The sequence below is a fragment of the Apus apus genome, chromosome 11, assembly GCF_020740795.1.
Source record: "Apus apus isolate bApuApu2 chromosome 11, bApuApu2.pri.cur, whole genome shotgun sequence".
Lineage (NCBI taxonomy): Eukaryota > Metazoa > Chordata > Aves > Apodiformes > Apodidae > Apus > Apus apus.
Genome location: NC_067292.1, coordinates 1,565,306 through 1,837,078, shown reverse-complemented (window position 1 = coordinate 1,837,078; position 271,773 = coordinate 1,565,306). Strand labels below are relative to the sequence as shown.

Here is a 271,773-nt window from a genome sequence, read left to right as displayed (position 1 = left end):
ACGGCTCTTCCGCTGCTTTCTAAGTTTGGTGGCATAATTACAGCAGCAGGGTAAAGGCAGCATCTGCGTTCCCACCGCGCCAAGCCCTGCCTTCCAGGGATTTTGGATCTGAGCAGCTAAATCCTGGGCTGAAACCTGGCATCCAAATGAAAGGGAAAAGTAACCCTAGAGCTCTGCCTGGGCTTGGCCGTGCTGAGGGAAGAGGAGCAAAGTCCTCCCATCCCCACCAGCCCCACCACACTTGCTGGCCCTGTCCTGGGCAGCCCGTTTCCCCCTTTATAATGTGTTTTTGTGAAGCAGCTTTAAAAACAAACCAAACCAAAGCAAAACAAAAACCTTAAAAACCAACAAACCAAAGCCCTGCTCTGGTCAATCATTGTAGCTCTCAGTTTAGAAACAGGCGGCGAGGAAGATTAAAGGGTGACTGGGAGGAAGGCAGGCTGGGTGTCAGGATGCTGGGACGCACCGGGAGCAGACACGGGCACAAGGGAGTTGTCCTCTCCCTGTGTCTCTGCCTCCCCAGCCCGGATCTTTTTCGGGAGGACCCAGGATGGTGAATCCATTTTCCTCTGGCTGATCCTGGCGCCGGCTTCTTATTGTAGGGCTGCTTGTGCAGGGTGGGTTAGTTTTGGGAGCATCCCCACACACCCAAGGGGCAGCGTGGGCGTGGCGATGGGCACAGCCAGCCTCCTAGACCTAGCTTTAATTTTTTTATCTATCTATATTTTGATTTGATTTTTATTTGACGCTGCGGGTTGGAGGGACCCCGCGATAAATGCCACTTTCTGTGTGAAAATGCCCGGCTTGCAAGGCAGGGGAGGGAAGCTGAATTGCAGCCTGTGTTTTCGGTTGGAAACGTGTCTGGGATCCCGAGTGTTTTCCATCACACAGGCGGGTTTGTGTGGGATCACCTGGGCAGGAAGCAGCAGGGTAAAGCGATACCCCACGGGGTGCAGGCAGCCCTGCTCCTGCACCTCCTTGCCCTAAACCCGATAGCAGCCGGCGGCTCTTAATGAAATAAGCAGCCACTTTACAGCAGCTCTTGCACCATGTGTGAAAATTATTAGTTGCAACTTTTTGCTGGAAAAACCACAGAAAAAGAGCGGGGCAGATGAGAGGTGCATGAAGTTATTTGCTCCACAAAATCCCTGACACAGGCGCCAGTATCCCCCCTGGCTTCCCCCTGCAAATATCTCCTTCCCTCTCCCAGCAGCGTTAGATCTCCAGGTGAAGGGGGAAAAAAAAAACCTCCTGGGCTGTGAATTCACTGTAAAAATATGTGGGGTTTAGTAATCTTGCCTTAGCACTGGTTTGGTCATTGCTAAATAGCTGAGGGAAATAAATAGTTTCCGGTGTCCATCACGTTAGGTATTGTCTGGGATGCTTTTTTTTCCTGCAGGGAGGAAAAACAATCCCGGGATGAGCGTGGCTGGTCAGACAGGGAGTGATGCCCTGACCCCCTGTTCCCTCCTACTCACATCTGCTCGCCACTGGGATCTGGAGAGAAACTACTAACAAGTGGGTTTCACTCCTTTTTCAGAAGCCACTCTTTGGAAAAATGCAGTTTTCCAGCCAGGATATAAAAATACTTATTTTATTTCCAGACTCCCAAAGGGTCAGGGAAAAAATGGTCCCCAGGGATGCTGCTGGCCCTGGGCCAGGGGTAATGGCCTGGTCCTCACCCCATTTCTGAGCTTTCCAGCCACTTCTTGCTTGCAGCGTCCCCTTCCTGTTGGGATCCAGCCCCCTTAGTGGCTACACCTGCATTTTCCCTGCAGGAAGGGCAGCAGCATCCCTCCCTCAGACTTGGTATCCCTGAAACAACATCTTAAAATCTCCCTGTTCTGCCTGCAAACCATATCCCAAAGCAGAAGGGAAATTCCCAATCCTCACTTTGCATCTTGCAAGTAGCACAAGCTAAGGTGGGATGTTGTTCTGGACCAGTACCTGAACCAGGGCAGCAGCGATGGACTTGGACTCTAAATGCTTCTCCACCTCACACAGCACCAGCAAAAGGGAAATATTTGCCTGATATCATTCCTCAGCCCTCTGAAATATCCTCTGCCCATTTCTTCATCGGATGAATGAAAAATACACAGGCGTGAAGAAGGGGAATTTGTCACTGTGTGTCCCTGGAGGAAACCTGCTTCTTGAGCAAACAGAGCCTGGGCTTGTCTGTGTGATGAATACTGGCATTATCCAGCTGCACTCACTCGTGGATGGTCTTCGATGAAAAAGAAAAGAAGGAAGAAATGCAGAAGAAATTATATGGAGCCTCTTGGTGGGTTTTCTCCACCTTGGTATTGCCTGGCTCACACCCTTTTCATGGCTGGAGCACGGGGATGTGTCCCCACATCCACCACCCAGCAGCTGGACCAGCAGGAAGGGCTGTGTGTGCCTGGAAACCCATCAGCAAAACACTTTTCACTGCTCACCCTTTGAGGTGTCAGGCACGTGTCAGACTTGTGTGTGGAACCTGCAAACAAACCTGACCCAAGCTGCTGCCCAGCTTTGACATTTTGTGGTGCTGGAGGATCTCCATGGCCACCAGCTGCTGTCACCCTCCTGGAGGGGACCAGACATCAGGAGAGTGACCTCTCATGAGGAGCAGGTGAGGGAACTGGGATTGTTTAGTCTGGAAAAGAGGAGGCTGAGGGGAGACATCCTTGCTCTCTGCAACTCCCTGACAGAAGGTGGTCAGTCTCTTCTCCCAAGGAACAAGTGATAGAGCAAGAGGAAACAACCTCAGTTTGTGCCAGGGGAGGTGTAGATCAGGTATTAGGAACAATTTCTTTTCTGAAAGAGTGGCCAAGCACTGGCACAGGCTGTCCAGGGCAACAGTGGTGTCACCATCCCTGGAAGTGTTAAGAACATGTAGATGTGGCTCTTTGAGATATGGTTTAGTTGGCATGGTGGTCTTGGGTTGATGGTTGGACTTGATGATCTTAGAGGTCTTTTCCAACATTTATGTTTCTACCAAAGTGCATCTGTATTTTGGTCCAGCTTCTCCTCACCCCACAAACCATGGATGCATTGGCAGGGGGTGCAAATCCATCCTGCTCTTATATCACTGCTGCTTTGACACATCCCCTTGGTGTTGGCAGGCAGAGGAGGACCAAGCTGCCATCCCACTGCTCCCCAGCTGGGGCTGCTGGGGCTGTGTAACCCACCCTCCTGCCACCAGCATCTTTGTGAAGCAGCCAACTGAAGTTGGCCATGAATGTCCCTCTGTTCTCCAGCCTTTTTATAGCTCAGGGCGTTTTTCTTGGCCCTGGGTGGTTCAGCTCCCGGTGAGCACAGAGAGCATCTCTCAGCACCAGCATCCACAGCCAGCCAGGGCAGGAGGGGGCTGCACCAGGGCTGCTCATTTTTTGGGGTCCTGCTGCCTCAAATGCAACATTCCCAGTGTGCCAATGCCCCGAAGTGGGCTCACAGCTTGGCACTGGGGGGGCACTGCTTTGCAGCAGCAGCAGGTTGGGGGGATGGCTGCACAACACCAGCTGCGAGTGCCGGGGCTCCAGTGGGAGGAGATGGAACCAGCATCACTCCCGGGAGTGGCAGGGATTTTGTAGAGGTGTCATTGGTGTGTGAGAGAGCTCATGGAGGTTGGAAGCAAGTGGTGGCAGCTCGTGGGGGCTGGAGGAGGGGAACACCCACAGCATTGTGGTTGGAGGTCCCAGTGCTCCGTGCTGGCATTTTTGGGTAGGCGGAAGGTGCTCTGGGAGATGGGCAGTGCACACCCCTGGGATCCCACTCCATCTGTGCTGTGCCCCTCTCTCAGGCATCTGGGCATGGGTACATGACCACATTTTTCTGCCTAAAGCCCCCCAAAGCTTCAACACAAGCCCCATGGCTCCTCAGGGCAGGTGGCCCCCAAAGCACGTCCACGTAGCCCTGACCATCGCATGACCAGTGGAGGTCTGTGTGCTGGGGAACACGGAGGGGACAGCACCCACGAGCCACCCTAGGGACCTCTAGGACCCCACATCTCCACTAGGGACCAGACAAATCCACTTCTCTGTGAGAGAGGTGCGGGTCTAGGGTATCTCCTGGCCAGCATTTAGCTCAACATCTCATTTGCTTTCTCCCAGCCTTGTGGAGCCGTGGGGACAGCCTGGGGTTAAGCAGCCCTTGCAGTGGTCCAGGACCAGGTTCTGGTGCCTCTGTGAGGCATTTTCCAGCAGAGCTCCCCCCTGTCCCCTGGGGTCCCCTGGGTGTAATCCCACCAAGCCAGCATTTGTCTTAGGAGCATTTTTGGAATGTTTTGCATTTTGGAGACACACAAGGAATGTCTACTGGGGTGGACAGATGGGAGGTGAACCTGCCTGGTGCTGGGGCATGTCCCCAGCTGCACCTCTGGGACCTGAGCCTTTCTTCAGGGCTGTCCCTGCTTCAAACCCTGCAGCTTTCCTGGTGCAAAAAGGCTTTTTTTTTTTCTTCAGTGGCAAGAGAAACCGTTTCTACCAACACCTTCCTGCTGTGTGATCCCACAGGGATATCCCATGGAGCATCTCCTGGCCTTCCCAAACATTCTCTGGGAGAAGGTGGCTACTGGAGCAGCATCACTGGGTCTCGCCATCCCCAGCTTCTTCTCCCTGAACCCTGAACCCCCTGTCCAAAGTTGGCACGGTGCTGGATGGATGCTTCCAGACACCTTTGCTTCCCTCTGCAGGAAATCTCCATAAATTGCAAGTCTGGCTCCGTGCATCCCGAGAGCTGGACCCCACCCGGGGTGGAGCTGCCAACTTTGTGCCTGCATGGCTGGTCCTGCCAGAGCCACTGGCTACTTTTATCTCCATCACTTGACTATTATACTTAATCACGAAGGGGGGATATATATTATAATTATATTTTTTTAAATCCACTTTTCTTTTATACAGAGCAAATTATAATCACTTTTAATTGAAAAAGAAAAAAAAAAAAGGAAAAAAAAAAAGCTGATAATATTCTGAACCAAATTTCTGGAAGAGAATAATTAAGAGTGCAATAAATCCCCAAAGGAAATGCTCATTAATCTTGTCTTTCAGAAGCAAATTTCAGAAGAGAGCTTATTTAAAACATTGCTAATAATTATAGGAAAGTTGACAGCTTAAAAGCCCCCCAATCTCGCTGCAGTCTCCTCCTATCAGATGCTGCAGAAACCAGTTTGGGCTGGACGGGAACATCCCTGCTCCCTGGGCTGGGGTGGCTGGCATGGCCATCAGGTACCTCCAGGGATGGCTGGGACTGCCCGGGATGCTGCCTGGTGGGATGGAGGGAGTGTGAGGTCTGAGGGACCAGAGATAGGCTTTGGAGAGCTCCCACTGTGGGTCACCCCTCCTGAGCTTGGGGGAAGCACAGGGTGACAAGTGCATCTGAACTGGCTTTGGGGGACACGCTCTGAGCATCCATGTGCTGGGGCTGCTGGCTGCTGCCACCCGTGGTTCTCGTGCCACCATGGTCCTCATGCCATAGGATTTCACTGCTCTTGCAGGGACCAGCCAGGGCAGGGAGGTGTCAGTCTGTCTGTCTGTCTGTCTGTCTGTCTGCTGGGGCTCAGCAGGGCCGGTGGCACTGGGGATCACTGTCAGCAGCAGGATGAGACCTGCAGGGAAATGGCCATCCCTGGTGGGGGTCCCAGGGCCCCAGTGGGTGAGGGCTGGGTTTGTGCCCTTGCTGACACACATCCAACCCACCCCAGTTGAATCTGTGACTGCATTAATTGCAAGGAGCCAATTAATTTCACTAAGCGATAGGTCTGTGCCTGCCTGTATCTGCCCAAATGACCATGGGGCAGGTTCAGGTTGGCCATGGCCCCCCTTTGCTGCTGAGCCAAGGGGAGGAGGAGGATGCCAAAGGGACAAGGAGCTAAACGAGGCTTGGGTGAAAATCCCAGTGCTGGGCTCATCACTCTCAGGTTTCCTGTCCCCGTTTGACCGGGGAGCAGAGGAGAGAGCAGCTTGGAGCAGACCCAGGCTCTGCCGAGAGGAAGGAAATGTGATATTGGCCTGGGAATGGTGTCATTGCCTTGGCTTTTTTCATCCTTTTACTAGGGAGAGTCATGGAAGGTTAGGAAGGAATTGTGGAGCGGGGCCCTATCCCGGGGAAAGTGGGGCGAGGGGGATATGAGGATGTGGGACCCCCCGTGCTGTGCCATGGGGATGCCCGAGGGGGTCAGCCAGGGCTGGGGGGGGGGCAAGGTGCTGCCTCTGCACTCCCCTTTCCCAAATCCATCCTCTATCTGCACCTCCAGCAGTGCACAAAAGAATTTCTTCCCTTTTTCCAGAGCTCCCCTTCAGCATCCCATGCACAGGAGTGTTGATGGACACGTTTTTGTTAAATTTAAAACACCAGCCAGCAAGAGTGAGCAGAAAATCCTCCCTTTTGGCTTATGCAAATTCACTCTGCTTTGATAACGAACCTGCCCAGGTCACGCAGACCTGGGGAGATGGTGAGAGTTGGTGGCAGCAATATTTAATACCTCTCCAAGGCCCCAGTGAAAGGGAGCACTTAATCCCACACTTAATTTCATTTTCATGCCTTGAAATCCGGAGCGATGGGCTCACCCTGAGGAGCAGGCCTGGGCACACTCAGACATGTCACAGTTCTCCAAATAAGCAGGACAGCAGCCCAAATTTTGGCAAAAAAATCCCACAAAACCTTCAAGGAGAGGCTGTGGTGCATCTTGCTGTGTCCAGCTGCGCCCTGGCAGGATGCAGGCCGGTTGCTAGGGCACCCATGGGATGTGCCAGGACACCCATGGATGTGCCAGAGCCCAGATCCCTTTGCCTCCCCCAGCACCTGATGGGACCCGGATCCACCCAACCTTCTCCTCTCACCCCAAATGATGTCTAAGGAGTTAATTCTGATCAATTTTTTCTCTTTTTTTTTTTGCTGTGCTACTCTGCCCATGTACCACCCTGCCCCAGGCAGGTCCTGCTGCCTCAGGGGACCCCTGGGGTCCCCTCCCTCCTGCTCTTTGTCATCCGGAGCCATCATTTCCATCAGGCAGCTGCTCTGTACCTCACTGCCCCACCTGCCTTTTATCTGCGTTCTGTTAAATGATCTCAAATATGTGATATGATAAAGACAAACAAACACCCGTTCAATTTAGTTCATCCTAATGCCAGACTCTACTTTTACCAAAGTAATTAAGATTAATGCAGTTGATAATTTAGGAAGCATTCTTAAATGTACCCTTCTGGCAGCATCTAACATGTAATTGTACCTTAGAAGATTTATCGGAGCACTTAGGTAACAGATAGTTCCTTAGCAAACAGGAGCATTTAGAAGGAAAATGAAAGATTAATATTTCTTAAATAAATGTCAAAATAAGTCATTCTTTATTACAGCCCTACAAAGATGTGGCAGTCAGGCGCTGCCCCTCCACTGATTGCCAGGGGAGATTAAACCCCCTGCAGTCCTGGGGCTCAGGGAGCAGGGAGGGAGGAGGCTCTGATGGCCGGGGCCTCTTCGGGTGGTGGATGCTTTGAAGGGCTCTGCTCGCCCTTGCCAAAACACACCAGATCCAGAGCAGCTCCTTGTTTTGTGGGGGGGTTTGGGAGCCGACCCTGACCTTGCTCCAACCTGTCCCCATTCCTGCCAGCAGCTCCCAACCCCCTCGGCACATCCCAGCTGCCTCTCCCACTCTGCTGCAGGTGAGAAGAAGCTGAGCTTAGCCTCAGGAGAGCTTCTTATCACCAGCCATCTTATTTCCTTTGGAAAACACTCAGAGGCTGTTGGCCACGGCTGGGAATAGGACCAGAGCAAGTGGTTGTAGCCGATTAACACCCAGCTCCAGCCACCGCCCACCAGGGAATTATGGGATTTGCTTTGTCAGGTCACCCTGATCCATCCATCCCTTTTCACAGACGGGAGTGACCTCCAGCCAGAGCTGAACCATATCCCATGTCTTCTCCTCTACCCCCACCCTGGCCATCTTCTCTCCACCATCTCCTGTGAGACCACCTCTCCCAGCCTCCAGGTCAGGCATAAGGATTTGGGAGGGACCCCAGGCACGGGGCTGAGACGCCAGCTTCCAACACCCCCACATCTCTTGGGGTGCAGAGGGAGCTGCAGGGCTGGGCCATGCCTGTCCAGGGACCTGCCCTTAGCCTCTATTTTGCACCATAATCTGAGGGAGGATTAGGACTGGTTGTAAAATCTGGATCGTGAGAAGAGGTTGGATTCTCCCCAGCTTGGAAATACAAACCTGTTCAGATCCAGAAAATCAATTTTGGATCATCATGAGCAAGAAACAAACTTTCTGAATAAGCTTCCAGCTTCTCCTCAGGCCAGAAAATCTAGCTGGAAACAATTTCTTGCGGTGCTCTGTGTGCTGACACAGCCAGATTAGACCATCCAGGCGTGCATGTGTGTGGGTACACTCTCACACATCCCTCAGCATCCCTCCCAGACCCTCTTACAAGGTCATTTTCAAGCTGTTGGGATGAAGAGCTTAGCTCGTTCCCACTGGATTCCTTCCCAAGGGATTCTCCAGTCTCCTCCCAACCCTTCTCAAGAAGATCCTCTGTCTCTTTGGCCCGGGCACAGGACCAGCCCTGGTACCCATCCCAGCCAACCTCCTCAGGGACAAGCAGGGACTGGGGCTAGCAAGAGAGGTGTCACATGAGATGCTCCCACAGCTGTGTCCATCCAGGGCAGGAACCAAACCCCTTTTCCTGCTTTTCTCTTTATTTATCCAGGAAATAGGTTAGTGTCAGAACAGAGTTTGATGTTTCTGGATGTGGCCCAAGTGCTCTTGGGGAGCAGCAAACGTGAGGTAACCTCAGGCTGAACCTGGGGCTGGCAGGGAGGTAACAGCAAGTCCTTAAAATCCATCCCCCTTTTCCCGAACTTGGGAAAAAATGCTCTGGGCTCATCACTGGGTGCTGGTGCAGGATCAGGCCCCACAGCTGCTCTGAGGCTATGGCTGTCCTTAGTTTCCCCTTCTTCCTCCTCTTCCTCCTCCCCCTTTTCCCTGCCTCCCAGGGCCCTGCCCTGATGGTGGTTACAATGAGCCCTTGGAAGGCTTCAGATCTGCAGGATCCCGTCAGGTGGAGGTGGTGGCCAGGAATGGAGCTGGGACACAAAAATGGGGAGGTGGGACCCCCACCTCCATCCCTGCCTCAGTTTCCTCATTCCTCCTTATGTCTACGCATCCATCCAAAGCCACCCGCCCACGGGGACCTGGCTGCTGGTGGCCATGACAGGGCATTTTGGGGTGGAACCCCCTCCTTTTGGCTCCCGCCCGCCGCCGTGCCGGCAGCCCAGCCAAACACGGATTCCTGACATATTTTTCTCTTTCCTTTGCAGCCAAGAAATTCATATTTCATGGGAGGTGAAGGCAAGTCCCGGCAGTAGCTGAGCAGCGAGGGTGCCAAGGTACAGGCCAGCTGACAGCCCAAGGTCAGATGCTATTTTTGGGAGCCAGACGCTCTCCTCCTTATCCCCGACCAGGCTGGGGGGATGTCCCCAGCCCCCCCCCCCCAAGCTCCAGCTGTGGGGATCCTCAGGGACCTCCCCGGCTGCTCTTCTGGCCCCGCAGCAGCCCGGCTGCTGGAGGCAGAAGGTTTAAAGAGGCTTTGGGCTTTGAGAAGGGGCCAGTTCACAAGGGGGATGGGATTTTTCACAGCCCCAGCCAAAGCCATGCCTGGATAGGATCGGTCCACCTGGGTAGGATTTAAATCCTTTAGGAAGTGGTTAAACGCCCCTTTTTGGGGAGAGAAAACCAAAGCATGTGCAGAGTCACCCCCCGTCTCCTGGAGCTAGAATAAGGCTGCAGAGCTGGGGGTTTTTCCATCAGGGACCCTCACATAGAAACATAGTATCCCAGACTGGTTTCTGTGGGAAGGGACCTTAAAGATCATCTAGTCCGCAGCCCCCTGCCATGGGCAGGGACACCTCCCACTGGACCAGGTTGCTCCAAGCACCATCCAACCTGGCCACCTGTAGGGAGAGGACGTCCACAGCTTCCCTGGGCAACATGCCCCCTCCCCATCTCCCTTCCACAGCAAAGGGCATTTGATGCCACCCAGCCACATCTTGATTTTTGTTTTTCCTCCCACCCAGTCCCACACCATCCCTGGAGGGATTTAAAAACCGTGTAGGTGTGGTGCTGAGGGACATGGTCGAGTGGTGGCCTTGGCAGTGCTGGGTTAGCAATTGTATTTGATGATCTTTAGGTCTTTTCCAACCAAAACCATTTGATGATCCAATGATTCATCAGCAGGACGGTCCCAAGTGCCCCCAGCTCTGCTTTCCCCACCTCCATCCCTCTGCTGGTACAGGGCCCACTATGTTTGGTTCTCCTGGTACTCAGCACTGATGCACCATCAAATCCCAACCCTTACCATGCAAATCCTGCAGCTTTTCAGATAGACACAAACGAGCCTTTCCTTCAGGAAAGGAGAAAAAAAAAAAAAAGGGGGGGGGGGGGCTCCTTTAAGTGGCTGAAAGAGCAGGACTGTGATAATGTAGCGAGCACTGGCCTTGGGTATTTTATCTTGGCAAGGAGCCTTTGCAAATTTAAGCAGCAGCAGCAAACAGGCTGGAAGTTGTGGCTGGAAGGGGCATGAGTGCTGCATTGTTTTACAAGCAAAACCCTCCTGTGCCAAAGGGCCTTGCGGGACCTTCGGGCAGCACGTGGGGTCAAGCACCACAGGCTTGGGCCGGATCAGTCCCGGATCCGTTTCACTTGGTGGGGTGTGAAATGGTTCAGGAATTCGGGCTCAGCAGCTCAAATCAGAGAGGGGACCCTGTGGAGCCTCCCCACCCTGCCTGAGCTGACTTCCCCTCCCTGCAAGGCCCTCGCAGCATCTCTGCAGAGGAGTGGTGTGGATGCAGCCCTGCCCTGGCTGATGCTCATTTTCTGAATGGATATGGGGTGCAGCAGCACCACGGGGTACTGGGTGCTCACCCCAGCCACTGCAGACATGCAGAGCATCAAAAGTGACCTGCAGAGACAGATGCCTTTTCTTGCAGAAATTCTCCCTTTCTGCTCAGCTTGCTGTTGGGCAGGGATGACGAAGGGTGGACCCCAAATTAGGCTGGGGAGCTGTAAGAATTACACCCAGGTGAAGACTAATAAAGCTGAATTTCACGCTTATTTACAGCCAGGTCACCCCTCCCCAGCAGTATCTTGCAGTTGCCCTCAGCAGCAGAGAGTAAAGAGGTGTTTCTATGGAGGGAGGAGAAGAAACCCTTTCTGTTTGCAACAGACTTTAAAAGAGACACTTTAAACTAGGGTGTTACTTTTTAATATAACCTGCATCTAGGGCTAGAATCGTGGTGGTATCTTTGAAAAGGCTGGGCTTGACTTGTGCTGAGGTCCTGGATTGTAAATCCAGCTGGTAAATTTGGGGCTCAGTTTTTATGCTTTTGCCCACTTCACAGTGTCTAAAATTGCAAGAGCAATTTGTGGGTGGTGGTAAAGTCCAGGCAGAGGCAGCAGAAGCTCAAGTCTTTGCTCTGGAGGTTTGGGTGGAAGGGCAGTGAAGTCCAAAGGATGTGTTAGGGGGAATCTTGGTGGAGCAAAAACCTCCAGCTGAGGGAGCTGGGAAATGGAGACATGGGGATATGGGGACAATGAGGACATGGGGACAGAGAGCCCTCTCCCAGCTGGGCCTGCCAGCCCTTCCCACTAATCCGTAGGTGGAGCTCTTCTGTCATCTTTTTCTGCTTATGTTGCTAAGTAGTGCCCAGAAATAGCTTCTCGGGGAGGAAAAAAGTGCCTCCCTCAGCAGCTTGTGCCAAAGGTGAAATGCTCTGAGCATCCTTTGAAGTGCCTGAAGCTGAAGGGCTTTGCCCCCAGGGCTGCTCTGGGGAGGTTATGCTGCCCCTTCCTCCACCCCTCTCCCCACCGCAGTGCCGAGAAAAGGCACCAAAATATGTCCCCTCCCTGTGCTGGCCCCCTCCATGGCTGATGGTCCCCCTGTCTCTCTTTTCTCCTCTCTAGGTGTGAAAGGATGCAGCAGAGCCCTGGGGGCATTTGGGACCCTGCACCTCCCCGGCCCTGGGCAGCCACTGCCCCTCTCACTGCCCTGGTGCCCACCAGCCAAGGACCATGCCCGTGGTGACAGAGGGACAGCAGCTCACAGCAGGACGGGAAAACGGGGTTTTCTAACCTTTCCCCCCCCCCTCGGTATCATGACTGGAGAGACCCAGCATGTCTACACCGTTGGCGATACTGACACCGGCCCCAAAGACCCCGACAAGGACTTTGGCTGTGAAGGCTGTGGGGAGAAGGATGGGAGGGGGCTGGGCGGGTTGGACAAGTCCCCCTTCCCCGGCCCCAAGGACAAGGAGTCCCACAGCCAGCGGGAAGCAGTGATCCGGCCGCAGCAAGTGGGGAAGATCGACTTCAAGTCCCTCCACTGCAAACCCAAGTTCAGCAACGATGGCAGCTGGGGAGAGGTGCAGGGCAGCCTCTCGTCCCCCTCCCCGGGGAAGGGCCGAGCCCGCGAGCGCAGCCGGCGCTCGGGGAAGGGCGAGCGGGGCCACCCCCATCAGCTGTACCGGCTCAGCATCGCCGGCACCCGCCCCAGCCCCACCATTGGCATCGCCTACCCCCAGCAGAAGGTGACACCCCCAAAGAAACCGGAGGCAAATCCCAGCCCCGTGGCCGGCAGCTACCGCTTCCACGTGCCCAACGTCCCCCAGCGCGAGGCTGAGCTCCGGCAAGAAGACCTGGGCTTCGGCTGCTGCTTCCCTGACGCCACCACCGGCCGTACCTCTGCCAACTATACCTCACAGCCCGCTCCCCCCCACGGCCCCAAAGGGCAGCCCCCCGCCGCCGGCATCCCCCTCAAGAGCCCCGGCACCAATGGGCAGCTACATTACTTAGAGTTTCAGGCGAACGGGGCCGACTCTTGGCCTTCCCCAGAGAAGAGCTTCACCGGTGCTAGCTATGGGATCTCTCTGCAGAAGCCCGGCTCTTTTCCTGAGGGGGGCAAAGCCAGTGCCCACGGGCTGGGGGCTTTGCCGTGCCAATATCCCTTCCAGCTGCTGCAGGACTCGGGGAAGGAGCCGTACAGCAGCGAGGCGGGGAGCCAGGAGTACCTGGAAGTGGGGATCAGCACCGGGCAGCTGGTTCATGGAGCCTTCGCCTTCCACTCGTCCTCCCGAGAGTGGCAAGAGGAGACGCCGAGCGGTGGCTCCTACGAGAGCGTGTCCCCTGAGGGCAGGCTCTACGGCCTGTCGGCCCTGCCGCCACCACCCTTCCTGCACCCGGTGCCGGCCTCGCACCACGGCCCGTTGCCGTGCTGCAAGGGGAGGAGCGAGCATCCCGCCAACCCCCATGGTGCTCTCTCGTCGTCATCTGGTGCTATCGACCAAAATCCAAGCACTTTCCAAGAGAACCAAGCTGTTTTTCCGTCTAGTTTACACTCGCCTGGTCTGCCAAAGCCGGCCGTTGGTAAGAGGCAAGCCTCGGCAAAAGACAATGGCCCCAGCCCGCGGCTGCTGGTCCAAGGCAGCCCTCTGAGAAGGACCGTGCCACCAAACTCTCTCTCCCAAGTGCACTTTCAGAGCAAAGCCTATTGCAGCTCCCCTGCGGGCAGCGCCAGCGCCGGATCCGTGCCTTTTGAGACAAGCATTCCCACTACGGCACCCACCCACCCCAGGTTTGTGCAAGCTTGGGAAGGTGCCACCAAGGCATTTTCACCCGTGGACCAGAATTCAGCACCTTATTCAAACCCTCTCGGAAACCAGTTCTCATTCGAGTGCCAGCCCAGCCCCGAGCAGAGGCAGCACAGGCAGAAGAATGCCAGGATGCCTTGGCAGCAAATCCACCTTGCTCCTGCAATGTCTGGTCAAAACAGGCTTGAGCTGTTGAGACAAATCACCAGCCAGAAGCTCCCCTTCCCCCTGAGCACATCGGAGTGGCAGGGGGGTGGGAAAGGCCAGAAAGGGCCCCCCATGAGTAACTCTCCGGGGTATCACAGCAAAAAGCTTGTGTCAGGAGAGAGTCTTGGGGTCCAGAGGGGAGAGCCTAACTCAACGGGCACTTTTTCCTTTGAAAACGGGAAGGACCCGGGGTCTCCTGCCTGCGAGTCGAGAAGCAAAGCCCTCTTCTACAACATGAGTCAAGCAGGTCCTCCTCCACCTCCCTCCAGGAGCTCGTCAGGCTTAGCGCTGGTCCTGCCACCCTCAGCCTTGGTGGCTGCCTCCCCTTGTGAGTCCCCATTGCCATCCCCTGTCCCCAACCCACCCTGTGGCAGCACCTGCTCATCACTCTCCCCCATGTCCAGCAGCCCCCTCAACCCCAGCTTTGAAGACAGCCAGATATCTGGAGCACTCACTCCCTCTCCCTTCTTCCAGCACCCCTGCCATTCCAAGGAGAGCAACAAAACCTTCCACCCTTCCGATGTCCTGAGCTCTGGCTCCCTTCATTACCACCCCTCAGACTCCATCAAGTCCTTCCACTTCCCCCCTGATGCCCTGAAAGATGATAACCTCCTGAAATGTGCCCCAGCCAGCCCCTTCCACAAATCTGGCATCGAGGTGGCCAAAGGATGCTCAGATGGGCTGGATGGGGAGCAGCCTCCACCGCCATACTCCTCCCACCACTTGCTGGCCAGTTCACTCAGCAGTGCCAGCCTGGACCAGCTGGATGTTCTCCTGACCTGCAAACAGTGCGATCAGAACTACAGCAACCTCTCCTCCTTCCTGCAGCACCGCCAGTTCTGCTCCTCCCATCCTGCTCCCCTGGCAGAGGGCAAGGATGCTCCCCGGGCAGCTGAGGGGAGGAAAGCCCTCCCCCAGGAGCCCCTCACCAAGCCCCCCAGCCTGGGGTTGTCTCCAGACCCCCAAGCACATTTGTTGGTGTTAAACAAGAGCGATGACTTCTTGCTGGATGGGGAAAGCAAAAGTGAGGGCAAGGAAGATGCTCTGAAGGGTGGCCTCTTCAATGGCCTCACCACCAGTTCCCTGCCCATCACCGCCTCGGACCTGGACATCGATGATGCCAAGCTGGACAGCCTGATCACTGAAGCCCTCAACGGCCTGGGATACCAGTCAGATAACCCGGAGATTGACAGCAGCTTCATAGATGTGTTTGCTGATGAGGAGCTGACAGGCGTGAAGGCAGCCGGCAGTGGGATGTCCCACAAGGCCAAGGAAGCCCTGGCCTTGGAGAGCAAATCCAAGCAGGCAGCAGCAGAGGAGAAGGCAGCAGGCCAGCCTAAGGCTGGCTGTTTTTATGAAGATGGCCACCCAGGTGCGGAGCAGGCAAAGAGAGGGGCAGGAAAGCAGCATCTTCACAAGGGGAGGGTGGCACAGGAGTTGGCAGCCAAGGAACCCAATGCCAGGGCAGCGGGAGCAGAGAGGACAGCCAGGCTGCGGGCAGGCAGGAAGAGCAGTGTCCCACCAGCCACCACCTCCTCTGAGTCCACCTCCAGCCAAAAGCATCCCAGGAAGCTCAGCCAGGAGCCTCCGATGAAGAGCGAAGCGGAGTCAGGGATCACCACCAAGAGCTCCAGGCCATCCCGGTTCTCCACAAAGGACATGAAGAAGCGGAAGCCCCGAAGTGGGACATGGAGCAAGGAGCTCATTCACAAGATTGTGCAGCAGAAGAACAAGCTCCACAGACTGCAGGTGAAGAGCAGCAAGCAGGCCCAGGTCCCCCAGGTCACCGAGGGGCTGGTGCCAGCCCCCAAGGAGGGCAGGTTTCAGGAGTATGACTATATCTCCGACTCGGATGACGATGGAACAGAGTGCAGCAAGCTCCGGGGACAGAAGAAGAGAGGCACAGGATTCATTAGGAGGACCAAGAGCAGCTTTGGCAAGAAACGCTCAGGAAGACCTGAGAAAGCCAAAGAGAAAGACCCAGCGTGGAGGTACAGCCAGAAAAGGGATGGTCAGAAGAGGGAGGCACAGGCGCATAGGGGGGTCCCAAGCCAGGAGGATGCTGAGAAAGAGGATTGTGTTGCCAGAGTCCGAAGACAGAGCAGCCAGTCATCTACTGACAGCAACCACAGCAGTAGTGTGCCCGGTGAGATTATGGTCACCAGCCCACCCCATGCTGATGGGGCTGGCTCAGGCAGTGAGAAGGGAGGCTCACAGAGGAGGAGGAGCTCGGGCAGCCCAGCACGTGCACCAAGGACTCCACTCAGCCTTCCCGAGGACAGGAGCCCAAAGAACAGCCAGAAGAGCAAAGAGGACTTTTCCAGGGGGAGCAGGAGGTTTGGCTCAGCCAAGCCTTTGCTAGCAGGCTCCAGGACGTGTCCAAATACTCAACTAGAAGTTGCTGGAATGGACTGTGTGGAGGAGGAGCCAGTACTGCAGCCCCAGGAAAGGCAGCTGCCCAGCTTGGCCACTATAGGCAGGAGCCCCATCAGGCTGTCCTGTAAGGAGGGGACAGAAGAGCCCAAAGGAACAGCCAAGCACAGGGCTGAGGCAGGAGAACCCATCCTGGAGAATCAGGATTCCCCTGAGCTAACCATGGTCAACCAGAGGCATCAGTTTGCACCTTTCACAAGCAATGGGCTGAAGTACCATGCTGAAGAGCTGATAGCTCCATCCCACGGCAGTGACGAAGCCAGTCCTGGCCATGTGAGTGCCGCCTACTCGGAAGCAGGCATCAAATACTTGAAGGCACATGGGCTCTGCGAGGGCCGGAAGGACTGTCCCGTGCTGGTTGCCCCGTACGGGAGGGATGCAGTGGGGATGATGCTCACTGCCAAGGCGCCTGATCCATATGTCAGCAGTGACAACATGTTTTTCAGTCCCAGAAGTCTTCCTGGTCACTACAATGACAACCTCTTCTCAAAGCCCCCAGCCTTGAGCTCCTCACACATGGATGACATGTACTTATGCCAGGATGACATCAAGGGCAGCTCCTTCGAGCAGAAGCATGCCAGCATCTCCCCGTACGCCACAGAAACACCCCAGGGCAAGGTCTCCTCCCCTCTCAGCTTTGATTCCTCTTCAATATTTGGAGACCTTCCCGTCGCCGAGTTTGATCCACCACTGTATGAGAGTGTTTCTACCAGCAAGGACAGTTACGTGCCGACATTTGCCTGCTCTGGCAACCCCCCCAGCAAGCCACTGCCCTTTGAGCAATCGTATCCACCGTTCGTGCCAGAGAAAGGCTGGTCCCTCATGGAGGAGGTGGCTCCCATGCTGCCAGAAGACATGACTCAGTTCCAGAGCCTTTCAGTGGAGAAGCCACTAGCCAAGAAATTCCCTGAGGAAGGACCTGTCCCCACCAGCCAACTCTCCCTGCCGCTGCCAGACAGGATAACAGATTATAACGTGACTTTTACAAACAACATTTCAGATGATGAGCTGGAGATCAAGCGATTAGTCACAGAGCTGGAGAGTCAACTGCAAACCAGCAAGCTGGATAACGAGGCACCCACTGACCTTCAGAAACCTGAGCAACACGTGGCAGCCCATCTGCGAGGACAGGTGGCTGAGCTGTTCCCACCACTGCCAGTGGAGCAAGAGACGGGCCAGGAGAAAGGCCTGTTTTTGGCAGAGGAGCTGGGCAGCTCAAGCCTCTGCATCGGGGAGAGGCTGGAGGGTGAGAAGCCAACCATCACAAGCAGCCGTAGGGACTATGAGAGACTCCGGGAGCCCTGGCCTTGCCCAGTGGAGCTGGGCTCGCTGGAGACAGGGACGTCCACAGCGGCCCCACAAGCCATGGACCATTTCTGCTCCAAAGACAGTGGTGAGCAGCTCCAGGGAGCTGCAGCTGCAGACGAAAGTGACCCTGAAAAGATGGAAAATGGGTCCTCTTCCAAAAGTCTACCTGGGTCACACACACCAGACCAAGCAGAGGCTCCCATCTACACAGACCCCATGACAAAAAGCCCTTCTGTTGTCACTGACTCTGTGTTCCCCAAGATCCTGGAGGCAGCTGAAGCCACCAAAGATCCCCTGCCATCCCTGCCATGCCAGCATGATGCTGAGAGCTTCCCTGTGCCAGGGAAAGCAGATGAAAGCTTCACTGATGTTGCAGAGCTGGAGAAGCTTGATGCCTATCTTCCAAACCATAAACCTCAACTGGGCACCCCAACCTTGGACCTTGCCTTCTCACCTCACATCAAAGAGATCTCAGATACAGAAGAAAGACCCTTAAGCAAACCCAAGTCCCCCCAAATGACCAAAAGCACCATGGACTTCAAAGGGGATGATGGTGGGTCTGCATTGGTGGAAGAAACAGAGGAGAGAAAGAGCCCAACTACCTCTCCAGACCCTGGACTTGGTGACAAAGCCAGCAAGCAAAAAGTGCTGTTCTTTGATATTCTGAGTCTGCCTGAGGAGAGCGACCACAGCTCCCAGGAGATGTTGGCATCCCAGGAGAGAGCTGCCAATCCTCTGCAGCAGCTCCAGCTCTTTGTTGCCCGAACAGTGAAGAGCAATGAAGAGGAGCTGTTGATGCCCTGCTTCCCCATGCTCCTTGCTCCTGGCCACCCCTCTGCCACCACCCGTGTCCAGCTGGAGCAGAAAGAGGAGAACGGCGGTGCCTTGGAAGGGGAAAATGGGACACACTGCCCTGCCCGAGGGGAGGAGAATATCCCTGTTGAAGGCAACGCAGAAAATATTCCTGCCCCAGCAAAAGAGGTTGTGCTTTTCTCTAGTGGATGTGAGCAGCTAGAGTCATTTGGTGGGACGGGCTCTTCCCGTGCAAAACCATCTTCACTTGCCAAGCCAGAGCTGCAAAGCAACGTAAGGGAGCTGCAGCACTTAGCAAATGAACCTGCAGAGCAGAATGACATTAATACTGGCACAGATGGTGTTTCCCGAGAGCATAATGACCTCTCACCACTCAAAAACACAGCGGTGACCCCACTGCCAGGGCAAGGAGAGAAAGCTGATCCACTCTTGGAGGAGGAGGAGGAAGAGAAAAACAAAGCAACCTTGGCATTCAAAAGCCCTGAGCAATCCTGTATAAGCCATAGTTTGCTGGAGGAAGAAACGCCGGGTAGTGCTGCAACAGAGAGGCTGGAAAGGAAACCAGTGGGACAGGAGGTACAGCCCCTGTGCTCTGCTCCAGTGAGTCCCACCAGCTCTCCCAGACCTTCCAAGGAGGATCTCCACCAGGATCACCACTTGGTGCTGGAAGCAAGAGCTGGTACAGTCAGTGCAAAGGATCCCAGAGAAGGAGATGGCAAGAAGTCATCCCTCAATGGCTGTCATTACACAGGTGACTCTCCAGCCAGCTTGCTCTTGCCAACCAATTCGTCTCACCCCAAACACTTGCAGAGCAGTGGGGCAGAGGGAGGAGAGGTCCCCAGCTTCAGCACTCAGCTCTCCGATGAGAATAAACACGGCACATCCCTAGTAAACTCATCAAGTTCATTTGTCATGAAGAAGTGTCCTCCTGAGGTCAACAGCCATCATGTGCATCACCCCACCATGAGCCCAGGAGATCAAGGGACTTGGAAAAGGGAACCTCCCTTTCCTCCATCACTGCCTCACTGTGGCGCCATGCCCATGGAAGTGGTCAAGGACAGTCACCATCACCAGCACCTCCCTGACGGCATCTTGGGTAACTATGGACCACCTGAAAGAGAAGGGCTGGTGAGACCCTGCACTCTGCTGCATGCTGATGGTCTGGTAGATTCAGCCTTGGAGATGGAAGGTCCCCAGAAACCTTATGGGAAGGACTGCTCTATTCCCTGCTCACCACCCTTCAACCAAAAAGGTGTTGGGAAAGAAGTACCCAAAAGCACTGGTGCTGTGCTCTCAAGTTCTCATATTCAAGAAACCCAAGCGTGCACCAACACAGATGTGGTCGTTAACTCCATTCCTGCAGAAACCCAAGATTACCCAACTCAGCCCACGACAGATCTGCTCCCCATCAGAGAAAGAGAGGCAAAACTGGACGAAGAGGACGAGCTGGAAATCTGTTCTGATGGTGGAAACAAGCATCAAAGTGAACCAGAGGCTTTGTCCAATGGTTGTGTTGTTCAGCCAGCTGCTGTCATCAGAGGTCTTAAAAGAACTGGAGATCTCGGTCCTGCTGAATTAAATGGCCATGAGTTTTCAGAGGCAGCAGAGGTGAGACTTGGTCTTTCCAAACCCACAGAGAGCAGAGGAAAGAGTTTAAAAGGGGAGAAAACCAAAAGCCACAGGGATGGAGAAGCTGGGAGCTGTGTGTTAGGCAGTATGGGCCAAGGAGAGGACAACATGCCTAACTGTCCTCTGAACCCTTCCCAAAGTGAAATTAAAGAAAAGAAGCCAAACGGGCTCCTGGTGACCTGCGACATTTGTTCAGCCACTTTCCGGTCCAAGCCTGGCCTGACCAGGCACAAAGCTGTCAAGCACCAGGTGAAGAATGGTGGTGTACCACAGCCTAGCAAGACTCCCCTGTCTGCTTTGATTCCTGCAGACAGGACATCAAAAGCAGCCCAAAAAGTGCCCAGGAGGAGCCTGAAGACTTCAATCAAAGACAAAACTTGCAGCTCACCAGTTCCCACCACCAACACTGACCATGTCCCCAAGAAAATATGCCCAGACCTGGAGAAAGAGCCCAGCACACAGATGCAAGAAGTGGTCAGCAGAGTGCTGAGCGACCTCAGCGTGATCTCCTTTGAGATGTCCCAGGAGCTGCACCGCACACGTGTTCTGCAGAGGGTGATGAAGATAAAGGGACCCTGCTTGGAGACAAGGGGAGCAGGTGAGGTGGCAGCTGGGAAGCTGGACTCAGGGCGGCAAGCCAGGAAGGGAGAAAAGGGTAGAAGGAGCCAAAGCAAAGATCCTGGAGAGGTGAATGGCAATTCTGAGAAGCTAAACAGGAAAGTGAGACGAAGGAAAGCAAAGGTGTTTCCTAGCAGAAATGAGCCTGATGGTCCATGTGAGCTGGAGAAGGCAGGTCCTCCCCCTGCTGTCCTCCCCAGTCTGCCCAGGACTATGGAGAGCTTGCACGAGGCCGGTGGTTGCATCTCCACAGAGGAGCAAAATAGGTCCAAGTCATCACAGTACCCTCAAAAAGCTAAACAGTCCCCTTGTGCAGCTGAGCTTGCAGAGGACCTGGGCAACAGGATGGGGTCTTCAAAGGAGATGGTCAGCAAGGAGTTAGTAGCAAGCACAGTCACCTGTCCTGGGGAGGTGGAAGATCCAAATGGAGTGGAGGGCCTGCAGGCTTGCAAGAAATCAGCTAGTGGGTTTGTGAAGCAAGTGGAGAAGGGATTGGGCAAGGTAGGCAAAGAGCAGCATTGTGGTGCTGGTGGCACAGAAGAGATGGATGCTGTGACAAAAGACAGGCCAATGGCAGAGAGTGGTGCAGGGAACCAGAGTGATGCTCCATGGGGTTCCATGGTTCCTGCCAAAGAGAGTCTACCACTGGAGACACTGGATTCAGAAACCACACAAAAGATTGCTGGGCAAGGTGCTCTGCAGACCACACCAGGGACCAGCCCTCCTCCTGCAGAGCCAAAGCACTGGCTGACAACAGACCTGCCACCGGGCAGAGAGCATTGTGTGGAAAGGGTGGCCATCTCAGACCTGCAGAGCTTGTTTGATGATGACTCCACATTCTCCCAGCTCTTTCCCCGGGACGACCAGTCTGTCCGGAGAAAATGCACACGGGTGTATGGGAAGCGTAGCAAGAAACCCAAGCCCGTGACCGAGGTGGACCAGCGGGCAACGGGTGACGTGGACCTCTTCACAATCCGGTTAGCTTCTGACCTCAGCAAAACCAGCTCTTTCTGTGTCACCAGGGAGGACCCATGTGAATACGAAACCATCTCCGTTAACGATGCCTTAATGCTAAACATGTGTCACAGCAGCACGGGGAAGAGTGGGGATGCTCCTGCTCCCAGCGGATCCAAAAGCATTGCACTGAGGTTGGACTGCGAGAAGACTGACCAAGGGAAGGAGGACATTGACCTGGAAGACAACATGCTAACCTTCTTGTGCCAAAACAGCCAAGTGGACAACATCCCCAGCTTGAACATCTGGGAGAATCTGGAGAAGGAGGGAGAAAGCCTCTCTGCTGACGACATGTTTGAGCCTCTGATGGACCTCGAAGATGAGCACTCGCTCAGAGAAGTGAGCTCCGAACCCCCTGACCTGGTGGAGGAGTCCTATGGTGACACAGCTAACAAAGACTCAGGCTCTCCTGAATTTCACACCATCGACATTGAGATGCTGAATGCAAAGCTGAAAATGAGAGACATGTGCTTCTTCAGCCCATGTGAAGATCTTTCTGGACATGGGGAGGACAATGCTGGGAGTTTCAAGCCAAAGCCGGGCCAGCACAGCAAGCACAGAAGCAAGCTAGAAGATGGGAAACTGGGGAAAAACCGCAGTGAGATGACCATCAAGACCAAAGACAAGCAGTACAAATGCAAAGTCTGCTTCCAGTGGTTCCTGACGTTGGGAGAGCTGGACTTCCACAAGCTTTCCCATAACCCTTCCCCTCCGCCTACCTGCTACATGTGTGTCCAGCGCAAATTCAGCTCCCGGGAGCAGCTGAGGGACCACCTGAAGGAGAAGCACGCCAAAAACAAAGCCGGTCTGTGGGCTTGTGGGATGTGCCTGAAGGAGATCTCTGATGTCTGGATGTACAACGAGCATCTCCGGGAGCACGCCACCCAGTTCGCTCGCAAGGGCCAAGCGCAGAAGTCTGTGATGGGCCTGCCAGCCTGCTTCGGTGAGGACAACGCTGCTGTCACCCACTTCCTCAACACCATCATGTATCGGAAGCCCAGCAGGTCCTCCCGGCACACCGACCCCAGCTGCAGGCAGGGGGGTAGCAGAGAGAGCAAGAGCCCTAAGGAGCTGCCCCTTGAGCAAGAGGCCAAGGTGATGAAAGACCCCTTGGAAAGCAACGTTAAGGTGAAGCCACCTGCATCCAGCTCTTCTAAAGCATCTGCCAGTCCTTCTCCAGAGCATGTGGCAAAAAGCGATGGCACCCCAAAATCTGTCCCCATGCACCCAGACTGCAAGGATCCTTCCAGGGACTGTCATCACTGTGGCAAACAGTTTCCCAAACCCTTCAAGCTCCAGCGGCACTTAGTCGTGCATAGTTTACAGAAGATCTACTTGTGCCACAAGTGTCCAATGTTCTACCAGGAGACCAAAGAGCTTCGGAACCACCTCAGCCAGGAGCACGGGATAGTGGAGGAGCAGGAGATCAAGCACACCACCCTGTATGCCTGCGAGCTCTGCGCAGACGTCATGCACGTGATCAAGAAGTCCTTCATCTGCAGCATGTGCAACTACACCTTCTCCAAGAAAGAGCAGTACGACCGGCACATGGAGAAGCATCTGGCGGGAAGCAACAAGACTTTCAAATTCAGAGGGGTCATGAGACCTGGTGTTGCCTTCAGGGAGGGCAAGGAGAAAGTGAAAGAGGATAGCTCTCTCTGGGAGGGCGTGCCACCAAGCAAGAAGAGAAAAGTTGCTCACCACAGCAGCTCTCTCCCACACAGGTCGCCGGTCCACGTGGACCACACTGGTGACCTTCAGCTGGTAGAGGCTGCAAGCCCCAACCTGCAGGCTTCTGGTGACTCCTTCCCTACAGCACCTGATGACCAAGGAACACCCCAGCCCTCCCTGAAAACGGAAGACCTGGTGGGGGACTTCTCCGACCTCCTGGCAGAGATGGAGAAATCCCAGTTTGCTGGTCTGTCCCCACCACGCTGCCTTTCCCCATCTTTGCCTCAGGCTGCGACAAGCAGCCCGGAGCTTGGCCACGTCGCTGCCCTGTCTATGGAGGAGCTGGAGAAAGGAGCATTTGATGGGAAACCACTTCCTTTCTTGGACTCACCCGAGTTTACTGTTGACCTTGCTGGGTCAGCTTGTAACCAGGCCACAGACCAAAAACTCTCTCCTCCCCACCTGACCAAGAAACGGGGCTACGCTGATGCCCAGAAAAGGACAAGTGTAGGAAACAAAGATGAGCATATAGCAGGTGTCCTGGAAAATCCCAGTGCAGCTGTGGATGGGATCCCATTTCTCCAACTTGCCAAGAAGGTCTCAGGGCTTCCTTCCCTTCAAACAGAGGCTCCACCAGCCAAGGAGATCCAGAGGTGGGGCAGCCCCAGTGCCAGCAACACCTCTTCTTGGGAAGGTGCACCTAAAGCCCTGTCTCCAGAAGCTGCCCACCACCCCCTGCCCCTGAAGGACAAGACAGCATCACCCACGCTGAACAGGGCTGCCAAAGATTTGGTCCTGCAGAAGAAGACCTCGGGTAGCCAGCCCAGCAATGAGGCTGGTCCCAGCACTGGCAGCCCTGATGGCAGCAACGAGGAGGGTCACCAACTCATCTCGGGGAAGGACAAAGTCGCTAAGGACCCTAAGGAGAACAGCACTAATGCCAAGGACCAAGGTGGCAACCCAAGCAAATCCACCAGCCACCAGCCCAGAGGTGAGGTGGCCAGCAACACTGTAAGACACAGCCATGTGGAACCAAGCAAAGCCACCAGCAAGCTTCACCCCAGGAGGAGGAAAGAGCACAAGTCCTTGAGCCATCGGAGCAGCCCTGGCTCCCGGGAGAACATGGAGGGAGACGGGAAAAAGAAAAAAGCCCGGATCTCATGCCCGGGGAGGAGCGAAAGCACCGGTGAGCTCAAACATGCTGGTTGGAGCAAGGCTGAAGCTTCAGCACTCTCCCCTGGGAGGAGGGAGACACAGTGCAACAAACTGGTACCCAGGGGCAAAGCAGGCACACAGCTGAAGAAGATGGTCCTGGACACTTACAACCAGAAGAAGGGGGAGATCCATCACGCCAACGGGGATGTGAAGCGCAGGAAGGCCATCCTGGGGAAGAGCCTCCACCAGGTGTTGGCCAAGGGGCCGGCGCCATCCCCACATGGGTCCTTGCAGAGCCCACGTGCCAGCCGGGGGGCCAAGCCGGCCGGGTCGGGCAGCTACCGCACCGCTGAGTCCCAGAACAACCTGCTAAGCCAACTCTTCGGGCAAAAATTAACAAGCTTTAAAATTCCTTTAAGAAGAGATACTTCAGAGTAATTTATGGAAGTGACTTATGGTGATCCTCAGCTGCTTTCATGGGGTTTGCAAGGGAAAAATTATCAAAGCATTAAATTCGTTTGTGTAGCATGATTTCTCTGTCTAGCTTAAATGAACTTGCACTGCAGCCTCTGTGAAATAGTTTGCTTTGTGTCTACTAATCTACTTTAATTCACCTGATTTATCATGCAAATGCTAGAACTTTGATGTTGCTGATGATTTTCACGAACTGAAATTGTAATCGCTTTGGGCAGACTGAATCGTCGAGAGCAATTGCTTTATTGCAGAAGTGCTGAGGTTATAAGGATACTTGCAAATCTCAGACCCTTTTGAGACTGTGTCTGTGTTATCTTTGTACAAAGTACTTGAAGAGATGAACTTCATTCCGTAGACGTCTTATTCATAAGGTGCAGTACACTGTAGAAAGCAAATTTTTATTATTTCCTTTTTTATTATTATTTTTAAGATTTTGCACAAATAATCCCATACGATTCATTTAATTAGGAGCTGGCCTAAGAGATGATACAATTAGGAGGGGGGGAAAAAACCCAACACGTCAGATTAAGAATCGGGTGTCCCATATTTTGACAGCCATCCCCATGAATTTGTTTCCACGTTGTCAAGAGAAAAAGGAACCAGCCCTGGGGCTGCTGGAGCCCTTCAGAGTATGCTGCCACTCTTTGACCACTGTAGATGATGTGAGCAGAGGAGCCCCGACCGCGAGCGAACTGCACCTTGACACTTGTGACAAACTGATACTTTTAGGGTGTTTTGTTTTGTTTGTTTGTTTTCTGTTTGGGTTCTTGTTGTTTGTTTGGGGTTTGTTGTGGTGTTTTTTTTTTAATGTGTGCATGTGTGTTTGGGTTTGTTGGCTTGTTTGTTTGTTGTTGTTTTTTTTGGTGGGTTTTGGGGTTGTTGGTTTTTTTGCGCAACGACAAAACTGTGCCAATTTACCGAACCGGTACCGTGCCCTCAACGGTGTCACTTCTAAACTATCTTACTGTATTGAGTAGTGGCTTTCTAGGTATCCGCTTTTTTACTATGCAGTTACTGGTGCTATTCTTCTTTTGTAATGTGAATACAGCCTTCCTTGATTGAAAAAATAAAAGGGAACCAGGGGGAAGTAGCTGATACCCGTAAAACGGAGCAGGAAACAAAGAAATACTTCTAAAAATCCAACTTTGGGGGGGGGAAATAAAAAATCCCGTATGCTGGTACTCCATAGTGTTGAAAAGGTTACATTAAATGAGCTCGTTATACAACTGAACTTTTGAATCCGGAAAGAAATCTCAGGTGCAAACGAGGACATGGAAGATGAAATACTATTGAAATACTCCCAAGTCAAGGAGGTGAAGTAATGCACTGATGTGATATGAACAGTCAGAGTACTTTGCGTCTGTCCTGCAGTGATGATGTTTTGTTTTGTTTTAGATTTAAAAAGGAAAAATAAAATCTAAAAAAAAAAAAACAAACAGAGGCTTTATTCTGTTAATATGTATCTTTACAATTCTTTGTATTGTATAAAAATATTGTAGGTAATTTACCTTGGGTGCAATGTGTTCTGTCAAAAGTTTTTATTTTGATATTTTGTCAGAGAAGCAGAGAGAGCAGGAAACGCCATTTTATGATGTTGTTTGTGTGCTTTTAAAGTGCCTCTTTAATATTGTTAAATAAAGTATGAGATGAAAATATGGGGCGGTACTGTAAAATCATACATGATTAATCTTTTCAAATATATTCCAATATTTTCACAGAAATCCCCTGTCTGTGTGATGTCTGTGGGATGTTCCTCCCTGGCTGCATCTCAAACCCCATGGTCCCCTCATCCTGTGCACATCCCTGACCAAGTGGTGATACTTCTAATTGACAGGTGCTCTGTGTGTCTTCATGGTGACCCCTGCAAAGTGGCTGCAGGATGGCATTGCTGCTGCTGCTGTCACCTTGCAATCTTTTGCCAAGTGGTGGGGATGCTCATGCATCTCCTTTTCCTCACTGCATCTTGCTTAGGTTCTACTCACAACATGAGTGTTTTGTCCTGGGGGGGAAAAAAGCCCAACATGATGGTGATGGCCCAGTTTGGTCATCATGAATTGGTGATGGAGATGGCCCAGTTTGGTCCTCACCAATTTGTCCTCAAGCTGACCTCTGCCAACACAGCACTGAGGTCTGAAGGTAGGAGGCTGACACAAAGCTGGGCATATTATATTCTTTAATTACTGTTGCAATCATAACATTTAAATGCTGTCACTGAGAGATAGCTCTTAACCGCAGGCTGGAATCCCGGCCACTTGGGGCTTGTAACTAAAACTGCCGGATTAATTTGATTAATTGATAGAATTATTTTCCAAACTACTCTTTTGTTTATGGAGGCTTAAAATGCTCGCTGCCTGCACCCTCCTGGTGTGTTGCAGAGTGAGATAAAGTGGCTGAAAATAATTAGCATGGCTTAATTTAGGGAAAAAAATAACCTCAGAAGAATTTTGCAGAAAATTTAAGGCAGCACATTTCACTTGGCATTGGCAGGAAATATGATGGAGCTGGAAATGGGACTTTTATGTTTTCTCTCCACTATATTTCAAGCCCAAAGGGCAGAGGAGTATTTTGTGGCTGGGTGTTGCTGTCATCCTCTGGATTCATAACCTGGGCACATGCAATGAAGTTCCATGGGAACCTCAGGTTTGCTGCAGGGGATGGGACCATCCCCAGGGCTTGGGGCAGAGTGCTGGGACGTTGTCCTAAAGCAGCACCCATCTCGTGACACAGGCCACCAGTGATGCTCACCTCAGGCCCCACTCCCTCCAGCACGCTGCCCCCAGGGAGACGCCACCATCATCCTGAGCATTTCATTGGAAATATTTAATTATCCCCTTTCTCCTCAAGTGAGAGTGGGCGGGGGGTTTTCCCCCTTCTCTCCCACATCCCTCCTGCCATTTCAGTGCCTGCAAGTGGGTGACCCTCCCATCCATCACCTCCCTAAAGCCCCCCCAGGTTTGACAAGTCCTGCATTATCCAGTACCACTTGACACTTGGAAGACTGTGGCACCTGTCAACGTCATTCCAGGGAGGAAGGCAAGGCTGGGCAGCTTCTCCTGCCTGCAGATTAACTGCCTGCTCTGCAGGTCCCATCAGCATGGAGGGGCACCCATGAGGCCCAGCACATGTGGGAGCCCCTGGGCTGCACCCCAGCAGGATGGGCAGCTGGTCTGCAGCATCCTCAGCCCCCACCGTCACCAGTGGGGATGGTTGCAGGGGACTGGGTATGAACCAAAGGGGCCATTGGAATCCCTTAGGAGATTTCTTGGTGTCTTGCCACCACCCTCAAGTTTTCTCAGGCTGCTGTTAGCTCTTCCACCCCCCCCACCCCCCGCATTGAGCCAGCCTTTCTTAGCTGCACACCCAAGTTCCTGAGCTGGAGGTGCTTTAAGCCTCTCTGCAAACCCAGGGATAACGGGATCCACCATGGTTGTCATGCTGCTAACAGGGGCTAAAGATTTATACACTTTTTTTTTATTGCTCTTGAGTCAAATCTGGCTGTTCCTTGCACAGCAGGAATTTAAACCCCAGCTCCCACATCCTGTCCTCCCAAGCCTATGACAGGGATCACACAAGCCCATGGGCTCCTGCATCCCTGATGCTGAATTGTCTTCAGGAAGGCAAACCCCAAACCCAGGTGGCTGCAGGGGACAGGGAGGGGGGGATTATTCAGGAGTGATGCACAAGTCCCCCCCTGCCCCAGGGCTGCTGTTCTGCCCCTGAGCTGCAGCCCAGCTTTGCTGCCTGACCCCCAGGGATGGGGGGATTGGTCCCTGTGTGAGCTACAGCACCCTCCCTATAGCAGGGGATCAATGGCAGGGGAGGAAATAAGCACTGAGAAATCCCAACCTTGAGTGTGGAGCATGGGAGCTGCTCACTGCACATTCCCAGCGGGATTCAGGAGCATCCAGCATCACTTCGCATCATTTGTTTTAACCCAAAAAAAAAGCCTTTGTGCTCCCACCACAGCTTCTGGAATGCCACAGCAGCTTCTCTGCACAAGGACATGCCCAAGCCACGCCAAACCCGTGGCCGAGCTGTGCCCAAGCCTTGTCCAAGCCATAGAGGGACATTCCCGAGCCACGTCCAAGCCGCAGAGAGCCCTGGGTTGCCAGCAGCTGCCTGGGACTGAGCCGCCAGCAGGTGACAAGTGGCACCCGGGGCCAGGTTCTCCTACCAGCAGGTGGCAGGGCCCCCCCCGCAGCGCACCCAGACCCCCTGAGCACTTCGGGGGGCTCAGCGCAGCACCCAGCATCGCCCCCCACCCACCTCCCCCAGCGAGGCAGCTTCTTGGCTTTTCCCCTTTCCATTCCTCCACCACCACCTCCTCCTCCTCCCCCCCCCCCCCCCCCCCCGCGTCTCTAATAACATCACCCCAGATTAATTGGCACTAATACAAATGTACACAGCTCCGTAAAAAGATGTCACCTCGCTCACAATGGGGGAACCGGCTGCTCAAGCATTATCTCTGCTCTGCAGGCGTGTAATTCACTCCTCGGGAAAACACGCTATTTATTCTGTTACCCTGTAACAATCTCTCTGCAAACACAACAGCATCGGGGGGGGGGGGGGGCGCGGAAGGAACCCACCCAGCCGTGCCACTGTCACCAGCACCGTGGTGCTTGTCCCCAGGCAGCAGTCCCCGTAGTGAGGTGGGGTGATGGAGCAAGGAGATGCTGGGCTCAGGGATGTTCCTACGCCAAGGATCTGGCCCTTAGCCTGGTGGTGTTTGATGTGATTTGGGGGGGGGGGGGGGAGATCTAAGAGGCTTTTAATTAGCTAAAAAGCTGATTAAAAGGAGACGAGCAAGGAATGTGCAAAGGGAAGGAAGGACTGCAACCTGTTTCCCCACAGGAGCTGGGCACTCCTCGGCCAAGCAGGGCTACACCCCCACATTTGGTACCCCCCCCCAGTTCAGTCAAATCTTCTTTGGTTCCTGGCAGTGTGTATGTGTCGCCCCCCCCACCCCCCCGCCCCGAGGTGTCACAGCAACCAGGGTCTGTCCTCTCGGTGCCTCGAGGGAAACAGTCACTGCTGCTTCTAGCACAAGGAGCTGGGAAGGGCCAACACCTCTCTGCTTCATTTGGGAGAGAGGGAATTTAGGCACCCTGGTTTTGACTTCTCTCACACACACACCCCCCACACACACCCTCCAGGTTGTTGCAATTATCAGGGCTGCATTAAATGGAATGGTTTGTCTAATTGGCTCTCAGCATAAGCAAATGGGTAAATAACACAAGTGCTGTGGGTGGTGTTGGTGGGTGATGCTGTGGACCCAGAGGAAAAGACTGACTCTGTAGGGCTGCACAGACCCCTTCCCCCCCCCCCCCAAACACCCATGGCTGTGCCAGGGTGGGGTGTGGAGACTCCCATCCCAAAAGGTCATTTTGGGTATGGAGACCCCCAAACAGCCAAGCTGGGGGGTGATATGGAGACCCATCAAAAGGTCATGCCAGGTGAGGATGGATGGAGACCCACCCCAAAAGGTCATGCAGGGGTGGGTGGAGACCCTCCAAAAGGCCAAGCCAGGGATGGAGACCCTCCCCAAAATCAGCAGAGCGGAGCCTCAGCTCCCCATCCCCCCAGCCCTGGTGGAGCCAGTGCCTGTCAGGGCTGACACAGAGCAGAGGCCGCCGAGTCTCCTCGGGCCGGACCCTGGGAAGCTGAAGGGTTGACGAGAGGACGCTTGATTTCATCCTACATGTGAGTGGTGGCAAGGAAGGGAACAGCTCTGGAAGCAGAGCTGCCTGCCCTGGGGTGGGATGGTCTCTGGGGCCAAAGGAGGTGAAAAACACCCTCAGGATCATTCAGGGGGGCAGCCAGCCAAGAAGGGGGAGGGCAAAACCTTGTCCTCAGCAGCATCTCCTGCCCTCAATGGTGGGTGTGGGTTTTTTTTTTTTTCTCCCCTGGAACTCTTCTTAATTCCTAACTTTAATTTCTTTTGACATCCTCATTGCCGGCTTGACCTCTTTACTGGAATCATGTGCTGCTTAAAACTCATTATCCCACCACTGAAACAGGAAGTTAATTAAAAACCCTTTAAAAAAAAAAAAAAAAAAAAAGATAAAGGGAAGGGGGTGGAAGGAAGCACACAGCATGTCCAGGGGTGGATGGAGAGGGGACATGGCCAAGCCACTGTGCTGGGCCATGCCAGGTCATGCCATGTCCCCCCAGACCCCCGCTCCCTCATTGGTCCAAAAATTGCATCATTAATTGATGTAAATCACCGACCATCACCGCCAGCAAACCCCCCTCTCGAGACAAGATTGGCCACAGCCAAGGGTCTGGTTTGGCAGAAATGGTTATTTTTCTCCAGCAGGAATACTTCTGTCATGGACCCAAAATATATACAGCTCCTGTTGACCCCACAATTCAGCTCAAAATCACCACCTGGCTGGGGTGATGCTGAGGGGGATCCCAGCACTCCTGCACCATCCCCAGTGTGTCCCCCGCCCCAAGCTGGGGTCACAGTGACACTGGAAGTTGCAAGTGGGACTTTTTGGACCATCCATCAACAAATGAGTGCGATTTTAAGAGAGATTTGGGATCCCAAAGAGAGGCCCCTGGGACTTCACAGCAAGGTTTGGAGAGACACACGGGAGGCTTTAAGGCCCTCCAAAGGGTGGGCTGGGACCCCAGTGGGGTGGCTGAGGTCCCAGAAGGGGGGATTAGTGGGCCTACAGGAATCTGGGACCTTCTGGAGGGGGAGTGAGGGTGCAAATGGTGATTGGGACCCCATAAGGGAATTTAAGGTCTGCAAAGTATAGACTTAGGCACCTCAAAGGAAGGTTGTAGTCCCGAAGGGGGGTGTTGAGGACCCCAAAAAGGGCACTGAGATCCAAACAGGGGGTTTGAGAACCCCAAATGAAGGGTTGGGGTCCCACAGGAGGGGCTGGGGCACCCCAAGGCGGTGATGGGAGTCCCAAAAAGGGGGTACTGGGGTCCCCAAGGAGGGGTCTGGCGACCCAGAAGGGGCAGTTGGGGACGCGCAGAAGGGGTCGGGAACCCCCGAAGTGGGACCAGAGAGGGGCTGGGATCCGGGTCGAACGGCAGGGGCCTCACGCTGAGCTGAGGGACCCCGGGCTGGGGCTGGGGGCGGGCGGGGGGCTCGGGGGACCCCGGGAAGGGCCCCGCGCCCCCGCCCCCCGCACGGCCCGCGCAGGCCCCGCCCCTCTCGTCACCCGGCCACGCCATGGGGGGGCGTGGCCCGGCGGGGGGCGTGGCCCGGCGGGGGGCGGGGGCCTATGGGCGGCGCGCGGCGGCGCGCGGCGGGGCTGGCCCCGCCCCCGGGGAACGTTCCGCGGGCTCGAGCCGCCGCGGCCGCTCCATTGAGAAAAACCCGGCGGCGGCTCCGTCCGCCGAGCACGGCCCGGCCCGGCCCCGGCAGCGCGGGCGGGCGGGCGGGCATGCGAGCAACCGGGGGCCCGCCCGCCGCCACCCACCTGCCGCCCGCCCAGCCGCCAGCCGGGGCGCCGGGCTCGCCCCTCGCCGAGCGATGTCCAGGAGGAAACAGAGCAACCCCCGGCAGATCAAACGTGAGTCCCCGCTGCCGGTATCCTCCGCTGCCGCCGCCTCCCCGCTTCTCTGCTGTCTTCCCTGTTGTTTTTATCTCTCTTCTCACAGCACCCGCTCGGCGGCAGCGCGGCACGGCGCTGCCCCGCGCCCCCCCGCTGCTTCCTCACCCCAACCCGGTGCTACCTCATCCCCCACCGGTGCTTTCTAACCGGCCCCCCCGCGATGCCGCCGTTCCCCCCCCGGGACGGTCGCGGTAGGTGCTGGTTCCCACCCCCGGCTGCCCGCTTTGGCCATTCCCCGCCGCCTTCCCCCCCCCCGCCGTCTCTCCTCACCTCCCCCCGCCAACGCCGTGGCTCCGGTACCGGCTCCCGATGGGGGCCCTGATAAGGCTTTAAAATATTCTGTTCTGCAAGTCCCGTCCTGATAACATCGCTCTGTCGGGACGGCCTGAAATTGTGATCTTATCTCCCCCGCCTGCCTCCCATCCAGCGCCGTGAGCCGGGGCCAGGGGCTCCCTGACACCCCCCCCCGGGTGCTTCCCACTCCCTCGGGGCTCCCCAGAATTTCCCCCGGAGCAACCCAGCCCTCCAGCAGCTCCTCACTTTGGGTACGGCACCGCCACGCTGCCAGAGGCTCCTCTTCCCTCACGGGGGACACCCCAGTCCCCGTGGGTGCCATTGTCCCACCGGCCGCCATCGTCCCCGCTGACTGTGCTGGCCTCAGCCCCTCACCCCGCTCAGCGGCCCCCCCTGCTCCCACTTCACACCTCAGCCAGGGTGGGGACAGGGCTGACAGCGGCAGGAACCCCTGTGGGGTCCCATGGGACTTCAGCCACCAACCATGTGTCCCCATCTCCGGGTGGTCACACTCCCCATGGTCCAACCCATCGCCTGGGATCCGGTTTCGGTCCGGTCGGGACGTGCTGGTTGCGTTGAAAAATTCTGTGAAGTGCTGGAAGTTTTTCGGTGACAGGCTCAGCTCGGCTTTTCTCCTTTCCTCTCTGGTCTGTGTGTGTGTGTGTGTGTTTTTTTTCTTCCCCCGAGTCGATGGAAGCTGGAGATAAGCAGGAGATGGGAGGATAGGGAAGGCTGGCCACCATGTGATAATCTCGCTTTATCTTTCTCTCGAAATAATTGCAAGGCTGAGTTGCACCTACCTGTTTCCCTGCCTGGGGTGATTGCTCTGGTGATAAAGCTCAGCTAGACTTTTACCCGGGTAGAGTTAAAAATAGTCCTAGCTGCCTCCTATTTTTTTTTGTGTGTGTGTGGTGATAATTTTCTCCTTTTGCTTTATCCAACTTCCGTGGCTTTAATTTCGGCCCAAAGCCCGGCTGCCTGATCCCTCCCTGGGCAGCTCCAGCTCATTAAACCAGCAGCATTAAGACCAAAGCGAGCGGTAGCGCCGAGATAACGATGCCAGCGTGGGCAATAGGTGCAGCGGGGGGACACACACGGAGGGCAGGATGCCTGTCCAGCCCCGTCACCCGCCGCTCTGGACCTTGTTGGGTGGGGGGGGAGGAGGGTAAAAATGAGGCTGGACGAGGCCGTGGCGGCTTGGCCAGGCAAAGGCGTCTCGTATCTCCTTCCTCTGCTGCTTTTCTGCAAGAGATGTGAAGAAATGATAAAGTGGGGAGGCTGATCTCAGGCCGCCGGCGATGGCCAAAACTGATTAAAAAAGCTGAAAGCTTGGAAGCCTTCCTGGATGTGTCAACATGAAAACAGTCATTAGAGGCGGCGAGCGCGGCGAGAGCGTCTTGCCGCTGCCTCCGAGGGAAGGTATGCATGAATCAGGGCTCCCGTAACCAGACTCCTCTCATGTACAGACCGGACCTGTTTCCACAAAGTCTATCCTTTTTATCATCTCGACTGGAGCGTTCACAACCTCCTCCAGCTTGGTATCTGCTGATTTTTTTTTTTAATTATTCTTTTTATTATTATTATTGTTAATTTATTTGTTTTATTTTCCTGGGTGACGCGATGTTCTCGCGCCGGCTCCGTCTCTTCTGAGGTTGGGGTTTTGTGTTGGGGGTTTTGTTGTTGTTGTTGTTTTCTTTCGAGCTCGATGCGATGCTCAGATAGGCTCGCCGGGGAGATCGCTGAGAGAGCAGGCGATAGCCAGGAGGGATAAGGCAAAGATCAGACACTGGACTATATTTAACTGGCTGCTTTAACCTTCTCCTGCGTCGCTTTTTGGCTGGAGCGATGGAGCGGGACGGGGGTTCTGGGGGGTGGCACGTGGTGGTGAGGCTTTGAGAGCCGATTGCATCATGATGGTGGCTTCTGATAGTGGAGAAAACACCCAGAGCATTCGTGTGTTTCACTTTGCAGGGTACCTGCTGGCGGGGGGGAGGGGGGGCGGGGGACAGTTGCTTTTTGCCCCCTGCTCCATCCACGGCTGTAAAACCAGCACCCTGCAGCTGCAGCTTCAGAGGGTTCTGCTTTGAGGTTGGGTTTGTTGGTTGGTTTGGTTTTTGTTGGTTTGTTGTTTTTTTTTCCTTTCCTCTTTATTTTTTTTTTTTTAATATTTTTCTCTGTATGTGTGTGTCTGTCTTTTGTTGTGCTGGTAGATAGATGTGAGGGGCTGATAGAGTGCAGGAGCTGATCTGCAGCCCAGATAGCCTGTTACATTTATTAACTTCAAACACGGGGGCGCGGGTGCCCGGCTGCGGAGCGGGGCTGCCGGAGCTGCCGCTGCGTGCGCTCCCAGCGCCGGGGCTTCCGATGGGGGAGCCCGATAAGCAGGAGATTGATCTCATCTCGCTGAGGCTGTTATTCTTAATATCTATTCATTTATTTGTTTGTTTCCTCCTGAATTCAACTGGAAGCAAACCTTTTTTAATTATTTTTTTTTTTTGTAACTGCGAGGGCCTGCTGCTGGTTTTATTTCTTTATTTTCTTTCATTTTCTTTTTTCCCTTTCTATTCTGCTGTACAGTAGATCTGAGCTCCCGATAAGCACTGGGGCCGATCTCCATCCTGATAGAGATTGCCAGGGGAGATAAGGACCACTTATCTCTCCCCACCAGACCGGAGCAGGATTCGCTACAACAACAAACACAGCAAAGAGGGGCAAAAGGGCTCCAACAATTTGTTCCATTGCAAATATGATTAACGCTTTAATTATCTGATGGGGGGCAGCTGCATATGTGTTTTTATTTCTCAAGGTGGTTTTTTTTTTTTGCTTTTTTTTCTTCTCTCTGTGAAACAAGCAGGGCTGAGAAGCTGAGCTCTCCCCAGTGCCTGTTATCAGCTGCAGATGTTGCATTAGTTTGATGAGAGCTTTGACTTTCTTTTTCGATCGTTATCTCACGTTCTGCTCCGCACGGGCTGGGGCAGGGGCGGGGAGGCAAAAGCACCAGCCTATTTTTGCGTGTGGATTTTTTTATTATATTTTTTTTAAATTGCTATTAGATGGTGTTAGATAAGGAGTGTGATCTGCACTCTGCAACCCCAGTACCTGTTGATGGGGTGTGTTGGGGTGGTTTTGTTTTTTTTTATCCCTTTTCCTCTTTTGCAAGCTGGGCTGTTCTTTCCCCGGTCCCGCCTGGGCTTTGTGGTGGTGATGCCAGGCAAGGGGTTCGTGAGTGCCAAGCAGGGGGTCGTAGGTGCCAGGCAGGGGGTTGTGACGCTGGCTGGACTGTGGGAGCCATCCTTCCTGGGAGCTTGGAAAAGCACATTTCTTATAAAGATGACAGTGGCCAACCCGGTGTCTATTTTTAGCGGTGGCGTGGGACGCTCCCGGAACGCCTCCTGCCCGCTCCTCTCCGCTCCCTGCCTCGCTGAGTCGCTCCTTCCCTTTCACTCCCCGCTGCTGACTAACTGCCTCCTCTTGCTTTCCGTCCGCCCTCCCCTCCCCCCCCCCCATCTTTCATGCTGCAGCACTTTTCCATCACTGCCAACCTCTGTGCCTCAGTTTCCCCACCCGTGCCTGCTGGGGAGGGATGCTCCAGGCTGGGGTGTCCATGGAGGTGTGGTACTCCAAGCTGCTCTGCCGGGTGGGGAGGGTTTGCTACTGGCTCCCCAGGGATGAGCTGGGTGCTGGCAGGGCCTCCCAACTCTGCTTCCAAAAACAGTGTTTTCTACACCTCCCCGGGGGCTGCCTCAGCATTGCACACACACCCCCCTCCCCCAGTGCTCCACTTCTGGCATTCCGGGGGTGGCACCGCTGTGTCCCACATGTCTGCTACTCCCATGGGCACTGCCTGTTTGCCTGCCTGCCAACCCTTCCCATCTTGTGCAAACCACTCCCCGAGGCATTTGCCAGCCCTGACTCAGTGGCATCCCGAAGTCAAGGTGACATCCCAAAGTGGTGGCTGCTCAAAGCAGGCAGCAAAGCTCTGTGGCAGCTCTGCCCCCACATCTGCCCTGCCCATCCCAGCTGCTGCCAGTCCCTTGGGATGTGGCATCAGGACCCATTGTGGTACCCCACAGGAGGTGACCCAGGTGATGCTGAGGTGCTGGTGGGATGCATCCAGCAGAGCCCACCAGGCTGAGCTCTCCCAGCCATTGCTAGCTGTTTTCTGACAGTTTCTCAGCTCCTGCAGGGTGGAGGGTTTGGACCCTACCGCTGGTGATACCAGAAGAAGTTTCTCTCCTCTTCCATGGCAATTGGTCTTGGTAGGAGCGTTCCTGTGGACCTCATGTCTGGGAGAGGGGTTGGCACTGAGCTCAGTGGCAGATGGTCGAGGGGACAGCTGGCCTCAGCCTCTCTCTGCAGCAGTATATCCATTTACTGGACTCTGGGTTTGCAGAGCACCTGGGAAGCCTCCACTGCAGCTCCTGGAGCATCCCCAGGGCAGAGGCAGTTATTGCCTTCAAAGAGTTTTGTTTGCCCAGAGCGTAGCAGGATGGAGTCCTGGAGCTTCTGTGTCCCACCAAATGATAAATATTAAATAATGGTCCTTGTGATCATTGGCTTAAAGACAGATGGGGGGACTGACCTGGCTTTTGCCGAACCTTGTGGATGAGGTTTCGGTTTAGCAAGGAGCAGCTCATGGCAGGTTTTGGACCCCTAGGGTCTGACTTGGTGGAGAGAGCCTGGGGAGAAGAGGGAGTTTTTCTCCAGGCTATTTGCAAGTGGCTGATTTTGAAATCCAGCATTTGAGTCCCAGCCACCCCAACCCAGGGCAGTGGTGGAGTCCCCACCCCTGGAGGGATATAAAAGCCTTATAGATGTGGTGGTGAAGGACACGGGTTAGGGGTGGCCTTGGCAGCGCTGGGTTAACGGTTGGATTTCATGCTCTCAAATGTCTTTTCCAACCAAAACCATTCCATGATTGGATGCATGCAGGATGCTTGGAGGGCAAGCAGCAGAGCCAGCCCGGCCACAGCCGTGCGTGGGGCACCCGGCAGCGCGGCAAAACCTGTTCTGCTGTGAGTCCCGGCTCAGCAGGACGGCAGCGCTGGCAGCCGCGCTGGCGAGGGAGGCTTTGGCAGGCGGCTGCTTCCAGGGCCCGTGGGCGCCGGGGCTGGGTTGGGTTGTGTCTGCTGCCACTCTTCCACCTCCCGCATCCCCAGGGAACACCCTCACACCGCCCCCTCCCTGGGCACCCCCAGCAGGCATGGAGACACGGTGATGCCTGCGCCACGGGGACCGTCCCCGACGTCCCATGCCAGAGCAGGAAAGCCACCTCTGGCTGGGATTTACAGCTTTGGCTCTGAACTTGGGTGGTTGGGCAAGGTCTTTATTTTCTGTCATGAATCACGAGGCCACCGAGCGAGCTGCAGGTTCACCAAGTTGCGAGGCGACCCGGGCTCAGGAAGAAAGTGATCCCTTCTCTACGGGTGCTGCGCTGGATTGTGTGAGGAGATGGTGCCACGGCGCAGGTGATCCCACCGTTCCTGGAGAGGGGCAGACTCCTCCTTCCCTGGGGACCCATCGGAGCGATGGCAGCATCCCAATGACAACATGGCATCGAGTCACTGGGGAGCCAGTTCCTCCATTGTCACCGTGTCCAAGTCTGCAGCATCACTGGGGTATCTTGCTCCCACCCCCGTGCTGGCCATGGTGTTGATGCCACCTGCATCCCAGGAAAAAGGAAGAGGCAGTGCTGCCCAAACTGGGAGCAGTGGAGCTGGCACAGCCTGGGGACAAAGCTGCTCTGCCCTGCTTGGCGTCGGTGGGTTTGGAGGCCGATACACCTGTTGTGGGGAAGGGCAGAGGAGGTTCACTGCACATGCTGCCCATCCGACTGAAAGAAGTTTAAAAAAAGAAAAGAAAAAGGCATGATTTGCCTTGGGAAACGCTGGCAGGTGGGATGCTGTGGGAGAAAACCAGCCCAGCCCTTCCATGGCAGCACCGCCCTGCACTGGGACCCAGCGAGAGGGACATGAGCAGCCCCAAGCATCAGCTGGAGCAATGGGGGGGGGAGATGCAGAAACCTCGGGCTCCTGAGATCTGTATTTAAGAAGAAAAAGTGGAAACAGCTTCTGTGCCAGCCCTCGGCGTGCCCTGGCTCTGCCAGGCTGCTGCCTCTGCTGAGGACATGGGGTTTTTTTCTTCCTGGAGAGCAAAGAAATCAGCTCCCTGCCATTGGAGAAGAGCAGGGACGGGAGCAGGCCAATATATCTTTTTTTTCTTCTTTTTTTTTTTTTTCAGCAGCACATCCCGTGACTGGTTTTGTTGCCTGACTCAGGGCTTTTGGACACTCCAGCTTGGCCAGGCTGCTGTCCCGCTGCTTATTTTATCAGGAAAGTTCAAGTGTTTCGGGGGTAATTCAGTTCCCTCTTCCTATGGCTGCCCGGCAAAGGCTCCGCATTGTTCCTGCAGCAACATGTTTTTTTGGAAGGGATGAAATGCCGAAAGGAATGTAACTGCTGACCTTGGGCTGCAGTGGGGTTAAGGAGTGTGTGCCTATGAGTCACTCCAGATAAGAGCCTTCCACGGCTTTTTTCCTCCAAAATAATTCTTTATCTCCTCTTTCTCACATCAACATATTTTCTTGACATCTCCCATTCGATAGTGCGCGCGGAGGAAATGTCCTCCTCTAATTTGTTCATCTGATGAAATATAGATTCATTGTTTGCTCTTGTCCTTGGCAAGCTGGGGGTCGTGGCCCTGGGGCTTTGTGGATGTTCATTGGGGTTGGTGCTCAGAACTTAGGGGATGCTCACCGGGATTGTGGCCCCAGGGCTTTGGACATGTGCTTCAGGGTTGTGGGCCAGGTTGTGGCTTTGGGGATGTGCCTCTGGACCAGTGCCCAGGGCTTTGGAGATTCCCACCAGGGTCACGGCCTGGGGGCTCTAAGGCCCTTGAAGGGGTTGATGCCTGAGGCTTTGGAGATGTTCCTCTGGCTCAGTGCTCAGTGCTTTAGGTATGCTGGAAGGGGCTGTGGTCCTGGGGCTTTGGGGATGCTTGAAGAGTTCAGTGCCTGAGGCTTTGGGGATGTGCCTCTGGGTCAGTGCCCAGGGCTTTGGAGATGCCTGACAGGATTGTGGCCTTGGGGCTTTGGGGATGCTCAATGGAGCCCGTGCCTGGGGCTTTAGGCATGTGCCTTGAGATCAGTACCTAGGGGTACTTCTCAGGGTTGGTGCCTCAGATTTTAAGGCTGCTCAGCAGGGTTGACTGCTGTGGATGTGTCTCAGGGTCTGTACCCAGGGCTGTGGAGATGCTCAGCATGGCTGTTTCCTGGGATTGTGCCTTGGGGGTCAGTACCCGGAGTGCTGCGGAGGATGCCCGAGCAGGAGCGCATCACCCTGCAGTCGGCCAGCTCAGGAACCACAGGGAGGAAGAGCTGCTTTTCGCTCCCCCCCCCAACTCCCACTGCTCCACCGGGAAGTTCGGCCGCTCGCTCGCTTCTCCATCTCCCAGCTGAGGCCTCTCATGCTACTTCCAGCTCCTATGATAATGCGGAAAGTTGAACTGGCCCCATTACTGCGCTGCGATGGTTGCCTTGATAAGGCCCCGATAATGGCAGCGATAGCGGCGGCTCGGTAGCCAATGGCTCTGCTGCTCCTCCCATTAACATTCCCCACCACGGCCCGGCTCGGAGCTGCCTATCTGCTCTCCATTTCCACTCCTCCGCTAGATAAGAATGGAAATACTGACTTCATAGCTCACTGATTAAAGTGTCTGGATTTCTTGATAATACACAGATAAATTATGTTTTTCAAAAAGAAGGTAGGGAAGGGAGTGCGAGGGGAGGGAAAAACCTCCAGTCCATTTTTATTATTTTTATATTTATTTTTTTCCCCCTCTTTCTGGCCGTGCCCTGTGGGGTTGGGGTTTGGTTCTTTTCTGCTCTGAAATGCCCTCCTCAGCCTGTGCCTGGGGTTGGCAGAGCCCTGAGAGGTGCCATCAGGGATGGGGGTGTTTGCAGTGGGCAAAGAATTTTTGGGACCCAGGGGGTATTTGTGCCTGTGGTTGTGTCCCCACACTGGGATGGAGATGTTGTCCTTGGCTGTGGGGGACCCGCTCGCATCACAGGGACGTTCAGCTTCACCAGCTGTGGCACGTGGATGGGATCTTGGTGCTGGCTGTGCCATCTTGGATGAGCTCCAGTTGTCCCCAGGGACCAACTGGCAGGGCCCAGGGATGTTCTGGTGGAGGTGTCTGCCTTCCTACACCTGTCTCCAGGCCGAGCCTCACTGGTTCTGCTGCGGGATGCTGCCCAGTTCAGCAGGATGCTGCCCGGTCCATCAGGACCAGCTTCATCCCACTTGACCCATCCAGACTTAAAGATGCTCGAACCAATGCAGCCCATGACCTCAAACAAGGCTGGGTGCTGGGCACAGGCCCTGTTCCTTTAGCACTGCTTTCCTAAATTATACTTGAATTTCCTCACTAGCCCCTCTGGAGCAAATGGGGCTTCCAGACTTCTTGGTTCCTTGCACTGAAAAAGGTATCAGCTGCAAGAATCTAAGTTTGTTTCATCTCAATATAAAACTAAAGAGCAAACGGTATAAAGTTCATTTTTTAATGTGCTGCCCCATTCCAGTTGGGCTGCTCTCTTTATTTTTTTTAGAGGAACTGTGATAAAAAGCAGTGATAAAGCCAGGACTGTTTTGTGTAGGAGTCGGTATCTGCGTTATCTATCTCCCTTTTTCACTCTCCGAGCAGCTCTGTTGTTTTTTACTCTTATCTCACTCCACCAAAATGCCAAGAACAGGAAAAAAAAAAAAAAAAATTAAAAAAAAAAAAAAAAAGGCAGCACAGGCACCAGGGTTTGCACGGAGGGAAACTCGGCGTCGGCAGAGCTGGGCACGAACGGCCACGCTGCTTGGAGCTGGAGGAAGAGGAGGGTTGAGGGTGCTGGTCCAGCAAAGGTTGCGAGGGGGAGGGCCGTAGCAGTAGGGTTTGGGGGGACAACACTGTCCCTATGGCCCCAGTGACCTTCACCTGCCAGGCTTGGTGCTGGCAGCACACGCTGCTACTTACAGATGGGCCACCCAACCATGCAGGACCCTCCTGGGGTTCTTTTATGCTCCTGGAGGCCCTGCTTGGTTCTGCAGTGCTGGAGACCCCAAAGTGGTTCAGGATGGCAGTGGGAGCTGGCACTGGGCACAGTGGGGGAGCTGGGAGCAGCAGGTACACCCCAGCCAGAGCATTTTTGAAGGTGGGTCTGGTGGCCCTCTGGGCCCCGTCCACCATCATCCATGTCCCCATCCTTCCATCCTTCACCTTGCCTGACTGAATCATGGACCAAACATCTTGGGGTTGAGGCTAAAATCTGTCCCTGCTCCCTTCCCTGGAGCTTTTGGCAGCAGGATGAACCCAGCAGGACCTGAAACCACTTCCCACAGGGAGGGGGATGGCTCCGTTGTGGCATCTCCAGGGTAATTTGTCACTAGATTAGCAAAGAGCTTGACCTCTGGCCTCACCATCACCTGGTACTGATGGGCAGCATTCCCCCTGCTCCCAGCCATTCGCAACCAGAAAGTCTTTGTTCCAGGTGGGAAAAATGTGCCAGAACTGAGCATTTTTTCACCCAGAGAAGCTCCTTTTAGCCAGCAGTGGGCACAGGAGCAGTGGTGGCAATGAGCTTTGCATACCTGTGCCACCATGGATGTTGGGGCCACCTTGCACGCCCATGCACACTTGGAGCTTGATCTTCATGACTGGAGTTTCTCTCTGTATTTCTGAGGTATCCAGCTGTGCCCGGCTGCCCAAATCCTGCCCAGGTCAACGTGGGGTTGATCATGATCACCTTCCCTGGAGGGGTTTAAAAGATGTGTAGATGTGGTGCTTAGGAACATGATTTCAGCACTGGACTTGCTAGAGTTAGGTTATGGCTGGACCTGATGATCTTAAAGGTCTCTTCCAACCATAATGATGCTGTTATCTCAAGCTGCTCTTGTACAGGGACTGGGGTGGAAGACATCCTCAGGTCCCCCCACTAAGGACCTGTTCCTCTCTGCTGGCTGCAGAGAGCCCCCTCAGCTGCCTCAGTTTCCCTCCCATGCCTTGAACACCATCTTCCCTCTCCAGCTGGGCAGGCAGGATGGTGTTAAGCATCCCACCCCCTTCCCACCAAGCTATCTGCTCCCATCCATCTGACATGTCGGGGCCGGGCCCGGCTCTATTAAACCCTTCCCTCTTTTAAAATAAAATCTATCAGGGCGTTATCGACCCCATCTGAAACGTAAAGTCACTTCATTGTCATTGTCCCTGTGTTTCTTCCTCGTTACTTTCCCCATGTCCCCCCCAGCAGCCCCGGGGTTGCTCCGAGGCGGGTTCTCGCTCGCTATTAGTATTAGTAATCGTGGCCCCCGAGGTGACCCAATCTGCTGTAATCTATCAGGGGTTTATCGGGCCTATCTGCGCGCCGGGGCTGGCGGGGCCGGGCGATGGCGCCGTGCTCGCCCGCTGATAAAGTTACAGAGTTCAGGCGGTTGATGAATGTTCAGTAACTGCACCCCGAGCCGATAGGATACGGACTTGGCAGGGCCAGCAGCTCCGGCTGAAACCAATCTCTCCCCTATCAGCAGAGCTGCTTTTTCTCAGGCTCTGCTTCGCTCTGGCTCCTTTCTTTCTTCCCCCTGCCCCCCCCACCGCTGGGGCTGGGGGCTCCCCTGGGTCTGGGAGGGATGTTCGGGGTAGGAACGTGAGCATCTCCCCCCCCCAGTCAGTAACTGCAGCATCCCCCTGTGAGCCCTCACAGCATCATCTCCCCCCGCCCCAAGCAATCACAGCATCCCCCATCTCCCTGTATCTTTCATTCCCCTCCTGGATAAATTAACCTAAATACATTATAAATGTAATAATAAATTATTATAAGTACCCCACCCCATGAACTCTTGTAGCATTTATCCCCCCCGTGAACAATCACTACATCCCCTGTCACCTCCCTTCCCCCCATATCCTTCATTCCCCTCATGGATAAATTAGGCCTAAATACTTTATAAATTGAATTTCGTAATAAATTATATAAATACCCCCCCATGAGCAGCCTCAATGTCCCCCCATTAACAATCACTGCATTCTCCACAGCTTCCCTTCCCCCACTATCCTTTATTGCCCTCCTAGATAAATTAAGCCTAAATACATTATAAATGTAATTATAAATTATTATAAATGCCCCCCATGAGAAAATGCAATGTCCCCCCCATCAGCAATCACATCACCACCCACCACCTCTCTTCCCCTACTATCCTTCATTCCCCTCCTGCATAAACTAGGCCTAAATACTTAATAAACTTAATTATGAATTATAATAAATACCCACCACCACTGCAGGCAATTGTAGCACCCCATTGTCCTTCATTCCCCCATTGTCCTTCATTCCCCCATTGTCCTTCATTCCCCTCCTGGATAATTTAGGCCTAAATAGTTCATAAATTTAAAGTATTATAAGTATTCCCCACCACCACAAGCCATCGTAGCATCCCACCCCCACCACTCCCCCATTATCCTTCATTCCCCTCTTAGATAAATTAGACATAATTTAATAATAAATTGTGATAAATACATTATCAATCCCCCCCTCCAACTTCCCAAACTTATATTTTATTTGTTTTTTCTTGCCCTTTTAACACAGGGCACCACAAGAAGGGTCAGGACAAGTTTTTTTCTGGGGGGGCAGGGGTGGTGATGGAGAAGATCCCCAAATTGGAGATAGGTACCTCTGGGCCTGGCCCCAGCTGCTATCAGCTTGGTGCACAGGGCTGATATTTAATGTGCTGTATCTGGGGAGGGGGAAACCTGGCACTGGGATGGGCTGATAGTGGAGAGGGTTGATTTGTGCTCAAAATGTCTGTTTTTCTCCAAAAATGGGGGTTCCTGGGGGGTGGGGAGGTTTGCCTGCTGCCGCCATCCCCGGGAACCCAGGGACAGTGGCAGTGGGCAAACCTCCCCACCCCCTCAGGGACCCCCAAGGGGAAGGAAAAAAATAACCAGTTGGATAACATGACCTTTGAAGACTTGGCCTCATTTCCCAAAACCTTATTTGCCCTCAGCCGCAGCTCTTGGCATCCCCCATCCCTAGGGAATGGGCTCGGGGGCACCCGAGGGCGTCAGTAAAAGTGAACTTTAATACGTAGAGCAGGGAAAAATTGGGTGAGAAGAAGGTGGGCTGGTGTCCCATCAGATACTGGTGTGGGGTTGTTTTGGTTGGTTTGTTGTTTTTTTGGATTTGCAGCCCAGGTTGTTCTCTGGGCGTTGCTTGCTGCAGGGCTGACACGGCACAACCCTGCTACGAGACCCTGGGGAATCCCCGGGCTATGCCCAACCCCACTGAATCACTGGAGATGGTTTGGAAACTGGTTGTAAGGAAGGGTCAGGATTATGACCCACTCCCACACTGGGATACCAGGTCCCTGCAGCCCTCTGCTCATGGCTGCAAAATTTTTTGGGGAAAAAAGGAGGTTTGGGGGCAGTGCGGATGCCTGGGCTGGATTTCCTTGTGTCTCTGTCACAATGTGATGGAGGAGCATCTTGAGAGTGCTGGTGGCATTTATTGAAGGAGGAGGATGATAATAATAATAATAATAAGTAGTAGTAGTACTATTATGGTCTATTTTTAATCAGAAAATGGATTCAGGGCCAGCACAGGGATAAGGTGGAGCTGGAAGGGTGGAGAAAGGAGCCTGCCTTGTGGTCTTGCTGAGCCCAAAGGAGCTTGGGATGTCCCCTGGCTCCCCTTAGTGCTGGGGAGTGACACCCCAGAGCCAAGCACCCTGGGGACTTGCTGCATCCCAGCCTTTTGGGGTGCTAGGAGCTGAGCCTGGATCATGCAGCCGCCCAGATCCCAGCTTCCACATCCCTCCCTTGAGCCCACCACCTGCCCAGCCCTTGGATTCCTAAAAATAATGACATCTTCAGGTTGGCTGCGAGCAGCCAACACCCAGGCAGTGAAGGTGGGCTGTCTCCAGCCTGCACGTGTGTGCAGTGCAGGATCTGCTTCCCACCACAGAGACTCCTCCTCTTCTTCCTCCTCCTCGCTCTGGAGCCGGTGGGAAAGTCTGGGGCTGTTGCTATTTTCTATCTGTTATCAAGGCCTCTTATCACTTTGCTCTTGTCTCTGTGCCGGCTTTGGAGCGTCCAGGGTCTTGCTCCTGGCAGCCTCCAGAACTCCCCCCTCCTTTCTTATTTTGTGTATCCTTTTTTTTTTTTTTTTTTTCCCCTTTTATTTCATTTACCAACTAAGTGCAAAGAATCAAGCACAGGTTTATTGTTCTTGTGCCAGGAGAACCGGAATTTGAGGGAAATGATTAAATCATCACCTGGGTAACGATGGGTTTTCCTACAGCTGGAAAAGCCCTGGGAATGCCCACCCTCATGCCCACCTGGAGTCACATCCCTGGCCTGCACATGGGTGACATGGGCATGTTGCTTCCTGCCACTTTTTGCAATTACTGTAATTTTATTATTTTTTTTTTTAAAGGGGGGAAAAAAGAAAGAAATCCTTCCTTGTTATAAAAAAAAATAAAAAGGGAGGGAGAAGAGTTAATCGTCGAAGCGGAGTAGCTTGGAAGGGAGCAGTTTTTGGCTCTTCCCCTCTCTGTAAAGCCAGCCTCAGTAATTCAGTTTTAAAGCATGAAAAAAGGGAGTTGATGAAATTCCACTATCAGCACTGAACCAATATGCAAAATATCTTGCTGAAAATCAAATAGCTATTATGTTTTCATTTCCATTTCAGCGTATTTGCTTAATGAAGAATAGACAGATCAGGCAAGCCGAGGGAGGCTGTGTGTGGTGATAACTGTGCAGGGCTTCCAGCAATCCTGGAGAAGTGACGCTCTGCTCCCTGCTCCACGCTCCCACTCCCTCTCTTGCCTTTTTTTTTTTTTTTCCCCTTTTAAAAAAAATGAAATAAATAAATGTAAGCCATCCAGTAGTTGATTTAACCCCCATGGCTGCAAGTGCCAGGGCCAGAGCATCCACTGGGGATGGGCGGGTGCTGGGAATGGGATGCTGTAGTGGGGCAGGCTGGATTCTGGGATGCATCCAGGGACCACAGTGCTGGGATGCATCCAGGGACCACGGTGCTGAGATGCTGCTGGCCACCCCTCATCTCCATAGGTGCTCAGTGATGCTGCACTGCCCAAACCCCAGCTTTCATAGGATTGTGTTTATATGGAGCATCCCCATCTCCCTCTTGGCCAGGGCTTAGTGTTTTGAGATAGGATGCAGGTGATCCGGGCACCCCTGGGTGGGTGCCACATGCGGTGCTGGCCCCATCCCTCTCTCCCCAGGTCCCCTCCATCCTTTCCCAGTGCCCATTCATCCCTCCCCATCCCCAGCCCGCCTTTCCCGGCACCCCCCCCCGCTCCATCCTTTCCTAGTGCCATCCCTCCTTTCCAGTCCCTGTCCCTCCCTCCCCAGCCCGGTCCCTCCCTCCCCGGCTGGGCTGAAGGTGCCCAGCCATGGAGCAGGCGAGAGTCGGGTTAACTTTATCAGAAGCCCAAGAGCCGTGGAGGCGTGAAAGAAGAAATTAGCCTAACAATGTTTCATTTACAGCGAGAGAAACGATTTGTTAGCTGGCGATTGTTTCTGAATATTATCAGAGCCTTTTTAATTGTGCTGGAACTGAAATTAGCAGAATTAGAATAAATTGCCTTCCCTTCTCCGGCAGCCTCTTTATTCACGCTCATTGTTGTCTGCTTTGTATAGATTATGGGCTCTTTGTTCTCCTGCTGTAAATATACATGCCTGGAGTCAGGGAGAGCAGCTGAGGTCTGCAGAGGGTTTGGCACCACACTGTCCCCCTGCCCCTGCTGGAAGGGGACACCGGGCAGCCCCCGGCGCGGCTTCGCGCACCACGAGCCACGTGTGCTGCTCTTCAGTTCTGCCTTGATTTCCACAGGGATGCTGCGTTGCCATGGAAATGGCAGTGGGGGGGCTGGCAGGACTGTTTGGGGTGTCCCCCTGTACACACCCTTTGCTCCCTCCTTTCCCCCCCCACCCCCCTTGTTACCACTGCAGCATCCCCTGTTGTCCGGGGCTGCCTTCTGGGTCCCTTGTCACACAAGGGGTGCTGGGGACCACAGGGGATGGTTCCTGGAGCCCCTCAGGGCAGGTGCTGGTGATGGTTGGGGGGGGCTAGGGGGAAAGTGTGGCCTTGCCATGCTGTCTGTGGCATGTGGCAACCCCACTCTCTCTTCAGGCAAACACGGGGATGTCACCGTGATGTCTGCAGGGGAACTGGGGGATACCAGGCTCTGTGTCCCTCCCAGCCCCTTGGCAAGGGGACAAGGGACCCCCAGGAGATGCTGGGGGGAAAGGGTCCTTCACCAGACCTTAGAACATCCACATCCTACATTTCCCACCTGGGAAAACCCACTGGAGTTTTTTCACACACACCCCCCAACCACCCCTTCCATGTCCCGGCAGGTTCCCTGGCAGCGATGGAGGAAGGTGAGGACACCCCGATGGGGGAGAAGAGCCCCTCAGAGAGGGACGGGGGCGCCTCGGACCACGAGGGCTCTGCTGAGCACGACACCTCCAGCCCCCCCGGCAGCGAAGGTGAGCCTGGCCATGGTGGTGGGGCTGCCCACCGTATGTGTGTCCCCCATGGGGATGGGCTGTGGCACCAGAGCGACCCTGGTGATGTTGATGCAGGGTGGTAATTAGCTAACAAAGCATCCCGCCCTCCCTGGGGGTGGGCTGTTGGTTAAGTGAGGCACCCAGTATCCCTGAGATGCTCCATCCCTCTGGCTGGAAGCGAGGATGCTGCTGGCATGGGGGGGCTTGGTGCAGATCTCTGCTCTACCAGGGGCTGTGGGGTTCTGGAGAGGGCCACAAGCTGGGCTGCTGGAAACCAGAGGTGGTTTGCTCTCTGCCATGGCTGCTAATGAGCATCAGCTGCTAACGAGCCTTGTCACCCTGTATGTGTTTCACTGCCTTTTACCTGCCCCAGCACTGAGCTGCGGCTGGGGGGGATGTGGGGGCTCTCGGTGACTCCTCTGGGGTGCAAAGTGACTCCTTGGGCAGCCAAGTCACTCCCCAGGATGCAGAGTGACTCCTTGGGGTGCCAAGTGACTCCTCGAGGGGCAAAAGCAGCAAGGCCAGGGATGGAGATGGGGGGGCCAGGGATGGGGATGGGGGGCCAGGGCCGCGGCTGCCGGTTTCCTGCCGGTGCCGCCTGCCTGCCGCCGCGCCGTGCCCCACCCCAGAGGTGGCTGCGTTTCAGGGCCGGGCTGAAACCCGTCCCCAGATATCCTTTAAGTTCCTTCCTGTGGAGGTGGGGGAAAATCCTAATCAGTTAATGTTTGCAGTGCCCTGCGAGATAACCGTGGCAGGGCAAGGCTGCGCCGGCTCACGGGGAACCCACTGCCTTCACCCACCAGCAGCCGGGGAGCAAAACGTGTGTGTGTCCCCAAGAAAAACCCACCCAAAACCAGGGGAGCCAAGCCTGGGAAGCTGCAGGGGGGAGGGGATCCATGCCAGATAGCTGGGGGCTCAGCAGCAAACTTTGCTCGGCAGCGGGGAGAAGTGAGCGGGGCGTTATCTGATGGGGGGAGCCGGGAGCCTGGGCGCGGAGCTGCACCTGGCACTGGCCTGCCTCGATAAAAAGGTGATAGCAGAGATAAGGCCCAGCAGCAATAACGGCCACTAAAGCTTTCAGCGCGATGGATAAAAATCGATATGCCAGGCACTTTGATTTATAGCCAAAAATAATAGGACTTTTATACCCGGTGATTGATTTATTTGATGTTAATCATCCCGCTTATCACCTGTATTAATAATCTGCAATGCGGGTGACGTCACCCCTGGGTGCTCGCTCCGGCGCCGATCGATGGGGCTCCGCGCTGGTGATCTGCCCGGGACGCCAAGGCAAACATGTACTTTGGGCACTAATCTTCCACACTGTCATATGCAGATAGGGCCTTATCAGCTGCATCTCCAGCAGCAGTTAATGGGGAAAATAATTGTTATCAAGTTGCTATGAATACGCCACAAATAGAGCTGTGACGGGAGCTGGGCTGGACCAGGCCATGTGGGGCCCGCGGTGGGATGGGAGAGTTGTCCCCTCCCACTCGCTCCCCGGGGGGCTTGGGGGCTGGGTGCCCACCTGGAGGTGGCTTAGGAAATCTCTAGAAGGGGGTTGGCTCTCCTTATGGGTCATCCTGTGAGGTGCAGGCGATTGCTGCGCAATAAGGGGGTTGGCACAGGGGTTTCCAGGAGAACAAGCCCCCCCCATGTACATCCCTGAGGGTGAAGCCACGTGCATCCCAGTCCCAGGGTGTCACCGTTCTGGTTTTCCCAACCCCTGTGGGATGCCAGCTTAGAAATCCCTTGTGTAAGAGCTGTTGCCTTCCCTCACCTCCTGCAGAGTCCAGAGATGCCCCAGAGAGTCCAAAGGAGCTGGAGAAGCTGGATCCTGGAGAAAACCCACAGGAGCCAGACGCCTGGAATGGGCCAGGTGAGTCCCCAGTGTGCAGCCGATCATCCCGCTCTGTCCTTCTTGGCTGGAACATGGGTGGGACCAGTATGAGGACTGGGCAGGTTGCAAACACTGACACTTTGCTGCAAGAGCAGGTATGAGGCGATGGTTGTGGTTGCATCATGTCCTGTGAGCCACTGTTGAGAGCCTAGAAATTGCTTGGGGAGCAGCAGGGGCACCGGTAGCACAGCTGGATCGTGTTCCTGGGCACAGGGAGGGTTCGAACCCGTCCTGCATGGCCAGGGCACTGTGCAAACATCCTGGCAACCACAAGAGTGAGGCTCAAAGCAGTTTAGTGATGGTTATCAGAAACCCCAAGGAGCAAATGCAGCTGTCTATCTCCCCCTCGGCATCTCCGCGCCGAGGCCGCTGGCACGTGGGCAGCCCGGCGGGGCTGTGTGGGTACCCCGTGCCCTATCAACCCCTATCTGCAAACCGACCCGCGATGGGGCTGCCCTTGGGGTTCCTCCACAAAGATTGGGTTTGTGGGTGCGTGGCCACTGGGGATGGCACCCGGCAGGCGGATGGGGATGGGAGCAGAGGGAGCTGAGACCCATCCAACATGGCCTTGAACACTTCCAAGGATGGGGCAGCCACAGCTTCTCTGGGCAGCCTGGGCCAGGGTCTCACCACCCTCACACTAACAAATTTCTTCCTCATGTCTAACCTAAGTCCACTCCCTTCCAGTTTAAAGCCATTCCCTCCCTCATCCTATCAGTCCATGCCCTTGTAAAATGTCCATCCTCAGCTTTCCTGTAGCCCTATCAGGTGATGGGAAGGAGTGACCCCAGTGCTGGACACCAGCTGCCTTTCAGTGATGGATAGGGTCCTGGTGTGTCCCCAGGGCCATCAGCCTGGGGGATTGGAGGAGCCCTGGGAACTGCCGGCTGCCAGCACACGTGCTCCTACAGCTGCCGAAATCCCCAGGAGCCAGCGAGGAGCCCTGGCCCCGCTCCCTCTTCCCGCCCCATCCGAGGGGAAGCGCTCGCCTGTCCCGCTGATATCCCGGCCTTTCCTGCGTGCCGGGCAGGAAGGAGCTGCGAGGCCACCCCCGGCTCCTCCTTATCTGCTCCCCGGCCCTTTGCCCCCAGCACCGCCACGCTCCCCGCTCCTCCGCTGGCATCCCAGTGCAGGGCAGGAAGGGGCTGTTATGCCCATCCCATAGATGTCCCCATTCCCTGGGGCTTCCAACACCCCATCTTCCACCAAACCCAATGGCTACAGCCCACGAAGCCTCCTCACTGTCCATGCCCTCCCCTTCCCCCCTTCCCTCTCCGGAGCGGGTTATTTGCATTCTTTATGTAAAAGAGATTTTATTATCGCCTTCTCCCAGCCCATCTCTATTCTGGTAATTGGAGTGGTATTAATTTCTGTGTGGCTGGGAGTTGATGGCGGTCCGGCGATGCTGCAGCGATAGGATGTTCCTTTCGCACCAACCGCCGCGATAGCCCGTCTATCAGGCGCTCTGCAGGCTCGGCACTTATCAGGGATGGAGCTGGCGAAAAGGGAAACTCTGAGCAGCCTGAATTTTCTTTTTTTATCTGGCAGGATCCGCCGTGTGTCAGCAGTGGCAGCCGCAGAGATGCGGCGAGGCTGGGGGTGGAGGGGCAGGGAAGCTGCCCCGGGTGTCTCTGTTCGTGCGTGTGGGGGTCTCGCTGTCCCCTGGTCTGTTTCTGGGGGGCTCCTGGGTCACCCCTGCTGTGGCTTTGTCTCCTGGGTTTCTGAAGGGCAACGGGGATGGAGAAGGGTCTGGAGCACAAGTCTGACAGGGAGTGGCTGAAGGAACTGGGGGTGTTTGGCCTGAAGATAAGGAGGCTGAGGGGAGACCTTCTCGCTCTCTATGGCTCCCTGAGAGGAGGTGGGAGCGAGGGGGTGTCAGTCTCTTCTCCTAAGGAACCAGCCACAGGACAAGAGGAAATGGTGTCAAGTTGTGCCAAGGGAGGTTTTGGTTGGATATTAGGAACAATTTATCCCCTGGAAGGGCTGTCAGGCCCTGGCCCAGGCTGCCCAGGGCAGGGGTGGAGTCCCCATCCCTGGAGGGATTTCAAAGCCGTGTAGATGTGGTGCTGAGGGACATGGGTTACTGGTGGCCTTGGCAGGGCTGGGTTGATGGTTGAATGTGATGGTCTTAAAGTTCTTTTCCAACCAAAAAGATTTTGTGATTCAGTGTTTCTAGGAAACTGGTGTCCTGGCTTGGCAACGCGGGGACGCAGAGTGCCGGGACCTCGCCGGGGGGTTCCTTGGCCCTGTGTGCTGGTGAGGGAGAAGGAGGGGTTTTTTGCTTTATCTTTGAAATGACCTTGTTCACTGGAGGGGGCTGCTGCTTGCCTGGCTGATAGGCAAATCCCTGGGAGCTGGAGGCTGTAATCCATGACTCAGGAATCTTTACAGATGTGCAGGGGGGCTGGGACACCCCAGCTCAGCTCTGCTTCCTGTGACAGAGCGTGGCTGTGCTTCATGCCTGCTCCTGCCAGCCACTGCATCCTGTGGCAGGGCTGGAGAGGGGATACCATCCTCCCCAAATTCCACCTGACCCTCCCCTCAGTCCCTCTGCCATACCCCAGGTTTCCATCTTTCCCACTTTTTTGTATTTCTTCTGGAGTGAGGCTGGTGGCAGAGACTCTCAGGAGCACCGGGAGCCCTCCCTTCCCTCCTCATCACTGCCCAACCAACTTCTCCAATTTTCCCAGAGGGATAAGGTGAAAAGCTCCCAAGAAATTTCTCTCATGTGGTGTTGGGACAGGCAAAGAGGGAAGCTGAACCCTTCTGAGGGACAAGGCTGCCCAACTGCATCACGAGGCACTGCAGAATCCCCACTGGGAGGCTGCAGCCCCCAGGAAGCCCAGCTGGCACTTGCCTTTCTGCAAAGTGGGATGAAGCTTTTTGCTTTTGCCCCTGTGGGGCCACCAATAGGGAAGGGATGGAGCAGATGGGGCCAAACCCAGGGTGGCTTTTGCCCTGTGCCCCCAGCGATGTCCCACCAAAACAGCAGCAGGGGTTCCTCACCCCCTTTCCTATATCAGCTTCACTCTTTGGGCCTCCACCGCCATTCCCACCTTGCTGAGCCCCACTGCCAGCTTCTCTCTTCAGGGTTTATTGATTGCTTCCAGGTGGCAATGATGGCTCTGGGTTAATTATGTCGTGTGGCACAGGACTGGCTGCAACCCCCAGCTCCATCCCCACCACTAGCCCTGCGTGCAGCATTTTGAGGTGGCACAGAACAACTTACTTCATTCTCATTTTTTTTCGACGCATCTAATTAAACCAGCAAACTTTCTAGTTTTTCCTTCCCCCCCCAGCTCTTCCCCCCCACCCCGCCTTCCCCTTCGCCTCCCGCTCGCCTTCGGTTGTGTTTATCTACTCTGTGACTCCTGCTTGAATAATCTCCTGCTGCCCGGGGTTTGTCTGCAAACCTCAAGGTTGATTATCGGGGCGAGCAGGGCACGGCGAGGAGCGCCGGCTGGGCCGGGTGGCCGGCACCGCGCCGCATCTGCCCCGTCGCTCCCCCCTTTCCCTCCGCCCTGGTATGTGTGGGTGGGAAAAATTATTCCAACTATTTCTCTTTTTTTTTTCTTTTTTTTTAATCACTGGGAGCTGGGCTGAGCGGCAGATTGTGTGTTAGAGAAGTTGGGGTTTGGGGGCAATAGCCCCCACCAAGTCAGAGGATCCCTCAAGGATCTGAACCCCAACCCACCCCCACCCCCCAGGCTGGCTTGTGTCTGGCAAAGCAGTGGGATGTTTGGCATCAGGATGGGGATGGTCCCAGGATGACACTAGGACCTGTCTTGGACTGGGGACATTGGAGGGAGGTTTTCCCTGCTGGGATCTGTACCTGCATGTCCCTGTCCTTGGTTCAGCCTCTCTCTGAGGACACAGCAGAGTGGACAGGTGTGCAGGACAGCTTGGGGATGCTGCTGGAGTGAAGGGGTGGCTGGACTGGTGTGGGGATAGGGTGAAGGGATGCTCGAACCAGTTGGAGATGTTGCGTGGAAGGATGATCAGGACAGTTTGGGAACACTGCTGGGGTAGGGGACATCCACCTTTCCCACAACCTGGCAGGGACACCCTCATGATGAGCAGCACCAGGGGTTGTTGAGATGTGCAGGCAGCATCACCCCCCTGTGTCACCATCCTCCCTTTCCATTTTCCCTTGGGAAGAAGAAGAATGTCTTGTGTCCTGGAGGTGAGAGCCCCACGAGCGACGCTGCCTGGCTGGAGTGACTGACAGCTGTCAATCACTGCTGCTCTGCCCTGGGCTGCAGCTGAGGACTGGCAGGTTTGGGGCTTGGTGTGATGTCACTTTCTCACCCCCCTTCTCCATCTGGGTGCTGCGCCCCCCCAGGGGTCCTCCCCCCACTCCCCATGTGGTCCCTTCCCCTTTCCGGAGGGGATATCTGCCCTCTACATCACTCCAGGGGCCCCTTCCTCCCCCCCACCCCAGCTTCCTGCCCCCCCCAATGCACCCCTGCCCACTGCCTGGCACCAGCCTGGGCAGAGCTGGGGGGTCGCAGCAGCCCCAAGAGCAGGGACAGTGCAGGGACAAGGAGTCCCCAGCACAGAGGTGCAGCCACCCTGGCAATCCAAGGGGAGCTGGACACTTTTCCTTCTTTCCAACCTCCCCAAGAGCTTTCTGATGTTATTCCCAGTATTAATTCCTGTCCCCATCCCCATGGGTGCAGCTCCCATGTATTTCCTGGAACAGGGACCCCCTTGGGACAGGAACCCCCATGGGGATGGGGACCACATCCTGGCAGGACCCAGCAACACCCAGAATGCAAATGTCCCGGGGAGGCTTATCAGGATGCATCCTGCTGGGGCTGGGCACCCCAGCTTCCCAAGGGCGATCCCAGGTGACGCGTAGCACAGCCAGTGCCCGCCCTGCTGCCACTGCCTGCCAGCTGTGCACCACAGCTGGCAAGCAGGAGGTGTTGGCTGCCTGGCCCTTTTGGGGTGCAGCACCTCCTGGGTGCCATCCCCCTCGCACATCACCCACTCCCTGGCCCCCACCCCGGGCACCAGGAGGTGCCTGCTCTGCTCTCCAGGGTAGGTCACAGCTCCTCCATTAACCAGGGGCAGGGTTCAGCCTGATAAAGATTTGCTTTTGTACTCTGTTCTAAAAGAAAAAAAAAATAATCAATATTATTGATATCGCAAGTGATAAAGGCAGAAAGCTCCCCTTAACTGCTCCCCCCCCCTCACCCCAGGGCAGGGGTTGCCCCCCAAACCTGTAGAGGGGACAAACCAGCAGCCCAGCTCTGCTGTGACCATCCCTGCTTTGGGCTGTGGCAGCTCAGCCAGAGCAGCCCCAGGCTGAGCCCAGGCAGGCGCAGCCCAGCAAGGCTGGAATCTAAACCCTCCTCGCTCCTTTGTCGTCCCCAAGGCTGCCCTGATTACTCGAGCACTCAGGACGGCAAAGCTGGGATAATCTCCTTAGCCCCTTTGGAGAGATTTCCCTTTGTGAGCCGAGGTGAAGAGTGGAGATGCTGCGTGTTTGCAGCTTAAGACTCTTCCCAATCGGCTCCCTCCATCTTATCAGAGCGGTGCCATCACATCATTGCGCTAGTTGAGTTGTCAGGATTTATTCCTTCCGCCGCACGCTCGCCGCTTCTAAAAACAGCAGCCGGGGCCTGTGGCAGGGCTGGGCCAGGGCTTCTCTAGTTGGGACTGGGAGAGCCATGAGAGGCTGGGGACCCATGGATGGATGGATTGGTGGATGGTGGATCCATCCATCCATCCATCCATCCATCCATCCATCCATCCATCCATCCATCCATCCATCTTCCCTCTCTCCCCCTTGAATATTCCTGTGCCATCCTGCATGTGTTGGGATAGGAGCAGGGACAACCAGTTCATCCCCATTCCCTCAGGCTCAGGCTGGGGCTGTTCCCAGCATTGTGGGCCCCCCCAGAGCTGGCTGCTGTATTAATAGGAGCAGCTTGGCTGGTGCTAGGACACGTTCCCGTGACACCCCGATAGCAGTGTTTATCCTGATAGTGTCCAAGCAGCTGCAAACACTCTGGGAACTCTGAGCCCGGATCCCCGCCGAGGGGTAGAGCTGGTTCCTTTGGATTTGATCATAGTTGTGCAGCTGGGGTGATGGGATGGGATGGGATGGGCACCCTTTGCCCTTCCCTCCTACTCGCTCCTTCAGGGAAAGCAAATTTTAGTGTATGGATGCAACTGCAGCTCCAGAGCATCCAGGAGCAAGGCCAGGTGGGCACAGGAGCTGGCCTGGCTTGTTGCAGCTCCCAGTGGAGCATCCTCGCCTGGACATGCTATGTATTTCCCTGTGCTGTAGGAAGATGCAGCCTTGAGGTGCAAAGACCTTGCAGGTTTCACCCCTCCCTTCGTGCCCCTCTGGTCCCTGGGGGCTCGGGTGCCAGCCTTGCCTTCTCAGCCATCGATCGATCGCCCGGTGCGTGGCCGTGCTGTGATGACAGGATTAATCTTTGCTCCCCAGCTCAGCCCTACTTCTTTGAAATCTCTCGATGGGAAGATAAGCTGAGACGCGGCGTCAGGTCAGCAGGTGCTGTCACCAGGGGGCAGGGAGCAGCCCCAGCACTCCATGTTTTGGCACAGGAGGGGTCCATGCCGTGCTGAATAGGTGCACCCAGCTCACCAGGGGCTTTTCCCCCTCCTGTTTTGCTCTCTGACGCTATTCATCGTGACCCAAAGCAAACAGCCACGTCCCTGCCCAATTTGGTTAATGATCTGGGAGATAAACCCTCCTGTGATAACAGTGGGGCACCGCCCAGCCAGGGGTGATGGCCAGGTGAGATACCAGGGTGGTGTTCACCTGCTGGGGGAGTCCCTCAGGGACCTGCACCCACGGACTTTGCTTCTCACTTGGGGGGCACCCAGGGTCCTCCACAGGCTGGCACCAGCTCTTCCCAGCCTCCCCAGGGTGCAGGCAGGGCGATGGGGCCAAATCCAGCACCGTCAGAGCAGAGGGATGGGGACTGCAGGGTTGTCCCCACCTGGGGACACAGCCCAATCACTTTGGGCTTTGCTCCCAAGAGTGGACAACGTCCCCAGGGAGCGCCTCCCAGGCTGCTCCATCCTGGCTCAGCACCATTTCCCCCATGCCAAGGGAGAAGTGCAGGGATGGCAAGTTGGGAAATCACCTTTTTTCCTCTTCTTGTTTTGTCTTTTTTTGTTTGGTTGGTTGGTTGGTTTTTTTGCATTGTCACAGTGGGCACAGCCGGGTACCACGGGGGCTCCAGCAGCTGCACCCATCCAGATGGAAAACCGCTCGGCTCCGCTGACTGGGGTTCACTACCACCCTGTTTTTGGGGTGACACTGGTGGATTGGGCCACCAGCTGGTGCTGTGGCCATCGGGCCCTGGCGGGGAGGGGGGGCCAGCTCCAGCAGCACTATTTTTGTCCCCCTGTCTGGAACGGTTTTCTCTTTATCAGCGCCTGCGTGTTTTCTCTGCTGGGGATTGATACACAGAAGATGAAGTGCTCTGACATGGGAAGTGTCAGGCGAACGCTCTTATCTCGGAGACATGGTCTCCTGACCCAAACGCCGCTGATTACCAGTGAGACGGGGGAAGGGGGGCCAAAAAAGGGGGGGCATGGAGTGGGGGTGGTGGCAGTTGGGCTCTGTTCCCCGAAAGCTGCCAGGCTGTACAAGGTGGCAAAGCCTGAGGGGAGCCACCACTCTTGGGGCTCTCCTGGATGTTTGAGGGTTTGCTGTCTCCTCCCTGGGGCTGGAGGGGTAAGGACCAGTGGCCTGGAGAGCACCATGGAGGGAGCCTGACACCCCAGCAGCACCTCAGGAGCCAGCCGGGAGCTGGGTGTTGGAAACATGGAGCAACTGGAATCATGCAAGGGGTCTGACTGCTCCACTCAGTGCCAATGGCTGCATCCTGCTGGGAGCTCTGCTCCCTGCCTCTCCCCCAGGTCCTTACTGGGAGGAACCAGCCAGGCAAGGGGCTGCTGCTGCCCCTTCTTGGCATTGGGTTTGTGCCAGGGAATAAATCCCATCAGCTCCTCAAAAGCTCCAGCCCACCCTCTGCCCTCCTCCCTCTATGGAGATGGATCTGGTTGTTGCAGAAGCGGAGTGATGCAGGATGGGCACAGCTGGCACCATGCTTGCTCCCAATACCAATTCCCTGGGATGAAATCCCAGCTGGAAACAGAGCTGGAATCCCCAGCACCTGGGGTGGTTTTTGTGAGCATGCCAGCTCCTGGCCAGCACTGAGGGCTCCCAGGTGGAAGGCACCCAGGTGCTGTGGAGGTGGCGAGGGGGGAGTAAGCAGCCCTGCCTGCACCCCGGGGGTCTGCAGCACGGGGGCAGAGGGTGGCATGAGCATGGGAACCAGCCTGGTGACCCCAAAGACCTCGGGGACCTTCAAAGCCTTTGCAGAAGGTGGGTTTTGTGGTGTGGCACCAGCTGCTGCCCTGGGGGTGTGCTCAGAGCTGTGTCCCTGGTGGCACAGAGCATCCTTAGTGCAGAGGGGACCTCCAGGTGACGGTGGGACCTGGGTGATGACAGGTGCCACCAACCCATGATTCCAGTCATTCACCTTAACTCACCCCAGCACCGAGAGGATCCAGGTGTCAGCCTGGCTAATAAACACATCAGATTTCAATCTCTGCAGCCATGGGATCTCTTTATCCTCCCTGCACTTCCAGCTCTGAAAGCAATTTTGCCTTCCTAAGTGCTCAGCCTACTCCCCACCCATGGGACCCAGGCACCAGCTGCATCCCAAAGGACAGAGCTCTGGGCACATGGCTTTAGAGAGGCTTTTTGTGATGTCAGGATACTGGGGAGGGAATCCAGAGCACCCCAGGGTGCTGGGAGCCCTCCCAGACACAGCGGGTACCCTGGGCATCCTGCCCTGCCGGTGGTCCAGTGGCTTCCTGAAGGATCATTGTGTTTTTGGGGGTGCAGGGTCCAGCCCCTTCCAGCCAGTACACATCCATCTGTGTATTGGTTACCTGCCATCTTATCTGTGCTCTGAAAGACAAAGGCACAGTTAAAACATTTTCGAGCAGCCTTCATAGCGTATTAACGTGTTATCTAACCCATTAAACCAGAGGCTTATCAGATAATCAAAGCCATTAAGCCCTGAAGCTGCTGCGACTTTGGGTGCGGGGATGGGAAATGCTCCTTCCTCTCCATCTTGGTGCCTGGACCCCCCGGGCTGTGTCCATACCCCCCCGTGAGCAGGTGGATCCTTCCAGGGACACACAGCACCCACCAGCAGTTCTATGCTCCATGTGGATACCCCCATCCCCAGGGACCTGGGGCTGCGGGGGGGTCTGGCTGGGGGGGCCATGGTGCTGATGTTGTGCCTGTCTCCCCACAGATGAGCTGGATCTGGTCGTGCAGGAGGGGGAGAGGCGGGTGCGGACCTGCAGGAGCCTCCCCGAGGGTTTCTCCTGGGGACCCTTCCAGGGCAGCATCCACAGCGAGCCAGCATCGCCGGGACACGGGGAGATGGTAAGGAGCTCTGCAGGGGCTGCCGGAACAGCGGTGGGGAAAGTCCCAAGGAAACGAGTTGTTTAGGGAAGAGAGTCGGTTTTGGAGGGGTTTTCCCTGCTAGAGCTCCCAATCCCCTGGGAATCACCCGGTTTGGATGCCCAGGAGGTTTCTCTGCCATATGCTGCTTGAACTCGGAGCAGGGGGATGAGATGCTGGCTGCCCCCTCCCTGCCTCTCCTTTGCATGGCTGCCGGGTGGCACGTGTGTCCTCTCAGAGCAGGTGGGGTTTGGCTTTCCCACCCCAAATTTGCTCTCAGGGGACTGTGGGTGTCCCTGGAAGGCAGCAGGGCTCTGCAGCCTGAGGAGAAGGGACAGGAGAGGGGGCAGTGGGGGGCACCGGGAGCTGTCGGTAGCAGGAGCACGGGACCATTGGGATGGGAGCAGTGTGCACATGGAGTGTGTGTGTGTGTGCACATGGAATGTGAGTGTGTGTGTGTGTGTGTGCACGGGATGTTGTAGGCACTGGATCGTTCCCCCTACATCCTCCCCAGAGCCACATACAGGCAACTCCACCCCAGGGGCGTCTTCCAGGCTGGAGAATCCTGCCCAGGCTCCATCCCCAACACTTCCTCCTCTCTCCTTCAATTTCTTTTTTCTTTTTTTTCTTTTTTCTTTTTTTTTTTGAGCCCAGGCCCGTTTATCTTTGCCGAATTAAATCCTTGATTAACCCTTATCTGCCCAGTTTGGCTCCCTATCTCCCGGTTGGCGCCGTGTGTCCAGACACCCGGTACAGGATGATTGATTTCTTAAAGATATGCGCAGCTTTTTTCTGATACTTCATTTATTGTCTAAATATTTTTGCTCCCATTTCAGCAGCTCCCTTATCGAGCCCGGCTGATGATTCCCAGCCCTGCTCTCCTCTGCCATTTGCCTCCCTCACTATCTCTTCTCGTGGAAGTGAGGAAGGAATCGCAGCCCCATCCCTGATATGGGTTGTCGCCCTCGGGTCCCTTAGTCTTTGTTGCTGGCGGCAGGGAGGGGTGCAGGGGGTCTCCCCCAAATCCTGGCTGGCTCCACTCTCCATCTCCATGTGAGAGATTATCCCGTTCCGGGGCTGTACTGGGGATGGGAGACACTGGGTGGCTTTGATGCCTTTGTGGTGTGAAGCGTCATGTGTGCCCATCACTGCATGGAGGGAGGAGGAAAAGGAGCAGGAGGAGGAGAGGAAGGAGGATGCCTCTCTGTCCCCTCAGCTGGTCCTGTGGGTCTCCCCCAAAACTGGTCTTGCTTGGGAGGGTGTACATACCCTCCAGCAGCACCAGCCCGGGGGTGTGAAGCAACAGAGCCCCCCGTGCCAGCTCATCCCTGACTGTCCCCTGCTCTATCCCTGCCCTGTGTGACCCCCCAGCAATGATCCCCCCAGCCAGGGCACAGGGCCGCCCCCACTAACGCTGTCCCGGCGGATGCGGAGCAGATTGGGTTTCCGATGGTTATCGGAACGGTGCAGAGCAGAGACACTGACCTCTTTGTTTCAGGGAGAACAAGGAAAGGGCTCGCCGCAGGGGCTGGGGCCACCAAAGGGAGCTGGGACACACACCCAGGGGTAACGAGAGCATCCTGGGGTGCTGCAGAGTGCCTGGACACTACAGGAACCTCCCTCCCTTGGGGGGTACCCGCAGATCCCTCACCCATGCATGGAGCAAAACCTGCAAGAGCTCCGCAGGGATTGTCCCCTCCCTCCCCACCTTGGCATGGGACATGGAGAGGCCACCACAGTCCCCAAGGGAGCTCAGACCCTGTACCCCAGCAGCGCCTGTCCCCCACATGCCATGTGGGGGAGGGGGTGTCCCCCAAGCCCCCAGCCCCATTTCCCGCCTTGCAGTGGGCAGGTGGGTGCCCTCAGCAGCATTGGCGTGTGGGCTCTGCATGTGCACACACGGGTGCGAGTGCAGAGGTGGGCTGTGCACATGCGTGTGCAAGTGCAGAGGTGGGCTGCGCACACACGGGTGCGAGCGCCCGCACACGCGTGGGGTTTATGGTGCTGCCGGCGCTCGGCTCCGGGCAGTGATCGGGCCTCAAGTGGCTGTGCCCGTCAGCCTGACTTGGAGGGTTTAGAAATATCGGGACGAATAATTAGATTTCATATCGTTACCGCGGCAGCCATCGGAGGATCAGGCAGATTAATTTCCACACACCCCCCACCTCTTTCTTCTCATTAATATTCATTAAAGATGCGGGAAGGCAGAGGTGGGTGCAGGGACCACTGTGACCCCCTCCCCCACTGCTGGCCCCAAACCACTGTGGGGTGCAGTGCTCACCCCCCTCTCCCACCCTCAACAGGGCCCCCCCGTGACACTGGTGCTGGGGGACGAGAGCTGCTGGCTGTCCCGGCTGCCCCTTGTGCCCACGGAGCCAGAAGCCAACACTGTCATCTACAGGAAGGGTGAGTACTGGTGACACGTCCCCATGCCCGAGGGGTCCTGTGGGGACAGCCGTGATGGGAGGGATGGGTCCTTGTGCCATGGCTGTGCCCTCTCCCCAGCCAGCACCCATGTCCCCCTGCATCTCCAGGACCTGCCACTGGCTGTGCCTGGGGCTTGTCCCCCATCCCAGCTCCCTCCCCCAGCTGTCTAGCTACAGGGGTACATGAGGAGAGTCCCAACATGATGTGACTGGTCTGAATGTTGGTGCAAGCATGGGGGCACACAGCAGGGACAGGGCTGGGTGCAGGCACTAGGGCAAGCAGTAGTGCATGCATTGGTGCAAGGCTCGGTGCAAGCATTGCTGCACCCGCTGGTGCAAGCGTTAGAGTGCACACGGGGGCAAGACTCGGTGAAGCATTCCTGCAAGCTGGAGTGCGAGGAGCAGGAGCAGGCAGGGCCGGGCTGAGGCACAGGCAGACATCGCCATCTCCAGGCAGCTCGGGGCTCAGCTGTGGCCGGTGGAAGCCAGAGGACAAAGGCAGAGGGGACAAGGGCAGTGGGGAAAGGACCGAGAGGGACCGGAGGCTCAGAGCCATGCAGGCAGCAGGACGGGGGCGTGGGGTGTCCCTGCTGACTGTTGTCCCCCAGACCAAGCCCTGTGGTGCCAGACAACACGCGCCCTGCGAGAGGATGAACCCATCTGCGCCTTTGTGATGGCAGAGCCACCGGCTGTCCCCAACCACCACGGGGTGAAAGCAGAGCCCGAGGACTCCCCGTACCCAGCTGCACTGCACTCCGACATCCAGCTGCTCCCACAGCAAGCCGGCATGGCTGCCATCCTGGCCACTGCCGTGGTCAACAGTGAGTCCCCAGGGACATGGGGGAGGGCCATGCTGCAGCCCACAGGGCCAGCACCACACTGTGGGGTCCCCAGCTCATCACACCAGTGATGTATGTTCCTTCCTTGTCCCTTCCTCTCCACAGAGGATGTCTTCCCCTGCAAGGACTGCGGGATCTGGTACCGGAGCGAGCGCAACCTGCAAGCCCACCTGATGTACTACTGTGCCAGCCGGCAGAGCGCCAGCTCACCCGCCCTGGAGGAGAAGCCCAAGGAGACCTACCCCAACGAGCGTGTCTGCCCCTTCCCCCAGTGCAAGAAGAGCTGCCCCAGTGCCAGCTCCCTGGAGATCCACATGCGGAGCCACAGCGGTATGGCAGGGCTGCTGTAGCCTGGGGACACCCAGCCACATGCAAGGACCCCAGGAGCTGGTGGGGTGGAGGGACAGAGAGGCTGGGGGAGGGCAGCACCAGTTAGATGAGGTTCCAGGGAAGCTGTGGCTGCTCCATACGTGGAAGTTTTCAAGGCCAAGTTGGATGGGGCTTGGAGCAACCTGGTCTAGTGGAAGGTGTCCCTGCCCATGCAACCTTCCAATCCCAACCAGTTTGTGATTCTGTGATTCTCCCCCAGTTGAATTACTGGTTTGGGGCTGCTTATGTGTAGGTCTTCCCATCTCAGCTCTGTAAAGACAAAGGGAGTATCCTGCTTCTTGCAGCCAGCACCCTCCTGGCTGGCATGGTGTCCTGGCAGTCCCTGTCCTCCTTCCTCCTGTGCTGAGGTGCCTGCCTGTCCATCTGTCCTGCAGGAGAGCGGCCGTTTGTCTGCCTGATCTGCCTGTCCGCCTTCACCACAAAAGCCAACTGCGAGCGTCACCTCAAGGTGCACACAGACACCCTGAACGGTGAGTGAGCCCTCCCTGGTGTCCCCATGGGGACAACCCTGTTCCCTCAAAGCACCTCCTGGGGATGGGGACCCACTCCCCAAGGGCCATCCTGCCCACTCAGCCCTATGCCGCATTCCCTGCAGGCGTCTGCCACAGCTGTGGCTTCATCTCCACCACGAGGGACATCCTCTACAGCCACCTGGTCACCAACCATATGATCTGCCAGCCAGGCTCCAAGGGAGAGGTGTATTCACCAGGGCCAGCTCTACCCACCACCAAACCCCTCACCACTGGTGGGTACCATGCAGCCAGGAGGGCGGATGCCTGCCAGTGTTCCTTGCAAACCCTGGCATTGCCACCAAGGGCTGTGGCCTCAAATGGCTCTGGCCACGGGGAGGGACGTGAGGGATGGAGTGAGCATCCCCAAGCCAGGGATGTGGGGTGACACCGGTTCCTCTGTCCCCTCACCCAGGGCTGAGCCAGACGAACAACACGGCCCTGCGGAAGTGCAGCCTGCCAGCGTTCCTGCCCGAGGGGCTGTCCCCGCTGCCGCAGCACGCCGTGCTGCACGGCCCCCTGCCCGCCCCACCGCCCGGCCCCGACACCGCCATCCCCCCGCCACCGCCCACCTCACCCCCCGACGCCAAGGCCGGCAAGCTCTCGCCACCCGCCCAGCCGCAGAACGGAGAGGGTCCCTCATCATCCTCTTCCTCCTCCTCCGGTGAGGCCGTCCGCATCAAGGAGGAGCCCGCTGGCAGCCCAGCGAGCGAAGCAGAGGCACCAAAAAGTGGCCGCCATGGGGCCGGCAGCCCCGACACCTGCTCCCGGACCTCATCCCCCCGCAGCCTCCCCTCGGCAAAGGTCAAATCGGAGCTCGCCAGCCCCACGCCGGGCTCCAGCCCGGTGCCCAGTGAGCCGGGAACGGGAGCAGCCGGCGGCACCGTCTTCCTACCCCAGTACGTCTTCGGCCATGAAGCCGCGGTGGTGCCGCAGGCGTCGGAGATCCTGGCGAAGATGTCAGAGCTGGTGCACAGCCGGCTGAAGCAGGGCCACGGTGGCACGGTGCCACCCACCATCTATGCTGGTGCGCCGGTGCCCAAGGGTGCCACCTGCTTCGAGTGCGAGATCACCTTCAACAACATCAACAACTATTATGTGCACAAACGCCTTTACTGCTCCAGCCGGCACCTCGCTGAGGACAGTCCCCCTGGGGCACGCAAGCTCAAAGCCCCCCCAGGGGCACCCAAAGGTCCCCCCACACCAGGGACGCTGCTGTCCCCCTCAGTGGGCAACGGGCAGGGGACACCAGCGAGGGACGGGGACACCGGCCGGGATGCCACACCGCCAGCCGCCCTGCCGGAGGTGAAGGTGGAGGAGGTGGGAGGCAAAGCAGAGTCCCCAGAGGCAGAGGCAGGGTCAGGGCGGTGCAGCGAGGACAGCCAGAGCCCCAGCAGCTCGGCGGGAGATGAGGGGGACGAGGACCCCAGCAAGACGCTGTGTGAGGCCTGCAACATCCGCTTCAGCCGCCATGAGACCTACGTGGTGCACAAGCGTTTCTACTGCGCCTCCCGCCATGACCCCCCGCTGCGCCGCCCCGCCGCCCCCAAAATCCCCTTCCTGCCCCAGCCGCTCCGCACCCGCAAACGCCGCAAGCTCTACGAGATCCACGGGGCCGCTCACCGCCCCACCGAACCCTCCCCAGCCCCTGAGCCCCCCCTGGCCCCTGACCCTCCTCCTCCTCTCCCTCCTCAGGGGGCTGCCCCTTCGCCCCGCTCCAGCCCGGATGCCGACGGTCCCATCGATCTGAGCAAGAAGCCGCGGCGGCAGAGCGAGCCCCTGCCGGCACCGCTGCTGCCCTTGGCCGATTACCACGAGTGCACCGCTTGCCGCATCAGCTTCAACAGCCTCGACACCTACCTGGCCCACAAGAAATACCAGTGCCCGGCCACCCCGCTGCAGCCCCGCACCCTCGAGCACCTCCAGAAGATGAAGGGGGCCGTGGCCGCTCCTCTCAAGGGTCGTCGCAGCCCCAGCAGCCCTGGCGATGGGGACCCCGAAGGCGCGCAGGTGAGGGCATCTGGGACGGACCCACTGCAGCGTCTCCCCAAGTGTCCCCTGCCACCCCCGGGGGTGAAGGGACCCCTTTCCGCTTGTCCCTACTGTCCCCTCAACGGGGCCATCAAGGGCGATCTCCTTGAGCACTTCCGTAATGCCCACGGGCTCTTCGTGGCCAAGCCGCCGCTGGCCGGGCAGGGGCTCCCCGACACCCCCGTGCCCGGTGCCGGCAGGACGCCCGACCCTCCGCTGCCAGCAGGGTCACCCCCCCGCCCGCCTGCCCCCCGCCTCCGCCGGGACAGCAAAGAAAGTCGGGATGGCAGCAGCAGCCCCCGACCCCCTGCCTCGCCCCGGCCTCCCGCTTCACCCGGAGCCCCCGAGGGACTGCGGGAAGCTGTCCGCAAGCCCCCCACGCCCCCCACCTACACAGACAGGGGGGTGCAGACCCCCCCGGCCAAGGCTGTGCCCGTCCCCGTGCCCAATGGCAACCACAGGTACTGTCGCCTCTGCAACATCAAGTTCAGCAGCCTCTCCACCTTCATCGCCCACAAGAAGTATTACTGCTCCTCCCATGCTGCCGAGCATGTCAAGTAAAGCCTCCCCCCCCCGGAACCCCCCTGCCACTCAGGGGGCTGCAGGAGCTGGGGGACTGGGATCCAATGGCTGGCACCCCCCAGACACACCTTGTGGGAGTCAGAGTGATGGAGGCTGTACTGGGGCAGCTTCAGCATCCGGAGGTCCCCAGACTTCACCCTGGGTTGGGGATCCTGCATGTTCACAGGTCAAGGACCCTGTGGAGGGAAGCATGGTGCTGGGATGGGGGGGGGGCTGACCCCTCCAGCCCCTGGTGCGTGACGAGCCCCTACGATGCTGCAGGGAAACTGAGGCAGGGCGAAGGCGCATGACCCTGCCCCATCTGGGGGGCTCTGGGGTGTGGGGGAGAGCTCTGCCCCCAGGTAGACACTACAGGGCTGGGGAGGGGGCACGGCCTGGCTGGGCTTGGCCATGGGCACCCTGGGAAGCCTGTGGTTGCCCCCGCCACGGACCAGACCCTGCAGGGAGATGACAGTGAAGGATGAAGCGACCCTGGGAACCGTGTGTATAAGTGTGTACAGAAATAAATATGTCTGATAAAGCCAGGCTGCCACCTGCGTGCGGGTGGGGGACACTGCAAGGACACCGTCACCCCCTGGGGACAGGGGTGTCAGGCTGGGGGGACAAGGGACAGCAGGTATGTGTATCCATGGGGTGGCAGGGACAGCCTGCAAGAGCAGAGCACAGTGACCCCATGCTGACCCTGGCATCCTCGGGTGGCACCCGCCTCGCCCCAGATGTCACGATGCAGCCCCCAGGTGAGGCTGCAGGCTGACAGCTTGTTAATGATCGGGCTAATGAAGCCCCCACAGCCCAAGGTGGGTTGTGCTGGTCCTGGTCTCTGCGCTGGAGCCCCACACTTCAGCAGTGGGGTCCTCAGGTGAGTGTGTCCCTGCAGTGTGTCACAGGGGGGCTGTCCCTAAGCACCCCCAAAGCACAGTGTTGCTCACCTCTCCGCAGCTCTCCCAGTGCTTCCCAGTATGGCACAGGTGGGCAGTGGGTCATTCCCCTCCATCCCAGCTTGCCCACCCTGGCTCACAGGGCTTGTGCTTCAGGGACCCAATCTGGGCTCCCTGCCTCCCCCCCTGCCAGGGACAGCCCCCTCCACAGCTGCCTGTGGCCAATATAACCCAGTGTCACCCCAGTTCATTTTCCACTTTGTTGTCCTTGGAGCTGTGGGGCAGTTGCAGCCCCCGTGGAGCAGCACGAGCCCATGGGGTTGTGCAATGCTGGGACTGCTGCGGGGGCCAGGGACCAAAACACCCCCCTTGGGCTCCCAGCCAGCCCCGCTCTGGGTGCCAACGGCACAGAGCAGCAGCACCCCTGGGACAGGGGCAACTTTCACCCCTTTTTATGGAGCAAGAGCAGGTTTTGTGCCAGCTGCCATGGGTGAACAGGGTTGGGGTGAAGGAGCCCCTCTGTCCTCATGCCAGGAGGGGTCCCGGCTCCATGCCAGGGTTGCAGGGAGGAGGACAAAGGCAGCAGGTTCCTTGAGAGGTGCTTGCAACACGTCTCTCCTTGCACCATCACAGCTCCAGCTTGCCAAGTGGGGCAAGTGGCTAACCCACCCCCTCCCAAGCCCCCCACCCAGCCAAAGCAAGGTGAGATGCAGCTGGAGCAAGCAGAACTTTACTTAAATAAATATATTTACAGAGTAGTGAGGAGTGCAGGGAAGGGCTGGCCATGCTCAGCCAGCATGGTGCAAGGAGAAGCATCACAGCAGCCTCCCCCCCAGCATTGACCTAGCTAGGTGCTGGGACCCCCAAGAGATGGGGGGGAGTGCCAGAGGAGGGGACACAGGGTGCCCAGCCTTCACTCCAGTGTCTTCCTGCGTGGCAGGGGTGGGAGGCTGCAGGGCAGGAGGCTGGGCAGTGCTGGGCTGCTCCCTGGCTCCTTTGGTTCCTCAGTGGCATCCAGGAGCTGCTGCATGTAGCAGGAGGTGCCAAGGAGGACGTGGCCAGTGGCCTGCATGGTGAAGAGCGTCCAGCGCAGGGCTTCCCTGGGCAGGGAGGAAGGGGGTGAGCATCCCTCCTTGCACCCCATGGGGGTACAGGCAGAAGGGCTGGTCCCCCCGCCACTGCAACATCCCCCAGCACTCACTTCATGAGGCGCCTGGCCCCGTAGCAGCGCAGGTCGTAGGACAAGCTGTAGGTGCCATAGAGTGTGGCCTTGACATTGAGGCAGCCCAGGTCCTGTGGGTTGGTCTTGTAGAGGTCAAAGGTGACGCAGGCGACATCGATCCTCCGAGGGGGCTTACGGGACAGGCTCAGCTGGTAGCCTGGTGTCTAGGGGAGACAGGGATGGAGGTCACCCACCCTCCCGGTCCCACCTCACCTGGCTGCCTCCCAGTCTAGCATCATCTTGGCAGAGCTGGGTTAATGGTTGGACTCAATGACCTTAAAGGTCTTTTCCAACCAGAAGGATTCTGTGTGATTCCGTGATCTCCCCGCCTGGTCCCAGATGGGACAACCCTCCGCACCCACCTTGGGGGCAGCCCAGGTCTGCCCCTCGCACAGGGCCATCAGCACTGTCCCCTCCTCCAGTGTCCGGAAAAAAGACTCTGTCTCCACCGCCGTGCCGTCCTCATCCAACACCAGCGAGACAGGACCCGGGGCGAGCAGGGCGCTCTGAGCCTGCAAGGGTGCTGGGGGTGAGAGGGGTGGCTGGACAGACTCCCCAGCAGACAGACAGACAGACAGCCTGCCCTGGCTCACCTGGAGCAGCAGGTCAGCCAGGCTCTGCGCCATGATGCCCTTGCGCAGGCTGCGGTCCCAGCTGACCACACGGAAGGGTCGGGGTCGCAGGGCCGGGCTCAACAGCAGCTGCTGGGTCATGGAGGCACTTGCCGAGACACATCTAGGGGAGGGATGAGGGATTGGGGTGTCCTGAGACCCACCGCCAGCCCCCCCAGGTCTCGGTGTGCAGCAGCACATCCACCGATGAGACCAAGAGGTGCCAAAGCAGGGAGGGCTCCAGCATCTGCAGCATCCTCCACTTACTTGGAGACAGGAGCGGCCAGGCGCTGGCTCAGGGACTTGGCGTAATCCATCTTCATGAGGAGCACAGTCCAACCTGCTGGGGAGGAAGCCCTGGTGGTCTCCAGCTCCAGCACCTCCAGCGCAAGCCAGTGAGCTGGCGCTCCAGCCCAGCTGCCTTTACGTGGGGGCTGGGCCTGCCCTTTGGCCGGGGACAGGCCCACGGTGGCCACCCGGGCAGAGTCTGCTGCCAGCGTGGCTCTTGCGCAAAGCGGCCCGTGGGGACACTGAGTCAGCGCTGGAGCAAGGGTGAGACACGGGCACAGGCTGCGCCTTCACCCCGGCCCCTCAGAGGGGACAACGGGGGGCTCTGGGAGCCAGGGGCACCCGTGGTGGCACCCACGGCCCTGTTGCTTCAGGGGTATCTCCCGCGGGTGTGGACCCGGACCATCCCCGCCTTTCCAACATCCCCCCCCTCCCCATCTCCACTCACCCTCAGCAGACCCCACCACCTCCGCACAGGATCCGTGTCCCCCCCACCACCCCACCTATATATACCTGTCAGCCAAGGCTCCGCCCAGCCAGCCACACCCCTCCTGCCCCAGCCAATCCCCTCCTGCCCTTTGGCACAAGGGGCGGGGCCAGAGGGGGTGGGCGGGGCCAGCCCGGCAGAGCCGGGCGGGGGGCGCTGAAGAAGGAGCATCCCTGGAGCTGCCCCAGCACCGCCCAGAGACCCCCTCCCACTGCTCCCACTGCTCCCAGCGACCCCCTCCCACTGCTCCCACTGCTCCCACTGCTCCCACTGCTCCCTTCCCACTGCTCCCAGTGCTCCCAGCGACCCCCTCCCACTGTTCCCACTGCTCCCAGCGACCCCCTCCCAGTGCTCTCACTGCTCCCAGTGCTCCCAGCGACCCCCTCCCACTGCTCCCAGTGCTCCCTTCCCACTGCTCCCAGCGACCCCCTCCCAGTGCTTCCACTGCTCCCAGCGACCCCCTCCCACTGCTCCCAGTGCTCCCACTGCTCCCAGCGACCCCCTCCCAGTGCTCCCAGTGCTCCCAGTGGCCCCTCCAGTGCGTTGCTCGCACTCAGGGCCGTGCACCTCGCCGTGCACTCCTGTCCCCCCGTACAGGCCTGTTCTACGTGTGTGTGCGCGCACCTGGGCACTCCTACCTGGCTGTGCATGTGTGCACGCACCTGTACATGCACCTGCACGTGTGCATCCCCCCCCCCCCCCCCCGGCGCGTGCATGCATACGTGCACCCCGCCACGCGCGCGCACACGCGCCCCCCCCGCGGCGCGCGCCCCCAGCCCCGCCCCCCCCCGGGCGCGGCCCCTTTAAGGCGCTGCCGGGAGGGCGGCGCACGCGCCCGCGCGCGGGAAGAGCCGCGGAGCCCGGCGCGCGCCCGCCCCATCCCCTCCCCTCCCCCCGGCGCCGTCGCGCCTGGATGACGTCACGCCATGGCCGCTCTGCGCCGCCGCGAGTAGAGGCCCCGGCTCGTCCCTCCCGCCGCCGCCGCTTCGCCCCCCCCGGGACATCCCCCCGCCCGGCCCGGCCCGGCCCGGCCCGCTGCGCCCTCCCGCCCCGGTGAGCTGCTGCCCCCGCCGCCGCGCTGGGCGGGCATCGGCTGCGGCCTAGTGCCGGGGAGCGGGGGGCGGGCCCGGCGCCGGCGGAACCGGGGAGTGGGGGTGGGGGGCAGCAGCGGCGGGGCGGGCGGGGGCGGGGGGAGCGGCGCTGAGGGGGGAGGCTGGGCAGCAGGGGCAGCCCGGGAAGTCGTGCCGAGGGGGGCTGGGGGGGGCGGGCCTGGCGCGGGGTAGGTGGGGAGGGCAGCGGGGGAGGGCGGGGGCCGCCGTCCGGAGCGGGGAGCTCGGGGAGGGTAACCCCGGGGGAGCTGGGAGAGAGGGGGGTCCTTCATGTGCGGGGGGGGTTTGGGGAGGGCTGTCCCGTTTGGAGGGAGTGCAGCCTCCCTTTGTGGGGAGAGCGGCTAGACCGGGGGTGCTGGGTACGGGGGGAGCCCTTGGGTGGGAATTATGGAAGGGGATAGTATTGGAGGTGCTTTGGGGGGTGGGGGGAGCTTTCTGGAGGGCAGCATGGGGGCTGGTCAGACCCCAGGGTTGCAGGCAGCCCTGACTGTCCTCCCACCCACCAGGCAGGTGGGAACAGGGAGAGCTCCAGCAGCCCTGCCCCGGGGGGCACAGCAGGAGGACCTCAGTCAGCCTGGCAGGAGGCCCTGTGAGGTAAGGGAGGTGTGGGGGCAGCAGGGAGAAGGGCAGGGAACCCCCAGCAGCAGCAGCTGTACGTGGGGTCCATCCTGCTGTGGGTGGGTGCCTCACCCAGGGGGGTGGTCTGTTCTGTGGCAGGTGGGTGCATCACCTCCATAGCACTGGTTTGTGTTGCCCTCCCAGCACAGCAGGAGCTGTGGGGTGCTCAGAGGGTGCCCTTGACTTGGCAAGTGCTCCACGTGCAGCTGCTGCAGGTGGTTAAAATCCCCTCCCCGAGTTGCTTCAGCAGGGCTGGCTTTTTTCAGAGCCCTCCTCCCAGCACCTGCACTCACCACGTTGTCTTCTACTGCCCTTGGTAGCTCAGCTCTTCTGAAACAACTGGTGGTGGTTGCTCTGGCTGTAGCAAGAGCAGCATCTCCAAGGTGTGAATTCTTTCTCCTGCTATTCTTGGGGTTTGTCTAGATGAAAGCAAAGGGCCCCAGTCAATCAAGACAACTTTTTTACAAGGCACCCAGTCTTCTGAGCAAAGTTAGAGTGTGATTATGTACAAGTCCTACAGAATGCAGGACCAATCCTGCTTATTTTCTGTCCTGGCACCAGTAATTCCTAATTAGCATTTGCCCCTGGAGAGCTGCAGGAGGAGCCCTGTGTGCTCCAGCTGTAGGAAAATCAGCCACACTGTGAAAACCAACTTCAGCTGCTCACAGCACAATATCTCTTCAAGTTTTGGTCCCAAAGTCTCCCTAGCAGAAAGCTGGGGTTACCAGTCCAGATTAGAGCTCTTCTTTTCAAACCAGCTGGCTGAAAAGGGCTGTCACCAGGCAGCTCTCCTCACTGAAGAGGGAAAGGCAGCTCACTTTTCAGTGTTAAAAGCTTCCCTGACAGCTGCCAGGTAATTGGAGTTTGCTGTGCAGCTTCCAAGTCAGGGCTTCTCTAAGCGTGGCAGATAAGGGTGTGTTTTGGTTAATTAACCCTGTTAATGACCATAGTTTCATTCAAATCACAGGACTGGGTGCTCTGCTTTTGTTCTATGTGAGTTTTCTGTTCTCTCTGATGCTCCTTTCCTGGATTATTTCCGTCTCCTGGTCTTGCTCCTCTTCCATCTTTCCTCCCTGTTGATTCTGTTTTATTTCTGTTTTCTGGTTCTTTGCTCCCAAAATCTTTCTGTGGTTGCTCCTCCTCTCCCCTCTCCTGCCCTGAACTGTGTCCCATTCATTCTCACTGTTCTTCAACCATCCTTGTGTTTTCACTCAGTCTGTAGAATCCCAGACTGGTTTGGGTTGGAAGGGACCTTAAATATCATCCAGCTTCACCTTCTGCACGGGCAGGGACACCTCCCACCAGCCCAGGCTGCTCCAAGCCCCATCCAACCTGCCCTTCAACACTGCCAGGGATGGGGCAGCCACAGCTTCTCTGGGCAGCCTGGGCCAGGGTCTCACCACCCTCACAGTGAAGAATTTCTTCCTAATGTCATCCCCCAGAACTTTTCTGCTCTGCATTAATCCCTGGTTTTCATGGATCTGATCAATGGGAACATTTTCATTTTGCATCAGGCTGTTTGGAAGTGTTTTTTCTCCTTTCTAATGCAAAGATTTCTGCCTGAAGCCAAGAGGGTCCTTGCTCCTCTCCTCTGTGGTTGTCCTGTGGCCACCCTGGGAGCTATGAGGTCCTTTGGGGGATGCAGAGGCAGGATAGGAGCTTGGTTCGTGTTGTCTGGCTGATGACTTGTAGGATCTCAAGGTGTCAGCTGGCAGCTGTGTCAGGTTCCAGTTTTCCATAGGTTACTTGGTGCCTTCCTGCTGCTGGAACCATCTGAGCCATTGGTTCCCATCCTATATCCACAGTGTATTCCTTGTTCACTTGGAAAAGCTTTTTGGGCACTATCAAAAGGCTCAGCCCTGGAGGGAGGAATTTAATTAATGAAAGTGATGCTTGCCAGGAGGATTTTTTCCCTTGGTTGCTGTTCAAAATCACCTCTTAACTCAGCTTCATCCCACGGGGGCCACAGTGGGTCAGAGAAGGGCTCCATCCTTCCCACACTGGGAGAGCAAAGGGCTTGTTTCTTGCTGCCTCTAGTGCTGTGTCCAGGCTGCTTCATCTCAGTGCTGCAGTTGAAGTTGAAAAAAGTCTTTTTTTTTTTTTTCATTAAGCTGTGGAAAAAAAATATCAAAATGTGGCTGAAGCAGATGAATTGAAATGTCCCTAAGCCCTCCTCAGTGCACAGAGCCTTCTCACCAGTGGGTGAGGGGGGAAATCTGTGTCATTGTAATTGTTTTCCAGTAAGGCTGTGAGAGTTATCTGGGAACAGTGGACAAAATGGGCCCCTTCATTGTTGCATCCAGGTCCTTGGAGGTGAGGATGGCCACACTAAGGGCTTGCTTAGAAGGAGCATCTCTGTTCCCCCCTGTGCAAGCCATGAAATGCTGACAAAGTTAAGGAGCAGTTGGTGCTTCATTCCCTAATTTGAAAAATTCCAGAGCTCAGTCTGTGAAACTCCAGCTCTGCCTCCTGTTGCATATGGATCGTGTAACCAAAAGCTGCTCTTCTCTGCCAGCCTGACCCTGCGTGTGAACCAGCTGCCTTGAAGGCAAGTCAGGGCTGTCTGTGCCTCTCCCAGCACTCTGTGTGTGTGTGTGTGTCCAGGGAGAGAGGGCAGTTTTGTGCTGAAGGTGGCTGCTCCTGCCTGAGGCACTTCTCTCCAGAGTGCTGTGCCATCCCTAGGGACCCAGTGACCAAAGGGGCAGGCTTCAGTTTGCAAACACTGCCAGGGCTGCTTGGTGGCTGCTGGAGCCATGGGGCTCTGCTGGGGCTGCAGAGCAAGGACCACTGCTGAAAACAAGACCAAAAAGCCCCAGACCTCTTGTTTAGAGGCTTTCCTCACTTTGTATTTTCAGTAGACCCTCAAATACTGCTGGCTCACAGCACTGGCAGGGACACTGCAAGCCATGCTAAGCTGGGAGGTGAGAATCCAGAAGGAACAACTGGAGGGAAAGTCTTGCTCCACCCAGCTGGGATCTGTGGGGACAGCAAGTGCCACCTGCCCCTCACCTGCAAGGATGGCATGTGCCTGTGGCAGGTGGGATGACTGGAATGTTTAGCTGCCAAATCCTCAATTTATGCCTTTGGAAACATGTGAGGTGCTTTTAAGGGACTTTCAACTCCATGAGGGATGCTCAGGTGCCTCTGGAGACAGTAAGGGACAATTCTGGCTGGAAGTGCACCTTTCACGTTGGCTTCAAAGCCTCTTGATGGAAAGGCTCTGCCAACTAGTTTAGCCTGGTAAAGGGAGGGTTTAGTAAGGCTCAGTAGTGCCCTGCTCTGAACTGCTTCAGACACACAGAAAATTAAAGTTTGACACACTTTGAGCAAATAAAGACAGTTTTGTAATAGAAGCAGCTCTGACCAAAGGCACCTTTGCCTGATCTGCCTGTCGTTTTAAACATACCTCTGAAGAGAAAACACTGCTAAGTCAGGAGCATTATTATATACCTTGTTCTTGCCCCATCACCTGAAGCTAAAAGTCAAACAATCTTTCTCTGTAGGTTAGAAGTTAATTTTTTGCTTTTATAACTGGTTTTGAAGACAGTAGGAAACTGGCTTGGTTTTAAGGCATGAAAATTCCAAGTTTATGGTGAGGGATGAAACGTGCAGATTTCTGCTCTGCCACCTGTCACTGTTGCTAAATTTTATATACTTCTATGTACTATTTTTTAATTACTATTGCTGTTGTTATTATTAATTATAATTAATTTTTTCTGGTGTTCACCTTTCTGTGGAACTGAAGGAGAGTAAAAAACGAAAACACCCAAACAACTCCCCCACCCACCCAAAAAAAAAAAATCCTTGCAGGATTCCAGAGATTTGGGATGAACTGTGACTTGCAGATTATTCCGAGGCAGAGCTTGGGATGTGGACTTTAAACTGGAGTTCCTACGTGTGAAGAATAAATCCTTTGGAGCTTGAAAGGAAGCTTGAGTGCAAGAGCTCAGGCACTCACAAAATCCTTGCTGTGGTACTCTTGCCTTTCAGAACATCCAGTTACTTATTTTTTTCTAGAAACTAGTGACTAGCAGTGACCATCTAACTCAGTGATAAGGCATTCTCCTGTCTCAGACCTGTTCCAGCATTAGTTTGGCAGTTTTCATTCCCATCTCCCTGTCTTTTTCCTGCCTGTGGTTGTACCTTTGCATGCCCTGGGTTTATGTCAGGACATTTCCATGCTGTGGCACATGAGATTGAAGCAAAAATCTCGTTCTTTGGGTTTGGGGGATCTTTTCTTGCATCCTGGTGAACTTGGAGACTGGCTGAGCTGGGTCTTTCACCAAAATAATTTGGTGTAAGAGGTGGTGGAGGAACTATTAAGTGCTTCTGTGCACTGCACATGTAGAGGCAGCAGGGAGGGTGTAAGGCCTTCTGCTGCAGGGAGTCCTGCAGTTACTTGAATCCAGGGAAGTACACAGCAGAAAAACAGACTCCCTGGCTTTTGTGAACCCTTTTGGGCCATCACTTGTTGTGTTTCTTATCATTTCTGCTGATGAAAATTAATAGGAAATAACTGTAACTGACGAATGCACTGGATTTTTAGAATAGCTTTAATACCTTCTGGCTGAGGTAAATGTTTGATACTTCTCACCTTGGCTGGTGGTATGTGTTGATGTTTGTTTCCCCCCATCCCTCTGGAGGTCTCCACGTCAAATGTGGAAACGCATTTGGTTCACTGAAATCCTCTTTCTTTGGTGCTGCTGAAATCAGAAAACAAATTTCCTGAGTCCATCTGCCTCTGATAGCTTCTCCCTTTCCACAGGCCTCTCAGGACTGACCTTTCAGATGTAATACACTGAGGTGCTGCCTGTGCACACAAAATGTAACTTCTCAGGCAATTAAAATTGAGGCCATAAGCTTGTTCTTATTTATGCAGACATTTATGAGCTTAGCATCAGCCTTTATATACTCGGTAAGAATAGGATTTGTTTCAGATTACATCTTGTTTAGCTGTCCACCCTCAGCAGGAGACAGTTGCTGTCTTTTAATTTGGCTTTTAATTCTTCAGTAAAATCAAAACTTTGGTTGTGAGCAAGAGCCAAGCTCTCCATGTGTGTGGAGGAGCAAAAGCAGCTGGTAGGAAGCTCAAAATGTCACTTTTCTGCTCAGGGCCCTGTTGAATCTTTAGATCATCCTTGCATTTATTGATTAGCTGGTATCTGGGCAGGGCTTTGAAGACGTGAAGTAGAGCAAAGTTGTTGGGTGCTAACATACAGGCTTGTGCTGCTTCTGGGAGTGTTTTTCCTTTTGTATTTTTGAGAAGAGTCCTCAGTCCCTCCTCTCCAGACCTCCCATGGTGGAACAAGCTGCATTTTCTTGAGCGTGACTTTCCCCTTGGGAGTTTGCTGCAAATACCTGCTAATAATGTCTTCACCAGGGTGAAGGCAGGAGATGTTAGCTCAGTGATGACAGGACATCTGGCATTGTACAAGATGTAAACACAACAGTCCTGCTCCTGGAAAGCTGATGAAGAAGCAGACAAGTAGCATGAGTCACAAAGCTGTCACCCCATCCTGATGTGCAGGCCTGGGCACTGAAGGCACAGAGGAGATGCTGCTTGTTCTGTGTGCTTACTCTCCTGCCCCATCTCAGCACTGGGATCCCCAGTTCTGTCATTACCAACATGTTTTGGATCTCAGGTGCTGTGTGGGTTCCCTTTGGTTGTTTGCAGCATGTGGCAGCCTGTTTGGGTGCTGGGGCTCCATGTGCCTTCTGCCTGGATGGTAAATGACAACCTCCCCTGTGCAGAACCAGTTGGAGGAGTGCAGCAGGGAGAAGTGATGGGGTGGGTCAGGAAAAGGTTAAGTAGTGCAGAGCTGCATAGTAAATGACTTTTATTTCAGGCAGGATTGCTGGAGGTGTCTGAAGGAGCTACTGGAGTCTTGTGTTTGTAGCATTTTTGCTCCAAGGGTCTTAAAAATAACAAGTAAAAATCAGGTAATTCATGCTGTGTTCTTGCTGCTCCAGCAGGGATTTTGTAGGTAGGAGGAGCTGAAGTGAAACATGATACATACTAAGGTGAGGAACTCCTGCTGATTTAAGGCCTTCTGGCTTTTCTTTAGCCTTAAAGATGCTTCTCTGAGCCTTGGGTTGGTCTGTAGCTTTTTGCTTTTGTCTGATGGCTGCTCAGTTTGTTCTTGTACAGACCTGTGGGTTTGGAGGAGGAAGTGACATGTACTGAAGCAGTGAATTTAGTCCCCTAGAAAGGTGCCACGCTGAGGAGCTGGTGCCCCTGTTGAACTGTCCCCCTGGTACAACTAGAGAGCTACAGGGGGACTTTTATCTCTCTGGGCAGGGGCTGCCTTGGTGCTGGAGATTCTGCTGAGACACCTTCCTCAGCCTGGGCTCTTCTGGGGCAGCCAAGCACTGCTGGGTATGGCCACGGGGGGAGAGGAAGGAGTTGTCATTGTTGTTTATAGGGCTAAAGACACACTGCAGCAGGAGACCACAGCCAGAGGGGGAGGGTTTTTAATCACCCAGAGCTTTTGTCTAGATGTGAACAGGTAATCTTCCCAGTAAGAGACAGCTCAACCAGTTCCTTGGGTTAGTTCTTCTGTAATTCATGGGCCTTTTTTGTTTTCTGGAGTAAAATAAGTAGATGTATGGGTTGGGCTTTTTTCCTGCTTTACCTCTTGTCCCCTTCTGTCACATTTCTTGTGCTTATTCTAAGCAGACATCTAGTTTTTAATTTATTCCTGCCAAGCACATATTCATACTGAGCTTCTAGCAAAAGGGCACAGTGCAGGGGGTCAAGGAGTAGATCTGCTGCTTTGAAGGAATTCTGAATCTTTATGAAGCAAGTGGAGATCAGGTGGCAGTACATGCACTCTCTGAATTAAACCTAATTAAAAATCCAGGAGTTTTCATTAATCCATCCTGTCCTTGCTTTCCTATCTATTCTGGGTGCCATGTAACAAGTACCTTAAATAGACAGGCTGTTTTTCCAGCATCACTGTCAGTTGTGCTCCTCCTGTGCCTCTCCAGGAGTCCCTGCAGTTTGCTGTGCCACGTGCTCGTAATTCCAAATACACCTAAAAACCTGGCCCTGTGTTCTGAAGCTCACTCACTTGCTCACAGAAGAAATGCCACTGCTAATTGTGCCTGGGGAGAGGGCGACCTGGGGATTTCCAGTGGTGATGTGGTGGGACTGCTTGTGCAGCCTCATCTGTTAGAGCTTGTGGATGAAATCCCAACCTCAAGCTCCTTCCTTGTGTGAAGCGTGACACGCTCACCTGCTCTGGGACAATATTGGGATCGGTTCTTTATGCAGTTTAAACTCTGTATTTTCTCTTTGAAGGTGCTATGATAAACCATGTTCATGAATCCAAGCAACATTTTCTTCTCTAGGAGGTAAAACACATGGGTACAGATTGCACAAAGTGAGATTTTCTTGATTTCCCAGCATGTTCCCCATAACAAGTGCTGTTCTCTGCCCTCTGCAGACTCTTGGGCACTGATGGACGTTTCCGACAGCCCTGAGCGCAACCCCTGCTCTCCTGATGAAGAGGACCAGCAGCTTTCTGAGGATGAAGTCCTGAAGGAAAGCGGATCAGACCGGGAACTCGATGGAGAGGGTGGACAAGGCAGTGTCCTGGGCGAGGAGGAGGAGGATGCAGCCAGGGGACTGAGCCATGGTGAAGAGGAGAACCGCTCAGATGAAGAGGACCGCTTGAGCGACACCAAGTCTCAGGAGTCTGACAACAACGAGCAGAGTGGGGAGCTGAAGAGCCCTCCACCTCGCAAGGGAGAGGAGGAAGAAAGGACAAATGACCTTGGTGATGAAGCATCCTCTGTTACTCGTGAACTAGATGAGCATGAGTTGGACTATGATGAGGAAGTTCCTGAGGAACCAAGTGCTACTGCTGCCGAGGAGGATGGTGAGAAAGCTGCTGGTGAGGATGATGAGGAAGAGGAGAAAGGAGATGATGCCCATGAAGATGAGAAAAAATCCAGCAGCAAAAGTGATGATGAGAAGGATGGCCAGGATCCCCTCAAGGAGAAGAAGAAAGAAGAAGATGATGGGGAAATTGATGATGGAGAAATTGATGTAAGTAGGAGCAGGTCCGAGGTGGGCACAGTCTTGCAGGGAGAGACCTGTCCTTGTGTTTCAGAACTGTTTGGCTCTTAGACTGCTGTGCCTTCCTTCTTTGACATGAATATCTGTGTCCCCGTGTGCAAGTACCACACCTTTCCTTTGGAGGTAAGACCATATTATCTACCAAGCCCTAAACTCAGTGACTGGGATGTCTGGTACCACGTACCATAGAAAAACTTGGTGCCAGATATTGTCAGAGCTGTCACAAATAAGCTTTGTTCCCGTTGAATATGGAAGGGCTCCAGTGCTTGAAGCAACTGTTCTGCCTTGACTCTCAGAGAACTTCCCAGGCTGCAAATGACACAGCTGTGGGTTAGGAGTTGATGAGCTGTCTGGTCAGTTCGGGTTGAGAGGCTGGTGCTGTGGAGTGGCTGCTGGGCTTGGGGCATCAGGCCTGTGGCCCTGAGGTGCTTGTTGGGCTCCACGTGTGTGGGAGAGGAATGGAAGGTGCTGGGCCCTCTGGAAGGGGCCTAACCAGGCAGGCCCTGCCTATGGTCTGGGTGTTGTGCTTCAGGGATGTGCAGTTCCAGGAGCTACTGATTCACAGCTGAGAACAAACATAGCTATTTAGAAAAATCAAAACTGGGTTTAATTGCATTAGTGATGAGGGCAAATAGCACTCTTCATCTGGGTTTGTCTTTGGGCAGGAAGCCCTGCAGCACAGGAGCTGTGGTAGTACAGTTTAATACAGTGTCCTTCTTACAGGCAGAAGAAAACAGGACAGAGTGATTCTAGGAGTAGAGTAGAAACCCTCTCATGGGCTCCTGGTCTAGTGGGCACCTCGAATCCAAATAAAGGGAGTGCAGAGTACTGCATAGAGGAGTCACCAGTCCAGAACACCTGGCTGACTTTGCACCTGGCTGGTTGTGCCCAAAGTGCTCGTGCACAGCCTGACACGGGCAGGGCAGTGTTGTCACACATCCTGGTGAGCAGACAAGGAAGCAGTGGCCTGTGGATCAGGTCACTGGGGGGGGTTTGAGGAGGAGGGAGGGTTCAGACCTGTGAGATGGTGTTGCCTCCCAGTCCTCATTGCTGTGTAGCCGACCTGGCCATGTGCCTGGGAAGCTTGCTGGAGAGGCCCTCCTTTTTCCTTGAAGAGTGGTACGTTGTGTGGCTTTTACTCTAATGGTGCTTTGACAAGTTCTTTTGCTTAAAAAAAAAAAAGTGGTGCAATTTTAATATGTTTTAGCCATTCTGGGAGGTGATTTTTGTTAAACACTTAGATATTTTCCAAAAGTTCGGTGTATTTCTGATTCAGTGAGAAGGAATTTCAGGGTGTTGTGGGAGAGCTCAGACAAGGGGGGAGAAAAAATTCCCAGAGTCCTGACTCCATGTCTGCTTCTGGATTAAAACATAAATGCTTTCCTGGAGTGTCTAAGGCATTCTTGGGAGCCTTTCCTTACAAAGCACAAGATGAGTCTGTACTCTTTTCATACATTAGCTCATAACAAGGTTCCCAGCTGCCTGATTCCAAGGAGACCTCACAGAAATAAATGCTTTCCCTTTTGTTCAAGTACAGCGTTTGCAAAGACCTTCAGAGCCCCTCTGAAAGGAGCAGGGCTGGTTCTGCCAGTCACGCCTGGCCAGACGCCATCCGCAGCTTTGGGGGGCAAATGGGAAACCTCTGTGGCTGGCTCTGCTTTCAGAGCTCTGTCTTGAAGTGGGGGGGGAATATGAATGCAGGTTTTAATTAGAATATACACGTAGTCTTGAAAATCTGCTCTTGTTCGGGGGAGCTCTCCTTGTGCTGCCCTCAGCAGTGCAGCAGGAGAGGCTGTTAACCCGTCTTGCTGTTCATCCTTTTGTCTGCAGCCGAGTGATGGTTTTTCCTCCTTTCCGGCTGCTGAATTGATCCAAGTACATAACTCTCTTAGTCTTTTCCATGTAGAAAACTGCTGTCACTGGCTCAGGGTTGCTGCGACTGCCACACAAAGGGGAGGCCTCCACTAGATGCTCCCTCTTCAGATGTGTTTCATATGCTGAAAACTTCTGTGATGGAGAAGCAGAGGCAGATGGAGGGAAGGCCAGGCTGCCTTTAGGATAAATAACTGATTTCCTTGCCAACTTCTGACAGCTCTCTGGCCATGTATGTCTTTGCTTTCTGCATTACCACTTCTTTTTAGCTCCTTTTGACTTTTCAACTAATGAGGCCAGGGAAGTTTTTTTGGTTTTTTCCATAGAGGACAAAGGCTTATTCTGGAGGTGTTTCATTCTCATGCCTCGTGGTTCTTAATCTTTGAAGCAACCTCTGTCTCTTAGAATTTCTTCCTGGGACTGCTGTGTCTGGGGGTGATGTGGAGTTTTGTTAGAGCTGATTCACAGCTCCTGTGTGGAGCTGAGGAATAGAAGGGAAAGTGTCAAGTTGCTTCCAGAGAGGACTGGAAGAAACAAATATGACTTTTTATCCTGAGAAGCTGATGTGTGACATTGTTGCCCAGCATGGTGGGGAAGCATTTTATAATCAAGTGTTGTAATAGCAGCCACCCCTCAGCCCCTGAGCTATGGGTGTGCTGTGTCTGCCTTGGGTTATGGTGTTAATGCAGGAACCATAGAATGGTGGGTTTGGAAGGAACCTCTGGAGATACCGTGACGTATTTTAAACGAACGAATGGGAAGAATTGGCTTGAACTAACCAGGGATGCCATGAGTGCTGAGCAGGGGACAGCCCACTTTAAAGGCTCTGAAGGGTGGTGGCATTACCCTGTCCCACCGTGGTCACTGTCAGCCTGCAGGAAGGAAAGCTCACACCATTTAGCTCATTTGCCTCAAAAGAACATGAAGCTTCCTCAGACTGCCTCACACATTCTAGCAGCTGCAGATACACAGCCAGCCTTGCTCAGCCAAGGCACAGGAGCTGAATCCATCATCCTTGTTGATTTTGAGCCCTTAAGCATGTAATTGGGTAAAATGTTGCAGCTTGAAACCTTGGTCTGTGGTGTGGCACCAAGATGTCCCTGGTGCCTGCGGGGGTTTGCAGCCACCTTTGAAACACTGAAGTTAATGCTTCTTCTTGTTTGTAGCAGCGTGTTGTGAAGATGCTCAGGGGTATTTATTGTATCTTTATATTGCTTTTCTCTTGTGTTTTGCTCCAGGGTGTGTTTTCAGTGACTGATATTTGACCATATTGTGAAATGTCAAGTCACTGCCGAAAATGCACCACGTGAAATGTCAGCTTGTCTGTCTGTTCCAGGATGATGACTTAGAAGAAGGAGAAGTCAAAGACCCCAACGACAGAAAAGTGAGGCCACGTCCCACCTGCCGATTCTTTATGAAAGGTAATGACAGTTTCCCACAACAGGCTGTCATTGTGAGAGGAAAACCACAGATGCTGTCATGTTTCTTGTTTGGTTTTGTACCAGTGAAGCTCCTGTCTACATGATAACCTCTGCCCCAGGTGTCCTCAGTATCACCTTTCCCTTCCTTGGTGGCCAGATGCTCAGTTTATATAGAGGCAGTATGCAAAAATTGCTTTGCCCTGGTGTGGTGAGCCTGGTAGAAGCAAATGAAGGAAAACTTGCTACTGTTTTTGAAGCAGCATGGAATGAAACTGCCTGGGCTGATTTAACAGCCAGCTGTTGCCTAGAGGTTATTCTGTAGAACAGAAAAATGGCAAATGCTCATTATGTTTTACCAAGCTAATGACTTGCCAATTGCTTCTTGCAATCCCATATCCTACCCACTTCCCCAGTTACTAAAAGACATTCTCTAAAACTTTAAGGTTGAAAATAGGGCTAGAAATACTGTTTCTCTGTCAGAAAGACTGATGTGACATCACGTTGCCATCATGTGTGGCAGCCCAGAAAGCACAAGCGAGATGATGTGCTCGAGGGTGACACTGGACCTGGCAGAGTGAGATGTGCCAGTGGCCTCTGCTTCTACTGAGCTGGGGAAATGCTCAGCTGGAATGAAAAATAATGCTCATGTAAATAGAGGATTTTACCTCAAGAAGGAAGATTGCTCCATGCTGTGTCAGATACCATGTTTCTGAAAGGTGGTTGGGATTGTCAGCCTTGTTTGGAAAGAAGTGGGGTAGGAAATCATAAGAAGTGTTTCTTACTTATTCATAAGAAGAATGAGGCCAAAGACTTGAAACTTTTAAATCTAACCAAATGTATTTATTTTATTATAATTCTTAATAGGACATTCCCCAGAGTTTGTGCAACTGCACAACAGCTTTCTTAGACTATCCTGCTTTTATTTTAATGTTGAGAGTAGGTTTTGTAAATGTTTTCTTATTTAAACTGATTATAACTCACCTGCTTCACCTTCAGCTTCACCTCACTTCATGTTTGCTTATGTACTTGGTTTTATTTACAATCTCCCTTGAAACAATTTATGAAAATCTGAAATTAGAAGGAGGGTGGAGACCAGGGTGGAGTCTCTCATTCCTTGCGTCAGTGGCATGTGCCACGTAAGGACTGCTTAGGGGGTTTCCACAGACGTGACCATCAGATACCATGTCCTTGGCTTCCTGAATATCTTCTGGTATCAAGTTTTCTGCCTGTAGTGAGACACAAACATGTTCATGATGATGATGGAACAGGGAAGTCCCTCGGCAAGAAGAGATGTTTGTTCCTGAGTCCCTGGTGTGACGTTCACCTCCGCGCAGCATGGAAATATTTGCCTGAGTCAAAGTTCAGGCTGCAGGATCTCCTGCCACAGTTGTTTTTCTTTGATTTGGCATGGGTTCAGATAACGTTGACACTTGCTCTTGCTCACCCCTTAGAGGCTCTGTTGCCACCAGGACATCAGGCCCTGCTCATGTGGGACCTTGGAGATGTTTGGATTTTAGTCCTTGCTGTGTCTGAGCAGTACTCACCTGGCAGTGTCTGTCCAGTGCCATGAATGACTTGCTTGCAAAGCCTTCAGTGAAGTAGCTTGATGAGCAGCCAGCTTGACATATGCAGCAGGGCCCCTTACTCGTCAGGCTGGTCATTCCTTTCCCTTGACACCTCGGTAGAAAGAGTAAGTGCTGCTGTAGGTGTCCATCAGCCCTTATCCCCAGTGTGCAGGCACTGAGGGAGGATCTGTTGCTCCCTCAGCCCCTGTGCAGAGGGGTTTGTGCTCCCATGATGTTTGACAGCACAAAAGCATCCAGTGTTACCTGTGACTGAGAACACCAGCTCCTGGTTAATCTGATGAGGAGTGTTTTCCAGTGCAAATTTCTGACATGTTTCCCTGCCAGCTGAGATCCACGGCAGCATTAGCTGCTCCAGACCTGAAATCCATGTGTGCTGCCCAAGCTGGGCAGGACCAGCAATGGCTTTGTGGTGTCTCCTGGGAAATCTGCAAGGTGTCTGTTGCCTGATGTTGAGTGGATTGCCAGAAGAAAAGAAAAAAAAGGGTTTGCTTTTAAAGCAAGCTAAAATGAAGTTGGGAATTAGCTTGGTATCCTGTTGAAGACCCGTGAGTGTTACTATTTCCTTGGGGATGGTACCTGAAGCTGATGAGCAGTTTCAGATCTGTCTGCTGGCCTCCATAGTGATGTCTCATTTCCTGCGTTGTGTTGGCAAGCCGGTGGAGTCAGCTGGAGGGAAAAGCTTGGATGTCCTTCCTGCCTCACCAGAGAGCTGTTTGTTTTGAATGCGCTGTGATGCTTTCCTTGCTGTCAGGTTATAGTCACTGTTTTCTGTAAGAGGTAAAGCTCCTGACTTGGAAGTGTTTGTCATTAATAAGACCTGAAGAGCTCATCAGCTTGTTACTGCTTTTTCTTGATGGTGTGTGTACATCCATCCCTCCCCTCTCCTCACTGTAATAAGGTTCTTGTATGTTCATCCAGCTGTGACTGGATCTATTTGTCATCCCTGGGAAGGTGGGAGGTGGCAAGTTGCCACATATACGAAAACAGGAAAATCTCAAGTTGGAGGGAAGAAAAGTCAGATGTCTCAAACAGCAATGTTCTTTGATGGGTTTTAAATGGTTGTGGGGCTGATCAAATGCTTGCTGGAGGCCTCCAGGGGTCTAACAGAGCTGTTATTTCCACAGGTCACTGCACTTGGGGCATGAACTGTCGATTTATTCACCCTGGCGTGAATGACAAAGGAAACTACTCCTTGATCTCCAAGCCTGAGCCCTTCTCCCCAAATGGTGCTCCTCCTATGGGCCCTCACCCCCTGATGCCAGCCAACCCTTGGGTATGGACATCATTCCTGTGAATTTATGGCTTCTGCATCTAGCTTTTGTCTCCTGCTGGAGGAGAAGTGAAGATTTTTATTTGAGCTAGTACTTCAGCAAAATTCAGTACGTCTATCGGACACGTGTTTTTTAAAAGGTGGTTTTGAAGTTGCTAATAGAGGTAAATAGCTTTCCAGGTGTGTCCCAGCTCATGTCATGTTGATACATCTTCTGAGTATCTGGAGGTACTCTGGGGTAAAAAACATGAGTTTGCTACTGAAAACTAATTCTGAGTGTCTTGTCTCCTTCCTCTGCTCTCCTCTTCAACAGGGAGGGCCAGTTGTTGATGAAATCTTACCTCCACCCCCTCCAGACCCTCCAACAGAAAGTGCCTGGGAGAGAGGACTCCGCCATGCTAAGGAGGTAAGTGGTGTTCTCAGGAAGTTTGCTGGCTGTCTCCAAAAGCCACTGGCCTGTTTCACTGGGAGCAGGATGCTGGCAGAGCTCTTTTTGCAGCATGTGGTGTCTTGCTCTTTTTAAGGAGCCTTCCTTTTGCCTTTGAACCTATTAACCACATTTTGTTGTCGATCACATTTATTGTACAGTCAGGAGGATCTGGCATCCAGGTTTGGTTTTTTTATATTAACAGGAGCTAGGGAGAGTCTGTGACCCTGACCAGATCAGACATCTTGGAGCCAAACCCACCACAAAACAGAAGTTTTAAAGCTCCTCCAGTTTCCTTTACTTCAGTCCCTGTTTCTCTAGCATCTATAGGATCTGATCATGGCAGAAAATGGTGTCAGTATGTGTGCCACCTGTTGCCCATCTGCTGCTGTTCTGAGCTGATGGAATAGCAAAATACACTTTTTACATTAGGAAAAGTCCAGCATCCTGCAAGTTTCTAAGACTTGGGCAGAAGAAGGTGCCTTTAGTTGCAGAGCATGTGCAGGGTTCCAAGTGGAGGGTTTTTAATTCTGCAGTTTCTCTGGGCCGCAGAAATCTCTCTTTACAATATTTTTATTTTTCTATCATGACAGGTATTAAAAAAGGCAACTATGAGGAAAGAACAGGAGCCTGACTTTGAGGAGAAGAGGTTCACTGTGACTATTGGCGAAGACGAGCGTGAATTTGACAAAGAGAACGAGTTTTTCCGTGACTGGAATTACCGCATCACCAGAGACGTCCGAGATCCAGCGTAAGCTGCTGTCTTGGTTTTGCTGTGTGGATAGATGGGTGGGAAACCTAGTGCAATGTGGCAGTCTGCAGTTAACTTGTTCCTCTACGTTGGAGGAATGCTCACCTCAGGAAATGGAAACAGCTTCCATGAAGCAGTGTGTACACCAGATAAAAACTTGAGCTGTCTCCACTCACTCCAGTTCAGCACTACCCTCCTTCACAGTCATCTTTAGACCTTTCTGCCTTCAGTGGTGTTGGCACACTGGTCCCTCCAACTGGCCTAGTTGTGTGTTGCCTACCTCAGGCCAGTGCATTCTTCCAGCTTTTTTCCCCTCTTGTTTTTCTTATGCCAACCCATGAGAGTTTTAAAATGCTAAAGCTGAGGCTGCAAAGTTGGAGTATGTTCAGCCTCCAGGAGCTTCAGGACAGCAGTTGTATGGGCTCAGCCAGCTGGGTGTTTATTTGCAAAGCCATTGACACAGCAGCTGGTCTTAACAAACATCTTGACCAGTCCCAGATAAACTGTTTAGTAAGACACTGGTCAGAAAGCAAACCTGTTGGCTGCCCCAGGTTTGGCTTGGCCCAAAACAAACATCCTAAAATGAAGTGTTCAGGTAACTGTTTTTTAAGGAGGTAGAACATAAAATGTTGGGAGACCTGACATGCTCCTGTCATGACTGAGAGCAGGCAGAAGAGGGTGCAAGGATGACTTAAGTCAGCTCGGAGAGACTTGCTCATTAGTTTTTGAGCCAAGAAATAGACTGGAAAAAGAATTTTTGAGAGAGAAGCCTGCATTCTGCAGGAACACGGGGGAATCTCTGTTTCTGTCTTAAACATCCTCTGTTCTTCCTACACCTACAGATTATAGATTATTTCTACTCACAAAGTATTTGCAAGGCTTGGTTCTGTCTATTTTAGAACAAATGAGCTGTAAAAGAAAGCCTGAAAAGTAGCAGGTGAAGCTTTTCTTCAATAGTCTTCGGTTTTCTCTGAGGTGCAGTTCCTTTCCCTGTCTTAAAAAGGAGCCTACTCAGTTCTGCAGACTGTAACAAAACAGTTGCCCCACATTAATTATTTTTTTCCTGTGTAGAAATCAATTTGTATCTTGGTCTTCTCGTCCTCTGAGAAGGCACCTGGGATGGATTCCCACCAGTGCTCTGTGGGTTGACCAAAGAGTATCTTTATTTTATGACTGCATATAAAACTAGCATCAGTGTTCTAGTTGGTTTGTGCCACTGCCTCACTGATGGAAGAATTGTTGTGTTAGGTACAGGAATTTCTGTTTTCTCATAAAGCCACAAGATAAAAAGTATCTTGCATGTAGCCAGTGTTAAAAAAAAAAAAAGGTAATCATATGAAATTCCTGAAAATTTAAGCACCTTTGTGTATAAGCAGACTGTGCCATTAAAGTATCTTCATTGTGTGTAAATGCAAAAGTTATGAAGTTGCTGCTGCTGCAAATCTAGAAAATGGTGTTTTTTCTCACACACACACTTACTGCACAGACTGACACCTTACAGCAAACTAACCCCTGGTGGTGCAGCTGGGATGGTAGAAAATGCTTTCAGGACTGTCTTGTGACATATGAAGATGTCTAAATAGTTCATGAATCCCTTTTTCTTTTTTGAAAAACTATAGGGAGGTGGACATCAAAGAAAACATTAACTATGGGTAAGCAGGTCTTTGATTCCAGTACTGTTACAACTGTAAGAAAATATTCCCTTTCCTTTCTCCATTGTACTTCTTAAAACTTCCCAGGCCACAGACCACGGTCCCATCCAGTGTGTTGGTGGGTGGTGTATTAACCAAAGGGATGTATTTGACTTTTTGGGTGATATGGTTTATTCACCTAAGGATGGAAGCACTGAATTATCTAAATGCACAGCAGTGATGCTTGTTTAGCTGACTAAAAAAGTCCACAAATGTCCTAGGAAGGGAATGGGGAGATTTGGACTTGAGACTGGGTTAAAAAGTGTTTTCTTTTTTGGTGTAGCTTGAGATTTTGTGTCTCTCTGAACACCTGATGTTGCTGAATCCAGAGTGTTGTCTGATTGGCATCAGGAGTTTGTTGCTGAACTGAGCATCCCTATTCAAGATTCCCTGGTACTCTTTCCCTTGACTTCTCATTTCAGGCAAAAATAGCAATGTTAAACAATTTAAGAGCACTGAAAGAAATCCAGGCAGCTGCTGGACTGGCAGGGCAGCACTAGCACCTTAGCCTGCTTTAGATTATTTGGCACTTCTTAAAATGCAAAATTGGGCCCTTTATTCCTCTTACTTACAAGTTAAGAGTCTCATTATGGATAATCTGGAATTTGGGAGCACTTGCTTTATAATCTTAGTTCTGCCACTCACTCCTCTGTGGCCCTGGAAGTTTCTTGTTTCCTGTACCCACCTCCCCATCTTTACCATGGGTCTGGTATTTTCACTCCAGGTGGCTGGCAGGGATTGGATATTGTTGAATACATGAATTCAAACCACAAATAATGCTAATGGAAATCATCAGATGGAGGAAAAGTTGCAGTTTTAAGGAGGGGGGAGGGTTTAAATCCTTTTCCTCCCCAAAAATACAGACAGTGTTGCAGCTGAGCAGGCTGTGCCACGTGCCTGCCAGTTCCTGGTGTGCTGGGTTTTCAGCACCTGTTTTCCACTGGAGAATGTCAGTGGTAGATGCAGTTACTTTTGTTGCACGGAGTAATTCCAGCTCTAGGGACAGAGTCTTGCTGGCCTGCCCCAAAGCTTAGCTTCTCCTGCTGGAAAACTCAGCAACAGCTCCTGGCCTGTGCTGGTGGCACCGGGATGCACCCATCACCTTTGGTGGTGGGGAGGAGGAGATCACCATCCTTTCCACTTCTGATGTGAGGGTGCTTGGGATCAGCTGTGTGTGCACGGGCAGAAAATGCAGCTCTAAATCGATGAGGCAAAACATGCTCTGTCACATTTCCCTACGTTTGAAGTGGCTATGAAAGCAACTGGTGCTTCTGCATTTTTACCCCATTGATTTGAGGACTGAATTTGGTTCGCAGTGTCCTTTTTTGTGTGTTTATCAAGAAAGGTTTGTGCTTTTCTCTGATAAGCTTCACTTAAAAAAGACTGTTTGGGATATGTAGGAAATAAACCCCTTTGTAGGGTCGTGCTGGGTTGAACATGTGTTTTTCTTGTCAGTGCACAGTGACCAAGAGCTGACCTAGAACCCGTAGTGTTTCTGTGCGGTGACAAGGTTATATTTCCCTTTCTAACTTGCCCTGTTTTTCATTGTAGGCTTGATCCCTATACAGATCCCTATTATGACTATGAAATAGAACGGTTCTGGCGTGGTGGGCAGTATGAGAATTTCAGGGTTCAGTACACAGACCCAGATCCATACCGTAACTACAGAGTAAGTAAGGTAATAACCCCTTTCTCTGCTTTTCCTTTCAGCTCTCTTCCAGGTACTTCTGGTTCTTGTCATGTTACCAGGCAGTGGTTGAAATGGGACTTTTCATGTATGGTCACAAACTAGAGCACAGAAGGTTTAACCTAAATATAAAAAAATACTTCTTTACTCTGAGGGTAACAGAGCAGTGGGACAGGCTGCCCAGGGAGCTTGTGGGGTTTCCATCCCTGGAGACATTTCAAACCCTCCTGGACGCGTGTGTGATCTGCTGTAAGGGATCCTGCTCTAGCAGAGGGTTGTTCTAGATGATCTCCAGAGTTCCTTTCTAACCTCTACCATTCTGTCATTCAAGATGCTTCAACTTACAGATGGTTAAATCTTGAGTTAATTACTGCACAGAACACACTCTGAGGAGCAGGGATGGGAGATGTTCTGTTTCAGGGTGGTGAAGGCAAAAGCATGTTCCTCTTCATGTGCACCAGCTGCTCCTCTGTGGACCAGGCAGTTGTGTAGCACCTACGACCACATCTGCAGCTGTTCTTGGAAATGCTGGAGAGAGAGGGAGTTTCCAGGAAACAACCAGAGGGACAGTTTGCTTATTTCCTGGGACAGAGAGCAAGGATTAGATTTGGACAGGTGTGCTTTGTGTACAGATGGAGGCTCTGGCATGACTGTCCCACCACTGGCAGAGCTGCACGTTGGTTGGTTGAGTCAGAGGAGGAGAGGGCCCAGGCAGCAGCCCAGGGCCCAGGCACAGCTGGTTGTGTTGCCCTGCTCTACGCTGCTCAGTGAAAATCAGGCTGTGAACCTTTTCCCTCTGCTTCCTTTTGCCTGGTGCAAATTGCTGTGTCTGCAGAGCCAGTGGCAAGAAGAAAAAGTCCTGCTCAGCGGAGAGCTTCTCAGTGGCATTTGTCACCTCCATTAGGGTGGTTTTCCCTTTGCTGTGAGACCCTGCAGGTCTCCAGGAGCTGTGCACAAACTGAGCTGTTGTTGCCCATGATGCGCCATCGATTCTTTTTCCTGGTGCATGTTTATAAAGTTAATTAGCTCATTACAAACATGATTAGCAATGAGAGTAAATACTTGTCAACATCAATGCATTTATTTAATAAGTATAAGAAGCCAAATTAATCTTTGTTGTCTCTGACAATTACAACGGTGATGAGTGTGTGTTGTTCCTCTCTCCTTTCTGCCTGCTCAGCACACAGTGATTCCCAGTTATTTTAACAGGGAAAGGGGTGTGGAATTGCCTGTGGGCCAAGACTCGGGAGCCTTGCTGCCCGCTTTGCTGGGAGATGTCACCCCAGCGTCTCGATGATTTGCCTTTTCTTTTGATTTGCCTTTTCTTTTTGAAGGAAAGGGAGCGAGAACGGGAGAGGGAAAGAGAGAACAGACAACGAGAAAGGGAACGGGAGAGGGAGCGGGAGCGGGAACGGGAGCGGCGCCAGCGGGAGCGGGAACGAGAACGGGAGCGGGAGCGCGACAAGGAGCGTCAGCGGCGGAAAGAAGAGTGGGAACGGGAGAGGGAACGAGTGAAGAGAGATGAAAAAGACAGACAACACAGGGACCGGGACAGGGATCGAGACCGGGACAGGGAACGTGAGAAGGAGAAGGAAAAGCCAAAGCCGCGGTCCCCGCTGCTGCCGAGGTGAGTGTTTGCTGGAACTCGGGCTTGACTCTTCAGTTGATGTTGGTTTAACGGTGGATCACAAATCCACGGGGTCACAGTGGGGAAGATCCTTATTGTCCGTAAAGTGGTAGTTGCAAGAGGAAGGCAAGGCTCTAAGTGAGCCTTGCTGGCCACTAAGTGGAGCTCAAACATCAGTAAGAAGCAAGCATGTGTAACCTGAGGCTGAAAGGAGGGGAAAGCCGCTGTCTAGGCACCGAGATGTTCCTGTTCCCCTGAGGCTAGAGTGTGTCTTGGGTGGTTGGCTGACACCCTAGTGCTGAAAGAGACCTACAGATGGTGGCAGCTCCTTTTGTGGCTTTGACAAATGTCCTTTGACAAGAGTCAGGACTGGTTTGGGAGTTTGTGGGTAGCAAAAGTGTCTGCAGATTTGTAAGTAAAGCTCCCAAAAGAGGCTAGAAAGGGTAAAGGGTTTGTGTTCCTTGGAATGTTAAAGAGGAATTGCAGTGTGGAGCCAGGTGTCCTGCCTCTGACTGCCCATTTTTTCTGAAAATCCTGGTTCTGACCTGTGTGAAAGAAAAAATTGAATCAAAGTCTAGGAATTTCCAAAGTGAATCCTGTTTTCTTTCTCTGTCAATTAGTTAAGTACTGTGCCTCACCAGTGTGCCGGGTGTCAGGCATATTTGTACAGCACTGTCTAAATGTCACAGCTGAATATAGAACTTGTCTTCTGGGAAGTTGGAATGTCACATCTTTTTGGTTCAGAATGAGGGAGAAGTGTCAGACTTCCTGCTGACGGACATCTTCAGGAAAGCTGATCAGCAGTGTCAGTGCCTGGGAAGGAGCAGCAGGTGGAGTCTCCTGACAGCATGTCAAGGAACATGTGGCACACGAGTGTGTGTGTGTATGTGGGTGTTAGGGCCACGAGGGGTGCAGGGAAGCTGTTTCCCAAGGCATATTGGAGCTGCTCCTTCTGCTTGACGTCTGTGTAGCTTCTCAAGCACTAGAGGAAGGTGTGAAACATCACAAACATGAGGAAGAGTGTGTTTTTAATAAAGAACCAGGGTAAGAAGGCTCAGAATGAGATGCCAGGTGGAATTGTGTGGCTTGGGGTGGGAGCAGAGTTCAGTCTTGAATCTGACCCAGAATTTTTATTTGCATAGAAGGAAAGCTGATTTTTTTGATGATGACCCTTTTTTCCCAGAGGAAGTCACAGTTTCATAACAGTTTGAAGATGTCTGTAGTGCAGTAGCAGTGTCAGTGGTTGCAGGAATGCTTTTAATGATATGCTGAGTTTAATTATAATTCTCACTTACAACCATAATTTGTGCACCTTAATTACCACATTTGCTGTCGGTTTGGGCTCTCATTGGGGTAGTGGTGGGAAGAGCTCTTGCTGTCCAGAACCATGTGATGATGATGGTGATGAAAGTGACATCAGCTGATGGGCAGGTGGAGGTGTTAGTCATGGACAGTCACAGTGACCAGGCTTGCTGTGCCTAGGGCTGGTTTTCCTTCCCTTGGTTCTCCTGGGTCACAGGGCAGGGCTTTGTGGGAGAGCTTTCGCTAGCAGTGCTGCCCAAGGCTTGCTGGGTAGGAGCTGGAGCTATGTTCACCAGTCTTGGATCCATCTCACCCCTGGTAACCATCCCTGTGAGCCAAGAGATGGGATTTGCTATGAAGATAGGCTGAAAGAGTTGGGCTTGTTCAGCCTGGAGAAGAGAAGGCTCTGGGGAGACCTTAGGGCAACTTCCAGTGCCTCAAGGGGCTCCAGGAAAGATGGGGAGGGATTTTGGGCAAGGGCAGAGCGTGATAGGACATGGGGTAATGATTTTAAACTCAATGAGGGTTGTTTTAGCTTAGATACGAGGAAGAAATTCTTCCCCATGAGGGCTGGAAGGCATTGGAACAGGTTGCCCAGGGAGGCTGTTGATGCCCCATCCCTGGAGGTGTTCAAGGGCAGGTTGGATAAGGCTTGTGCAGTTTGGTCTGGTGGGAGGTGTCCCTGTTTCATAGCTGGGAATTTGGATCCTGATCATCTTTAAGGTCCCCTCCAGCCTTCACCATTCCATGATTTACAGTGTTGATGACATTATATGCTTCATGGATACAGGCTCTTCCTTCCTTCCCCCTATTCCCCCTCTGACATACGCCCCAATTCAGGGAGCTGTGGGTGCCTCTTGGATCTCCAGAGCAGGCTTCTTAAGACAAAACTTGGTAAATTAAAAATAGTCCTTGAGGCACCTTTTTTTGCTTTTCTTTTCATTTTAAGTCTGCTAATTTCTAGAGATGGATTGTAGAGAATCTGCTGTTGTAAGTGTCCCCAGGCTTGGCCTGCAACACAAGCACTGCTGGCTGTGGGGCCAGGGAGGGACAGAGGAGGGATTGCCTTGGCCTTCATTTCTCTGGGGCTTTAAAGGCTGGTGGCAAGAAGGGTTTGCACTTCTTGTCTTGCATAGGGAGCTAGTACTTAGTGGAAAGCTTTAAAATCTCAAAGAAAAAAATCTTAGGTCATCACCTACACACGGTATCACCTCTTGGAGGAGAGTGGAATTAGTAGGAGTACTTGCCCATAAGCCCCAAGCCCTTCACTGTTGGAGGCAGCTCTCCAAGTACCCTTAATGGGACTTCAGTGCCTGCTGTGGAAACCTGTGTCCACATGAACCCTCTTCCTACAGCACTGAGAGGTGGATGGATGTTTGCAAAGCAAACTGAACTGCAGAAATAAGGGTCCTTTTTTTTTTCTTTAAGAAGGAAAAAAAAAAAGCCTTTTAACAAAGTGAAAGCATCATTTAACTGCTTTTTCCTTGGAGAAGACCTGCCTCCTCCAGCAGGTTGTGTTTCCTCCACTACCTTCCTTCAAAGGCTGGGTCAGATTGGCCACGTGCAGTGGCTCCAGGCATTGCTGTTCTGTCCCACATCATCTTTTTGACAGGCCCCAAACTTCCTGGTGGCAGCACCTTGCTTGGGACCTGCTCACCTTTCCTCCAAATACCTTCGTGCCATGGGGCAGAGGCTCAGGTTTGGCACCTTGGGATAAAATAGCTCCAGAGTTTGTTTAATGTGTAAAATGCTTGTGACTGCCTCGCGTTTCCGGGCAGCGGGATGCAGAGCAGTGGTGTAGTGCTCACCTGTGGGGCTATTTATAGACTCCGGGCTTTCCCTAATGGCTGGATCCCAGCTTTTGGCAAGTCTGGCCTTTCCAGGTGTTGTGTGGTGACCTGGCTCACAGCAGGATGCAGGCAGCTGCCCGTTAACATTCCTGCACCAAAGGCTGCGCCGCTTCCAGCCGGAGCCCACGCAGCCCTGCTCTGCCCTCACTAATGAGCTGGGGAGATTGGAAAACTGCTCCACAGGGATTGTGCAACCAGTGAGGAGCTTTGCCAAAGGCAGAGCTGAGGATGTCTGTAATTACAGGTAGATGCTGGTCTGTCCATCAGCCTAAGAGCTCCCTCAAGGAGAGAGGCTGGAGGAAGGAGCAAACTGACATACAGAATGCAGAGTGGAAAGGGATGAAAGAAAACTGAAAAAGCTAATAGCCAGGAACACGAAAACAAACTCCCTTTCCATTATAATGGGAGCAGGAAGGTTTAATCTGGTCTCCAAACAGACATAGAAGCAGTTAAGGCTGATAAAGCAGGAAAGCCAAAGGACTTCCTGGCATCACTGCCTGCTACAGATGAGGTAGGATTAGAATTTAACAACAAAGACCCTAACAGACTTGGTGGCAAGTGTTTCTCTTGAATCTTTTGAAAGAAGACTCTGCATTGTTTGAGTAGGATTGTCCCATGTGTATTGGACAGTTCCTGAAGGAGTTTGCAATTGCTCCTTTGTGCTTTGGGTTTGTTTATTTTTTTTCCCCAAGCTCAAGGTAAACACTCCAAGAAGTTTATAATCTGAGATTGCAATGCTAGTGAAACTGTTCCTCCTCCTCTTCCCTCCTCAGGCATCGAACACTTAAACAAGCCAGGACACTTTATGATCAATTAGAGGGATAACTTGGCTGTCTGTCCTTGTGCTCCCCATTTCCAGAACAAGTTCTGGTGCCCCAGGCTGTGACTGATTTTGCTGAGTACAAAATTTCTGCTTTATATCTCTATCTTGCCAGTCTAGCTCACTGTTGTGCAAAGCATTTCAGGGATAAAGTGCCATGAAATATTTTATTTGAAGAGACTTAGAGCAGTGTAAGATGTTCTTACCTGGGCTGCTGGCCTTTAGCTGTGCACACAGAGACAGTAACTTGCTTTAATCCTTCTGTTGTTGCACAGGTCTTTATCCTGCCATCATCCAAGGGAATCTGATTGTTTCAGGAGCACATTAAGCAATGCAGTCAGTGTCATGGGACCTGGTAGTGGTTGTATTTCCAAAGCTTGGGGGACAATGAGGAACTGGACCTGCTGGCAAGGGCAGTGGCCTCAGTGTTGCTGCCCCGTTGGCTGGGGTAGCACTGGGTGGTTGTCCACCAAGTGAGGAGGAAGAAGCAGCAGCACTCCCATGCTGCAGGTCCATGAGAAACTTGTTCTCTCCAGTTCTCCAGGAAGTTGGTCCTGCAGTCTGACCTAAAAGCTGCACAGACAAATTTGGTCTGAGCCCATGATACAGACCTCAAAAATCTGTGGGATGCTGGTGCCAAGTAAGGTGAGGAAGAGGTTGTTCTGAGAAATGTCTCAGGGTCCGGACAGGAGAGGACAGCAGCTCCAAAGCTGTCAGGAAGGAGCAGTGTTTGGGTGAACTGTCCTGTGATTATGGCACATCCAGCAGTTTTTTGGAAGGAAGTTTTCTTTAGCTGGGCTAAAGACTTATTGACAGTGCACTTATACAGCCATTAAAAAATAACACTTGCAAGCAGGGACACTGTGAAATGTAAAGCAGTATCAGAGAGGGCACCTCTTCTGTAGCAAATCATAAATTCTGCATGAAAACCTTCCAGCAAGGAGCGTTGTGCTTCTTTCCAGCTTCTGATGAGGTGGCAGTAGCCCTCAATTAATAGCTGCTATATAATGCTGCAGACCCTGGGACAAAAGGGGGCATGTTCCCTCAGCAGAGCTCACCCTTGCATTGCTTTTCCAAGCTGGTTCAAGCTGTCTTTGTAATAGGTGGTTGCTAATCTCTGGGGTGAGAACATTAATGAACAGGATAACCTGGAGTGTAAAATCAATGAATGCAGGTTACCCAGGGCTTGCAAGTTAGAAAGTGTTGGAATGAGGTTGATTAGATAAAGGAGCGGCAAAAAAATAAGAGCATGCAAATGGAGTGATTCATGATTGTGTGTGGATGTGTGTGATCAAAAACTGACTGAACTTGTTTTTCGGAAGAATCTGTAGTTCTAAAGTGTTCCTGGGTTGTCATCACCTTTTCCGACAGCTTCTGGTGGTCTCCTGCTGCCAGCTGGATCTGCTCCCTGGTTTTTGAGTGTAGGGGCTCTAGGAAAGCAGCTGTTGCTCAGACGGGGCTGGCTGTTTTGGTGGGCTTGGTAACAGCATCTCCTCACTTTGTATAAAGATGGTGCACTAGGCTGGTGGGGTTTGTCTTCTCTTGGTTTTCCCTGTGGAGATGTCCTCGTTTCTTATGAGAAATCCTACATTTGTTTCTGTTTGTCCTGCCACAGGAGGAAAAGCAGGCAGGATAGACAACTGTGGGCTCTTCCTGCTTCCAAATCAGGTATCAGTAAAACCCTGGAGTGCTCTGAAATGAGTCTTACCTCCGTGATCAGCTACTGAGGGGGAAAAGCAGACTCTGTCAGGAAGCAGAGATTTGCTCTCCAGATGTCGGCACCTTCCTCTACAGAGACACTTGGATAGATTGGATCATTGGGCTAATGTTAATGATCTGGGCTTCAACAAGGCCAAGTGCCAGGTCCTGCACTTGGGCCACAACAACCCCAGGCAGCGCTCCACTCCCCAGCTCTACTCTGGGGAAGTGTGGCTGGAAAGTGTCTGGCAGGAGAGGACCTGGGGATTCTAATTAAGAAGCGGCTGAATATGAGCCAGCAGTGTGCCCAGGTGGCCAAGAAAGCCAATGGCATCCTGGCCTGTATTAGAAATAGTGTGACCAGCAGAAGTAGAGAGGTGATTGTCCCCCTGTACTCAGCACTGGTGAGGCCACGCCTGGAGTGTTGTGTCCAGTTTTGGGCACCTCAATTCAAGAGAGATATTGAGGCACTGGAGAGAGTACAGAGGAGGGCAGCAAAGCTGGTGAAGAGCCTAGAGAATAAATCTGATGAAGAACATTTGAAGGAGCTGGGAATGTTTAGTTTGAGAAAGAGGAGGCTGAAGGGAGACCTCATCGCTCCACAACTACCTGAAAGGTCATTGTAGAGAGGTTGGTGCTGGTCTCTTTTCACAGGTGATTAGGGACACAATGAGGGAATGGCTTCAAGCTGCAACAAGGCAGGTTTAGACTGGACATTAGGAAGAAAATTTTCACAGAAGGAATGGTCAAACACTGGAACAGGCTGCCCAGGGAGGTGGTGGACTCACCATCCCTGAATGTGTTGAAGGGTCGTTTGGATGTGGTGTTGGTGGATGTGGTTTAGGGGAGAACTTTGTAGAGTAGAGATGATGGTTGGGCTCGATGGTCCCAAGGGGCTTTTCCAACCTGAATATTTCTATGATTCCCTGGGCAGCTTCTAGGAGTGCAGTGAGTTAAGAGAAGCAAATGGCCCCAGGCCCTTGGGTTTCCCAGGCTGAAGTGAGGTTTATGGACTCCAGCCTGGGCTGAACCTCTGTCCTCCTGCACTCACAAGCCCTGCTGTGCTGCCTGCAGTGCCACACGGTGCAGAGTCACCCCAAAGAGGATTTCCCTTCTCCCCACCTCCAGAGCTTGATTCTGTGAACACGTCCCATGCTGCTCTGCAAACTCAGTCTGAAGACCTGTTACCTGTATGATAACAGCACGGTGCTAAACGTTCTAACAACTTGTTTACATCCCCTTTTTTTTTGTGGTGCAGCTTCCAGCTGGAGCTGTGGGAGCTGGTTAGACAGCTTTGCTTTCATTTATGCTCCCAGTTAGTTTGGGAAGTTAGTGATAGTAAAATCTCTCCACCAACCAAATCAGCAAAACTTGGAAAAGTTCTCCACCAACCATTTCTGTTGACTGGAGTTTTCCTGTAGTCTTCATGGTTCTTGAGGTTCTGCCTCTGCTTCCACAGTAAAAGGAGAAGGTTTCGTAACCATAAATCAAGATGCAGAAGGGCAGCGAGTGACTCAGATGTGGATCTCCAGGAATGCATTTTTCTTTGGCATTTCAGACTCTGAATGACTGGAGGGATCTCCCACACTGGCTTTCATTAAAGCATTGCAAAGACGGGGCCGAAACGCTGCACACGGGTCCCTCTCGTTTAGAGAAGGCTCTCAAGGCATCAAATGCTCAGCCTTTAGGGTAGATCACATCTCAGATATGTTTATCTACCTGCTGTGATGATTTCATACTGCAGGTTCAGATTGTATCTCCTATTTAATTTCAAAGCCTCTCCCCATCAGGCTTTGAAGAAGGGCTTGTCTTTTTTTTTTTTCCTTTTTTTTTTTTCTTGAGCAGCTGATAACTCTGCTTTAGATCAAAATGTTTTGAGAAGAGCTGAACCTTTGCTAGTATTTCACCAAGATCAATTAGCACTGGCGCGAAGGGTCAGCATTTCTGTCCTAGCTGTGTAGAGGTGGCTTTTGGGAGTTGTTGTCCCTTGCCAGCCGCTCAAGTGACTTTATTTTGCCGAGATGGGAAAAAATCTTCCAGTGTCCATGCACGCTGCTGGAGGGGATTTTGCAGCCATTGCAGGTCCCTTCCCAGCTGCCTTGGCACATGGCTCCAGTTGTTCCTCGAGACCACTTCCTCTGGAAAATTCCACTGACACCATAGGAGAACTGGTGCCAGGGCTGCTGACGCAACGCCCGCTTTCCTGCAAGGAACGACCAGGCTTCTCAATCATCAGTGGACTTTACTCCTTCAGCAGATTGAGCTGGAGCTGCCAGCCAAAACAGTAGCCCTGAAGCCAGGCTGATGTCACCAGTGACCGTGGGTGATAAGGTTTGCACTGCCCGTGGGAGCCGTGTCCCACGGGAGAGGGGAGGGAAGGAAGCACTTTCCCCAGCAGCCTTATTTTCCCCTCACAGATCAAAAATGCTTCAGCATCTTTTTCCATAATACATGAGGAGAAAAACTTGAGCCGTGCAGCTCTGCTTTTCCTTCTCCAAATTCCTGTTGAATTCTGTGCTGTGCTTCCAGCCAAGTGTCTTTGGGAGCCGGAGCAGTGGGGAGCTGGCCGACCTGCTCTGTGGTTTGCTTTGCCAGCTGGAGCTGCCTTGGTTCCTCCTCTTATTGCCAAAGCCACGTTCAGCTTCAGTTCTCCACTTGATTGCTGTAATTAAATTCCAGCCAAATTTACATGAACGTGGTCGTTCTGGAAAATAAAGCATTTAGTTATTTTAAGGTTAAAATGGGCTTCAGAAATAATGAAGCTCTGCAGACCTTGGTTGTGCCTTGGTGATGCAGGATGCTGCTCCTTGGGGCTCTGCAGGGACGTTAAGCTGCTTTTGATCAGTCTGTCCTGTCAGTCTCTTTTTCTCCCTTGGTCATTTTTTTTTAACCTTTCGGCTTACCTAGTTTGGGAGTCAGTTCTCAAAGATTTGATTGCAGGGTGGACTGCACCAGCCTGGGAAACTGTGCTGGGCTGAGGAGGACCTTGTATGAAGCGCTGTGAGCTGAGCTGGTGGCTCAGCCACTGAAAGCAGCCAGGCTGCTCCCCTCCTCTCTTCACTCCTGCAGTTGTTCAAACCCTGCCGTAGGCTGGTTGGACCTGCTGATGCAGCAGAAAACTGCTTCTATTTTATTTTTTTCCCCCTTCTCCCTGGTGAACGAAGGCATCACGTTGGCACTCAGAGAGCTCCAGGAAGCGCCAGATCCAGCACAAAGCAGGAAGGGGAAATGACCCAGTCATACGAGTGAAAATGAGGAGAGAAGCTGATCCTCCTCAGGGTTGGATATGTTGCTCAGCCCGCCCCACAGTGCAGCACCAGGAGCTGCTGCTGTGTTCAGCGTGGCTCTGGGCAGCCTTCCTGCCTGCTCTGGCTGGGAGCCACAGCCCAGCTGCCTCTTCTCAGCAGGCTTTTCTCTGCAAGCCTTATGGCTTCCTCTGCTCTTATCCCAGTGACTGCACAGTGCCCATATGCAGGAGTCAGTCTGAAGCATCACTTTGTGGGCTGCTGACCTCTAACAGTCTCTTCGGTTAAAATCGTAGCGGGTGTAATTGAAATGTCAGTCAGAAGAGGGTGGTGAGGATCTTGGCAGTTGCTCAGGCTTACTTTCAATTTTGACTCCTGAATTCCACTGGCAGAAATGACCCAAGTGGCATCAGATGCCAGTCCCTTGTATTAAGCTGAACAAGTTTATTTGGTGATCCTACATGCTGGGCATACAGGCAACTCTTGAGGAAAGGCTTTGAAGATGTCCCGACACACGCATCGTCTGTCTCACGGCTATAGTGTGGTGACGTGTTCACTGCTGAGTCAAAAAGCCAAAGCATATCCAGAAATGAGGCTTTCAGTTGTGGTTTTCCTGGGGAAAAAAAACCTTTCCTCCAGAAAGTGACTTCATCAAGAGAGAATTGCATCAAACCAGGTAATAGGTGCAAGTAATGAGATTTGCTTTCATAGTCATCTTTGCTCCAAGCTCGCGCCCAAGCTGTGGAGTTCAGCCTAAGTTGTTCCCACGTGGAATGGGAGCTGAGCTTCAGCTTCCAGGATATGCTCCTCTTGGATGTGGATGTGGGCAAGTTATTCTGTTGTTGTTTTGGTTTTTTTTCTAAGAGACAGGGAGTACATTTTGTAGGAGACTTTTCCTTCTGAAAACTCTTGCAGGAGAGAGCTGAGCCTGGAGAGTGGTAAGATTGTTTGAGTTACTTCACGTTTGCCATCGTGGACGCTGCAGTGAAAAGCATCTCAGCAGGCTTTATCCAGGTCTTGAGATGGACACTGCCTCTCTGCCCACCTGAATATTCCCCCTGCGTCTCCCAAAGCATGCAGACTGCAATCCCTCAGGAAGGGACATCACAGGGACGTGGTCTAGCATTATTCACGAGCATCTTCACATGGTCGTGTCCTCCTCTCTGCTGCTGCCTGATGCAAGGTGTGTGGGCTGCACTCGACCTTCTTTTTCTTCCTGCTTTGCACTTAGTTGCTTTGAAGATAAGGCCAGAGGTTAAGATGGCTTTAAAATGAGTTTGCCCCACATCTGCTGGAAGGAGAGCTTGACCCTGGCTATGACTCTTTAGTGTTATCAGAATACAAATAACAGGTCCAATCTGTCTCAACCCTGTATTCACAGTCATGTCTTCCTCTGTGATTAGATACTTGGATACAGTTGTGGCTACAACATGGAAAACTAGACCAACCCACTGCAAACACCATGTGGGGTGTTAAGCAGTGTATGAGCAGAGCTGGAAAGGGTGATGATGCTAACTGAAGATGCTGGTGAATAATGCTGAGCCATAACCCTGCTCAGGACTCTGGTTCCTAGGCAGTCAGCAGTTGTGTGTGCTCATATGTCAGCATCCTCTTCTGAAGCTGAAATGAGATTTGTGGGAGAGGTGGACATGAAGGGAGAATTTCTCCTTCCATAAAATTCTCTATATACCAAGGCAGATGTGGGACAAATGGCTGTAGTTCTATCAGCCAAGACAGGGAAAGAGCAGGATGCTGCACTGGGTTTTAAAGTCAACGTGTACAAGTTCTGGAGTCAGGGAAGAGATAAGAAGCTGTGGGAGTTTGAACTGTGTTGAGTCTGTGTTTTAATACTGCCAAGCAAGGAGGAGGTGAGACTTCTTAGTGACTAGTGGAGCCTTCAAAGGGCAGAACAGGCTGCTAATGAAGAGCTTTAATTATCCTGTTGTCTGTCAAAAAAGTGTTGTGGCAAGAAGCAGTCTGTAGAATTATTAGAAAACTTGGAGGTTGCTCTTTTTTATCTCAAAAGGTAGAGGGAGTTGGGTGGGGAGTGGTTGCTTCTCGTGTGACTAATGGGGTGGTACGGGCTGAACCCAGCGGTGGAAGGTGCCTTTCCTCCCCCAAATTCTGAGGGTGAGAGGGCTCATTATTTTGAGAAAGGAATAAGCTCGTCATTGAGCTGGTAATTCGAGTGCCACAGACTTCATAAACCTTTTAGCAAGCACAAGCTTTGCCTAAAACCTGAGGGAGAAGGTTAGAAGCAGGTGATTGAACAGTCATGTGCAGGTTAGAGTAAGGGCAAGGAAAAATCCCAAATTAAATCCCGTAGATAAGAGAGGTAATAAAGTCTAGGCCTGAAGAAGCTCATCCTGGAGCACTTCAGGAGCTGTCTGGTGCAGACAATGCAAAATTAACCCTGAATTAATTTCAGAGGGTTGTAAAGGAGAATGGACACCAAATGAATCACAGAAAAAGGGGAAACCCAAGAAAGAGCCCTTAAAAAGAAAGGGAGGGGATGGAGAGTGTCTAGCCTGACTCACATCTCCATGGTTATCAACAACAGGAGAGCATGTTTGATGGTGTTTAAGCACCTAGTGCTTATAATAATACGGTGATAAAACAGCCATTACAAACTGCTTTGTGCTCAGCTGATGAGGTAACTGTCCCCTTTGTGAGGGTAAAAACAGATCGATGTGTCTTGGCTGTGGGAAGGCTTGTGACACAGTCCCACGTGTTGTTCTGATAAGGAAACCAGGGGGGTAATTGAGGCTGGATCTCTTCTCTGGCTGTTTCCAGAAGTTTGCTGGATTGAGACATGCTCCAAGCCTGTCCTTAATCTTGCTCTCTTTAGTATTTTCATTGCACTGGGGGCTGCCTACCAGGTCTGGGTTGCTCCTGCTCTAGTGGAGGAAGAATCACCTTTCCCATTCCCTCTTACATGCACTTGTGTCTGTTCCTTTCAGTCCAAAAGCCAGAGCTGAAGTCAGCTGGCAGGTCACTCACTGCCTGGCTAGTGCAGCCGCATAGTTGCCAAAACTTACAGGTTTTGATGGGCTTGAAGTGAGTGATGTACAAAATGAAAGCACTTCTAACACTGCATCCTCCCCCAGAATGATGCTGGATGCCCTGCAGGGAAGGTGAGGAGCTAGTACTGGTATGAAGGAGGAATTTCTGAGGTCTCCCAGCCCTGTGTTTCTGCTGGCCTTACTCTGTAAAAAAAAAAAAGTCCCAGCTAATTAAATCCTCTTGTTTTCCAGCCGTCAGCCTGAACCACCAAAGAAGGAGAAGGAGGCAACTGCAATTGCCACCACTCAGTCCAAGAGAGCAGATGAGTGGAAGGACCCTTGGCGCCGATCCAAGTCCCCCAAAAAGAAGCTGGGGGTCTCTGTCTCTCCCAGCCGCGCACGGAGGCGCCGAAAAACCTCTGCTTCTTCAGCATCTGCTTCTGGTTCTTCCAGGTGAGGGAAGGTGAAGAGCGTGTCGCATCCGAGCCTTGCTGGGAATGCTGTGGGGTTCTTCTTGGCCATGGAAGGGGGTTGAGATGTTTGGGAAAGCAGTTCAAGGCTTTGCTGCTTAGTAACAGCTTTGGACACAGGTATGTACGTGGTGAGATGGGAGCTAAGGGGAGCACGTGAGTGTGGATGTGATCTGTTGAAGGGTAAGGAAAGACAGGTCCTTGGAAAAACCACTCTGCAGAGGACTAGACTTGGAAGCAGTCTAGATGATGAGTCGCTCATCTAGATGAAAGCTGACCTTAACAGGAGCAGGAAGAGCTGTAAAGTCTGAAAATTGAAGCCTCTTCACTCCAGGGGTGCTGGAGGGATGAGATGGGCCCACTCCAGGAAGAGCATGGTGATGCTGTGGGGAAAAACTGGGGTTGTGGAAGCTTGAGAGAGCCTTAGTGGAGCCTGGAAACCAGTGGATGTTCCAGTACTTGACAGGGACCTACAGGAAAGCTGGGGAGGGGCTTTTCATCAGAGAAGGTAGTGATAGGACAAGGGGTAATGATTTTAAACTGAGAGAGGGGAGATTTAGGTTAGATATTAGGAAGAAATTCTTCACTCTAAGGGTGGTGAGGAACTGGAATGGGTTGCCCAGGGAGGTTGTTGATGCCCCATCCTTGGAGGTTTTTAAGGCCAGGTTGGACGAGGTTTTGTGCAACCTGATCTAATAGTAGGGGTCCCTGCTCATGGCAGGGGGCTGGAACTTGATCTTTAAGGTCCCTTCCAACCTTAATGATTCTGTGATTCTATTAAATAAAAAACACTTTCCAGAAAGAAGAGCCCTGAATCTTGGAGAGTTGAGGCATAAGCCAGATCCATTTTCTTTAAGTGCTTGAACTTGAAGCTCCTGAGAAGAGGGGGGAAAAGTATCAGAGTGGAATGAGGAACACACTGAATTGAAGATACAGATCTAAAAGCCAAAGCCCTCCTGAAGCAGATAGCTTTTCTTGCTGGGATCACTGCACCTGAGATTTTTCTGTTTTCTCCCTTGTGACCCAGCCTATCAGGGATTGTCTGGTGAAAAGGGGTAAAATTGTGTGGAAGGAATTCCCAAAAAGGGATGGAAAGTCCAGTAGCTAAAGGAGGGAGGGTCTATTCATGGGCACACAGTGGGTAGGAACAGCAAGATATTTTCTAAAAGAGAAGGTGGGGATGAGGACTGAGGAAGGGATATAGTCCTGGCAGGCCATCAAAGAGCAGGCAGGTAATTTATTGAGCAGTGTTTGAGAACTTGGAAGAGTGTACTGGAAACAAGACCTTGGTCTCAGAGGGCTTCTCGAGAGGTGCTGAATTTGAATACTTTTCTTTCAGGTCCTCTTCTCGTTCATCCACCTACTCTGGATCAGGTTCCTCACGGTCTCGTTCCAGATCATCTTCTTACAGCTCTTACTCTAGTCGCTCCTCAAGACACAGCTCTTTCTCAGGCAGCAGGTCCAGGTAACAGCTCCTTGGGTTTGAAAGTAATGGGATAAACTGCTTTCCAACCACTTGCCAGCAGCTGCTTTTGCTGTTGCTTACAAGCAAGTGGCTAACTCTTGAAATAAAACATCCAGAGCACTTTCCTGAGTGAGGGAAATACAGCAGCCTGCAAGGCAGCCTGAGGGTTTGGTGGTGGAGTGAAGCAGATCTGTCAGCCACCCCCTCCTCTCCCCAGTACCCACACCCACCAGTATGGTCCTGGTGGGGCTGGGCTGTTTCCCATGCCTGTGGTCGCTGTGCAGTTGTAGGAGCCTGGCTGGGATCAACATTGCTATCATTTGCCTTTTATGATTGGAAGGAGTTACTGGCATCTCCTTTCTGTTGCACTGGATTTTCTATTTAAAGACGCAAATCACTTTTCTTTATTAAAGCAGCCCATGCAGTTGTGCCTCGTGATAGTCCTGACTCTTCAAAGCAGCAATTCAGTGTCCCATGCTGATTAAACAGAGGCATGTCTATTGCTCTGCCACTTCCTTGCCCCTGCAGACAGTTTCCCAAGTCTGGAATATGCATAGCAGGAGAACTGTCTCCCTGGATAGATACCTCTTCAGAGCTGAGAACTCACAGATCCCCAGAGTGGATCACACGGTTGATGGGAGTGCACAGTGTCACTTTGGGAGAGGTGGTTTCTCCTGGGAAAGGCTCAGGTGGGAGCTGATCTCAACACCAGCACATTTGTGTCTGGGGAGCAGGCTGACCTTCCCCCCACCCCCCATTTCAGGCTCTGTTCCTTGCAGGACAGTGCCAGGCACAGGTGACACACAGTGATTATCATGCCTCTCTCTGAAAGTGGGAGGGTGAGGAACACCCAGGTGCCTAACTGTCCTTCCCAGGCCAGTCACCATGGTGTCTGGCTCTGAAGTATGAGCCTGCAAGAAGGGTACTTCCAGTCTTGGCAGTGGGTGAATCACTTGAATGCCAGCGTCTGACGTGCTGGGTAAGAGCCTTGTCTCTTTGGTCACTCCTGATCTTGGGAAACAGCTTCAGCCCTTTGATCTGTTGGCTTTGATATACTCCACATGATTTTTCTCCTTGTGTTCCAGAAATTAGAGATACCCAGTTAGATTATTTTTGGTGTCTTTTTCCCAAGGTTTATTTTTTGCTTTGCTGCTGCTGTTTAAAGGCTTGTGGACTGCACTAGGAGTTACCTAGAGCACGATGAAACAAATTGTGCTGAACTTGCAAGCCAAAATTCCACTTACTTTCCTGGAGTAAGGAATTCTCTCCCTAAGGAGAAAACGCAGTGAGCATGGAGGAAGCCTCAGATGTTGGTGTGGAGTACCCAGGAGTGTGCCTCTCTTGCAGCCAACCCTACTTCTTCCTGTTGTTTTCTGTGCCTGCCACTGCTCTGCTCACAGAAGTTGCTTTTGTTGAGCAGAGTCCAAACATAAAAATTAGGATCAACTCAGACCCACAGGAACTAGTTCGTGGGATGTGGTCACTGGCTGCAGGCAGGAGCAATGGCTAAATGCACGGGAAGCCACTCCTGCAGTGCCAGAGGCTGAGCTGAGGGATGTGTCCTTCCTTTTTAGGTCACGATCCTTCTCATCTTCACCTTCTCCTTCTCCAACACCGTCTCCACACAAGCCGCTTGCCAAGGCCAAAGGGGAGTTGTTACCACCTGCTGGTAAAGGGTAAGGCTTCCTCTCCCTTGTGATAGCACAGTGCAGAAAAGTCTCCAAACAGTAGCCTGACCCCTCAGTCAGACCCTTCTGACCTGGCTAACAGTTTAAGGAAGAAATGGAAGATGCAAAACATGACCCACATGTGGCTTTGCATATTTAATTACATGATGATACTTTAACTTATTAAATCCAAGCTATACTGCACAGGTATCTTTAAGTATTAATATGGAGTCATTTAGTTTAGAGAAGACCCTTAAGATCGAGTCCAACTTTTAACCTAACACTGCCCAACACCACTAAAACATGTCCCTAAGTGCCATGTCAAGGTCCCTGTCATGTGTACACTTTACATGTTCTGCATGTGCAGGTGTTTCTGCAGGAGCTGTAATAAAGTTTCATCCCTTCCTCTACTGTAGGACAGTAGAGAACAGCCTTAGAATAGAGAAATGGTTCAGCCCCATCTACTTTGAATATTGGTGCCAAGTTCAAACAGTGCTACAGCTGTGAGGCTGTTGGTTCCACAGATCGTGCCAACACTCCTGCTCTTTTAAATGCTTGAAATTGCTATTTCACAAACTCCTGTAATAAACAGTAAATGATGGATATGTCGGAGGGTGACACAACACTATAGTGATGTCACCTCTTTTAAGGTGACCTGCAAAGAAATTGCCTCGTGGGAATCCCCCTGAGTTCTCCAGAATACAGAATAATCCCCTTTGCCACACTTCTTGTACCTTATTGACCTGTTTGGTTTTTTTTTTTCTCCTCAGCTCAGAGGGTTCAGCCCTTTGCGAACACACTCCCCTGCAGCCATGACTTTGCACCCTCCCAGTGCACATTGCAGGGCTGGTTTGGTGACACACGCTAGCAGCCTCACTAGCACAGGGATTGTTCTTGCAGTGTAACTTTGCACACAATTAATCCCGTGTTCTGCAGGGGATGAGGGCAGGTATTCTTCATCAGAAGAGGAGGAATTAACAGTCCATATTCCTGTCTGGCATTATGGGTGCTGGATGCAGTCACCAGCACCTCGCTCTGCTGTCCCGTGCAGTGGCCTTGCCCTTTAAATGTTCCACAGGGTGATGTGAACCCAGAGACTTCTACACACATGGGCTCTTTAACACCCTGCTGATCCATGCCATGGAGTGAAAAAGAGCCTTTTTGCAGGAGCTGTGAGCATGACTGGCAAATCTGAAGTAGGTGTGTGTGTTTTGGATAAAAACACCCAGGACTGAAGGGATAAGATCCAGTGATTCCCCAGTCTGCTTCCTTAGTTAATTTACAAGTTGAATGTCTCCAAAACTGACTGTTGTATAGTAACTTGTCTCTGAAAAGCTAACTTGATGTGGAACATGGGAAGCAGATCCCTTTCAGGGAGTGTGTTGCTTGACAGGATTTTGATGTAATAGCCAAGTGTCTGTAGCTCCAGCAGTTACACGTTTGTAATACTTAGTCAACAACAAACACTGGATGCATTTCATTGCTTTTGAGAATGTGTGTTCTGTGTCTGCTGACTTTGGTCACAGACGTTAAATTTTTGATTGATTTTATTTTTTTTGGTAGTGAAAAATCTGTGAAGAAACTAGCTGCCCTTCCAGTCCCTCAGCCGCTCACCAAAATTACAGCAGCTGCACCCGAGCCAGCCAAGCCAGGGGATAATCGAGAAGCAAGAAGGAAGGAACGTCAGACAAGGACTCCACCCAGGAGGTAAGAAAGCTTGTGGGGTGGAGTGAGGCTTGATCTCCTAGAATATAGAGCAAAACCTGGGTTTCTTTCTGGAGTACAAGGGCTCTTGAGCATTAAAGCAATGTGTTTCCTGGGGCAGGAGGAAATGGGAAGAGGGAAGGAGTTGGGGGTGAATGCTGGTGACTTGCCACAGTAAGTGGCTCCTGCCTCTGAAGGCTGGTAGGGGGATGGAGTAGGTGGAATACATGAAATGTGCCAAAAGGTAGGGTCTGCAGTGTAAAAAAAGGCAAGTTTGAGAGCTGTGGGTGGTAAAGGCCCCACAGCAAGGAAGTAAAGGGGCCAGAGAGCAGATCTGATGTGTTGGAGGGTCGAGGTTTGTGGTGATGGGTTTGGGCCCTGTTTACTCTAAACATGTCCCAGTATCCAGGGAATGTTTCTATGGTCCCAGGAGCTGGTTCATCAGCATCCAGCAGTACTGCTGGAGGAGAGGAGGAAAAGCTCTGCTACTTTTCCAGGCCCCAGGACACAACTTCTTGGCTCCCAACTTTTTTTCCTGGCTTCATCCTGTGGAACTAGTTTGAATGTTTAAAGTGACTTGTTCTGTGTGTCCTCTTAACTGTTTTTGCTGCCTTTTTCTCCTCCCTTTGCATTCAAAATGAGAGGCTTCTGATGGTTTTCAAACAACTTGTCTGCATTTCAGTGTGTTTATCAGGCTTGATCCATTGTGCTGTATTTACAACTGTTACAGGATGAGGTCAGGTAGCATTGCCTGTACTTGGGGGGACATGGAGCCAGCCAAGTACTGCTGCAAATCATCATGCACCCTTGTTGACTTAGAAGTTTGGAAGTAGCAGTGCAGCACCTGTGTGTCTAGTCTGTGGAAGCAGCAGTTTGGTGTGTAAGAAATGTGTTTACTAGAAATGTCTGTTTTATGAGCCCACAAGGAGACTGAGAATGTTTCATACCTACAGAAGGGCATATGTGGTTTTCTTGGATCACTAGATGATCCTTTTTGCCAACGTGTAGTGAAGGTGGCTGTAAGTCTGTTTACCCTTCAGGTTTTCTGAAGCATCCTGACTCAGTTCTTAATTTGGCATGGATTTACATCTCCTGTTCCTTCCCAGGGGCTAAAGAAAGGCCTGGCCTGAGCAGTTAGGTCTCCATAGGGGAAGACTTATGATGACGGTTTCTTTTCCCTAGGAACTCCATTCGTTCCAGTTTGTTTCACTTTCATGAAACCTTCCCTTTTAACAACCTTTCCTTTTTCTTTATGCCAATCCTGAGGTTTGGGGTTTTCTTCATGCTTCTGCCCACACCCCCTTCTTGCTGTGCAAATGACAGGACAGCTCGATTTATGTTAGTATTGGTGTGTTTGTCAAAAATAAAAAGGTATGATTGTTTGTGTAACCTGAAATACAAAGTAGCCCCACTGTGGTATAAGGTTAGCAGGTTTTCTCTGTAGGAAGCATTTGTTCCTGGTGTTTGCTCATTCTTTGCCTGGCCTTTGTTAGCATGATTCAGTCTTGCATAAAACATCTGCTGTTCAGGAAAGAGATGCTTCCTCAGGACTGGGAACACAAGGCTGAGAGGATCATCTGAAACAGTCACATTTGCAAAGCACCAGGATACAGGGCAACACTGTCATGCTCAGACTGTCCCAAAACAGCTTTTTCCAAGCCCGCTTCCCTGCGGAGCACAGGAAGGTGAGGATGGGCTCTGCTGTCTTGCAGGAGGACCATCAGTGGCAGCATCAGCGGCAGCGCCAGCAGCTACAGCGGCTCCAGCTCCCGGTCTAGGTCCTTGTCTCGGTCTCTCTCCAGATCTCATTCCAGATCATCATCTGCCTCAGTCTCCCACTCCCCATCGGGGTCCAGGAAGTCCAGGTACAGCCTTGACCCTTCATAACCTTCGTTGAAGTAGGAGGTTATAACTGTTCTCAACCGTTGTGGTTTCTTGCAGCTAAAACTACCTCTACCCTCAAGAAGCAGCAGCTGTAGGTAACTAGGAAATGAAGCAAGATTGTTTTTGTGTGATATTACAAATCCTGAGTCCTGAACCATTACAGCAGTGCAACATTGGCAATGTCCCCATGGCTTATGCAAGGAAATAACCTGTCATGTGTGCCCAACTGCCCCTTTTTATCTAAATTATCACCAGAACATCTCCTTATGGCCAGGGTGCTCCCATATCCTTTTTTATTTACAAGGTAACGGTTTCAGGCTTCGGAGCTTTGCTGCTCTTAACCTCCCCTGCTGCTGGTTACAGAATGTCCTTAGGGAAGATGCTTGGCCTATCAGGAGAGGTGGGTCAGAAAATGCCTAAAAGGCCCAGCTAATGATATTTTTACTTTACTAGGAAAGTTGCACAGCCAGTTCCTGTTGTGTGTAGCCCCAAGTGAATAGTTACATGGTTGTTAGTCTGTGGGATTGCTAAGCAGCTAACTGCCTCAGTAGTGACTCCTGAAATAAACCCCTTTCCAGTCTTTGTCCAGGTTTTTTTACAGGGACTCCTGTGTGCAAACAGATGCAAACCTCAGAGCTGCCTTGAAGCTTCCCTGTAATACAGAGTTAAAAGTAGACCTGTAGTGTAAAACTAGTGGATTCAGAGGGACTTGGCTCTGAGCAGTGATAATTCACATCCCTGAACTCCGTGACCAAGGCGCAACATCCGTGTTATTTTAAGGAAATACAAAGTTGTTTACTACGTGCTTGGTGCATTCATCAGGTTGGTCAGGGGTGATGCAAGAGGTTCAGAGAGCACTCGGGCACGCAGGCTGCCATACGGGGCCTGAGAGGAGGAGAGGGGGCAAACTCAGTACAAGTGTGGCTTGTGTGGCAGCAGGGCTGTGCTTGCTGCTCTTCCAGCTGTGTGGGAAAGGAGGAAACCTGGGCAATACAGTCTGTTCCCAAAGCAGGTTTGCTGTCACAACCTCGTAGCTGGGATCTTTCCTGGAGAGGTTTCTGGCTCATCCAGTCACCATCACGACAGTCAATGAGACCTCTCAAAACTCCTCTCTGGTCAGGACACCAGCAGGGAGCAACTTTGCAGCACCTTCCAGGGCTTGTCTCTGTTCAGTTGTACTGAAGCTGGTTTCCAGCAAAGTGAACTTGGACCTTGCTGGCAGGGCAGTCACTGGAGTGCAGAAGTTATGTGGCTGCAGAACCTCCTGGAGAGGCTGCCAGGTCCTGTGTGTTGGTGGCTGCCATGCCAGCTGCTTCCCAGCTAGCCAGGATTTTTGGAAGCCACTTGAGTGTGACAAAGCTGCTGCAGTGGTGTGCCCCTGGAGGGAAGCCTAGTGGCACAGCCCAGTGTTTTTGTCTGTTATGTTTCAAAGTCGAAAGTCTGCCTGAACATAATGATTGTCTGGTGTTTTTCATGTTATGAATCCATTAGGAGATTGCCATCTTAAGGCCCTGTTAGAAGATAGTCATCTTATAGCAGTCTTCCCTGTCATTACCAGTCGTGACAGCGTGTGCATCCTCAAAACAGGCAGCTGGGCTCTCCTGTACCCTGGGGAGCTGGGCAGGAGCTGTGGGCTGTAGGACTCCAGGGCTTTTCAAGCCCATGTGGATATAAATGTGCCAAACACAAAAACGTTGCCAGGGAACTCCTGACCCAGGCCGTAACACTGGCCTGTACCTGATAGCACACACTCTGCTTTCACTTTTTGTTTACCAGGGGAAACTGTGACCTGTTTACATGTGGCCTTAATCTTGTTTATAAATAAACAGCACTTTCTAGACTTGTATCTAACATGTTTGGGGTGTCTTGTGTCATCTGCACCCCCAGGAGATGAAGCCTTTTTCTCTTCCTGGCCATTGCCTGCTCCAGCAGCTTTCTGACATCCCAGCCACTCAGGAGAAGGGAAACAAAGGTGTCTGATGGCTGCCTGGTTCTTGTTGTCCTGACTGTAACGGGCTGTTGGCTCTTTCCAGGTCCCTGAGCGTGAGCAGCGTTTCTTCTGTCTCTAGTGCCTCCTCCAGCAGCAGCTCCGTACGCAGCGCCGACTCCGAGGACATGTACGCAGACTTAGCCAGTCCTGTCTCCTCAGCCAGCTCCCGATCCCCAACCCCAGCACAGCAGAAGAAAGGTAGAGGTACTTGGTTTGGAATTTTCTTCTCTAAGGGGTCCTGGGAGAAGAAGGGGGGGAGCAGAGGTCTGCGTACAGCTTCCCTGGTGGTGCTGTGGGCTCCCCACAACAATGGTTGAGCAGAGGCAGGTGCTTGTGCTTGGTGTACACTGGAGGAGCCCAGAGGGTTCAACTGGGGAGGGTGAGACCATGGAGAAGGGGTAGAGTGAAGCAATCAGACATTCACATCCATGTGTCTCTGGCTGTGAAGGTGCCTTTTCCTGCCTGGGAGTTTGGCCTGATGCCCCCTTTTGTACCTTGTTTTCTTTCACCCTTGCGAGGTGATGCTAAATCCTTTGGGCAACTCCAGGATCACGTTGCTCTTCCTCTGTTCGTGTAGCAGAGATTGGAGGCAAGAGCCTTTTGTTCTTTGCCTTTTTAGGCTGAGCATCCTCTCTGTGCAGATTCTGGTTTCTGGGATCTTTTAACCTTGGGGCCACGTGCTGTCCTGACTGGTGTGGGTTTTTTCCATCCCCGGAGCATTGTCCCCTTGCCCTGCCCTCCAGAGGGATGGCTGGCGAAAGGGATCAGTCACAAGTCACCACATCTGCCCTCTGGTTTCAACAGGAAAGTCAAAAAAAGAAGACAGCACTAAAGAGGAGAAGAGGAAACGGGATGTGCCAGCTCAGCTCCTGAAATCAGCCAAGCCCACCCAGGGGAGCAAATCCCAGCAGCTCCTCCAGAGCCAGCAGCCCTCAGCCCCCCAGTCTCAGGGGGGGTTCAGCGCCCACAAAGAGATCAAACTGACCCTTTTGAATAAGGTGAGAGGTGGGGTGGATGCAGTTCCCTCCACCCTGGGGGTCCCAAGAGCCAGATGGGAGGGATCCTGGGGCGGAAGGGGAGCTGTGGGCTCCGTGCCGTTGGGATGATCTCAGCCGGGTAGGTCTGCAGCTGGGATTGAAGGGAGGCAGACAGAACCAGTCTGGCAGCACACACCCTGTGGTGGCTTGAGTTTGGGACTGTGTTGGCGGCTCCCCTGGGGCACATTCCTGCTGCAGCTTCAAGGGCTCTTCCCGCTTTCTCGAAGGCTGCAGCCGGCGCAGCGAAGTCCCACGCGCGCTCGGGGCCGTGCCCGCTGGAAGCGTGCTCCCTGGAAGCGTGCTCCCCACATGCTTCCCAGCCAGCTCTCCTCCCACTGCCCGCTCCCTGGCGACCTGCTGACGAGTCATTCCCTGAGTCAGGAGGTAAAAGTGGCCATCTCCTCTCCGGAGTGCCTGCCAGCAGCCGTGCTTTCCACAGGGATCCTGGTTTGTCCCCCCTTACGGCTCAGCCCGATGCCCCGCTTGGCGCCTTCGGCTGAGGCTGGAATCCAGCTCCTGTGGGAGAGTTTGGCCTCGTGGGGTTTTGTGCTGGGGCAGGGTGTTGGTCCCAGTCACATGAGTATAGGTTCCTGGTTTTGAAGCGTTCCTGTTGGGTTTTTTTCCTGATGGTCCAAATTCCCCATTGCAGTCTGAGGCCACAGTTTTCTCTACTTCCCTGTGCTGTGACGTCAGGAGCCTTTATCAGGTCCCTGAAGCATGTTCCTTGGGGAGGAGCGTGCAATTACACATAACCACTGGCTGGCATGGTTGGATTCTGGAGGAAAGCACAGGTCCACGTGCCTCCCTGACATTTGCTGTCTTTGGTGCTGCCAAAACAAAACAAAAAAACCCACAAAACTCTCTACAAAGTGCTGGTTTTTTTTCCTGCTTCTGGCCAATATAAAAACAGCCATGGAACACGGTGCAGGATGTTGCTGTTTGCCCTCAGTGGTAGGGAAATTACATGGTGCTGGTGATGGCTGGGACAGGTATGCACAAAGAGTTTAATGGGAGCTGTGCTGGTATGAGTGAGCCAGAGTCTCACGGGCACCCATCACAGGAAATATCTCTGCCTGCTTCCCCCCCCAGAGAGGGAAGTGGCTGCTCAGCTCCGTTGTCTGTTGTAATTCCATTTTAGGCAGCTGACAAAGGAAGCAGGAAGAGATATGAGCCAGCAGACAAAGACAGGCCGACCTCTCCTCCAACCAAACGGGCCAACCTGTCTCCTGACAGAGGTGAGACATCAGCCATCCCAGGGGCTCCTGGCCTGGCTGGCTTCCTGCTCTGCCACTCAAGGTGGTTCTCCAGTGACAAATGTCCCGGGAAAGTCTCCACTGCAAGAGTCCACTCACTGCAGAGGTTAATTGCAGGCATGTGTCCTTCCAAAACCTCAGCGTGTGCGATTCCCAGCAGATAAGGCAGCATTATTAGCTGTCCTGCTGCAAAAAAAACACAGTGGAGGTGAGACACTGCTGTGTGAAGTAAGCGAGGTGAGGTCCTTGCCCAGCTGTCTTGTGGAGCGTGTTGCGAGTGCCTCGGCTCCACCGTGTCTAAGTCCACTGCAAAAAAAAAAAAACCCACAGCAGCTCTCACTTGGAAGACACAGCATGCTGGTCTCTGCGGGTGCAGTGGCCTCCTGTTCTCTAGTCATGTTGGATGTGGCTGTAGAAGTCAGGGATTTCCCTCGCTGTATCACAAGGTCTTCCCTGCCTTGTATTTCAATGGATCACAATGGATCCCACTCCTGACAGAAAGGCTGGTGGCAGTGCTTGGAAAGGGCACACGGGTTGCCAAGGCTCCGGGATGGATGCAATAATTGGCTGGATCACCCATCCTGTGAAATGAGACTATTTCTCCACTTGCCTGTGACACAATCTGATCTGCCCCGATGTTTAGAAGGACATGAGCTTTTCCAAGTGCTCTCTGCCCCAATCCTCAGCAGCAGTCTGAGCACCTCAGAAAACAGAGCGAGTAGACCACGTGGAGAGAGACCTAAATGCCACACTCCAGCCGCTGCTGAGGAACAAAGTGTGGGGAGTCAGCAGCCAGAGGTACCTGGTTTTGACGTACAAGCCGGTATGGACACATGATGTTGTTTTCCCCATGTTGTCTGGGCTGTAGGTGTATCTTGTTGACTCTGGGTGCCAGCCAGAAAGAAAAATGTCTGTGCTAATAGCCTGGTTGCATTTGACTCCTGCAAAGGCAGCGTGGAAGGGGCTGGGTGAGGTTGAAGGTCACTGGGATCTAGTTCACAACTGCTGCTGAGCTGCAGAGAAATGAATGGGCTGGCCTAGCAAACTGTGCTGATTTTATAGATACACAGATGTAATTGTATACTTTATTTGTTTTCTGTACATTATAAAGCATTTTTAAGCAGTAGCAAATGGGACACAAGCCCTGGAGGCAGCTCAGCCTCACCTCCCAGAGGCAAACATACCCTTGATTGAACTGGGACTGAGCAAGAGGAACCCTCCAGCATGCTGCCTGTGCCCCAGTGTCCCAGCACAAAGCTGGTGGGGTTTTGTGCCCTGAATCTCTCTTCCCCATTCTGTGACCTTGCTGTGATGGGATCTGCAGCTATAGTTGCCTCTCCATGTGCTGGGATAGCAGCAGCTCAGAAACCCACTGCAGCAAAGCGGGATGATGCTGCTGCAGGACCCCAGTGGGCTTCCCCCTGCCAGCAAGACCCCACAGCAGCTCTGCTTAGGGCATGTGGGTTCAGTTCCTGCTGGACAAATGCAAGGGAGATGTTGCCCATGGATTGGCTCCAGGTGGCTCTGAAAGTAGTAGAGCTGCACTCACCCAGTATCCTTTGAGCAGGGACACCTGGTTGTCTGGCCAGCTCAGGTGCTGCTGTGCCCGTCGTGCATAAACTATATGATCTGCTGGGGATCGTGGAGCACTGAGGTAGTCCCTGAGGGCCGGTCCTGCCCTGCAGGATTGCAGGCCTAAACGTGGTGGAGGAGCCTTGTTCCATCAGCCACAGGGTGAGGAGAGGGCCAGGGCAGCTCCTCCAGGCCACGTTCTGTTCTGCTGACTGTGGGTGCAGCCTTGGCTAGCTCTGCTGCTCCCCCTGAGGATGGGGTGCACGGCAGTGGGTTCCTCTCCTGGCTGCTTGGACTTTCGGTGGCATGATCTGCAGCATCGTGACACTGCAGTCAAGGTGGCAAGACCAGTACCTTGGTGACCAGGGAGAACATCTCACCTTTTCACTTCCCGACAGGCGCTCGTGACAGGAAGGCGACCGGGAGACTCTCCTCACCCAAGCAAGAGCGACAGAGGGGCCAGAACCCGAAACCTTCCCCTGCGCAGACAGACAGGTCAGTGCCTGCTTGTTCTCCTGGGTCCCTTCTGGGCCAGGCTGGGGCTCATGCTTCTCCAGTGGTTCAGTCTCTCCTCTTGGGGCAGCTCTGAGGCTCTCTGGCCATAGTTTGCAGTTGCCATGGAGGCAGAGGGTGAGGAAGGACGCAGAGATTCCTGGGCAGGAGCCAGAAGTGCTCAGGGGTTCACACGGAAGTCACTGGCTGAGCCGTTCCAGCTCAGGAACGAGCAGGAGCCTGGGGGTTTTCTGGAGGTCAGTCCCAGCAAGAGGAGCCAACTGGGTTAGGTGCAAGCTCAGTGGTGCCAGCACCTCTGCCTCTCACTGGTGCTGCATCGTGCCAAGGAGCAAGGAAGCACAGCTCCTTGCCCTGCTCCTGCTGTCCCCAGTTCCCTTTCTTCATAGCCTGGCAAACCCTCAGCTGTTCACTTGGCTGCCTTGAGATGTTAAAGTGTGCCCCCTGAATGGTGACTAGCCCTGGCTTTGTGCTTCTCCGTCCCCTCTGGTGACAAGTGATCAGCTCACATCCCATTTCTGGCCAGTCTGTACCTGCAGCTCTGCCTGAAATACCCCACTGCAGAACAGGATGTGTGGCTCCAGGGGCCTTGGGCTGCCTGTGCTTGGAGCCCTTCGGCTAAAGGATTGTGGAGCTCCTTCTGGGGAACACCTACAGCTTCCTTGGTCCTCCTTGCCTGCAGCCAGCCAGTGCTGTTGGCCATGTCTCTGGTATCATGTCTCTGAGGATCTCTGAGCAGACAGACACAGCCCTGTCCTGCATCCCTGTGTTCCTCAGCCAGCAGGACCTGTGTCATCCCCCGTTCCCAGCCTGGGATGTGAGCAGGCCACAATTTCCATGGATCAGAACCTTCTGAAACCAAAACCTATCCCTGGTTGCCAGAGCCTTGTCCTCTTCAGGCCCTGAGGTCCTGTCTTCTAGCAGTATAGAGCAACCTCAGCCTTTTCAGACTGGTGTTGACCACCTCCTTCGTTCTTGACCCTCTTTTGCTGTTTGGGTTGGCAGTGTCACACGGTGGGTCCGACCTGCCCAGTGCCCCAGTGGTTAAGGACACGTTGAGGTTCTCTGGGGCAGCCACACTGTAGGTCTGTGTCTTGTTTCCATCTGCTCGGGGTGGTTTGGGTCACGCCTGTGTCTCTGTGAGGTCCTGTGTGTCCCCAGGGAGCTGCTGCCCGTTCTCAGAAAGCCCTTTTCCAGCAGAATGGGTTTGTTGTGATGAGAACAGCCTCTCACCACCCTTCTCCTGTCTCTCCCCACCAGGAAGCGCCAGCTCTCCCCTCAGTCCAAGAGCTCCAGCAAAGTCACGAGCGTACCGGGCAAAGCGGCCGAGCCGGGCCCCGCGGGTGCCAAGGCGGGCAAATCCAGCACCCTGTCCCGACGGGAGGAGCTCCTGAAGCAGCTGAAGGCAGTGGAAGATGCCATCGCTCGCAAGAGGGCCAAGATCCCGGGAAAAGTATAGTGGGGAGCGCGTGGAGCCCCCGCCCTGCCCTGCGTGACTCTTGGTGTTTTTATAAATAGTGTAAAAGCAGCCCCTTTGGGATTTTGCAGTTCTGTCTTATTTCAGCTGCGGTTATTTTTAAAAAACAAGCAAAACAAAATGAAACAAAAAAAAAAAAACAAACAAACCCCAAAAACACACACACACACCCAACAAAAAAACCACGCAGGAAAAAGAATAATAATAATAACCAGAATCTGGGAAGTTTGGTCAGCTGAGGCAGCTGGCAGGACCTGCTCTGGCTCCCGAGGGGCCAGCAGGGCCAGCCCCGGGCTCTGCCCCCCTCCCTGGTTCCATGTAAATTCTGCACAGAGGACTCCAGCCCTGTCGGATGCTCTCACTGCTCCTCTTCTTTCTCTCTGCCCTCTCTCCTCTTTGCTCACCTTGAGTTGTATTCTCCTAGTTAGCCCTGCTGTGTGTTGAGTGTCTCCAGCGATGCAGTTTCTAGATACTGTGTAACGAGAGAGCCGAAAACTGCTGTGAACTACTGGCAACGTCACCTCCCCTGCCCTCCCACCCCAGGAACAAAAATATATATATATTCTTGACTAAAGTCTGATTGGGAAAATGACCTGTCTTTTATTTTAAGCAGCAGATTGTTTTAGTTGATTTCAAAAAGGAGCCCTGAAGGTGTTGTGGGGATGTCTGTCTAATAAGGAGGGTCCTTTTTTCTTTTAATTTTGTTTCTTTTTTTTGTTTCTTTCTTTTTTTTTTTTTTTTGAGGGACCTCCCTGAAATAAAGTATTTTGATAACCAGTTCTTCCTTTCTCTGCTCTTCTCTGCCTGCCCCTCACTTCCCTTTCCTTTTGGGGGGAGTTCTTCCACACCCCTGCCCCCCCATCTTTGGGCTGGGTACTTTTGTTATTCCTGTTCTCCTGACGATCCTGTGGTGGAACCAACTGCTGCCTGCACAGGCAGCTGCCTGGGACTGGAAGAGCTGCACCATCTCTTGAGGGAGCATTGCAGCCCCTCACTGCAGGTACAAGTGCCCCCCACCTCCTCTGTCTCCCCAGGGCTGTGGGACCTCCACTTCTGCACCCAGTATTAAACCACTATCCCACTGGTGTGAAAATGGTGGCTGGGAGTAGAGGGTGCTGCAGCCTGTGCTGCTCCTGGCTTCACCTGCACAATCTGAGGGTGCTGCTGGTCGCATCCAGACCTTCAGGGGGTGATTTGTGGGGTCCCTGCTCCCCTCACAGGCAGCTCTGCCTGCCTTGTCCCTGCCCCCATAAAGACACCACCAAAATGGGTGCAAATCCTGTCTCTCTGGTAAAAGACCAAGCTGGTGCTATGCCTGGTCCTGTGCCTGTGCAATGCTCCCCCCAGTACGGTGCTTCCTGCTCTCCTGGGACCACTGGGCTGCCATGGGGACAGGGACCCCAAATCCTTTCCCTGCATGCCAAAGGTGCTGGGCCCGCGGGGCAGAGCGGCACAGAGGGTGCTGTGGCTCCTGGCAAACCCCTTGGCACAGGGGGGAGCAGGGAATGCCAGGCATCCCCAGCCTGGGTCTGCAGCGGGATGGGATGCAAGGGGGCTTGTGGAAGGCTGGGAAATTCCACGTGGGATAAGGAGCAGAGAAGGGAGAAAAAAAAACCTGCTTGTCCGTGAACCAGCTCATCTGGTCCCGCCACCTCCTCCCCTCTCTGCTCAGCACCATCATCCTGCCTTTGAACCTTCACGCGGCCGGGACATCCCTTGGTGCTGGTCTGGGGAGCATCAGAAGGGGGGGTTGGATGCAGCCCTTCAACTTTTTTTTTTTTCCAGGGTTGCCCAATTTGGGATTTCTGCTCCGGTGGAACGTGATGATGGGTGATATCACCGGTGGGGCTTACGCAACAGGGTCAGGGCTGGGATCACGGCTTGGGGCACCTGGGTGGCATCCCCGTGGTGGGTTGGGGGACTGGTGGGGGTGCACGTAGGGCTGGGGGGCTGGTGGGCAAGCACCCAGGGCATCCCATGGGATGGCACCTGTCCACCGGCCCCCCAGCCTTCCCGTGACCTGGACCACGCAATCCCACCGTGCCCAATACCCGCCAGCACAACCAAAGGGGTTGACACCCTTCATATCTACACACGCCCCCCCACACTCTCCATCAACCTTCCCAATTTTAAAGGCGTTGAGAAGTGGATTTCCGGGCTGGAATCACGGTGGAGTTGAGAAGGAAGTCACGGCGGGGAGGAGGAAAGGCAGTCGGGAGCTGGAGTTTCCAGGTGTGTGTGCACATCACCTGCCCCGGCTCTATATAAAGGCGGCGGCGGCGGAGGTGCTGCCACACTCGGCCTCCTGCCATCCCTGGGGGAAGCCGTTGGGGAAAGTGTCCCCTGTCACCTTGCTGTGCTCTCGTGAAGCCCCACGGATGGTAACACCGGGACTGGGAAGGGCGGTGTGGGTGGGAGCTGTGGATGGGGTGAGAGAGAGAGAGAGTGTGTGTGTGTGTGTGTGTGTGTGTGTGTGTGTGTGTCTGTGAGCACTTACTTGCATGGGAAGGGGGAAGTTACACGGCACGTGTGTGTCAAGGGCTGTGCTCAAACTTGTGCGTGTGTGCGTCTGTGTGTGTGTCTGTGTGTGTGCGCACGGCTTCCCTGGCTAGGGAAGGGGGTGGCACTGAGGGCTGCTGTGTGTGGATGGATGGACGTGCTGGTGATGCGTGTGCTTGTACATGTCAGGCTGGCAGTGCACGTGGGCACGAGCATGCGGGGGGGGGGGGTTTACACGTGTGTGTGTGTGTGTGTGTGTGTGTGAGGGAGAGAGAGAGAGAGAGGGTGTATCATGGTCTCCACATGTAAGGGCTGGCCAGTGTTGTATGTGCAGAGCTCTGCAGGGATGCTGGTGGTTTGTGTGCATCTGTCTGGTGTGTGCACACAGAGGGTACTGAGTGCTGGTAGTGCGTGTCTCTGTGTGTGTGTGCACATACACATATGTCCTTGTCTGCTTCTGTGTGGGTGCGTAGATGCACACAGACTAGTAGCTCTGTGCCCCTGTGTGTGTATGTGCAAGGAAGGGTACTGTGAGGCGTGTCTGTGTGTATATATGTGCCTGTGCCTACACACTTGCATGTGTACTAATCAGTGTGTTCTGTACATGTGCTGGTTTATGTGTACATGTGTATGTACACATGGGTTGGTGCTCTGGGTGTCTGTGCTGATAGTGTGTGTGTCTGTGCACAGCTACATGTGCTGGCTCTCTCTGTATGTAGATGTATATGTATAAATACATATCAATACATAGAAAATATATAAAAAATATATATAAATATATATTTATATATATAAATATATAAAAAATATATAAAAATATATGTGTGCATAGTTGTGTGTATGTACAGGTATTCTCTGCATGTGTACGTGTATTGTGTGTGTGCATGAGTACACACACACACACACACACACACTGTATCTGGGGATGAGTGTTTAGATGTGTGCCAGTACTCTCTGTGTGTGTTTATGTATATATATACGTGTGTGTATATACACATACACATAGGTGTGTATGTACAGGTATTCTCTGTGCTTCTACGTGTGTGCCTGCACACACACACATGCTGTATCTCTAGGGGTGAGTGTGTAGAGGTGTGTGCCAGTACTGTGTGTGTGTGTGTGTGTGTGTGTGTGTGTGTGTGTGTGCATGCTGTGGGTGCTGCTCATGCTTTAGGGGTGCGGGTGCTCCCACGTGCTGATGTCCTGTGTGTCCAAGCTCTGCGGGGCTGGGGAAGGGGCAGCGCGTTCACCCCAAGGAACCCTTGGGGGGGGGCTGGGGGGGAGGGGGCGTGCTGCGTGTCCCCAGGAGGGGCAGGTGCTGGGGGCCGGGTTGGGGTGCAGGGTCCCCGTTTCTGACCCTCTCTCTGGTGCAGGGCTGGCTCGGGGTGCTGGTGCTGCTGGGCACCCTGGTGCTGTGCCGCGGCCTCCGCCGCCCCCCGCACCATCCCCACGGCCCCTGCTACCGGGTGGGCGAGCTGGGGGAAGGCGAAGCCCCCCCGCACCTGTTGGGCCGGAGTCTGCGCTGGGACCACCACGGGTCGGTGCAGCTGGTGGGGCAGCTGGAGCGGTTGCAGGGGGACAGCAGCGGCCACCGCCACCGCCGGCAGCGCGACAGCGCCTGCCCCGCGCTGCAGCTCCGCCTCGGGCTCCACAGCGAGCACAACGAGCGCTCCATCTCCCCGTGGCGCTACCGGTGAGTGTGTGTCCACCTGCCCTCCCAGGACCCCCGCCCTGCGGCACTGTGCCTCAGCGTGTGCGTGTGTGTGTGTGTGTGTGTCCCCAGCTCACTGCTTGACTGCTGCACCGTGCCTCTGTGTCCACCAATGCCTCCTCACTCCGAGCATCCCTCACCCACCACTTCCCAGGATGATCCCTTGGGATGCCTGCCCAGTGGTGTCACTCCCAGCACAGCGACTTGGGGGGTGGGTTTTGCTGACCATGTCCCACTCGCCCAGTCCTGGCTGCTGCACTGTGCCTCAGTTTCCCCTCCAAGCATCCCTCACCTTCCACTTCAGTGGGGAATCTCGTGTGCCTGCTCAACGGGGTTACTCCCAGGGTGGGGGTGACGTGTGTGTGTCACTCTGTGTGTGTGTGTGTGTCACTCTGTGTGTGTGTGTGTGTGTGTGTGTGTGTGTGTGTGTGTGTGTGTGTGTGACTGTGTCTCTCCACATGCCCCAGTGCCAGCTGCTGCACCGTGCCTCAGTTCCCCCCCCCCCCCCCCCCAAGCATCCCTCACTTGCCTCTTCCCAAAGACAGCCCAGGCGCTGGTGCATCCCAGCACAGGGTGACTTGGGGGGGGTAGCACAGGGGAAGGGGGCTCACTGACTCTGTGCTCTCTCCCCCCCCCCGCCCCATAGCATCGACGAGGACGAGGACAGGTACCCACGCAAGTTGGCGTTTGCCGAGTGTCTCTGCAGCGGCTGCGTGGACGTCAAGACGGGGCGGGAAACGACGTCCCTGAACTCGGTGCCCATTCACCAGTCCATGCTGGTGCTGCGCCGCAAGCCCTGCCCCCGCCCCGCCGGCGCCGGCCTCGTCACCTTCGAGGTGGACTACATCAGGGTGCCGGTGGGCTGCACCTGCGTCCTGCCCCGCACCGGGCACTGAGACCCCCCCCCCCCCTATGGGCAGTGAGTTGTCCCCGTCCCCCCCTCCTCAGGCACTGAGCCCCTCCCAACCCCGCTCCCGTGGAGCCCCGTAGTGTGACCGTGTCACCACATCCACCCACCCCTCACCCCCACAACCTGTGCTTGTTTTAGAGCACCCCCTCCCCTCCTCCCTCAAGACCCTCACCTTATTATTTATGAATTATTTATAAGCCTTGCTACGGGGGGACTTTTTTAAACCCATATTTATTATGACTCCCCTCCCCACCCCACTCCCAGCCAAGACTGTGACTCCGGGTGCAGCATCACCCCATGGTCCCCACAGCTTGCCTGGAGGGGCGGGGGGGGCCTCACTAGTTATTTATTCTAACCCCCCCGGGCTATTTATTGTCTCCTCTATATGTGCTATTTAACGTGCAGCCTGCAAATAAAGGCCGATGCTCCAGGCATGGTCCTTGCTCTGTTCCCAGCCAGAACTGGGGGGTCAAAGGGGTGCAGATAGGGATGGGGTCATCTCCCAGCCCCAGCATGGTGGGCAAAACACCAGTGCACCCAGTGCACCAAGGGCAAAAGGGGCAAGAGGAGATGGGAGACGACGGGGAGGGGTGGCAGGGGGATGCCCCACACCCCCAGCCCCGGGGAAGTGGGGGACACAAGCACAGAGCACCCCACCACCCACACCTTTCTCATGGCTCTGCCCCAGCCACCCCCTGTCCCAGGGGCCCAGCGCCACCTGCTGGGGCCACCCCATGTGCCCTGACAGCACCCACGGGTGCCTGGGGTGGGGGGGCTGCACCCCTCGCTGGGCCACGGGGGGGGTTGTACCCCAAGGATTTATTATCACCAACCACACAGGGTCCCGCATTGCGCCCAGACACCCATGAATGGGCCCCCCCACCCCATCCTCCTCCAGCCTCTTCCCTGCCAGGGAGGTCACCACAGGCTTTGAGGGCCCCTTTGGGACACACTGTGCAGGTCCATGTGCCACTGCACATGTGTCCTCAGCTTCACTCCATCATTGGGCCCATGGAAGACTTGAGGAGGGCACAGTACCATATAGCCCCCTCCTCCCCATACAATTTACCCACAATTGGGTTGTTTGTCCTTAAAATCCCTCCAAAACCCAGTACCAGCAATCGCCCCCAGGGGAGCAGGAGGCAGGAGCACTCCATGTCTTTCCCATCTTTTATTGCAACAGCAACTACAGAAGTGACAAAAAAGAGAGCAAGCCAGTGAAGAGAGCAGAGCTGCCTGATCCTCCGGGACCCCCCCAGGGAGCTGGGGATTCCCCGGAGAGATGGGGTTCTCCAGGATGTGAGAGCTCCTGGGAGCTGGGAACCCTCAGCGAGTTGAGGCTCCCCAGAGGAGGCGAACAGCCACAGAGTCTCAGGGATCCCCAGGAACTTGTGAGCTGGGGAGCCTGCAGTGACTTGGGGATCCCCAGGAGCTGGGGAGTCCCTAGGAGCTGCAGATCCCACAGAGACTTTAGCGTCCCCTGGGATTTGGGGATCCCTCAGGGAACCAGTGATCCCCATGGATTTAGGCATCTTCAGGAGTTGCAGAGAGGCCAAAAAGCTGCACATTCCTGGGGAACTGGGGATCCCCACGAGCTGGGGACACTCCTGAGGAGCTGGGAATGCCCCTGACGAGCTGAGCATCCCTGGGATTCGGGGACCCCCATGAGCTAGGCAACCCCAGTTTGCCCCTGAGGGTGTCTGGGTGCAGCTGGGAAGCAGGAGCGTGAGCAGGAAGGCAGGAGGGACCAGCCCCTCTCCCCCTTTGTTACTCAGCCTCGACGGGGATGGGGTTCACCTGCCCCCCCACCTCTGCCGGCTGCTTCTTGCGGGCGTCGGCGGGGGGCCGGGGCGGGGGGTTGCTGGGGGGCTGCTTGATGGTTTCCCCCACGTGGAGCCGCTCCCGGGGCTTCTGCTCGATGGGTCTCCACTCCTCCCCACGCACCGCCGCCTGCAGAGCCACGGGGGGCGTCAGGGGAGGGGGGGAGCATCAGGGTTGGGAGCCTGGGGGGGGCCCTTCTCCAGCCAGACCCCCCAACCTCCCTCCCCCGAAAGCCACTCTGCACTCACCAGCAGGTAGATGCCACTCGCAATGCCCAGGCAGACGGTGCCCAAGATGGTGGAGAGGAGGAAACCAGCAGGAACAGCCAGGCTGTGTGGGAGAATGGGGGTTCAGGGGGGCCCGGGGTGGGGGGGTGGTGGCTCCACCCCAACCCTGACCCCACACCCCACTTACGCAGCGTGCAGGATGGCTCGGATGTAGTAATTTCTCGTGAGGGGCCCAAACACCTTCACCACGGCCGTCATGTACTTCTGGCCACTGCAGAGCATCACCGTGGGAGGGGGGGATCAGAGGGGCAGGTGATCCCCCCTCCAGGGGGACACCCAGCCCCATGGGACCCCCCCCATCCCCACACTGTTCCAGTATGGGGCACCCCAGGGAACCCTGCTCCTGACCCTCCCGCCATGTCCCTGTGTCTGAGAGGGGCACCAGGACCCCCAGGAACTGGGGGTGACAAGGAGAGGGGGTCACACATCACTTACCACCTCTCCATGGTGGAGCCCTTTTTCCTCTTGCTCCTGGGGTACTCGAGCAGGCAGACAAAGACACCTGCTGCACTGTGGGGGGGTCAAGGAAAGGGGAGCTCGGGGACAGGATGAGTCCCTAGGCACAATCCTCACCCCAAAAAAAGGGCTGTTTGGGGCAGGAAGGAGGGATTTGGGCCCAGCCCTGGGAGGAGGAGGCTGTGTGTGTGTGTGTGTGTGTGTGTGTGTGTGTCCCCACATCCATGCCTCCCACCCCACCTGGGGCAGGGTAGTCCCCACAAACCAGCCCAGGGAATCCTCTTGGCAAGGATACATGGCATAGGCTGCAAAGTACCAGCCCTTGAACTGCCCCGCCACGGCCACGATGCCACCCGTCAGCATGACTGGGGGGACAGAGCAGGGCTGGGGGGGAGATACAGCCCCCCCCCAAGCCAGGATACACACCCTCCTACCCAGGATACAGCCCCCCCAAAACCCGGGATCATGGAGAGAGGGGAATGAGGCGGGGGGAGAGGGGGAGGAAGGGGGGAGAGGGGAATAAGCGGGGGGAGAGGAACGAGGAAGGAGCTTACAAGGAGCAAGAGGGGAACGAGGAAGCAGAGCAGGGAGAGGAGGAAGAGGCTCTAGCCCTGCGCATCCCCCGCGGGGCCGGGACTTCCCCGCTCGTCCCCGGCGCCTCCAGCCCGCGCCCCCCGGAAAGCCCCAGCGCCCCCCCAGGCCGGCGGGGCCGGGGACCCCTCGAGGTTCGGTGCCCCCCGGGCCGGGCGAGCCCCCCACTTCCTCCAGCTGCAGCGGGGCAGCCCCCCCGGGCCCTGCTCCAAGTTCCCAGGCGTCCCTCACCCACCCAGCCCCGCACTCACTGAGCCCGGCCGCCAGCGCCTGCTCGTTAGCCCACATGGCCCACTCGATCTGCCCCATGGCTCGTCCCGACTCGGTCCCGCTCCGGTTCGGCTCCTCCCGCTTCTCTTCGGCACGTTACTACCCGGTTCGGCTCTTCCCGATTCGCTTCGGCTCCACGTGGGTCTCCCCGCCCCAGTTCAGCCCGGTTCGGCCCCTCACGACTCAGCCCGGCTCCGCTCGGCTCGGCCCGTTCCGGCCCGGTTCGGCTCAGCCCGACCCGGAAGGCGGATGTAACCGGGCGCCAGCCCCGCCCCCTTCGCGCAGACCACGCCCCCTTTGCCGTTGGCCACGCCCCCACCGGGGGGCACGGCTCCGGTCCCGGGGCGGGGGGGGGGGGGTCCCCGGGGCAGGCGGGGACAAGAACAGCCCCGCGAGGGACACGGGGGGTCAGGGAACGTGGAAGGTGAGAGGGAGGGTGTGGGGGGACAGAACCCGTGCGGTGCTGGGGGACAGGACCAGCCCTGCGAGGGACACGGGGTGACAGGGGTGACACGGGTGGTGCACGGGGACGGGATCAGCCCCCGCAGGGACATCCGAGGGACAGGATCAGTTCTGCAAGGGACAGGGCGGTGACAAGGGGTGTGCAAGGGACAGGGGACATGTGGTGTCATGGGGGGTTGTGTAGGGGGACAGGAGCAGCCCCTCAGCGGGGACAGGGGACATGTGGGTGGACAGGATCAGCTCCAGCAAGGACAACTGAGGGGACAGGAGCAGCTCCTCAAGGGACATGGAGGGGACAAGGACAATGGGGGGTCAGGGGTTGTGCCCGCAGAGCCCACACACCTCAAACCAGCACTGCAGCAGAAAAATCTCTATTTCCTTACAAAAGAGTGAAAACCAGCCCAGGGGGGTCACATCCTGCCCCGGGGCTGGGGACAGCTTCGCACCAGGCCGGATGCAGCACCCTGAGCCCCCATGGCGGGCACTGGCAGAGCCCCCCAGCATGTCACAGCCGTCCCTGTCAGTGTCACCGGGGCTCAGGGGCTGCGCCGGGGGAGGCCATCGGCTCCCAGGAGGTGCTGGCTGGGGTCATCCACAAGCTGGGGGCCAGGGCCGGGCTGTGGGGACAGGGGAGGGGTCAGAGGCAGCTTTGGGCCCTATGGACCCCAAAAGATCACCCCATGGCTCATGCCAGCAAGAAAACATCCAGGGCAGGAGTCCTTCATACCCTTGGGGTACAGGGATGGGGTCCCACACCCCCCCCTAGGGATGAGATAGCACATACTTGCCTAGGGATGGGGACAGGGATGGGGTCCCACTCCCCACCCTGGGTGATGGGGACAAGGCCAGAGCCTCGGGCAGAGGCTGGGCAGCCAGGTCGTCCTGCCTCCCCCAGCCCCGTACCTTGGTGTGCAGGATGTACTGGATGCCCCCCGGCACCGGCTCCGTCACCACGGCCGCCAGCAGCTCCCCGGGCAGCGAGGCCGAGCCCACGGGCAGCCCCCGCACGAACCTGCAGCACAGCACAGCCCTCAGCCCCCAGCCCCCCGCCATCCCCACCCCGGGAGGCAATGGGATTCCCCTTACCGGTCCCCATTGATGGCAGGGGGGAAGCTGCGTCTCACCACCTCCACGAACTCGGCCACGCTGTCAGCCAGCGTGAAGATGACAGCGTTGGGGCCGGCGTCAAAGGTGTAGGCGACCTGTGGTGGGAGGAGAGGGGACAAAGGGACATCCACGGTGGAGGAACACGGCCCTGCGGCACGCAGGGAGCCCCGCGGGGCGGGCCGGTACCTTGGTGTGCCCGTGGTGGGCGTTGAAGCGGTGTGCCAAGGCAATGATCTGCCGGGAGATGTCGTTGAGGTAGAAGATGGGGGGGAAGGTGTCGAGGCAGGTGGCATGGAACTGGTTGCTGTCCTGCATGGTGAGCTTCCCAAAACCCTCAAAATCCCGCTCACGGATGTGCCGGGTCATCAGGGCCAGGCGCTCCGGCACCACCACCTCTGCCCGGTGCTGCCGTGGCAGGAGGGTCATGGTCACCCCAATGTGGGGACACCGAACCCTATGGGCTTCACCTGGGTGGCATGGCAAGCACTGACCCTCCCGCCCTCCCTCCATGCCCACCAGCATGAAGAAATTCCCTTCTCCAAGGGCGACAGGACCCCAAACCCTGCCTGCAGGCAGCTGCCTGTCACCCCCTACCTTCAGCAAGGGGCTGGTGTCCACACTGGTCTGCATCCCTGCTGTGCTGCCCACCTGCTTCTTCTCCCCACTGACCTGGGAGGGGCACAAGACAATGAGATGTGACCCCCTCTGAAGCTCCAAGCCCCACCAGGGGGGATCCCTTAAGCTCCAAGGTCTACACCCATGCAGGGTTAGGGTGCTTCCAGCATCCTCTCCCAAATCCCCCCCAGTCCCTGAATCCCCAGCCCCACCGAGGAAGATCCCCTGAGCCTGAGGTCTGCACCCACACAGGGCAGGGGTACTTCCCACACCTTCCCCCCACATCCCACCCAAGCCCCTCAGCCTCCAGTCCCACCAAGGTAGTTCCCCTCACCCTGGAGTCTACAACCCACACAGGGCTGGGGTCCTCCCAGCGCCCTGCCTGCAAATCCACACCCCCCCCCTCCCCGATTCCCAAGCCCCATCCCCTCACCACCAGGATGAGGACCCTGAGCTCTGGCCAGTGCGTTTCGGGGGCTACTTGTCGGGCGATGCTGTCCCTGCCGTCGGGCCGCTCGCCCCGCTGCCACTGCACGAAGCCGCCCATCATGCTGCGGCAGGCGCTGCCCGAGCCGCGCCGCGCCACCTCCGACAGCTGCCCCTGCTCCGACGGCTGCCCCTGCTCCGACGGCTGCCCCTGCTCCGACGGCTGCCCCTGCTCCGAGGGCTCCCCCGCCGCGCCGTACAGCCGCGCCAGCGCCGAGACTGCGGACAGCGCGGGGTCAGCCCGGGGGACACCCGCCAACACCCCCCGCCCCAAAACATCCCCGCTCACCCACCCAGGCAGGCGTAGCCGGCGGCAGAGGAGGCCAGGCCGGCGGCGGTGGGGAAGTTGTTCTCGGTGGCGATGTGGATCTTGTAGGACAGGCTGAGCGCTGCCGCGTCCTCGGCGCTGCCGCCGCGGCGTTTGCGGGCCAGGCGCCGCACTGCGAGGGGCGGGAGCGGGTGGGCGCGGGGGACGGGAGCGGGTGCGTACCGGGGAGACGGGAGCGGGTGCGTACCGGGGGGAAGGGAGCGGGTGGGTACCGGGGGGACGGGAGCGGGTGGGTACCGGGGGACACTCACCCTCCCGCAGACAGGCCTGCAGCCGGGGGTGCCCCACGTCGGCCTCCTCCCCGTTCAGCCACAGCCGGTCCTCCGCAAAGTCCCGGCTGGCGGCGGCCGTGGTGGTGGTCTTCAGCTGCCGGGGAGGCGGGGGTGAGTGTGTGGGCGGGCGGCTCGGCACCCCCCCTGCACGGGCTGGGGGACAGAGGGACCCTCACCCGACACTGACCTGGTCCTGGTGCAGTGTCACGCTCAGGGAGGAGTTGATGGGCAGGATCAAGTCATTGTCCCGCTTGCCCCCTGCAAGAGACGGCACGGCATGGCATGGCACGGCACAACACGGCACGGCAGAGCACGGCAGAGCACGGCACAACACGGCACGGCATGGCACGGCAGAGCACGGCTCAGTACAGCTCGTTACGGGTTGTCTCGGCACACTACAGCACTGCTTGGCACACCACGGCGCTGCAGGCAGGGCACAACATCACTTGGCACTGCCCGGTCCCGGCACCTCTGCCCACTCCCCCCTACACCAGTGTCAAACCGATGTCAAACCGGTGTCAAACCGGTGTCAAACCCGTCGCCGCCCCGCCCCCCGGGGGTCCCAGCCCCGCCCAGCCCCCACCGCCCGCGGGACGCTGCCACTCACAGTACTTGATGACGGCGATGTTGACGGGCGCCGTGCAGGTCACCCGGGCGAGCGGCCGCTCCTCCGCCATCGCGCTGCTCCCGCCGCTCCCGCCGCCGCTCCGGGCGCTGCCTGCCCCGAGGCCTCAAGCCCCGCCCCCGCGGCCGTCACCTGTAGCTGGTCCCGGCCTCGCTATTGGTCGGCGGAGAAGCGTCCGGCACGCAACGGCCAATGGCAGCGATCGGACCACGGAGCGGCCCCGCCCCCTGAGAGCGCTGGGACGGGGCCTGCGCGGGCGCCATCTTGGAGTCGGGAAGGAGCTGCGCATGCGCCGCCGCGGGCAGGGCGGCCCCAGTGCCCCCCAGTGCCCCCCCGCAGCCCGGTGTTGCTCCACTGCTCCCCTTGCACTCACCACCCCCAACGCACCAGTCTTCCCCGTTACCCGGGCACTGCCCCAGGATCAGCAGTGCCCCACCGCTCCCCAGGTCTCTATATCCCCCGGACTCCAGTGCTCCCAATATTCCCAGTCCTCCCAGAGCCTCCAGGGCCTCCGTTATCCCAGTGCTCCTCCAGTGCTGCCTGTGCCTTCACAGCCCCACTGCCCTCCGTCTCCCTGCAGTGCCCAGCGTGGCCCCAGCAGCCCCCAGCCCCAGGGCTCCCACGACACCAGAGGCTGGGAGCCACCCCGAACTCCCCGAGCGGCCCCATCCCACCCCTCGGGTACCCCCACCTTGTCCCTGCCTCACGTCCCCTCACGCCCGGGTGTTTTAGTATCTATTTTGATATTTACAGGGGAGCCCAGGGCAGGGAGGAGGGTTGGGGTGATGAAGTGACGTTGCCAACCCCTGCGGTGACCCCGCTGCTGTTAACCAGGGGAGCTGGCAAAGCTGTGAAGACAAGTCCTGCATTTAGGGATGGAGCAGCCCGGGTGGGGGGCACCCACCCCCCAGAGCCACAGCAGAGACGGCACAGCCCATGGACGAAACTGCCTTTATTGAGAAAAAATGGGTTGCTACAAAGAAGTCATTGATTTTGATTATTCTTCTGCAAAAAAACCCAAACAAAACAACAAACCCAAAACCCAGTACATCTTGTTAAAAGTCCTAGTTCTGCAAAACGAAGTTGGGGGGAACACATCAACGGGCAGAGCTGGACCCCACCCCGTGCAAAGCGAGGAGAGGCAGGAGCTGCTGAGCAGCACCTGGGCCTTAAAGTGCTTTACAAAAGCAGCTGTTGCTGCCCCTGCTCCGGCATCGTGGGGCAAAGAGGAGGAGGAGGAAGGAGGTTAACAGCACTGTCCCCGAGGGAGGGAGCTGCCTGCAACTGAGAGCTCTGATGGAGGGACCCAAGTGTCCCAGCTGAGGATGGGACAGGGAAACCCTCCTGGGTCCCTTTCGGGAGATGCCAGCACTCTCCATCCCACCAGGGACACGCTGTGGTGCCAGCCATGCCGTGTTGGTGCAGGAAGACCCTGCGTCCCCCCGCTAGCCCAGCTCGAGGGAGGGGAGTGGAGGGTCTCTCCTTGTAGGGCTGCAGGTGGCACGTGGGAGCTCCCAGCCCCCCAGAACACCCAGTACTGATTAGATCAAAGTACAAAACGAGATACTATTGCTAGAGCAGCGCTGGAGCCAGGTCTGGGAGAAACCACTTCCCTGAGCAAGGACACAGAAGGATTGCTCTCCCACATCCCTTCCCTGCAAACCCTTGCTGGAAAGTGGCACAGCGGGGCTGCAGGTCTCATGGTGTATCACCACCTCCCTGCAGATCCTTTACCCAGAGCCTTGGGCTGAGAAGATATCTCTTCCAGGGATGCCTCCTCCCTGGAAGTGTTCAAGGGCAGGTTGGATGGGGCTTGGAGCAACCTGGTCTAGTGGGAGGTGTCCCTGCCCATGGCAGGAGGTTTCAACTGGATGATCTTGGAGGCCCCTTCCAATCCAAACCATGGTGTCCCTTCTGCCCAGGCACCACCTTGTGTGGGGACACAACTGCACCCGTCACCAGGACACTGAGGAGCATCTCCTGGATCAATCTCTGCCCAGATGTGCCCTATTCCCAGGAGGATGCAATCCCCTGTTTCAGGGGGACAAGATGCCTGGCAGTGGGGATGAGATCCCGCACGGGCAGACATCCCTCCTGCACACCCACAACCCAGCAGCTCTGCACCAAGCACCAGCACCCCACAACCAACCCACCTGCTCCTCCACAGAGAGGATCCACTGCTCCAGACCCCACCCTGTCCATCCAGGGCCATCACAGGGCTCTGTCTCCAGGGATTTAAGCCATCCTGAGCCCGACCACGTGTCCTGGAGCAGCTCAGAGCACGGCTGACCAAGTGGCTGAGAGCACAAGTGGTGACGCTGCTCCTCCAAAAAGCAGCCCAGCGAGGTGCTGGCTCTGACCCGACCTCTCTGCATCACCACCCACCTGTGGAGAAACATGTCAAGGCAAAGAACAGCCCAGAAACAACCAAAGAGGACACCCATGTGCTCCCCACCACCCCCACAGAGCCCCACTGGCCCTGGGTCTGCCTCCCACAGGATTTCAAATCCGCAGCACGTTGGTTTGTTTGGGGGGTTCTTTTTCTTTTCCTTTTCTTCCTTTTTTTTTTTTTTGTGTCTGTGTGTTGTGTTTTGTTTTTCTTTGTTAAAAAATAGACTTTCTTAATAATGTTCCATAAAAATACTCTGGTCCCTGGTGCCCGATATTGCAGCGTGAGGAGCAGCAGCTTCGGTTCCCGCTCTATAAAACCTGGAAAAGGCGCCACGCGGATTCGTGTAGAAAAAGGCAAGAACTCCAGTATCACAAGAGCCCGGTACAAAAGGAGCAAGGTGAGAGGTTCCCCAGACGCTGTCCCCGCCGACTCCTCCTCCGCAGCCATCAGGGGGCACACCAGGGCAGCCGCCTCGCCCTGCCGTTCAGCCCGGCCTGCCCAGCAGCCACAGGCAAAGGAGGCAGCTCCAGCCTGCAGCACGGGGGGGACTGCACAGACTGGGATGTCTCTGGAAGGAGCTCTGGAGAGTTCATAAAAAGACGCTCCGTGCCCTTTTGTTTTGGTTTTCCTCTTCAAGCAGGACGTGGAAGGCTGCAGCTTCAAACTAGGGCACTTCTGCATAAAACACCTCACAGTTGTACGTACCTATTCAGTCGCAGCAAGAGAGCGTGAAGACCAAGTGGTGCCCAGAAGCATCTAATAATAAATAGATCTGGATACAGGGATATACTCCGTGCACGGGTATGAAACGCCCAACCCAGCGAGGGCTCCTCTCTCCTCCCAGTCTCTGCTCACTCACCAGGTCTGGCGCTATCGCTCCAGAGACTCCACTTTCTCAAACAAGGAGGGATTTTGCCCGGAGAGGAGAGGGAAGAGAGGTGGCAGCAGGTCTCCAGGAGGGGTTGGTGAGCTCCAGGTGGTGTCTCCAGTAGGAAGGAGTGTGCAGGAGATGGGGTGAGGGGCCCGGACTGATGTTCCACAATCAGCCTCAGTTCTCAGAGAGAGACAATGCCAGGGCAGCCTGCAGTGCTGCCTCCTCATCGATGTTATAGTCCTAAAAAGAGAGGGGTGGTCAGGAGAGCTGGCAGGGCCACACAGCTTCCAGCAAGCAGGCAGGGAGGCCATGGCTCCTCCTGTTCCTTATTGTCCCCCAGAGCCTCCATCTCCTCCAGCATACAGGTCCCAGGAACACCAGTTTTTTTGGGGTGTCCCTTGTGCCCAGGGTCCCTCTCCTGCCTGGAATCTGCCCATGTCAGCCCTGCTCTGAGAACAGGTAGGGACGAAACAGGCCCACACAGGAAGCTGTGGCCAAAGGGCAAAGCTTTCTAGCAAGGCCACAGGCTTCTCCAGCCCTCTGGGCTGGGTTTGTGCAACACAGAGATCATGCCCTAAGGGGGGATTTTTGTCTGTAAATAGTTGGAGTTTCCTTTTCCTGAAACCTAGTGGCCCTGCAATAAAAGCAGGGTGCTGCCAAACCCTCCCCTCAGCCCCTAGCAGCCAAGGCTGGGCAATCCCCCCATTACCCCCACACAGGAGGGGTCAGCAACCCAAGAGGGGGGCCATGGAAACCCTCCCACGTGCAACAGCCAGACCCTCCCAAAAACCCTGGGGCTGGGCTGCTCCTCTCCCACCACTCCTGAAGCCTCAAAGAAAAGAGCTTTTGTGTTACAGTTCCTCAGGGGAAAAATTTAATGGAGCATATGGAAACAACCCATCTTCACAGAGAGGCATACCATTTCCCTCTCCTCCTTCAGAGACATTCTCCTGGTGAGTCTGATGACAACCACCCCCTGGGGCAGGTGGGGAGCCCAGCCTGAAACCCTTGGGGGTCCTGAGTGGGGCTACACGTGTGCCACATGCCTCCTGCAAAGAAATATCCATCCCCTTTCTGTCCCGAGGGGCTGTACAAATGAACAGGCTGGTCCCAGCACAGGAAGGGAAGGGCTGGTTCCATCTCCTGGCCACTGGGCCCAGGACACACAGGGAAGATGTTTCAGCTCAGGGCTGTACTCACCACGAAGGTGTCATAGGAGAACTTGTGCCTGTGCAGGAGGTGCTGCAGGAAGTTGGCGCTTTTGTAGCTGGGGTCCCCCCAGGGCATGGCTGAGCAGACTGGGCACACCTGCAGCAGGCAGGGACAGCAGGAACTGTGACTCCTGGGGACAGACCCCCCACCTCTGCCTCCCAGAGAGGCAAGTGGTGGCCCCCCCTTTCTGCCAGAGGCTGATCTGCAGAGGTTGTGCTAAACAGGGGGACCCTCAGCCTCCCCTCAAGCAGATCCCTGGGTGCACAGAGCCTCTGACATGTGGCCCAGGCTGCTTTTAGCCCACTGAGAAGTTACACGCATGTGTGAGCACCTCTGAGATGGTGCCAGAGCTGCAAGTTCCCCACCTTGGTCAACCCAGCGAGGCAGGGGAAAGGAAATCCTGCACCAGGGGGGTGGCAGGCACAGGGGGACGGAGGCAGCCTCCAACAAAGGCAAACAGCAGCAGCATCTCCCACCAAAGGGGCTTAAACCAAACAAAACCAGCTGGAAACCCAGCTGTGCTTCACAGGCAGCAGCAGCTCTGCGTGCTGGTGGCTTCGGATGCAGCATCAGCCGGGGTGTGTTTGGATTTCCAGGAGTTACCCCAGACAGAAGCAGCCTGCCCCAGTGTCTCTCACCACTTTGTTGGGGTCGTTGCGGTGGTTTTCCATGCAGTGCTTCACCAGCTCCTGCTGGTCCAGGTTCCGGGCCCCACAGTACGGGCAGACGAACGTCGAGCGATTGGGAATGTTGCTGAAATAAAAAGGCAAGGACGAGCTCAGATCCCCCAGGAAGGACCTGGATCGACTCCTTCCAACCTAATCCAGCCCCTGCTGGGCTTTCCTACCACCCACCACGTGCCAAGGAGGGACACGTTTCCCTACCCCACGTACCTGGGGATGGGCTGGGACGTGGGGACGACTGGGACGAACTTGGGGCAGCTGGCCAGCTGCTCCTGCACCTTCGTGCAGGACGAGACATGGGAGCGCATTTTGGCCAAGGTCACCTGGAGAGCAAGGAGAGGAGACACATCCCCAGGGGCTGCGACACCTTCCAGACACAGCGAGGCTCAGGAGAGCAGTTTTGGTCAACTGGTCTGTGCAGGATGACCCACAGCGCCGTGGAAACGCTGCACCAGCCCCTCCTCCCTCGCAGGACAGAGGCTGGGGTTGCACCCTTGCAGCACGTGTCCCCAGAGGTGACACACAAGCCACCCAGGCTGTGTTATTGTAGCACTAGTTCCATTTTCCTTTGCAAGTGAGGAACTGCTGACGGGTGGAAACCCCAAAGTGCTCTGACACTGTGCGGGAACATTCCTGGGTGGCAGCCAAGGAAGATCCCCAAAGTTAATGGAAGCCAGAAAACACAGCAGCAGAGACACACCATGAATCACAGCTTTCCAGCCAGTCCCTGAAATGTCCCAAGAGCAGACAGCCCCAAGCTGGGCCAGCCCACATTGCCAGTTCAGCTCCCCTGAAGCCGCCGGGATCACGGCACCCAAATCCTTACCCCATCAGGAGCAGCAGCACAGCTGGCTTGTCTCAGTCTCTCCCATGAGGCAGGAAAACCTCAACCTGCTTTTGAAGGTCCCCACTGTCTAATAATAGCTCCAGTCTGCTGGCAAAGGCGGCCAGGAGGGAGCACCTTCACCACCTGGCTGCCCTGACACGCAGAGGGGCCACCACACCTCACAGGCACGGCTGTTGGGGGGCAGGAATCTGCAAACCCAGCCCTGGAGAGCAAACCATGTCCTCTCCCCGACCCCACGACTGCAGGACGGGGGACAAGCAGCCTCCCCTCACCCCCCCCCTCCAGCAAGCTTCACCTTCTTGCTGCAGCCTCGGCAGGGAGCTTTGTAGGACGAGAGCTGCTTCTCCAGGCTGGAAGCCTTCTCCACCTTCTTGGGGTCGAAGGGCGCGCGGCAGAGCGGGCAGAGCGGGGAGGGCACCTGCAGGCAGGGCTGCAGGCACTCCCCGCAGAACCTGCGGGCACGGGGAGCGGCGTCAGCCCGGGCAGCCCCACCGCCCCGGGGGTCACCGGCCCCACCGCCCCGGGGACACCGGCCCCACCGCCCCGGGGACACCACACCAGCCCTACTGGGAGGAACCGGGCAGAACTGGGAGCCAGGGGCAGGGTGCCAAGAGGCCTGGCACAACCCAGAGCCCCAGGGAGCTTGGGGGGGGGGTGTCAGCCCGGGGGTCCCCGCCGCCCTCGCCCCGGGCCCCGCCTCACGTGTGCCCGCAGCCCGCGATGCCGACGGCGCGGTGGAACACCTCCAGGCAGATGGGGCAGCTGAACTGGGCCTCCAGCGCCTCGGCGGCGGGCCCGGCGGCGGGGGGCGGCCGGGGGGGGCCCGCCCGGGGGTCGCTGCGCCGCCGCCACCCGCAGGCTGCGGAACATGGCGGGGGGGGGCGGCGGCGGCGCGGCGCTCTGACGTCACGGCGGCGCGCGGGGAGCGGCGGGGAAGCGGGCCGGGATGTGCGAGGCGGCGGCGGCGGACGGCGGCGGCTGCGGGGAGCTCCGGGCACCGGCGCGGCGGCGCCGGGCCCCGGCACGCAGGTGGGAGCCCGGGCGGGGGCCGGGCTGGGCCCCGGGACCGCCCCCGGGATCCCCCCCGGGATCGCCCGCGATACCCCCTCGGTGTCCCCTCCGTACCCCGGTACCGCCATCGCCACCCCCTCGGTGTCCCCTCCGTGCGCCTGCGCTGTCCCGGCATCGCCTCGGTACTTTCCGTGGTACCCCTTGGGTACCCCCTCCCCTCGCGCTGCCTCCGGTACCTCCCCAGTGCCCCCCCGGTGCTGCCCTCGGCAACCCCCCGGTACCGCCCGCACGTGCCCCCGGTGCTGTGACCTGGCACCCCCCTGTCCTGCCGCCGGTGACCCCCCCGGTGCTGTCCCCGGCACGTCTCCGTACTGCCCGGGTGTTCTTCCGGCCTGCCCCTGTCGTGGTCCCCTCGTCACCTCCCGGGGCTCCTGCGGTGCCTCCCCGGGCGCTGCCCCCCTCCCCCCGCGGGGGGCCGGGGCCCGGTGTCCCCGGGGCTGCCCGGTGACCGCCCGTGTCCCCCGCAGCCACCCGCAGCCCTGCGTGAAGTGCGGGCAGGGCTCTGCCGCCCTCCTCATCCGCCTCGGGGACGCCTTCTGCCGGTGAGGGGCCCGGGGAGGGGCTGCCGGGGGGGGGGGGGCACGGATCTCAGAGACGCTGGGTCTCTGGGACACCAGGGCCTGGGGACGTGTGGGGTTTGGGCTTGGGGGCGTTGGATCACGGGGATCAAGGCTTGGGGACAGCAGGGCACGGGAACAGCAAGGCTTGGAGATGGGGCCTGGGGACACGGGCCTCTGGGATGTTTGGTCTCGGGGACACGGGGCCTGGGGACGCGCCACAGCTCAGGGCTGTGTCCCCCTGTCCCCGCAGCGGCTGCTTCCGCCAGTACTTTGTGCACAAATTCCGTGCAATGCTGGGCAAGAACCGCGTCATCTTCCCGGGAGAGAAGGTACTGGGGGGGGGGGACACGTGGACGTGGGAGGGGGGAGCCGGGTGGCAGCAGCGGGGTTAGTGACCTCCCCTGGTCTCCCCACAGGTGCTGCTGGCGCTGTCGGGGGGACCGGCCTCCAGCGCCATGGTCCAGCAGGTCCAGGAGGTGAGAGTGGGGGCAATGGGGGGTGGGGGGGGGCTTTGGCTCACCCACCCCCCCTCACCCTGCACCTCTGCCAGGGGCTCAGCCGGGAGACAGCCAAGAGGCTCCGCTTTGTTCCTGGCCTCATCTACGTTGATGGTAAGGCTGGGCCTCCCTGCCTGCTCCCTGCCCATTCCCAGCCCCTCTGCCCATTCCCAGCCCCGTCTCCGCTCCCAGCCCAGCATCCATCTGCACTGTGCTAGGGCTGGGGGCTGCCCTGAAGCCCAGCAAGGCTGTGGCACCCTGGGGATGGGGTGGGTGCCCCCTTCTCCTTGTGGTGGTGGTCCCAGTGCTGCCCACCTGCCTTGCAGAGGGATCGGTGCGTGGGCAGAGCCCGGCACAGCGGGAGCAGAGCCTGGCCCACATGGAGACCCTGCTGCAGGAGACTGGCTTCCCCTACCACCTGGCCTACCTGGAGCAGGTACAGAGATAAGGAGGGCACACACCATGGTGTGGGGACATACCTGGCTCTTCCCAACCCCCCCTCCTGGTCCCTGTCTCTGCCCCACAGGCGTTGGAGCTGCCAGCATCCATCCTGCGGCCGGGACCTGAGCAGTCCAGCGAGTCTGGCCCTTCCTATAAGGAGGCTGTGGATGGCTTCATCCAGCAGCAGCAGTGGCAGGAAGGGGACAGGGATGGTGGCACCTCCCTGCCCAGCACCCAAGACACCCCAGCGGGGCCCTCCCAGCGCCTGCCCCCCGCCACCCTCACCCAGGAGCTGCAGCGGCTCTTTGAGGCCGTGGAGACACCGACAGCGAGAGAGGAGCTGCTGCAGATGCTGCGGTGAGGGCCTGATCCTGCCCCAGCACCAGCACTGGGCATGGCACGATAGCTCTGAGCCGGTGTCACCTTGTCCCCTCAGGCTCCACCTGATCCTGCAGACAGCCCGGACCAGGGGCTACACCAAGGTGATGACGGGCGAGAGCTGCACCCGCGTGGCCATCAAGCTCCTCACCAACCTGTCGCTGGGGCGCGGCGCCTTCCTCGCCGTCGACACGGTGAGCTGCTCACCCTGTCCCTGGGCTGGGGACGGCCGAGGGGTGATGTGAGGTCATGGCTGGGGTGGGGGGGTTGGTCTGTGGTGGTGGTGCAGTCCCTTGGCAGCTGGGTGCCCACAGGGCTTCGTGGACAACCGCCACGGCGACGTGATGGTGGTGCGTCCCATGCGGGAGTACACGGCCAAGGAGATCGCCTTCTACAACCACTTCTTCCATGTCCCCACTGTCATCGCGCCACCCCTCCCCACCAAGGTAGGGACAGCCCCTGTCTCACGTGGCCAGAGGGGGGGGAATCCCAAGCTCCACGTCCCCACAGCAGGGACAGGACCCCCCAGCCCTGCTCTCTCCCCCAGCGCCGGGAGAAGCCCAGCATCCACCGCCTGATCGAGCGCTTCCTGATGGGGCTGCAGGAGGATTTTCCCTCCACCATCAGCACAGTCTACCGGTACAGCATCCCTCTCACGGGGTGGTTTGGGGGGGGGGGGGGAAGGGGGGCAGGTGGAATGCATCTGCTGACCACTCCCACCCCCATGTTGGCTGCAGGACAGGTGAGAAGCTGAGCCCAGCTCCAGCCATAGCGAGCTGTGAGTCCGAGCGGTGCCTGCTCTGCCTGTGCGCCCTGGACATCGCCGGGGGTGAGTGGGGCAGGTGGTGGGAACTGGGGGGGATTAAGGGAGAGTAGCCATGCACACACATCCCCCCTCCTACCCTCCCCCTGCCCAGTCTACCCCTGACCCCCAGCTCTTGCAGAGGAGGAGTTGGCCCTGGAGCCCACACTGATCATGGATGAGCCAGAGTTTGTGGAGAATGGGTGCTGCCAGGATGCCCCGTTAGCAGGGTGAGCCTGTGGGCATGGAGGATGCCATGGTGGCAGCAGGGCCACCATGCTGGCACCTCTGATGGTCCCTGTCCCCACAGGACTGAGAGCAAGGCCGCCTTCATCCCGCTGCTGTGCTACAGCTGCCGTCTCACCTTCAAGGAGCTGGTAAAGCTTTTGGGGTGCAGCGGGGTGGCTCTCCCAGGGGATGGGGTGGCTCTCCCAGGGGACAGGGCGGTCCCCATCTCTATCACCCCTCTCTTGCAGGGTCCCCTCGCCACGCTGCCGCCCTACGTGCGTGCTGAGGCCCAGCGCAGGATCTGCAGGTAGGGGGGGGACAGGGGGTCACCTGCCCCCCCCCGCCAGCTCAGCACCCCAGTGCCACATCCATTCATCTGCACCATGTCCATCCCTTGCAGAACAGAGGAGATGAAGCAGCAGAGCCAGGAGGCCCCGCCAGAGGACAAGGAGCACAGCAAGAACTGAAGGGGCTGGGGACAGTGGGGGACACAGACCCCAGACACTCTGGACCAGAGCCCCTGGGTATCCATTGGCACCCAGGCAGCTGCTTTTACACCCCATTTTGGTTACAGCTGGGGGGGCAGGGAGAACCCCCCCAGCCCAAATTTGGCAGAAGCCAGGGGTGCTGGTACCCCCAGGGTAGCAGGTCCCCTGTCTCACCCCTCTTCCTCCTCCTTACCCCAGCCCTGCAGCAGCCAGGGAGGCCTCAACTTGGTTTTATTAGGTATCTGTATAAATAAAACATTTGCATTAACAATTAAAAAAAAAAACAAAAAAAACCAAAATAAAAACAACAACAAAAAAAAACCCCAGAACAACAAAACCAAAGTCACAAGTGTCTAGAGTCCAGCTGGGGCTGCCAGCCCCCCCCAAGCTTGGCAGGAAGGGGCCAGGACCCAGGGCCCCCCATCCTGGGGCTGAGGGGCTATTGCTTTTGAGTTCAACCTGGTTCTGGAACAGGGCTGGGGAGAGCAGGGAGGGGGGCACAGAACAGCTCCTGACCCCCCACCTCTACCTGCCAGCCAGGGGTGCCCAGCAGGTGGTGGTGGGGGGCGGGGAGGCAGCTTCTGCTCCCCACCCCCTCACCCCAGGAAGGCACAAGGTGGTCTCTGCAAGGCAGACGGCTTCGAAGCAACATTAAGAGAAAAAAAAAAAAAACATCCTTCCTCAAAGCGAGTGCTGAGCACCCACTGCCTCCCCTGGCAGGATGTGGCCCCAGCTTTTGGGGTGGGAGGGGAGGGGGCTGGTTAAGGCATTGGTGGTGATGTCCCCAGGATGGGGGGGGGTGGGCCCGGAGCCCCTTACTCCTTCTCCCGCGTCCACTTGATCATGGTCTCGGGGGAGCGGTAGAGGAAGATGAGCTTGGCGTAGAGCTCTTCCTCCAGCTCCAGCTCGCCCGTCTCCCGCACCAGGAAGATGTCCTGGCACAGCTTCAGGATGCGATCCACGCAGGGCAGCTCCTCGAACATGATGGAGTGCGAGATCTCGCTGAAGAAACCCCGCACGAACTTCCCGATCACCAGCACGATGGAGACGTACAGCCCCATGATCCTGCGGAGGGAGCGGGGACATCCTGCACCACCCCTGCCGCGGCTTCGCGCCCTCCGGGGGTGCAGCCGGGTGGTCCCCACTGCTCCGTGCACCCCCCCGCTCCACCTTACCCGTAGCCAGCCAAGAAGCCCAGGCTGGGGGGGCTGACTTTGTCGTTGAAGATGACCATGGGGAGGATGTTGCCATCGTGGGGGGGCGCGTCCTTCAGCCGCACCACCCACCACTCCAAGAACCTGTCGGCGCTCGCCCGCTCCCGTTTCAGCTGCACCTCCACGTCCAGGTAGCTGTCCTCGCCCTCTGCAGGGGGAGGGGGTGGCACCATCAGAGCAGGGCATGGCCACCACTGTGCCCCCGCTCTGATTTATTATTTTTTGGGGGTGGGGGAGAAGACGGTGGGACCCACCTGGCAGCAGCTGCTTGACAGGGTCAGCTTCAGGGTTGTTGGGTGCCCGGATGTATTTGGGGAAGAGTTTGGGCACTTGCCTGCAAGACAGCGGGGTGAGCACAGGGGTCACCACCCTGAGGAGCATAACGGGGGGGGGTTTCCCTCCCCGGCGACACTCACACAGGGGCGTCACGGGTGCCCTGGAGCAGCTGGGCCAGCTCCATGCGTTGTGGTGCGCCGGGCTCCAGGTTGGTGCTGTGCTTGCTGAAGGTGTTCTCCACTGTCCCCCCCTTGCCCAGGTCCCTGCGGGCAGAAGGTGCTGAGCAACTGGGGTGTGTGTGTGGGGAGGGGTGCAGGCAGGGCTACCCCCACCCCACCGTGCTGGTGGTACCTCTGTAAGGTCCAGGTGAAGCGGAGGGTGATGTCGGAGGAGCCGTTCAGCAGCTCCCGCTGCATCTGCTCCCGGCTGGGGGGGCTGATGCTCCAGAGGGCGCCCGAGCTGCCCTCGATGCGCGCGGTCACGATGTCCTCGTAGCCGTACAGCGTGATGAACTGCATGGCCACCTGGCACCGGGGGGTGGGACATGGCTCAGCCCCCACACAAGGACACCCCGGCCCTGGTGGGACACCCCTCCAGTTCTGCCAGCCTCCCCCGCAAGAGGGATGGAGCAGGAGTGGGTTTTAGGGAAGGGGGATTTACCGGCTGCCTTTCAAACTTCTCGGTGAGGTCTTCGTAGTCCTGGGGGGTGAAGGGCTGGATGGATGGTTGCTGGGCACTCATGGTGAACAGTGGCTGCAGGGGGACATAGGGTGCCATCAGAGGGGCAGGGGACACCAGTGTCCAGGCAGGGAACCCCTGACACTGTCCCCCCTGCATCCCTACCTCATATCCCCCCAGCTTGAGGGCGACAGTGACGTCGATGGGGTGGTTCACAACGCCCACCACGGAGCGCACCAGCGACATGAAGAGCAGTGGGAACCAGATGATGGCCACGAGGAAGAGGATGATGAGGCCCCCCATGCCATACTTCACAATCTTCTTCTTTTTCTGCCCCTTGGGCTGAGGGTATTTCTAGGGGGGGGGGGAAGAGTAGATACCATATGGTGGGCTCAGGAGGGGACCCCAAGCAACTTACTGGGGGGCCCTTCCCAGCACGGCAGGGTCATACCTTCTCTGTCTCACGGCTGCACTTGATGATGAAAACGTTGGCATAGATGTCCTCCACACACATCCAGTTAGAGAGGGACAGCGTGGTGTCCGTCCAGACCCAGTCCATGACAGCCCGCAGCTCCACCAGGAAGGGCACAAGACGAAACCTGGGGTGGGGGACACAAATGGAGAGGGGGCTGGTACGGCACCCTCAGGGCAGCCAGGGATCCGCACGGCGCCATGCCATACCCTTGGAAGAGGAAGAGGTTGAGGTGGTTGTATTTCTTGGTGAGGAAGTTGCCCAGGATGCAGGTGGGGTAGCCACAGCGGATCTGGTAGGCTGACAGTGAGAAGTAGATGCACTTCACGAAGTACCACAGCTGGGCCACCGTGTTGAGGTTGAACAGCCTGTGGGAAGGAGGCGTCTACCTCTTCAGTCACTGCCCCAGCCAGGCTGGGCCACCACGTGGGCTTGCAGACACAAAGATGCCACCTTAGAGCCATGTTGTGCCCTTAGGGACATCCTCAGGGGATGCCTGGTACCTTTCAGTGACGGCCGGCAGAATGAAGAACATCCAGAGGTGGATGCTGAAGACAAGGATGACCTGGAAGATGAGCTTGCCCAGCACAGTCTTGCGGAGGTAGAGCGCACGGTCTATGACCATGGTGGTGAACTGGATGAGCAGCATGACCAGGAAGGCCTCTGGCACTTGGTCATCCGAGAGCGAGGAGGTGATGTCGGTGGCTGCCGAGTGTTTCTGGGGATGCAGGAGAGGTCAGAATGTGACCCCATGGTGGGAGCCAGCCCCTGGCTGCCCTCCAGGAACCCCCTGCTCACCCCAAAGGCCCAGAAGCCGAAGATGATGATGATGAAGTCAACCACATCAGCCAGGAACATGAAGGCGTAGACGTCGGTGGCCGCCCGGTGCCGGGTGTGCAGGATGTCCCAGAAGAACCCGCGCACCGGCTGGTACGTGTTCTGCACCCTGGAGGGGACAGAGGGGACAGGTGATGGGGGCTACACCCCACATCCCTCACCCCAACCAGCACTGTGGGGCACTCACATGGTGCGGAAGAAGTGCCTGACGCGCAGCTCAAACACCTTCAGCTTCCTCTGAACGTGGCTCTGTTCTGTTTCCACCTCTTCCTCCTTTTCCTCCTCCTCCTTCTCCCCATCCCCTGGGGGTGAAGCATAACACAGGTGACCACCCCGGGGTCCTGCCCTGCCCCAGGGGACACCAGCCTTATCCTTTGCTGAGACAAGAGGCATGGGAACCACCACTCACCTTCCTCTGGAGCCACCTCTGGCTGTTTCTTCCCCCACCTCCTCCTCGTCCTGAAGCGGAGCTGGGTGGCCCCAGCCCCCTCCTCCTGCCCCACACTCTCTGGCTCCATCTCCACTGCTGCTTCTGGTGCCCTCGGCTCTGGCAGCACCTCTGTCCTTTCCTCACCCATTGCCAGTGGCACAGACATTGCTTCCTCCCACTTCTCCTCCTCTTCCTCGTCCTCTGCCTGCTCCGCCTCTGCCTTCTTCTTGGAGAAGGTCTCCTCGTGGTCCCATAGTCCATAGGACTGGGGAGGGTTGTGGTCAGGTGGATGGAGCTCCTGATGCCCCCCAGCCCCACACCCTCACCCCCATCCCACAGCATCATTACACCCCAGGGACCCAACCAGCAATGCGTGCTTTGGGTGGAAACCAAGGCAGAGCTACCAAGCACCTACTGCGTGTTCTCCAGAGCCTCTACCTCCCCCAGCAGCACCTCCAGCTCCCAGGGACGCTCACTCAGGTGATGTCCACTATGGTGCCCATGCCCCAGGGCTCACCAGCAGTAGGGAGCGATGGAAGAAGAGCACCAGGAGCTGGACAAGGTCATACTTGAGGTAGCGGTCGGTCTTCTCCAATCCCAGGATGCGGGGCGGGAAGAAGGGCTTGCCCTCAGCACGCACTAGCGTGCCGTAGTCATTCCAGGGAAAGAACCCAAACTGGAAGAGGTATTTCACCACCACCATCACCTGCAGGGACACTGGGGTCAGTGGGTGGCAGCCAGTGGCCGGGTGGCATCATCCCCTCCCAGGCCTCCCCCTCTGCCCACCTCGGTGAAGATGATAGCAATCATCCAGAAGCGCTTGCTGGGCCGGGGGATGGAGAGCATGGCCCAGAGGAAGACGAGGATGGGGAGGAAGAGGGAGATGATGGAGGCGGTCACCACGTTGTTGAGGATGATGATGAAGTAGCAGAGCAGCTCGGAGTGGGCGGCCACGCAGCGGTACCCGGCCAGCAGCAGCTTCAGGAACCGGTTGTGGGACCGATAAAACTGCTCTGACATTTCCAGCTCGGGGATGAACAGCTGCCTGTGGGGTGACGGGGGGGGTGAGCTGGCCCCACCTCCTCCCCAGCCCTGTTCCCACATCCCCACGTCCCTGTGTCCCCACACCTGCTCAGGAGGAGCTCACTGGCCGTCCGCCTGCGGTTCCCAGGCAGGGTCAGGAGCTCCTGAGACCCAGCCACGTCCTCCTGGGAACTCCAGCTTGTCACCTGCTCCTGGCTGCTGGTGGGCAGCGGGTGGTCTGTCAGGGTGCTGGGGACAGCATGGGGACAAGGGTGAGCTCCTTGCCCACCAGCCCCTGCCTGCTGCCCCCCCTTGGGAGGGGGTCTCTATGCACCTGCCTGGAAGCGATGCCGTTTTGGGGGTCTGCATCCCCGGGCTCCTCCACGTTCTCCTCCTCAGGGGGCTCCTCTGGCGGTGGCAGGTAGAGGTCATCCAGGAGCCCACGGTTCATGTCCTCTCCCTGCAGCAGGGCAGGGGGTCAGTGCCACATGGGGGCTGCCACCCCCCCAGCTGTGTCCCCGTGTGTGTTGCCCCTCCCCAGGCTCACCGTGGCCAGCCGGCGGGCCAGCATGTATCTCTCCACGCGCAGGACGTTGGACATGTTGGCGTGTTCCCGGGTGCAGGCATCCAGCCACTGGGTCAGCCCGTCCACCATGGCCTGGCACAGCACCCACAGGAACCGCAGCGTGTTCAGCACCCGCTGCACCACGTTGCTCCGAGCTGCTGGGATAGAGAAGAAGGGAAAGGGGGTGGTCACTCTGTGCCCACTCGGACCCCCCCACTCCTCCCTCCCTCTACCAGTGGTTCTGCCTCCCACCTACCAGAGCTTTCCTCTTCCTCTTGGCCTTCTTCAGGTGCCTCCTCCTCCGTCACTCCATGGACATCTGCAAAGGCCAGACCCACCCCCCGGGAAGGGGAAGCAGCAGCTCAGTGGAGGATGGACATAATTTCTGGCCCCCACCCATCACCCTGTCCCCCCTCCCCATCCTGCTTAAAAATCAGCAGGGGCACCAAAGGAGAGTGGCACAGCTTGTGCCCAACCCCACTGCAGCCATCAGAGAGTACACACGCACACACACACTGGGAGCCCAGCTGAGACGATGACCCATTATGGGATGCAAACAGCAGGTGTGGGGCAGGGCTGCGCCCCCTCCCATCCCCCCCAGCCCCATTTTGGGGTGAGCCAGACCCACCTTCAGCAAACTCAGCACCAGGCGATCCTGGCCGCTCCTGCTGCTGCCGCCGCAGCGCCGTCCTGGTGTTGGTCACCCAGGCCTGGTAGGCGAGCTCGGGTGGGGGAGAGGGGGTGTCAGCACCCTGGGGGCATCACAAGACCCCCCCCAAACCCTCAGCCACGCTCACCTGGAAGGCGCTCTGCCTGCCCAGCTGCTGCTCCTCCGGCGCCACTACCTCCTCCTCCTCCTCGCTGTCTGACTCAAAGAGGAAATATTCCCCCGAATGCAGCACTGCAGGGAGGTACAGGTGTCAGCACGGCTGGCACCACGGCCTGGGGTGGCACAGCATGGCTGGTGACATGGCACCGGGTGGCAAGGCGCAGCCAGTGCCTGGTGGCATGGCATGGGGTGGCACGGCATGGCTGGTGACACGGCACAGGGTGCCATGGTGTGGCTGATGCCCAGGTTTGCTCCACTGCCATCTCCCCCCAGGCTCTGCTCAGCGCCAAGGACACCCATGGGGATCCCCACTGGGGACAAAGACTTGACTCCCACATCCCCAAAATCAGGTCACACTGTTGGTGACCGATGCTGATAACCCCAAACCCAGCGTTTGGGTGTCAGTGGTCCCCAGCAGAGGGACCTGGCCGAGGGGCTTTGCCCCATTCCGGCCCCACACCGGGGTGGTACCTGCAGCGTGATCTAACCAGGGCCGCCACCACCGCTCCCTCTGCCAGGAAGGGTCTGCTGGGCTGTGGAACACTGTGGAAGGGTGGATATGGGGGCGCTGAGGATGGTCACATTCAGTGCACCCACCCCCAGCACAGGGGCAATTCAGGGGGGTCAGGGAGGTGGGGGTTCATGGCAATGCTCTGGGGTGCAGGCATCAGCGATGGATGACAGCCACCCTGCTTTGCCTTGAGAAGCACGGGGACGGGGGGGACCCCCCAGGTGCCCACCTTGCCTGGCCTCCTGCTGCCCCTGGAGGGAGGTGCTGGGCAACCACCCCTGGTGGTACTTCCACTGCTTGGTTCGGATCCTCTTCATCCTGCAGAGCAGAACGTGCTGTGGTGCCCGCTTCTCCAAACCAACCCCCCCTCAGGGGCACTCCCACCATGCACAGGGTTGCCCCCAAGGTGCTGGTGGGCAGCAGGGTGGGGAGGTCCCAGGTGCTCCCCCTGCTCCTCCAAAACCACTTACTGCCGCTTCAGCTGGGCCAGTGACTTCTTCTCGGCTTGCCGGTGGGTGCGCATGTTCTTCAGGGCACTGGCCTTGAACAGTGCGACACCCCTGTGGGGACAACAGGAGGGTGAGGGGGGCACCAGCACCCCAGCAGCCACAGGCACCCTTCAGGACCCCCCAGCCCACCTGGAGGCCTGCAGGGAGGAGGCCCGGAGGTCGAACATGACATGCACAAAATAAGAGCTGAGGAAGATGCGGCGCTGGAGCAGGAGGAAGAAGAAGCAGATGCTGTCCCAGATGATCCCTGCCTCCTCCACGGGCAGCGAGCAGTCGTGGTCCCTGCCCATCTCAATGGCTGGCAGGAAGAATCATAGAACCAGATAATGGTTTGGGCTGGAAGGGACCTTAAAGACCATCTAGATCCAACCCCCCTGCATGTGCAGGGACACCTCCCACTAGACCAGGTTGCTCCAAGCCCCATCCAACCTGCCCTTCAACACGGCCAGGGATGGGGCAGCCACAGCTTCTCTGGGCAACCTGGGCCAGGGTCTCACCATCACACTAAAGAATTTCTTCCTCATCTTCCCTAAATCTCTCCTTGTTCAGCTTAAAATTGTTCCCTCTTATCCCACTCCTGCTCTTCTCCAAAGTCCCTCCCCAGCTTTCATGGAGCCCCTTCAGGTATTAGAAGATGCTCTAAGGTCTCCCTGGAGCCTTCTCTTCTTTAGGCTGAACAGCCCCTGAAAAGGGCTGCCCACAGGCAGGTCAGGCAGCAGCCCGAGCTTGCACCCCAACCCCACCTGAGCTGCCACCCCCAAGCCAGCAACTCACGGTTGTAGTAGCCCTTGACAGTGCAGACCAGGCTGAAGAGCTGGATCACCCAGCAGAAGTTGTCCTGCATCTGCTGCACAAAGACGCAGGAGAGGAGCTGCAGGGAGAGAGAGAGGGCAGAGTGTGGGGTTTGCCCAGAGACGGTGACAGCGACACGGCACTGCCACCCGTCCCTCCCCAGGGGATGCCCAGGTGGCCCCGAGGAGCAGCCCAGTGGCCGTGGCACGGCCCGGGCCCAGCAGCCCTCACCGACAGCATGTTTTTGGAGATGATGACGGTGATGTTGTAGAGGATGAGGCAGTCCCAGAGCACCAGGCGAGCCTGCGCCGGCCTGCGCAGCATGGCGGTGCCGAAGAGGAGGAGGTAGAAGCAGGCCAGCAGGTAGCCCAGGCCGAAGAGGCTGGTGCGGGTGGCCCCGGTGATGAAGACCACCACCAGGACAAGCCAGAAGAGGTAGCGGAAGACCACCACCTTCGCCATGTCCAGGTAGGACCTGCAGGACAGGATGCTCAGAAGAAGGTCCCTGTCCCCTCCCAGCATCCACACTTGGCACTGCCTGGCTTTGGGGTGTAGCAAGGTGTCACCCCACACCCCAGCCAAACCAGGACGGTCCAGGGCTGTCCTGAACCACACCTCCTTCCAGCACAGCTTCAGGGTGCCCCTATCCCAGTTTGGGGGTGCCATGATAGTGGCAGGTGGTCCCACTCCAGCTATGGAGGGGATCTTGTCCCAGGAGGGCAGAGTTTCCCTGGCCCAAAGGGGTCCCAGCACCAGTGGGGTCCCAACCCCTACCCTAGAGAATCCCAGCCCCACAGGTCCCATCCTATCCATATCCCCCAGGGTCCCATCCCAGGGTGGGGGTCCCACTCCCATGTCCCCAGGTGCCCCATCCCATCCCCGTCCTGGGTGTCAGTGCCACGGGGCGGGGGGCACCCACCGGCAGTGGATGAAGTTGGGCACGAGGTTGTGGGGGTCCCGCTCCAGGTCCAGCCGGTCGCTGTTCTCACCGGCCGCCCGCAGCCAGGCCTCGGTGCGCTCGGCCTCGAACACCCGCCACTGCTGCGCCACGCAGAGCAGCAGCAAGAAGTCATCTGCAGGGACATGGCTCAGGGCACCCCCTGGGCAAGGGGTGGGTGGGGGGACAGGGCATCGCGTGGGCAGGGGGCTGGATGGGGAGATGGGGCACCCCGTGGGCAGGGGGGCTGCTGGGGCCAAGGGGTTGCAGGGGGTTACTCACTGATGAGGTTGGTGGAATTCGGGACCACGAAGAAGTCGGGCAGGTAGAGCCACTTGATGAGCGCCGAGTTGATGGGGAGGGTCTGGCTCCAGCGCCAAGGGTAGTCTGGGGGGCAGCAGGCACAGCTCAATCCCCCCCCAGCCCCTCACCCAGGGCAGGCAGCCTGCCCACACATGGACCACCCCCATCTCCCTGCCCCAAGTGTCCCATCCCTTACCCACGCAGAGGGCGGGCGGCATGCCCAGGCACAGCAGGTACTGGTAGAGGAGGAAGATGACAAGGAAGAAGCAGTACTTGGGCCAGAGGCGGGCGATGGCCGCCCGCCGGCGCCGCGTCAGGATGACCACCAGCCAGCAGCCGTGCAGGATGGCCGGGAAGTTCATCCGCTGCCCGATCACATTCACTATCATCAGTAAGCAGATCTGGGGTGGGGTGCAGAGGTTCAGCTCCAGGGTGCTGTGAGCAGTGGGGAATCCTCCCCCCGCCCCCTCAGCCTCCCTTGCCTCTGCATCACCCGGTTCCCCACCTCCAAGCCAAACTTGTAGTAGAAGTAGTTGAGGAAGTACTTGGCACAGCTGCCCAGGCTGTCGTCAAGGTGCTGACGGGAGATGTTCTCAAAGATGGTCTCGGTGACGGGGGTCACCAGCTGGTGCTGCTTGCGGTGGTACTGCTGGCGCCGGTACACCACCGCCTCGAACACCAGCACCAGCAGCACCAGGAGGTGTTTCTGAGGGTGAAGAGGATGCTCAGGACCATGGCAGGTCGCTGAGCATCCCTCAACGTGGTCCTCCCACAAGGGGTGTCCTGGCACCTACATGGATGTAGCCCAGGTTGGAGTAGCCCTTGTGGATGCCAAACCAGGCAGCAGGGTCCACGGGGCCGCGGTACAGGGTGGAGTTGACCAGTTCCTCCGGGGACAGGTTGGTGCTGTTGCGTTGGGACTGCAAAGGGGAGCACCACCAAGCATCAGCACCCCTCACCGCTGCCACAAGACCTCAACTCCAGCTGTGGGACCCCAAAAACCAGGCATTTCACACAGATCCCCCCCGCCCCCAACATGGTCACCCAGGTACCTGGGTGCAGTTGCTGGAGTAGTCGCTGGGGTTAACAATCTTCAGCTGGTAGAGCATCTTGCAGACGATGATGATGCAAGTCCAGACAGTGGAGAGGCAGGAGGCCATGTGGCGGAAGCGGCAGTAGGGCATGGCAAAGGCCCACAGCAGCACCAGCAGGAAGTTCATCACGGACACCTGGGGCAGAGGCCACATCAGCACCCTGGGGTGCTCCACCAAGACCCCCACCCCAGCACCCCCAGGCTGGTACCTCCTGCAGGGCCACCCAGACAGTGTAGATAGCCACCAGCTTGAGGACGTGGAGCTCCAACAGACGCCTCACAAAGACCTGCCCACGGGTCAGCATGTCTGAGAAGGTCCATCCCAGCACGATCAGGCGCTCCAGCACCAGTCCCCATTTGGTGGGCACTGTGGGGACACAGACTATCAGGGACATCCCTGCAGCCACCCCAGCTCAGGGGACTCCCCAACCCATCCCTACACCTTCCCATGCCTGGAGGACACCCCAGTCCATCCCTCCACTCCCCCAGCCCCTTCCCTGGCTTGGAGGATGCGCCAACCCACCCCTGTACCCTCCCATACTTGAAGAACACCCCAAATCCATCTCCTTACCCTCCCAGACCTTCCCTAGCTTGGAGGATGCCCCAACCTATCCCTGTGACCTCCCACATTTGAGGGACATCCCAGATCCATCTCCCTACCCTTCCTGGCTTGGAGGACACCCCATCCCACCCCATCTCTTCCCAGTACCCTGTGAGGCAGTGTCACAGTCACTCCTCCCGGCGCCCTCGGCTGCGGCCGCGTCCCGCAGCAGCCGGCTCCCGTGCAGCTCCTCAGGCCTGCGGGGAGGAGGGCTCAGCATGGGAACCCCAGGGGCTCAGGGTGCAAGGGTGGGTCACCTCAGCACAGGGTCCTACCTGGGGATGTGGCAACGTGGCGGGGTGGTGGCAGGGATGCGCTCCAGGTCGGTGAGGTGCATGAAAGGACGGTGGAAGAAATGGAGCTGGAGGATGCAGGCGAGGAGGAAAAAGCCTGGGATCAGGGTGCTGGAGAAGAGCTCGGTGACGCTGTACTGCTCCAGGCCCAGATCACCCAACCTGGGCAGGGAGGGGAAGGTCAGTGTGGGGCCACATCCATCTGGCCCTGCATGGGCATTGAGCCACCATGCCAGCATTCAACCCCAATTCATCCCCCCCTGCCTCAGTTTCCCCATGTGCAATGCATCCCTTGGCCAGGCCACCACCGGGCTGGTGGTGGCAGGGACCCTGTGGCAGGTCAGGACCACTCACTGCTCATCGGTGAGGCCAGTCAGGTTCTTCCAGTAGGTGGGGAAGTCCTCGAACTGGAAGGTGTAGATGGCAATGAGGACCAGCATCGTGTAAGCCACCACCAGCCACCAGAAGCCCTTCAGCACCTTGCGCCACAGGCTGTAGTACAGCTGCGGGGACAGGGACATCAGAGGAGAGGGATGGAGATGGGGAGGGGTCCCCAGCCCCCTCCCTGCCTTCCCCAGCCCCCCCTACCTGGAATAGGGTGAGGCAGAGGAGGAAGAGGAACATGTAGACGATCTTGTAGACAACCAGGCGCCCAGCAAAGCTGACCATGATGAACATGCCGGCGCAGACACAGATCCAGTATTTGGCGTAGAAATCCCTCACCAGCCCCATCAGGGCCCTCAGGATGTCCCGCTGCTGGCTGAGGTCTGTGGGGCAGGGAGGGGGCACATGTGGGTCCCCACCTTCCTTGCTTGTCCCCCCAAGGGATGCTCAGCACCGGGTGGATGATGCCAGGAGCCCTCACCTAAATCCGAGACAGTCACCTCCAGGAGCGAGGTGGTCTGGCTCATCCTCCTTAGCAGCTTCTCCTTAACAGACTGACGCAGCAGCAGGAAGAAGGTGAGGGTGAGGAGGAGCTGTGGGGACAGGAGGTTAGTAAGGACAACTGTATCAAGTTCAGCAAGGCCAGGTGCTGGGTCCTGCACTTTGGTCACAAACACCCCAGGCAATGCTCCAGGCTTGGGGCAAAGCAGCTGTTTTTTTCCCAGTGGGAAAGGACCTGGGAGTGTCAGTCAACAGTGGCTGACCATGAGCCAGCATGAGTCCAGGTGGCCAAGAAGGCCACCAGCATTCTGGCTTGTATCAGCACCAATGTGGTCAGCAAGATCAGGACAGGGATCATCCCCCTGTGTTGGGCACTGGTGAGGGGACACCTCAAATCTTGGGATCAGTTCTGGGCTCCTCACCACAAGAAGGACATGGAGGGGCTGGAGTGTGTCCAGAGAAGGGCAAGGGATCTGGGGAAGGGTCTGGAGCATAAGTCTGAGGAGGAGCAGCTGAGGGAACTGGAGGTGTCCAGCCTGGAGACAAGGAGGCTGAGGGGAGACCTGCTGGCTCTGCAGCTGCCTGAGAGGAGGTTGGAGCACAGAGGGGTTGGTCACTTCTGCCAAGGAACAAGTAATAGCACAAGAAGAAATGGCCTCAAGTTGCCTGGGAGGGGTTAGATTGGATCTTGGGAACAATTTCTCCCCCAAAAAGGTAGTCAGGCCCTGGCCCAGGCTGCCCTGGGCAGTGGTGGAATTCCCATCCCTGGAGGAATTTCAAAGCAGTGTAGATGTGGTGCTAAGGGACATGGGTCAGCGGTGGCCCTGGCAGTGCTGGGTTAATGGTTGGATTGGATGATCTTCAAGGTCTTTTCCAATCAAAACGATTCTGTGATTTTTATGACAGCCAGGTGCCAGCGGGGGCAGGGACCAGGACAGTAGCCTTACCTGGGCCCCCAGGTCCACATAGGGATAGGCAGGGTGGACCAGCCCCAGCTGACGGAGGCTCATGAAGCCGAGGTGGGTGGGCAGCTCGGGGATCACGTCCATGGCCCAGACGTACTGCAGGCAGCCGAGGGTGATGCTGTAGAGGAGGAGGAAGGGCGAGCAGACCATGGCAAATTGCTGCTGGCTCCGCACCGTCCAGATGAGGCAAGCCCAGATCAGCAACACGAAGGCCAACCAGCTGTGGTAGGTGATGCTCCACACCTAGGGACAGGCAGGATGTGGCTCAGACCAGGAAGTGCCCCCCTTGTGCCTGGGTGTCCCCCCCACCCCCCAACACAAGCCCTTACCATCATGGCGATGAGGGCGCAGACGTGGCTCTGCCTCATGATGACTCTGCTCAGGGTGTGCAGGGGCAGTCGCTCTGCTGGACGCTTCCCTCCTGGCCATGGGGAGCGGGGCCGGGCAGCGCCCCTCCAGCTTGGAGAGGAGGGGGTGGAGTGGTCGGGTCGACCCGGCTGGGGAGAGCTGCCCACGAAGTGGATGGTGCAGTTCTCGGTGCTGCCACCCGGCTTCCCGGTGCTGAAGGACAGCATGGGCTGGGGGGACAGAGAGGGCTCAGAGCCCACGCGACATCCCTGAACACCCTGCACCCATTCCCCACCACAGCTTGGGCATGGCTTGGGGGGCACCGCCCACCCCCCCAAACCCACCTTGGTGTCTTCAGTCACACCGTCAGTGTCCTTGGGCCAGCTCTCCAGCTCCACCAGTTCCCTCTCTGGGCACCTTGCCCGTGACCGTGCCAGTGCCTTGGTTCTCTGCGAGGGGCAGGAGGCAGCTCAGGGCACCCCCCAGCCATGAGCACCCCGCTGTCCCCCACATCCCCTCCACTGGGCACCCCAGTGCCAGGGCTGGGGCAGTCAGAGCAGCAGGACACGCTGGGCATGGGGTCCAGCTCAGCCCCACAGCCCCTCACCCTGGCATCCAGCCGGTGCAGCTTCACCAGGGTGATCACGGTGTAGTACAACAGGAGCAGGATGCCTGGGTTGGCATAGACAGACCAGAAGTGGTGGGTGTTGACCTCCATGGCGTTGGGCCGGGAGCAGTTGTGGTACGAGATGATGTCCTTGAAGCCAAACAACCTGTGGGGACAGGGAAGGTGGCGTTACACCCCACAACCAGGACCCCCACCACAAGCCAGGGTCCCACCTCAGTGCTGGCATCAGCCCTGGTGCAAGGCTGGCAGCTCAACCAGGGTGGCACGGAGACCCATGGCATGGCATCCTCTCTGGAGACTCACCGTGCCCAGAGGGTGGAGGGCGGGAAGACCCCCTGCACGAAGGGTGTCTGGTAGGCATAGATGCAGAAGAGGTGGCTGGCGGCGTAGATGCCAATGAGGACACAGGAGGCATCAAAGGCCCAGCGGCTGGTGGGGAGGTGGCAGGCCCACCACATGCACAGCCCCAGGAAGAGCAGGTAGTAGACGCTGGAGGAGGCGGAGGGCAGGATGATCCCTGGGGAGCAGCGCCCCGCGGGCAGTCAGTGCATGGCCAAGCATCCCCTGGAGCGAGTGTCCCCCCAGACCAAGAATCTCCCACTGGACTGAGCATCCCCCCACCCCCAGACCAAGTATCACCCAGACCAAACATCCCTCCTGGACCAAGGATCTCAGCCCAGGGCCAAGGATCACCCAGATCGAGCATGTCCCCCCTGGACTGAGCCTCCACTCCAGCAGCATGGCTACTGAGACCCCCCACCCCCCAGCTCACCACATGCCTCCCACGTCCCATACCCACCAGCCAAAGCCAGGAGCAGGATGGCCAGGCCCTTCCCAGCCACCCAGAGCAGCCAGTGAGCCGTCACCCACAGCCTGGTGCTGAATGGTGTGTCCCCACTGGCCATGCCACTGTGCTGCTCCACGTCCTCCTCTTCCCCCTGCCAGGCCAGAGGAGCACAGAGTGAGCCCCGTGAGCCCTCATGCTGCTGCTCACTGTGCCTCCGTCTCCCCGCTCAGTGGGGAGCAGGGGCAGAGGGCAGGGGTATCCTGCCTGGTGCTGGGCAGGTGAGCAGCCCAGCGACCTGGCTGTGTTGATCTCATTATCCCCTTGGAAAGCTCCTCCAAAAAGCAACTGTTTCTCTTGGCCCCAGCAGCTGGGTTCCCAGAGCTGAGCTTTTTTCCAGGCAGCCTCCAGCGCCGGCCCCGCGCTGCTCCGGTTACAGCCTGGCCAGAGCCACAGCCGGGCAGGAGAGCGCCTGCCACGACAGCCTGGATCAGCAGGGAGCACCTCAAGAAAGGGCTGAGCCCCGAGGGGTGTCCTCTGGGCTGGGGAGGTGCCATCACCTTGGGGTTGTGTTGTCCTGGGTGATCCCAATGCCAGGAGCACAGTGCCCCGGAGCCCCCAGGCAGGGCCGGGCAGGGCTGGCACAGCACAGCACCCTGCCAGCAGGCTCAGGGTGGGTGCTAGCATCCATGACTGCCTGCCCCACTGTCCTGCCCAAGCCCAGGGGTTTTGGGGTGCCTATGCCAGCTGGAGGCTCAGGGTGCAGGCCCTGTGCACCCCCCTGGCAGCCCCACATGGAGCGGGGCTGGGCTGTTTGCCGGGATCCCTATGGAAACACGGGAGCAAACACGAGCGCTCCCTGGCAGCTGAGTCACCCCGGCTCGTATGAGGTGTCCGAGGATCACCCAGCCCTCCACTGCTGCCGAAACTGCCCCCACCTGGGTCCCTGGTCAATGAGGACATCCCTGAGCCAAGCCCCCCCCACCCCATGTCCCAGGCTGCCCTCCCTGATGAGGGGACAGGGAAGGGCACCGTGCCCTGGGCAGGGTGGCCGGGGCTCGGCGGGACGTGGCGGGTGGGACGCAGGCAGGGCTGGTTCTCACCTGCTCAAGTGGCTCCAGGGACTCTGGCCTTTGGCCATGGAGGGTAGTGCTGGCCTTGGGGACGAGGCGACGGCACAGGCACAGGCAGAGGGATGAGACCAGCAGGATGCCGACATCGGGGGCCACGAGACGCACCGAGTTGGGGAGGTCTCTCAAGTCCAGCCTGGGGGATAAAAGAGGGGCAGGGGAGGGCTTGGGGGTGCCCACCCCATCACTGCCAGCCCCCTGCCCCACACTGCCAGCGTGCTCTTACCTGGTGACCCCGATGTGCCGGGCAAGGACCTCCCCGCTGCTGCCTGCAGGGAAGCAGGGAGATGCTGAGCTCGGCAGACCTGGTGCAGCCAGGCCAGGCCCTGAGCAGACCCCAAGCAGAGGTGGAAGGTGGGGAGATCATTCCCCACATCCATGGGGGCCCAGGGCAGGGTCTGTGCTCAGTGCAGTGGTCACCGAGCTGGCAATCTGGCATGACACAGCATGTCCCCATGGCTGGGACCTCACAAGAGCCTCAGCAGCCCCCCAGCACCCAGAAGGACGGCATCCCTGCACCCTCGTGTCACCACCTTGGGGGGTGCAGCCCCAGGGAAAGCAGAGGGGCAGGCGTGGGCACTCCCACAGCACCCCCTGGTACCCTGTACTCACAGCTGGGGCCCAGCAGCCGGTCCAGGACAGGCAGCGTGTACAGGCATATTTGGAAAACGAAGTGGGCAAGGAGGAAGAGGATGCTGATCCCCAGCAGAGCTCTGAGGAGGCGGCCTGCGTGACCTGTGAGACATGGGGACCCCATTACCCGGGGTGATCCCAGGATGCAACAGCACCCCCAGCAGGAACCCAGCACCCCTGGGAAGGAGTGCACTGCAACTCTGCCTGGAGATGCCAGGGGTCTGCCCTAGGTACGTGATCCCACCAGGACCTTGCATGTCTCACTGTACACGCAGCACAGCCTAAAGAGAATCCGAATCCTTCCTCCAGCATCACTGGGGAAACTGAGACACGGAGTGATTCATGCAGCCAGGGCCCTGGGATCACCCTCCCACCCAGCTGGCACCAGGCACTTCCCAGCCTCACTGCACCAGGACCAGCTTTGGGATGCAGGTCACCACTCCTGGTGGAACTTCCCAAGGAGAGGGGGGCTGCTGTGGGTGGGTGGGTGCCAGATGGTCCTGTCAGACCTTCCAGCAGCTGCAGCAGTGCCCCCATCCCACCTGGGCCACATGCCCATTTTCCTGGCCACGGGGCAGGCAGCGAGCCCACCACAGCTGCACGCTGGCCACGGGAGGGGGAACACACAACCCTGGGCCAGAAACTCTCTCCCTCTGCTTGTTTTTTTCCTGTAAATCAGTGGGAAGGCTCCCGGCAGCTCCCCAGCTCCGTGAGAGCCCATGAAATATTCAGAGCTTTTGAGCCAGGGCCGTGCCAGGCACTGCTGGCTGGTGTCACCCACGGAGGGCAGGGAGCTGAGCAGGGCTACAGGCACCCAGTGCCCACCGTGGGGTGTCACGTCCCACACACCCACTGCAGGGGGGGCTGCAACCACGTGCCCACCACGGGTGGTGCATCCCCTGCATCCCCACCACGGGGGGGACGTGGCTGGGCAGGGCAGAGGGGCTGCTGGGGGCATCATCCCTGCCCACCTGGTGAGCATAGCCCAGGCTTGAGGTTTCTGGTTAATAAGGCTGGGGCTTAAAACTGGCCATTTTGAAGGCTATTAATAGCCACGCCAGGCCATAATTAACGGCCAGGCTGCCACACGGAGCCACAGTGCCTGGCTGGAGGGGAAACCACAGGGGAGGGAGGGCAGGTAGCTGCTGGAGAGTGGCTGGCAGCCCCCTCGCCCTCAAAATCACCTCCACGTCGCTGTGCATCCCCAGGCCAGAGCTGCCTGCATGTTGCCCACCCCCTGCCCAGGTCTCCACACCCCAGGCTGATCCCCTTACCTCCACCAGGGCACGGGGTGGGCCCCGGGAACCAGGGCAGGAGCAGGAGGAAGAGCAGGTAGACCAAGGAGAGGACATTGAAGCGGAAGATGCAGGCTGGGGGCAGAGGTACAGGCAGGGTTAGTGCCAGGGATGGGGCATGGGGAGGGCACTGTGCCCCAGTGGGGCCCCTGGATGCATCATCCCCCCCCAGAGATACCCAAGGATAGCACCTCAGCACCCCAAAATGACAGTTAGTCCCAGACAGGGGCTCAAACCCCCCTGAGATGCTGGTGGGAAGAGAGGGACGTGGGCAGGAGGCCAGGCTGGGTCAGCCCCAGTGACCCATGCAGATGGCACAGGGATTGGGGGGGGAACACCTGGGGTCCCAGACATATGGGGATGAGCAGGATGAGAGCCATGAGCAAAATCTGCCACATTTCCACACAGACCGCGCTGAGGTTCACAGGGACCCCTGCAGGCAGGCTGGGACCCCCACCCATGGCCCCTCACCTGCACCCAGCCCTGCCCCGGGTGTGCCACCAGCTTGTCACCTCCCCCCTCACTTATTTTTAGACCTAAATTACAGCTTGTGGCAGGCGTGAAGCTGCCGGAGGAGTCGGGGCAGGGAGCAGGGCTGAGGCAGCACCCTGTAGAACTGCCACCATCGGGGACAGGGACATCCCAGGGCAGCTGCCACCGCGGCTGGGGACACAGCGTTCCCGTCGCTCGCATGCACACGCGGGGTGAGCAGTGACAGACACCAGCATGTGCACTGGTGTGAGCTGGGACCAGCCTGGTGGCCACCCAGCCATGAGGCCACGGGGACAGGCACAGCCACTGCAAAGACACCCACCAAATCAGGGACAGAGGGGAAGGGAGTCACGGGGACAGCAGATTTGATTTTTAATTGTGCCCCTGCTCCAGGCAGTCCAGGGCATCTCTCAGTCCCCTGCAAACCAGAGGGACGTGTCCCTGCACAGGGGGGACCCCGCTCTGGGTGGGGGGCTATCAGCCAGCCCAGGGTGGGCCCAGCCACAGGGAATCAGTGTTGGGGAGCCCAGGGCTGTGTATCCAGGGAAGGGATGAGCTCCTCTTGGCACCCCACTCAGGAAGGGGGTGAGGGAGCAGGGGCTGAGCAGGGAGGGTGAGGGGGGAGACAGGGAGACAAGCTGAGGACGTGCTCAGGGGACGTGCTCAGCCCCGCCAGCCCGGCACTGCCCTTCCTGTGTTTACGAGGTTTCAGTGGGACAGCACATCCTGGGGCAGGGACAGTCTGGCCGGGGAGGGGGGAACACGGCACAGCCCCCCTTCAGCACCCCGGGGTCAGCAAGGGATCCTCAGAAGGTGCAGGGGTGCTGGGAAGGGAGGCACCCAGAAACAGCCCTGGCCACGTCCCATACAGCACCCGTTGTGGCTAAAGCCAGTCCCCAGCCCCACAGCAGGGTCCCTGTCTGCCTCCCACCCCCAGGGAGCACAAGCAGCCCCTCCGGAAGGGTGGGAGGACCAGGACCACCATCCCCGCCAGCCACCTCTCGGCGGTGACCCCAGGACGCGTCACCTCCGCGCGGGCTGCGAGGGTGGATGGCTCCAGCAAACCATGATCTCATGGAGGAAATATTCCCCTTCCCGCGCCAGCGGCGACGGAGCCGAGAGGAGCCTTCCCGGCGCGGGGGCGAGCGGCCACTGCGGCGTCGGTGGGAGCCAGGCAGCCCCCTCAGAAAGGCCACCAGCACCCCTGGCACCAGCCCCCGCAGCCCACCTCCGGGGCAGGGTCCTGGGGATGAACCAGGCCCAGCATGAGCCCCCCTCCAAGCCACGGTCACCCTGTGGGTGCTGGTGGCACAGAGGGGACCGGCTGTGACGGAGCCACGCTGGCATCACCTGCGAGCTGCGGGGAGGACAGGGGTGTGGGCACTGTGGGGAGAGCCAGGGGCATCGCTGGGCACACACATGCTGCAGGGACCACCAGTGCCCAGAGTGACAGTGTGACCCGTGCACTTCATGCCACCAGGAACGGGGACATCCCTCTCAGGCAGAAGCCAGGACGCAGCAGCCATCCCAGTGGCAGTGGCTCAGGAGTCACCTGTGGCACTGGGAAGAGCTGGCAGCAGCAGCCTGCCAAGGCAGAGCACCCCACTGTCCCCCAGGGCCAAGCCAGCACCCATGGGACCCTCTGGCCAGCAGCTCCCCCCCCCACCCAGCTCAAAGTATCACCAGGAAAGCCCCCAGGCTGGTCAGTGCACACTAGTTTCAACCAGCTCCAGGATGAAAAAAAAGAGGAAGAAAAAAGAAGCCAGGCATGGAGCAGCCAGTTTGGGAGCACCCTCAGCAGGGCTGGCTGCACCGGGGCGTGCCAGCTCCGCCATGTGTGGGTGCTCCAGAGGAGGAAACCGGTTCCCCCGTGCTGACAGCGGGGAAAGTGCTGGCGTGGGGAGAAAAACCAGTTTGGTGTGTGAGGAGAGTGGCAGTGGGGAGAGCAACCCCACGGCAAAAACCTGCCTTCCCACACCCATCATCCCTGCAAGGTGCTTGGTGGGTGGGCGGGCACTGACCCCTCCCCACGGTGCCTCGTGCGGTCTCGCCTCCGCCGCACGCACGGGGCAGGATCTGGCCCACGCTGAACATCTCACCCAGGTTATCCCAGCCCCATGACCCCGGGAGCAGCTCCCACGCTGCCGGGGAGTTCACCACAACCCGTGCCAGCAGAACTTCAAATATTAATGATGTTAATGTGCCGGGAGGAGGATAAATCGCAGCTCCGGGGAGCTGGGTGAGATGTGCTGATTTCCTTCGCTCCAGCCTTTAATCTCCCCACGGAAAGGGGTCACCAGGGACCCCAGGAGAAGGCAGGGAGCTGGAGGCAGCCATGGAGAGATGGCACTGGGATCTCTCCCATTATAATGGGGTCAGGGAAGCATGGGATGGGTGGCTGCGGGAGAGGGTGGGGATTTGGTGCAGCCCCCTCCCTCAAACCTGGCACCATCCCGTGCCCAGCCAGCTCCTGGGAATGGATCCAAACCCAACTGGGTGGGGAAAGGGGGTGCCACCAGCCCCACAGCACCAGCCATGCACAGCCCATACACTGACTGGCACCGGCACAGCCACAGCTCTGCGGGGACCTGCGGCCACTCAGGATTAATTAGCAGAGCTCTTTAATTCCCTGCCTGCCCCGCTATTTGTACCCAGGCCCGTTACCTGCTGCCAGAGCCAGGCAGCTCTCCAGAGCCACTTCCCTGCAGCCAGGTCCTGCCTCCTGGTTAACCGAGGTCCCCAGGGCTGGGGGGACCTAGACAGTGTCCCCAAGGTGTCACTTTGCACCCAGAAGCCTGCAATTTGCACCCACTGTCTGCACACCAGAGGCAGGCTAATGAACCCGGGCCACAGATGTTCTCCCCATCCCAAAAATCCAGGCAGTCCCAAAGCAGTGAGCCCCTGGGCTGGCAGATCCAGCCACTAGCACATTCCCAGCCCCAGCTCCTCCTTCCGGGAAGAGGGACCAGCCCCAGACAGTTCCCTTGCTGTATCCTGTTTTTGTGGAAAGTTAATCCCACTCCTGCCAGTGCCTGGCCCCACTCCCTGGGGACACAAGAGTTGTCCCAGGAGAGCACCAGGCCGGGGGCCAGTGGGTGCCAGAGCCACCAGCCCAGGAAACCCCAGCAGGACAGTACTCTGGGGACGGGTGCTTGCTGCCACCCCAGTGCCCAGGGATTCCCCCTTCTCCAGCACCCACAGCCTGCAGTTCCTACACCTGGATGGCACAGCCCAAGCCAAGGGGCCAGCACAGCCCTTGGGACCCCTGGGACTGCAGGCTCAGCACTGAGATGGCCAGGTATGTCTCCCACTGGCCTGCACACCATGACCCACATTCCCATCACAAAGGGACATTCCCAGATCCACCGTGACATTTCCCACGTGCCATGCAGGGCTGTGACAGTATCTGCCATACGGCAGCACCGAGCAGTGCTCAAAAGAAACTCCAACCCCTTCACCACAGCCCCCACGGGCATCCCAGGACTAGGGTGAGGAAGAGGCAAAGGGTTAAACCTGCTTCCAACCCCCAGGATGGATAAAGCCCCTACAAGGCCAGCCCCAGTGTAGGGACCCACTGCACCCCCAGGAGCCCCCACAGCATCACCCACCTCTACGGGGCCCTACAGGGGCTTTGCAAAATGCTCAGTCCTGGGGTGACAGGCACCCCAGCATGGGCAGGCTGCAGCAGCCAGCCCTGTGCCTCCCATCCCCCTGTGTGCCTGGGGAGGAAACAGGAGTTATTGCTCTTGGAGACAGTCGTGGCTTTTTTTTCTTTTTTTTTTTTTCCCCCCTCATTTTATAAAAAGCACCTGACCACAGCAGGCAGCTGCCTGCAGCCCACGCACCCGCCAGCACCCAGCTGGCCACAGGGCCCCTGCAGCACCCAGGGCCAGCTGGACCCCCACCCCTCAGGGACCCCAACCCCACCATCCCCTCCTGGCTGGGCAGGGGGGGCTCAGCCACATCCTCCCCTCACCTCAGATCAGACCCCAGGTCTGGGGGGGGGGGGGGGGGGGGGGGGCCTGCAGTCCCAGGGAGGGGGGCTGCTGCCATCACCCATTGCTTCTGCTCAACACTGCTGGACTGGGAGGTGGCACAGCCAGGATTGTTGCCCAGCATGGGGGTCCCCCCACCCTGGTTACCCCACAGGTGGGATGTGCACTGGTGGGTGCCCCCCTGCCAGCTCTGTGCACCCCAGCATCCCTGCCAGGAGGGGTTATAGCCCATGGCACAGCAGGGAACTGCCCCGTGGGGGTCGTTGCCTGCACCCACCCGTGGGAAGCGGGGGCTGCCCCCCAGCCCTGCCGCAGGGCCCGGCTCCTGCACCTCCACCCAGAAAACATCCTCCGGACGTTTGGGAAGAGCCTAATTGCCAGGGAAGGAAGGGACACAGGCGGGTCGCGCTTGGGGGCTCTTCCTCTCCCCACCAGGTGCATGAGACAAGCCAAAGCGCCCCGCCGTGCCTCAGTTTCCCCCTCGGTGCAGGGTGCGAGGCCCCGTGAGTCTCCTACACAGGTATTTAGACTCTGGGCTGGAGCAGCAGGGAGCTGCTCCCCACGACTGCCCCCACCCAAGCAGGGCCCCAGATTTAAACAAGCCACTTACAAGCTCACCAGGGTGGGAACCCTAATGGCACCGGCACCGCGGGTGACAGCAGGTCCCCAACACAACACCCCAGCCAGAGCTGGGTGAGCTAGTGAGCAAACCCGGTACGATTTGGGGCTAAATCAGCATAATTGGGGAACCAGGGCCCCACGTGTGAGGCCGCGCCCAGAGGCCACGTGTCACCCCGGGCACCCATGGGTGCAGCCGGCAGCTCCAGCACCCCAGGGGAGCACTGGCTGCCCCCACACCAGCCGGGGAGGGGGGCAGCAGGGGGAGGCCACCACCACTTCCCTCTCCCAACCCAACCCCGCTCCTCGGCAGGGCTGTAATTACCCTCCTCGCCTCCTGCTCGCTGCACTGAGTCACTCCTCCAGCAAACCCGAGCGAATTAAAAAAAATAAATAAATAATAAATTAAAAAAAGAAGAAGCTTTCTCAAAACAGACACCGACTTCCTCTTGCCAGCCCGGAGGCACAGCCAGCACCACACACCCCAAAACACAAACCCGGGACAAGGGGCTGCTCTGTTTGGGGACAATGTCCCCTCTCTCCAGGTGACACTACCCCAAGAAGTCCTGTCATCGCTCCCCACAGGCTGTGAACCCCCAGGGGGGCACAAACCTGGTGGCAACTGGACCGTGCCCGGGCACAAGGAACCCGTTGAACAATCCTGTTTATGGAGAAGTTTTTACTTTCCTTTTTTTTTTTTTTTCCCCCTTTTCCTAAGCAAAAGGTAAACGCAGAGTCCCCGGCCGGGCTCAGCCGGGGTTCAAAGAGCCGATTCTTGTTCGGCGCGTCCCAGGACACCGGGATACGGGGATTTTCCAGGCCGGTAGCCAGACAGTTGCCTCGGTGGGTGGTGCGAAGACCAGCGGTGATGAAAAGGGGCTGGGGAGCAGGTCGGGAACCACGGGCCTGCCCAGGCTGCTGCGGCCGAGGGGGGTGCCCTGCTCCCTGCCACGGGTGACAGCTGTGTCCCCCCCGAGCATCGCCCGCCCCAGCTGCCCCCCACCCCTGAGCATCACCCGCCCCACCTGCGTCTGCACCCCCCCAAGCATTGCCCCCCACCCCGTAAGACGCAGAGGAGCCAGCGGGGTGACACGGTGGGGTCCAAGCCCGGTCAGTTCCAGCCCCCGGTGCCCGGGGTGCAGGTGCCCGTGGGCTGTGCCCGGTGGAGCCGGGACACACACACACACACACACACACACACACACACACACAGACACAGACACACGCGCGCACTCGGGGCGCAGCCCCCACACCCGGCCCGGAGAAGTGGCAGCATTTCCTGAGTGGGCTCGATCCCCCCGTGGGGCCGGGAGGGCGGCGGGGGGCAGATCGCGGGTCCCACTGCCGACCCACCCACCTTTCCCCGGTCTCCTCCCGGGGTGGGGAGCACCGCGACCCGGCTTCACGCGTTGGGGGGGGGGGAGACACCCCCAAAAAAAAAACAAACCCCGACGAGCAACTCACCGGCGAGCAGGGCGAGCGGCAGCAGCAGCCAGTAGAGCCCCGCACACAGCGCCCGCTGCTCCATCCCCTCAGGCGGCGGCCGCGGGGGGCCGGCCCATGCCCCGCCGAGCCGTACCGAGCCGTTCCGCCCCGCCGGGGCTGGGCAGGCCCCGCTGGCCGGTCCCGGAGCTCAGCGATCAGACACCCTCTTCCCCACCCTGCTCCCGCTCCCGCCGGCCTTTATAAGCGGCTCCGCCCGCCCCCCTCCGGCGGGCTGGCCCGGCCCGGCCCCGCTCCGCCCGCCGCCACTCCTGACACGAGTTGGCCGGTCTCAGCCCCGACGGCCGCGGGGGGGAAGCGGAGCAGGGGGCGAGCGTCAACCCCAACCTCCCCCCCCCCGCCCCGTACCCACAAGGGCATTTGCAGCAGGGAAAAGAAAGATAGAGATATAATTAATTAATTAATTAATTACAAAAAAAAAAAAAAGCTTATGTGTTTCCTGTTTGGCTTGTTAAAAAAAAACAACAAAAAAACACAAACAAAGCTGGAGGAAATTGCGGCCAATGCTCGGTGCAGGCTGGGGGTGCAAGTCATGCCAACAAGGGGGCCCTGTGGCCGGGGCAGCGATGGGGCACGGGGCAGGGAGCTGCTGCAGGCTGGAGCTGGGCACGGGCTGGTGCACGGGCACCACAGCCCCAGAGCTGGGACTCGTATTCCTGGAGCTGGGTGGGATGCCTGGGCCCACGTCCCCGGAGCTGAGTGTATTCGTCCCGTGTCCCCAGACCTGTCTGTACAATCCCCCGTCCCCAGAGCTGGGTGCACAGTCCCGTGTCCCCAGAGCTGGGTGCATGCTTTGGGGAGATGCACAGCCACACCCCCACGGGGTTGGGTGGCCCAATGGGGGGAGCTGGGTGCCACGCTCAGTGCCCCAGCCTGAGCTGAGCCCTGGCTGGGGAGGTGGTGGGTGCTGGGCACATGGGGCAGCAGGCAGCACCCTGGCTCCACCAGCCTGGAGCAGGAAGCATCATCCCATGAAATTCTCTGCATTCTTTGGCTTCCCCACATTTGCTTTCCAAATACACTTAATAAACTGGTATCCAACTGGCACGCTGCTGACCTGCTCCCCACCTCGGAGGGCTCTGCTCTCTTCTGTGGGTTCTCAGAGCTCTTCTCCTCACACAGGCCTGGACCTTGGATGTGCCACCTGGACAGCACTGCCCACACCACAGCCCCCAAACCATGGGCAGGACAGGCCGGTCTGAGGGCCCCCAAATGTGTGTGTCCAGATGAGTTTATCTGTGCACAACCCCTCAGGGGAGCTGGGATGGACTGTGGGCACCCAAACCACCCCCAAACATCCTCAGAGCAGGGGCTTGTCCCCTCACCCAGCCACACGGATCCTGCTGGGACCCGGCGCAATTCACTCATGGAAATAAAATGTTTCTCAACATTGAGCCGTGAGGTTCTGCATTAACATCATGGCCATGTGACTTGGGCATGGACATTATCCCTGCAAAAACCCCCAGGCTCCATCCCCCCCACTCAGAATCCAGGAAAGGGTGGTGCACGGTGCCCACACCAGCGTCTCACTTCTAGCCCGGCTCTGAGCTCGCGCCGCAGCTGGCGGCTGGGCTGGGAATGGAGGCTCTAGAAGTAAATGGGCGCTGGGAACGGCGCCCCAGAGCCCTGCCTCGTGCAGCCGAATCCGGCCCTGAGTGGCCCTGCTCCACTTTGCCAGCCTTGCTCAGGCTTTAAGAGAGATGCTGGAGGACGGAGTGGCTCCGTAATGCGCTGCGGGCACGGCCTGAGTGCCCGGCCAGGCGGCTGCTGGGCCAGCCAGCTTCTCCCACCTCCGGGCACTGCCATTAACACGCGGCCACACCACAGGGCAGGGAGATGCCAGGGCAGGGGGTGCCCTGGAAGCCCCTGGAGCCCCTTGGTTGTCCCTAACTGGAGCACCGGCCACTGCCCAGAGCCATGGATGTGGGAAAGGCAGCAGGAGCAGCAGTGTCCCTCGAGGGACACCAGAGCCACTGCTGGGAGTTGGGCAAGGCTTGGCCCCACGTGAGCTGGGAACCAGCAGCTCCCCAGCCCTAAGTGTGCTCGGGAAAGTAGATCAGAGGGGTAACCAGTAGCCCAGGGGCTAGCCAGAGCCACTGCCATTTCAGGTGCTGTTCGCCCCACTCTCCCCCTGCTCAGGGTCCTAAGATGGGGTTGACCAGTAGCCCAGCGGCAAGCCGAAGCCAGCACCATTTTAGGTGCTGTTGGCCCCACTCGGTGTCCTAATAGGGGGTGACCACTAGCCCGGGGGCTAGCACCATTTCAGGCACTGTTTGCCCCACTCTCCCCCTGCTCAGGGTCCCCACCCCACGAGGACCTCCGCCACCGCGGCGGGCAGGGTCACGCGGAGCCCCAGGAAGGGGTCTGACCCCCCTCCAGCCCCCCCGGCCCCCACGTGCAGGACGGCCGTAAAGCGGCACGGCCCCTTTAAGAACCCTGTGGCGCCAATTCCGCCCCACGTGACCCATCCCCGCCCTCGGGAGGCGTGGCTGCGGCCGCGCGGGTTCCCGCCAAGAGCGGCGGGTTTGGCGCGCGCGGTAGTGGCTGCACGTGTCGGTGGGCCGGGACCGGGACCGGGACCGGAGCCGCCATCGGCACCTCCTGCGGTACCGCCGCCGGAGCCGCCGCCGGGGCCGCCGCCATGGCCCAGCTCCGCCTCACCGACTTCTTCGGCCGTACAAAAGCGGCCACCGGAGCCCCGGCCAAGCGCGGGGGCCGCCGGCTCAAAGCTGCCCTTGCCCATCCCCCGGCGCACCGGGATGCGGAGGAGAACGGTGCCCCCGCGGGGCTCAGCGCCCTCCCGCCGCCGCTGCCCCCCTCGCCGCGCACCCCGGCCCGCGGCGGCTCCCCGGGCGTGCGGGGGCTGGCCGGGAGGAAGCGGAGCCGCCGGGAGATGGAAGAGGAACCGTCGGCCGGGGTTCGGCCCCGGGAACCGAGCGGGAAGTCGGCGCGGAAGAGGCTGGAGCTGCGGCGAGATTGGGAGCCGGGAGCGCCGGGCGCGGTAGGGAGCTGGTGGGATGCGCCAGGGTCCCGGAATGGGGTTGGGGGAGGCGGGGGGGACGGGGCGGACGACTGTAAAACCGGGGCACCGGCTCCTGAGAAACTCTTCCCCCCTTAGTGTAGACCCCACCTCCCAGGGCTTGTTCCCTCCCTTCTCCCGATGCAGATCCCCGCTCCAGGGTGTCCCGCTGCCCCACGCTCGGATCCCCCTGCCCAGCACAAGGCTGGGGTGGGAGAGGGACACGGCACCTGGGGGAAGGGTTCCTGGTAGGCGGGTTCCCCGCACATCCCTGGGAACCCACCAACCTCCTCTGCTCTCTTTCAGGCCACTAGCCCCTCGTCTCCAGCCACTGCTTGTCCCCCGATGTCACCCTCACTGGACCTGGCAACAGACCCCCCAGCCAGCACCACCTACTCCCCCAGCCAGGGCCAGGATGGGGGGACACAGCCTGGAACAGCCCCCCCGGGGACAACCAGGCGCCTGCAGCAGGTACTGGGCGAGCCTGGCTTTCTGCTCCTGTTGTGGTTCTTGGTTGGGTGGGATCCCTGCCCTGACCCTGTGCCCCCTCCCCACCCAGGAGGACCTGGCCAGGCTGCAGAGCCGCCTGTGGAAGATGAAGGAGCTGTCCCAGCTGCCACCCGTCCCCTCTGGGACCAGCACCGACCTGCGGAACCGCCTGGAGCGGGTTCGGCAACTGGAGTTGCGGATCCGTGAGAAAAAAGCAGGAAGCAGAGCCCCGGCGGGAGCACAAGCATCCGGGGGCAGCGGGGCTGCAGCTCCTGCGGCAGAGGCTGGGTGAGGAGCAGCTCCGGGGGCAGTCGGAGTGTCCTGGTGACTGCCACAGCCCTGCTGCCCTCCTCAGCCTCACAGCAGCCTTGCAGGGGTCTTCCCATCGCCGAGGGGGGCCTGGGGGGTGACTGCCATGAGCGTTGGGGCGTCCTGTCCCCAGGACATGGAGGGTGGGTGATATGACCCAAGTACCAGCACAGATTGCTCAGAGGAGGGTTTTGGGATGCGGGGAACAGAGGGGTCTCCCCTAACCAGGGTGGGCACGCAGCTCCTAGCAGGATCTAAGGTTGGCCCTGTTGGCAGTGGGACCCCTGTCCTGGCCAGCCTCTGTCCCCAGCTGCGCCCTCGGGGTCACCCCAGCGCTGTGTCCCCCATGGCCAGTGGCTGTTGTGTCTTGGGGGACCCTGACTCCTCTCCTTTCCTGGCAGTGAGAAGACCCCCGCATACCAGCGGTTCCACACCCTTGCCCAGGACGTGGCCCCAGGGCTCACCCTGCCCTACAAGTTCAAGGTGCTGGCAGAGATGTTCCGCAGTGTGGACACCATCGCTGGGATGCTCTTCAACCGCGCCGAGACCATCACCTTCGCCAAGGTCAAGCAGGGGGTGCAGGACATGATGCGCAGGTGAGTTGGCAGTGGCAGGCAGCCTGTTTTGGGGTCCCAGCTGAAGCTGTTGGGGCTGATGCCCTGGTGTCAGCCCTGGGGGTTCCCAACTTCTCTGGGTGCTGTTGCAGGCAGTTTGAGGAGCGGCACGTGGGGCAGATCAAGGCGGTCTATCCCACTGCGTACAGGCTGCGCCAGGAGAAGAACATCCCCACCTTTGGCAACGGCAGGAAGAAGTCTGACTACCAGCTCACACTGGAGCCGGTGCTGGGGGAAGGTACATATGTCTTGGGGGGGTGCTCAGTCTTGGCTGAGATCCCTGAATCCCCAGGGACACTCTTCTGCTTGGGCTGTTAAGATCATCTTCCAACACACTCAGGCCCTTATGCGTCAGAAGTGGAAAACGCTTCTGGGACAAGAGGAAGGATGATAGGGCAGTGCTTCTGGCTCAGCCCCATGGCAGGGTCTGATCCTGTCCTTCCTGAGGCTCTGAAGCTTTGGGCCCTGTCATGGTGATGCTTGTGTCTCTCTTTGCAGAGGAGAAAGTGGATGGCCGCCCACACTTGTCAGCTTCCCGCTTGCTGGAGCGCAGGAAGGAGTTCCACCGCAACCTGGTGAACATCGTCAAGCAGCACCACAAGGTGAGTTCCCCCTCCCTGGCACACTCTGCTTTTGTGGTCTGGGGTTGCTTTGGTCACTGTCCAGAGAAGTGGACGGAAGGAGCAAGCTGGACATTGCTGGTTCCCGTGGGATGCTCTTGGCAGGCAGGTGTGGGTAGGAAGGATGGCAGCTGGAATCTCTCCTGGCTCTGAATTTCCTCCAGACCAGCTGCCAAGCCGTGCCAGGAGCACAGTGCAGTGGCTGGCTCCTCCATACCTTGCGCACAGACGCTGTGATGCAGCTCTTGCCCCTCTCCAGGCATTCCTGGCTGCCCTCAGCCCTCCCATGGTGGTCCCAGAGGAGAAGCTGACCCGCTGGCATCCCCGCTTCAAAGTGGACGAGGTGCCAGACATCAGCCCGGCAGAGCTGCCGCAGCCGCCCCAGGAGGAGAGGCTGAGCACGGCCCAGGAGGTGCTGAGCACAGCCCGGGGGATGATGCCTCCCAAGGTGAGTCCAGACCAGGCTCTTTCTGCAGCTGGCAGACCTCAAACCTGCTGATTCTTGGGAAGATGTTGCCGCACAGGGGGTGGGAAGGATAATTTCAGAGCTGCAGGGCTTGGAGAACCATTAAGACGTAGGTGGGTGGGAAGGTGAGCCTGGCTGATCCTGCTGCAGGTTGTGGGGTAGGACTGGAGAGGCTGTCGGCACCAATTTTAGGGCTGGGAAAGAAGGTGAAACACTCCACGGTCTCCTCTGTGCAGGCAGGGATGAGCTGGACACAGTTGCAGGTTGGCAGCGTGGGCGGTGGAGGGGAAACTTCTTGCTCCAAAGAGCTGCTCCCAGCTGCAACCTAACTCCTCCTCCCCCTTCCACATGAGCAGATGGAAAAAGCTCTTGCCAACCTGGCCTTAAGAACCGCTGAAGCCGGTGCGGGGGAACCAGCGGTTTCCAAAGCACCGTCCCCTGCCAGCACCTCCAGTGCTCTGAAAGGGGTGTCCCAGGCCCTGCTCGAGAGGGTGAGTAATTCTGCCCTGGCTGTAACGCCGGTGCTGGGGATGGGGGGGACGGAGCTGCCCGTGTCTCACCCCATCTCCTCCGCCCCCCAAGATCCGTGCGAAGGAGGCGCAGAAGCTGCAGGCGCTGATGACGCGGGACGCGCGGCAGGAGGAGCGGGTGGCCATGCTGGGGCGGCTGCCGCCCATGGCCCGCATCCTGCGCAACGTCTTCGTGGCCGAGAAGAAGCCAGCCCTGACCATGGAGGTGGCTTGTGCCCGCATGGCTGAGAGCTACAATGCACAGATGCCTCCCGGTAGGAAAGCCGGGGGGAGGGAAGGATCTTGCCGGCACAGCGTGTGGGGGTTTTTTGCAGGAGGAAGGGGCTGTGGAGCTGAGCTCTGACCTGGGGGCTTCTCTTCTTGCAGGGGAGATGGAGAAACACTTGCGCCTCTTCGCAGAGCTGCTGCCCGACTGGGTGGGGATCCACATCACCAGGACAGACACCTACATCAAGCTGGACAAGGGGAAGGACCTCGGCCTCATCGCCGAGAGGCTGGCCAAGGCGGTGAAGGAGGCAGAAGCCTTCTGAGATCCCCCAGGGTCGAGGCTTCTCCTGTGCCATCTCCTCTACATGTAGCAAATCCCGACTGTGCTCCGGGGACTGGTGTGGGCTGGCGGGAGGGTCATCCTCAGGGATGTCTGAGGAAGAGCAAAAAACCTTAATTTAACTAATTCCTCTACCAGGGTCCATAGGGACTGTAGCTCCTCTAACCCTCAAGCTGCAGGCAGGCAGTCCTGTGTCCTGGAGTGACGAAGCAAGCAGTGAAGAGGAGTTTGTCACCTCTTCTTGGCTTTGCTGGTCTCTCCTGAAGGCTTGATCCAGGTTTCTCCTGAAGATTTGATACAGGGAGGTTTCTTCCATTAACCGGGTCCTGATGGGGTTGGAGGCAGGACAAGAGGATGACAGGTAGGAAGGAGTGAGAGAAGAAGTCATAAGTTGATGTTTTTGGAGTTCTGGGCCTTGTTCTGTTTTTAAGGGAAGGAAAAACCAGCTCTGGCTGGAAACAGCTACAGGACTTGTCAAAACATATCGGTATTAAATGTTTTAAATATAGCTGCCTTCTGTTGCCCCAGTGCTCTTCCTCCGTGAGCTGCCTGTGCTGCGTTAGCTCCGTGGTTCTCCATGGCAATTGGCTCTGGCCAGCACAGGCAGGGAAGGGCTGGGTCATCATCCAGCTCCTGGAGAAAGACTTACTGGAAAAAGTGAGCGTGGGTGTGCAGGGAGCTGAATGCAGCCTTTGTGAATAGGGGCTGCAGAGCAGCTCCCGGTGGGAATGGGAGCAGGCAGGGCTGGGGTGGGGTGGGTGCAGGGGGGGCCTTTTCCCAAAGGAGAGCGCAGGTTGCTCAGCTGAAGTGGTTTGGGAAGAGGGACAGAGAGGGTGCTGATGGTTGCAGGAGTGCCAGCCTGGCCCAGTGCCCAGGTCAGGTCAGTGCTTGCAGTGTGGGTGCAGGGAGGAGGTGGGAGCTGCCCTGGGCACACCTCATGGCACTGTCCCACCCAAATGGGGCTGGTTTTGGGGGGGGTATCAAGGACACCCATGGAAAGGTGACTCCTGCATCCCTCTGTGGGGGAGAGGAGAGGACAGGGACACAATCACACTGCTTCAGGGAAGCTTTTCCACCTGCAGTGCTGGTTTTGGAGGCTGGCAGCATCTGAGATCCCTGCAGTGCTGCCCAAGGGAGCAGGCAGGCCGTCCTCTTCCTCTTTCAGGCCCCTGCTTGCCATTGTGCAGGCCAGTTGGGCAGCACTGCTGGCAGGAGGTAGCCCTGTTTCCAGGGAGCTGAGTTTTAATCCAGCCCAGAGAGATGCAGAGGGCTGGGGTGCAGGCTGGGTTATTGGCCAGGCTGAACAGACCTCACCACAGTGGAGGAGAAGCACTGCCCTCCAGAGCTGGTTCCCAAAGGAGCTGTCCTCCAGAGGAGCACGTTAACTGAAGGAGTTGGTCGCAGCAGCCTGGCAGGCACACGTGCCCCAGGGGAGCTCACAGTGAGCTCCTGTCCTGCTGCTTGGGACAAAAGTCCCTCCAACCTGGCAGCTGCCTCTGCACAGCCTTGTCTCCACAAGCAATTCCAGCGGGAGTTGCTCCCAGGCCCAGCAGCACAAAGCCACTGTCCCCACGTTCCCTGATGTCACTTGGCCCTGTGCACAGCCAGCTCTGGCACTGGCAGGGCTGACTTGCTTCCACAGCATGCAGCTGCTTTTCACAGCTCTTTGGGGTGGAACTGATTCTTTTCCCTCCTGTGCCTCGCAGCAGGACCCTCCCCTCGTGCCAAGTCTGCATGCGAGGCGCTGCCTCCCTTGGCTCTGCGCAGGGGCTGGCTGCAAAAGGAAGTACCCTGGGGGAGGTTTTTCTTTCCCCAGGGGAATGGTGTTCCTCAGCACAAACTTGAGCAGCCACTGAAGTGGCTTTTCAAGAAACTGTGGTAAAAATAGCTGTAAGAGCCCTTACAAGTCTAAGGGGGAGAGTGCAAGGCATCCTGTGCGCTGGATGGGGGCTGAGCTGAGCTGCAGGGGGTTTGGTCTACACTGGGCATCTCCACTGCAGCCCAGCAGGACCAGTTTGGGTCCTGAGGCTGGTGCCAGGCATGGAGAAAAGATACCTGAATGGTCAGTCCTGGTGGATAGATTTTCCAAGCATTTGGGGAGGTAAGTGCTCACAGCACAGCCTTGCTCTCCACTGACGGCCTGGGTTTGGAGCACACCCGGGTAACTTAACAGCTTCAGCTACTGCAAGAACAGCTCTGAGACCGTTTAGAAAAAATAAAAATAAGTTGACATTTATTTTACCAGTGAGTTCAGCCCCTGATAAAACAGGGACACAGTCCCTAATGTTACCAGGCACATGAAAGTTTTGGCACACTGGGTTTTAATAATTCCTGAGACCAAACTGAACCATGGAGCACCTCCAAACCACGGCATCCATCACACAACCTGAGTGAGACTGCTGGAGCTCAGCTGCAAGCACAGAACCACCTTTTCTGGCCTTGCCTGACACCAAACATCCCAACAAGACTGGGTTCCAATCTAGCATTGTCTTTTCCATATCCTGATGCCCCAAGGTGCCTAATTCTTAGCAAGCGCTGCCTCAATGTAAGGGCAACCTATTCTGGTGTCAGCAACAGCAGAGAGCGACCAGACCACCCTCTGAGGGCAAAACCAGAGGAATTTATCACTTAGACAAATAATCACTTTGTGTCCACCTTCTGTGCTTCTTTGGCAAACTTCCATCAGGTTGTTGGGAGGCTGATCAGGCACGGCCCCAATGAAGGGAATGCTAGGCCCTCAAAGCCACCAGACCTCTCCTGCCTTCCAGCAATATTTTCACTTTGGTCTCCTAAGAATAAAAACTGAAGCGGCATCTTGGTCTCCATCCCCCCTCAAAACAATCAGGCTGCTCCTTCTTCCCAAAAGGATGAACTGCAAAAAGGATCCTTACACTCAACACACCTTAACCTGTGTCTTGGAGAAGAAACAGCATTGTAAAGCATCTGGCCAGGATCAAAATTGTGTGTTCCCCACCCTGCCCACCCCCTTGTGATATTTAAAGCCACTGAATAAAACCCAAACTCATGCACAGCTCACGGGGTGTGTTCCCTTCTCCCAGCTCCTCCTCAGTCGTACTGCAGCAGGGAGTAGAAAGGGATGGACTTGAGCTTTTCTGACCCTTTCAGGAGCTTTAACTCAATGATCACCAGGCACTCCAGGATTTCAGCCTTCAGCCCCTGCATCAGCTCGCAGGCTGCACACATGGTACCTGCACGAGACAGAGAGTGAGCAGGAACAGCATCACTGGAGGAGCAGCAGCCAGGTAGGCTTCAAACCCCACAGCCACTCCTGCTGGCACCAACACACGCGTCTGGGGCTACACACGCTCCAACACTCTGCTCCTCTCACCTCCAGTTGCAATCAAGTCATCTACAATAACTACTTTTTGTCCTGGTTCCACGGCATCAAGCTGGATTTCAAGTTCAGCCTGCAGGGTGGAAAGAGTAGCTTAATTTTAGTCTTGCCTTACAGAGAAATGCTCCACAAACTGCTAACACATGGTGGAATGCAGACGAGTCTTCTGTGAGATCAACCTTAACACTCAGCACCTAAAAGCCCCCAAAACACCCACATACTCCAGCTACAGGGGAGTGCCATGGAAATACATGGCAGGTTAGGTGATTGCTGGGCCAACCCTCTGGCATGTCAAGATTCTGAACATTCATCAAGTGAGTTATGGTCCCATCGTGAAACCTGAACCCAAAGCAGCTCAACAGTGAGGAAAATCTCCCGTAAGGCTGCGGGCTGGAGTGCTCTGCCTTGGCAGCACTGCAATGCTAGATCCAAACCCTCACAGGCACGTCCTGCAGGAGATGAACTTGTCCCATGCAGGGGTTGGCCCAAACAATCCTCATAAATAGTGCCCAGGTTTGGTGTTCCTGCTGCTGTTAGTTGCCAGTGCTATGAAGCTTCCACCTCTGCTCTGGCCCAGAGAGGCCGCGGTGTTACTAAGCGAGCCCCCTGTTTCGAAGCCATGCAGTGAGGGCATTTACTCAGAGCACTTACTGGAAGAGTGGGAAACACACTCCGTGTTCATGTCCCTGAATTCAAGCCAAAGAAAGCAATTTAGCACCAAGTTTTATCACCTCTCCTCCCCCACCCCCCCAACAAAAAAATAAAAATCCCAGCAGTGCTCACTGACTCCAGCCAGTGTCCCTGGCTCGGGAAGGAGCTGCCACGCTGGGCAAAGCTCAGCGCTGCTCCTGAAGCAAAACCCACCTTGAGGACCCCCCTGCTGGTTTTATCACCCCATCTCCCCACTGACACACCCCTCCACCAACCAGCCTGGAAGCCCTCCTCTCCTCCCCAGGCATTACCTTGCTATACTCAAGGGCATAGGAGACCGACTTGGTCGGCCCGGGAAGTTTTCCCTTTTTCCGTAACATCACGAAGCCAATTCCCAGTCTCTGAGCCAGGGAGGGGCCTATGAGAAAGCCACGGGAGTCCAGGCCTGGAGGGGAAAGCAGCACAGATACTCAGAACAAAGCCATTTGACCGGGGGGATCTTGGCACAACACCCCAGGTTTATCCTCCTGTGTGCAGGAGGTGACCCTAGAAGCAATTTGCTGTCACAGTTGTTTCTGCAGGTTGAAAACACACCCCACCCTCTGCTCACCAAGATGTGATGGGCTTTGGGGCACCACATCCCTGCCCCACCAGCCCACTTGCCTCCCCTTTAGCTCTTCTTAGAGATAAGCTCAGCAAAGCCCCAGTATCAGTTCGGCCACGCAGGCAGGGACTTTGCACCCAGGGAACAGACTTCACTTATCATGAGGCACTTGGACAAGGTTTGCTCCAGGCTCCCTGAACTCCGGGGCTATCGCCCAGCCCAAGCACTGCCTTCCATTCTCAGCCTCTCTCACAGGTGTGCTGCAATGCTTTATCACCACCAGGGCTGCTTCTGTTGCCTTGAAAAGGCCCCTTGAGAAGGAAAACATGTGGAAGAGGGTCTGCCTGCTGTGGGGACTGTGTGAGACCTCATGGCAGGGCAGGCTCTCACTACTCCCTGAATTATTCTTTTTTTAATGATGAAAGCCATAAATTACTTAATTGGCACTGAAGTATCATCAGGTGGCATCTGCCACAACCAAAACCAGTATTTCAGGAAACTACAGGAGAAGGTTAAGGGTATAACCTGTCCTGGTGTTACCATACGCTAGAGGCCAAAGTTTGGGTGATTATAATGTCCAAGTATTTGCTGCCCCGTTAGCAGAGGAGTCTCCCCACACTTCCCACCCAGGCAGCCCCAGGACAGGGTGCTCAGCACTGGCCTCCAAGGTGTTTCAACCAACACTCACCTGCAATTAAGTCGATTTTGGGGAAAGATGCCCTCAAATGATCTTCCAGGAGATCAATCAAAGCCCTGAAAGCTGCAGGATCCTTCAGCAAAGGGCTGATGTCGCTGTAAAGAAAAGGGAAAACAGTGAAGCTACCTCGAGTCAGAGAAGCTGGTCTGGCTTCCCACCGAGCTCCCGGTCCCCAGGGATGCAGGTCGCTCCAGCCTCGCGCCGCCGCGGGAAGGATGGGCAGGGGGCTGGGGGGCTGGCAGCAACCCCCGGAGCGGGCCCGGCTCCGTCCCTGGCTCCGATCCCATCCTCGCCCGTACCGGAACAGCACGCCGGGCACCGGGAAGTCGGGGAAGGGCCGGACCCGATCGCGGACCCGCTGCAGCCGCTCCTGGCTCATGGCGGCCCCGGCTCTGCGCAGCCGCGGGCGGCGGGGCCGGCAGGGAGCGGCGGGACCGCCCCCGGGACCGCCCGGGACCGTGCGCTGCTGCCCGGGACCGCGTGCTGCTGCCCGGGACCCGTGTGCTGCTGCCCGGGACCGTGTCCTGCTGCCCGGGACCCGTGTGCTGCTGCCTGGGAGCGTGCAGCTTCGGGTACCCCCGCTGCACGGGGATCTGCTACCCCGAGACACGGAGCCCCGGCCCCCCGGTGCATGGGGGTCTGGTGCTCCGGGGCGCAGGGACCCATTCCCCTGGAGCGTGGAGCTCTGGGTGTCCTGGAGGATGGAGCCCAGCTGCCCTGGAGCTTGGAGCTCTGGTCCTCCTGGTGCACAGCGCCCCAGTACCTCAAAGCAGGGAGCCCTGGTACCCCAACATACATCACCCTAACACCTGCAGTGCACAGAGCCTGGGTGCCCCCCCTGCACAGAGCCCTGGTACCCCTTTGTACAGAGCCCCAGTCCCCATCCTGGAGAGCCCCTTTGGTACCTGCAGCATGTGGAGCTGTATCCCCGGTGCCTGGGGACCCTGCCCTGCCCCAGCCAGCTTGGGAAAGGAGCCCCATGCCCAGCACTTACACTTCCACCTCCCTTCACCCTTGCCCAGGGGACTAAACTACTTCTTGCTTTTCTGTCCCTTGTCACCTCTGGTGAACCCTTGGAATCGTACTTGGTGTTTGTTAGAGCCGTTGGTTGGATCACACTCGTGGGGGGTGATAAGGCCACCAGTCTGAGTGTCCTCAGCAGCTCCTGGTGTCACTCCTTCCTCCAGCAGGTCAGGGCACAGCTCCTATCTCCCATCTCCTGATGGGTGAAGTAGCTGTTTGCCCACGCACAAGCCATTGTGGGCAGGAGTGCTGCATGAGGCCAGAGCTGCTCTTACATTAGCAAATATGACCTGGACCTGGGCCAAATGTGCAGTAAGCAGAGGCAGTTCTGGCATGCAGCTCTCCTGGCTGAGCTCAGTGCCTGCTGCTGATAGCTGAGATGGGAAGAGCTTCAGCTCCACACCCTCCAGATACCCGTTGGGACCCGTCTCCCAGGCGTGTGCCAGCAGCTATCCAGGTATTTTGCAGTGATTTGGTGCAGACCCCGTGGGCTGCAGCAGCTCGGTGATGAACACACAGCTCCTTTCTCCTACTCTTGCTGGGCCCAGTTGCTCCCAACAGCCCCATGGGTCCTTCTGGCTCCAAGAAGTGGCTCTGGCACAGGGGAACAGCTGAGAGGATGGGAAGCTGGTCTCCTCTCCAACTTAGCAGTGACAGGCTCATGTGCACAGCAGAGCTCAGGAGACACCCAACTCTGCCCACATCTCAGCATCCCACACGTCCTCTGTCCTTGCAACGTTCCCAGTGCTTGGTGCAAACCCTGGGGAATCATTTGCTGCAGGCTGAATCCTCCACCGCTCTATTTTCTTCCTCATTCATCTCTGGACAGCAAAGGACACCTGTTGAATGGATGCTTGCCTGAGGTGCCAATGGAGATGAGCCAAAGGCCAGTGCCAAGGTTGCTCCTTTCTGGTGCAGCTCTCCACTGCCACAGCCAGCCCGTGGAGGAGGTCAGCATGCCTCCTTTCACAACCATTCCCTTACAGACTAAGATTTTCCCTGAAGTCAGATTATCTCTTTGGCACCAGAAAAATCCTCTCTAGCAGCTGTTCCAGTGAAACAAACACAGACCAAGCACATTGTCTTCCACTGGAGCAGGGGCTTCCCAACACCCTTGCTCCCTCAGATGAGCTGGAAGGGTTTCTCTTGTAACCTTACCAATCAAGACACCGGACAATGAGCTATCCCAGCAACTCCTCTGCTTCCTGGAGGACAGAAGCAATGGAATTTATCTGCCTACTCACGGAAATAAGCAGGAGCTGGAAAATGGCTCTTCTGCAGCCCACCTGCAGTGCAAACATCTGGCATCCCTGGAGGATCTGAAGACCTGGGCTCTTTATCACACTCTCCTTGCTTGTGACTCTCCCACAAAATCACTATCATTACTAGCAAAAGACACCAGATCATGTTTCTCAAGGCTGAGTGAGGTAGTCAGGCCCCTCATGCCAACAAACCCCAGGCAAACCAGCCCCTCTCACCAGGACGAGCTGCCCAGGGCTCCCACCCTTCCTCCCTGGGTGAAGCAGCAGCTGGGGGATCTCACCTCCTCCCATGTGGGATCAGGCCTCTCAGACACCATCAGTTCTGACAGGAAGAGCAAAAAGGTTACAGCAAATCTGGCTTCCAATGATTCAGCTGCCAGAAATCATGCCTCATGCCAGCTCGGGTTTAAAAACAACATTTCTTAGGTCTCAGTCAGAACTTCACCTCATTAATCCTCCAGTTCAAAGGCTGCGAATTACACCTACCAGTACAGACTGGTTTTTTAACGTCCCAAGTCAATTACTTTTCCCTGTAATTGTTCAACCTTTCAAACAACAGTGCTGACTCCTACTGCAATTTCCATCTGAAAAGAACTTTCCTAGGACCAATTTCCAAATGTGATGTCAAAGGATTTTGGTTCTGGAATACCAGCAGGGATGTGCCTTGGCATCTGCATGGAGAGGCTGAGGGCTGTTCTGTGCCTGGTGGAGAAACCACGACCTCAGACCTGGAGCCCCAGAAGGTTCTGTAGCAGGGGGGACAGTGGCTTTGCCTCGCTTTTGGACACAGAGGCAATCAGTGATGTAAAAGCACTTGGAGACCCTGATATGAGAGTTGTTATTAACTGGTGAACATAGAAACTGGGGGTAGAAAAGCTTGAGAGTGAACTCTAATCAGCTTAACCAGGCAATTAGAGGAGCTGTGCTGAGTATGGAAGTTTCTGTTCAGTTAAGGACTTTAAAACTTCAGTGTGAAGTGGAACAAAATGGCCAAAAATTTCAACACACCCCACAAGGGGAAACGAGAACTAAAATTCCCTTTCAAATCTGCTGGAACGTTGCACTTCAATTCCAGCTTTAGAAACACATGCACTTTAAACCCATTAAAAAAAAACAAACCACAACCAAAAAAACAACCAACAAATTTAAGATATCTTATTTCAACAGCAGAAAAAATGCAGCTCCCCAGCCAGCTCCCTGGGCTCAGGACTGAAGAGTCTGTCCCAAATAACCAGCTCACTTTGTCCCCCAATAAAGGAGGTGAAAGCACCACCGGCCGGCTCTGCCCTTCCACAGCATCCTTGTCTGCATGGAGCAGAACCCAGCACCTCCTGCCCCTGCAGCAGGATGGACCAGCCCCTTGGAGAAGACACAAACCCCCTCTCTCTGGCCAGCCCGGCTGAGCCAGGAGGGAATTTTGAGTCGGATCCAGAACTGATGGATTTGGCACACATTCCTCACTGCTGGCCAACGGGCCGACGGGCTTTTCAGCCCCGATCCTCTTTGGATGAGAATTGTGCTACCAACCTCCACATCACCCAGAGGGGTATTAAGTGACTCCAAGAGGGAAAAAAATGGCATGGAGAATCACATGCCAGCTGGCAGATTGGGTCTCTCAGGAAGCTGGATGGCAAAGGTTTTTTTACACTCCTAAGAGACCACGGGCTTCTGGCTGGGGATCCACCTCTATTTAGGATTTCTACAATCCAAACTAGACTCCAAGCAACAAGAAAACTATAAACGGTGGAAAAGGATATAAAGAAAACAGGCACAGGAATGGAGTCTGCCATCAGTGTTTAAAGCAGCCAGTTTCCAAAGGGAAAAAAGACCCTCAAATGGGATTTCAATTCTTCCCTTACAACTGCTCTTAAAAGCTAGCAGTTTAATTCAAGAGGCACCACTGTGCTGCCTTCTGGTCATGTATGAAAACTCACATCAAACACTATCAGAAAGCAAAAGTCTAATTCCAAATATCAGAACTGCTAAGAGAAATGGAAAACAGGCCACTCCAAGTGCAAAGCAGTTATTTGGACACTGAACAAGCAGAGTAACTCTTAAGAGAGTAAAAGTGCATGTAGTTTGTCAAGTTTCCCAGTGCTGAGGACAACAGCAAGGTCCCTGGGGAGGGATTTCTTTGCTTGCTGAAGAGGCTGCGGCAGCTCCGTGGACAATAAACCACCTCCCAGAGCTGCCTTCCCCTCCAAAGCCCTGATCCAAACCCTTCTCACCTGCACAAGGTCATTCTTCAGCAGCTGAAATTATTCCACACAGTGACTGCAAAGATGTCCTCACTGGAATAAAGAGTATTCTCCAACTCTGGGAGATCCTCTTCTTGATGAGACACCAGGAGGCTCCTGGAAGCTGCTCACCATGCCTGGAAAGGCTCAAGCTGGTGGGCACTGAGAACTGCCAGCATCCCTGAGCAGTGGGTGTTCCAGCTTCACCAACCTCCTTCTTGGGGATATTAGTTCCAGTTCCTTCAGTAAAAGCCCACTGTCATCCTCAGCACTTGCCTGGAAACTCCATCCCCAGACACCTCCTCATACGTGGGCAGTGCTCACTCCTCATCCAAACTTGCCCATTTTCACTCCTAATCCTCCTTTCCTCGGGTTCCCATTTCAATGCAGAGCCATGTTTCTCCCATCACTGCACTCAATACAGTTTGCAGAGCATTAACCTTGGCTCTAAGTGTTTGGAATTGATCTTCTGGTTTCCAATTCCAGTGTTCAGATCCCCAAATTGTTGGTCCACAGAGACTAATTTGCCACCGAAATAATCCATTTGTCGCTGCAGGATTTGAAGTCAAGGCTCCGTTTTTGCAGCCATGGACTGTAAAAGCAAGAGGACTTTTTTTCCATGATTATTAGTTACATCAATTTCAGAAGCTTCTCTGCATGGAGGGTCAGATGATAGCACAGCCTCAGAGGCAGAGCAGGGAGACTCGAGAGGCTCAGCTAATTGGAAATTAAAGGCAAGAAAGAAATTCCTTGGACTCTTAGCCCAGGCAGATATTCAGCTTTCAGCATTTAGCAGACTTATTTCCGTGTGAAGAAAGGAACATCACATAGAAGCAGTCTTGCCTTTACGTCTTCCATCTTGAGAAAGGAAGCCACCAACAACCCAGCTCCACTGCTGCAGGTCCCTGATGGGCCAGTAAACCCCCCCCGACCCACTCTGCATTGACTGCTCTTGCACCCACAAGCCCAGGCAGGTCCCACAGGCAGTTCCTGCTGAGCAAACACCTGCCCCAGCACAGGCAGTTCCCCAAACTGGGCAACTGTCACCTGGACCAGCTTCAGATCAGAGGCTCAGGATAATTCTTCAAGGCCCATCTGAGTGTTTTTGAGGTGCCCCACAGCAATGATGTGAGCTGGGACTGCTGGTCCCTGCTGGTGGACACGGCCCTGGTTCCCAGTCCAGGCTCTGGCCTGTCCCTGGGCAGCCGTGTGGGCGTTAAAAATAATACAGGGGAAACAAAACAAGCTATTTTAAACCCAAGTCAGTCCCGTGATCTGGGAGGTGGATCTGTGAGACTGTCCCAAAGCAAGGTGTTATTCAGTCGCTTTACAGGTGTGCACAGACAAACCATATCCTCTATTTCTGATAAATTATTTTATTTTTCTTCATTAGTTCTTCATCTCACGGCTTTAAAATCTGTACATCTTTGGGAAAGGCATTGATTTAAAATTCTTCCTAGCTATCCAGCTGTAAAACTTCTTACTTACATTTAAAAGAGTAGCTGCTTCATGTTAAGCTTTGATCTCTTATAATAAATGGACATGAAGCAGATAATAAACAGGCATCAAGTCAATTCCCTTTTAGCAGCCAGTTTTCAAGTGCAGAGTTTACATCCAGTCTCCACACTCTGAGAGGTTATTGCAATGAGGAATGAGGAGTTTGGGTGCTGGGAAACCAAACACTGTGTGTGCTGAGAACAGGATGGCTTGTCCAAGCAAGTCACACAGACGGGGAAAGTGGTATCCTTGGAACTGCAAGCTGTGAAAAAGACCCAAGTGTCAGCCAGGCAGGCAGGGGACAGGGAGCAGCAGGCACCTGGGATGCTCCTGATGTGCACACTGCAAATGCTGCAGACTGAGAAACATGTCTGGGCTGATGCCCAGCTGCTGAGCTGTGACCCTGTGGTGGGATCTCTTCCTAATGTTTGCAGCAGATCTGGTCAGAACCCTGGGAGGGCTGAGGAGGACTTTCAGGGAGTTGCAGCTGAGGACTCCCTCCTCTGGTGGGATCTTTCTCTGCTGATAATAGTGAGCTGCAGGGCTCGGAACAATTCTGAGAGAGAGAAGCACTAAGGCAAAGGTGGACCAGACCCAGAAAACGGGAAGTGACTGGTTTTGTCTGGTCTCCTGTGCTGGCAGATGCACACGACTGCTGCAGGTCCTCCTACCAGTCCTCATACAGCACCACTGAAGAACAGGCTGATCAGCACCTCTCAAGGCTCGAGCTACCCACACTGTGTCAGAACAAGGAGAAATGTTATGGGCGAACTGGAAATGCCTTGATAGGCTGGACAGACAATTAGGAGCATCATAAGGCAGCTAAGAAATTTGGACTGGAGACAAATGCCATTTGCAGATGCACAGCTGAGGAAATGTTGGCTGGGATTTCTGAGAGGTGGAACAGTGAGAGCCAACTCAAGAGCTGTTCTTATTGCAATCTTCTAGGATTATCCAGCTTCATGAGATACACACTGGGAATGACTGTGGGGAGAGTACAGGTAGCATAAATCATGGCAGTGGAGAGGATGAGAGCGTGTGGGGTAACAGGAGAGTAAGGACAAGCAGCTGAGAAGCCTGTAGTAGTTAGATAGAAGCAGAGCTCTCAAGCCAGCCCCAAGCTTTGCTTGGGAAGGAAGGAGGGCTGTTTACAGGTACAGAGCACCTCGATTTTCCCCAAGGCAGCACAACACCACGTGGAGAGGGCGTGTGCACTTAGAACACACTAGAGGGGTGGACGTGGGGCTGCTGGTGGTGCCAACAGCACGTTCAGGGTTGCTTCCTGCTTCTCCCCTGAAGCCCCAGAGTAACCTTGCTCTGTTTTGTTCCAGACACTTTTATTAGCAATAGCTAAAAAAGGGTGTGAAACAGGCTGCAAAGCAGAGGAGAAATCTGCAGTGTCCAAGCGTGCGAAGGATCCGCGTTTGCTGTGAGCTCTGAGTGCTGCACCCGGGCTTGGGGAAATTTGCACAGGAATTCCTAGGAGAGAGTGCACTGGAAACAGGGTCAAGAGTCAACAGCTGATGTAAACGGGCACTTCTGAGCCTGGGGTTGGCTGGGCCCAGATCATGAGACTACAAGCGTGACTTAAACCATATTTGGACCCAGGTTTTTGGAAATGAAGGAAACCTTTTAAATGAGCAACCGACCCCCAGCCCCCTGAGAACATCCTGCAGACCACCAGGAAGGTAACAGATGAACACGATCCTCAGGTTTCTTTATACCATTACCTAGGGAATGTTTGCAGCTAGAGATGGAAGGCAAGAGTGTTCTGCTCCCTGCACCCAGCCCCTTCGTCAGGAACAGGAGGGAGCACCTGTTTGTCCCCAGAGATGCACAGCAGCCTGGGCTGTCCAACTGCACCCAGTGCTTGTAAGTTTAGGAAGAAAGGAAAAAACAAGCTGGTGTCCAAAGGGTTCACAATGGAAATCAAATGTTAAAACAACAAGTTACAGGCAAACAAAACAAGGGCAGTTTGGGCAGGGTTTTCTGGCTGCTGTAGGTTTCCTGAACACTTCCCCATGGCTGCTGTTGGGGCATCCGAATGAGCAATGATTGGAAAGAGCAGGTTGGGTGGAAGGAGCACCAAGAATGGTACATCCACAGCATTCCTGAGGTGGTGGCAGACCTGTGGCTGTCCAGAGAGCTTTTCCAATTGAAACAGTCTTCACTGAAAAGTTACCATTTACGGAAACAACAGAGGAGGCCAGGCTAGCCCCTGAGAGCCAGCAACATAAACACTGGCCCTTCTGGAAGAGCAAACAATGATATCATCCATACATCACACCCTGCCTGCCTAAACAGGAGTGCCAACATGAGGAGACATGCACTGTAAACTACATGTCCAGTCGGGGATAGCTTTTCTGGGTAGTGCTGGAGGGCTGCAGAGAAGATCAGTGAGGCCAAATGCACTTTTTTGGATCAGACTTGGGTGGAGTCAGGCACTTCCCCAGCTTCTCACAGCCTGGAGGAGACCAATTCTGTTAAAAACAAACAAAAAATATACAGAAAGGTGATTCATACTGAGTATCTGCTGATCCTCAACCCAAACCAACCCCTTTTGAGTCTTACAAAGATGCTCTTTATGTCCTGCCTGAAAAATGAAACCCTTCTTGCAGCTGATGCTTCAGGGCTCATCAGCTTCCCAACTCCAAACACTATTCAAAACAAGATTTAGGGAAGACTACAAATCCTTCTGCAGTAGATTATTCCCCTTCTGAGATCCAGTGGTCTCTCCTGTACCAATGCAGTCTGTTTGGACTCTGGTGACCTTCCTCTCCTTCCCATAGTAGCATGGAGCAAGCAGACCATGAGAGGAAACCCTCAGTTTTCCCAGGATCCGGAAAAAGAGTTTTCGTTCTTAGCACTAAGATACCCATGCACTTCCGTGCAGAAACAAGCAAAAAGCAAAAGGCCAAGGGTGTTGAGAGAGATAAGGATGCCAGTATTTTAATAAGCATTTTGATGGATGAATTAATGAACAGATGGAGTAAGAGGCATTTCTGAGACGACTACTCCAGTGCATGCAAACCAGAACTATCTGCCTCCCTTGACTACCTTTCTCCAGCATTTTTACAACAGAGAAACAACATCAGCATGGAAACCCACCACAAACCTCAGCTCCCAGAGGGATTAATAACAAAGGGAATTTGGATAAAATAACTTTTTCAAATTCATTGGGGTTTTGCCATAAAATCTAGGACTGTGCTAAGGGGGATGGCAGGGGACTGTTCCTGTTCTGCCTTCTGAAATTCTTGGAGTTCATTCTTTGTCCCTCCCTCAAGGTCTATCCATCCATGGGAGATTCCTGCTCTCACCTCCTAAAGGTCAGTTCAGCTCTGACCTCCTGCCTTTCGTTTTGCTGATTTTTATCTTTCAAGTAATTTATGTTTTCTTGGAATAAATTCTTACAGAGCAAAAAGAAAAGCTTAACCCCAGAACAAAAATACCAGAGCGGGCTCCTGTTGCACACAGCTGACAACAGATGGCAGTGAGACACCAGCCATCTCCGCAGGAGCAGCCCACAAAGGGGAGCTGTGGTGGAAGGCACCTCACTGCACAAGGGCTCCGGACGGTTTAAGAGCAATTAATGCTGATTTCTAAATCCATTTCTCAATTTTAAAATGCACAAACACTGCTGGGAATTTCAGGTGCTTGACCGCTCTGTAGCAACAACAGAGAAACAGAGATTTTGAAAAAAACCAACACCCAAATTCTATCTCCTTCAGTCTCTCAGCCCAAGTCAGTTTTCCTGCACCCTGAGGACACCATGTGTGCTGCAAGTCAGACACGCAGTCAGGCCAGCAGGGCTGCCCTGCACGGAGCAGTTTCTCCTACACTTCCACAGGAGGAAAAAAGCAGAACTGACTTGGCAGGAGCTTTGTCTCCACTGCTGGTGGGATTCACCACAGATGGGCCAGCAAACACTCCCTGCCCAGGAGGGCTGATGCTGCTGCACTTCCATCAATCCCAAAACTGCAGCAGCTACAAAACAATCCATCTGCTTTGCTCGTGGACAAGTAAAGACAATTCTCCTCTGTTCCATATCAAATAAAGAGGTGACAGAATTTAGAAGACAGTGTTAGGCAGAGTATCAGCAGGTGGTATTTCATAGTCTGACAGGCTGGGCTGGGCTGGAAGGGACCTTAAAGACCATCCCATTCCAACTCCCCTGCCTGGGCAGGGACACCTCCCACCAGCTCAGGTTGCTCCAAGCCCCATCTAACCTGCCCTTCAATACTTCCAGGGATGGGGCAGCCACAGCTTCCCTGGGCAACCTGGGCCTGGGTCTCACCACCCTCACAGCAAATAATTTCTTCCCAATGTCTTTATCTCCCAGCATCACCCCCTAGGAATGATTTAGGGCCCAATCAACCCCAGCAATTCTGTAAGTCCAAAAAGATTTGGTGATCTTCATTTCTGGTCTGAAAAGGCAATCATCTGGTGCCTGTTTTATTTGAGTCTTGTGACCATGTCATCAGCCTGCTTGGAGTTTGCAGAGTAGAAAACTCAAAATGTAAAAAAGTTTCCTGCTGGAATTTGAACATTTCTCCTGGGATTAGAACAATCCCCCAGCCCACCAGGGAGGGCGTCCTGCCCTGAATGACCTGCTTTGAGCTTGGTCAACCATGGGACTGGTCATTATTTGCCTCTGCTTATAGACCAGGGGGGCATAACTGGACTTGGCCAAGCCCTGGACATTGCCACAGCCAGAGCAGAAGTGGCAGCCCATGGTTTGCAACACTTCTACCCAACTAAGCTAGAACAAGTCGTGCTGAGGGAGAAAACTGTCTCTCAACAGTCCCAAGGAGATGGCTGGAGGGTGTGGGATGAAGTATGGGACCTCCAGTCCAGCACTTTTTTCCATTATGCAATCCAAAGACACTGTTTGTTGACAAACAGAGCTGCCAGATGTTTTCACAGCACCTACACACGCTGCCCCGAGCTAGCTGAGAGCCACAGTGTGCCTACAATCCACCAACCACTTCTGGAGCTGGAATTAGCACAGAAGAAATGTCTTCTCAGTGAAGGTCTCTGGCAGCAGCCAGGCACTGGGGAGAGTGCCTGAACCCAAAAGGTCCCAGAGGAGAACAGAACTGTGTTTATTACGGGAGAAGCTGAATAATTAAAGAAAACAACACAGAAACAATGGCCCTTCACATCTTTTTCCTACTTAACATCCAAAAATAAAAAGATGTGACAAAGCTAAAAGAGATCTTTGCCCTCTTATTAAGGGGACACTGCTCCACATTTTGTCCTCTCCTGTCCGGCTGGAGATAGACCCTAAGCAGCAGGTATTGACTGTTTCAGATTATTTCAGTATCAGAAAGATTTTGCCTGTTACTATTTTATCATCTTCAGGCACATCCCCTTAGACTACACACACTCATCTGAAAGCTTTACCTCCTATAACCATCCAGTTTCTCTCCCAGGTTCTCAACAAACCAAGCAGCATTTGATAGAAAAAACAAACTGCGACTTTCCAACATCTAATTTGAAGCAGAAAACAGAATTGAAAATATTTATCATGTTTCAAGCCATAAAGACTTTGGAAATGTCAGGCAGGGGTGGAACTGGAGGAGATCATGGAAGACACATCACTAAAAAAGAGCCACTGTCCCTGTCCCACCACTCAAAACACAGAGGACTTTTGAGATTTGCAGAAGGGGATTAAAAAGCAGAAGGATCTACAGCTGTACATACTGCCATATCTCTATGGAAAGAAGCCACAGAGTTTATCACAGCATCTTGGTGGACTTTCCAGACCCAACCCCCCTCACCTTGTACAACCCTTCCCAGGCCGCTGCATACCAGGGGTAGCAAACAGCCCTCTCCTCTGGGAACAGCCAGCCAGCCTTTCAAACGGGCCAGCACACCTCCCTTCTACACCCCTTCCCACCATGAGGTGACATATTTAAGCCTTTACAAAATACATTTTCAGGTAAGGATTCCCCAACGTGTCTATGCTTTGAGGGCTCACCATGACAGCCTTGTCGCACACGTTGAGCTGCGGCTCCCCTGGCACCATGGTCACCTTGTGCTGCTGGACAACAGCAGATACTCGCTCCATAACCCTTTGGTATTCATCACTGGCAAAGCTGGAACGTGGAAAAAATACAGATGTTATCAGTGAGGCTTCATACATGGCATCATTACAGTGTCCACACCACTAAGTTAGGTCTGAAGACTTTTCCTGTGCCATAGCAATGGAGAAGAACAGGGAAACAAGCAGGTGACACTAACTGGGGGAATAACCATGGGGGAATGAAACATCTGGGCTGACAGAGTCCAGCCTGCCTGGGCTTGGAGGCTGCAGGTCTGAGATGCTCTGCTTCAGGCAGCAAGGACAGCAGATGGTTTGCCCTCCCCAGCAAAGCAGCATGTGGCTCCTGGCAGATCATCTCAGCATGGGGCTCCAGCTTCCAAACCCACTAGTCCCAGTGGCCCCAAACAGCAGTCAGGCAGATATGCTGCAAGCTCCTGTTGATTTCCCAAGGAGGATCCTGTGGTAAAGGTAGCATGTACAAAGAAGGGTGCTTCTGGGGCTGTCCTCAAGGTGTGCCCTAAACAAACATCAAGGGAGACTTCCTAGCCACAGGACAAACACCCTGCCAGACACCTTAGTACATAACAGGTTTGCCGAGGTGATCCTTCCAGAGTTGTCACCCCAGGGGTCACCCAGCTCTCTGTGTGTTATCCTCCACTTTTTCAAGAGCTTTTCCATAATGTGTCCATCACGTGGAGATATTTATTGCAGGGAAGCAAAGGTAATGTCAATACCTTGTTTTTCAAGAATGCTCTCAAGCTAAGGGTTTCAAATGCAACCGTTGGTGAGCAGAACTTCACCATCACCAAGATGAACTAATATTATGCAAACAGGAAGATGCAGAAGAAGAATAGAAGTGACTTGTCCAAGACAAGAATACCTCCTCCATTTCGCAACATCCACCCCAGGGTTCTGCCCCATCTACATTCTTCTGTTACAGCTTTATTATTCCAAGCTGGGACCCATCTGTCATGCTCCAAGCCCTCGTAAAGGGTTATAAATTATCAGATTTTTATCCACTCTGTTACTCCAGTAGGTACTTGTTTAAGTGGTTCAGGGTGTACTTCACTATTTCTTCAAGTATTTCTAAGATAGAGGATGACTACCCAATGATCTCATTTTGTCCATCACGTTAAGGGTCACTTCAAAACCAGAGAGCAGCAAATTGCTTCTGAAGATAAAAGAAACAATGCAGCTCGGGCCTGACCTCGGGCTCCCTTTGCTTACAGTCCAAGCTGGCCACCAGCCCCACACTCCAGCTAATTTCCTTCTTTGAAAAACAATCACATCTCGAAGCCCAGTTATGTGCCAACAGTTTCCAGTAAAGCCTATAAATATCACATCTCGGCAACCATCCAGAGAGAAGCTGATTGTGGGGATGGGCCTGAGCTTTGCTGATAGAGAACCGGAAGGGAATTGGAAATGACAAGCTCCAGCAGACTAATCTGTTGCTCTCACACCCAGCTGGCTGTATCCTAGTGGAGAGGCTGTCACCAGGACTGGCTGTGGGACCCTGACCCACCACCCTGACACTCAGACTGCACTTGCAAAGCTCCTGAATCTGTTTGCTCCTCTCCCCACACATTCCACCTTAGCTCTCACAGCAGCTGGCTCTGAAGACTGAGGGAGAGGGAGAAGTTTGGGAGCTGCCAAAGGCCACCCTTGCCTCACACCCTGAGGAGGACACCCAAGGCAGCAATCGTCACTTGGCTCAGCCAGGGTTGCATCCTGGTGGCAACAATGGCCCTTCAGTTTGGCAAGATTTTATCTGCAAACCTTCTGGTCCTACTCCAAGAGCAGGGACCGCCAGCCCGGCAGGGTGCCTGGCAAGGAATCACAGCAGATTTTTTTAAAAGAGGCAGAGAGGGCTTCATGTGAACCTGTGCTGACATGCAGGGGAGAGGGAACACGGGAGGGACCACGGAGAGAAAAGGCTCCAGAGACAAACACATGGAGGAAACTGCCTGGATCTGCAGTAGCAGGGATGCAGGCAGTGCTGGGCATCTGAGCTGGAGGCTGGGAGAGTTAAAGCCTCTGTGCTCCAGTGATGGCAACAGAGACAAAATGCAGTTGAAGGAGACAAGTATATTTCAGTGGTTTAGATCTCCAAGGCCCCTATTGTGCCAGGATTTGAAAGCTCTTCCAAAGCTGAGCTAATCACGCTTTATTAAGATCCTTGTATTAAGGATTAATAGGAATTAATCCATATTTTAGTCAATTGCTAGAGTCTAACAGATACTGCAGATATCAAATCAATAATGCCTCCTACTGCTGTTCCTGAAACTATCTAATGTGTTTATTTCTGTCACATACTTGTGTCATCACTCCAGCATTTATGATCTTCTTTTGGAAGTGGACCCATAAGATAAAATGTTGCAGCTAACTAATTAAGCTCCACAGCCTCTTTGCAAACATTTAAGTGCTAAAGAGACAGCCCAATTTCACCCATCGAAACAGCTTTTCGTACATAGGATTCCAAATGAGCCATAATCTGGACAGACCAGTGGAAAACACAGCTGTGGTCTGGATGAAAGAAAACCAACGTGTTGTCACGACTGCTGCTTTTTGCTCTAAATATGCCAGTCCTCTTGCAAGGCAAAAAAAACCCACCTCTTTTTGCTCTAATCTTAACTACTGCATTTATCCACAGCATTGCTGCTCGTTAGCAACCTCAGACACGTGAATGCTGCAGCATAACAAAGTAGCTCCAGTCATTTAAATCATCTTTCTTGCTTTAATTCCCACGTTCAGGCCACTCCTGGCTTTTTCAGCTAGCTCAGCAGTGACAGGAAATCTTGGCCTAACCTCAGCTCCTGGTGGTTTTGAACTGCTCTCCCCTGCAGCTTCTACACTTTTAGATTATTTCAGCATTTAGCACAGGCTGAATGACTTCCCCAAAAGCACGACAGAAACTGCTTGGCACACATAAGAGACTCGCCCTCCTCACAGAAGCACAAAGCTGGCTAAAGCTAAAGAACATGTATAGATTATGCTCCAAGTCCTACTGCTAACCTATAAACCTTGTCTCAGTAGGGCTTAACGTGCTCTTAAGCTGGCTAAACCTGTTGACACCAGCTTAAAACATCCCACTGCAGCTGTCTTCCTTGTGTCCACTGACAGTGACAGGCCCCAGGGCTGGAAGGTGTCACTCAATACTGGGAGATCATCACAGGTCGTCAGATTCCTCAATTAAACCCATGGACTATCTTCCTCATGCAGACAGTACTGCCATGCATAGCAGGGGACTGCAATGCCTGCAGGATGGCACCAGCCCTGGGGCTGGCATTCTGGTGAAACTGGAACTACAAACATGAAGAAACAAAGCCACCCTGCTGGTGGGGGTCGGTTTTCCTGTCTTGGCCCCATGGAGATTCCCATTCCTCTCTCTGATAGGCTCAGGTTTTGCTCATCAGACCTGTTTAGCTCCACCAAGTGCACCAAGCTCCAACATCCATGCAGTGATTTGTGACATATTTACTGACTGCACCTGGGAGGGTTTAAAACTGTCTCCAGCCCTACTCAAGAAGTGCATTTTGAGACAAAATCCACAAGAGTGCCTCTAATCTGTTTGCAAGATGGGGATAATCACTTCATGGCGATCAGTTGTTAATGGAGCTGGGAACCTCCCTTGCTTTTCCATGGAGTCCCATGGTTTCCCTGAAGGCAGGGACTGTGCTGCCAGGGCAGGGTTTGCTACAGCCTCCGTTCCAAAAAAAAAAAAAAAAGATGGCATTATCTATACAGGTGTTTGGGCATTATTGACTGCATGAAGCTCCAGCCCTCGCTGCCTCCAGGGCATGCTGAGTTTTGTATTCTACTTCAACCATCCTGCAGAAGGAGAGCTGGGAATAGCACTGGAAGAATGAGAGGGTGAGCAGGTGGTGTTGTGAGGAGTCTGCTAAAAGAGATCCCCCAGCGTACATGAAATTATTCTACGCTCAGAGTGAGTGAAGGAGTGGACAAAGTCCAGGGTCATTACACTAATTGACACTTTACCTCTGAGAAGTCTCTGGGGATCCAATCAGGGCTGGATCTCAGCGCCAGGTCCCAGGGACAGGTGTGGCCTGTGCTTCCTTCATTTACTGTAATTGTGCCTTGGCAATCTGTTCCCATCTCCTCCTTAGCCAAACAACTCCAGTGTAACCTGCTCTGCTGTTAACTCCACCGTGTCCTACCCTGAAATTCCAGTTTGGAAGGAGGGGGGTTTGTCTCACCCGCTGCCTTCCGGCTCCCATTAAATCTTGCAGTAGTTGGAGCCTTTCACCTCCAGGTCTGAAGCACCCCGAGCTGTAAGGAGAGGGCGATTCTCTACCATCATAAATACATCCTCAAACAGATCAGAAACACAGCAAGTTAAAGAGCATTTTCAGCATTTTTTTTAAATCTAGATTTTGATGATTGATACCTTGTCCTGATGATTTACACGTGGGCACACAGGTGTGTCTATCCTGGGAGTGACAGGACAATGAGATTTCTGTTACAAATTCTTTTTGCAGCTTTGGCATCTGCCTCAAAATACTCTCTCTGCCTCAGTCTGCAGGGGGTGTTTTGTTACTTGGATTTTAAGCTCTGCCAGCTTTTGCTATATATTATTATTTGTGTTCTTCCTGACTGGCAGTGAAGTGTTTTAGTAAAGGTGTGTGTAAACAGTAATCTGTGACTTGGGTAATAAAACTGACAACTGGTTGTGAAGATGTTACCAACAGATAATTTCACTGCATCCGTTACATACGGTCTGAACACAGAACCAAGTTCCCTCTGTGGTACTTGTGGACACACAATACCCCAAACATAACAGAATTTAATAAAGAAAAAGACCTGACAGATCTTGCAGTTCTGCTTTCTGATCGATTTGGTGACAAAGGCACCCCATGGGCTGAGTGTTTTTACACAAATCAAAAACCTCTAGTAATTACATCTAGGGAAGAAACAAAATGGAAAAGACAAGGGGTGATGAGCACAAGTTGTTCCCAGGGAGATTCCAATTGGCCACTAGAGGTAAAGGTTTCACCATGATGACAATCAAACACTGGAAGAGTCTCCCAGGGGAAGTGGTAGATTCCCCCACATTGGACAGTTTTAAGTCTCAGCTTGACAGGGTGCTGAGCCAGTCCAGACTGAGAAACACCACTAATCATCTTTCAAGGCGAAGGGGGCAAACACAACTGTGTCCTTTGAGAGAAACTGGAGTGCAGGAGGGGATCCAGCCAAAACCAGAGGGGCAACAGCAGGAAGGAAGAGTCACAGCCCTGTTGGAAGGGTCTGTTCCTAGAGTCATACAAGGAAGGGATGTGTGCAAAGCCTGCAAGTCAAGAGTGTTGCCACAGCTGACTGATTTCTAGGCTGCACTGGCTTTGAGATCCTCTGGGCTCCTAAAGGGAGCCCAAATCTATAAGCAGTAGATCGAAGTGTGTGATGCCTGCCCTTCACACCCAGCAATGAAACCTCTTACCAGTGGTTTTGCACGAGACCCTGCTCCAAACTGATGCAAATCAAGTCATACAACAGATAATAAACATAATTGAAGGGAGAAGAAAAGGCTGTGCTAAAATAAGGAGTAAATGAAAGAAAAAAATGAGAGAGAACAGGGCTCCCTTCACAGCAGCAGAAAAACTAATACGATCCAGTACTAATTTAAGAAGACGAAGTGGCAAGAGTAGATTGCATAGAAGAGGGAAAGGTACCAATAAATCAGGGGCCCAACACACATTTTTCTAAAAGCTCTGGCAACGTAATGAAGCACCAGAAGAGCCAAGGTGGTGACAGAGCTGGAGAACCCATCCTGTTCCTTCAAGGCTGCCTGAGGGGGAGCAGAGGAACGTGGCCAGGATGGACTGTGCACACACACAGACCTGGGGCTGGAACACACCCAGCATGAAGGGACAGACAGAGGAAAATGCTGGATTCCCTTCTGAGAAACATGAGTGTGGGGACTCCCAGCAGGCTGTCTGCCAAGGGGGGTAATTAAGCTAAATAAAAATACACAACAGTAACAACTCCATGAATGAGGATAATTTAATTACCACACTCGATATAGGAGACCCACTTCCCAGGAGTTTTCCATTGTGACCAGAGAGAAGACAACAGCAACAGAATGTGCTGCAGAAAAGGAAGATTCATTTCCTAGAAAAGGCTTTCTATTAGGGTCTGCATATTAAACAGCACAGCTCTCCATAATCAAGTCATAATCTTGCCATAAAATTCCATCAAAGCAACAGCTTGTGAGTGTCCAAAAATCAATGGAACCATGTGAGAAATGACTGCAGATGTAACACTGGAATTCATTTCAATGCTTGATTCATGGTGGTTGTAAGGAGCATCTAAGTAACCGGGAAGCAAGTGTCCTGCAAACACCTGTTAGGGAAGAGCTCCTCTCAAATTCAGAGGGAACACAACCAGTAGGCAAAGTACAGTCCACTTAATGCCACCCATTTGTTTGATTTTTGGAAGAGGAGGTCATTTCTATATCCACTCATCTTCCTAAAATAAAACAGCTGTTAAACTGAACAGGGCAAAGTCTCATCTGGAATCCCAACCCAGCAGCACAGCTTCACTGAGCTGAATTTAAAATCCAAGAGCTGCAGATTTGCTTTATTCCTTAGTGCTGAAATGCAACAGGAAGTGAGAGCTAAGGTGCTGAGCTTCTGAAGAGCTTTATCCACTGCTTAATGCACCTCTAGGGTGCTGGTCTGTTAAGTGAGAGAGCAGTGAAAATGTTTTTCCTTCCCTTCTCTCTCTAGTGCAAACACTTGGTGGACAGCACAGGCTCAGTTCTTTTGAAAGTAATGGTGTGAGTTGTATCCACTCAATTATTTAAAACAGTTGAGTAATTGCAGTCCTGTCAGCTCAGAAAACATCTCTGTTAAAGCTGCTGCACAAAACCCTTTCTGTGCAGGCAGGCACAGCACCACTGGTTTTCTCTTTATTTATTTCCACATTCTCCAAGTTGGAGCCTCTGGTGAGGGACCAGGCTGCACGTCCCTTTTTGCAGCTAGTTTTGCTGCAGGGTAAAACACAGTCAGGAGAAGGAAGGAGGGAGGGAGGGTGGAGGTGGGGACACCTTGGGAGCTTTTCTGGAGGTGGCAGGTTTGTATGTGAGCTGTGCTGGCTGATGGATCCAGAAATCCTTACAGAAATCTCTCAGGGCATGGTGTGTGCTGGAGATAAACATTACAATAGTGGGCTTAGAGGAAAATGGATTCAGACAGCCCAGAGAGTCCAAGCAGTGAACAGGATTGGGCAGAAAGTCCTGTGGCTAAAGAGCCTTTGGAGAAGCTCCTTTAGCAGGGGCTAGGAGACTGGAAGGTCACCACGTTTGCCTGCCAGATTCCAATGCACCAAGGACAAAGCAGTGCAGAGGATGCACAGCTCACTAGACATTTCTTCCCAAAACACACAGAGAATCACAGCTCCAATGCACACACTCACCAGCACCTCTGCTTTATCCCAGAGCTGCCCTGCCCTCCACCCTGACCTGTCCACAAGGGTGTTTTGCCTCCTCCTGTGGCAGGGCACAGAATAAGGACCACTAGACTGATGAGCTGAGCCATGGACACGTGCACATCCTTCTAACATGACCATGTGAATCCAAGATCTGTTCCTTTCCCTTCACTGCTCTCACCAGAAATGACTTTCTGCCAGTTCTCAAGCAGATTGCAAGCAGCAGCTACCAAGGTACATGAATTCTATCAGCTGACAATGCAGAGAGTGTTCAGGTCTTTGTTCACTGACTCACCTTAGTGGGTACTTCTCTCCAGGGTCCCTCCCCAGGTGGAAAAGCAGTGGCAGGTTAGTGTGCTCCTCCTGAGTATGGGTTGTCACTCCAGAAACATTCTGCCCAGGACAGAAGTCAACACCCTGCAAGGCACAGGAGAGAGGTCAAGGTGGAGCAGGGGGAGTAGCAAAACTGTGGCTGATGCCACTTTATTCAGCATCTTGTTCCAATATACCAACAAAACCCAGTATTAGTTTAAACTGAGCCTCTGTGTCAGTCTGCAAAACAGATTCTGATCTGTCGGGGTAATATCAGCAGACAATGGCATTACCCTGACAAAAAAGCTGGAGCAGGCCATACATTTTTGCCTTATAAAGAAAAAAAAAAAACACCTTTATAAAATATTCACTAAACAGAAGACAGAAATTAAACTGTTTAATCGTACGAATTCTGCACGAGGAAAAGTATCTGCTCTCTCTGATTTCCACGGCTTCAAAATCCACAGAGTGGATCAAATCACTTGGCAGTTCTGACCAAAAAGCAACAGTCCCAGAGGAGTCTGGTTCATCTGGAAGTAACAGGTGCATTTGCTGATCTGATTCCTAGCAGGCTGGTACTGAGGTACTCCCCTGGGAATGCAGGTGTGGCTGAAAGAACTGTTTAAGCCTGGAGACATTCCTGTCACTGACATTCCTGTCTAGAGGGCCAGAAGTTGGGATTTTCCCAGCACTAGGTATGAAGGGCAGCAGCAGTGGCAGTCCCCCTTGCTAGCAGCAATGGGTTACAGACATGGAGGCCACAGAGTAGGGTGCCTGCTCACAGGCCCAGAGCAGAGCTCTCTGCATCTGCCCCTGGTCGCCTTGCCAGGCTGGTCCTCAACCAGTTGTGGAGCTCCCTCTTCCCCAGAGCCTGGCCTGCAACCCTGAGGGTGAACAGGCCCCTTTTAACCCCTGGGAACAGCAAGAAATGCAAAGCACTGGTTTTCCTGAAGAGCAAACAGAGCAGGAGGCCCCACAGACCAGCCAGGACAAGCACCAAATGGACTTGTTAAGGCTCAGGTTTGCAATTCCAGCTGCCACGCTGGGCTCCTCACCACACCTCAGAATGCCCCGAGACACAGATAGACATGGAGAGAAGGTAAATGGGAATATTTCAGTGGAGGTGGGAAAGCAGATGTAGCATTTGCTTATAAAACAAACTGAAAAGGCTCTCTACAGATGTTGGTAGGATTTGATTGGCAAACAATTTTCTAAAAATATCCAGTGCTTTTAATGGACAGCTGGTCAGTGGAGCAGTTAATATTCTGCTTTTCAATAAAGCAAGAAGTTTAGAAGCCCATGAAATCCCATTTATCTGCACAGAGCTATAGATTCCTGAATCACTGACTGGAAAAATAAGAGTTGCTTGATAGGTTGTAGTGGCCCTACCAATAATGGACTTTAAATGGATACAAAAATGATCAACCTTTCCACCTTGTGATGCCACAGGCCTCTGAAACACACAGGGAAAAATAGATTTATTTTTTTTTTTCCCTCAAAAGGAGCAGTTAATGAAAAGGTATCAAAGTCTACATAACATCCAAATTATAACTTGGATGCAAATCAAACAAGCAATTTAATTAAGAGCCTGCTAATTGGTACAATGCTCTTTGGCTGCAAATGCTTTAGTTTGAAAGAAGATTTTAGTCTCTTGGGTATTTATTTATACATTGCTCTGTTTACATTTTATCTCCTGCTTCTTATAAATTCCTTGTAGCCAAGAGTCCAGAACACAGCCCAGGCAACATCCCAGAGACTCCCAGGAAAGAAAGGGCTGTGACTACTTGCCTGATACCACTAGCCAAAAGCTACCTGTGTTTCTAACCTGAGCACTCAATGCCCTCTTCAAAAACAGTTTGTTGGGAAAAAAATAAAATAGAGAAAGAAAAAAAAAGAAAAAAAAAGAAAAAAAAAAAAAAGAAAAAAAACCATAGAGTTTTATACCATTGATAAATAACTCTTAAAATATGGCTGGAACCACCCTTTAAATTTCTAAGGCCTCTTCAGCTTATCTCCACAAATAAAATTGACTATTACTCTTTTTATGTCCTGTGTGACTGCCAATACTCAACCTTCAGAGAGAGCTTAAAGTATTTTCTACCTGCCCATCAGAAAATGACCATAAAATAAGAGGTAAAGTGATATCCTCACACTCCAGAACAGGACATTGTCCAGTGTCACAGAAATTAATACCTACAGATACAGGCAGAGGAGCCTGCTGTTCTGTCCCTTAACTCATTATCCACAAATCTATGTCTTTTTTTTTTTTTTTTTTTTTTTTTTGTAAGTTAAAGCATTTTTAGTTGTCAGGGTGGAAAGAGAAAAATCAGCTCCACCAGTGAACTGAAAGTCTGGGATCCCCAAGTCTGGATTTCTTTTCTTTTCTGGAGCAAAACCAGTGTAAGTTAAATCTGCTTGAGATTTGAGATGTGTTTAGAGACGAGACAAACCCCACTCTGGAGCATCTGGACAATGCCTCTGGTCGCTTGGAAAGTGTGCAAATTTGGTCCTGTGTGGTGCTGGGGTGGAGGGACATGCCAAAACTCCTTGTGTATGTCTTGGAGGGGAAAGAAGGAGCTGCCCTGCAGGCTGCAGGACAACAGGCCTGGTGAGGAAGGGGACTCGCTTCTAGAAGGTAATTTTAAATCCTGACACCATTTTGGATCATTCCTTGCTCTTCATTAAAAAAAAAATAATTAAAAAAAGGTGGGTTTTTTTCCTTTGCAAAAGCCTGAGCTGCCAACATGCCCCATGGACCCCAAGAACAATGCAGGCTTTAGCAATAAATGCAGATGTGCCAGGTTCCCAGCTGGAGCAAAAACCACCCCATTCCACAGGCAGCGGAGGAGCTCTCCTGGCTTCAGGCCCCTGGCACTGCCAACAGGATGGCAGCTTCACCCCTAAATAAAGCTAGGTTCTGTGGGAGAAGAGCAAAGGGGCAGCTACGCCTGCCCTACCCACCAGGATAGCCAAACCCAAATCAACTACCCCTTCTTTCCTTTAAGCTATTTATTTTGGCAGCCTGTTAGTAACACTATGCAAGGACCAATAGCTGGATAAAGCACTTGGTTTACACGCTGTCCAAGGTCATTTGCAGGTTTACAGGTAACACCCATCAAAGTAGAAAGGTCACAGCTGAAGCAAATTCTTGGAGCTTTTCTCCTCCACTATAGAAGCATGAAAGCCAAACCAAAAGATCTTATCTGGAGCACACTCAGCTCCATGCCTTCTAAGGGAGCCTACGGAAGAGCATCAGATGGCAACCAGAAATAGCTCAGCTCCTGCACCCTGTCTCTTGCACAGGCACAGTGTTTTGCAAACCCCCCCAGGCCCGTTTGCTGTAGGAGAAATTCCAGCAATCCTGTTTTTTTCTAAAAAGGACACCAAAACAACCTAAACATCTCCTGCACATCAGGCAAACCTTTCAGTGAGCAGATCTTCCTGCCCTTCTCCCCAGCAACACTGTAACCTGGATTGTTTTTCCATCCTCATGATCTAGCAGCTAGTGGGTTGCACAGCTTATGCTTTAATTTCCAGAGCAAATGGACCACAGATGCTATGTCAATATAGACATGAGACAAATCCAGCTGGTTGCCAGTTTGGGCTCTGGGCCAAGTGATGGAATCACCACTTGTGTTAACATAAGCCCTCTGGCAATTCGTCACCCTGGCGCTATCCCAGATCCCTCCGACTTGACAAGCGGCTGCGGATTTTGATAGTGGAGCAGCAGAGCTGGGCTCTGTCTCTGGCCATTGTTCTACCATACAAAACCCAGAGCAGCAAAAGTGTATTAATACTGGAAAGTGAAAAGAACAGCAGTTAATTAAAGCCAGGAACGTTGTTTCTTGCTGTTCGCCACGGGGCGGGTAAGCGGCCGTTCTTGCTCTCCTGGTGATTCCCAGCAAAAGCCTCCCCAGCCAGAGCTTGGAACGAGCAGACACCTGGAAGTGTGACTGCCAGGCTCCAACCCTGTGGAACAAAAATTGCTTCTAATGTGTTAACTGTCTGGAAGAGACCCCAAAAGATGGGCAGATCAGCAGGCCTCCGGCGGCTCTCAGGCAGAAGCGATCAATGGCTGGCCCAGATGCTCAGAGGACCACAATCAAATGTCATTATTTGTGAGGTTCTACTTGACTTCACATCCCCCTTGCAGAAAAGGCTTTATCGATCCCCTCACGTTGAGGAGAAGGGCAATCAGACAGGATGGGCAGGAATAACCCCTCTGGCATTTTACATTAAAACAATAGGGTCTTCTGGCAGGCACCTACACCAATCATTTAAAGACACAGGAGCCTTCCTGAAAAACCACTGGAGGCTGCTGAGAGGACATTAAGCTGCCAGCAGAAAGGTTAATGTTATCAGCCACTCTCCAAGGAACCAAAGGGTGTTTTCCACATTTTTTTCTTAATTATTTTTTCCCCTTCTTGCATCACTGCTCTTGGAGGGCACAAGAACTATTCCCTACTGCAGAGCCTTAGACCCTTTCTCTTCTCCGTGGCAGCCAGAGAGGACATTTCCTTTCCCTGCCAGCTCATACCTCTGCCTCCTCCACAGAACATTGGATCAGGCAGTTCCTGAGGGACTCAGAATCATCAAATGGTTTGGGTCAGAAGGGACCTTTAAAGGTCATCTAGTCCAACCCCCCTGCCGCGAGCAGGAACATCTTCAACTAGATCAGTTGCAATCCAGTTCAAACTTGGAAACAAACAAGCATGACTTATGTGCTGAAAGGACGGATGATGAGAGCAACAGGAGCAGCATTTTATGGGAGACTTCCAGTAAAAGTCATGCGTGTTATGCTGTCCAGGAGAGGGATCTCCTCAAGTTTACCTTAGTTCTAACTTCTGCTCCAACACCCACCACACGCAGCTGTTTTTATCACTGCTGATCTTTGCTACCAGAAGAAAGGTGGTCAACAACAGTGGGAAAGCTTCTATGTGACACCCACCAGTCCCAGAGCAACAGGGAGCCAGCCCTTGTTCAGGAGGGAAAGATTTCTCTCCCTCTACCAAACTCTTTAAAAATCTTTTACTACTTAAAAATATATACATATTTTCCAAGCAAAGTTTTCTTTCATCTGTCGCTCTCTCATTGATCACCTCTTGAATGGCAGAGATGTCAAACCATGTAAACATGAGCCACCTCAAAGGAGATGGAAGCCATCTAAACAGACCCAGATAATCACCTATAGGAAAAGTGTCCCAGAGCGTGGGACCTGCTTCTCCTGAGCGAGCCTTCCCTCTATGCTTTCAAGAGACTAACCATCCAAGAATGGAAAATACCTAAGCAATCAAGTTCAACCAGCAGAAAAGGCAGCATTGAGGTATCCTCCAGCACTGAGAAAGTCTACAAGAGCTTATGAGAGGAGTCAGACTAGAAAAAACATTGCTCGGGGGGTTAAAAACCAAATAAACAAACAAAAATCAGGCAGAACAGAAGAGCACACTTCATCTCTGTGCAGGATGACAAATTTTAATCCCAGGCCACAAGGCAGAGGATGCAGATCAGGAAGGGCAGGTTAATGTCACGGGAGCCTAAGATGACTAAACCTGTGTGCTGCTTGTGTGGGATCTTTCCAGTGTAAATATTCCAAGTGCCATATGGAGGGAAGCATTCCTATCCCTGTTCTGCTTTCCTAGGCTCTGCTTTCTGTGAGCTGTGTCTCTCTGGTACATTTTTATTTGTATATATATATGTGTTTGCTTAACTAATTTATACTAACTTATACATGGCTTGCCAGGTTGGAAGCCAAAATTGCACCCATCCTTTCTAGCTAATCCTGGAAGACCTGGTAGTCCTAAATGGGCACAGGACATGCAGCAATTTCACATTTTCCAATATCAACATGAAAATGTTGTCCTGGCTGCTTTAATGGTATCATCTTACCTATAAAGTCAAACAAAAATGCACAGAGTGTGGGGATCAAAAACAGTGCAAGTTCTCTGTATCAATGAGTTCCCACCCTGTCAATTAACAAGGGAATTTTTGAAAGCAAAAGGAGTTTTGGCTAAAAAGTGTCATTTATCTTTCAAAATAATCAACTACCCATAAAACAAATCTCTTTCAAATCTGCATATAGCTGTTTTGACACATCTGGCCAACTTCAGACCTCTCTCAAATGGCATGCCAACCAGATATGTCTTGTTTATTCCGGGTCTGAGTTTGGACCTTTGGATGTAGAGAGTTTTATATCTGGAAGTTTCATAAATCATCACATTGGATTCACAATGAGGTGAGGATCCATGCAAAAGATTGTACAATTAACACAGCCTCATCAGCTGAATTTCTACTGGGATGGAAATCAAGCTTCTTGAAAAGCAAACCTGTCCATGGTCAGAATTACTAATGCCACACACATGGATCTATTTAAATAGGTTTTTCAAATGAAATTAACAAATTCTGGCAGCACAACAGTAGCCCAATATCAATACAGCTGAGAACACCAGTCACTGAAAGAGGCAACTGTCTCACAAGGTGAGATTGTAAAGCTCCTGAAACAGGTCTCAGAACTGTGGAACTGTCCTGCATTCTGATTTATTTCTATTTTTAAACTTGCAAGGCTTGTAATTAATGGCTCGAGGACATGAGGAGAACTGGAACAAATTTCAGCCTCAGCTTCCTCTGCATGTTGTTAATGGCTGGGCTGTCCACTAATGTGCTCCAATTGTACCCACATCAACCACATGTGATCCAAGCTGCAGGGAAGTCAGTGAATTTTTAATCATCTCTCTGATGTACAGTATAATTGCTGACTTTTATCAGACAGTAGTTAAACAAAGGCTAAGAAAGAAATAAATACTCCTTAATTGCACAACTGCCATTGCTCACAGTAGGAGAACCTTTGAAATGGGTAACTGGTCCCCATCATCACAACTACACACATACTCAGGCATGTCCAACTAAGTTTAGATCAATGCAGACGTTTGTTTATTCCCCCAATAGCTATGGAAGTGTGTGCATGTGCTTGTACTACAACAGAGAGCAGTTACTGACATGGGACATGATCTCCCATGCACATGCTTCCCTCTAAGCCCACACCCACTCACAGGGACATCTCAGCTCCCACTGCCTCTCACAGGGAAAACCCTCCATGCGGTGCCATGGCTGATATGTGGGCTTTACTCACACACTGACCTAGATAAACACATTATCTCATTTGAGCTGGGTAAAATCAGCACTGAGACAGAGCCTGCAATGCATTTTTGGAGCCAACTTTCCTTCTTACTCCATGAAAAACAGAAACTTTGACTCCTGGAGCATTAGAATCTTAAAAAGACAAATGCAGGTATTTACAGCCCTGAATGTAAATGACTCCCTTGGAGCTGACGTTTCCTTCTACCCCCAGGACATCCCAATGAAAGAAACTGTGCACTTTTACATCCACAAATGTCATCAGCTCTTATTTCTGCACCTGTGATGCCTTGAGGACCCACCATAAGTTAAGAAAGGAAAACAACAAACAACGAACATTAAAAAAAAAATCATACAAACAATCCCTCCCCAACACCAGCCTGCTGTCACCACTGCTGAGAGCTGTGCCATGATGCATTTAGTTCATGTCTGAAGGCATAATCAGCAAGGCACATGTGTGAACCTGCCATTCAAGGAATGCCCCAGAGTTTAGCACCCGAGTCTGAAGCTAGAAAGATACAAAAGAAGAAAAATACTAGTGCTTAACATCCAATTGTGAGAAGATCAGCCAGGAAATTACAAAAGCTGTGCCTGTTTGGCAAGTAAAGTGTAGAACATCTTACAGAGTGATACAGGCTCACAGAAATGCTGATAATAGATTAAACACATGTACTCTGCTGTTTTCAACAACTGCTGTTCTTTCCACTGTGCGGTTCCTACAGCTTTTATTTTCCTTTTCAAGAAAAAAAAAAAACACCAAACAATAAACTCATCCCTATTGCTCTGAAATAGCTCAGGGCACCAGGCCTCTTGTACTGGGTATTGCAAAATACATGATCAATCTGGCATCAGACTCCAGCTTTGCAAGGGCACACGTGAAAGCTCAGCAGGGAAAGAAGCTCAATATTAAGGGGCATTAAGTTCTGATTAAAGGGAGCACCCTCAGAACAACCCAGACTTAGAATCATAGATTATGCTGAGCTGGAAGGGACCCATCAGGTTCATCGAGTCCAACTCCTGTCCCAGCGTAGGGCACCCCAAGAATCACCCCATGTGCCTGAGAGCATCATCCAAATGCTTCTGGAACTCAGGCAGCCTTGGTGCTGTGACCACTGCCCTGGGGAGCTTGTTCCAGTGCTCAACCACCCTCTGGGTGGAAAGCCTTTTCCTGATATCCAACCCAAACTTTTCCTGATTCAGCTCCTTGCCATTTCCCCAAGTCCTGTCATTGCTCACAGGAGTGAAGAGATCAGGACCTGCCCCATCTCTTCCCTTCCTGAGTAAAACTTTGCTCATTTTCCTCTGCCTGTCCCCAAGTCCAGTCGAGGGATGCTGTGCCACCAGTCCCCTCAGATTCTGCAGCAGATCTGCTGGCTCGTAAGAGGCTGTGAATAAAAGGCTGGCTTGCAAGTGCCCCGTGACAATCCCCAGTTCAAGACTCCGCTTTAAAGGTTTGCTTTTCCCCCAGGAGAAGCAGAGAGGCCAGGGCACAGGACCAACTCCAGTTACCTTGCTGTACTCCTCCCAGGAGTTGCTCCAGGTCCAGTAATGAGCCTTGTAAAGCCCGACTCTCACTGCCATCATCTCGTTGCCACGATAATAGAATATGGGCCTGAGGAGGAGAGCAAAAGCTGCATGAGAAACACCAACACGTGGGGCTGGGGCAGCCCCCGCCGCGGCAGCCCCGCTGATAAGGGAGACAAACACTTTCCCGGCGTCTGGCTCCCGACTCGGCTATCAGGCAGGAACAGGCTGCCTCATAGTCTCCACTGCAAGGTTTTCAATTAACATTTTTGAAAGTGTTCATCAAGTTGAGAGCTCACACGGTGCATGAATGAAACATGATACAGCTTGGCTGCCAGGGATTGTTAATCCGTGAACTATCAGACCCGGTTATTTCCTACAGAGCGTGGCCATTTAAGCACCAAATGTCTCAGAAGTGGCTTGTGTGTGTGAGAGAGAGACAGAAACAGGGATTCACAGACTGTGTGATGCTCAGCCTCCTCTTTAGGGCAGCACCAAGCTATGTGCTGTTAGTGTCACACAGACAGGGTGGCCTGGGGACACCAGATGCTGGGCCTGCTCTGGATGCCATCTCAGAAAAAGTCCCCACGAAAAAAACCTGGCAGCCAGACATGTTTTGTTTTGAACTCCTGTCCATTCCCCGCCCCCCCCAAACCTCTCTTTGCACCATCTAAGCATATTACTGAAAACAGCATTTTTTTTCCTCAAGGCTCTCCTAACTAAAAATACATTTGAGAAATGCACCTTCCTCAGAGCATTTGTTCCATGCACCACCCTTTCCCTGGGCATCCCAGCAGTGCTCCTGTCAGGTTCCCCAGTAACACGCTCTTGTTTTTTGAGGGAACAGTGTGAAATTTTACTGAGACAGACTATCTGCAGGAGAGAGGTTTGATTTGTTGGTGCAGCTCATCACAGAAGGACATCAGGCACAGTCAGCCCTCTCCAGTTGTTTCAGGCTGCTGACAGGGCGAGATGGTGAATCCATCTATCATTAGCTTTAGGGTACATGGATCTTTGTCTTTCACTCAGAGATGTCACTTAGCAAAACTATTTGTTCTGGTGATGCCACCTTGAAAAAACAGGCCCTACATGCAAGAGAAGATGAAAATTTTCACGTGTGAACATCAGGAGTGGCCTCACATCTCTCCTGTTTTAAAATTCTAACCTCCCCTGCAAGGAACCCTGCAGGTTCCTTGCACAAATAATGAGCCTCTCTCCTTTTTTCCCAGGAACTGCCTGTGAACAAAGGTGACAAAGGGCTGCAGCAGAGCCTCCTCCTGCATCCTTAACACACCCAAAATGCCAGTGAGGCAGCTGGAGGGATATGCCAAAATGCAGAACCTGATCTAAACCAGTCCCATTAACAAAATAAAAAGCCCCCCAAAAATATGCCACAAAGTACTCCTGTCTCCTTTTCCCTTGCCATAAACAGCTGCTATTTGACAAGCTATGACTTTGGGTGAAGGTGTGGGGTTAGGTTTTTGCTTTTTTAAAAAGAAATATTTTCCATCTTTGAAAGAGAATCACAGCTTGTGCTCAACATTCTGCTGTTACCAATGTCTTTTTTCCCTATTCACATTTTCCTTTTTGAGCTTAAAAGAACACAACAACTGCATCTCCTGGGAAGCTTTTGGGGGCTGTAGGAACTGGGACCTGGTCAGGCCTGGGGTGAGAAAAGAATAACAATAATAATAATAAAAAGCCATAATGTGGAGTGACAATTACTGTAACACAAATTGCACTTTCACAAGGGGTAGGTGGCTGTAATGAAATTCTCTTTCAAAAGAAACACTACAGACTTTCAGAAGTGAAGATGGGACAGACTGTTTGAGGCACCTGCAACCCCTCCTGTCACCAGCTGAGCTCTCAGGTCACACTGCACACGGTGCTTCCTGCTTAACAAGCACAAAGTCAGCTTTACAGAACAAAGGCTCACAACCAACACAGAAAAGAATTCCAATATGTTTTCCATGCATATGTTTCCTTGTTATCTCACAGATAAACAATATGGCTGTATTCAGATTTCCCAGGCTGCCAAATTCCTGATCAAAATCACAACTACAAGACCCCTGTTGACCTTCCAACAAGAAAGCCAGAGATATTTGCTGTCAAATCTTAGTACTCGGCAGCTGACAGCACTGCCCCATGCCCATAAGGGTCTTTCATTCAAATCTATACTTGCAAAAGCACCCACAGGAGCAGGACCTTGGGAGAAGGTGGGCTTCCAAATCACCTGCAGCAGTCCAGCCTTTGCCTGCAGCCTCTCCCAAGCAGGGGCTACAAAGACCAGGCATAATCTTGGATGTTTTCCCAGTAATAAATAATGTATACTCCTCTACCCAGGCTACAGTTCTCAGGCTTTCATCTCCCCTATTGCCATATGTTGTCCCAGTGATCCCTGCTAACCCCCTGACATTTTCATCTGTCCCCAGACTCCTCTGCATGGCAAGATGTCACGTCAGGAAATCCCACCTCTGCCTGCACCACCAGAGGCTCAGCACACCATGAAAAGCCCCACTTCGCTGAGCAGCAGTGAAGACACAACCATTCCCTTTATAAAAATTATTTCCATGAACCTGACTTAAAAAAACTCATAAACATCAGCCAACATTTGGCATCGTTTCAGTTTGGAGGCAAGAGCCAGAGCTCTGGGCTCATAACTAACCTGTCAATTAGCTTGCCCAGCACCATGGCAGGTAAAAGGTCGATGCCATCAATCTGTCTGTCGGCGGGAGGCTCCAGCCCCGCCAGGGAGAGGCTGGTGCTGAAGAGATCCATCACGTTGCCCAGCTGATGGCTAACCTGCAAAACCAACAGGAACACATTTTGCAAAACAACTTTCAGTAAAAGCCAAAAAGAAACAGGCTGGTTCCCACCAAGTATTGCTTCCTGAACCACCTCCTCTGCTAAGCATCCTCCCTTTACGGGGCTGCAGTCACCAGCAACCTCCTGTTAAAACAGTACATGAAAGGGGAGGCTTCATAGTTCTCCACTTCTAGGGAGCATTTGCATTTTGATTCATTTTCTCATTTTCCTCTCTTTCTTCTCACTTCTATGTATCCACTTTACAGAGCTGGACTTAACTTAGCGTATTCCAAGTCATCGGTGGATTGAAAAATCAGCACTTAGAACAAGAAGAAAAAAAAGCCCTTGATTTGTTCCTGCTCTGGGTCATCTCTGGAGTCCAGAATACCCTGAGAGAATTCCCAAAAAGCACAGGGATGGATAATAACAAAAAGAGCTCAATGACTTCATCTGCAAATCATTTCCAACAATTCAAGAACTGTAAAGTTGTGGTATTTTTAGTATATATTTTAATAAGGGAGAAAAACATCTGGGTTTGGGTCCAAAAGAGATGTTCAAGCTTTACTTTTTTTTTTTTTTTCCTTAACTGGAAGCCCTACTTATCACTCTGGTCTTAATTATTTATATTTTAAACCCCTACAAAGGCTGTTCTGACTCTTTGCTCCCATCCTCCTTGTGCCATGTCACAGTTGTCTGCTGCAGGATGTTTAATTAGCCTGGGACACACTCAAGTGAAGCAGATACATTCAAATCAAGAGCAGGACTGGTTTGCACCAGGATGCACAAGCAGAAGACACCACGTGAAAAGAGCCTTTTCAGCCACCCCATTTGTTTGGAGATAAGAAGCCATCTGATACATCCCACATCTGTAAGTACAGCAGCACTTTCTGACTCAAATCCAGGTCAGTGTGAATATTACAAGGCTGGGACTATCAAAGACTTTTTTATCTCTGAATCCTCTTTCTATACACAAACAGACCCTCAGCCTGGAAGCTGACACTAATTACTTAAATCCAACAATAAATGATAACGTGATAAATGAATTTTTGTGAGATGCTGGCTCTAGAAAAAAAAAAATGCTGGGACACTAAAGCCTTTTATTAAGAGGCTGGGCTGAAAAAGTGAACACTCAAAGGAAGAATTAACAAGCTTTAAAAAAAAAAAGAAAAGAAACTGGAGAAAGCAACATGCAGGGGACTGATTACAAGTTTAGCATTACAATATCACATCACTTGATTACAGTAATTTCCAATTTTAATGGCTTTCATTCATCAAAAGGTGTTGGCAGGAACACATAATATTAAAGCTGCATGCAGCAACACTTCCACAACTCTCCAGAAGAAATCAAAGTGCAAAGCCCTGTGCACAAGAGGAAACCTGACCATGGAAACCCTGGCCCAGAAAAGTGGTTGGATGAGTTGACCAAGACCAGATGATCTTGCAGGTCTTGGACATTTACGGTTAAGCCACCTGAAGGAGATGGTGTTCAGGCTGTCCTTGTAGATGGTGACAAAGAGATGAGCCCACAAATCCCTCACAAAAAGCAGATGTATGCATGGAGTTCCCTCTAGAGAGGGAGAAAAGGCTGGGGATCTTCAGCAGTGGAGAAGGACACAGAACTGGTGGGGTAACCCTGCTTCTGGCCATTTGGCAAAGGTGGGAACTGCTGGGGAGAGCCAAAGCTGGCCATGTCATCCATGGGATTGAGGGTGGGACTCTCCCCTTGCACAAGGTCTTCTCTGCTCTCAAATGTGCTCTCAAGGACCGACATTAAAAAAGGCAACACATCATGTTCAAAAAACAACCCCAAACCATCATCTCACTCCTTACAGAGCAGGACACCCTCCTGAGCCACCGGCGTTGGGAACACCGCGCTCCTGCGGAAGCCAGAGGGGATTACAAGCATCTCAGCATGGATGCTTCGTCCCTCACAGGCTCACCTGCCAGCTGATTCCCCCCAGCACTTTGGGAGAGCTGTGGGGTCAGAACAGCACCATATGCAGACCTCCCAAGTCTCAGGAAGAGGAGATCCAGCCCGCGCTGCCCCCCGACAACCGCCACAGCAGGAGCAGCAGGCGAACCGGCCCCAGACTTTCTGTAATTAGGTCGCTCACCATTTAGAAGGTAAATCCAGAAAGTCCCTTTTCTTGTTGTCACTCCCTTCCCTCGCCTCAATCTCTTGATAACAGGCAGCAAGAGGCAACTGCTGACCTGAGACTCCTGCCTCTAATATCACCTAATTTACACATCGCCTTATGACAATCCTGTGGGGCCACCATGGTCTTCTTGTCCTGGCCCTTATTAACCATAACCAGACGTAGATGACTCTCTTTAATCATCCAATTACTTTTCTGGTCTCAGACAACATTCTTCCATGAAGCAGAGAAAAAATCTTAGGGAAATTAAATGCCCATGCCACAGCCACTTGGATTTATCTGTGCTCTGCAGCACCACATCGAAGAAGGGGAAAAAAAAAAAAAAAAGGTTAATATTTATATAAAACTTTGAAGTATTTTCAGAGGAAAATACAAAAAATTACCATTTTCTCCTGTCAACAGTGCTCTTTCATTCTAGTTGGCTTTCCCACTTCTTTATTATTTTTTTTTTAAGAAAAGAAAAAGAAAAACCCAGAGAGGGCAACAGCCCAGAGAAAATAAATAATATATAAAAGAAGAGTGAGATCAGATATTGCTCCTATCAGTGAGAAACAGCCGGTGTTACGCACGTAAGAACGGATTTTTCCTCCTCTCCTCCTCTTCTCCCCTCCTTTTTAATAAACTCTCAGTGTACACAGAACATCTTTAAGAAAATGAAATCCTTTTGCTGTGGGCCACGTCACTAGAAGAAATAGTCACCAGTGCTGTTATCAGGGCTTTCAAGCTTTAACTCTGAATCAAAGGCGACAATTAATAAAGTCGCCCCCGCCAGGAATGGAAAGGAGGAAAGCTAAATATTTGAAACTGGGTGAACAAATGTCAGGGTGTTTTTAAATAAAATCCTTTTACAGTTATCACAGTGAGCAGACCTGATATCCCTGTCTAATTCAATTTCAATTTGTGCCCCATGGGAGATAGTGAATAAAAGGTTGCAATGCTGTCTTTGGGTTGATATGTTCTTTTCTCCTTCAGGAAGCAGGCACGAGAGAGGAAGGGGAGGAGGGTGAGGGGAGAGAGGAGGAGGATTCAAATACCAACAGAATATTTTTTTTCCCTCTATTTTTTTTTCCAGCTGGATCCTTCCAGAACACAGATGTGATGTGGGGAATGTTGAAGTGCTGATTTGTTGTGAATTCACCTGGAAAACGTAGCTGAGGAGGAAACTGCAGCCAGGCTGTCTGTGGGTGAATAAATATTCCTGACGAGGGACCAGAATTCACTGAATGTTGATGCCGAGAGCAACTTGCACTCCTGAGGCAACCCTCTCCCCCCCCACACCTGCAGATCAGCCAGCTGTACCAATTATCCTACCCTCTATCAGTATCCTGTGAAGTGCTCACAAGCCTGCCACCTAACTTCTTTTGTTTAAATAAAATGGTATTTCTTTCATTCAGCAAACAAATGTATGAACAGAAGCAACCCCCCACACTATATATTAATAAGATTATTAATGAACTGCCGGTTCCCAACAGCGATTGAGCCTTCCACCCAATCACTGGATTTCACTGCCCAGAGACACGTCCTTTCTTTTTTTGGCTTTTCTCTGTTGTGCCAACTGGAGCAGTCACTGCCCCTCTGCCTGCTCCTCAAAATGTCCACACTGGAAAGGAACAACCACTGCACTGGGAGCAATCCTGGAGCAGGAAGGAGGAGCTGACCCTTTGCGCTTGGTACTCCTGAGCAGCTTTTTGCTTCCACCCTGGTTCAGGGCTCACAAACCTTTGTTTTCTTCAGCTCTTATGAAAAGAAAGAGCAATGAGAGACTCTGAAGGCATTTTCTCACAGTTTAGAGCTACTTAGATTACACAGGACCTAGGCTGACTAGTTTAAACTTGCAGTCAGGAACACATTGAAGTTACAGACTCTGTAAGACACAGAAAAGAAGCCAAAATGTACCAGCAAACATGAGCCTCTCCACTGTGCTATGTCAGGGAAAGAGGCAATTATGAAGCAATAACTAGAGGCGCCCTGCAGGCCAGGGCAGTGTGAGCAGAAGCAATGGCAAACCTCTCACCTGCTGTCAGTGCTGCTGGGGGTACCAGTGCTGGAGCCTCGATGGCAAGAATACAAGCAGAAAAGACACGTAAGTAGCTAGCACAGATTTACTTCTCTGTAGCATCACAAGGGGGTCTAACTCAGAGCAAAGCAGCACATCCTGGGGACAGAGCTCAGAGGAGGCTGCTCAACGTACTGGAGTCCAAAGGGACATCTGGGAGTGCAACGCCTGCAGGGGCAGGCAGCATCCCAAGGGGAGCCCAGGGTAGGGAGGGTTTAAAGTTAAGCAAGTGCTTAAGTACCCAGGATGATCTCAGCAGTGGTGGAGGAGGGGATTTTCAGGCACATACCTGCCCCACTAAGCCTTAAGCAGACTCTCCAGCTGGCTGGGTGTGCAGCTCGGCCTCGGTCAGCCCACCCACCTGTGGAAACACCTGAACTGCACAGAAATGGCTGTTCCCAGGAACTCACCCAGAAGCTTCAGTTCTGGCCTCCAGCAGGAAGCCATGCACCACCCCAGGCTGCTGAGAACCTTGTGCACCACACACAGCCCCACTGCTGCCCTACAGCCAAAAGACTACCTGCCGGGGAGTGCCAGCCAGTTACAGGTCAAAAACCAGCGCAATGATTTCTCCGCTCATGTTCTTAATTATCCTCAGAGTTACTACCATGGAAAGAATTCTTAAATTTGGTATTTACTCGTCCTCATTTATAATGCATGTTTACTTTTAGCACATTATTCAGTTTGGACATGGAAAACAAAACAGTCAGCTTCAGTTTCATGTTCTCGTACGCTGGCCTAGGGCTGTTGTACTTGGCCTGTAAAGGCTTTATGGAAATGTTTAAATTTAAACAAAAAGACTGTTTTCATTTCAAATTAAAAAAAAAAAAAGCAAACCAACCAATAAACCGTCCCTAGCAGGTTTTGTGAATTCTTTAAAAATGATGAAACCAAACTACCCCTCTGCCCTCAGCTGTGGAGCTAAGCTATCTCTGGGCTTCCTCCTAAATGTAAAAGGATAAATTAAGCTTATCCTGACTCATCTGGGCCACCAGAAAGGAATGTACGTTAGAAAAATGTTTTATTTATGAATAGTTTGCAGTCTTAAGCACAGCACCCAGTTAATGAAGTATCACTTTCTTCAGGGATGAGAGATGCTCACAAAGGGGAGGGAATCTGTGTTCTTTGCTGTGAACCCTGCCTGCAGAAGAATTGATTGCATCTTTCTTTAATGAGAGCTGGGAGGGGAGAGGCTGGTAGTGCCACTGGAGGATTATTTTGAAGTGATCTTATCTGAATGTGTGTACAGACAGAAAAGAGCAATAGACTGGTATCTAGACCTCCCTGAGTGGAACTTTTATCAAAGACTAAAGTGAGAGCTGAGAGGGTCAAATCACTTGATTCTCCAGGGCACAGGGAGCGTGTGTGGGCAGCACCCTCCTGCTCCAGACTGTGACACACGTCAGCAGCAAAGTGTCTTTCTGTGTTAACACATGTAACTCACTCAAAACACTGTGGTTCAAAAGATTAAGGGGTTTAAATAGAGCATAAGACAAAAAGCCCAGGCTGCTTGGGACTCACACAAGTGCTGGTCAGACACTCTAAATGCAAATTGGCAATAACGAGCAGGGGTGGCATGGCTCTCCAGGGGCAGCCTCAGCTCCTGGTTTAGACAAGCATCTGGACTGACACCCTGGGTGTGTTCCAAGCCTGATCCAGAGCCCAGTGGATCCAGCAAGAACCACTCCATTCATTTCAGACTAATCAGAATTGGTAAAAGTGGATACTCACCTGTCCTGCAGGGATGTGTCCAGGCCACCAAGCGATAGCTGGTTCTCTCATCCCACCTTCAAAAGTGGTTTGTTTGCCACACAGAAAACGACCATTGCTTCCTCCTGGAGAAAGAACAGAAGCCACAAAATCCATGAGATGCCAAGACCATATTTCAAAGGGACACGACTGTCAACTAGGGAATTTTTAGGCTAGCTTTAAATGAATTTTCGTTTCTGCATGAATGCTTCTTCAAATAACATGTCCAGAGCTGTTCTGGGTTGTATTTTTTGTTTGGTTGGTTTTGTTGTTTTTTCTTTTTAAACATCCCTTCACGATGAAATTTTAGGGGTGTCTTTCAGGTCAGGGAGAGTGTGACAGTTAAACACAACTTGCCATCAACCAAAGAAAAAAATATCCAAACTAACAGAAAATACTTTGCTGGCATTTTCCTACCCTTTAAGGATGTTAACTGCTGTTTATAACTAAAATGAATGATCACTTTCAGGTAGAAATTGTACTTTTTCATAATCCTTTTCAAGTACTAGAGCAGTATTAGATGCAGATAAGAAAATGAGATGAATAATCATGCATTTCCTGAATGTTCACTCTCAGAGATAGCAAGTGCTTTGCAGGAATGTCTGGGTTTTTAGCCTTGTAGCTAAGCTTGCTGAGGAACCAACAGGGAGGTCCTGTGACTGATTCCAGGGCACACAAAGTCAAACACAGTGGTTCAGCTGAAACCAGAACTCAGGATACTCCCTGCTCTGTGGTCCAGCAACCACGAGACAGTTGGCCTCCAAAGAGAAGAGACTGGGTTCTAAAAATCAATTTACAATGACTCTGAGAGAATCAATTTAAACAAAAGAAAACTTGTGAAGTAACAAAAATACTTTTTCTTCTTGCTATTTTTCATGAGAGCTAAAGTAGAAGGGCCTCTTGAACTCTCTGTAATTACTCAGAAAGCCCAAATATGCATTTGGCAGATGGAGAGTAAACACCCAGCTGAGTTATTGTGCCTGGTCCTAAATAAATGAGAAAATATTCACGCCCTGAGAGCAGAGCACAAAATGGAGATGCCCACAGGTGAACAGCCACCCCGGGTTAGACCAAAAGTCCACTTAGCCAAGGATACCTCCTCCAGCAGTGACCAGAAGTAATGAACATAACTCAAAACATAAATGCTCTGAATTTTGAGGCTTCTCCTAACTACGTAAGGGAAAACCCCACGTACATGTCTCCTCCCACCACCCTGGACGTGGAGATTCAAGCCTTGACTTCACCACCTCAGCCCAGGTTTATTCATCTGAGACTCACCTTGTTGAGGAGCAGAAATGAGAGCAGCCCCATTATCAGAGGTGAAAAATACAAAAGTGTTCTCACTGATCCCCAGCTGCTGCAGGTGGCTTAGGATTTTTCCAACGCTGTCATCGATTTCCCGCACGGCATCTCCATAGCTGAGGCCAAAGGAAATGCACAACATTGAGGGGCAGCAAAGGAGGCAAAGTGTCCCAGGCTGTAGCACACTGCCAGCAGCCACCAAGTGCCCCTGGGTGCCATTTCCACCTGTGCTGCAGAATTCCTTCCCAAGGGTGCATAAGGAAAAGAGTGTGGCCAGTAGGCCAAGGGAGGTCATCCTCCCTCTCTGCTCTGCCCTGGTGAGGCCACATCTGGAGAACTGGGTCCAGTTCTGGGCTCCCCAGTTCGAGAGAGACAGGGAACTGCTGGAGAGAGGGGAGGGCAACAAAGATGACTGGGGGATTGGAGCATCTCCCTGGTGAGGAAAGGCTGAGAGAGCTGGGACTTTTCAGCCTGGAGGAGAGAAGGCTGAGGGGAGACCTTATCAATGCAATCCTTATCAATCCTTATCAATACAAGGATCTCAGGGTGGGTGCAGGAGGATGGAGCCAGACTCTGCTCAGTAGTGCCCAGGGACAGGACGAGGGGCAACGGGCACAAGCTGGAACATGGGAAATGCCACTGAAATATGAGGGAAAACTTATTTACTATGAGGGTGACAGAGCCCTAGGACAGGCTGCCTGGGGGGTTGTGGAGTCTCCTTCTCTGGAGACATTCCAGACCCCCCTGGATGCAGCCCCAGGGAATGTGCTCCAGGGGATCCTGCTTCAGCAGGGGAGTTAGACAAGATGATCTCTGGAGGCCCCTTCCAACTCTGACAACCCCATGATTCCTGCTCTTCTGCAGCAGGTGCTGTGATGAAGTTCTCCACTGTCAAGCACATGTCTCCTGGCTGCAGAGACCAACCTCTCTGGGGTATCCAGAGTCAGAATTTGTTCAGACGTGAACCACTTCTGGGCAGAGACCAGCCACCGAGATAAATTTAGCTATGAAGTTCTCAAATACAGGCAAAGTCACTTTGCCACAGACTTGAAGCTCATAACAGCTTTTTTTTTTTAAAAAAAACACATCCATTTCCTTACGGATGCTGGTTGGCATCTGCACTCTCAGAAGAAGCCTCACCATATCCACAGAGCTCTCTGCCTCCTGGAAATTGCATTTTTCATGCATGCTTTTCTACTTGCTGGTCTGATTTATAGGCTTTTAAGGCAGGCACTAATCATACAAAAGCCTTCCAAAAAATCATCTGTGCCACATACAGCATTTCATTACTCACACAACTGGCAAAGGAGCTTAGACTCCCCCTTCTCCCCCATTTTAGTCACATCATCTTCATTTCAGATTAAAGCAAAATTATTACAGAACAATCCAAACAAAGTTCTTTGCTAACTTATGTATTTCAGCACACACATCCACTTTTGAGAAATGATCTGTACACTTGGAACCAATCAATACTGCTTAGCTTTTCTGCTTCTGCAGCATGAGGTATTAATTAAAGAACTCCCCACAAAAACCAACACCCACAAAGCCCAGACTTACAGTCCTCTCTGACTAGTGCCCAGGAAATGTTTGGAGGCATAAACAGGAGCGTGGGTAGCATCAATTGCCCAGTATAAAAAGAAGGGCTGCTGGCTGGCCTGCTGCCTGCTAATAAAATCGAGAGCTTCCTGTAAACAACAATAAAAATGAATTGAATGGAATCATCCTCTGCCATCTAAACCTCTCCAAAATAAGCAGCATAAAATCACTGCTGCTTAGAAACCAGTATTAAAATAGACAGTACCTGCAGGTAGATCTGAGTCAAGTTGGCTTCACCTGTCTTCAGATCTATTTTGAAATCTTCGTAGTATCTTCAGATAAAATTAATCAGAGAGGGAAAAAAAATAAATCAACCCTAAGGAAGATGCAACATAAAAAGGCTTTTTTCCCCCCTCCCTCTCCTTACTGTGTAAGTAGGTGACCAACAGGTCACAGGTTCTACTCTGCCACTTCTCTTCAGGTATTGGTCAGGTTGGATGGGGCTCTGAGCAACCTGGTCTAGTGGGAGGTGTCCTTGTCCATGCAGGGGGTTGGAACTGGATGATCTTTAAGGTCCCTTCCTACTCAAACCATTCCATGATTCGATGATTAAAAAGAATGTCACCATACTTTTTCTTAGGGAGAAAGCAGCAAGACAGCTGGATCCACACTAATGATGACTGCAAGTTTTGGGCAGACCCGAGTCATGGACTTTTTCCTGTGAAGCTATCAGAAGAGGGGTAACATGCTTAAAGAGCTTACACCACTGCTCCCCCAACAGAGAGCTGTCTGATCTGTGAGCACAATTCACACAAGCACACAACAACTTCCAGTAACAGAGCAAACCTGGAATCAGAACTTGGGATGTATTGCAAATGTTAGAAGTATCTTTAGACACCAAGTCAAGAAATAAAAGTGAGGGGCTGCCCTCAGGAGAAGAACAGCAAGTGAAGTAGGAGCCAGCAGACTGAAAAGTGAATGGACGGCACTGAGAGCAGACCCAGAGCACAGAATGCTGTTAAGCAAACAGACAAAAGGTTGTTACAAACAGGAAGAGCAGGAATAAAGAGGTCTTTCACTACAGAATGGAACCAGCTTCCAAGAGTAGTGGAGTGAAATCACCACAGGAAGCCTTCAGGGCATGACAGGATAAGCAAATATCTCTGGGAGGGAGACAGTGTACACCAGTCACACCCCTAGATGGTCCACACACAACCTGCAGGTGGGCCTTGGTACTTGGTACCTTCACTCATCCTCAGAATATTTATATTTAGTGAGCTTCAACTTTAAATGTAGATGGTAAGGTGGACAAGATTCCCACAAAAAGTGGTTTAGGAGTTTAGAATCAAGTTTAGTGGTCAGCTAACATGCCTAGACTCTGATGGGCATCAGTACCATAGAAGTGGGTCTGCACTGTCTCAGCTTTAACTGGAGAAGTCAGAGAGCTACAATCACAACTTAGAAGCAACAGTCACTGCCCAGGCAACAGTGCTGGAGGTCACCTTGCTATCAGCATTGCCTTCAAAACCTTCTTCTTCCCCCAGGAAAGACTGTCCTTGCTTCCTCTCCCAGACATGAAATTCAAATACCTCTTGATGGTTAATCTATACCTTCCTGTTTCTGCCTGCCTTTTCCCACAAGGCTTTCCCTTAATTCTGTCTTGGCTCCAATGGAAACCCCCATCCAGGCCTTGTAAGGATGGATATTGGCCATCTCCAGATTAGAGGGAAAGTCCTGTTCAGAAGTACGAGGGCAAAGCAGAACAGATCCTGGCACAGGGTGTTGTAGAGACCAGAAATACAAACAGGTTTAGAAAAGAGACTGGTTCATGGAAGTTAAGTCAGTGGCTCTTAAACTTGAAGATCTGGACACAACCTTCAGTTTAGGTAAGAGGACAACCACAGAAGAGAAGGACCATTCCACATAACTGTTTTCTTATATCCTTTCTATAAGCATATACTATGAGTGGTCATCATAGAGTGTAAGGGATTAGCTAGGCCTTGGGCCTAACCAAGAACATTCACAAGCACCTTTCCACCCAACCAAGCCTGTAACTCTGGTTCTGAAGCACTTGCTGTCTTCACCAACCCCTGTTCCCTGAAAAGGGTTTGCTACACTGGCACTTACCTTCCAGCACTGCAATGTCAGCAGGGAAACAAATAACCAGGAAAGAAGCTGAATTACCTGCCAATCATCTCCCAGTCCCTGTACACAGGGATATTGGGGAGGGCTCTGTTATCAAAAGGTCCAAAATGGCAGTTTGGGGATCCAAACCACTCGTCAAACCCGTGCTTCAGGGGGTGGAACTGGGGCCTGTGACCCAGATGCCTAGAAATAGAAGAAACAGATGAGTTAAAATTCTGCTGCAAAGAAGCAAATAATCATGTCATCAGAATGGCATGCAAGAAAACAATCTTTGCCTCAGAAGAAAATCCTTCAAGCATTTTCATCAAATAAATGACTGCAGAGCATTAGCTTGACCTTTCTCATCCTTCTTGCAGGCTCCTCCATGCAGACTCACTCCAGTGCTAACACAGATCCCATTTTAGTCAATGGTCCAGTCTTTGTTTCCCATTGTTTCCATCTATGGGTGTCTCCTCCCACACTGTCCCAAGGATCTGTACTGATGGAGCATCCTGCCTAAAGCCATTGCAAGGACACACATCATGTTTTACTTAAGGACTCTGATCTATGACAAGTCACTTTGATACCACTAAGCTGTAAAAACACAAGGTAAGGCTCACGAAATGTACCATTCTACCTGCACTGCCTTTATGGAGCATTCATCCTGCCAAGATGGTACAGAGACACCTGAATGGAACTGAAAGGGAGCCCTTTACATTCACATGTGAACATAAAACACCATAAGCTGCTCCTAATGACAGCTCCATTCTACTACGCAGCTTGAAAGTTCTCCATCCTTACCTTCAAGGTGAAGCTCCTCTCCAATCTCCCACTTCTATACTGCAAATTCCCCATTCTCTTCATTTCTACTATCCTGAAGGTCTAGAATGCCCATCCTCTCCCACCTCGAAAGGAGATGTTTGCAGCTTAATGTTTATTGAATCATTCCAGCTTCCACTCACCAGCCTGCATCTGCAGCCTGTCCATTTTGTGCCATCACCCTCTGCACAGTTTGTGAACATAAGAGGCATCAAATGCATTACCTGAACTAAAGCGACCCATGGTGTTATTCTGAGCTATTCCAAAATGAGTTATAGTGGAAAATAATCATAATTCCAGCCATATTCATATCTTGGTGATTTAACTAAAACTGCAAGGATCTCCCCTTCCTCATTTATGTACAGGATAACAGCAACCTACTCCTGACTGTTTCTACCACATGAAAACATACTTTATTCTAAGAAAGCCTTAAGGGAACTTACAGAGGAAGAGACTGAAAAAGGTATCAAACAATGACTGAGATGCTGATTATTCTCTCACAACATAAAAACCAGAAAGATGTTTAATGAAATGCAACAAATTCTAAACCTGTTCTGGAAAACACTTGACTTGCAAAGATAGAATTAAACGGTGAAACTCCATGTCACAGGACACCCTGAAAAGGTTTTAAAAGGGATGCTGAAAGGATAGAAAAATCTTCTGCTGGACAACTTAAAAATCTTTTAAAACCCTAAAATTCCAGACTAGGATGAGACTCCCAATTTACCTGCTGTACTTTGCACTTCTTGACACTTTTCTAGGAAGCAGCTGGGGAGCACAAATGGCAGAATCAGCTGCTGTGCAGTATCACCCCCCAGTCCTGCCTGGGATGACAGTTCTGGGTGCACAACGATGGTGCACTGCATGTTCAGACCTGGTCTGCTTCTTGCTAACACCTGCAGGTCCTTCCAGACTTGCTGTTTTCCAAACAACTGCCTGGAACCAATCTGTATTTGAGTTCTTTCTTTTCCCAGGGTGTATGAATTTACATGTATTAGCACTGAACTGCATCCTGCTGCGTTCACTCCACTGATCCGATTCTTCATGGCTACTATCCTGTCTGGATTTGTGCTAATAAATAATTCACTGTCTTGGGTTAGTTTGCTTGCTTTCCAGTTTCAGCAGCACCACTGAATCCAACCACAATTTAAACTCACTCTTTTCTAACTTGTTAAAGAAACCGTTAAATAAATTGTATCCCATTGCTGTCCTAAACAGCATCCCCCAACACTGCTCCTGTCCCAGGTCTCTTCATTTGATGATCTTAAAGGACTTTTCCAGCCTTGGTGATTCTGTGATTAACTCTGTTAATCAAGCAGGACTCCTCTGGTGTCTACAGTTTTCAAGTTGCTATTTACTCATTTATTTCTCACAGCTCTGTTCCAAACTGGGAACCAACTGTTCAGACATCCCCAGGCCCCACGGGATTTCATTACAGCCCACAAGCACATCTGAAATTCAAATGTTACAATTGCACCATTCTCAAGGATGACACTGGTAATCCCACCCTGCTGGCTGGATCTGAAACACCTCTTGGGCTTTTCCCTCCTGACTCTTTGCAGGCATCAGAACACATTGGGGTTTTTTTCAGAAGATCTTCTGTATCCTCTTCCATGAAAGTCCACCAAGTCAAAAGACAATATTCACTGAGTATTGGATCTGCCCTCTAGGTCTTTTAAAACACCTGGTATCAACCATCCTGATCTTCTACACTTGATAAACAACCTTCAGTGCAGCCCTGGAGACGTCTGCATCTCTATTTCTATACTTCTGCCTCCCCTAAAAGGAAGCTTTCACCATTTAGTCTCCTCTGTTAACAAATAACCTGACATCTAGCAGAGAACAAAGATAGAAGGCCTGTGGGTGCTGAAGACAAATTCCAACAGAACATCTTGGTGGGTTTTGATTAAGCAGCATGATACATGGATGAAAGCACAAAGAGTTGAAGAGTTTATAAATACACACACACACAACCCCCCTCCAGCTCTCTGTATGGAGGTGCATGTGTGTACTCGTAAGGATACCGCTCAGCTCGGGAATGAACCTCAGCAGGGGGACAGACCCACCACAGATTCCAAAGGTCAAGCAGCTGAGCTTCCAAACAGGTTTTTTCCTGTAGTCTTGGTGGTTGAGCTGCTCCTTTGCAAGACATACACACACCTACTGAAATCTCACAGCAAGGGGGCTTGAAAGAAGTTTACCATTTGCCAATGATCTTGTTGATGTAGCCAGCTTTCTTCAGCAACTCTGGGAGCAGCACTTCAGAATCTGGGATTCCTCCTACGATATCCTGGGGTGTGTATGCTGTGGAAAACAAACTAAAAGTCTTCCCAACTCTCACAACACTAGAGCAAACAAGTCATGGCTACTTAGCATTAGAAGCATTACTGCTGGATCAGAAATAGAAGTTAGTGTGAATGCCCAGCAACGTCACTCTTTGGAGGCCATGAGATGAAAAGGACAAATGGATTCAGACAGATCAAAGGGAGATTTGTCCTAGATCAAATATGGATTAACTCACTCAGGCTGCAAGAGCTGAAAGGAATGTTGTGTCTCCCTCAGACCACAGCTCTCTGGCCCTTGAGAAGCAGAAGTGTCTCTGGTGAGGGTGCAGCCAGCCAAGCTTGCTCACTGACACAGCGTGCCCCAGGATGGAGCTGCTGCTCCTGGCCCAAGCCCACTGGTGTCCATCACACCAGAACCAAAACCAGCCCAGAAATGCTACAAGCTGGTAACCTTCACTGCCAGGACCCTGAGCACCTGCTATAAAACTGCCAAGGCTGAAATGGTTACCAAACTGGCTGCTGAATAAAACTGGAAGTAGCTTGTTCCTTGCTCTGGGTGTTAAGAGAGGCCCCATGTGACTTTCTTTCAGCAGACACCAATTAGACTGCCCAGAGGAAACACTTCTCAGCCAGCAGAAGCAAATGGATCAACCAGCCTGGTTTGTGTCTCTTAATTTGAGGAGGCTTTTCTGCTTGATGAGGGGGAAGCAATAAATTTCAGCCTTATTACCAGCAGTTAACATGGTAATCTTTGTCTGCCACTCTGGGAGATCCCCGAGCCAGGCCTCTGTCCAAAGCAAAACTTCCTACAAGGCACAGAAGGGAATCAAGGGAAGAGGGGAAATCAGGAAGGAAGCTCATACCATTCCTGGCATGTGCATTCGTGGTGTAAAAACCATTCCTCACTGGGAGTCGGCCAGTCAGCAGGGCTGCCCTTGCTGCAAGTTAACAACAAAAAGCAGTTTTATTTTACATGCATTCTCTGCTTAATGTTAATATTATAATTTTGAGGCTGAGGACAGTGCACTGACCAGAACAGATCAGTGCCACTTTGCCACAGCCAGCTACTAAGGTCACTCACGTTAGAACAGGCAGCAGCTCCCCTGTCCAGTGAGCCACAGAGAGAGCCAGGTTTGATAGGACACCATTTGAGCTATTCCAGGATGAACCCAACTGAAATTTAGCCCCTCTACTAAATTACCTGCTGCTCAAGGGTAACTTATTTCAGTAGTCAGTGTAGCAGCATCTCAGCAATTCTGAAAGGACCACCTGACATGCAGGTATCAGAGGAAAGCACAACACAACCTGATCACCTGCTCCAGGCCAAGTTTTCAAGCTTGCCTGAACAAAACCCATATAATAGTGAACACAGAGGAGTCCATGGCCAGGTTTGAGAGCAAAAGTCAGGTCCTGACTGCAGGAAACATTTACACTGCTGTTTGAGCATATCAGCCCCACTGGGCTTAGCAGGACTTGAACGTATTTAAAATGCCTTTTCTGAGCAAGGATGCCATCAGCACACTGACAAATTATATCCAGAATGAAAAGCCAAATGAAAAAAGCCCCTGTTCCTCATTTTTGTTTCAGTTCCTGGCTGCCCATCAGGTCTGGGAAAAGAAAAAAACAAAACAAAACAACAAAAACCCCCACAAAACCCCACAGAAAAAAATCAACAGGGATAAAAATATCTGCGTCTCCCAGACCCAAACGTTTCTTTTATCTCTTTCCCCTTCCCCAAGGACCTTGCAAGCCAGCAGGGTCAAGAGCAGGACACAGCCTGCTGCCATTCCTTGCCTGAGAGTCTTACCCAAGCCCAGCAGATGATGTACAAACTGTGTCCAGCAGCAATTTGGATACTGCTTTGTCTGTTTATCCCAAAATAAGGAAGAGGAAAAAGCTGCACTGACTGAGGCTAGGACACCAAACCAGGATGTTTTAAAGATCCTTTTAGTTGGACTGATTTGTTCACTGCAACATTGGTTTGTATCAACCAAAGATTGCAGGTTTTCCAATCAAAGCATAAATAAAAAGGGAGCAAAATGCAAGATCAAGGCACCAAATCCCAACTCTGCCCTGAGGGTAATCACTGGTTTGGTTGGTAGTTCATGTCAGGTGCTGGCAAATGTCCCAATCTTCTCCAAAGGTGGCACCCTTATGTGCTTAATACTCAGGTTTACTTACAAGGAGAACAGAGGGGGTTGGCAGTATAAAAATCCAGGAAGAGCAACCCTTCTGAAGCCATCTGGTCCAAGTTAGGAGTTTCCTTAGAAGGCTCTCCAAAAGCTCCCAAATCACCCCAACCCATCTGTAAAAAGATGTTAACACAGCAAAAGATGTAAAAGCACTTTTAGTCCTTCACAAGAATGCTTCTGGGCCCACAGAACATTTCCACTGCATCCCTTCATTTCTCAGACTTGATGGTGCTCGTTTATAGTGCACTTCACAAATGTGATGAAAATTATCACCCCCAACCCAGTGGAGCAGGAAACTATCACAGCTTTCATTGGAAAATGGGGAACTGAAGCAGACAGGAGATTACCTGCTGGGCCAACAGGCATGAAAACAGTTGTAGCAGAAGTGGGTAAGAACCCTCATGCCTTTGCTGTCACTCAGGAGCCTGAGGAGTGACCAGCACACACACACCAGGGAGGACAAGGAAGTTACACACGATACGCTCAGTGTTGTGCAGCTGCAAAGTCTGACCCTCCAGTCCCTGGCTATGAGTCTTTGTGTTGGCTCTTTGACTCCAGGTCTCCACCTGAGCCTGTTGCATCCATGCATCTACCCGCACCTAACTGGCAAGGCAAGAAGGTCAGACCTCAAAAGCTGTGCTGCAGGGAGAGAGAGACAATCTTTCTTTTAAAAGCAAGCTCTGGAAAGAAACCTGCCAGAGGCATCATATGTCCCTCTGCTTATTTGCAAGCTGGTGGTTTCACCCTGTGTCTTCCCCCTCATTCAGAGAGGTCTCACCCCAGGAGAACCATAAAGTCACCCTCACGTTGCCTGCATTCATTGCTGAAACTATTACTGGTGATAACACAAATAAAAGGAAGAGACTTAAAACAGAAGGTTCTAGAAGGGAACAACTTAATGAGCAATTAGGCACTGTGGTTGCTAGAGATTATATTATGCTCTAAAAAAGGCAATAGCTTGCTTTAATACAGATGCACTTCAGGTGAGCAACTGAGAGGGAGGGCATAATGCACCCAGAGCTTTAGAAAGCCATCTGTCTGGTCCCATCTGAGAGCCTAACGTTTACTGTGCAGTGGTGCAGTTTGGGAAAGGCAGTAGTTGGAAAGCTGCAGAGCCTGCTGCTGAGCTTTGGGTGAGGGGCAATCAAATGGTACCACCTAACACCAGGATGTGGAATGAAAATGGATCCAGCACAGTCACCACCAAGTGCTCGATTCTTCTGTATCTTTATCATCCACGAAGGAAGAAAAAAGAATCTCATGTTCCTCTAATTCATACGCAGTGACAGTCACAGAAGTTACTGGAGGATCAAAGGAAAAAAGACCATGGAGATGTATTTTTAATGAAGAGCATATTAAATAAATCAATAGTTCACAGAAGCTCCAATCAGGATCTGTGCCTCATCATGTCTCCTGCTGTACCAACACTTCTGGAGTGGAATAATCGCTGTCCCAAGGAGCTTTCATCTTGAAGATTACATGTGCCAGCTTGAGGGGAAATATTCCTGAATGGAAAATTTGAGATGGACTGCTGGAGGCTCAACTGGCCAGAAGAACGAGGCTTCTGAGGTAAACATCTTGTACAGGAGTGGAGAAACACTGTGAAAACTACAGCCAGAGCTGGATTGGCAGAGGGAGCCAAGCAGGGGAGAAGAGCTGCCCACCCCCTGAGTCATACCCCCCTCATCAGCTTTTGGAGTAGTTTAAAGTGGCACACAAGACTTTTCTGCTACAAACACACCTAAAAGAAGACACGACAATGAAACAGGAAGATGGCAGCAACTTGAACTTACCTGAAATTGATATACTGCCTTACCCACAGGGCTAAGACCACTTCAGGGTGCAAAAGTGAAAGAACTTTTAGTTGGATACAAATCTGAGACTATTTCTCTGAGGAGACCCCAGAGCAGCCTTCCAGCACCTGCAGGGGGCCTACAGGAAAGCTAGGGAGAGACTTTTTATGAGGGCTTGTAGCAACAAGAAAAGGGGTCACGGCTTCAAACTGGAAGGGGGTAGATTTAGATTAGACATTAGAAGGAAATTTTTCACTGTGAGGGTGGTGAGAGCCTGGCCCAGGTTGCCCAGGGAAGCTGTGGCTGCCCCATCCCTGGACGTGTTGAAGGGCAGGTTGGATGGGGCTTGGAGCAGCCTGGGCTGGTGGGAGGTGTCCCTGCCCATGCAGGGGGTTGGAACTAGAGGATCTTTAAGGTCCCTTCCAACTCAAACCATTCTATGACTGCCCTCTTGCCCCCCCCTCTGCTCAGTTCAGAGAGTAATTAGCATAATTAGTTTTCTAACTATTAAAGTTCTTCTTGTTTAGTTTTTCAGGAGGCAAGTTTGAGTTTCTAAAACATTTCCTGAAATGTACTAGAGTTTCTCTGCCTACACTGCAGCTCTGCCTTTTGCAGTGCTACTGCAACTACGTTCATCACTGCTATTACAAGATACTGCCACAACTCTTTGTGTAGGCTACAAAACCAAGCCCTAACTTCAAAATGATTCTGTCAGGTTTGTAAATCACCAAGACACCCTGTTTTGCAACATTTACCAGCCAGCAGAATCCTTTTTCAAGGACTTGGGAGTTAATTGCTCAGTCATTATGAATGGACTGCTAGGTAAGATGATTAGTCTTCTAGATAAGGTATGTAGGTGTGTAAGCACCAGTTCAAAGGAATTGTAGATGGGCTTGACTTTACAGATCTGAGAAGTCTCAGTTGTTTTCAACAGGACATTCACTGACTAGAAATACCAAGAGGTTTGTGTTCATTCTGCAGTGTAAGGAGAGGCAGGCAGGGGCCTGGGCCTTCCTTTCAATTCTACACCACTTTATTACACAACATCTGAAAAGGACTCAAGAGAGGAAGGAACTGAGCTTTGCATTTAACAAACTTACTCAAATATTCCTGCTTATTCCAACCAAACTTTTCCACATCATCACTTTAACCCCTGAGCTCTGCCTGAATCACTGTGCTGAAGAGCTCTGATCATGAACCACGCCACAAACCCTGCCCACCTGCCATCCCACAGGCACTGCCTGCCTGACAGAGGGAATGGATGCAGCACAAAGAAGCAAATAAATGCTCAAGATACGCTCTCGAGTCTTGCCTGGCCCAAGAATGGCCCTGGAGGATGTCCAGAAAGAGAGTAATTTGCAGGATAAGGGCAGCCAACTTGATCAAACCTCTATTTAATGGCCTCTGCCTCAGCACCAGCGCAGCTCTGGACCCAGCCCACGTGCCACAAGGCTCCCGTGGGCTCAGGGATCACCAGCACCACGTCCCCGACGTGCCCTGCACTCCTGCCCTGAGCTGACTTCCCAGACATCAGCAACACGTTCCTGTCCGCAGCCCTGCCCGCAGGCACTGCTGCCCAACCCATGCCCGAGCACCCCTGGCCTGGGCCTGGGAGAGGGGAGGCCACCACAGGAGCCCCTTCACCAGCCCCAGGCCCCCTGCTCACCACGACAGCCCAGCTGCCACCGACAAGCCCCCCTCCCAGCCCACACCCCATCAACAAGCACTCCATGGAGCCAAGGCCCCAGCTTCCCTCAGCCACACCGACCCCTTCCCAGGAACTCAGCCCCCTCTCTGAGGACACGTCCCCACACACCACAACCCATCCCCCCTGACCAGCCTCCCCTCCCTCCACCCTAACGCCCCGCTCAGCGTGGGCCCCCCCGCAAAGTGACTCCCCTCAGGCCGCACAGCTCTGCTAACCCCCCCCACCCTGAGCGCCTGCGGAGCCGAGCCCTTCATTTCCCTCAGCCGCACCCCCCCCGTCCCAGGAACCCACGCCCCTCTCTGCGGACAGGGACCCACAGAGAGGCCTCCCCAGCGACCCGCGTCCCCTCCCTCCACCCCAGCACCCCCCCTCGGCGTCTGACACCCCCCCCCTCGGTGTCACGGCCCCCCAGCGACAACCGGCCCCACTCACGTCGTCCATGAGCAGGAGGAGGATGTTGGGGGGCGCGGCGGCCGCGGCGGGGCCCAGGCCCCACCAGAGCCCCAGGGCCACCAGCACCGCCCTCGCCATGGCAACCGCCGCCGGCCACGTGACCGCCGCCCGCCTCACGTGACGCGGCGGGGGCAAGATGGCGGTGTGCGTCGCCGTGATCGCCAAGGAGGTGGGGCCGGGGCCGGGGGGGGAGGACACGACACACAGGGAGGTCAGGTGGAGCTGCGGGGCTTGAGCAGGAGCGAGGAGGGGCTGCGGGGAACAGGGCGGGCTCTCAGGTTGCAGGGCCTGGGCAGGGGTGAGGGGAGTGGGGCAGAGCCTTGGAGGGTGTGGGGGGGGGGGGTGAAGAGGAAGCCAGTTGACCAAATGAAGTCAAACCGTGACGGGGGGGACACTGGAGGCTGCAGCAGGCTGGGACAGGCAGGGGCCGAGGCAGAGGGAGCTGGACGAGAAAGGACAGGGACAGTGTGGAGAACACCCTGCTGCCAGGGGAGGGGCTTTCTGATGAGCTGGGGACAGTCCCTGCTGGGGCAGGGGGTGCAGACCAAGGGGTGGTGGGGTCCAAGCCTTGTGCAGAGCCTGTGCAAATGATTCTCCTGCCACTGGGGTACGGAGACAGATCTGTCCCAAGAGCACGGCAAGGGGCAAAGGGGGGGCTGTGAATGCAAAAGGGTTGCATTTTACATGTTAATTGTTAAAGCTTTGCCTACTTCTGGTAGCAGCAACTCTCAGTGTGAAAGCACTGCTGTGGCACCGGCTGCCACATACAGAGTGGAGGGGCCAGCCCTAGTTTGTGCCATTTCTTCTCCTCCTTAGAACTATCCCCTCTACATCCGGAGCATTCCAACGGAAAACGAGCTGAAGTTCCACTACACTGTGCACACTTCCCTGGATGTTGTGGATGAGAAGATCTCTGCGATGGGCAAGGCTCTGGTAGATCAGAGGGAGCTGTACCTAGGGCTCCTCTACCCCACGGAGGACTACAAGGTGTATCTTTCCAGTGCTCTTTGCCATTCCAGGGTGTATTTATGGGATCTTCCCTGTGGGAAAACTCTCTTCCTGCTCAGTGCCACATTAAAGGCATCAGCAGAAAACACACAGGCTTGTCCACTGACCAGTTTGTCACATGGAGGTTCAGGTTTGGTGCCTTGGTCAGCTGAGCAGCTGCCCTGGTGTTTTTTTAATTCCCAAACTTGGTATTTTGAACTTCCTTTGTTTTTTTTCTCTGAATCCCACAGATGGAAGTTACCAGCAGACCTGATTTCTGGGTTTTCACAAACTGGTTGTTAATTTCTGAAGTCTCAGGCCAGTCACACTGCCCAGTACTCAAAAATCTCCAGGTGACCGACTGTGGTCTCCCAGAATAGAAGAACCACCACCTTAATGAGAAGCCCTCACCAAAACAGGCCTTGCCAGCCAGTGTAGGACCTGGGGTTGTCAGAGCTGGCAGAAGTGAGGCAGAAAGGGGGGATACAGTTCCTGCAGGCTGGTTCTTGCTGCCTCCTCTGGCCCCAGTTACCTGCCAGCCGCAGCAAGGACATGAGCTTTCCTCTCAGCTGGTTTCTTGGTGCCTATTCCAGCCTCATTGGAGCTGCTTTGCCAGGTTCTGGTGCCTCAGACCCACATTCCTTAACAGCTGCACAGATATGGCTACGTGACCAACTCCAAGGTGAAGTTTGTCATGGTGGTGGATTCCTCCAACACCGCCCTCCGGGACAACGAGATCCGCAGCGTGAGTGCAGCAGCTCAGGGCACCCTTTGCCACATCAGTGGCTTTTTTGCTACTTCCACTTACTCATCAAGTGCTGAGAAGCAAAAAAAAAAAAAAACAACCCAACAAAAGTCATCATTAAATTACAATTCCTTTTCAGATGTTCCGAAAGCTGCATAATTCCTACACAGACATCATGTGCAACCCTTTCTATAACCCTGGGGACCGGATCCATTCCAGGTGAGTGGGTTGACCACTCTCTTATTTGTCATCATCCATTTGGAACTTGCAGTGTAGCTGGGATGGACCAAGAGCAAACTGGTCTAGCGGGAGGTGTCCCTGCCCATGCAGGGGGTTGGATCTAGATGATCTTTAAGGTCCCTTCCAACCCAAACCATTCTGTGATTCCATGATAACCTCTGTGTGGGTGGCCAGTTCAGGTGTGAATGCTCTAAATGTGGGCTGGTTCTGCCCAAAAGAAAACTTGAGTGTCTCACCAAAAGTTACACTGACCTCTCACTCCCACCTCAGAACTGCTGTTAGAAACATGGGCTCAAGGAAAATTACTGGGGTATAAAACAGGTGTCCTGTTTCATAGGTAAATATGAGCAGAAACATAAAAAGAGCAGGTTTAACAGAGCAAAACACTGCACTTGTCCAGGGTTTATTCCTGGGTGAGGACAGATAGACATTCAGGGTGCATTAATTCCTCACCTCTGGGGACCAGTGCCCCCCATTCCTCCTCTGGAATCTCACAGGGAGTGCTAATAACCTTGAGAGCTTCTGTTGCCAAGGGAAGAACAACTTCTATGCTTTGAGGCAGGGCTACAGCCAGGACCAGCCCTGGGCTTGCTTCAGCTTAGGGGGGAAAAAAAAAAAAAAAAAATCACTTTTTACTCAAGAGAGCATCTCATAGATAGAGTAAAACCATGGCTCAGTGTGGGGAAAAGCCAGCTGGTTAGTCAGGCATTGTGAGCTGCTCCTTTTGTTGCAAGAGATCAGCTGGGCAGAACTAGCAGCTTCCTTCAGTAGCCTGTGTTCCTTTCCTTCTCCAGGGCTTTTGATAACATGGTGAACTCCATGATGATGCAGGTGTGCTGAGGCTCTGCCCCTTCTCATCTCAGCACTGAGAACATTCCCTGTGGACAGGAGTGTGCCTGCAAAGTGATGTATATATTGTCTTTGTTCTGTGTCATATTTTAAATGTATTCTGTGTAAATTAAACTTGACACCTGCAAGGTCTGTGTGCATTTCCTCTCTAGCAAACCTGAGTAGAGCACTGAAGTCCCTTCAGGTATGATGTGGAGCCAGCTCTCCCTTCAGGAAGGTCAGCTGTGTCAGAGAGGAGGTTTGTTCACCACAGAAACATGTGCAGCTTCAGTGTTTCTGTAGAAATTTGGCTCTGTGGAAAAAGACCAATTCCTGCTGTGCCTGTGATTAGAGCAAGCACAACTGCACAAGGGGAATTCTTCCCTGTGAGGGAGGTGAGACCCTGGCCCAGGTTGCCCAGAGAAGCTGTGGCTGCCCCATCCCTGGCAGCGTTGAAGGGCAGGTTGGATGGGGCTTGGAGCAGCCTGGTCTAGTGGGAGGTGTCCCTGCCCATGCAGGGGTGGGACTGGATGGTCTTTAAGTGTCCCCCCCAACCTAAACCTTTCCATGATTATATGATTCTGTTATGAGGGTCAACCTGGATCTCAGCTGGGAGGCACAGGGTGACACTGCTCCTCAGAAGCACTGCTGCTTCCAAGCAGATCCTCTGGAGCAGCAGCAGCACAGCAACAGCAATCCTGCTGCTCAGGACCTCCCATTCCAACAGGATCACCACCAGCAATCCTTAATTTCGACACTGGGCTCCTTGTCCTGTTTTTCCTTAGCTGGGAGCACTCAGATCTGTAGGTACTTACTCTGTTAGTTCTTGGAAAAGAGAGAACTCTGCAAATCAGCTGGAGGCTCCAGGTTCCTCTACAGCCCCAGCCTTTGTGTCCTTGGGAAGGCTCTGGCTGACACAGCCACCAGCTGCTCTCCAAGCACCACCTTGACCCCCCCAAGCCCTGCACTGATCCTGCCTTCCTGGGAGGACCTTGGGGTGACCCACATTGGAGAGGATTTGCTGTTACCACTTTGTGCTTCACTCAGCCAGGCCAGGAACACTTCCCAGTGCCTCCAACCCAGGTCAGGGTGCACAGGTAGAGCAGCTGGCATGAATCCACACCAAGAGATGAAGACATCAGGATGGAACATCTGCCTGGCTCAGCCCAAACTATTAACATCTCCTCCCCCTGCAGTTCTAATTAAAAGCTGCCAAATGAATAGCAGGTATTTGTATTTAAAATAAATATAAACTTGACTAGAAAAGCATTTTAATCACTTGTATACTCACATTAGGTGAGGTTGAGCAGAGGTAACACAGGCAGGGGTAGGCACTGAGCAGCTCCTCAGTGCTCTTCACACACCTCTACCCCAGTCCTTCCTGCCCCCCAGGCAGCAATCTGTGCTTCAAGCACCTCAGCAGTTAAAAACAAACATAGCTAAAAATAAAATCAGCTTCCCAGCTCCAAAGGATACAAGAAGCCTGGAGAAAGCCAGGCCAGAGGAGCAGTCTCACAGCCAGCACAGTCTCACTGCAGGTGAAGTTCACACAGCAGGATCATTTATTATTTTAAAATAAGTGACATTTACTAAACCTTCTCAAACAGAACTTAAATACATTTAATCAACAACCTGTCAAATAATGGGGGATGAAAGTGTTCCAGCCTCTCCCACCAGCTAAACAAGGCCCAGCTGCACTCTGCTATTCCAAAACATTTCCATCTAAAATCTTCACTCCCTTCGCTCCCAGGGACAGGAGCTCAGCATTTCCTCTTCCACAAGGGAGAGGCCCAATGCCCCCAAATTAGGTTTTTCTTAAAAATTTAAGTATCAGAAACTTACAAAGCTACTAAACAAAGTTTAAGGCCCAAGAAAAAGACAAAGTTCTACAGTTGAAGCCCACGGGTAGCTCGGCCCAAGGCCGGTCTGAGCAGCACCATCCGCACAGGGCAACACACAAAATCAACACAAGATGGAGAGAGAAGGACCCCAGCTTAAAAAAATATGCATCTTGAGATCTTAAGGGGAAAAAAAAAAAGTGGGATTTTTAGCCTGGCAATGCCCCCTGAGCTGTGGAACAACTACTTTAGGAGTCAGTGGCATCTGTTGTGTCTGGGTTAGAGGAATCCTAACCAAGGTTCCTGAAAGGTTAGCATGAGAATTATGTAGTGAACCAGATTTCAATGCAGAACTTTGCCCAGTAATGCTGTCTGCTGGTGTTCCCAGCCTGCCTCTTTTAACACAAAGTCTTATCTTTTTAAAAATAGCTCAATATACACAGGATCAGCAAGAAGGGGAAGTGCCTGGCAGTGCTTCGTCCCCAGTACCCAGCTCCTGCTGTGCACTTCTGTCCTGACTCAGCCAGGCTCACACCAACCCCAAACAGGGAACTGGAGCAGGAACAAAGAGGAAAATCAGACCAAATTTGCAAAAGTGGAGATGATTTTGTAATACTGCTACTGCTAGGAAAAAAGTAAAATGAGTTGGCAGTGCCCTTTGATCCCTGTACCTTGGGAGTAAGAGGAGGAGGGAAGATGGGCTTGCTGACTCCTGAAATAAAAGGGGAAAGGGGGTCTTGTTTAACCACCACAGAGATACAGAGTCTTCCAGAGAAACAGCAAGGGATGCTTTTTCCCCTCCCCTAGCTGTTTGATGCACAGCAGCAGCAGCAAACTAAAAACCAGACAGACCCAAAACACATCATTAGGCTCCATCCTCTTCCCAAGAGGAAGGTCAGAAATCCACAAGGCTGATGAAGGAAAAGCTCCTCAGCGGGTCAGATCTAGAGCTGCAACTCAAGAGGTTCTCTGCTGATTTGGAGAAGAAAACAAGTCTTTGGAAAGGTCTTCAGCATCTTCTTATGAGGAAAAAAAAAAGCAGCATCGAGGCGCTTATAGAAACATCTGGCAAAACTGAGGGTGCTTCATGTGCTGAGCAGGACAGGTCCACCCTCACAGTGGGGTGGAGGGCATTTGGACACCAACCCAAACCCTCCAGTCCAGCCTTTTTCTATGGGATGAGGATGAAACTGATGGCCTGGGAGAGCTCTTCCTTTCCCAGGAGATGATGTTCTCTGGAATGAGGTTGTTCTTAGTGACAATATGGTCCCATAACAAAGCCAGGGTGAGTCCCCCCCGGGGTGCTGGCAGGGATCTGGCCGGTGGGTGGGTGGGGAGGATCCAGCCTCCCCTCCCTGCAGCCCAGCACAGGCTGCTTCACCAGGAATCCTCACAGCCAGGCAGATGGCATTTAAAAAATCATCTTTTTTTGGCTTGGGCAGGCATGTTTTTAAATCTATCCAATCCCATTCTCCTCATGTCAGTCCTGTTGGCATCACCAGGGCAGATCAGTCCCTTCTAGTATGGAAAGTACCACGGCAGCAACCTTGCCCGACCCCTGCACAAGAAGAGAACCAGCATCCTGAAGATCAGGGGTGTTGCTCAGCTGAGATGCCAAAAAGCACCAGCTACCTCAGTCCCTCCAAGAGCTGGCACTCATCCTTCTGCCCCAGCAAACCCCCAAAGCCAGGCATGGTTCTGGAACCGGTCAGACTGGGAGCATGATGCCCACCCCCCAAAACCCTGCAGGGATGGAAAGGGGACAGCAGCAAGTTCCCAGGTGTTTCTTCCACCCCAAAAGCTCCTCCCACTTCCTCCCACAGTGCCAGAGGGGCTGGGGAATCACTGAAGCTAATCTGCAGTGAGCTCTGGATGCACAAGCAGCAGGAGGTGGGATGGAAAATAGCTCCAGGCAGTGCTGGGGATGCGAGGGTTGCCAGGACAGCAGAGGGACAGGTCTGCTGTGCCATCCCTGGCTGCTCACTTCAGTCCTTCCCCATCCCGGCTGCCCACAGTCCCCCTGAGGTGCCCATGTCCCAGCTGGAGCAGCCACCAGGCTCCCACCAACCCCCTGCACACCAGGGTGATGCTAACAACAGGTGATGGGCAGGAGACATTTACAGCACAGGAGGATACTCCTGCCTGAGCCCAGCTCCATCCTCCCATGCACGCTGGGGTGCATAGCTGAGCATGGTCAGACCAAGAGGCAGTTATCCCCATTCTGGATACCCCTCTCTCTGCAGGGATTTTGACCCAAAACCACAAGGAAAACCCCCCACCCAGCCACTCACCTGTAGGTCCTCCCTTGCACCCTCAGGTACTGCCCTCCATAGTAGCCCCCCCGATGGCCCCGGGCTTGGAAGCGGCCCCGGTGGCCCCCACGGTCAGTGGTGCTGATGCCTGGCATGTTGGTCCTCTTGGGCAGCACCTAGAAGGCAGGAGGTGGACCTGTATGCTCCATTTGTGTCACATCACCTCCCACTCCCCATCTATGTAGGTCAAGGTCTCCACTGACGAAATCCAAAGGAATTTTCATGTCATGTGTCCCCCCCCCCCATTTCCAAGCTGTTTCTGTATGACCCATGCACTGTCACAACCTGTAAAAGCACAAGGACATTAAGTCAAGTCACCCCCATCCCTTTGGCACCAGCTTTCTGGGGCTGTGCTTTATTTTCTTTCTCCCTCTCCCCTCAGACCTCCCAAAACAGATTTCCCATCACTGCTCTGCACCTCTCCCCTGCACTGGACCTGTAAGTGGCCACATGTTTTACAAGGAAAGCCCAGTGCTGCCAGCACAGCCCCATGGGGCTGGGAAGGAGGGAGGGATCCACCTCCCTAGGGCCTCATCCAGCTCTTACCTTAAGGACACGGCCCCTGAACACGCTCTCATCCAGCTCCACCGCAGCTTTCACCGAGCTCTTCTCTTTGAACTCGATGTAGGCATACCTGGAGGGGACAGGGTGAGGGACAGGAACACCCTGCTGCTCCCCAGGGCTGGGGAGCAGAGGGCAGCACCCCTGGCACCCCAAGCAACACACCACTGACCCTTTGGGATGCCCTGAGAACTTGTCACAGAGGATGGTCACTCGGTTGATCTGCCCACAGCTGTTGAAGTGAGACTCCAGCTCTTCAGCTGTGCCCCCATAATCCACCTGCAACGACATTCCCAGCCCCTCCAGCACCACCAGTCAACCCTCCCCCCAGCATCTGCACACCCTTACTGAGGGCAAAGAGCTCAGCTGACCAAAATTCACACTTTACCACCATTGACTCATCATCCCTGAGCATCAGGAGACCCTTCAAGCTGAATACTCCAGCCTGGAAACCCAAATCCAAGAGTCAACCCCCCCCACCCCAGCCCCCTGCTTTGAGGGACCAAGCAACCCAGCACAAGCTGCAGGTTCCAGTGGGGTATTTTGGGGAGCTGACACTTGCAACAGATGATCTGCAAGTGGCTGAGGATTGTGGGCAGGTGCTGAGCCACATTCCCAGTCTGGGCTGGGCAGAGGAAAAGCATTTGGGATGGGACCTTCTGTGGGGGTGCAGATGGGCCACCCCACTAGGGATCTCAGACACATGTCCAGCTGGGCAAGGAGCAGCAAGGTGGGCTCTGCTCCAGGGCCTCCCACTTACATTGCCCACATAGATGGATCGCTGGTCAACCTCCATTTTCTCCTCTGTTGTCTTTGGGAAGAGACCTGCAGACACAAGGGGTTGCAGTAGAGGGAGTGGCAGGAGCTTCCTACCAGAGGGACACCTGGGCAGGCAGGTCTGCTCCCACTATGGCCACCACAGAGCTGACACACTGCAAAGCTCCCCAGGTCCCTGGTCACAAATGCCCACACTGCTGCCTTCTCCTCCATCCCCTCCCTCTTCACAAAAAAAACCAAAACCAACCCCCCAGGGTGGTTGTTCTGGTGGGGCTGTTGGGGCTAAACTTAATTACTCAATTTAATTAACTTACTGCACCTTGACCTGCAACAATAGGAGGTAAGAGTGGATGAAACCTGCATTAGCATCATGCCATCCCTCATCCATCAGCCCCAGGCTGCCAGGAGAGGTAAAGCCACCTGCTCTGCCTTTAATTGCCACCCTCTGCCACAGAGATGTCCTTGGAGGGGACAGCCCATACCTGCCTCTGAGCTCATGATGAGCTGGCTCTCAGCTTCCAGCTGCAACTCCTTCAGCCTCTCATACTCTTTCTCCATCTCCCGCACTCTGGCTGTGATGGCCTTCAGCTCCTGAAACCCAAACCAACACACTTGGGTGAGCAGCACAAGGAGCAGGGATCTCCACATCAGGTGCCCAACATTATTCTGGTTCTTCATTTTTTGGAAGAGAGGTAGAGAAAGTTCCCCATTTCCTTAGAGAAACAGGGAAAACCGATTCCACACTCAGCCAGGCACTCACTGGGTCTGGCACAGCCAGCTTCTCCCCACTGTCCCCCTCCAGATGCCTCAGGTCTGGGTCCCCATCCGTGGCTTCCCGCAGCGCTGCCACCTCTGCCACATCCCAGGACGCCTCCACCGATGCCAGGGAGGGCCGGTCCTGAAGCCAGATCCCTGAAGTGTCCAGGAAGAGAGGGCTGGGCAGGAAGAGGGACAAAAAGCCATTTAGTAAACAAACCAACCCACCAGCCATTTAACATAAAACCTGAAGCTGAACACCAGGCAGGCACAGAGGGCACTTCCCGAGCCCTTCTCTCGTGGTGCTGCCATGTCCTGGGTTGAGCCAGGATAGAACCACTTTTCTTTCCAGTAGTTTTACATTTCACTTAAGTCTCTTCCAAGTAACTGCACTTGCTGAAGGGAGAGAGGTTAATAGAGAGCATCTGTCATTCACTTAATTGCCAGCCCAACTTTAAACCAGGGCATACAGGCAGGCTGGCAGTAAGACCCCAGAGCTACCTGAGCAAGGACTACTGAAAGGTCTGCACTTCATACCGAGTCACTTCCCAGCTGCAGAGGGGACCTGGAAACAGCTTCCCTTGGGTGGAAAAAAACCCCACAAAAACTCAAACAAGAAAACAGGCCAAAGCAACACTGCCTGCTGGCAGGGAAGGGGAGGCAAGACCTGCTCCCCGCAGCTCCCAGGCTGCAGGAAGGAACCCTGCCCCCCGCAAAGGCAAACCTGCCCCCTTCCAGCCCCCGGGTTTGAGCTCAGGGAGGTACAAAACCTCCTGCCTCAGAGGCGGAGCCCGAGCAGGGCCCCGTCCCCACCTGGCGCGGCTCCCGGCCATGCTGATGCTGCTGATGCTGATGCTGATGCTGCTGCTGCCGCCGCCGCCGCCGCGGGACCGGCCCCGTCCCGTCCCGCACCGCCCCGCGCGGACCTCCCGCCGCCACGTGCGCCTCTCGCGCCCGGCGCGCCACTTTCATAGGTCAGGGACCAATCAGGGCGGGGGGCGTCGCCAGGCCCCGCCCCCTGCCGGCAGGGCGGGGGCAGGAGGGGCTCTCCCCCCGAGGCCGGGGAGCCGCGGGTTCGAGCCCCCGGGGCGGCAGCGAACTCGCATGTTGAGCACGGCGGTGACACGCGTGCCCGGGCGAGGACCAGGCCATATTTGCGGACACCTCCACGGCTCTCCTTGTCCACTGGGGACCACAACCAGCTCCCGGCAGCTGCCCCTAGAAGAAGGGGAGCAGCTGCGCACCCCAAGAGGCTGCAGCATCTGCAGCAGGGAGGGGAGATCCCTTGGGGTTCCCTGGAGACAACCGTGAATGTCCCTCCATGCAGACACCCCTCCTCAGAGCCCGACATGGGGCAGTGAACGACCCCAGGGCTATAACAGGCCCCCCTGAGGGCTGGGGGCATGGGGTGCAGGGTGCTGCAGGGGCGGGGGGTGAGGGCACCCAGCAATAGCCAAGGCTACGGAGCCTCTGGTTGATATTAAATTGTCTTTATTACACAGATACAGAGTTAAGAACAGACATAACCTGAATCATAAAGTTTACATCTTTCACAGGTCAAACATACAGTACACGTAGAGAAAGCGGGAAACAGCAAGGGGGGGACAGCATGCCGAAGGAAAGTCCTACCACCTCATCTCTCTGGGCTGGCCCCAAAACCCCCACAGTGAGGCAGGGCAGGCTGCCACCCGGCCCACCCAGCCCTGGCGGGGGGCTCTTGTGTCTCACCCGGCTCCCCCCTCCCCAGGGACCCCCATGTGTTCCTGTCCCCAGGGCTGGCAGGGTGACACGGGCAGGGCTCAGCCCCACGCGGGACCGGGGAACCGGTGCTGCCCACACAGCCTGGAACGTGGGGGGACAGTGGCACAACACGTCCCTCCTGGGACTGTGGTGTTCAGTGGCATCAGAGGAGCCCCTGGGGCTGCCACTGTGGTGGGGACACCCCAGCACAGTGGCTGGGACCTGGGAACAAAATGGCACCTTGTCCTGACCTCAAACCCACTGGGACCAGAGGGGGGCACTGGGAGGAGAAGGGGGGACCCCAGCATGCCCTAGAGCAGGAGGGGGATGTGGGGGGCTCTAGCAAAGCCCAGGCAGGTGTGGGACCCCCACTCCAGGGTGCACAGCCTCACTGGGATGCAGCACTTTGGTTTCAGCTGGGGTTTTGTGTTGGGAATGTGAGGAAGGGACTGGAGAGACCCTCGCCTGCTGGGGATGGGACCCCAGTGCCACACTCAGTGCCAGAGCAGAGGCACATCTCTCCTGCCACCTCCTCCAGCCTGGTGCTGCACCCAGCACTCCTGGGCTCTGCATCCCCACAGGGACCAGGACCTCAGGCAGGCTGTCCCCATGCCACCAATGTCCCCAGCCACAAAGGCAAGGAGGAAAAAGCCATGGGGACCCGATCTAGCAGAGGACTGCGCCCAGCCACCCCAGCATCCCATGTCCCCAAGCTGCCCCACAGCCACGAGGGTGTCCCTAACCCCTGGCCAGGCTGGGCCAGCACCACGCAGCTCATCCATCCGTCACCTCCCAGATGCCACAAAGACACCAAAGGACACGGCTGGGGCACAAGGGCCACACATCCCCTGGCCCCTCCACATGCCCCAACACCATTTTGGAGGAAAAACACCACAGAAGCGCCCGCCACTCTGGCCAGCATCTTCCCGGCCACCACGGCCCCCTCCAGCCCCACGGCCACACTGCTGCCACTGTCCTTCCCCCCCACCCCATCACGAATTTTTTGGGAAATTTTACACTTTAAAGCTGTCGTTCTGGTTTGGACGTCTGTGAGTGCCGCCTGTCCCCTCCCTCCCTCGGCTTTTGGTTTCAATGCAAGGTTCTGCGGGGTATTTTTGTTGTTACTAAAAAATAAAAACAAAAAACAAACAAACAAACAAAAAGCAAAAAAAGAAGTGGAAACAAAAGCAGACTCTTATCTGCAGTTTCTCCTGGCGAGGCAGAGGTAGAGAGGCAGAGCCCCAGCATGGAGCAGGGCCAGGGACACATGGGGACACATGGGGACACGCAAGGTGGGAAGAGCAGGGATGGGACGGACACCCAGGAGAGCAGGCGGCCCTGCAGCAGGTGCAGCTGCAATACTCTTATATATTACCTCTTCTCAGGAAACGTAAGAAAAATAGACAATATTACATATGTCACACCATAAATAAAGTGAACAGTCACTCGAGGGGCACCTGGCAAAGCTCCCGGCCTTGAGGTGCTCAGAAACCCCTTGGGGGGGATGCACTAAGGTCTCAAGGTGCCCAGAAACCCCCTGGGGGGGATGCAGTGAGATCTTGGGGTGCACAGAAACCCTCCAGGGGGATGCACTAGGGTCTCAAGAGTGCACAGAACCCCCCCCAGGGGGATGCACCAAGGCCTTGGGGTGCACAAAGCTGCAGCAAGGCTCAGTGCTGGTAGCACAGGGCTGGTAACATCACCTTGGGGTGCCCCATGCACCAAGCTCTGCTGCAGCACGGCACAGCACAGCATGGCCATGGTCCCTGGGGTGACTGGCAACCCAACCTGCCCGGCCCCAAGCCCTCCCCTCCTCTTCCTCCCTTATGGAAAACACACAGGATGGTTTTTTGCAAATGCGGAAAAAATTACAGCTCCTATGGAGCACACGACTCCTGCTCAGCTCCGGCCAGCCTGGCTCCCCCACGCAGCCTCCAGCGGGTTCTCAGCATCTTTTATTTGGCAAATGTCTCTTATTATTATCATCACTGTCATCATCATCATTATTATTATTTTTTTGGACCTCTGCAAACACTATTTACATTCACATTAGCATACAGCACTCCTGCCCCTCCCGGGGCTTCCCTCCTCTCGGAGCCGGGGGACTTTCCGTATTGCACTCCCGTCCTCTGCGCTTTGTACAACGCTGCGAGAAATACCAGATCATCCACGTGGTCCTCGCCTGCCTCCTGGCCCAGGAAGGAGGAGGCTCACTTGCCCTTTTTCCTTTTTTCTTTTTATTTTTTTTTTTCCTTTTTTTTTCCTCTTAAAAAAAATCCTTGCAAAATAAAAGCGACGTGGGGTGTGGGAACAGCCTGGCATGGGGGGATTCCAGCCGCAGGGCTTCAGGAAGGGAGAAAACAAAAATCTGTCTTTTAATCTCTTTTTTAAATTATTTTTTCTCTTTCCAGGGTGGCAGTGGGCAGAGGTAGAGATGTGCCAGCTCTGGCTGTGCCCACTTGGGCTGTTCTCAGCCACCATCTCCCCTCACACGCCTCGGGGGCTTCTTGTTCTGTTGTTCTTGTAAAAAACAAAACACCTTATTTTTTTTGCTTTATTTTAATAGAAACTCTTTAAAGCCCCGGGGGCCCGTCCGTCCGTCCTTGCAGGGAAGGGAAGGAAGTGACAACAGAACGAAACGAACTTTGGCAGTGGAGAGATGTTTGGATCTTCCTTGGTTTTGGATTTCCTTTGGAGCAGAGGTGAGTCTGGTCTGTTCTTGGCTAGCTAGCAAGGTAGTTACAGGTGAGCGTCCGTCGCGCGGCTTGACTTGGCGTCATCTGGTTTTTGGATTTCTCTTTTGTTTTTTGTTTGTTTTTTTTTCCTTTTTTTTCCCCTTTTTTACCATTTCTTACTTAAAGCCAAAGAGTCCGACGTTTTCTTTTTTTTTATTATTTTCTTTGTTTTTTTGTTTTTTTACAAAAAAAAAAAAAGGAAAAATTAAAATAAAGAGAGAGATGAAGAAAAGACGTTTCTGCAGGGACAGCCCCTCCCCACGTCACTGCATGGTGAGGCTGCAGCCAAATCCCTCCTCCAGAGAGAAGGGAAAAAAACCCAACAAACCAAAAAATCCCAAAATGAACTACAATCTCCCAACCGATAGAAAACCAATGCAAAAAAACCAAAAAAAAAGCCAAAAAAGGACTGAAGTTTGAACAGAGAAGAGCGGTATTTGCCTTAACTCCACTTAAAGCCCAGTTTGAGGATCCGTGAGGATTATTTGAGAGCTAGAGAGGTCGTTTCGGAGGTCACATGAGTCAGGTAGCTGAGGAAGTTGCATCAAGTGCAGTCTGTGTCCTTTGGAGCGTGGTGGCAGCGGCGGTGGCATTCCCAGAGAGGCTCAGCGGGACGCGCTCTCCAGCAGAGCTGGGGTGGCCGGCGTGCCGGCGCGGGAAGCGGCCGCCGAGCCCGTCTCGCTGGGGCTGCTGGCGATGGTGGCCACCCCATCGGGTTGTCCCGGAGCCGGCGGCAGCCCCACGGTGGGGGTGGTGGGGGCTGGCAGCCCCTGCAGAGTCTGCCCGCAGACGTGGTGGTGCTTCTCCCAATCCTTGTGCTGGCAGAAGGAGCCGCAGTAGCGGGCGGTGTTGCAGCCACTGCAGGTCTCGCTCGCCTTGCGCCCACAGTTCCAGCAGCTCTGGGGAGAGGGGGAGCAAAGCCAAATCTCAGCCCTGGATTGTGCACCCCCACCCTGGACCGCGCACCCCACCCCGGACCATGCATCTCATCCCAGACCATGCACCTTCATCCCAGACCATGCACTTCCATCGTGGACCCTGCACCTACATCCCAGACCACGCACATGATCCCAGACTGTGTATCCCCATCCCGGACCATGCACACCATCTGGACCATGCACCCACATCCTGGACCGTGCACCCACATTCCAGACCACGCATATCATCCTGGACCATACATCCCCATCCCTGACTGTGCTCCCCTATCCTGGACCATGCCCCTGCATCCTGGACCATGCACCCCCATCCCAGACTGTGATCCCCTCTCCTGGACTGTGCTTCCCCCCACTGGCATAGCTGCAGCCCCCCCATACCCAAACTCACACGCACAGCCCCTGCAAACTTGATTGCAAAAGGAGCAGGTCCCCAGCGTCCCTGCTGCCACCAACCCTGTCCCCCTGGCTCGCCCCCACTGGCCCCCACCTCGCTCGAGTCCTCCTGCTGGTTGATGACGGTCAGGGCGTCCTCCGAGGCCTGGCGCTTGGCCTCGGCCAGGGCTCGCTCCATCTTGGCTCTCTCCGTCGTGATCAGCTCGTGGGCTTTCCGCTCGGCGTCCGACACGGCCTTCTGCAGCTCCGACATGGCCTGGCGCTTCACCTCGTTCACGGCTTCTTCTGGAAGGCAGCGGCCGAGCCTGGCACGGGGCACCCCAGCCCCGGCTCCACGCTCCCCCCTCTGCGGCAGTGCCAGGGAGGGCTGCGAGCACCCACCCCGCGCCTGAAACCCACCCTGACCCCCTGCCAGCCCTGCCGGGAGGGGATGGGGCTGAGACCCCACCAGCTCGGTGAACCGATGGGTGCTGGCGCCCACCCTGCACTCACCAGCCTTCCTCCAGATCTCCTCTGGCATGTACCCGGAGAGAGGCCGCGGTGCGAATTCCCGGTGAGCGTCTGCAAAAGACACGGGGATGAGGCCGTCAGGAGATCCCATCCCCTCGGAACCCACCCACCGGCAGTGCCGGATCCCCGAGGGAAAGGCAGGGATACCCTGGAGAGGGGCACTACCTAACTGGGGTGCCTCAGGGGTGGAGGAGCTGTTGTGGGGGCGGGCAGAGGGGGGGCTGCCTTTCTTCATGTCCTCGGCATCGCTGAAGCGCCGGATCCAGTGGTTGAGCTCCTCGCGGTCGGCTTCCTGGCAGCGCCGCAGCACTGTCAGCGACCGGCGCGTCTTCTCCACCATGTCCATGATGCAGTTCAGCAGCTGCGGAGGTTTGGGGGGCAATGTCAGGGTGCAGCAGGGGGCTCTGCTGCAAGCATCGGGAGACTGCGGGGGGATCTGGGCTATGCTGGGGCCAGCGAGTCCCTCCAGCTGTGGGGAAAAAAGCCCTGGGGGGACATGGGAAGGCAAAGGGAGCGGGGAGGGCAAAGCCAGCCCCGTGGGACAGCCTCGTGGGGGTCACTACATACATTGTTGAGGTGTTTCCACTCCTCCGCCCATTCCCGGTCGGTGAGCCGGTGGTCGATCACCTCCTCCTGCCGTGTCCCATGCACTGCTGCAAGGCAAGCACGGGACAGGGGTCAGCCCCCTGTGGCACCCCTCTCCATGATGGGGGGTGCCCTCCAACCCCTTCTCAACCCCAAGCAGAAAGGGACAATTGCACACTGTCAGCTGGCTGCCAGGACAAGTGCACACCAAGAGACACGTGGCGCTCATCCAGCCTAGTGACCAGGCCCTGGGGGAGCAGCAGCTCTGCTCGCAGGGCTTGGATTTTTGCAAGGGAACTGTGTGCATAGAGGGGTGTTCAAGTGTGTGAGTCACACCATTTGTCACATGAAAAATTAACAATCAGATAAAGGTGACCCAATCAAACGTGAGAAACGAAAAATTAATGATGAGACTAAAGGTGACTTGATCGAACACGAGCTATTTTCTAAAAGCAATGGTAAACAAATGCAGTTAAATAACCTGTCAAAACACAGGTTTTAAAAGTGTTGCTAAACCATTGCCATTAAAAACCTTTGAAAAAACATTTTCTAAAAGTGATCTTAAACAAACACAATTAAAAAACATGACCAAAAAAAAAAAGTGACGTTCAGGACTGTGACCTGAAACGAGCTGTTCGTAGCTTAACACTTGATTGAGTCACCTTCATCTCATCAGTGGTGTAGATGTGGCTGATGGACAACTGTCCAGTGGCCGGTTGTCCAGTGGTGAGTTGGTTGTGGTGGGCAGTTGTCCTAGAACCCCTTCATGCCCCAAGGCTGGGGGATGCCAGCACTCACCCGCAGGCCGCTGGCGCTCGCGGAGCTCCCGGGGGTCGGGGTGCCGGTAGGCGTCGCGGTAGTGGTGTGCCATGGCCATGTCCTCCAGGCGGTAGTGCTGGGGCAAGGGGGGACCAGTTGGGGGGTGGCCCAGCCCGTTGGGGGGGTGGCTCAGCCCATTGCTGGGGCTGTAGCGCTGTGCCGGGCTCATGGTGCACGGCCGCTTGCTGAGGTGCTCGGGGTGCAGAGGGTCTCGGTCCAAACCGTTCTCTTTGGTCCTGGGGGGAGGAGAGGAGATTGGTCCCTGATGGGTACCAGTGCCTGCTGCCCTGGGGAGGGGTGGTAGGGATGTGTCCCAAAAAACCAGAAATGTTTTGGTTGGAAAAGGCCTTTAAGATTAACCCAGCACTGCCAAGGCCACCAGTAACCCATGTCCCTCAGCACCACAACTGCATGGCTGTGAAATCCCTCCAGGGATGGGGACTCCACCCCTGTGCCAGGGCCTGACAAGCCATTTAGGGGAGGAATTGTTCCAAATAACCAATCTAAACCTCCTCTGACACAATTTGAGGCCCTTTCCTCTATTCCTATCACTTGTTCCTTTGGAGAAGAGACCAATCCCTCTCGGCTCCAACCTCCTCTCAGGCAGTTGCAGAGCCAGAAGGTCTCCCCTGAGCCTCCTTTTCCCCAGGCTGAACACCCCCAGCTCCCTCAGCCGCTCCTCGTGAGACCTGTGCTCAAACACCCACCATCCACCCTGGCTCTCACCTGTCTGGTGTCCTCCTCTTGCCGCTCTCGCCCACCTCCAGGAGCAGCTCGGAGGAGTCCATGGGGGAGGAGGCGTTGGCGTCCAGCAGCAGCTGCTCGTGCTGGGCCAGGTACTGGGCTGGGCTCTGCTTGGCCATGCGGGCGCAGTGCAGCAGCTCCCGCTGCAGCAGCGGCAGGTTGGCCTGCGACAGGAGTGAGAGGCCAGTCTGTGAGAGCAGAACACCTCCCCAGCCCACCACTCTGTTGCTCACAGCATCCCCCTGCCACCCTGTCCCCATGGTGCCCACCTTGGGGACCTGAACCTTCACCCCAGGGGAGTCCCCAGCCCGTCTGGTCCCTGCCAGGCACAAAGGACCCCCTGGGAGCCCCCCACTCACTGTGTCCTTCCCTCAGAGGACACAGAGCAGCACGAATGAAACACTGAATAATCGAATCACAGAATCGCTTTGGTTGGAAGAGACCTCCAAGCATCCAGCCATTCATCCAGCACTGCCAAAGCCACCACTGATCCATGTCCCTCAGCACCACATCTACACAGCTTTTAAACCCCTCCAGGGATGGGGGACACCACCACTGCCTTGGGCAGCCTGAGCCAGGGCCTGACAACCCTTTCAAGAATAACTTGTTCCTAATATCCCCTCCAAAAAGCAGGACAGCCCCTTTGCTGCTGGGTGCCCCAGCTGCCAGCTCTGCTCTTCTCCTTCGGCAGCTGCTGCGCAGCCAAACCCTGTCTGTGGGACACGTTAGTGCCTGAGCCAGGCCCATCCCTCCCCTTCCCTGCCTGGGGGGGACAACCTCACAAAAACAAGCCCCTGAGTCTGGGAAGTGCGCCGAGCCCGGCTGGCCGCAGTTAAGGATAATGGGAAACATCTGGATGCTGCGGTGGGAACAGCTGGGAGCAGGGTGCCAGGCCGGCTGGCGGGACCGCTGCGCACTTGGCCGTGGGACAGCGGGGACAGCTCCCAGCTCACCCCAAGCCACAGGGCCACCAGTGTCTGCTGGGACCCCTGAGCTGTGGGACCAGGGATATGCCACATCCCTGCTTCCATGGACTGGCAAGGAGGCTCCCTCATCCCACCCCTCCAGCTCTGCCCTCTCCTGCCAGGAGCAAACAGCTCCAGCAGCTTTGCAGGCAGATTCCTGTGGTGAGCATGGACCTCTGCTCCAGGGGGGGGCAGGGAGGCAGAGGTGGAAAAGGGGCTTTTTTGGCTTTTTTTTTTTTTTGTTATTCCTCTAAGGAGGGGCAGGCGATGCCAGGCTAGAACATCTGCCAGCAGCACTGGTGCTGCCAGGTGTGCCAGCGACCGGTGAATCCCTCTGGAGCGGGGTGACAGTGCAGAGTCAGCACAACATTAAAAGGCAAATAAAAATATAAAAAAAAAAGAAAAAGGGATTTTTTAATGAATTGCAAATGGTCACCAGCTGGGTTGAGCCCTTCGCTTTATTGCTAACAGCCCTGGCCTCAGGTGACTCCACACATGCAGGGGGGCACATGAGTGCCTGGGGGGTGACGTGGGCAGCCCCGAATCCACCCCCCCCAGTCCTGCTTTTCCATTAAAGCAGATGCAAACCCCAATGTTCCCATGACACCCAGAGGGGGGACGCACCTTGAGGAAGGGGATGACGAAGGGTCGCAGTGGGAAGTTGGTAGCCTCCTGGAGCTTGGCATGAAATTCCTCAATGGTGAGGGTGGAATTCTGTGGGAACAACTCAGGCTAAGAACTAGGGCCATGACCCCCCACCCGTCCTGTACCCCGCCAAGGGGATGCTTTGCTATTTATCCCCTTTTTCTGCTCTTCTGATGTGCTCAAGTGAAAATCATGCTTGATGCTTTGTTGGTGATGCCAATACTGGGACACAATCCTGCACTGTGCTGTACTGATCCCAGGAGATGCTGGAAAAACAGCTCTCACTTCTCCAGGATTTCACAGAATCCCAGACTGGTTTGGGTGGGAAAGGACCTTAAAGATCATCTAGTCCCAGTCCCCTGCCATGGGCAGGGACACCTCCCACCAGACCAGGCTGCTCCAAGCCCCATCCAACCAGGCTTTCAAGACTTCCAGGGATGGAGCAGCCACAGCTTCTCTAGGCAACCTGGGCCAGTGTCTCACCAACCTCATTCTAAGGAATTTCTTCCTAATCTCTAACCTAAATTTCCCCTCTTCCAGTTTAAAGCCATCACCTCTCATCCCATCATTCCATTCCTTTGTCAAAATTCCCTCCCCAGCTTTCCTGGAGCCCCTTCAGGCACTGGAAGGTGCTCTAAGGTCTCCCTGGAGCCTTCTCTTCTCCAGGCTGAACACCCCAACTATCCCATCCTGTCTCCAGAGCAGAGCTGCTCCAGCCCACGGATCACCTCCGTGGCCTCCTCTGGACTCGCTCCAACAGCTCCATGTCCTTCTTGTGCTGGGGATGTTCAGAGCTGAACGCAGCACTGCAAGGCGGGGTGTTCTCACCAGAGTGGAGCAGAGGGGGAGATTTAGGTCAATCCACCACCAACAGGACCCCTCTTTTTTCCCCCAGTTAGCAGCTTCCCCATCCCAAAAGGAGGATGCAGGGTCCCAGACACGTCATCACCCACCAGCCCCAGCGCAGGGTGGACGTACCACGAGCCCCAGGACGAGGGTTCGCACCCGCTCCCCGATCTCGGGGGAGATGTCGTTGCCGAACTGCTGCAGGGTGGTGAGGAAGCGCTTGAGCTTGGAGAGCTGCCGGGCCCCACAGGCTGGTGGGAGCTGGTGGGTGGAAAGGGAGGCGGTGGAGGAGGTGGCCGGCCCGTTGCTGAACCCGTTGGGGGTGGAGGGGGCCCCATTGATGGCGGTCGGCGAGTGGCTGCTCCCGTTCATCACTGCCAGGACAGAGGGAACAGGAGGTGAGACTGGGTCGCCATGGCCTGGCACTGTGGACACAAGTCTGTGCTGGGGGGACTAGAGCATCCTGCCAGGTACCATGAGGCAGAATCCTCCCCAGGAGGCTTTGGGATGCTCCTGCATCCCTGGGGTTGCATCCTGGGCTGGTCCCCAGCACTGCAGGAGGCAGATGAGAGTTGTAGGGAGGGATGGGACCCTGTGTGTGCCCCAGCATAGCTCAGGCCTGCTCCTGTTCCTTGATGTTCAAGGCAACCAAAATAAGGGGCTCCATCCCGCTCCTCTGGAAGCTGCTCAGCAGCCCCCCGGGAGAACCACAGAATGGCAGGGGTTGGAAGGGACCTCTGGAGATCACCTACTCCTACCCTAAAAGAAGCCACAAGCCATTTCCAGCAGAGCCCAGCCTGGCTCGCAGCAAATCGGCGCCTCTGCCCTCGCTGCCTGGGAGCTGCCCAAAGAACCCCACACTAGGGCACATGGCAGGGGGACATCTAGGGGTGCCAGCTCACAGTGTAGCACGTTCCCTCACTCCCACACCAAACCCTCCACACAGACCAGACCGCACGAGCACACGGCGCCCCAGCTCCCAGCCACCCGGGCATGCACCGCGCCTGCACCCGGCTCCTGGGATCGCACTAACCTTGCGCTGCCTGTGCTGCCCTGCCTGCCTTGCCTGCCCTGCCTGCCCTGCCGGGCTCCCGCTTGCTCTACAGCCGGGCAGGATAACCCCCTGCCTAAAGAGATGCTGAAAATAACCCGGCGGCCACAACTGCTTTTATTCCCTCGACAGGTGCGTTACTAAGTTAGACGCTGCACGTGTCCCTCAGCCGGGACGGGGTTCGCGTCCCCGTGACCCGCCGGGGCAGGGAGAGGGGCTGGCATGGGGACCCTGCACCTCTGGGCGGGGGTCAGGGGGGCTGCGGCTGCGGCTCAGGTCTCTCATGAGAGCGGATGTTTCATTTTACTTACAAAGACAGACCATTGACCATTTCAAGCAACCATGAAAACGGCCGCGAGGCAGAAACGTCGGAGGGCCAGCGTCTCGATCTGCAAGCAAAATAAAACACGCTATGATGAGAGAGCAGAGGGGGCAGCTCTCGGCTGGGGTCCCTGCGGGCAAGGGCTCCTCGGGGCCACATGTGCCCCAGAGGATGGAGCTGGGTCCCTGCATCCCACTGCAGCCAGAGGGAGGGCTCAGGGGGTGCTCCACTGCCTGACGCTGCAATCTGGGGGAGCCCCAGTGCCGGGGCAGTTTGCAACATCTCCCTGAGACAGAGAACAACCAAAACGCTGTGGCACAGGGAGGCTGCCCCTGCATCCCACACCGAGCAGAGCCCAGGGCTCCCGTGCCTGCCACGGGCCGCAGGCTAAAGAGCAAAGCCCCTGCGAGCGTGGGAGAGAGCAAGGGGATTTCTAATCAGAGGGCAGTGGGGTTGTGGCTGCCAGCAGCAGCTCTCAGGGCATTTTTCTAGGGGTGTCTTCCTGCCAGCTGGGCTTTCTAAGCGAGAAGCAGCTACAAGCAAACCCCCTGCCTGGAAAACACCTTGGCAGAGCTGGGGCAACCACTTGGCATGAACACTGTCTCTCCTGTGCAAACTGGCCTTGGCCCCTGCCCACCCTGATCCTGCATGTGCCTGGTCCAACCCTGTGCCAGGACAGTGACACCAGCACAGAGACTGAATGCTTGTGCAACAAGCCCATCAACCACGGGTGCAGCCAGCACCTTGAGGATACCCAGAGCAACAATGCTACAGAGACCAAGGACTTGGACCTTGAGACCTCGCTGAGTCTTCTGATGCAACCACACCATGGCCTGAGCAGGGCAAGGACATCCCTGCTACTGCAGCCAGACCTGCCATCCCTGGGTGCCACACGCGTACAGGCAGAAGAGCCCCCAGGTATACAGGACCCCTGACAGGACCAGCTCTGACCCACAGAAACTCCCCTGGAACACAATTCTCCAGCTGGGTCTCTGTAGGTGACAGTGCCTGGGGCCACACGCTGCTCTGTGCCACCTTTCAGTGACTGTGTGACTGAAGACCAGGACATCGCTATCCCCAAGCACCTTCAGAGCACTGCTGGTGATGCCCATGGTGCTCTCCTCAGGCAGACACACGACCTGGGGCTCAGGGTGTGCAGCCCAAGGCCCTTCTGCAGCACAAGAACAGCCCCTTGGTGCAGCCACCACCGCGCAGGGGACTGAGGACACTGCTGGCCCCGGGTGCAGCGCGTGACCCAGTGGCAAAGGGAAGCCAAGCAGCTTCCCTGTCTGTTGTTCCATCTCCATCCCCACCGGCGGCCTGGTACTCACTGGTGTTTGGCGTGAAGGAGGGGTGGCGCGTGGCTCCCTGGGTGACGGCGGGCGGCGGCGGCGGCATGCTGGGCGGCGTGGACCTGGACTGTGTCTTGACGTCGGCCGGCGAGTCGGGCATGGTGGCAGCCCGCGTCTCCGCGTTATCTGCGGGGAGAGGGCACGGGGGGTGAGCAGGGTGTCACAAGGGGGGGGGTTGGGGACAGAGGACACCCTTGGGGACCTCGGGATGGCCTGGGCATCTGCTTGGTGGTGGCAGTGATGGCAGGACCCAAGCACCCATCAGCGCCCATCCTCCCACGGCTCCTGGAAGCGCGGTGAGGCACCACATTCTGCACACCGTGGTTTCCCATCCCGGCACTGGGCTCCCCACAGGCATCACCACCTCTCTCCCACTGCCCTGTGCCAGCCACCCCAACCACCACCCGGCAGCGGCATTCCCAGAGGCAGGGTGCCAGGACCAGCCCCTCCAGACGGTGGCACAGCCCCGGTGCAGAGACAGGTGACCACAGCTGTGATGGTCCATCAGTGCCCCCCCGCCCACGCCGGCACCCGCCAAAGAAGGAAGTGGCTGGCATGGCTGGCCCCCAGCCCCGGGGTTCCTGCTGCCCCCCGCACGCTCCCGCCAGGCACGGCTGGTAAACACTCATCTAATCTGCATGATTAATCCGCTGCAACTGTTGGGAGATTAATTGAACCCTGCAAGAGCACATTGTCCAGGCTAGATAAAACTGGGGCCTTGGCCCCAGCAATCGGGGGCTGGTGCACGAAGGACTGGGGAGCAGAGATTGCCAGCAACAAGGGACAGACTCCCAGGGATCCCCCCTGTGGTCCCAAGGCATCCACCTCAGCAGCTCCAGCACCATGAGTACATCCCTCCCTGTCCAAGGCACATCGTAATCCTGCAGACACTGGATCCACATGCTCCAGTTTGCCCTTCTCTGCCCCCTTCTCCCAAGAGACCTCAAGACCAAGCAGCATCCCATACCATAAACCAGCAGTTTCTTTTGAGGAACTGTCCAGATGTATGGGACATTTTGAAAAAAAAACTTTAGTTTTCCTTTTCATGGCCATGTCCATCTCTGGGCAAGGCTTCTCCAGCTTTCCAGGCTTTCCTCACCAATCAGCAGAGCAGGATCCAGCCTCAATGGCAGAGGATGACCAGTGTCCCAGGCCCCATAGAATCCCAAACTGGTTTGGGTTGGAAGAGGCCTTAAAGATCATCCAGCTTCACCTTCTGCATGGGCAGGGACACCTCCCACTAGACCAGGTTTCTCCAAGCTCCATCCAACCTGCCCTTGAACACTTGCAGGGATGGGGCAGCCACAGCTTCCCTGGGCAGCCTGTTTCAGTGTCTCACCACCCTCACAGCAAAGAATTTCTTCCCAATGTCTAGCCTAAATCTCCCCTCTTACGGTTTAAAGCCATTCCTCCTCAATCCCATCGCTCCAGGCCCTTGTAAAAAGTCCCTCCCCAGCTTTCCAGTAGCCCCTTCAGGCACTGGAAGGTGCTCTGAGGTCTCCCTGGAGCCTTCTCTTCTACAGGCTGAACAACCCCAACTCTCTCAGTCCTGTCCCTGCCTGCATCCCTATCCCCATCTGCATCTCCAGCATTACTCCCACCTGTGTCTATGTTCCTGCCTGCATCCCTGGCACCATCCCTGCTTGTATTCCTGGCGCTGTCCTTCCCTGCATCCCTGGCACACCCCATCTCTTCCTGCATCTGCATTCCCATCCCCCTCACTGTCCTGACCCTGCACACATGTCCACGCTGAGGGGAAAACACGGATACACTCCTTCTGGCAACAACACAGCTTTTCCACAACTTCCCATCAGGAGGAAAGTTTCCATGAAGCTGAGCAAACACCGGGAAATGGGGCCTGGCTATGTTTTTTCCAGACTTTTCCTTTTTTTTTCCCCCCCTCTAAGTCCTAGTTTTTCCCTGAGATGTTTGTTTCCCCACCACCAGGTGGGCCTGGGGACAAGGGACAGCCCCAAATCTGACGGGATTTCCCAGCACTTGAGCCCAGAAATGCCCAAAACAGAGCCCAGGATGCCTGATGGAACCGTGGCACCAACCCAGGCCCTTTGCAGGACGGGACAAGCTCCATGGTGGGTGAAGGGATTTTTGGGGGGCACCTCCAAGCAATAATTCCCCCAAATTACTCAAATGCTGCTGGATTATTTTTTTTCTCTCTTTCTCTCTCCATTTTATTTTTTTTCTCTTTCTTTGGGGTAATTTGTCCCAGCCGCTTGAGGCTGTGTCTGTTTTCCTCCATCTGGTTTCCATTAGGGCCTCTGCAGCCCAGATGAATAAGTAATAATAGAAAAATAAAAGGATTAGTATTTTCTCCTTGGCTGGCGGGAGTGGGTGTCCCCCACCCTGGCCCCTGGGGCCAGCCAGACCCTGCACCCCCCAGATGACCCCAAGCCCCCCGTTTGTCACACTGGAGGGTTTAATGCATTGCATCCTGCAGCTGTGCAGGCTGGTGGGCACCAACACTTGGCACCCTGCATGGAAACAAGGATGTGCCAGCCCCAGGGTGAGCACCCAGCCTGGCTGTTCTCCTCTCCACCTCTCCAGGAACAGGGATGGAGAGGGCAGAGATCTGCCTGGAAAGCTTCAGCTTCCCACAGCCCTCCCCTGTCAAGCTGGGCTGAGCTTCCCAGGTGAGGAAGGGGTTAAAAGGGAATTAAAAAGCCCAGCATCCTTCATGCTCTCCAAATGGCCACAAATGAGATCCAGATGCTGGAGGCGATGGGCTCCCAAAGCCAGGCTGCCTCTGAAACAAAGGCAGAGCATTCCTGTTCCTCAGCTGCTGCAGCCACGGGGGCCAAGAACAACTCCCCGATAAGATGGTGAGGGACCAAGCCATCCCAGCTGGAACATGTTAGGGAAGCACGCAGTGCTGGCGGCCAGGCAGCAGCGCCAGCCACTTGTGGGAGAGCCTGGCAGCAGTGCTGGGAGCCACAGGGCACAGTCATCTCCTTGCACCCATCCCGATCCCCTCCTTGGGAAGCAGTGACAAGGGGGATAGGTAACAGCAGGCAGCTTGGAGAAGGCCCATTCCCAATTCCAAGTAGAAGGGGAGAGAGCAGGACAGTGGCTGTGGGATGCTGGAGGGATGCTACCCATCCCTGACAGTTATCCCGTTGCCAACGTGTCCCATGTGCACATTTTGGGAAGCATGATCACCAGCAGGATGAGAGGACATAGATGTCCCCACAAGTGCCAGGGAAGTGCTGGCAGCAGGGCCCAGCCCTGCCAGGCACCTGGGCCCTGCCTGCACTCCTGCCTGCAGGCAGAGATGCTCACAAGGATGGTCATCAGGTCTTGCCTCTGCCCTGCTCCTCCAGCTGAGGAGGTGACAGACTGGTGACAGTGCCATGCCAACCAGCCCACAAGTTTGGGCATTGCCCCTGTGGTTTAGCTCAGCTGTACCTGCAGCCCTTGCCCTTGGCACCAGTCGCCAAGGCAGGCTCCATCCCACCAGCCTTGCCTTGCCCACATGTGTCCTGGGACCCACCAGGACACCCACTCCTCACCCACCCCACACAGGGAGTGGAGCAGGTTTCACCCTGCTTGGATCCATCCTGCTTTGCTTCGTTTTCCCTGCCTGAGCCATCCCTGCCTGCGCTGCCCGCACCAGCGTCCCAGGGATGTTCAGGAATGCTCAATGGGCAATGCTCCTTGCACAGCCATTGAGGACCTGGACACTTTTGTCCCGTTGACCCCCCCTCACCCACACCAGCACCCAGGGCCCCACTCCCCATGCATCCCGAGTCAAACAAAGCCCATTCCTCAAGCCACAACAGGCAGCCCTGAGATCCAAACCCGCCTCCTGGGCTTGGCACAGGCTGTGCCAGCCAGCACCCGCTCCCTCCCCAAGCCAGCGTGGCCAGGGAGGAGGGAGATGGGCTGGATTTGCCTCAAAACAACAACAACAACAAAACCAAAAACAACAACAAAAAATAAGCGCCCCCTCTGTTTTACAAGCCTTCATTTGCTATTGTTTATGTAAACAGGTAAATTGTTTCGTATCTCAATTAAAAACATCTGCCACATAAATGAATACCAATTAACTCATCCTGTTTTTAATTACTCTGTTAATTACACACAGGCAGCAAAAAGGATGGCAGGGGAATAGGGAAAGCATGCTTGCAACCCCCCCTTCCCACCTTGCTCTTGGCAAGGATCCGAAATGTGCCCAGATAATGATAGATTAAGGTGGCTGGTGGAAACCGTGGCTGGTGGCCAGCTCCGGCGTGGTGGCTCCTTCCCAGCCTGGCCCAGCACTGTCAGGGCACCTCGCGGGGGTATTTTCCAGCACCCTCCTGTGCTGCCCCATTTTGGAAACCTCAGGTCCCTCGGGACATGCCAACTCTGCCTGCGTCATCCCCCTGGCCAGCAGCCCCCGCGGCACAGCCCGGCTTGGCTTTTCCGGTGCCAGCCCCACCATTGCTCTCAGAACATGTCCCAGGGGAGAGAAACCTCGGGATGCCGAAACACGCGGGAGGATGGGAGAGGCTTCATGGGACCAAAATCCTCATGGACCAAGCGCATCCTGGAGGTGCCTTGTGATGTCCCTGGGAGCCTCCTGTCATTGCGGGGCTGCACGGGGTGGATGCCACCCTCCAGCCGGGCTGGTTGCGATCGCAGAGGGACCCCCGGTGCCGTCAGCCCCTCTCCCCCCGGCTGTGGGAAGCTTTCCAAGCGAGCAGATGGGGCAGGGGAGCGGCGGCAGTGTGGAGGAGAGCAGAAAAGGCTATTTTCTCACGCTACATATTTTACAAGTCGAACATTTTGTGCATTTCAGCTTTGCCTGTAAAAGCAACTCGGGCTCAGCCCTGGGACTCAGCGTCAGAGCCTGTGAGTCAACAGCAGCTGGCGGCGACGTGGCCGGAGAGAGGCTGGGAATTGGGGTCCCCTCATGCAAAGGGTCAGGCTTGGGGGGGGGTCTTCCTGACCCACTGATGCTGGAGTAGGGGTGAGATGGCCAAGGACCTCCTCCAAACCCCCAGCTCGGACACAGCATTTGCCACAGACGCTGCCTGTGGCATTACACCCTGGTGCCACCACCTGACCTGTCCCAACAGCAGCACCTGGGGTGGCATGGGGGGAGGTGGGCGCACATACGCACACGCCCTCACTGCTCTCCAGCTGCCTCACACTCCTGGAAATTCAACATACTGGCTAAACACGGTGAGTAAACAGAGCAGTGTGGCCAGCCTGGCACACCTGGAGGCACGTGGGAAGCTGAGGCTGATCCCAGGGCCAGAGCCGTTCCCACCCAGGAAACACCCACGTCTCAGTTGCAAACCAGCTCCCCAGCACAAGGGCTGCATCACCACGGCAGCTGATCCACCACCACCACGTTGCCGAAGGGGAACCCCAAAAACCAGCCCGACACCCCAGCTGCAGAGCCGGATGCTCCCAGAGGGCAGGTTCAGGCTAAAATGCTCCAATTTGCCTTTTTATACAGCCACTCGCATCCACAGGGAAGCTCGTGCCCAGAGGCCTTGGTGGCTGGAGCAAGGACAAGTGTCACGAGCAGCCAGGAGGCTCTCAGGGTGTTTTGGAGGCGGAGAGTAGTTGGGGAAGGGAAAACATCCCCCTCCACACGGCAGCGCCAGCGGGGAAGCTCCCGGCGACGTCCCTGCAGCGTGGGAACGCCGAGGCACCGCCGGCTCCCTGGGGATCCCGCGCCGGATCCTGCCCTGCAGCCGCCAGGATGGAAACGGCTCCGAGGGGCTGCCGGATCCAGCCTCGCATCCCCACAGCCTCTGGGTCGCTGCCTCACGGACTCTTTGTCTATTTTTTAACCACGGGCTCCATTTCAAGGCGATTGTGCCCATTGTGAGACTGAATGAAACAACGCAGGAAAAAATATTAATGAGAATTTTTTCAAAATAAACAGGAAATCCCTGGGATGTTTTCTGGAAACATTGGTCAGCATCTTCTGAATGAAAGTCACAGGCTGCGCAAGGTGGGGTTGCCCCTGGGGAGCCTGAGAACGCTGGGAGGGATGGCAGAAAACAAGCTTCAGGAAATCTAAAAATAACCCCAAACTGGGCAATGGCACTAACACTGGTGGCACCAGGAGAGGGGGGTTCTCCTCTGTGCCCCCAGCCTGGTCTCACCCTGCACCAACCATCAAGAAGCACACAAGGACTGGCCCCAGCTTCGGGACCTCCCTTTCCCCAGCCTGGTAGAGTGGCTTAGTCCAGCTCCCACCCATGGTCCAGTTTGGAAAGGACAAGCCAGGGCTGCAGCATCCCACCCACATCCCCTCGACCCCCACAGCAGGGCTTAGGCCCAGTTTTGCACCCACGGGCTGGCCCTGCTCCCTCCTGGGGCCCCATTTGCAGGATCAGACCCTGATCTGCCCAAAACCTTGTGCGCAATGTGACTGTGCTGGTCTGGCCAGGGGCAGAAACGGTGGCAGTGCTGGTGGTGGAGGATGGTGTGTCCCCTCAGGGGGGGTTCCAGCTCCCTGCCCCACTGTCAACACTTGCACATGCTTTGCTGGCAGCCCTGCACGCCCTGGTTGCCCCCCATCAGTCCACTGTCCATTAAGAGATGTAATAACAGACATTTATGGGGTGCCTCCCCATCCCAGGGGTCTTGTGGCACCCCCAGCACCCCTTCCCTGGCCAGCCACAGGGCAGGGGACACGGGCAGGGATCCCAACCACCTCTGGACCATGCCAGGGGTTCAAGCCAGCTGCCGGCAGCGAGCGGAGCCGAAACTCGATTTCCACGGCACAGCTGGACACGGCGCAGCCACCGCTGCCTGGATCCTGCCTGGATCCTGCCTGGGGCTTTCCATGCCTGCAAACCACCGTGGCTTAGGAGCAGAAATCCACACAAGGGTTGCAGAGAATGTCAGCAGAGATCCTCCAGCCCCAGGTCCCCCATGCCAGAGCCTCCTCCCCAGCATGCTGGCTGTGGGCAGCCCTCCCCAGCTGTGCTGCAGGGAGGAGCGGAGGCTGAGGGGCTGCTCAACCCTCCCAACCCAAGTCAGGGCTGAACAACGGGGTATTTTTCCATCCTGCACCCTGGAAGCTCCTGGTGTAAGGGCCAAATCCTGCATCCACATGAGGCCTCACTGCCAAAAACCAGCACCCACCCCTTGCCAGCACCCAGTGCCACGGGAGAACAGCCTCCTCCACCCCCCAACATCTTGGTTTTTCCTCCCTACAAGCCAACATCTGCAGTCACACGTTTTTCAGACAAAACACACCCGATATCTGCTTGTCCCTGGATAAAGAAAAAACCTTACCTGCCAGTGCCCACACTGGCTGGGCCTGCCGGGATGCAGCCGGCTGGGAAAAAACCCTCGGCACGGCCAAGTTAATCTCCCCTTGCCTCCCCAAGCACAGCAAAACCAAGGTTCAAAACTTCTCCCCATGTGGGAACGTACGGTGCAGGGACCTGTCTGATCCGCCTCCGGAGAGCTGAGCGCCCGGCCGGCAGCGCGGCCCCGCGGGGCTCCTCACCCGAGGCCGGCGGGCGCCGGGGCTGTCAGCATCCTCCCCAGCTGCTGCTCCGCATTTCCCGGGGGGGTTTGGGACGGTTCCCCCACGTCTCGGTGGCCCGTACCACAGCACAGCTCACCCCGCCGTGGTGTCGAGCAGACGGAGCTTTGCAGAGTCTTCAAGCCGCTCGACAAAGGAGCGGAGAATTAATATTCCTTTTAATTAAAGGCAGAAAAATCTCTTTGTTCGTGAACAGAGGGAAGAGCTCAAAAGCTCCTTCTAAGCCAGAGACGAGACCATCGCTTAGATTCAAAGACACTGTCAACGTGCACGTGACCTCAAATTAAAAAAAACACCAAAATGAAACCCAGAAGCGGCAGCAGCTCCTCTCCAAAAGCAATGCAAAGTTGCAAAGTTTCTCTCAGCTAATAGGGACCAAAGAAATAATAAAAAAAATAATCTCACAAAAACAACCAAAGGTGCATTTAACCAGAGAACCAAAGGCTCTGCGGGATCTGACGGCAATATCCAGTGAAGTGGGCTGTGCTGGGGAGTGACAGGGAGAGCCGGGTCCCGGCTGGGTGTCACGGAAGAGTCAAGGAGGAGCAGGGTGACAGCCCCGCTGCATCAAGAGCATCCCCCAGCACAGCCAGGCCACCGCTGGACGGTGACGGGTGGCGATGAGGGTGAGCAGCAGGGCAGCGCTGAGGCAGAGCTGGAGGCTCCCCGAGCCAGCTTTCCTTCTCAAATCCACATCCAACACAACTGTCCCCCACGAGGACACGGCGCGTGTCCCCCGCATGGACCCATGTCCTCGAATGTAAACACAGAATTATGGGGCTGGAACGTCCCGACCCAGCTCTGGGGTTGCTCCCACAAACTCTCCCGAGTGGATGAGCTCGTCCTGGCCGCAAAACGCGGCTTCATCTCCAAATCGGCGGCGGCCGGAGCGGGCTGTGGAGCTCCGAGGAGGAGGGATGCGGGGATGAGAACCACTTTTCCCACTGGGCAGAAGTCGGGAAGCACGACCGGGGGAAGGTTTGCAGACACAAACTCCCGTGGGTTTCCGGGAATGCCCCGCGCTGTTCCCGGCTCCCGCAGCTGGCGGGTACGGGGAGGGAGCGCAGGTAAAGCCCCGGCCCGGCCGCGGCAGGGGAGAGGGATCCGCTCCCGCCCTGTCTCCGCTGGAGGAACCGCTCCGAGCGTTGCCCGCTGCACCGACGGCGGCTCCGGTGCCCGCTGGCCCCGGCCGCGCGTCCCGGCGGCGGGCAAGCACAGAAGAGCCGAGACCGCGGCGGCGGGGACCGCGCTGGTTCGGTTACCGGCAGCATCTCCGTCCCCTGCGCACCAGCAGCTTCTCCGCCACCGGGAGTATTCCCCGGGCACCTCCCGACTCCTGCTCACTGGGAGCATCCGCCGGGCACGAGTAGCATCCCCAGACCCTCTTCCTCTGGGAGCTTCGCCGGGCACCGGGAGCCTCGCAGGCTCCTGCGCAGAGGGAGCATCCCCAGCCCCTCTTATTCCAGAAGGCTCCCCGTGCACCGGGAGCCCCCCCTGCCGCCCCCGTTCCCGGCCGCGAACGGCACTTACCGTCCTGAGGTGTGGCGGAGGCGTGAGGTAAGTCCCAAGGCAGGGGCTGGCGGGGCCGGCAGGAGCGGGCAGAGCCGGCAGCGGCCCCCGGTGGCGGCGGCCCCGGCCCGGTTAAGGCCGGCGCGGGCGGAGCGCGGCCCCGCGGCGGCGGCTGCCCCCGGCACCTGCCCTCCGCCGCCGCTCGCCGCGCCCGGTGCCGCCGGGGGCCGCCAGCCCGGGGGTCGGGGCGCTTCCCCCCCCCCCGAGAGGGGGGCACCGGAGAAGCGGTGGCGAAGAAACCGGTAAATCCGCCGAGCCAGTTCAACCCCTCCGCGCTGCCCGGCGGCGCATCCTCCGATACCGCGTGGCGGCCATGGGGGCACCGGCGGCCGCGCTCCGTGCCGGGCCGGGCCGCCCCCCGCGCCCGCTGCCGCCGCCGCCGCCGCCCGCCCCGGAGTGAGCCCGGCCCCCCCCCGCGCCGCTGCCTTAGACGGCGGCTGCACCGCCCCCGGCAGGGGGAGCCCCGCCGCCGCCGCCGCCTCCACCGGAGCGGGGCCCCCGGGGTGGGAGGGGGTACGGGGACACTGGGATGGCCGGGGACATGGGGCTGAACGGCACCGAGGGGATGAGCGGGGACACAGGGTTATACGGAACCGGGGGCAGGGGGGAGGGGGGTCAACGGCACCGAGGGGATGAACGGAGTCACGAGGCTGAACAGTATCGGGAGGGTTAAAGTGGGGGGATGAACGGGACCGGGGGGCTGTACGGGGACATGGGGTTGAACGGCACCGGGTGGATGACTGGCACCGGGGGGGATGCACGGGATTCGTGGGGTGCACAGGGGCTGGGGACTGCACGGGGACTGGGGGGTTCGTGCAGGGGATGCCCGGGGTTTGGGGGCTGAAGGGAGACATGGGACTGCACAGTACCGGGGGCTGCGAGGGCTGCATGGGGGCCGGGGCGGGGGGGGATGGCTGTGCAGGGCGTTTCGGGGCAGCAAGGAGCTAAGGTTCAGGGTTCACAAGTGGTTGGGGGTGCTGAAAACTGATGGTTGCAAAGCTGGGGAGGCACGCAGGTCAAGGGCTGCATATGTTTGGGGGCGGCTCCAAGAGGCTGGGAGTCGTTTGTGGAGGGGCAACGAGGGGATGGGGCCAGGGCTTTTCTGGGGCCGTGGGAAGAGCCGTGGGGCTGGGGCTTGCCAGGGCTGGAGAGGGGCAGGGGTGTTTGCAAGGGGTTGGGGAGCTGTGTGGGTCTGGAATTGTGGTTGCTCCACTTCCCTCTCTGTAGGCCCCAGGTTGCAATAGGCACAGCCACACGTGCAGCCCCAGGGGCACTGTCCCACTGGCACCCCAAGGTTCACGTGCACGTCTTGACCTGGTCTCAAGATGCCCCCCACCCTGCTTGCTGAGGCTCCCTAGGGCAGTCACGCTGCCCCGGCACCGCAGGAATGCCGGCCGCGTGTGTGCATGCATGGCCGTGCCTGCCCACGCTGGTCGCCAGCGTCCCCTTTCCATGCCAGCATGGAGGGGAGCATTAAAAATGTCCTTTCTCCTCCCCCCGAGTCCTACTCCGATGTTGTTGTTCGCTTGTGCGCCCGGTACCGGAGCCCTGCTGGTTTCCCTGCGAGCCGCAGCCCTGCCTCTTTGCGTAATTCCACTGCTCGGCAGCTGCCGGCCCCCCCCGAGCTGCGCGCCGAGCCTTTGCCGGGGGCTGTTACTGCTCATCCGCGCCCGCTTCCCAGGGCTGGGGCGCTGGGGACCGCGGCAGCCCTGCCAGGCGGCAGGTCAGGGCGGCACAAGGGCTGCCAGGGTGCTGGGTGGCAGCGCTGCTGCGCCCTGGCTGTACAAGCTCTGCGTGGCACTGGCACCACTGATGCATGGCCACTAGACAGCTGTGGCACGGCCACTGTCTGACCAGTAGTGACCACTGCAAGCCCAGTGAATGACCTCTGCGTAGCCACTGTGTGCCCATTAGTGACCATCACATGGCCACTGCACAGTCACTGCACAGCCAGCACCCCTCAGTGTCACCCCAATGATAGGGCCACAGCAGGATGGTGCTGCAGCCCACCCAACCCAGCCCCCCCCCCCCCCTACTCTCGGCCTCCAGCTTTGGTTTTGTCCCCCTTGCTCCCCCCAAGAACTGATGTGTCCTGCCGTGCAGCTCTCACGGTGGCCTGGCAATGACATCGGGGTGGCTCAGAGCACTTCCCGTGTCAATAGGACCGGCAGCACCACCACCACCTCCACCCCCAACCCCCCTCACCCCCCCCCCCGCCACAGCTGCACACCCGCCCCGCCGGCCCCGGCTTTGCATAGGAGGCACCGGCTGGCACATGCAAATGCGGTGCCGGTGCATGAGCATTTGGACACGCCGGCGCTTGGTTGAGGGCCTAAGGCAGCCCCGGAGTGCCCCCGAGGCAGAGCCCCAGTGTCCTGGGGTGCCAGCACAGGGCTCCTTTGGGATCTGCTGCTGCATTGGGCTGCTCACCAGGAGAAGAGGGACCTGACGGCGAGGGTGACCGCGTTCCTGGCCCAACGGGCTGTCCCACACACCCACCCCGATGCAGTACAAGCCCTTGAATACATCACAACCCCATCCCCATGGACCTGCCCAAGGGCACCTCGCAGTGACTTGCCAGAAGAAGCTGCAACCTCTCTGGCTTCTGGTTAATTCGGGGTGCAGAGGAAGGATGCTAGGAAATACCTGGCACCAGCCATGGGGGTTGAGCTGAGGCTGAGCTGGGATCGCAGGGCCCTTTCCAGGGGTCTTTGCAGCGAAGGAGGATGGAGCCAGGCACAGCCCCGTGGGCAGAGCTGCCTGCCCACCAGCAGGAGGGGCAGGCAGTGGCACTGCAGCAGGCATGGGACAGCTCGGAGCCACGCTGTGTCCCCCCCGGCGCCGTTTGGGTGCCGGGGTCTGCTTGGCTTCTCTTGGGCGAGCGCAGCCTGTAATTTCGGTCTATTGAAGTCATAATTCACTGCTGCGAAAATAAACATTTGTGTTAGCTGCTTTATCTGGCGGGCCTCGGCGGAACGGCAATCACTCTCTGCTGGTGTGCTTGCACGTGGCCTCAGCTGCTGGGACAAAGCCCCAGCACCCATGGCCATGCCCATGGCCACCTCCTTGGGGAGGGTCTCACCATCCTTCCCGCACCATCCCCGAGGATCCCGGGATCCCAACACAGAGAAGGCAGGGAGACAAGTGTCACAATGTGTGAAGCTGGGGATAACTGGGAACTGGCTGCTGCAAACTAAATAATACAGAGGTGATATTTGAGTAAAACCGATCAAGTCCTGCACCTGCTCTGGATCCTTCCTTGCCCACCTCTGGGCTTGGTTTTGTTTTCTTGTGCTGTTTTGGCGATGCTCCCGCCTGCAGCAGGGATGCTCCAGCACCCGCCCCGTGCCACAGCCAAGCTGGAGGCCTGGGCTGCCTTCCTGCTATCCCCACGGCTGCCCCTAAGGCTGTCCCCTCTCAGCCGCCAGCCTGGGCAGGGCTGGCCCCAGGGCTGCCGGGGTTTATCCCTGCTGGGTGCTGGTGCTTCCCCTCCTGCATTTGCATCTTCCCAGCCTTTATCTTTCTCCCAGTCTCTGTATTGCTGCAATTACAGACACTTTAAAACACAATGATCTGGCTGTTAGTGTGATGGATGACAGAACCTTTCTGTCTGGTTTAAATCATTGCCGAGAGTGAGCGAACTTCCCTGGGTTAACCCCTTCGTGCCCTGCTCCCTGCCCAGCCCGGGCTGGGTGCTGCCATGAGCCCCGTGGCCAGGCATGGGTCCCATGGATGGGGACAGAGAGGGAACTGGCATCCTTGGGGTCGGTGGGGAAACATCACCCTCCCCCCCATCGAGCTCCCTGGATGCATGGGGTGGATGTGGCACAGCAGAGAAGATGTTGGGACAAGCTCCACTTCGGCAGAGCTGTTGACCCAGCTCCACTGCGGTGGGAAAGGAACAGCCAAGAGATAAGTGCCTGCCAGGGCCCGATAGCCAGCCTGGATCCAGCCCATCCCACTGCCTGGCAATCCTTCCCCCAGCAAATCTGAAGCCAGCATAGGATGGGGCCCCACCAGGTTCCCATCCGGCGGAGAGGGTGAAACCTCCTGGATGGACTTGGTGTGGGTCAGGCCAGAGGGTGATGAATGGTACAGCAGCCCAGAACAGGGATTAACCATACGTCTTGTGGCAATTCCCATTCCCCTTGTTCTGAGGAAACAGCATCTCCCACTGCCATGCATCCTGCCCTGCTGACCTCTCCACTCCCATGGGTGTCTTGCCTCCAAGGGAGGGTGTCAATATCATCACCCATCACTTCTGCTCATGGGTGCTTGTCAACCTGCCAGGAGGAGGAATAACTATTCCCCATCCCAGCTGCATTTGCACTGGGAGAGGCTGCAGTGGGGTGGCTTGGGGAGCTGCCAAGGTCCTGCCTTTGGCAAAGGGGGTCCCTGAGGTAAGGCTTGGGGTCAAGGGGGGCCCGCCTGGCATGGCATGTGCCAGCAGATAAGGTGCTCGCTGAGGGCAGATGAGGGTGACTGGCACCAGCCCTTGCAGGAAATGGTCACCACCATGCGCCATCCGGGCCCCATATCTGCCTGAGCACATCATCCCCCCAGCTATCGGGGCCACACAGGCAGGCTAGGGGCAATGCAGTGGGAGCCACTGGCTCCAGCTGTCACCCTAGCAGCCCCAGTCCTGTGCCCCACTCATGCCTTCGCAGCCACCGCAGTGTTGGGGTCCCTTTTCACACCCCATAGGTGCCCAACCATCAGTCCTGACCCCCTGCCTCTCTCCCTGTGTCTCTGGCTCAGCCCCTCACCCTGCATCCTGTCGGCACTGCATTGTCCCCCTTCTCCCCAGCTCCCAGCCGGGCTCTCGTTCAGCCCCATCGCTTCCCTGTGAGAGCTGTTTGCTATTCAGGCTGCGCTCCCCCTTCACAAGCCTCAGGCTTTTTTAAAAAGCCCATGTTGGTGCTGGTTTATCACACCTTCCCCCTCGCTGCGCCAGTGAATCATCCCCTCTCCAGCTCACTGGGAGCCACAGCAGACCTGCCCCACCATGGGTAGCACCCGCGGGTGACTGCAGCCCCTCAGCTGCCCCGTGCCGTCCTGCTGCTGCCTGGCTCTTGCTGCAGGCTTGTCTGGAGGGGAAGGCACCAAGCCGTGCTGGGCTCAGGCCCTGACACAGGTTTCCTGTGTCACCCCCGTCACGTCTGTCTGTTCTTCTGGTGCTCTCCATCTCTATCTGCTCCCTTCTGTGGTGGCCGAGCACACCTGGGTGCCTCTCTGTGGTCCTCGCTAGATGTGGCTGTGCCAGCAGTGCCTGCCCAGCACTGCATGGGGGTCCCGGTGTGGGGCTGGCTGTTCACAAGCAGCTGCAGCAATGCAAAGCCCCCCGTAGCTGGCAGGGTCCCCATTTTGCACAGGGACTTGTTTGCTCCGAGCATCCCCCGGGGATGCTGTGCTGGGGACACAGGGAACTGGGAAGGGTCAGTGTGACTCCGTGTGGTCCCATGACCCTGGGACCGCAGTGGCCTGAATCTCAGTGCCTAAATCCAGCCCGGACCGAGCGCCGGGATCAGGGCTGCAGCCCCCGGAGCTCTTCCTTTGGCATCTTTCTTGCAGCAGGAGCCCCGGCTGGCGCTGCGTTTCCCTGCGCGTTAATTCATCGGGGAATGCGGGAGGGAGATAAGGGGCTGGTGGGGAGCCAGGGCCGGGGCAGCCGGCCGGCCCGCCCCCCGCCTATCGCCCTCTGCAGCTGCATCCGCCGCCCTGACATCTGCGGGGCAGGAAGCGCCGCTCGCCAGCCTTTCTGAAGGAAGGGGCTTCATTTGCGCCTGGCTTCCCTCTTTGCCCACTCCTGGGGGTGCCCGGCCTCAGGGCCAGCCACCCCACAGCCACCCCAGCCCTTTGCTTCCTCGGATGAGGGCTGGAAGGAGCAGACACCCCTCTGCTCCTCACCACCCCCCTGGCCATCACTGCTGGGAAGCAGACCCAGGGGCTTTGTGGCTTTCTCACAACTTCCATAACATTAAAAAATAAATAATAAATCCTGTTTCCCTGGCTGACAGATTTGTTCCTGCTTTGTGGCATTCGAAGGGAAACTGGCCCCTACTGCTTATCATCCTGGGTCACCCTGTGCCTCAGGCTATGAAAAATCACCGACTTGGCTTATGCACCAGGAGACTTTGGGATAGGACACTATTCCTCTGGGCTGCTGGGGGACAATTTTCCAGCTTTTCTTTTCCATGAGGACTCTGGAAAGTTATTTTAATTTCAAAGTGGGTTCTGCCATGTGCTTCCCTGCCTCTGGGAGATGGTGCTTTGGGGTGCATAGATGTGGTGGCAGCACTGGAGCAAAGTCCTGCCAGCCCTGTCCTAGGCCAGCGGGAATTGCAAGAATTCACTGGGATACCCAGAGCAAAATCCCTGAAGCTGCCCCAGTGAGCCCAGCATGCTGGGAGAGGCATGTCCCCCACCATGGGGCAGAGAGTCTCTCCAACTTGTCAGGTCCCTTGCCCTCTCCATGGCATTGCTCCCTTTTCCAGGGCTGGGCAAATGGAATGGTGGTGCTGAGCCTCCAGGAGTGCCATGTCCATGGGGTCTGGCCCCTAACACCACCTGGGGCATGCAAGACTTCCATGAAATTCCCAGATCTGGGAAGATGTGGGCACCTCTCAGCCCCACCATGGCAGCCCTCCCTGCCCTGGTTCACACTCCCCTTCTGCCCCCCAAACCAGGGCTACCCAGCTGCTTACCAGCCCTCCCCTTCTGCAACTGCCTGCACAGGGCTCTTGAATGATGGGAATTTAATTAGCTGGCATTGCACTTCCGACACCTCAAATCCCTCCAAAAATCAATGGGAGCTCACTGAAGGTGGTGCAGCACAGCCTGCCTTCACTTGGCCTGGCAGCAAAGCCCTGGGGCTGCCTTCAGAAACCCCCCAGGGCCAAAAATGCCCCAGCACTGGGCTCTGGTGGTGCGGAAGTCCGATCCGTGCCATGGAGGTCTGGGATTCGTTACAAGGTCCAGCTGCGCGGTGGCAGTGGGAGGCATTGCGGCTGTCTCTGGCCACCTGCATCGTTTCGAAGTTCCCAGGCTAAAAGCAGGGCTTGTTATCAAGAGCAAAAAATGTGCCACCTCTGTTGTATTTCATTTCCCTTTCTCCACCTCTTCCCTGCCCGCTGCGCATGGGAGATAAGAGCTGGCCGCGCCGAAGCCGGAGCGCGGGGCAGGCAACGGCCTCGCCAGCCCTATCGCTGCCTCGCCGGCCGCGAGGAAATCAGGAAGTTTGCAGAGATACTTGGCCAAGAAAACAAACATTTGTCCTGCCAAGCCCCTAACCGGCAGCCCGGCTCACCCGCAGCAATCTGCACGGCTCACCCGTGCTGCCACCTTCCGCTCACCGGTGCCCGCTGAGCCCCCAGTGCCTTATCGGTGGGTGCCCCTCGCCCAGGATGCACTGAACATTGCTGTGGGTCTGGGGGCCAGGACCCTGGCACAGCTCCTGGCACGACACTATAGGTGCAGTACCCAGGGTGCACCCCAAGTCCTGCCCTCCAGCCACTGCTTGCCACGTCCCTGACCCGCGGGGTAGGTGCCAGGAGGTGGCAGCGGGACAGGGGGCTGCGGCCAGAGCGCAGTGTAGGAGGAAGCAAGGCAAGAGGCCAGTATTGTTTGGCCAGGGCAGACAAATGCCGGTGACTCAACCGGCAGCTGCTTTCCTGCCCGCACCCAGCACAGCCCCAGGAGGAGCCCCTCAGGCCCCCCCAGAGCTTCTCTGGCTCTGAAGCTGGGCTGTGGGCTGCCTCTCGCCCCTGTGCTGTGCCAGTGCCAGGGGGATGCTCCAGCACAGGTCCTTGGGATGTTCCTGCCCCGGAGAGCCTTGACACTGCCATGCTGCAAGTGAACTGCAGACCTGGAGAGCCCGTGGGGCTGAATCCTGACCCTGCTGGCACAAACCTGCTCCATGCAGGATCCAGCCACAGCCAAGGAGCGAGCGTGAGAATGCATTCCCAAGCTGAAAGCAAGCTGCTGAATGAGTGTGAACAAAACCACCCAGGAAACAGGGGGTTTAACCCTGAAAATAAAGCCTAACGGTGGCTGATGAGTCATTCTGGAAAGGTTAATTGCAGAGAGGAGTCCCAACTAGTCCTTGTGCCACCGTGCCCTGTGATGCTGCAGACTTGGCCATGCCCTGGCTCCCCACTCCCATCATCTGGTCCCCATGGGGATGCATTGATGAGGACCAGCCATCTGCCACCCTTGGAGAGCACCTGTACCATGGCATGGCACACAGCACATGGCACGGTACACGGCACAGCACATGGCGTGGTATATGGCAGAGGGCACATGTGACACAGCACAGCCACAGCCACCCGCCGCCTTCCTCCCATCACTGCCCCGATCTTACCTTGGCTGGTCCTGCCTGCTGCCCTGGCCCATGAAGGGTGGCTGTCCAGCTTGGGGTCCCCCCCGGCCATCCCAGAGGGTGGGTGTCAGCACCCCGGTGCCACAAGACCTGCAGGGGCCGGTGCAGCCAACCTGCTCCCAGGTGTGGGTGCAGGAGTGGTGCCGGGGAGGGAGATGCTGAGTGCTGGTGGGCTGTGACGGGGTGCAGGGTGTCCTGCCCGCTTGGTGCCTGCCCTGCCACAAGGACCGTTCATGTGACGGCCGGGGCCGGGGTGGCAGCAGAGCCGTGTCCCATGGCAAGGGGGAAGGTGACAGCTGCCGGGCAGCGATAATGCGGCGGGTGGGGGGAGGCCGGGCAGCTGCGCCCGTGTCCTTCCCCAACAGGAACCATCTGTGACCAAGCCCAGCTCTGCCTTCCCTATCAGCCATTCCGGGCTGACCTTCCAACAACTTCCCCTTCGTGCCGGCTTCACTTCCTCACAGCGAGAGGCCGGCGCGATGCAGGTCGGCATGGCAGGGCCAGCGTGGTGCAGGATGGCACAGCAGGGCCAGAGCAATGCAGGGTGGCACAGCAGGACTAGCATGGCATGGCACAGCATGGCACAGCCAGCACAGTGCAGTGTGGCATGACTGCCCAAGGGTGCATTTTGGCACAGGCAGCACCAAGCAGCAAGGCACAGCAGAGCCGGAGGGTGTGGCATGGCATGGCATGGCACATGGCACTGCAAGGTGTGGCACATCACTGAGTGGCACGGCATGACTTGGTGTGGCTGTCAAGGCGTAGCCCTGCACTGGCAACCCGGCACGGCACAGCCAGCACGGTGCAGCCCAGCACGGCATGATAGACACAATGCCACAGCAGGACATCGAGGGACATCCTGCACCCACCTGGCTCCCCGCATCACCCTGTCCTGCCCAGCAGTCAGGATAACCCCTCACCTCCAACCCCGGTGGGTACAGACACCTCCTTTGCAGCCCATCCCTGCTAACCACCCACCCCCATCATCCACGGCCCCGGGCTCCCCGACAGCCGCCAGAGAGAGAAACAACTTGTTAGAAAACCGAAAGGCGGCTCCGGGCTGCAGGTGGGAGGGAGGAAACGTGTCCTAAAAATACAGCAGCGCCTGCACGGTCCCTGAAGGTGGCTGAGCAGATGGCGTGTCTCGGCGGCCACCTGGGCTCCCACAGATGGCACCCGGGGCTCCCCGCTTCATGCCCTCAGCCTGAGGCTCCTGGGGCGGGGGGGGCATTGGGCGCCCAGAGTATAGGGGTGCTGCTGGGTGTCTCCAGGAGGGTTTGCAGCATCTCTGCCCTCTGGGTACATCCTCCCCCGGGGGATGGCAAGCACGGTCTGGGTGCTGCAGGGAGTCGAGGGGAAGCCCCGGCACGGGGCCGAGGGGTGCCGGGGGAAAGGGCAACGTGGCTACAAACCACAGCCCCAACCCAACCGGAACGGGGTGCACCCAACCAGGGCTGCACGCTCGAGGCTGGGGGCATGCTGCACTGCCCCCGGCACCCGGCACCCTCAGTCCCCGATCGGCATCCTGCATCCTTGGGGAGTCCTCAGCTCTATCCTACCTGCCCTGGAGATGCCCGTGCCCCACCCGCAAGTAGCTGCGGGGGGGCTGTGGGCTCCCAGCTGCCCACCGTGCC

General features: G+C 55.0%; 16 protein-coding genes across 36 annotated transcripts; 7 read left to right on the top strand and 9 right to left on the bottom strand.

Annotated features, from left to right (window-relative positions):
- Positions 1 to 12,126: 12,126 nt before the first annotated feature.
- ZNF469 (zinc finger protein 469) lies at positions 12,127 to 26,638 on the top strand. Its single transcript, XM_051629492.1, has one exon. It carries the CDS (start codon positions 12,127 to 12,129, stop codon positions 24,901 to 24,903), a length of 12,777 nt encoding a protein of 4,258 aa, XP_051485452.1. The 3' UTR covers positions 24,904 to 26,638.
- Positions 26,639 to 32,231: 5,593 nt separating this feature from the next.
- ZFPM1 (zinc finger protein, FOG family member 1) lies at positions 32,232 to 67,037 on the top strand. Of its 3 annotated transcripts, none has more exons than XM_051629494.1 (10): positions 32,232 to 32,471; positions 48,219 to 48,350; positions 50,161 to 50,250; positions 59,589 to 59,722; positions 62,044 to 62,146; positions 62,775 to 62,987; positions 63,111 to 63,335; positions 63,770 to 63,865; positions 63,991 to 64,140; positions 64,320 to 67,037. In XM_051629494.1, the coding sequence occupies exons 1-10, from the start codon at positions 32,432 to 32,434 to the stop codon at positions 66,494 to 66,496; spliced, it is 3,360 nt and encodes a 1,119-aa protein (XP_051485454.1). In that variant the 5' UTR covers positions 32,232 to 32,431; the 3' UTR covers positions 66,497 to 67,037. The 3 variants fall into 3 exon arrangements, with proteins under 3 accessions (XP_051485454.1, XP_051485453.1, XP_051485455.1); XM_051629493.1 differs by lacking the exon at positions 32,232 to 32,471 and adding an exon at positions 34,109 to 34,226; XM_051629495.1 differs by lacking the exons at positions 32,232 to 32,471; positions 63,991 to 64,140 and adding an exon at positions 34,109 to 34,226.
- A 1,072-nt stretch (positions 67,038 to 68,109) lies between these two features.
- CIDEC (cell death inducing DFFA like effector c) lies at positions 68,110 to 69,993 on the bottom strand. Of its 2 annotated transcripts, none has more exons than XM_051629450.1 (6): positions 69,965 to 69,993; positions 69,496 to 69,568; positions 69,211 to 69,352; positions 68,980 to 69,129; positions 68,597 to 68,781; positions 68,110 to 68,495 (listed from the first exon to the last, which is right to left on the bottom strand). In XM_051629450.1, the coding sequence occupies exons 2-6, from the start codon at positions 69,549 to 69,551 to the stop codon at positions 68,309 to 68,311; spliced, it is 720 nt and encodes a 239-aa protein (XP_051485410.1). In that variant the 5' UTR covers positions 69,552 to 69,568; positions 69,965 to 69,993; the 3' UTR covers positions 68,110 to 68,308. The 2 variants fall into 2 exon arrangements, with proteins under 2 accessions (XP_051485410.1, XP_051485411.1); XM_051629451.1 differs by having other exon boundaries at positions 69,496 to 69,571; positions 69,965 to 69,983.
- A 970-nt stretch (positions 69,994 to 70,963) lies between these two features.
- ZC3H18 (zinc finger CCCH-type containing 18) lies at positions 70,964 to 119,868 on the top strand. 10 transcript variants are annotated; one of them, XM_051629706.1, is made up of 19 exons: positions 70,964 to 71,056; positions 79,176 to 79,780; positions 83,019 to 83,103; positions 85,814 to 85,962; positions 86,273 to 86,365; positions 86,980 to 87,137; positions 88,757 to 88,789; positions 90,380 to 90,497; positions 91,850 to 92,142; positions 104,312 to 104,512; positions 105,869 to 105,994; positions 107,569 to 107,670; positions 109,225 to 109,368; positions 111,078 to 111,230; positions 113,283 to 113,443; positions 114,044 to 114,237; positions 115,415 to 115,511; positions 117,500 to 117,596; positions 118,872 to 119,868. In XM_051629706.1, exons 2-19 carry the CDS (start codon positions 79,190 to 79,192, stop codon positions 119,068 to 119,070), a joined length of 2,994 nt encoding a protein of 997 aa, XP_051485666.1. In that variant the 5' UTR covers positions 70,964 to 71,056; positions 79,176 to 79,189; the 3' UTR covers positions 119,071 to 119,868. The 10 variants fall into 10 exon arrangements, with proteins under 10 accessions (XP_051485666.1, XP_051485664.1, XP_051485658.1 ...); XM_051629704.1 differs by having other exon boundaries at positions 90,380 to 90,506; XM_051629698.1 differs by lacking the exon at positions 70,964 to 71,056 and adding an exon at positions 71,623 to 71,706 and having other exon boundaries at positions 90,380 to 90,506.
- Positions 119,869 to 121,738: 1,870 nt separating this feature from the next.
- On the top strand, positions 121,739 to 124,194 carry IL17C (interleukin 17C). The gene is made up of 3 exons (XM_051629779.1): positions 121,739 to 121,765; positions 122,961 to 123,280; positions 123,945 to 124,194. Exons 1-3 carry the CDS (start codon positions 121,739 to 121,741, stop codon positions 124,192 to 124,194), a joined length of 597 nt encoding a protein of 198 aa, XP_051485739.1.
- Positions 124,195 to 125,364: 1,170 nt separating this feature from the next.
- On the bottom strand, positions 125,365 to 128,371 carry LOC127389342 (cytochrome b-245 light chain). The gene is made up of 6 exons (XM_051629754.1): positions 127,615 to 128,371; positions 127,068 to 127,137; positions 126,752 to 126,826; positions 126,444 to 126,527; positions 126,278 to 126,359; positions 125,365 to 126,158 (listed from the first exon to the last, which is right to left on the bottom strand). Exons 1-6 carry the CDS (start codon positions 127,670 to 127,672, stop codon positions 125,976 to 125,978), a joined length of 552 nt encoding a protein of 183 aa, XP_051485714.1. The 5' UTR covers positions 127,673 to 128,371; the 3' UTR covers positions 125,365 to 125,975.
- A 79-nt stretch (positions 128,372 to 128,450) lies between these two features.
- On the bottom strand, positions 128,451 to 131,637 carry MVD (mevalonate diphosphate decarboxylase). 2 transcript variants are annotated; one of them, XM_051629741.1, is made up of 10 exons: positions 131,511 to 131,637; positions 131,091 to 131,161; positions 130,883 to 130,997; positions 130,597 to 130,743; positions 130,251 to 130,522; positions 129,797 to 129,871; positions 129,389 to 129,607; positions 129,182 to 129,297; positions 128,999 to 129,107; positions 128,451 to 128,712 (listed from the first exon to the last, which is right to left on the bottom strand). In XM_051629741.1, the coding sequence occupies exons 1-10, from the start codon at positions 131,578 to 131,580 to the stop codon at positions 128,632 to 128,634; spliced, it is 1,275 nt and encodes a 424-aa protein (XP_051485701.1). In that variant the 5' UTR covers positions 131,581 to 131,637; the 3' UTR covers positions 128,451 to 128,631. The 2 variants fall into 2 exon arrangements, with proteins under 2 accessions (XP_051485701.1, XP_051485702.1); XM_051629742.1 differs by lacking the exon at positions 130,597 to 130,743.
- Positions 131,638 to 132,465: 828 nt separating this feature from the next.
- On the bottom strand, positions 132,466 to 138,406 carry RNF166 (ring finger protein 166). Its single transcript, XM_051629750.1, is given in 7 exon segments — positions 132,466 to 135,034; positions 135,995 to 136,102; positions 136,645 to 136,759; positions 136,900 to 137,012; positions 137,832 to 137,988; positions 138,239 to 138,361; positions 138,363 to 138,406. Coding segments are annotated over 7 exon segments (726 nt in total). The 3' UTR covers positions 132,466 to 134,968.
- Positions 138,407 to 138,463: 57 nt separating this feature from the next.
- On the top strand, positions 138,464 to 142,343 carry CTU2 (cytosolic thiouridylase subunit 2). Of its 2 annotated transcripts, XM_051629737.1 has the most exons (15): positions 138,464 to 138,565; positions 139,075 to 139,149; positions 139,418 to 139,496; positions 139,584 to 139,643; positions 139,718 to 139,778; positions 139,991 to 140,100; positions 140,191 to 140,462; positions 140,542 to 140,677; positions 140,798 to 140,929; positions 141,031 to 141,122; positions 141,221 to 141,312; positions 141,428 to 141,515; positions 141,596 to 141,662; positions 141,762 to 141,820; positions 141,914 to 142,343. In XM_051629737.1, the coding sequence occupies exons 1-15, from the start codon at positions 138,483 to 138,485 to the stop codon at positions 141,978 to 141,980; spliced, it is 1,473 nt and encodes a 490-aa protein (XP_051485697.1). In that variant the 5' UTR covers positions 138,464 to 138,482; the 3' UTR covers positions 141,981 to 142,343. The 2 variants fall into 2 exon arrangements, with proteins under 2 accessions (XP_051485697.1, XP_051485700.1); XM_051629740.1 differs by lacking the exon at positions 139,075 to 139,149.
- On the bottom strand, positions 142,218 to 166,780 carry PIEZO1 (piezo type mechanosensitive ion channel component 1). 2 transcript variants are annotated; one of them, XM_051629695.1, is made up of 50 exons: positions 166,602 to 166,780; positions 160,012 to 160,107; positions 158,717 to 158,839; positions 158,331 to 158,373; positions 158,078 to 158,240; positions 156,990 to 157,128; positions 156,494 to 156,707; positions 156,170 to 156,335; positions 155,907 to 156,011; positions 155,544 to 155,792; positions 155,197 to 155,457; positions 154,230 to 154,341; positions 153,953 to 154,131; positions 153,719 to 153,867; positions 153,347 to 153,526; positions 153,180 to 153,268; positions 152,680 to 152,837; positions 152,430 to 152,606; positions 152,172 to 152,297; positions 151,883 to 152,083; positions 151,574 to 151,778; positions 151,357 to 151,461; positions 151,057 to 151,237; positions 150,369 to 150,612; positions 150,120 to 150,216; positions 149,475 to 149,643; positions 149,307 to 149,396; positions 149,066 to 149,154; positions 148,797 to 148,868; positions 148,294 to 148,397; positions 148,125 to 148,218; positions 147,753 to 147,815; positions 147,479 to 147,654; positions 147,270 to 147,391; positions 147,037 to 147,180; positions 146,695 to 146,953; positions 146,426 to 146,614; positions 145,888 to 146,173; positions 145,666 to 145,780; positions 145,440 to 145,587; positions 145,145 to 145,359; positions 144,851 to 145,009; positions 144,621 to 144,768; positions 144,335 to 144,523; positions 144,152 to 144,244; positions 143,843 to 144,015; positions 143,632 to 143,754; positions 143,470 to 143,549; positions 143,177 to 143,363; positions 142,218 to 143,066 (listed from the first exon to the last, which is right to left on the bottom strand). In XM_051629695.1, the coding sequence occupies exons 1-50, from the start codon at positions 166,663 to 166,665 to the stop codon at positions 142,817 to 142,819; spliced, it is 7,563 nt and encodes a 2,520-aa protein (XP_051485655.1). In that variant the 5' UTR covers positions 166,666 to 166,780; the 3' UTR covers positions 142,218 to 142,816. The 2 variants fall into 2 exon arrangements, with proteins under 2 accessions (XP_051485655.1, XP_051485656.1); XM_051629696.1 differs by having other exon boundaries at positions 151,057 to 151,210.
- Positions 166,781 to 169,250: 2,470 nt separating this feature from the next.
- Positions 169,251 to 173,742, top strand: CDT1 (chromatin licensing and DNA replication factor 1). Its single transcript, XM_051629733.1, has 10 exons — positions 169,251 to 169,641; positions 169,966 to 170,130; positions 170,219 to 170,436; positions 170,859 to 171,053; positions 171,164 to 171,309; positions 171,570 to 171,673; positions 171,951 to 172,139; positions 172,514 to 172,648; positions 172,740 to 172,941; positions 173,054 to 173,742. Exons 1-10 carry the CDS (start codon positions 169,282 to 169,284, stop codon positions 173,215 to 173,217), a joined length of 1,878 nt encoding a protein of 625 aa, XP_051485693.1. The 5' UTR covers positions 169,251 to 169,281; the 3' UTR covers positions 173,218 to 173,742.
- Positions 173,743 to 176,223: 2,481 nt separating this feature from the next.
- Positions 176,224 to 178,921, bottom strand: APRT (adenine phosphoribosyltransferase). Its single transcript, XM_051629756.1, has 5 exons — positions 178,841 to 178,921; positions 178,533 to 178,636; positions 177,552 to 177,685; positions 176,584 to 176,662; positions 176,224 to 176,443 (listed from the first exon to the last, which is right to left on the bottom strand). The coding sequence occupies exons 1-5, from the start codon at positions 178,918 to 178,920 to the stop codon at positions 176,301 to 176,303; spliced, it is 540 nt and encodes a 179-aa protein (XP_051485716.1). The 5' UTR covers position 178,921; the 3' UTR covers positions 176,224 to 176,300.
- A 5,500-nt stretch (positions 178,922 to 184,421) lies between these two features.
- On the bottom strand, positions 184,422 to 230,082 carry GALNS (galactosamine (N-acetyl)-6-sulfatase). Of its 2 annotated transcripts, XM_051629735.1 has the most exons (14): positions 229,971 to 230,082; positions 226,027 to 226,150; positions 224,709 to 224,783; positions 223,762 to 223,864; positions 220,802 to 220,945; positions 218,883 to 218,949; positions 218,639 to 218,766; positions 217,058 to 217,197; positions 215,762 to 215,865; positions 209,679 to 209,815; positions 206,999 to 207,101; positions 198,342 to 198,463; positions 190,541 to 190,658; positions 184,422 to 187,040 (listed from the first exon to the last, which is right to left on the bottom strand). In XM_051629735.1, the coding sequence occupies exons 1-14, from the start codon at positions 230,067 to 230,069 to the stop codon at positions 186,954 to 186,956; spliced, it is 1,551 nt and encodes a 516-aa protein (XP_051485695.1). In that variant the 5' UTR covers positions 230,070 to 230,082; the 3' UTR covers positions 184,422 to 186,953. The 2 variants fall into 2 exon arrangements, with proteins under 2 accessions (XP_051485695.1, XP_051485696.1); XM_051629736.1 differs by lacking the exons at positions 223,762 to 223,864; positions 224,709 to 224,783; positions 226,027 to 226,150 and having other exon boundaries at positions 229,971 to 230,042.
- A 5-nt stretch (positions 230,083 to 230,087) lies between these two features.
- On the top strand, positions 230,088 to 232,940 carry TRAPPC2L (trafficking protein particle complex subunit 2L). Its single transcript, XM_051629757.1, has 5 exons — positions 230,088 to 230,160; positions 230,808 to 230,980; positions 231,636 to 231,723; positions 231,863 to 231,942; positions 232,758 to 232,940. The coding sequence occupies exons 1-5, from the start codon at positions 230,128 to 230,130 to the stop codon at positions 232,801 to 232,803; spliced, it is 420 nt and encodes a 139-aa protein (XP_051485717.1). The 5' UTR covers positions 230,088 to 230,127; the 3' UTR covers positions 232,804 to 232,940.
- Positions 232,941 to 236,147: 3,207 nt separating this feature from the next.
- PABPN1L (PABPN1 like, cytoplasmic) lies at positions 236,148 to 239,868 on the bottom strand. Its single transcript, XM_051629751.1, has 8 exons — positions 239,849 to 239,868; positions 239,040 to 239,214; positions 238,762 to 238,870; positions 238,263 to 238,327; positions 237,675 to 237,781; positions 237,488 to 237,575; positions 236,921 to 237,057; positions 236,148 to 236,187 (listed from the first exon to the last, which is right to left on the bottom strand). Exons 1-8 carry the CDS (start codon positions 239,866 to 239,868, stop codon positions 236,148 to 236,150), a joined length of 741 nt encoding a protein of 246 aa, XP_051485711.1.
- A 641-nt stretch (positions 239,869 to 240,509) lies between these two features.
- CBFA2T3 (CBFA2/RUNX1 partner transcriptional co-repressor 3) lies at positions 240,510 to 270,379 on the bottom strand. 5 transcript variants are annotated; one of them, XM_051629725.1, is made up of 12 exons: positions 270,122 to 270,379; positions 252,657 to 252,803; positions 251,315 to 251,392; positions 250,085 to 250,326; positions 249,086 to 249,175; positions 247,479 to 247,660; positions 246,732 to 246,988; positions 245,916 to 246,001; positions 245,514 to 245,709; positions 245,331 to 245,399; positions 244,933 to 245,123; positions 240,510 to 244,409 (listed from the first exon to the last, which is right to left on the bottom strand). In XM_051629725.1, exons 1-12 carry the CDS (start codon positions 270,189 to 270,191, stop codon positions 244,116 to 244,118), a joined length of 1,902 nt encoding a protein of 633 aa, XP_051485685.1. In that variant the 5' UTR covers positions 270,192 to 270,379; the 3' UTR covers positions 240,510 to 244,115. The 5 variants fall into 5 exon arrangements, with proteins under 5 accessions (XP_051485685.1, XP_051485686.1, XP_051485690.1 ...); XM_051629726.1 differs by having other exon boundaries at positions 244,933 to 245,120; XM_051629730.1 differs by lacking the exon at positions 270,122 to 270,379 and adding an exon at positions 261,724 to 262,092.
- Positions 270,380 to 271,773: the final 1,394 nt, after the last annotated feature.

What these genes read in the sequence shown, in the direction of transcription:
- ZNF469 (XM_051629492.1), top strand. Translation starts at nt 12,127, where the DNA reads ATGACTGGAGAGACCCAGCATGTCTACACCGTTGGCGATACTGACACC.
- ZFPM1 (XM_051629493.1), top strand. Translation starts at nt 34,163, where the DNA reads ATGAAAACAGTCATTAGAGGCGGCGAGCGCGGCGAGAGCGTCTTGCCG. An exon ending in CACTGTCATCTACAGGAAGG is followed by an intron (nt 62,147 to 62,774) that starts GTGAGTACTGGT and finishes GTTGTCCCCCAG; the next exon opens with ACCAAGCCCTGTGGTGCCAG. An exon ending in CACCAAACCCCTCACCACTG is followed by an intron (nt 64,141 to 64,319) that starts GTGGGTACCATG and finishes CCCCTCACCCAG; the next exon opens with GGCTGAGCCAGACGAACAAC.
- CIDEC (XM_051629450.1), bottom strand. Translation starts at nt 69,551, where the DNA reads ATGAAGATGGATTACGCCAAGTCCCTGAGCCAGCGCCTGGCCGCTCCT. An exon ending in TGGCTGACCTGCTGCTCCAG is followed by an intron (nt 69,130 to 69,210) that starts GTGAGCCAGGGC and finishes GCACCCTTGCAG; the next exon opens with GCTCAGAGCGCCCTGCTCGC. An exon ending in AGACCTGGGCTGCCCCCAAG is followed by an intron (nt 68,782 to 68,979) that starts GTGGGTGCGGAG and finishes TGTCTCCCCTAG; the next exon opens with ACACCAGGCTACCAGCTGAG.
- ZC3H18 (XM_051629704.1), top strand. Translation starts at nt 79,190, where the DNA reads ATGGACGTTTCCGACAGCCCTGAGCGCAACCCCTGCTCTCCTGATGAA. An exon ending in GACTCCGCCATGCTAAGGAG is followed by an intron (nt 86,366 to 86,979) that starts GTAAGTGGTGTT and finishes CTATCATGACAG; the next exon opens with GTATTAAAAAAGGCAACTAT. An exon ending in TTCTCAGGCAGCAGGTCCAG is followed by an intron (nt 105,995 to 107,568) that starts GTAACAGCTCCT and finishes CTTCCTTTTTAG; the next exon opens with GTCACGATCCTTCTCATCTT.
- IL17C (XM_051629779.1), top strand. Translation starts at nt 121,739, where the DNA reads ATGGACGTGCTGGTGATGCGTGTGCTT. An exon ending in TGCTGGTGATGCGTGTGCTT is followed by an intron (nt 121,766 to 122,960) that starts GTACATGTCAGG and finishes TCTCTGGTGCAG; the next exon opens with GGCTGGCTCGGGGTGCTGGT. An exon ending in ATCTCCCCGTGGCGCTACCG is followed by an intron (nt 123,281 to 123,944) that starts GTGAGTGTGTGT and finishes CCCGCCCCATAG; the next exon opens with CATCGACGAGGACGAGGACA.
- LOC127389342 (XM_051629754.1), bottom strand. Translation starts at nt 127,672, where the DNA reads ATGGGGCAGATCGAGTGGGCCATGTGGGCTAACGAGCAGGCGCTGGCG. An exon ending in TACTTTGCAGCCTATGCCAT is followed by an intron (nt 126,827 to 127,067) that starts GTATCCTTGCCA and finishes ACCCCCCCACAG; the next exon opens with TGCAGCAGGTGTCTTTGTCT. An exon ending in GGCTCCACCATGGAGAGGTG is followed by an intron (nt 126,528 to 126,751) that starts GTAAGTGATGTG and finishes GATGCTCTGCAG; the next exon opens with TGGCCAGAAGTACATGACGG.
- MVD (XM_051629741.1), bottom strand. Translation starts at nt 131,580, where the DNA reads ATGGCGGAGGAGCGGCCGCTCGCCCGGGTGACCTGCACGGCGCCCGTC. An exon ending in CATCGCCGTCATCAAGTACT is followed by an intron (nt 131,162 to 131,510) that starts GTGAGTGGCAGC and finishes CGTCTCTTGCAG; the next exon opens with GGGGCAAGCGGGACAATGAC. An exon ending in CCCACCACGGGCACACCAAG is followed by an intron (nt 129,298 to 129,388) that starts GTACCGGCCCGC and finishes CTCCCACCACAG; the next exon opens with GTCGCCTACACCTTTGACGC.
- CTU2 (XM_051629737.1), top strand. Translation starts at nt 138,483, where the DNA reads ATGTGCGAGGCGGCGGCGGCGGACGGCGGCGGCTGCGGGGAGCTCCGG. An exon ending in GAGCTGCTGCAGATGCTGCG is followed by an intron (nt 140,463 to 140,541) that starts GTGAGGGCCTGA and finishes TTGTCCCCTCAG; the next exon opens with GCTCCACCTGATCCTGCAGA. An exon ending in CGCCACCCCTCCCCACCAAG is followed by an intron (nt 140,930 to 141,030) that starts GTAGGGACAGCC and finishes TCTCTCCCCCAG; the next exon opens with CGCCGGGAGAAGCCCAGCAT.
- PIEZO1 (XM_051629695.1), bottom strand. Translation starts at nt 166,665, where the DNA reads ATGGAGCAGCGGGCGCTGTGTGCGGGGCTCTACTGGCTGCTGCTGCCG. An exon ending in CCGGCTGCTGGGCCCCAGCT is followed by an intron (nt 158,374 to 158,716) that starts GTGAGTACAGGG and finishes GCTTCCCTGCAG; the next exon opens with GCAGCAGCGGGGAGGTCCTT. An exon ending in GCAGCAGGAGGCCAGGCAAG is followed by an intron (nt 148,869 to 149,065) that starts GTGGGCACCTGG and finishes ACCCTTCCACAG; the next exon opens with TGTTCCACAGCCCAGCAGAC.
- CDT1 (XM_051629733.1), top strand. Translation starts at nt 169,282, where the DNA reads ATGGCCCAGCTCCGCCTCACCGACTTCTTCGGCCGTACAAAAGCGGCC. An exon ending in GCTCCTGCGGCAGAGGCTGG is followed by an intron (nt 170,437 to 170,858) that starts GTGAGGAGCAGC and finishes CTTTCCTGGCAG; the next exon opens with TGAGAAGACCCCCGCATACC. An exon ending in CAATGCACAGATGCCTCCCG is followed by an intron (nt 172,942 to 173,053) that starts GTAGGAAAGCCG and finishes CTCTTCTTGCAG; the next exon opens with GGGAGATGGAGAAACACTTG.
- APRT (XM_051629756.1), bottom strand. Translation starts at nt 178,920, where the DNA reads ATGAGCCAGGAGCGGCTGCAGCGGGTCCGCGATCGGGTCCGGCCCTTC. An exon ending in CAAAATCGACTTAATTGCAG is followed by an intron (nt 177,686 to 178,532) that starts GTGAGTGTTGGT and finishes TTTCCCCTCCAG; the next exon opens with GCCTGGACTCCCGTGGCTTT. An exon ending in TGACTTGATTGCAACTGGAG is followed by an intron (nt 176,444 to 176,583) that starts GTGAGAGGAGCA and finishes TGTCTCGTGCAG; the next exon opens with GTACCATGTGTGCAGCCTGC.
- GALNS (XM_051629735.1), bottom strand. Translation starts at nt 230,069, where the DNA reads ATGGCGAGGGCGGTGCTGGTGGCCCTGGGGCTCTGGTGGGGCCTGGGC. An exon ending in AACAAGATCATTGGCAAATG is followed by an intron (nt 220,946 to 223,761) that starts GTAAACTTCTTT and finishes TTCTATTTCTAG; the next exon opens with GCATCTGGGTCACAGGCCCC. An exon ending in TGTGCGACAAGGCTGTCATG is followed by an intron (nt 187,041 to 190,540) that starts GTGAGCCCTCAA and finishes TGTTTTTAACAG; the next exon opens with AATTGGTCTCCTCCAGGCTG.
- TRAPPC2L (XM_051629757.1), top strand. Translation starts at nt 230,128, where the DNA reads ATGGCGGTGTGCGTCGCCGTGATCGCCAAGGAG. An exon ending in TCGCCGTGATCGCCAAGGAG is followed by an intron (nt 230,161 to 230,807) that starts GTGGGGCCGGGG and finishes TCTCCTCCTTAG; the next exon opens with AACTATCCCCTCTACATCCG. An exon ending in GGGACAACGAGATCCGCAGC is followed by an intron (nt 231,724 to 231,862) that starts GTGAGTGCAGCA and finishes ATTCCTTTTCAG; the next exon opens with ATGTTCCGAAAGCTGCATAA.
- PABPN1L (XM_051629751.1), bottom strand. Translation starts at nt 239,868, where the DNA reads ATGGCCGGGAGCCGCGCCAG. An exon ending in GATCCATCTATGTGGGCAAT is followed by an intron (nt 237,782 to 238,262) that starts GTAAGTGGGAGG and finishes ATGTCGTTGCAG; the next exon opens with GTGGATTATGGGGGCACAGC. An exon ending in TTCTCAGGGCATCCCAAAGG is followed by an intron (nt 237,576 to 237,674) that starts GTCAGTGGTGTG and finishes TGTCCCCTCCAG; the next exon opens with GTATGCCTACATCGAGTTCA.
- CBFA2T3 (XM_051629725.1), bottom strand. Translation starts at nt 270,191, where the DNA reads ATGGCCGGGGGGGACCCCAAGCTGGACAGCCACCCTTCATGGGCCAGG. An exon ending in TCGTCATCCCCTTCCTCAAG is followed by an intron (nt 247,661 to 249,085) that starts GTGCGTCCCCCC and finishes CTCCTGTCGCAG; the next exon opens with GCCAACCTGCCGCTGCTGCA. An exon ending in AAGAGGAGGACACCAGACAG is followed by an intron (nt 246,989 to 247,478) that starts GTGAGAGCCAGG and finishes TCCTCCCCCCAG; the next exon opens with GACCAAAGAGAACGGTTTGG.